The sequence below is a fragment of the Artibeus jamaicensis genome, unplaced genomic scaffold (assembly GCF_021234435.1).
Source record: "Artibeus jamaicensis isolate MK-2021 breed Jamaican fruit bat unplaced genomic scaffold, CSHL_Jam_final contig_3152, whole genome shotgun sequence".
NCBI classification, from domain to species: Eukaryota; Metazoa; Chordata; class Mammalia; order Chiroptera; family Phyllostomidae; genus Artibeus; species Artibeus jamaicensis.
This window is the reverse complement of record NW_026521729.1, coordinates 5,961,744-6,241,031: the sequence shown is the minus strand read 5'-3', so window position 1 is coordinate 6,241,031 and position 279,288 is coordinate 5,961,744. Positions and strand designations below refer to the sequence as shown.

General features: G+C 54.0%; 5 protein-coding genes, 1 long non-coding RNA gene and 1 other non-coding gene across 15 annotated transcripts; 6 read left to right on the top strand and 1 right to left on the bottom strand.

Moving 5' to 3' along the window:
• The first annotated feature begins 20,707 nt into the window (after window positions 1–20,707).
• On the top strand, window positions 20,708–31,551 carry CNEP1R1 (CTD nuclear envelope phosphatase 1 regulatory subunit 1). Its single transcript, XM_037141592.2, has 6 exons — window positions 20,708–20,834; window positions 21,888–21,959; window positions 24,003–24,076; window positions 26,915–27,024; window positions 27,141–27,195; window positions 30,243–31,551. Exons 1-6 carry the CDS (start codon window positions 20,810–20,812, stop codon window positions 30,282–30,284), a joined length of 378 nt encoding a protein of 125 aa, XP_036997487.1. The 5' UTR covers window positions 20,708–20,809; the 3' UTR covers window positions 30,285–31,551.
• LOC119046495 (small nucleolar RNA SNORD2) lies at window positions 28,028–28,094 on the top strand. The gene has a single exon (XR_005081998.2). It is a non-coding gene; the product is annotated as a small nucleolar RNA SNORD2 (small nucleolar RNA).
• Window positions 31,552–37,902: 6,351 nt separating the features above from the next.
• Window positions 37,903–63,157, top strand: HEATR3 (HEAT repeat containing 3). The gene is made up of 15 exons (XM_037141590.2): window positions 37,903–38,212; window positions 38,331–38,503; window positions 39,710–39,797; window positions 41,557–41,669; window positions 42,733–42,842; window positions 44,357–44,497; window positions 46,075–46,352; window positions 50,544–50,634; window positions 50,725–50,894; window positions 51,120–51,202; window positions 51,827–51,963; window positions 53,314–53,402; window positions 55,842–55,985; window positions 58,577–58,753; window positions 62,404–63,157. The coding sequence occupies exons 1-15, from the start codon at window positions 38,072–38,074 to the stop codon at window positions 62,524–62,526; spliced, it is 2,058 nt and encodes a 685-aa protein (XP_036997485.2). The 5' UTR covers window positions 37,903–38,071; the 3' UTR covers window positions 62,527–63,157.
• An 18,332-nt stretch (window positions 63,158–81,489) lies between these two features.
• Window positions 81,490–119,064, top strand: TENT4B (terminal nucleotidyltransferase 4B). 5 transcript variants are annotated; one of them, XM_053663199.1, is made up of 14 exons: window positions 81,491–81,937; window positions 82,313–82,375; window positions 83,046–83,525; window positions 104,977–105,100; window positions 106,664–106,710; window positions 108,155–108,275; window positions 109,191–109,298; window positions 110,607–110,735; window positions 111,356–111,569; window positions 112,973–113,099; window positions 113,198–113,301; window positions 113,397–113,584; window positions 115,135–115,299; window positions 116,531–119,064. In XM_053663199.1, the coding sequence occupies exons 1-14, from the start codon at window positions 81,918–81,920 to the stop codon at window positions 116,705–116,707; spliced, it is 2,067 nt and encodes a 688-aa protein (XP_053519174.1). In that variant the 5' UTR covers window positions 81,491–81,917; the 3' UTR covers window positions 116,708–119,064. The 5 variants fall into 5 exon arrangements, with proteins under 5 accessions (XP_053519176.1, XP_053519175.1, XP_053519174.1 ...); XM_037141587.2 differs by having other exon boundaries at window positions 81,492–81,937; window positions 82,948–83,525; XM_037141589.2 differs by having other exon boundaries at window positions 81,493–81,937; window positions 82,948–83,525; window positions 113,538–113,584.
• Window positions 119,065–128,298: 9,234 nt separating this feature from the next.
• ADCY7 (adenylate cyclase 7) lies at window positions 128,299–173,821 on the top strand. 4 transcript variants are annotated; one of them, XM_053663196.1, is made up of 26 exons: window positions 128,299–128,380; window positions 152,061–152,490; window positions 154,475–154,678; window positions 155,134–155,295; window positions 156,100–156,249; window positions 156,545–156,693; window positions 157,173–157,284; window positions 160,487–160,614; window positions 161,528–161,686; window positions 161,854–161,986; window positions 163,907–164,098; window positions 164,444–164,478; window positions 164,860–164,943; window positions 165,127–165,199; window positions 166,004–166,101; window positions 166,407–166,491; window positions 166,778–166,903; window positions 167,102–167,200; window positions 168,030–168,223; window positions 168,773–168,863; window positions 169,040–169,195; window positions 169,726–169,872; window positions 170,232–170,336; window positions 170,625–170,754; window positions 171,172–171,296; window positions 171,478–173,821. In XM_053663196.1, the coding sequence occupies exons 2-26, from the start codon at window positions 152,320–152,322 to the stop codon at window positions 171,622–171,624; spliced, it is 3,255 nt and encodes a 1,084-aa protein (XP_053519171.1). In that variant the 5' UTR covers window positions 128,299–128,380; window positions 152,061–152,319; the 3' UTR covers window positions 171,625–173,821. The 4 variants fall into 4 exon arrangements, with proteins under 4 accessions (XP_053519171.1, XP_053519172.1, XP_036997481.2 ...); XM_053663197.1 differs by lacking the exon at window positions 128,299–128,380 and adding an exon at window positions 134,678–134,864; XM_037141586.2 differs by lacking the exon at window positions 128,299–128,380 and adding an exon at window positions 142,888–142,985 and having other exon boundaries at window positions 170,640–170,754.
• A 381-nt stretch (window positions 173,822–174,202) lies between these two features.
• Window positions 174,203–212,880, bottom strand: BRD7 (bromodomain containing 7). Of its 2 annotated transcripts, none has more exons than XM_037141584.2 (17): window positions 212,586–212,880; window positions 211,935–212,143; window positions 199,331–199,460; window positions 199,014–199,071; window positions 195,610–195,754; window positions 186,886–186,996; window positions 182,681–182,862; window positions 181,940–182,063; window positions 181,285–181,360; window positions 178,902–179,009; window positions 178,421–178,559; window positions 177,944–178,055; window positions 176,619–176,675; window positions 175,304–175,418; window positions 174,932–175,075; window positions 174,652–174,795; window positions 174,203–174,385 (listed from the first exon to the last, which is right to left on the bottom strand). In XM_037141584.2, exons 1-17 carry the CDS (start codon window positions 212,632–212,634, stop codon window positions 174,324–174,326), a joined length of 1,965 nt encoding a protein of 654 aa, XP_036997479.2. In that variant the 5' UTR covers window positions 212,635–212,880; the 3' UTR covers window positions 174,203–174,323. The 2 variants fall into 2 exon arrangements, with proteins under 2 accessions (XP_036997479.2, XP_036997480.2); XM_037141585.2 differs by having other exon boundaries at window positions 175,304–175,415; window positions 212,586–212,879.
• LOC128627074 (uncharacterized) lies at window positions 179,008–184,607 on the top strand. Its single transcript, XR_008391171.1, has 3 exons — window positions 179,008–179,146; window positions 179,242–182,577; window positions 183,228–184,607. It is a non-coding gene; the product is annotated as an uncharacterized LOC128627074 (long non-coding RNA).
• Window positions 212,881–279,288: the final 66,408 nt, after the last annotated feature.

The following is a 279,288-nucleotide window of genomic DNA, read 5'->3' as shown; positions in this document are numbered from 1 at the left end:
GGCGGTCCTTCCCTGGGCTTCCGCGGATGGGGAGAGCATTCTTCCATTTTGAATTATTAATCTAATCTGACACCAATCTCATCTCTAATGCAGGCAAGAGAGAGGCTCTGTCAAGGCTCATACGTGTAAAAATCAATTCAAATACAGCTCAAGGAAAACCGCTGTTGGCCCAACGGCGGTGGCAGCTCCGCTCCGAGGCAGGCGGCCGGAGCCGCGGCGTCCAGGTTACATAGTCGGCAGCTTCGGAGGGCTCCGCCACGGAAGGGGCAGCCAGCCGAATGAGGTCGCCTGCCACACGGGCTCACACCCTTCGGGATTTTACACGCTGGTCACGTGAAGGTGAGTACTCCTCCATACCACGCCGTTCAGTAAAAGAAGTAAGTTCCAGAACAACAGAGAAGCCATTTAAATGGAAATCAAGGTGGGGGGGGCGGGATTGCGTGGTTCTGAAAAGAGACTTCACTTTTATTTTTATTTCATTTTTTAATTCATTATTATTGTTTAAACCTTTACCTGAGGACATATCCATTGATCCCAGAGAGAGAGGGAGGGAGGGCGGGGGAGGGAGAGAGAGAAACGTCAATCAGTGGCCTCCTGATTGACGCCCCAACCAGAGGTTGAACCCACGACCCTTTGGTTTATGGGACAACACTCCAACCAATTGAGCCACACTGTCCAGGGCTGATTTCACTTTTGATTATCAGACACTTTTCTGTATTGATCAATTCCTTAGATTAAAAAACAATTACCCTGGCTGGTGTAACTCAGTGGATTGAGTGCCAGCCTGCGAACTAAAGTGTTGCTGGTTCAATCCCTATCTAGGGCATATGCCTGGGTTGCTTGCCAGGTCCCCAGCAGGGGGCGTGAGAGAGGCGACCACACATGGATGTTTCTCTCCCTTACCCTCTCTGTAAAAATAAATAAATAAAATACTTTTTAAAATAAAGAAAAACGTTAAGGGACACACTTCTATTTCACTCTGGAGTGCTGATTTGTCTTATAAGAAAATAAATGTGAGTATTCGGAGCGCACGCCAGTGGTTGGATGGTAGCACAGGGGGGTGTGGGCTGCAGAGGAAGGGCTGACCCCCAGGGTGGGTCCGAAGAACCCCGAGAAGAGGTTCTTGGGGGGGCCAAAAGTCCTTTGGTCCGCAGGTCTGTTTTAGTTACTAGAGTCCAAATGACAATGGAAATGTAACAGTTAAAGGAGAATGGCCCTGGCCAGTGTGGCTCAGTGGGTTGGGGGTGTCACCCCACAAAGCCAGGGGTCACAGGTTCAATTCCCAGTCAGGGCATGTGCCTGGGTTGCGGCCTCGTCCCCTGTTGGGGCGTGTGTGAGATTCAACAGATTAATGTTCGCTTGAATCTCTTTCTCCCTTCCCCTCTCTCTCCAAATAAATTTTAAAAACTTCTTAAAAAAAAAAAAGCAGAATGACTTAATATGATCAAGTTGACTTAAGGGACTTCCCAAATAGCAAATATTAATAGCATCCATTTTAACAAACATATAAGTCTGCACAGTAAGAACACACCTAAATGACTACGAAAGCTTTTAGCAAATTGAGCCACAACAATAAAATGTTACCTTGGCCTGTGGTCACCCCCCTTTAAGTAGCCCTCTTGGGGAGAATACGAAATTGGCAGAAAAGGTTTAATATGGCTTTACTGCTAAAAAACCAACAAAGACAAAATTACCCTTAAGAAGGAATTATTTGCCATGGTCCATACATTACTTTCCGCAGTTCTGGTGCACTCAAAGGTGATTAAACCTTCCCTTCAACTGGGTTTGAAGAACCCGAACAATGGCTTTTCGCGAGACTTTTTCTTTAATTTCCAGAACCCTATTCTGTGAGGCCCATTTCTATTTTCGTCGAATGTCTTTGCTCAACTGCGTGTGCAGAGTCGACACCTCAAAGCCCGGCTCTGCCGCCAGAAAAGGCTGCACAAAGTCACAACAGAAAGGAGCTCCAGGCTGATGAGTCCGACTTGCCCAGCCGAGCGCACCAAACCTGAAAGGAAGCAGACGAAGCTGACGGTGTTTGCTAAGTTATTCGGAAACATCCCCGTGTGTGTGTTATTGTTTTAAACCCTCACCTGAGGATATGCATAGAGAGAGTGAGCACCCAATCAGCTGCCTTCCACTGATTTTTTTAAAGCTTTTCTCTACAAGATGCTGCACCACCATCACCACCAATTTCCACGACTCTCTGCCACTTTTGCTGCGTCTGACGTGAACTCCACCACGCGGTTCAAGAAGATTCCTGAATGATTTGTGCGCATCAGTACCAAGTATTAAACATCCGCGCTGAAGACCACTGTTAGAAATACCCACGTGCCACATGTGTGGACACACACGTGGATACACGCAGACTCCCCACTGGAGAGTCATGTGGTTGGTGTGTGACGTGGACCCACACCTAAGACTAAAGCGAGGGGTAAAAGCTAAGAAGAAAATGCTGGCTCCAAATGGGTAGCCAACAGACAAGGGCGAAGCACGCGGAGCTGTCCTGAGTTGGGACCGAGAGGGTGGAACATTCTTAGAAAGCACCCCCTTCCCCACACAAAGCACAGATGCTGAGCTCGACCCTCTTCCCGAGGCTCCCGGCCGAGCTGCAGGGCCCCGAGAAGGGACAAGCAGATGGCTCGATGGGCTCAAGTGAAAAGGAAGTCGCATTTGCCTTGCTGGGCTTCCTAGCAACTGGGTTGGCAATGCCAAGAAAGCCAGCCGGCTCCGAGGAGAGACCCCGCAGGGGGTTCAGAGCCCAGTGGCCTGCAGAGGAGGGGACACCTCCAGACAGCCCCCCGTGGCAAGACAGATCCCGAGCCTTTGGACACCCACACTGCCCACCCTGTGGGGACCTCGGTTTCCCCAGCAGTTCCAGCTCCAGCCTACCCGGCCACGCTGCCATCTGCCGGACCACTTGGGGCCCTGCATGGGCAGCGGCCTCAGGTGAGCAGCCTGGCCCAGCCATCAAAGACTTGCTTGCCCTTTCTCCACGGGGGACAGGGCCCAGGCACCCTTCAAGCAGCTGGACAAAAGGCCCATGTGCCGAGGAAGGCAGGCGTGTACACAGGCCTTCAAAACAGCCCCTACGGAACCTGGAGATTCCTGACGGTGGTGAAGAGGAGTTATGCTCGCTCAGGAGTTACTTTTATGGAAGTTATGAAAATGTGCCCAGAAAATACATCCCCAGTACAGTGCTGATGGCCGAAGGAAGTCTTGGCATTATTAAATGGTGCAAGGTCACCCTGAGCCCCGGCAAGGCCACTGCATTTTGCAACACCCCCTGAGTCCCCCTGTGACCAGTGGGGTCTGTGAAACCCTCAGGGCCTCCCCTACTCACTGAGTGGGTGGTAGATCCAGCCACTGTCAGACAGGAAATGGAATGTGCAATTACAAATACATCTTAGGAAATGAATACAGTTTCCCAGGTGTTCAGTGAAGATGTTTAACAGGCATTATATTTAAGACTCGTAGCAACCGTACGAGCTGGGCAACATCAACCTCCCCACACACTTTTTACAAATGCGTGAGGACACCGAGGCCTTGGTCACGTGTGTAGCCACGTGGCAAGGCTGTGAGTCCAAAGTCAGATCCAAGTGTGTCTGGCTCTGAAACCCAGGCTCTTCTCCACACCTCACAGCCGAGAAACTCGGGGCTTACCTACCCCAGGAAATCGCAAATAAAAATGAGTTAGGAAAAGCAAGGGAAGGACAAGTAATAGGGATAAAGATTCTGAGTCATTCCAAATTCTCATGGGAAGTAAATTAACACAGGCATAAGAAATTCTCGTTGGATAACACAGAGTGGCCGAGGAGGGGATCCGGCGTGAAAGGGCTGCCTGCCCGCTCCTCTCCGGCCGGGCCACAGCAGGGCAAGAGCCTTCGGCAGTCCCCCCCAGCCACCCGGGGCGGGGGGACCACCCAAGGCGGAGCAACTCAAGACCGAGGCTCCAGGACTCCTGCGGAGGCACTGGACTCTCCGTGCTGCCGGAGGGAATGCAAGTGGGACGGTCCCTGCGGAAACCAGTGTGGCAGTTTCTAGGAAAGTACAACGAGGTACAGAGACCAGCCAGTCCACTCCTAGACACCAACTCCACGAGAGCGAAAGCACATGTCCGCCCGAAGACCTGGACCGGAATATTCACGGCGGCTCCATCTGGCGTGGCCCAAAGCCGGCAGCGCCCACCCGCAGGTGAATGAAGAGCAAAGGGTGGTGTGTCCGTACATCTCTAACTGCTCAGGCTGCTGTAACTAAATGCCACAAAGTGGGCGGCTCGGAAAGTGGACAGAAGCTCATTTCCTCCGAGTCCCAGGGACTGGAAGTCTGGGTCAGAATGATGAGGAATCTCCTTCCCACTGGGTCCTCACGGGCTTCTCCTCTTCCTAAAATCCCGACAGGACTGGGATCCCGCCCTTACAACTTCAGTGCATCTTAGTTACCTCTTCAAAGCCTTGTCTCCAAATATGGGCACCCTGAGGGTTAGCGCTTCCGTGTGAATCGCAGGGGAACCCGATTCAGTCCGTGTGATGGAGCCTGACTCAGCAGCACAGAGATGAAGCTCTGATCCTCCCAGTGAAACCAGTGGGTCTCAAAATAGTTATGCTGGAAGAAACCAGATCCCCCTCCAAAAGAAGTATACTGTATGATTCCATTTTTATCATTTACATAAAGTTATATTGAATATATAAATTTATATAAAATGCTAGAAAATGTAAATTAACCTACAGTGATAAAAGTAACAGACCCACCCTGGACGGAGTGCTGTCCCACACACCAAAAATGTTGCAGGTTCAATTCCCAGGCTGGGCACACGCCTGGGTTGCGGGTTCAATCCCCTGTCAGGAGGCATATGGGAGGCAACCAATCGATGTTTCTCTTTCACATCAATGTTCCTCTCTCTCTCTCTCAAATCAATAAATGTATCCTCAGGTGAGGATTAAAAAAGAAGTAATAGATCCGTCATCGCCTGGAGAAGGGGAATTATAAACCGTGGAAGTGCTGGGAGGTGAGAGTTGGCTTATCATTCTGATTGTCTTGCTGGTCTCACATTCATTCGTCAAAACTCAAATTGTACGTTTGAAACATATGCCCCGGCTGGTGTGACTCAGTGGATCGATCAGGTGCCGCCCTGCAATCCAAAAGGTCGCCGGTTCAATTCCCAGTCAGGTCGCATGCCTGGGTTTTGGGCCGGATCCCCAGTGAGAGACGTGTAAGAGGCCAGCCGATCAATGTATCTCTCACCCACTGATCGTTCTCTCCCTCTCTTTCTCCCTTCCTTCCCCTCTGTTTAAAAAGTAAATAACTAAAACCTTTTTTTTAAATTTCATTAAACACGTGTAGTGTCTTATCAGACATCAGTTTACACACCAGTAGTGATGCATTGATAAAGTGGGAAAAACCCGAGCCTCTTCCCTGCTTCATCTTTTTCTTCTTTAACATCAGTAGGCTTCAGTGTGTTTGAGATTTAGGGCTGTTCAGAAGTCATGTAGACTCTGGACGTCTTCACACACAGAGAGCCTCTCTCATCAGCAGAGAGAGTCCTCACACTTTCTCCACCATTTCAAATTAAATGTACATGTCACTCCTAAAGCCTCCAGGAATGCTGGAGCGATTATTTTTAACTTTTTACTGTTGTATCTCAATTACCTCCAACTTATTAGACAGCTGATCTATTAAGTTCTCAGGATAGGACCCAGTGGGGATCAATTTTAAAATTAAAAAGATTTTTAAGAGTCTACTCTTAGAAGTTCCATCATAATTTCAAATTTCACTGAAAACAATTTGAATGTTAACACTCCTCTGGAGAAATTCCAACCCAGCCTGCAGAAATAGGAAGGGATCCGAGGCCAGGGGCGGGCCGGGGGACTGCAGCTGAAACCAGTCCGCGGTTCTGCCCCGACACTCTCCCAAAACACCGCTAAACGGTGTGACTGAGCCACTGAGCAAACACACGCAAGTGAGTGGAAAACGTGTATCCACGCACACACCAAAAAAAAAAAAAAGCAGAAAAGAACCCCACAGACGTTTACAGCAATTTTATTCATAATGGTCCAAATCTGGGAACAAAGATGCCCTTCAGTGGTGAAAGGGCAAACAAACTGTGGTACGTCCATACAGCGAATATTATCAAGCGATCAACAGAAATGAGTTCTCACACCACAAAAAGACATGCTGAATCTTAAAAGCATATGGGCAGGTGAACGCAGGCCCTCTCTCTGCACAGGCTGCCTGCCGTGTGCAAGGCAAAACTGGAGGGACGGGCACAGGCCAGCAGCAGCCAGAGGTGCGAGGGGAAGGGGAGGAGCTGAGCGCTCGGAGCACAGGGGCTTCTTCAGACAGTGCAGTTACTCTGTTCGACACGGCAGTGGTGGACACGGGACCCTGTGCATCCAGAACGACCCCTAGTGTATGCAGGAAGCCGAGAGGGTGCCAGGATGGAACACAGAACATGACAAACCATGGCAAATGGTGCTATGGAGGCGGGAAAAGATGCGGGCTAACCTTTGTAGGAGAAAGTGTGGCCGGACTGTGTGGTTTTTGGACCCCGCTCTAAAGCATAACAAGGCCCCCAAGGGGTGACTCTGCCGAGCCGGTGAAAGGGGGGCTCTGTGCCACAGGGAAGAGGGCCAGACTCATGGCTTCGCCCACATCTGGCCCAGGGTCCAAGCCCAAGGCCTGACCAGCAGGCCCGCCCTCACCCGCCAGACCCTGTCCGACCTAACTCCCTACCGCCACCTACTGTCCCAGCCTCTCCCTCCACGGCAACCAGCGCACCTCCCTGTTCCCTCCCACCACCCGGTCCTGGCCTCCTGCTGTCCCCTTGGTCTTATACACACTGGGGGGGGGGGGCACTCCCCGCCCCGCACACCCCACGTCTGCTCCCTCGCTTCCGCCCAGAGCTCTGCCCAGAAGCCACCATCACTGCAGGGCCACCCGCCCCCACCAGCCACACTCCTGCCCCTCCGATCCCACCGTACTCTCCGCATCGCCGTCTGACATACTGCACGCACACAAGCTCGTCTGAAAAAATGAACCTTACTTTTTTAGAGCAGGTTTAAATATTCAGAAAAATCATAAAGATGGTACCGACGTAAGGTCGTTCTCGAATAACCCATTTCCCTATTTCTAGCATCTTATCCTAATGTGTGGTATTGATACACTACTAATCACTTTGTTCAGGTTCCTCAGTTTTCACCTAATGTCCTTTTTCTGGCCCAGGATCCCCTTCAGGATACATTTAATTTAGTCGTCTAGACTTTGCTAAGGTGACAGATTTGTAAACTGGGGTTTCACAGAGTCCGCCCTTCCCACTTCGTGCCCGTGAAGTTTCTCCGCTGGGAATCTCGGGCCTGGTCCTCATTCTCGACAACCTGGACGGCTTTCTCCGGTGATGGTGTCTATCTGGGTCGACAACTTGAATACGTTATTGCCTTTTGCTCTTATTTTTTTTTATAAACATAAGTGGGAAAAAATAGAAGAAAGGAAATTCCTACAGAAGCAATTGGGAGACTCCGGCTCACAGCGATACACAGGAGGGTGATCTGTTGGGTCGAATCCCACCCCGGTGAGTCCCCACCGGTCACCTGGACCGGTGCCACGGGCTGGAGCCCCAGCCGAGGCTCTGAGTGAGTGGGGGCCATGAACGCCCATTCTATTAGACTCCATCTTACCCACTCTCCTTCGGTCCCCTTTCAGGAAAAGATATCGGGGTCCCCTGCTTATGACACCCTCTTTCTGTGTGTTTTGTGGACATGCGCCTGAGTTGGGAATCCAGTTTCATTCATTCACCAGTACTTGCTGAGCAGATAAAATCTGCTAAGCACCGAGCATATCCTTCAAAACGTGTCCTTTCTCACTCACCCAGAGCCCAGCACACAGCGTGTTCTAAAGACTTCCAGGACTCGTGGAAAGGTTTCGATGCCTCGAATACGAGGGGAGAGGCCCATCGATACGACTGGCATAGGCCTGGAGACAAGCCCACACAGTATCCGAGAATTCAGCCTTCAGAAAAGCATACGATTGAGAAAACAATCAAATTTACAAAGCCGACCCAGAACTTGACCTCAATTAGACCGAATACGGCATGCGAGAGGTGTTCGCAGCGGGAAGTAAGGCAATTCCCAAAAAGCGCAAGCAGTAAAAAGCAGATGCAAGAGTTGTCTTTTAAACCTTTCAGGGAAGAGAATTGAAGCGAGTCAAACCTGCGCGAGCAATCCGGTCTCTGTGACCGCTAGCAGAGGGGAAGTCATTCCCATGTTTGTTTGTTCGTTCAGTGAACTCCGCTGGGGGATGCCCGCTCCATACCGGCCAGCAGGAGACTAGATACGAGGGCTGTGAGGAGTCCGGTGCGGCCCCCAGATCCACAGCGGCACCCGTGCCAGCTTGATTTACAGAGCCCCCGACTCTGACCAATAGGCACGGGCCCCGGGCCCAGGGCTGGCTGCGGCCGGACTCGGCAGTTTCCTAGACAACTGGTACCCTCGGCTGGCTGGGCTCCCACACCAAGAGCACACGTCACCTGGGCTGCCTACCTCCCTGGGTCCCAGACCCTAAAAAGATGAGAGCATTTTAACAAGCTCCTGAAGTAGGAGGAGTAAGGCGGAGCAGGGGGTGCTGGGGCCCCAACTCCAGCTCTCTGGCTCTGAGTAACTAGGCGCTGAGAAAGGGCCGCAGAGCCAGCAGTAATGTATGAAGCAACCGTGAGGAAAAACGCAGGGCAAAGGCCTGCTGGAGACTATCTGGCATTTGCACAAACGACATGTTAACAAGCGTGCACAAGCAATTATGTCTGCAGACTACCTCCCAATAGGCGAAAATCAAGTTTGCTTTGTTTACAGATTTCTCCGGCAATACAACCAAAAGGCTAAAGAATACCAACCAGCCCTGGCTGGCGTAGCTCAGTGGATTGAGCATGGGCTTGAGAACCAAAATGTTGCCAGTTCGATTCCCAGTCAGGGCACATGCCTGGGTTGCAGGCCAGGTCTCCAGTAGGGGGCACGCAAGAGACAACCACACATTGATGTTTCTCCCCCTCTCTTTCTCCTTCCCTTTCTCTCTCTCTAAAAATAAATAAAGAAAATCTTAAAAACAACAACAACAGAGAAGCACATTAAAGGACAACAACAAGAATGCAGACCAGACCGCTCTCACTGTGAATACTCACAAAGCTTGTGCTTTTTGTCTATGCACTTCGGTGTTGTTCGAATAGTTAAAAACAAACACCGTAACATCCTGTGAATCTATAATAATTTCCAAAGTGAAAAAAATGTACTGCATTACTTTTGCTATCAAAACAGATGAAAAAGGATGCTGCTCTTTAAATGGTATAAACTAAAAGGAAAGTAAAATCAGTGGCCAACATTAACTCTAGGCACACGCATTTATGCCCTCATCTAATTTTGCTGTTTGCTCTGGGATCAACTAAAAACCAAGCCACGTGTTGAACGAACAGTTCACTTCACCTTGTCGCTACTGAAGGTCTCCCACGTTGTCCTCTAGGAAGTCTGACCCATGAAGACATCTAAGTCCTAGAAAAACAAATTATTTTCTAAGATGAAATTGAAAAAACCATTTCCACCATATTGATAGCAAGTGAGACTTTTACAAGCGGAAATGCTTCCTTCTAACCCCCGCCCCCACACCCCATCCTATCCCTTGCTGAGCAAACCTAACTCTGAAGACCAGCTAAGTACCACCCAGAGATACCCTCCCAACTCAACTTCTCGGCCAATGAAAAAATTTAAGTCCATATAACACGGAGGGAAGACTCAGGGACGCTGGCAGAATGTCTCACAGAGAGGAGAAAAGGAAAAGGAGGGAGGAATGGAAAACCACAGTAATTTAAAAATATATATATATATATGGCCAAGGCTGGTGCAGTTCAGCAGATTGAGCGCCAGCCTGCAAAGCAAAGGGTCCCTGGTTCGATTCCCAGTCAGGGCACAAGCCTGGGTTGAGGGCCAGGTCCCCAGTAGGGGGCACTCAAGAGGCAACCGCAGATTAATGTTTCTCTCCCTCTCTTTCTCCCTCCCTTTCCCTCTGTTTAAAAATAAATAAGTAAAATCTTTTAAATTGAAATAGATATCATTCCAGTTTCAGTTCCACGTTGGTGCCGGTCTTTCTCCACGACCACGTGCCCCTTAGTGAAGGAAATGTAGCAAAACCAAACCACAAACTGCTCTGCCCTCAGCCAGATTTGGGGCCGGGGGAGGGCTTTTCTTTTTCTTTTCCAGTTAGAGTTGACTTTCAGTATTATTCTGTATTAGTTTCAGGTATACAGCAGAGTGGTCAGGCAACTGCACACTTTATGAAGTGTTCCCCTCCGAATTTCAACTCCCTGCCTGCACCACACATGGTTACTACTCTTTCCCTTAATGAATGCATTTGTGCATTGCCGACCTCTTAAAAGATGCCGAGATGCCTTAAAAGGCGGAAACGGTAAAGCGTTAAAATAAGGCGGAAAAAGAAACAAGTTAAGGAATACTTTTGCTATTTTTAATCTATATAATTCACATCCCATAATGTTCACCCTTTGAAAGGTAAATTTAGCCCTGGCTGGTGTAACTCAGTGGATTGAGCGTGGGCTGTGGACCGAAGGTTTGATTCCCAGTCAGGGCACGCGCCTGGGTTGCAGGTCAGGTCCCCAGTCTAGGGCACGTGAGAGGCAACCACACATTGATATTTCCCTCCCTCTCTTTCTCCCTCCCTTCCCCTCTCTCTAAAAATAAAATAAATAAAATCTTCTTTTTAAGTAAATTGCACAGCAATTTTTAGGACATTCGCAAAGTCGTGCAATCATCATCACTTACCTAATTCCAGAATATTTTTGTCACCTGCCTCAAAAATAATCCAGAAGCAATTACTCTCTAGTCTCCCTTCCTCTCAGCCCCCAACAACCACCACCGAGCTTTCCATCTCTGTGGACTTGTCTACTGTGGGCATTTCCTGTAAATGGGACGCCCTCTTCTGCGCTGGGCTCCTTTCACTTAGCGTGTCTTCAAGGACTCCCCACGCCGTAGGATGTATCAGTATCATGGTCCTTTTTCATGGCTGAGTAATATTCCACTGTGAGGACATCCCACTTTTGTTCCACCATCTGCCAGCTGATGGTCATGAGGGTTGTTCCCATTTTTTGGCTATTGTGAATAATGTTGCAATAAACGTTTGTGCACATGTTTTTGGGTACGCATATACTCTCAGTTCTCTCCGGCAGACACTGAGAAGTTGAAAGTGCTGGATCCTGTGTTTGCTGTGTGCTTAACTCCTGGGGGGCCAGACTGGTTTCCCACTGGCCATGGGTGAGGGTCTCAGTGTCTGCCCACCCTCATCAACCCCAGTTAGTGCCCCTTTACTGTCATCACCACCATCCTGGGGGGCGTGAAATGGGTCTCAATGCAGTGTTGACTTGCATCCCTAATGACTAAGGATGCTGAGCATCTTTTCATGTGCTTTGTGGCCACCCTCTTTGAAGAAATGTGTGTTCAGGCCTTTGCCCACTTTTCAACTGGGTTACCTGTCTTTTGGTTGTTCAGGGGCAAGACTTCTCTGTATAGTAAGGACACTAGACCTTTTCAGGTGCATGATTTGTGAGTGCTGTTTCCCCTTCTCTGGGCTTGCTTTCCACTCTCTGGAGAGCACCCCCGAAAGGACAGAAGTGTTGAATTTTGAGGAAGTCGAGTTTACATACTTTTTCTCTGGCTGTTTGGGTTTTACGTGTTACGTCAAATAAACTGCTGTCTACCTAACTGAAGCCACTATAATTTACTCCTCCATGTCCTTAACTTAAATTTTACTGCAAGGCTTAAGTATCTATAATGCAGAATATCAGTCGAAGGCCTTTTTAAGGTCCCTGCTGCTGAGCACAGCGCCCGCCTTCCTGTGGTCTTGCGCCCAGGAGTTGCTAAAAGCTTCGGAACCAGCCTCCTCGGCACACAGACTGTGACCTCCACCGGGAATGCTCCCCGCTCCCCACCCGCCTCTCCTTGCCCCTCCGTCTACCAAGTTACCTTTCATTTCTGCAGAGAAGCCTGCCTCAGCCCCCTGATAAGTCAGGACATTTTCCGTGGGCAGCTCACACTAAACCAAGTTCACATGCCTGTTCCCTGTGCTGATCACACTTGTGATTTCACGTTTTTTTGTGCGGCTATTTAAATAACGTCTCCCCCACCAGAACAAGTGCTTCACGTGCACAGGGACGTGCCTACATCTTCGATGACCGTGTTGTCTCTGGTGCCCAGCCCAGCGCCTGGCACATGGCAGGCACTCACTGATGCGTCTGCTGGTCGAATACCTGAGTCAGCATAGGTTAGGGGAGTAAACCAGAGGGTCACAGGCAAGGATCTCTTGGGGAAAGAGGGACATCAGAGGATGCTCCCTGGAAGAGGTGACGCCCGAGCTAAATCTCAGGCGGCGGTCTTCCAGCTGGGGACACGGACCGCGGCACCGGGAGACCGTCTGTGGAGTTCATGTGCGTGAGGGTGGACCCTCTGAGGATGACCCACTTCAGACTTCGGCTTCCGGGAGCGCCCTTCCCGGACAGACCCGATCTAACAGACTGAGGAAAGGGCTGTGACCTCCCTTGCCTTCCCTCGGCACAATCACCTTGTCCCACTGTCCCAAAGACCCGTCCTCAACACCCGGAGCCTTACTCCAGTGAGTTACAGCAACTCGAAAGCTTCAGCACAAGATGAAAGAAAGCAGGGAAGGGAGAACAAAGCAAAGAATTTCAACGTGAGAGGCTGAAGGGAACAGAGCCCATTTCATCCGATTCCCAGCACACCTCTGAGCTCTGCCTGCCTTCGAAGAGTGGAAGGGGTGTTCGTCATAGGGATGCTCACTAACAGACCTAGATGATTAAAAATAAAGTCATCACACCGGGTACGAACATCAGCAAAACAGGGACCACAGACCTCAGTGAAAGAGCCCAAGGCATAAAAACTCTTAGAAGAAAATTCGGGGGGTAAATACTCTCAACTTTCGGTTACTGACAAGTTGGACTTCAACAAAATTTTAAAGTTTTGTGCCTCCAAAGAGGCCATTAAGAAAATGATGCAGGGGTCAAACGTGTGGAAACAGTAGGGATGACTACGAGCGGTGAGCACACGAGGTGATGCACAGATGATGTGCTATCCAATGGGGCACTCGAAACCTGTGCAATTGTATTAACCAGTTACCACAATGCATTAAATAGCGTTTCTTTTAAAAAGAAAGTATTGGTGAATTATATGTACGCATACCCTGGAGATTTTACCAGTTTGGCTCCAGACTACCACAATCAAACAAACATTGTGATAAAGGGAGTCACACAACTTTTAAAAATAATTTTATTTATTTATTTATCTTTAGAAGGGAAGGGAAGAAGAGAGGGAAAGAAATATCAGTGTATGGTTGCTTCCTGTGCATCTCCTGCTAGGAACTAGCCTGCAGCCCAGGCATGTGCCCTGACTGGGAATGGAACCACGATCCTTTGGTTCGCAGGCCCGTGCTCAATCCACTGAGCTACACCAGCCAGGGCCAACTTTTGTTTGTTTGTTTGTTCATTTCCCAGTGTATAGAAAAGTTCTGTTTAGAGAGAGAGGGAGGGAGGGAGAAAGAGGGGCAAAGAAACATCAGTGCGTGGTTGCCTTTTACACGCCCTCAACTGGGGACCTGGCCCGCAACCCAGACATATGCCCTGACTGGGAATCTAAATGGCAACCTTTTGGTTCACAGGCAGGCAGGCACTCAATCCACTGAGCCACACCAGCCAGAGCCAAAATAAATAAATAATTTTTAAAAATTATGTTTACACTATGCTGTAGTCTAGTAAGTCCAAACAAACAAAGTACATTCCTCAATTTAAAAATACCCATGTATTTTCCACCTATCAGTGGAAGAATGGATCAACCAAATTTCTCACACACACAGGGGACTATTATTCAGCCTTCCAAAGGAAGGAAATTCTGATGAATCTTGAGGATGCTCTCCTAAGTGAAGCAAGCCAATCACCAAAGGGCAGATGCTATATGACTCCACCAAGGCGAGGTACCTAGAGTTGTCAAGTTCATAGAAACAGGAAGTCGAATGGCGGCTGCCTGAGGCTGAGCAGAGGGAGCAACAGGGAGTGGTCTAACGGGTAAGGAGTCTCGGTTTTGCAAGGCGGCAACGCCCTGGAGATCGGTTGCCCTGTTGGTTAACACTACTGAGCGGAACACTTTAAAATGGTTTAGATGGTAAATTATGTCATGTGCATGCTACCAGCAATGAGCCACGGCTTCACACCCGCTAAGGATGGGTCTGATTAGGGGGACAGGTGTCAGTGGGGGAACATGAAGAAACCACACTCCCGGACATTACTGGGGGGTGGGGGAGATGGGTGGCCACTTTGGAAAGCAGCGGGGCTGGTTCTTAGAAGTTACACACAAATTTACCGCATGACTCAGCACTTCAACCCAGCTACCCAACAGAGAGGGAATTGTCTTTGCGTGAACAAAGGCTCATCTGGAAAGTTCATGGAAGCATTATTCACGACAGCCAAAACTGGGAACGATTCAAGTGTCCATCAGCAGGCAGGTAGCCATCTGGCCTCCATCACCCCCCAGCCTGGCACAAAGATGAAATACAAAGATGACCATCACAAAACCTAAGCATCAGTTTGGTGCTTTCAAGATCCAATTCTTTCGAGGATGACATGAACCTGACTGATTTTTCCCAGACACCGAGCTCCCAACCCTGCTACCCTTGTTCAAACGGCTCTTTCAAACCCAGGGTAGAACCACCTGGGTGACCCCCGTACCACCAGTGTGGCCAGGACTGGCTTCAGACAGCTCCACCCGGACGCAGAGCTGGGCGTAGGGGATACACGGGAGCAAAGACAAAGGCGCAGTCCTACCCTCCGGGGAAAAGCTACTCAGCAAATGTGAAGCAGGCAAAGTGGTAATTAGATCATCGCAGATGCAGAATTATCACCGTGTGGTAAGGGGCAAGGAAGCGGAGGCACTGGCAAAACGTTTACCCATATTAATTTGTTTGTACTATCAAGAAATCCTGCAAGTTAAGTTTTGTTATTATCCCATTTTCCAGATGAGAAAATGCAGGCCCAGAGAAGTGGTGCGACTTGCCCAGAGTCCCACAGGGGGTCATCCACCCAGATTCACAAGCAGGTGTGAGGCCAGAAGCCTGGAGTAATGGCCGAATTTGCTGTCTAATAATTATTAGAGGAAGGACTGAATGCAGATTCCAAGGCGGTGAAGGGGCTATGGGCCAGGAAGGGCTGATCCAGAGAGCACTCCCTGCACCGTGTGAGCACACGCAGAGGCGGGAAGGGCCCTGAGTCGCTGCTGGAGCTCCCCAAGTTCATTCTGGGGCAATGTGACAAGCCCATCATCTGCCCACTGTACAGCTGGGGACACCGAGGCCTCAAGGAGCTGGAAAACTGAGGTTCTGGGGTGCTGGCTTTGCCCTGGCCTCCCTGTGATCCCCTTTGTGAGGTCGTTAGGGACACAGGGGCTGCAGGGAGACCGGGCCAGGTCCCCCGGTCCTCGGGAGAACACCCAGCTGGCCCCAGTGCGGTTGCACCTGAGAACGTGCCTTCCCTTCAGCCTCTCGGTTCTCACCTGGCCTGCGGCCCCAGGGAAGCACCGGCGGTCCGCAGCGCCCCCTATGGGCGGGCAGGCGCAGGCCCGCGCACCGCTTTGCTCACTGCTGCTTTCCCCCCTTTTTAATTTTTTCCTTTCCCTTTTTTACTCACTCACGCCTCTCCCTTCCCTCTCCCTCTCGTTTGCTTTGTCATTTTTTCGGTTATTCATGATTTCATGCAACAAACATTTGTGTGCCAGAAATTGATTAAATGCTGGGGATAAAGGAAAGACAAAAAATTTCTGTGCCCAGCCGCTTAAGTTCTAGTAGAGAAAGGCAACAGCCAATCAACGGCTTTCGAAAGTTGTTTTTTTTTTTTTACCCCCACTCACAGTTGCAATACGTTTTAGATCGCTTCCCGGTACATGCACGTATAAACACGCCCAGATGTAACACGGAGCTGCGAGTTTGAGTTTCGGAAACGACGCCCCTGCAGACCGTGCGCCCCGCAAAAGCTGAGCCAACACCCGCGACTCAGCAAAGCTCGCTTTGTGACTGAGACTGTCTGCAGGGCTGGAGAACGCCCCCTTGACGCTTGTGCGCCGGGGCAGGCGCGGCAAGGAAACGTGGAGTCCCTTTCAACCCAGCCCGCGCCCTTGGTTTTCTCTTCTTGTACAGGTTTTTGTAGGGGTGGCCGGCCAGCTCAGCCGGTTAGAGCGTCGTCGTCCGCGTAGGCCAACGCTGGCCGTTCGATCCCCGGCCAGAGCACGTCCAAGAATCAGCCAATGAGTGCTTAAATAGTGGAACAACAAATCGATTGGGTTTTTTTTTCTCTCTCTCTCAAATCAATTTATTTTTTTAAAAAGTATAGCGCTGCTTTGGATACAAGCAATTTGGGCGCCAGCTGACTTCCGAGGGCAGCTGCATTGACAAAGGGAAGGTCTCTATCACAAGCGCTCAATGCAGTTTGAAAATTCGGATCGGCTCTGTCCAGGAGAGCGGGTCGGTGACTGTCTACAAACCAAACGAACTGAATCAGCGCCTTCTGGCTTTGAATGCAGACATATTTGAAGCGCACCATAAGATAAAAAGCTTTTTTATTTTTCAAAAAGTATTGGGAAAGATGCATTGAATTACCAGCATTTCCATTTCTCCCATCGTTTCTGAGCTTGCTGGGTTAAAGAAATTATCTCCGAGTGAAGGAGGACCAGGCCAGATCAGTTCCTACATGATAAGTCTCGATGAAGCCCCTCCAGGGACCACCAAGGTGACAGGGTCTCAGGACCAAGTGAGAATGCTTGTACCAGAGAGGACAGGCCCCCAGAGCTGAGGAGGACCTAATCTAGGGGGAGAGCAATAAAGATATTGTTAACGAGAGGTTATTATACAACTTTTCTTATCCTCACCTGAGGACATGCGTATTGATTTTAGAGAGAGGGAAGAGAGGGGGAATGAGAAGGAGAGAAATATCCATTGGTCCGGCCTGGGGATCCAACCTTCAACCTGACCAGGAATCCAAACTGTGACCTTTCAGTTTACAGAAAGACACTCCAGCCAAATGAGCCACGCTGGCCAGGGCTTATTATTCAATGTTTAAAACGTTTAAAAATCTTGGTAAGATATACACGATGTTACCACCTCAGCTGTTGTTACCAGCATACAGTTCAGTGGTGGTCGGGTGTGGGACCACCGGCCTCTGGAGCTCTTCTCATCCTTCAGTGAAACTGAAACTGTCCCCGGTAAACGGTCACGCCCCAGTCCCGCCCCTGGCCCTGGCAGCCACGACTCCACTTTCTGTTTCTACGATTTGGCTGGTCTGGGAACCTCATGTGACAGTCATTGTACAGTATGTGTCCTTTCGTTTCTGGCTTATTTCATCGAGCTTAATGTCCTCGAGGCTCATCCACGTGGCGCATGTGCCAGAATCTCCCCCCTTTTCAAGGCTGAATGAGCTATATGTGTATCACACGCTGTTGATCCGTTCACCCATCAATAGACACCTACCTTTTGGCTGTTGTGAATAATGCTGCAAGGAACGTGGGTGTACAAATACCTCGTCAGGACCCTGCTTTTGATTATTTCGGGCATATACCCAGGAGTGGAGTTGCCAGATCATGTGATAACTCTATTTTTAATTTGGGGGGACTGTCATAGTGTCCCCCACAGGACCTGCACCATCCCCACTAACAACGATGAGCCTTCCAACTGCAACACATCCTCCTCCAATCACGTGGTTTTGTTCTTTATTCTATTAATATGCTATGTTCCATTAATTCATTCTTTGATGACAAGCCAACTTTGCCTTCCTGGGATAAGTCACACTCCATCATGTTGTATGATCCTTTTTATATGTTGCTGGGTTTAATGTGCTAATAGTTTCTGAGGGTTTTGTGTGTATGTTCATACAGATACTCATGTATTTTTAAAGGGATGACGGTGGGTGTCAAATTGGCAGGGTACTCGGGTTCCGTTGAACACATTTAAAAGAGTGATATAACAGCTTATTTCTAAATGTCAATATGTTCAATATGCCAGAAATGATGTCTTTTACAAGTATTCAAATCCGAGATGAAAATTTCAGGTGTAACTTTTAAAAGTTACATCTGAAACATGAAAGGAGGCATATCATCAGTAAAACTTACTTTGGGAAGTATGACCATGAATATGGCACAAAGTCACTGGGGCAGTCACTTTAAGGAGCCATTGGGAAGTTCTGGGCACAAGAGGAATGCGATCTTTCGGTGTTTTACAAGCCTCGTTGGGGACAAGGGTGGACGCCGACCAGGGGGAGGCCGCTGCTGGAAGTCCAGCTTATAGGGGGGGCTTGGAGCAGAGCACTAGCAGTGGGAGTGGGGGGAGTAATAACGTTTTCAGTCTGTGTTAAGGTAGAGCCAAGAGCATTCACTAACTAACCCGATATACTGTGAGAGAGAGAGAATCAGTAACAACCTCAGGTACAGGGTTTGGGGCTGAAGCTACGGCACCGGATACCCCTCTTTGAAGTCGGTCTTCATCACGTCGCGGATGTTTTAAGAATCTCCTGTTTTTACACCAAACTCTACCCTTACTGAGGGCGAGAGTGAAAGACTTGCATTCTCAGCTCCTGTCCCCGTGCCTGGACATGCAGTCCTCAAATACTTGTTGACTGCCTTTTCCTCGCCCAACCTCCTTGATAGGATGTTCCACAAGTCTATCTCCTTTGGTCTCCCCATTTCTTCAGGTTCCAAATTTCTTCTGATCATATGCACGGCCCTATTTCCCTCTCCTTCTCCTTTACCACCCCCAACCCCCATGACCCACATGCATAGATGCCAGTGACCGGTGAATTACAAGCATCCCTTCAACGGTATGCTTGACACTGATTTGCACACAGTTGAAAGGAAAAGAAGGAATGCGAGAACCAGGTGGTGGTCCTTATTCTTCCCTCTGCTGTCCAAGGCTCTTGCTGAAATTTGCACCCCCCCTTTTTTGTTGCATCAGGCAAACAAAAGCCCAGCACTAAGCAGAACTGTCTCTTTTGAAGGCAAGTTAACAAAGCTCCCACTTATCACAATGCTCTGCCGTGTTCTATTCATCAGTCTGTCTCATTCCTCACCTCTCCGGGAGATAGCCCGGGAGAGCCCATCCTGTAACAGATGTTCACTGGCCTCTCTCTAAGCCCTGCTGGGTGCCAAAGGGAAATAAATGTGAGGCATGTAACTTGGAGCGGGAGGAATGTAATGCCGAGCAAGAAGTCAGGGGGACACTTTACTTGTCGCTTAAATCCAGGCTACGCCAATAACTGCAAGACCTGGGCAAACTCATTTTTTCTTTTCTCAGTTGTACAGCGAGCCTGCTAATAGCTACTTTGATAGCTTTCAAACTTTCAAACTGTCTTTTTTTTTTTTTTACCAGAACACCTCAGTTAGGTGTACGCTTTACATTACAAGCAGAAAGGACACGCACACAATCAATAAAAAAGATGATGAAACAGTACTTATGCTGACTTCCCGTGATGCTGATGTTTTTTATTTTGCTTTAGTTCATTAATAAATAAATAACGGTCATGGTTTCTTAGATAGATTTCACAACCCTCTCACGGGTTTTTGACCCACAGTTTAAAAAACATCTCCACAGAGGATTCAATGGGATAATAAACGTATGTAAAAAGGGTTTGGACCCCGAGTGAGGAAGGCTCCCTAAATGGGAACTTTCCAAAGTGCTGCTTGGAACTTTCTTAGCCCTCACCTTGGTGTGGCTGGTTTCTTCTCATACAGCTTGTGGTTCTCAGCTAAATTGCCCAACGCCCCTGAGCTCTGGCTCCTGCTACCCTCCTTTAGCTCGCAGTCCTATTACCCTGTCCCCACCTTCTTAGAACCACTGTCCTTATCTGAACAAGTAGAATAACTCGCTCCATGTTTATAGCCTGCTGTTAACCCTTCCACCTTGACCCTCCCACTTTGAGGACAGGAATCCTGCTGGTCTTGCTCCTATCTAAATCCCTGACTCAGCGCCTACCGCTATTTATGCAGTAAATAGTTGTTGCATGAATGAATGACCACAGGGAAATAAGCAAGAGAGTATGTTAATCCAATGTAAATGTAGTCGATGCCTTACAGACTTTTTGAGAATTCTAGGTATTGGAGTGTTTCGTTTGCCTCCTTTATGATTTATGACAGTTTTCGTGAGAAAGGGAGACAAATTTGCTTAAGGGCTTGGATATCCAGGAAAGAGGTTCTATGAGTAAGGAATCCCATTATTTTGGGTTCTAGCTAGTTTTGTACATATTTCCCCTTGAGTCTTAGGAGGAGGACAAACTCGTTGATTGCTGTATCCCTTGTCAGCGACCAGAGCGCTGCCCTTTGGAAGGTAGTGGGCGCTCAATAAATATTTGAGGAATAAAAGAATCAAGCCTAAAACTAGGAGAGTCTGAATGAGCCAACTGACTCGGATAGGCTGCAGTTCCTCCCCGGCGCAGGCGGCGGCGCTAGCGCCCTATCAGCCGGGATGCCGGCGGTTCTTGGCGCCTCCGGCTGACCGTCCAACGCTGGGCCCCGAGGCCAGTGCAAGAGTTAGCCAATAGTAAGCCGCCTTAGTTGTGAGGTCGGACAAAGGTGCCCTATGAACGTAGCGGACCTAGATAAGGGGGCGGTGCGACGGAAAGGGGCAGTGAGGAGCGGTTAGGGGCGGGAGTTGGCGCGGCGGGCCGGGCGGAGGCCGCGGAGCTGCGATGCGGACGGGAGCGCGTCCGTGACCGGAGCTGCCGGCCGACATGAACTCGCTGGAGCAGGCAGAAGGTAGGTGAGCCGCCCGGGCGTGTCCCGGGCTCATCCCGGAAGCCGGAGGGGCCGGAGTAGCGGAGACCCCGTCCCGGGAACTGGAGGCCGCGTTGGGTGGGTGGGCGGACGTGGTCTGGATCTTGGGGAGGCGTGGGGTCCGACCCAGGAGCCTGGGGGCAGGCGGACCGGGCCGGACGCTGGTGGTGGCGCGCGTGGTCTCTGCGGACCCCGCGGGCGTTGTGTCCGCTGCCCCAGTCCCTCCGGTTTCTACCTTGGAGTTCTTCTTAGGGCTCTTTTTTACTCTTTAGTAAACATCAGCACTTCGTGCGCAGCAGCATGTTAATTCGCTTTACTCCGATAACCCGTGAGCTGTTTCCCTAGTTCCTGCCGTGGTTTCTGGGAACTACCGGGGTATGAGATAGCCTCTTACCTCCTTTTTTTAAAGTTTAAAAACTGCTCGTTCGCAGGGGCACCTTGGACGCCCCTGAGTTTCCGAAGGCGTCTGGGCGTGGGTAGAGCCAACAGTCCCCTCTCACCCCGTCGGAGGGAGAAGGGGGACTGTCTTTTCCCAACGACGCGTTAGCGGGTCAGATGGCCAGCAAGACCAGGCGGAAACCGTAGCCATTCATTAAGTATTGATCTTACCGGAATCGGGTAACCGCATGCCAGTAGACCTCGAAGACCTGGATATTAGGTGATATGTTGTTCTAATAGGAAGTTCTGGGTTCCGACAGAATTAAAACTCGACCTGATTTTGATCCTTTTATTTGCAACCCCCGAATTTCTAGCTTTTGGCTCCGGCTTGAGGCTGCTGCTGCTTTTCCACAAACCATTTTACGGGAAGCTTCTAAAAGTGAACCAGCCAGTTTCCTTATATGTGAAATTGGAATTAAAGAAACCTAATGTTTTTGTCAAGTGCTTAAAGCTGTCATAGTAAACGAAGTTAGCAGTGCAGTGATCCATGTAAGTTGGTGTGTGCGACCTGAAGCAGTTAGAGTGTCTTACATTTCATCTTCATAGATTTACACAAGTGGGAGTTGCTAATGAAGAGAATGAAATCTTTTTACCTAGATCTCAAGGCTTTCGAGAGGAGACTCACTGAATACATTCATTGTTTGCAACCTGCCACCGGACGTTGGAGAAGTAAGTGCCTGACTATTTCTTAAGGGGAAATGAATGCCAGTTGATACTTTTACCCCTGTGTGGCAATAATGCTTTGCTTTTATAGAACAAATACTTGAATAACAAATACTGGCTTTAGTAAACCATAGATTTCCTTTTGTTTTGACAGTTTTTAAATTTAACTTTGGAAACAATGCATTATAAAGAAATTTAAAAGAAAAAACTGGCAACTTGAAAAAACAATCTTTGTGGTTGAATTTTTATTTTTCCATTAACATAGATACACTTTTTGTTTATTAAATACTACTGATTTGATAACACGTTAAAATTTTCGGTAGCCCATTTAGTTTTACAATTTGGCTACAACCTATTGAAATAAAGTTTTGTTAAAAAAAAAACACATGTAACGTTCAGGGTTGGGCCAAAGTAGGTTCATGTGCAAGAAACAGTTTATCCTGGTGTTACTATTTGTTGATTAGTGTATTACCTTTCATATGAACAGCTGTAAACCCACTTTGGCCCCACCCTTTCAAAGGTTATAAAATTACTCTTGGTTGATTTAAATTATGACGTTTTGCTAACTTTTATTGAGCCCAGTCTTGGTTTCTTGGGTGTTTATTGTTGAATCTAAGTCCTGCTGAGAGAGAACAGCGTATACTAGGGACAGACTTTTATTACGAGTGTAACTGAACTTATGAGGCCAAAAGACTGTGAGGGAAGTTAGGGGTCTTTTTATGCTACGATTTCTCCTGTGATTTTATTAGATCTGTCTGCAGAGATTGAATCATATGCCGTGAGCATTCTGATTGGCCAGAGTTCCCAAGTAGTGGTTTTCGCAGGCTCTCTGGTGCACTTGAGAGATCCTCACTGCTACTTGAGAATCTTTTCAAATGTATACGTCGCTGTCCCGTCTTAGGAAGTGTAAGACTGCTACTACTTACGAAGTAGTAACCCTGCTTTCTTTTTCCTGGTTGGTGGGCTCGGGCTTCCGTGTAAATGGCATCAGCGTGGCTGGTGCGTGGGTATGAAAGTAGGGGTGTGAGGTCCCTCTAGTGTCTCAGCTTGTGTTTTATTTTTAAAAAACTTGTAGTACAGTATTTTTTTTCTTGCTGGAAATACAGAATTACAGCAAATTGAGTTTAATCTGTTCTGAGGTGAAAATACAATTTTGAAATTTTAAATACCTAAAATGAGATTGTTTTTGCCTGTGATTTGCCTCTTCTAGAAGTAAACCACCAGGAATTCTAGATAATTAAGGTTTTACTAGATTTCTGTTGCTCTTTGAAGCTTGATCTCTGAGTTTTAAAACTCTGTGCATCCCCAAACTGTGTGTACCCCAAAACTGTGTGCGCCCCAGAACTGTGCGCCCATCTGGAAGACAGCAGCTGCCTTCCTCGGAATGTGAACTCGGTCCTAGTGCCTTCTTACTATTTTTTAGTAAAATCATTTGCTTTTAAGTGTTGCTTACAATGTGTTCAGAACTTTTAAAAGTGATTCTACCTCAGTGTGGAGGAGAGAGACCATATCTAAGATTTGCTATCAGTAGTTTCCTCCTGACCTTCCTTGAGGTCCACCCCCCCCCCCCCCAACACTGACCTCTGTCTCAGTGAAGGGGGCAGCTGTCTTCCAGGCAGACCCTTCCGGCAGAATGCTCAGGGCACGCATAAAGGGGCTTTGTTTGGTGTGTTTACATTGGAAAGTGGAAGGCTGCATTTTTTTACACTTGAGTTTATAAAATGCAGAATCAGCGCAAAGCACATCGCAAGTTGCTAACAGAGACTGTTAAAGTTTTACCATCTTAGTTCTTACTGCTTTTAATTTCTTTAACTTTCATAAGTTCTGAGTAAGCATTACAGAGACCAGTATCATCCTCAATTATTGAGGTTCACAAATTTCAGGAGAATTCCTTGAGGTTCACAGCAAGACCCCTAATTCCCGAGTCGAGTGCATTTTCCATTTAATAAAGCGCTGCTTCCTTTGGCTGCCATTTATTAGTAACTGGTGGTAGCAGGGTCGAATATTAAGAGCTTATTCCTTACTAATTTTGTGTTTATTTTTCATCAGTGCTTCTTATAGTGGTATCTGTGTGTACAGCTACTGGTGCCTGGAACTGGTTAATAGACCCCGAGACGCAAAAGGTAGAGATTTTGATTTAAAGTTTTTGATAGATTAAATGAGATACTGGCTATAGCAGTGCTTTGCTCACTATAAAACACTGTTCAGATGCTGCTACCTGTTACTGCTAATAGTGATGTTACTCATCGTGTTAAAAGCATGCCTTACATTAACTTGCCTAAGAAAAACTGGCTGGCTACTGTGAATTGTAAGTGTCCTTACCGGGGAAAAGGCCTGAGAAACACTACCGCACTCCCATCACTTGTCTTCCACGTCCGCACTGGCGTGCGGCTCTCCCGTGTCTCGTTTGTCCACATCTGTACGTTTCAGGGTGAAAGTTGTCTTGGAGCTGCTTTGTTCACTTAGTGTCCTCGGTGCCTGCTTTGAAAAATCAGCAAACAGCACTTTCTCCTGGGAGCCCTCTTTGCTAATCTCTTTCCTCATCCCGTAAAGCATTCGAAATGACTTTGCAGGAAACACATATGATAAGGTAGCAAAATATAAATGTGATAAAAAGTCCAGCCTAGGAAAAACCAGTCCGAGTGGCAGGTTAAAACGGGGAGTGCCGGCCACGTGGGCCACACGGGCTCCAAGACTAAGGTGCGGCTTGGGCTCTGAGTGGCCTGGTCCGTCGGGTCACAGCCAGCGCCACGGTTTGCGTGGTCTCTGAAGGGAACACGTGTGTAAGTTTCTCAAGCTCAAAAGCTTTTATTTCCTCAGCATTTACCTCTAAAAAAACCTTTCCTGTCTGAAGTTAATATACGAAACAGTGAGCGATCTCCCACTGGGCACGGTCCGGAATATCCCTACACCGAACGCAGTAATGCTCGGAGTTCACGATGTGGTTTCTGGAAGCAGCCTCTGCTGAAAGCTGATGGCTTGTTTCCCCCTTCTGCCTTTTTCTCCTCGCCTGGGTCTTCATTTTCGCACTCTGGGTTTTTTATTAGAGAAGCAGCAGTTTCCAGTTTCTCGGTGAAGTTTTTCCCCCGGTGCAGATTTATTTAGGTAATCATGATATGATTGTCACAAGTCTGAATCCCACCCCCTCGTGAACCAGTGTTAGGCGAGACCGCTCCAGTAGCTTTCTTCATGGCCTTTCCCGGTGTATGGGGAAAACCCCGAGAGGAAGCATTGTCAGCAGCCTGCGTGGCCGCTTGGACGGCCAGGGGTGGGTTTAGCTCGCAGTCTCCCAACTCGATTTGCGGGGCTGGGGTGGTGGGATCTCGAGTTGATAGAGGGGCTTTGGGGCAGATGGGACACTCTCCTGTGTGTTCATTTGTACAAACCTGATCGTGAGGCTGCGACTGGCGCTCATCTTCAGGGGGGAATGAAGGAACCCGGCAAGAAGATTGAAAAAGGTCTGTCTTGGGAAATGAATCTGACTTCTAATTGGGAAAAATATAAGCTGATTTCAGCTGGTTGAGATCTTAATAAAACACAGAATTAAATGTAATTTGAAACAGGCCCAAAACTCTGTAGTTAATGTGGTTTTCTAAATTAGGAGAGAATGTAACGGCTAGCCTAAGGGTTGGCTCTGTATGTCTTAGTGTTTAATAACCTCCAACCCGACAGGAGTTTTAAACAGCAGTGGTGTCTGTAGCAGGAGACGCAAACGCCAAAGCCAGTGGCTAGCTGGAGCCGCCCCAGGAGAGTGGGGCACGGCACCCCGGCAGCACCTGAAGGCCTGGGCTGCGGGGGACGGCTGTCGGTGGTTGCCGTGGAGGACCGCGGGCTGGCGCCGGCTGACCTGATGAGACTCGGAGCGTGAAGCTGTGTGTGCTGGGGCTGGGCGGGCTGCCTGGAAGAGCTGGTCCTTGGCGGTGACAGTGTTTTCGGAGATTTTTTAAAGAGACGTGTGCGGGCCTTGTGGCGTGACAGGGCTGCAGAGGCCCTCGGCTGGATCCCGCCGCTCCTGCTTTCTAGGCGCCGGGTTTCTTTTCCCAGACTCCACATGTGTGTCTTCTCCACTTCACTCTCCTTTCCTGTCCCCCGTGGTCTGGCCTCAGTGCCTGCTCTTGTTCCGACCCTTGGCCTGCACCTGGGACGCCTATCCCTCTACAGACTCTTAGTGTTTGTTCTGTGTTCCTGGTTCCTGTCGTCACCGGTTGTCTTGGACCGGATCCGCCCCATTTCTCCTGAACTGCAGTTCTGTACGGGTAGCTACTAGTCTTTTCTCCCTGCTCACCTGTCCTGCAGTCCTCGGAGTCTCAGCGGCTTCCACACCAGACTCATGATTGCTTCTGCGAGAGGGAGGGCGGTGCTGGAGTCCAGTCTCGTGAGGACGTGTGGGCAGTAGTCAGGTGGAGAGCAGGGGGGAACTCGGCAGCGCCTTTGCCTGCTCAGCAGGGAATGTCGGTGGGGCCGGGTTATGCAGGGCAGGGCTGGCCCGGCTCTCCTACATGAGCTTTTCAACAGAGGGCAACCCGGTCCTGTCTGGCCTGTGTTCTCATGGAGGGTCAGAGGCCTCATTGTCATTCGTATGTGCTTACCGAGCCGCCGTGTTCGCCACGTGCCGTTCTGGTGCTGGGAAAGCCGTGCACGAGACAGCGTCCCTGCTGTCGGGGGACCGGCCTCCACTGGGAGGGCTCCGTGAGTGTTCTCGGTGGGGCGGGTTTGATTGCAGGGGTGAGTTAGTGGTGGTTCAGGTGTTTGGAATGAATGGAGGGAATGTTGCTGTATAGTTTTGCTACGTTGAAGATATAGAATGAATATTACATGTTTTTATAGCCTAGCAAAACGGAGAAATCGCAGTATTAAACTCTTCAGATGCTGATACTTTAGGTGGTTAGCACGTAGTGGAGAGGCGGGACTTTGTACTGTTTTAAGGTGCTAATGTTTTTGCATTTCACGGTCTTTCACAGGTGTCCTTCCTCACGTCGCTATGGAATCACCCGTTTTTCACCATCAGCTGCATCACCCTGATAGGCCTGTTCTTTGCCGGCATACACAAGCGGGTCGTGGCCCCGTCCATGTATCCTTTCCACGGGGTCACTCTCTGGGCGCAGTGAAAGTGCCTTCTCAGTGAGGCGGGTGGGGCTGAGAGCATGTTCCCGAAACGGCAGATTTCCCTTGACCATGTGCGCCCAGCATAGCCGCCCGGTGTCGGACCGTGCTGGCGGAGTACAACATGTCCTGTGACGACGTGAGTGTCCTCTTCCCTTGAGAACCGCAGGCGCGCGTGGGAGAGCGCTGAGCGGTTGGGGCCCGAGTGAGCCGGGCGTGTTCTTAACAGCAATCGTCTCCGTGGAACTGACCACTGGGTTATTCCTCCTCACACTGATCCGAGACACGCTGCTTTCTGTATTTTAACATCTCCGAAATGGGGTGCATCTCAGTCGGTGGTGTCTCACAGCTAAACTGGTAGTGTTGGCAGTTTAATTTTTCTCCACGGCCCAAAATCGTGGCGCATCTCACAGTGGACGCCGTCTCAGGTTCAGGAGACGCCGTGGTCGTCATTGGTGGCTCAGTGGTGGTTGGTTTTGTGAACTGCTGTGATTTTTCTGATGGTCTGTAAACAGGGCCTTAGATAGAGTCCTGAGTTAGCGCAGACCGTGGACATGTGGACCCGCTGTGTGGGTGTGTTCTAAAAGCATTGCTACTCTCAACTTAAGAGACTATTAATCAAGTGATACGCACCCAGTATAGGAAATGAGAGTAAAGGGGAAAAGTATTAGGGCAGAAAGACAACTGGGTCAGGGGAAGAGACTACAAGCAGTTTGATCTTTTAACAGTAGAGAATAAGGGTGGCGTTTCAAGTCAAAACAGAAGAAAATAGGCTATTTAGTAGTGTTGAGACAGTTGGCTCTTTGGAAAAATGAAATTTTAAACAGTATTTTTTGGAGAGGAGAGAAACATCGATGCCATTGGCTGCCCCTCGTACATGCCCTGACTGGGAATCGAACCAGCGACCTTTGGCTTTGTGGGAGGACACCCACCCAGCTGAGCCACGCTGGTCAGGGCCAGATTTGGAAAACAAGAGTTTCCATCTCTCATCTTTCGGGACTGACCTGAAATGAAGAGAATACTCATTGCCGATCACTTGATTATTTGGGCATAATTCATGTTCCAAGGGGAATAGATAGTGTAAACCAGAAGTGATGGTTTGGTGTGGGATCAGTACAAACGTATCCTAAAAAAAAAAAGAATTTCCATCTCTGTCTCACGTCAATTAAAATGAAATTCCAACTAAGGCCTTAAAAATATTTTAAAAACATCCACACGGCCTCCCCACCCCCAAAAGGCTGCTGGTTCAATTCCCAGTCAGGACACGAATCCCAGTTGTGGGTTCAGCACCCAGCCCGGGCGTGTACGGAGGTAGGGTCATTACTTCAGCGTCCTCTGTACAAGTGACAGCCAGGAAACAGCTCCTGGGTCTCCCCGCTGGGCGTGGGAAAGTGGGCCACACCCTAGTCCCACTGCGGGAATCCGGAGGTTCGCCGGTAAGTGTTGGGGAGACGTGGGGGTCTCCCAGACACAGTGTCCGGTGTGAACTGTGAGTCCCCCAATAGCATGCCCAGTGTGGAACCATTTCTTAAAAATTTAGTTATCAAAATTCCCAAATGGGAAATAGTAGCATGTAGTGCACCCCCACGTACCCCCAGCCAGTGCCAGCAATCCGGTGGTGGCCGTCGTGCGCCCTGGGCCCCTTGCTGGTGGCTCTGAAACAAATTCTGAGTGATGGATTTCACCTTCAGACACTTCAGCACGTTTGAAACAGCAGATTCTTACCGTTTATACGTGTGAGTCTAACCCATAAAACAGTCTGGAATAATTCATGCTGGAACTGCTGCTTCTGTAAGAAGGCTACAGGGTGAGGTGGGTGGGAGGATGACTTCAGCTCACCTGTGTTTGAATTGGACGTGATGAGGTTACAGAAACTCCTGGCTTGTGTAATTTTTCATGGAGTTAAGACATCAAATCCGTGGACGAACAAAAAGGGGCGGGCGTACCCATGCAGCGGAGCACTGAGCGTGTTCTGTAAAAGGCAGGGCAGCTGAGGCCCTGCGGCTTTGGTAACACGCTGAGTGGAAGCAGCAGGCACAGGGGAGCAGCCTGATGCCGCTCGGGCCCAGGGCCCCGCGGGGCATCGGAGACCGATGGGGATAATCCAGCAGCCGTGCCTGGGTGGCGCAGGGTGCCACGCAGGGAAGCCTTGGGGAGGGCGTGGGTGGTGGCTTCACAGTGCGCAGGCGTCAGAACCCGGAGCGCTGCACACAGGACTGGGCATCTCACTGTCTGTAAACTCACTGCAGTAGGGCAGTGTGGAAATCAGTGCCAGCGTTTTATCGAGATACCAAGGAAGTGAACCCTGGCTGGTATAGCTCAGTGGGTTGAGTGCAGGCTGCAAACCAAAGGGTCGCTAGTTCGATTCCCAGTCAGGCGCATGCCTGGGTTGCAGGCCAGGTCCCCACTAGGGGGTGTGCAAAAGGCAACCACACATTGATGTTTCTCTCTCTCTGTCCCTCCCTTCCCCCTGTCTCTGAAAATAAACTATTTTTAAAAAGAGTTGCTTTAAAAAAAAGATACCAAGGAATTATCAGTAATTAAATGACCAAAAATTAAATGGAAGTGAGAATCCAGAGATAACTAGAATCCTGGCGACACTTCTGACTTGAGGGTAGTAATAAAATCTGTTCACTAACTGCCTAGAACCTTATCAACCAAAGATGATCACCAGGCTTTAGATTTTGTTACGTATCCACACAAATGGAATTGTGTGGATTGTGCGGTGGTTTGTTTGTTTTTAATGAACTTGATGGTTGGCCCTGCAGAAGAGCTGCCCTCATTTCCACTCTGCACCGGCAGCGGGCAGTGCCTTCCGTCCAGCCACTGGCTCCCACTGTGCCTGAGGGAGTTAAAATTACTGTGGGAGAGGTGGGAACGCTTTCCCAGATACGTAGTTGTACTCTGGGTTCATGCACTCCATTTGCTAAGGAGCCTAAATTGGTCTGTGCGGGCTGGGCTTTTCCCTACCCAGCGGACCGATGGGCCAATTTTAAGGAAGCCAGTATGGTGTCGAAGTTTATAATAAAGGCTTTGGAAGAATACTCCACACAAAGAAAACTGAAATATGACTTAATTGCTTGACCTTGAGTAAACAGGGAGATCCCCTTGCCCTCTGAGATGTATAGATAATGGTGGTGTTTCTCATCGAACTGTGTGTTAACAACTCTCATCTTTTATTTTTAGACGGGAAAGCTGATTTTGAAACCTAGGCCTCACGTGCAGTGACAGTCGCCCATCGTCATCGCGGGCCCCGGAGCGGCCTCTGCGCAGAGGCGAGGCAGCGAGCAGCCACAGGTCCCCTTCCGCAGTCGGATGTGTGGCAGTCACCGCAGCAGCCGACGAGAAGCGTGCAATATTCCCCAGGTGGCCTGGCGCTGAGGCCGCGGTGTCAGTGCGTCGGTGCCCCGGTCGCCGGAGTGTCAGTGTTAGTGTCACTTTAGTGCTTCAGACCCCGCAGAGCCTGTTGGAGATGAAGTGCGTCTGTGTGTTACTAAGGGAAACCTAGAAACAGAACCTCACCAGTTTTTATGATGTATTTTTGCAAACTACTGTAAATAGCAGATTGATGCCAGTGTCAAAGAGGAGCGTGCATTGGGCCCGGTCCTCCTGCACCAGTGTCTCCAGCTCGCCCCCCGGCCCTTTAAAACCAGCCGTCCAGTAGCCGCGCCTTCTGCCCCCCCCTCCCCCTCGCCTTGGGCCTCGGTGTAGGAGCCACTGCGGGAGCGGAGGCTGGGGACACTCACCTCGGAGTGTCGTTAGAAGTCAGGGGTGTTCGAGGGACAGTTTCTGTTGAACCAGATGGTGAACTTCAGCCACTTGGTGATATTTTCCTGTTCATTCTCATTTAATGCTAAATTGACTTTGTATTTTTTAATAATTTTAAGGACACTCCAGAGGCTTCTGAATATACCGATTAGTTATAAATTATGTACTGTCCAGGAATTTGGTAGTCACTGTTTTAGATCATTGGATCTTGCGTTGTGGTTGATGGGCTGTCACACTGGTGCTGAGCCACGCGCCGTCCACGTGCCCATCACGGGGTGTGGGGTCACGGGGTGTGGGAGCGGCGCCTCGAGCCAGCCCGCCGTCCTCGCTGTTCAGGGCGTGTGGCTGACTGACAGGTGTGCGTCTTAGCCACGCGTGCTCCAGCAGCCCTGGTATTTAAACTCTGGGGATTGCTGTGGGTGTTTTAAAGAGCTGGAGGTGCCTTTTACCTGTTCATTAGAAGATTTTGAAAATGTTTAAATGATTTCAAGAGCAGTCTTTTAAATTTCATTTGACAGAAGGCTGAAAATTCAATAACAGACAAAAACTTTTTAACTAGGCTACCATGTTCATCTTGGCTTTCACGTGTATAAAATTTTATTCTTTGAACTGTAGCAATAAAACCCTCTGCTCCTAAGAAGTCTTAAGAGGGTATTCTATATATTCTGTGTTGTTTTATTTTCTGTAAATTTTGTAGGTAAATATGTGCATAAAATAAATACTTTATATATAATTAGCGATTGGGCTTTTCCTTTGTTGTTTCTTTTAATTTTTTTTCCGTGTGATTTAAAAAATTTTTTATTTTATTAATTATGCCTTTACAGTTCTATTCCCCCCTTCATTCCCCTCCACCCTGCACCCCTCCACCCCTATTATTCCCCCCTTTAGTTTATGACCATGTGTCTCAAGTTCTTTAGATTCTATATTTCCCCATACTATTCTTGCCCTCCCCCTATCTATTTTCTACCTACCGTCTCTGCTACTTACTCTCTGTACCTTCTCCCTCCTTCTCCCACTCCCCTGTTGCTAACCCTCCATGAGATCTTCATTTCTATGGTTCTGCTCTTGATCTAGCTGTCCTTTTAGCTTGCTTTTGTTTTAGGTGTGGTTGTTAAAAACTGTGAGTTTGCTGTTCTTTCACTGTTCATCTTTTTTATCTTCTCTTTCTTAGATAAGTCCCTTTAACATTTCATATAATAAGGGCTTGGTGATGATGAACTCCTTGAATTTGATCTTATCTGAGAAGCACTTTATCTGCCCTTCCATTCTAAATGAAAGTTTTGCTGGATAGAGCAATTTGGTTGTAGGTCTTTGGATTTCATGACTTGGAATACTTCTTTCCAGCATCTTCTTGCCTGTAAAGTCTCTTTTGAGAAATCAGCTGATAGTCTGATGGGAACTCCTTTGTAGGTGACAGTCCCCTTAGCTCTTGCTGCTTCTAGGATTCTCTCTTTCATTTTAATCTTGGCTAATACAATTATGACATGCCTTGGTGTGTTCCTTGTTGGGTCCAACTTCTTTGGGACTCTCTGAGCTTCCTGGATTTCCTGGAAGTCTATTTCCTTTGCCAGATTGGGGAAATTCTCCTTTATTATTTGTTCAAATAAATGTTCCACTGGTGGCTGTTCTTCTTCCCTTTCTGGTACCCCTATAATTCAGATGTTGGAGCGTTTAAAGATGTTCTGGAGGTTCCTAAGCCTCTCCTCATTTTTTTGAATTTTTGTTTCTTCATCCTTTTCTGTTTGGTCATTTTTTTCCTCTTTCTGGTCCACTCCTTTGATTTGAGTCCCAGTTTCCTTTTCATTACTATTGGTTTCGTGTGCATTGCCATTCATTTCAATTAGTTTAGCCTTCATACGTTCCTCTAATTTGTGACTAAAATCAACCAGTTCTGTGAGCATCCTGATCACCAGTGTTTTGAACTGTGCATCTGAAAGTTTTGCTATTTCTTCGTCACTTAGATTTATGGGCTCTGGGGCTTTGAGATCTTCTTGAGCCATGTTTGGTCTGTTCACGCCCGTTAAGTAAGAGGAGCGGAGCCTTAGGTGCGGGGCCTCCAGGGCGGGGTCACTGAGTTGTGATGCTGTATGTGGTGGTGGGGTCAGAGTGGGGAAGTGGCGTCCCCCTCGTCTGCTTCCCACTGCTGGGTGAGGAAAGAAGCCTTAGGTGTTCACCATGGCAGGGTCACTCAGGTAGCTGGGTTGTGATGCTGTATGTGGGGGCAGGGTCAGAGCCGGGAAATGGCGGCTGTCTCTGCTGCCTCCCGTCGCTGGGACCCGCTAGGTCCCGTCTCACTGCCCACTCCCTCGCTGGTCTATCTGGGCAGAATGCGCAGTCCACAGTCAACCTGCCACCCTGAGCCCTCGCTGGATCCTCTGGTTGCTCACTGGGTCACTCACTGGGTCTGCCCAGCAACCTCAAGCCTGGGATCCACGCGCCTGAGTCGGTCTGACCGAGTTTTCCTATGCAACCCCGCTCCGCCAGCTGCTGGTTTCGCCCCTCTTACCGGTCAGGCTGAAGAATTCGTTATCAGACTTACAAAAAGTTCAATTTTCTGTGTTCTGGCTGTGTTTTCTGTTGCTAATATTTTGTTGTCTCTAAACTTGGTTGTGTGAGGAAGCACGGCGCCTCCACCTATGCCTCTATCTTGGCGGAAGTCTTCTGAGCTGTCTGTTTTTTAAATTTTTATGAAAAATATTTATTTTTAGAGGGGAAAGGAAGGAAAAAGGGAGAGAAACGTCGATGGGTTGCCTCTCAGGGACCTGGCCTGCAACCCAAGCACGTGCCCTGACTGGGAATCACACCGGTGACTCTGGTTTGTAGGATGATGCCCATCCTACTGGGCTACAGCATCAGGGCTTTCCTTGTTTTCTGGTGTCTGTGACTCTGAAGACGGTCACAGACGTACAGCGTGTCTCACACACAGGCCAGCTCCAGGTAAGATGCCCTGCTGTGACTGCCCAGGAGAGCACACTCCTAGTAGCTCACATACACCCCGGCCGTCAGGCTCTGCCTTTGACCGTTTCTTAGTCCTCGCTGTCTAATAATATTTGGTTCCTAATCAAGAAATGCAGGTTTTCTGCCCTGGCTGGTGTGGCTCAGTGGATTGAGTGCAGGCTGCAAACCAAAGGGTCACTGGTTTGATTCCCAGTCAGGGCACATGCCTGGGTTGCAGGACAGGTCCCCAGTAGGGGGTGTGCGAGAGGCAACCACACACTGATGTTTCTCCTTCTCCCTTCTCTAAAAATAAATATTTTTTAAAAAAGAAAAATGCAGGTTTCCTGGAAGTGCTTTACAAAGTTGCTTTGCCAGCTTCCTCTAAGAGTGTAAAGCTGACAATGGATTTGATAGGTCCTTAGACCTTTTTGGAATTGTCAGCTACTCACCTAACATTGGGTATTTTAAAGCTTCTCCCCTAGAAACACAGGTCTGTCTGCATAAGCACACTTGGTGTACATTTGGAAAGAATTTCATAGATTTCCTGGTGCCAGACTGTTTGGAGTCTGTTGGCTCCAAGAAAAATTTTTGTACAGGTTTTTCATAGCTTTTCTGTTAGTAGAACAATCCATTTTCCAAGAATACCTTTGCTCTGTTTGAAATAGGCCCAAGGGTCATTGCCAAGTTAGCTTCTCCCCACCGCCCTCACCCTCTCATACCCGCTTCCAGACTGTTAGGACTCCAGGCCTCTAATTTTACAAGTGGGCCAGACAGTCTCAGGTTTTCAGAGGGACTTGCGGTCCCCATGACTTGTTAAAGACAGAAGCAGACAGAACCCCAGTCTCTGGACTCAGCTGGAAAGGATGTCTGTGTATGTCAATTCATGAGCTGTCGTAACGTGCTTGGGGACACAGACTCTGCCAGACTGCTCTTGAATCTCAGATCTGTCGCATGCGGCAAGGTCAATTCCATAACCTTGGTTTCCTCATTTGTAAATTGGGCATAAGGATAGTCTCCCAAGTAGATAATACACGGAGTGGGGCAGAAGGAGGTTTACCATTGTACACGGAACACTATTCTTGTATTATTATTTATTACTGTATTATTTTTCATGCAAACAACTGTAAACCCACTTTTGCCCCACCCTATATAGGAGTTGTCAATGTTCCAGGTTTATATTGAGTATTAAATGTTAATTCAGGTAAAGTGCTTGGCCACAGGATCGTTGCTCAGTAAATCTATTAAACCAAATCCTAAAAGGTAAAAAGTGGATCTCACCACTACACCCTTACCCAATGTCAACATCTCCATTGAAATAACTAGGAGGACATTCTGTGTATCTTCAGGACTAAGCAAACTTTTAAGTAGTGTTTAAGTGCCAAAGAGGAAGGATATTTGGTGTCTAATGACTGAAGAGTCTCAGATGGTTCTAGGTGTCTTCCTGTTCTCAGACACCGTCCCTGAAAGCTTGAAGGTTCTTGTGCTGCTTGGAGGGTTCTCCCTAACCTGGCTCTTGACCAGGGTTTCATAGAGATGGAGCCGAGCCAGTCTCTGCCGTCAGCAACCCCGAAGCGGCTCTTACTTCCTGTTGAAACCATAGAAATATGAGTCTCATCCATTCCTTCTGACGCGCTTTCTGAATGCTTTCACTTTGAGTGTAATTTCTACCTTTCCCCTTCTTTTTCCACTAAAAATAGGAAGTGTGTCTTGTCTGTGTCAAAGAATGAACATTTTTAAAAACCGATTTTTTAGCATTTGACTGATGGTTTGCTTTGCAAAAATTCCCTCTTGGTAAAGACAATTTGTAGGAAAAAGGGTTGTTAGATGATCCTTGCTTGACAGGATTTTAAACAATTACTGATTAAGGATAATTATTAGATTGTTAAAAGGTCATTGGGGTCATTGGGGTCCTCCTAAGCTGACATCTTAATGGCTGGGGTGGGAGGGAGTGGTGGGGGGAATGGAGACAACTGTACGTGAACAGCAATAAAAAAATGAAAAAATAGTAGTAAGTTAAAAAAAAACGTTGGTCCCAGGAAGAGCTCTTAATAAAGGTCATCATTCATTTTTGCAGAAATGTTACTTTTTACAGGAAAGGGTGACTCGTGAAAACAAAGCACAAAATTCTCCCCTGGCTAAGGTTTTGAGCGATACTTTTCATCCTCATCCTTAGGGGAGAGAGAGAGCAGCAATCTCTTTTTCTCTCACCCTGTTCTGTCTGGATGCCCTGTTCTCTCCGCCTCATGTGATCTCTAGCTGCAGGAGAAACTGCAATCTATTTGGGCCAGTGTTAGGAATACAGTGATGGGGAGAAGGGCGCAGTCCGTGCCCACAGGGCTTAGTGTCAGCGCAGGTAGCAAGCAGACGGGCACGAGTGCTGTGCATAACTACACACGGACGCAGTTCAGGTGTAACTGCAATTCTGGGCTGTGCTTTGAAGCAAGGAAACAGGACGTGCTCTCTCAAGGAAGGTCCGTCTCAGACGTAAAAATCTAGGAAGGAATGAAGAAGTGACGCTTGCAGAAGACTGCCTTCATCGGGATAGGGGCGGGGACTGGGGCTTCTTCAGAGCCAGGACGCAGACAAGAGTTCAGCCCTCTGGAGAGTGGCTGACAGGCAGAGGACAAGGTGGGCTGAAGCTGCAGGCTGGGGGGAGACCCTGTAGCCAGCGGAGATTTTGATCTTGATCTTAAGGAAAGGGAAAGCCATTGAAAGGTTTTTTTTGTTTGTTTTTTTTTTTAAGATTTTATTTATCTGTAGAGGGGAAGGGAAGGGGAGAGAGAGAGAAACATCAATGTATGGTTGCCTTCGTGCATCCCCTGCTGGGAACCGGCCTGCAACCCGGTATGTGCCCTGACTGGGAATCAAACCGCGATTGTCTGGTTTGCAGGCCCGCACTCAATCCACTGAGCTACACCAGCCGCGGCCCATTGAAAGGTTTTAAGCAAAGTGAATCAAAATAATGCACACATCAGAGGGACATTTGTTTTGAAAAAAATAACCAGCTGCTCCATAGATAGGGTAGAAAGGGACCAGAAGGCCACTTGGAGACCCGAGAAGGCTTGGGCTAGGGAGGCAGCAGATGACAGGCCAGATCTAGGAAGTAAAGCCTACCAACATATATTTGGGGCTCCAAGTTTTGTACCCAAAGTAGGTCTTCAGTAGGCTTGAGCTTCTGTACAAGTTTAGCTATACCCCTGTGATTGTTTTTCAAAATACACTGTGGTAATTAATGTCATTTCCCATACTAGACAGTCAACTGTTTGATGGCAGGGTTGCCTTGAGGTGAACTTTTTCCCATCCAGTGTTGCCCTGATAGCTACGTATTTATTGGATGTTCAATACAGACCTGCAATTATAAAGACTACCTAAAATTATCCTGTACCTTTCCTTCTTTTGTAGCACTTACCACAACTTCAATCAGTTACTCATATAATTACTGTACATTTAATACATCCTCACTGAACTTTAAATTCCATAAGGACAAAGACAAAAAGCACAGGGACCAAATCTGTCTTGGTTATTATTTTATCCAGCACTGTACCTGGTGCTCAATAAATATTTGTGAATCTTTTCATAACCTGTTAAAGTTTTAGCCATTTATGTAGTGCTTATTATATGCCAGTCTCTGTTCTCAGCATCTTAAACACGGTAACGTTCAGTCCTTTAACGAAGGTATTAGGTGTATTTTTTTGATGTCTCCATTTCACTGATGAGAAAACCGAAGCAAGGTGATGTAACTTCTTCAGGGAGCCCATTCTAAAACATTAACTGACCCTTGACTATAACAGGAGTTGTGCTAAGCACCAAGGATCCAAAATAAAATCGGAGTTAATACTTTTTGAGCACCTACTATATGTCGGGCTTGGTGTTAGGCGCTTTACATAATTTTATTTAAGCCAAACAATAACCTTGCAATTTAGGTAACCTTAATCCCATTCTATTACGTAAAGTTCTGGCGAGGTTAAGTAACTTGATAAAGGTTACCAGCTGGCGGGAGGTGCAATTCCTATCACTATTCAAATCCAGTTTCCTCCTCCTCGGGAAAATTCCACAGGACTCCGCCCCTCAGCCACGTCTGGCCCCGCCCTCCATGTCTTCTACGCTTGCGTGCTCCTCGCTCCAGGCCCCGCCTGCGCCGCACCGTGCACGCCTGCGCACTGCTTCCCACGCGGGCTCGCCCGTGTGCCGGCCCAGCTGAGCGGCCTCACGGACGGTCCCCCTCCAGCCAGACTCTGTTGCCAGCGGGGCAGCCTCCACCATCTTGCTGTTGCCCTCCTGGCTCGGTCTTCCCCTCAGCGCACGTTGCCATGGGCAAGAGCAGGACGAAGCGCTTCAAGAGACCCCAGTTCTCCCCTACAGGCGGCAGTCAGGCCGAGTTGGCAGCGGCCGAGAATGGGACTGAGCGAGAAGACGACGATGACGGGCCGGCAGCGGAGCTGCTAGAAAAGGTGAGAGCCCGGGGCTCGCTAGTCCGGAGGGGTGGGGCGGGGCGAGCGGCGCGGGGCGGCGGCGGACCCCCTGCGCGCCTGCGTGCTGTTCGCCCTCTGACACACCTCCCGTCCCCAGCTTCAGCACCCCAGCGCCGAGGTCCGCGAGTGCGCCTGCGCGGGGCTGGCTCGGCTGGTGCAGCAGCGGCCGGCGCTCCCGGACTTGGCGCGTCGCGATGCGGTGCGCCGCCTGGGGCCGCTGCTGCTGGACCCCAGCCTGGCAGTGAGGGAGACGGCGGCCGGAGCTCTCAGGTGAGCAGGGAGGGTGCTTGGGGCGGTGCTATGATCAGCCAGTGCCTTTTGTGTTTCTTCCTTAGTGCGCCTGGCCGAGGCAGCTGATGAGCCTCATCCAATGATGGGGCTCCCTCTTTGTAGAGGGGATCTGAATTCAGATTTCAGAGGCTGCCTCGCTTGCTGTGTGTCCACCTGGCCGCATCGGCAGCAGCCACTTGTCCAACATCCGTCCTTGAAGGCCTATTGTGCATTGTCCTTTCTCCAAGAACCTTCCAGAGAGTTCTGAGATTCAGGCAGTGCTTCCATTATATATGTGGCAGGTCGTCTAGATAGGGGAGTTTGAGCAGGCAGCACATTGAGCAAGACAGCTGAGTTCCTTGCTTTTCCAGAACGATGCTGGTGAGACAGACAAGACCAGCAAACAGGTAAACGGACAATAGAGAGTGAGCAGAGCAGTGGGGAAAACAAGAGGATGACAAGTTAGGGGTAAGATGGTCCCTGAAATCTGATACGCTGTGATGACAGCTGACGCAGGAGAGAGCCAGATATGGAAAAACAGGAAAGAGCAGGGGGACAGCAGCAGCAAAGCAGGGAGGCAGCAGAGGGCTTGGCCTGGTTAAAGGAGGGCAGATGAGGGACCAGGGCTCAGGGTGCAATGCTGAAGAACCTATTCATTCTCAGCAGCAGTGACTTGATCTGATTGACCTTTTCAGAAGGCCACCCGTGGCTGTGCAGCGAATGGCCTGTAGAGGGGGCAAGAGTAGAAGTTAGTATTTATGGTCCTTAGTGCTCTATTATATGTTTCACTCATTGACCTAACAAGTCAGAGAGGGTTGCTTCAGGGGGTGTCACTCACAGCATCCTTACCCTTGCTGCCCCTGTAGTCTGGATTCCAAGACAAGGTCCCTCCACATAAGATTAGTCTGTGATTTATTCTCATTAAATAGGAAAGGTTTTCTCTCCCCTCTCCCCTGCAGACCCACGCTGCGGTACTATCTCAGATGGACTCAGATGGACCTGTCAGTTACATGACAGTCATTTGTTTACATCAGGTTGGATAAGTGGAAACCGATGGGTTGATTCTGCAACACCTTATGGAAATAATAAGCAGTTTTATCTGGGAAATGCCTTAAGTGTGGTTAGAAACAAATAAGTTCGAGAGCTTCATAGTGCTCTGTGATGTGCGTGATCTGAAAGTAACATGTATTTTCCATCCTCATGTAGAAACCTCAGTGCCTGTGGAGGTTTTGAAGTTTGTGATGACATGGTGGCTAAGGATATCATGACTCCTCTGGTGGCACTGCTCAGAGAGGTATGCAGTTGTAACTATCCTGGTGGCAGATGTTAAATGTGGCTTTCACCGTGCAAAGGCAGTGGGGGGTTTTGTTCGATTGTTTAGTTCTTTGGCATTAGTTACTTTGTCTTCCCTTCAAGCAGCCCATGGGAATTTTGTTTCTTTTCTTGGAAACACTTCTTTCTCCTTGTTGATAGCAGTATCTGGTTTATCCCCACCACATATATTTTTTAAATTTTTATTTAGTTATTTTTCAAGTACAGTTTTTTTGTCTATTTTTCCCATCCCAGCCTCCCCCGCCCCTTGCTCCCCACCTCCCTCCCATTTCCACCCCCCTTAGTTCTCATCCCTGTGTCCTTCCTATTTGTTCCTCCAAATCCCTCCCCCTATTTCCCCTTAACTTCCCTTCCTTCTCCCCTCTGGTCACTATCCCCTTGTTCTCTATTTCAGTGTCTTTGTTTTTTTTTTTTCTGCTTGCTTGTTTGTTTTGTTGTTTAGCTTCCTGTTAAAGGTGAGATCATATGGTATTTGTCTTTCAGATCCCCACCACATTTATTTAGATGCCGATCAGAGAGACTCCTTTAGACTTTAAACTTATACAGTAAAAATAATTAGTATTATTGATTGCTTCTTTATGTGGCAGATGCAGTTTCATGTACTATTAAGTCCTCACAGCAGAGTTTGGCATTTGTAAACTATTTGTATTGTGCAGATGAGGAAGCTGAAGCACAGACATTAGGAATTTGCCTTAAAGGTAACGCTGAGTCCCCAAATTTAATGTCATGCCAACTTGATTGCATGGTGTAGTTCAGGCATGAAGGAGCTCTCTCTGGCATGACCCTGATCCAGTATTCTGTGTTGATGGGTAATTTTTCACTTACGGCTAAGATGACCCAGTTTTGATGAGAGGCACCGGTCTTGTTCCCTTTTAAAGCAGGGTCATTAGCTAGGGTCAACGGCTATCATTAGCCGTTATCATGGCTCTACTGGGAGTGATTTGCCCAACAGGAGACATTTGGCAAAGTCCAGAGCCATTTTTGATTGTTACAGCCAGGGGTAGGCGCTGCTACTGGCATGTAGTGGGAAGCGCCCGAGGGTGCTGCTAAACACCCTACAGTGCATGTGACAGCCCCCCACAACAGAGTCACCTGGCTCCGGTGGTGCCGAGATGAGAAGCCTGGCTTTAGGGGGTGCCGTGGATTCCACCGGAGGGGCAGTCCTGCAGAGCGGTTCACCACCCCTGCTTTGGGTCCAGAATGCCTGGACCTGATTCCCAGCTTCACCATATACCAGGCTACACCCTCAGCAAGCCGTCTGTACCTGAGTTTCCTATTTGCAGAGGGAGATTGGCGATAATAGTGCACCTCCTTCATAGCATTGTGGCGGGATTGAATGACACTATGTACGTAAAGTGCTTAGACGCGTGCCTGGCACATAGAGGGCGCTGTGTGGGTGGCAGCTCTTAGCAGGCGCTGCCTGTCCCCACCTTATTTACTGTCTGTATCACGTTAGAGAAAATGCTCCGTGTTGGTTTTACAGTTTCATTTCAGTGTGAGATGCTTTATATGTAATTTGTACAACAGCTTGGGACCCTTTCTTGTCTGTCTCTCACCAAAGGGGACCAGGGCTGTGGGCGCGTTACTGCCTATGAGAATTTGATCGGCTTGTGAACCACTGTCCTTTCTGCTGTTCTGTGTTTGCGACCCATCGTTATCATTAGCCTTTTTGTTTAATTATTCTCTTGAACCAGCATGCTAATCGTTATATTTGGTTACAGTGTAGTGCTGGACTGGATTCAAATGAGATGTCGGCACAGAAAGAGAAAGATCGGAGTGGAAGCTGTGTTGAGAACATAGCCAACGAGGCCGTGAACGTGCTGTGGAATGTATGGTAAGGCGCTCGGCAGACCCGGTGCCGCGCAGGCTGCTGGCCGTGGTGGTCCGCCCCAGAGGGATGGCTCTTCTCTGGGCGTGCCTGTACATCCCTGCTGGTGCGGCTTGGTAGGTGGTCAGGTCACGTGACCTAAGATCAGCAGCCGCCCCGCCGCATGGCCTAGCCTTTCCCTCCTGGCATCACTACATCTTCCCTGCTTTCCAGCTCTCCTCTCCAGGCAGTACTGCTGACCACAGTAATGGGCATCCTGACCATGGGCATGTACCGCGCACCCTCCCCCTCAATGCCCATCACCTTAAGCAGCAGTTATCTTAGAACCAGCCAGGCCCCAGGGTGGTCACTGCTCTGGTTTGGCATCTGGAGTGAGGCAGGGACCACAAGGCTCGGTGGCTCCTTCTCCAACATGGCCTTGCAATGTGACAGGGACAAAGATGCAGGAGAGGAGCTCCTGTGGCCCCGTGGAGAAAGGCCACACTCTGTGTCATGATGGTGGCAGTTAGGAGTGGAAACGGCTAGAAACACAGCCTGGGTTTGCTTTTTTCTGCCTCGTTTTATGGTCTGTGTTTTTCGCAAGATTATAGCTTCTGCTGTAGAAGCTTTTGGGGCGATGAGCACGGAGGCCCGTCAGCCTCGCTGTGACTCATTCCCGCCGCAGAGTGGAGAGCACAGGAGGCCGGGCCCAGGGAGCCGCTGCTCACATGTGTGGTCTTTGGACTGGTCGCTTCTCCTTCTGGGGCCTGGTCTCCTCGTCTAGAAGTAAATGATTTCTAGGGTCTCTTCCAGCTCCAACGTCCTGTAAGAAAACTGGGGTGCAGGTAAAGAGATTGGCCCCAAGAGATCGGTGTAGAAGGGAAAGCCTAGACACCCAGATGCCCTCACGCACGGCGAGTGTGCAAGTGTGCATCGGCCTGGGCGTCCTCATCCCCGAAGGTGGCGGGTGGCTGACCTCGGTCCCAGTCCTTTTATGCAGCCTCGCGTGTTTCTCCATGAACTTCTGTGGTTGATTTCTCAGTGTTAAAATGTGAATGGTAAAACTTTCTCCCCCCCCTTGTCATTTTAGTGAATGCAGCAGTAGAGCAGTATCCATATTCAACAGAGAAGGGTGCTTGGAGGTCGTAATAAAGTATTTAAGTAGGTTTCCCACCAACGTCGACCTGGCTGTTTCAGTAGGTAAGTGGAGAAAAGGCGATGATCTGTTTAGTACGTGTGGCCTTATTTGAACATTTTACTCCCCACCTAATGTGTCTGTTCTGCGAGAGTGATTTTTTTCTTGTATGTGAATGCGTAACTGAGCTCTTTCATAACCTGCGTTTAGTGCTCGCACGGTTTTCCCACTCTTCACTTGGATGGGGGGGTCACGTGAGCCCGTGGGTTTTCCAGTGTGTTACCAGTCTCAGGGATACTCTGGTAATTCCCGAGTTTCGTCGCCTATTTCCTGAGAAGCAGTAACCCACGACCAGCAGGCCTCCGAGGCCCGTTCCACTGTCTTGTGCCAGTGTCGCACACTTTTGGCAGAAAACTGCCTGGGCCTGCTTCCCTTGCACAGACAGAAAGGAAGGTCTGGCAGCTTCAGCTGCCTGGCTCCCACCCCCGTACGTGGGGTCAGACGCCATGGCGGGTCCTCTCTCGGCAGGGGTAGGAGACAGAAACCGGAGGGCGGGTGCTCGGCTCGGCTGTGGGGAGAGGGGAGAAGCGTCCGATGCAGAGCGTTTCTTTTCTGCCCGTCGGACTGGCGGCACCGTTATTTAGCTCTGCCTTCCTCCTGGCGGGGACCAAGTGTTCCCCTTCCTGGTGTTTCTCTTGGTGCCAATGGGCACTTTTAAGAGAACAGGAAAGAAAAAACAAATAGTGGACCAAACACGACTGGGAAAAACTTCCAAGTCATTTTGTTAGAGTGGACTCTTTGGCAGAAGTGGGGGGTCAGTGAGTCTGTGCATTTGACAGTGGGGCCAGGCAGTTGGTAGGTGACTTTTAATCTCAGAGGACAGTTTCTGTCACGATAAGAATTTCAGGAAAGTTAGTCCACAGCTTTGAAAAGAAAAACTTGATTCCTGGATTCCTGTTTGTTCCTTAGTCTTGTTACAGGTTTATTTGCCTTATTTTAATTCAGGGGAAGAGTGAAATGGCTCATTTGTCTCTTAATATTTTACCCACCTCTGAATTTGCTTACATTTATATGTAAAATCCTTTTTTTTTTTAAATACTGTTTCACTGGAAATAGTTGTAACCTTTAAGGTCATGCTGAGTGTAAAGGAAGCCAGAATGTCCAAAACCCGGGGTGTGTTAGTGACAACAAACCTCCTCTGAGTGTTGGGCCCGGATGGGTGCTGGGCCTGCGGACTGTTTGCTGCTGGTCCACGGCACGTGGCCAAGGATGAGCCTGTATTGCTGTTTATAGCAACTGGGCTTGGTCATGGCGTTCAAGAGCCTTTAAAATTGTGTTCATAAAAGTCTACTTCTGTAAACAGTGGTACATTAATTAAAGAGAAAAGCAAACAGTCCTTCACAGCACCGGCTGTTAGGGGACCCTCATGTGCGGGTGGTGCCCTGAGCACACACACCCTGTTCAACCAGCGGTGTGTGGAGGAGTTGTAAGGACACGACTGTCTTCCGATGCGTCACTTTGGGGTGAGTCACCCTAGCAGGAGTCACTGTTTCTGAACACTTCGTTTCTGTCTTCGCAGCCTACTGCCTGCAGACGGTCACGGAGGATAACCCGGAGCTGCTGAAGTCCTTCAGGGGCTCGGCCTTGCAGGTGCTGGAATCAGCCATGCTGGCCCCGGCCAGTTCCATGGCACATGTTCTGCTCAAGACACTGGTGGCAGGTAAGACTCGGCCATGTGTGATCGAGTGCCTTTCAGTCACTCCTCATGGGTGGGGGTGGGGGCTGGACTTCCTTCATTCCCTCCTGTGCTTGTGTCTGTTCTGAGATTGATTTGCTTGCAGTGTAATACCCACTGTTGTCCGGCAGGGGGCGCTGCAGCTGGGGCCCCTGTTAACCAGGGCGGTGATAAGTGGATCACAGGCATCGAATACATGGCCACTCCCTGTTCCCAAGATTTCCCCGAGCCCTTGGACCCCAGGATTTCCAAATACAAACAAGAAATAATCTGGGGATCTGTTGAGTAGTTGGTATAATCGTAGCTTCTCTAGACATTTTTCTCTTGCCCTTTGGTCTTGAGGGAGTAATTTATCTTGAGAGGTGTTGTGGGGTTTTTTTAAGTGGTAAAATACACGTAACAAAGTTTTCTATCTTAACCATATTTAAGTGTACAGTTTAATCGTGTTAAATAAATTCACGTTGTCATGCATGCGATCCCCAGAACTTCCTCCATCTTGCAAAACAGAAATTCCATGCACAGGGAACAGCTCCCCACCCACTGGCCACGCCCCCACCCACTGGCCACGCCCCCACCGTTCCAGCAGCGCCCGCCTACTTTCCATCCACTCCAGCTGCCTTGTGTGCATGGAGTCCTGCATCGTCGTCAGGTGTTTTGGGTGACTAATTTCACTTCACAGAACACCCTCAGAGTTCACCCTCACAGCAGCGTGTGTCAGAATGTCCTTCCCTTTTAAGGCTGAATAATGCGCCCCTGTACGTAGGGACGTTTGGTTTATCCACGCCGCTTGGGCAGCTCCCTCCTTTTGGCTGTTGAAGAACGCTGCGTGAACTCGGGTCCAGATGCCTGTTTGAGGCCCCGCTTTCACTTCTTTGGTGTATGTCCAGGAAGGATCTGTATTTTAACCGTCGCTTTTTAAACAGTCATCCTGACGTTATCCTAGCGGGCATTCTCTTAGGATGATCAAAAAACCCCAGCACCTGCTACCTGGTGTGTCCGTGAGGCCGTGGGACTTGGGCACATTCCATTCCACTCGTGGACTAAGAGCAGCTGCCTCAGAGAGCTGCTCAGGTTAAGATGAAAGGAAAGGAGGCAACTTACTTTGTTGTTTTCAAAGAAACTGGAGCAGTGGCCCAGTCTGTTGCTAGGCGTTGTATCAGAGGACGGTGTGCTGAGGAGGGGACGACCAGGAAGGGCTGTACTAGAGCGAGCTGCCTCTGCGCGCAGCTTTTTGGCTTTTAATTAAAACGGAACAGCCCTGGCTGGCGTAGCACAGTGGATTGAGCATGGGCCTGTGAACCACAGGATCGCAGTTCGATTCCCAGTCAGGGCACATGCCTGGGTTGCAGGCCAGTTCTCAGTGGGGGACACATGAGAGGCAACCATACACTGATGTTTCTCTCCCTCTCTCCTTCTCCCCTTCCCCTCTAAAGATAAATAAATAAAATCTAAAAAAAAAAAAAAAACTGAACAGAGGCGGTGGGATCAGGACTCCTTGAAGTGACAGCCAAGCTTACAGAGCCAGTCACAGGTGACCCTTGGTCTTTGCGCTCATTTTCCAGGCACAGTTTGGAATCTGAAGGACGTCGTCCCGTCCAAGAGCCAAGCAGAAATCATAAATGCTGTCCTGAAGATCTTATCTGAGGTTCTGGAGATGGATGCCGGTGAAGTGGTCATTCGATTGAAGGAGGCCGAGACGCAAAGGCTGAAAACCGCTGCGGAGGCCGAGGGGACGCCGGAGAACGCTGGTGGGGGCGGTTCGCCCGAAGACGGAGCGATGGGAGAGACTCTGCCGAAGGGAAGAGGCAGGAGGAGAACTTTCGTCTCGGATTTACTCCCAGTAAGTCGGATTGGTGCTTTCCCATGTGGGTTAATACGGGGACTTCCTTACAGTAGGTGTCGCAAGTTTTGTAAAAAAGCGTTACAGTAAAATTAATTAGAAGATGAATTTCAGTAAAAATTGGTCCATTTTTCCCACGAACTCTCATTTATAACATTAGAAATCTGTACCCAAAGGGGAAAAAAAACTCTTTAAAGTGAAACTTTTGTATATAGAAGATTTCAAAGACGGGACACCCCAAACTTCCACTCTGGAAGCGGGCGATCCTCACGGGAGCTGCCCTGTCCCCCGGGTCATCCACGCGATGTCTCCCCGACCATCCCCCAGCGCCGGGATTTTCACTTCGCTTGGGTTGTTCGATCTGGGACGCCCATGTCCCTCTTACGTTAGTGCTGGCCTGACAGAGTGGCAGGCCAGGCCTCCCTCTGCCCATCGCTGCCGCACGCAGGAGGGCGTCTGGTCGTGGGATAAACGGAGGCTGGCGGTTTTTGCAGGCTGAGTAATGGGGGATGCTGGTGCTCAGGTGCAATGTCGGGGTGAGGGTGCCTCGTCCTCGGTGCAGCAAACGTTTCAGCTGAGCCAGTCTGCAGAGAAGGAGCTGTGCTTCAGAGAAAGCGGCCCCATGGAGGCAAGCAAGGAGTCAGGAGGCCAGTAGGGCCAGGATTTGACCCCTTCAGGTACACACTGTCACTGCCACTACCTGGGACCAGGCGCTGGGCCAGGTGCCGGGAAGTGAGAGATGATTAAGACAGATTTCCTGTCTTCAGGGACCACTGTGTCTCGTCTTGGGAGGAGACACATACTTGTGGTTTACCATGATGCCTGTGCTAAGGACCATGAGAGGGCTGGGCCCAGCTTCTGAGCAGCAGATTGTCTACAGCTGGCTCACCTGGCCGCCTGAGGGCAGAGGGAGGGAAGAGGCAGGCAGAGGGGGCTGGGGGTGGGACTCCTGAGCAGACTTAAAGGCTGGGGCGGAGACAGCCTGGGGAAAGCAGGGCTGTGGAGCTGGGGGCCTGGAGGCAGGAAGCCCAGGGAGGAGGCTGCTGAGGTCATCCCGAAGAAGCGGGCAGGCCTAAATGGGAAGCTTGCTGCCCCTGGCCTCTGCAGCCTCACCTGAGGCCTGGCCTTGTTCCTGTGAAGTGATCTGGAACAGAACAGTCTTCAGTTAGTGCCGCGGACGCTCAATAAGGTTGTGCCAGTAAGAATTCTCTAAGTGAGAATATACCTGAAAATCAGTCTCCTCCTTTTTCGAATTCACGAAGTTGTGTAAAGCGTGACGAGGTGATGTCACAGAGAAAGGAACACAGAGCAACCTTTCCAGGCCCCGTGCACAGCTGGAGGGCTGTGTCAGGTGCCAGGTGAATACCACCCGAGTTGATCGCAAATCACAAGGCGTCTGAAAAGGCCTGGCGCACCCCCTCCGGAGCAGGTGACGCATGTGTGAGCCCCACACGTATTCCTGTCCCTCGTGTCTTAGTCAGAGCTGAGGGATTTAAAATCAGTGACGTGGGACAGACAGAGGTGCAGCTATGCATCTGGTCCTCCCAGGAGGGTGTCTGCAAAGAGCCCTGGGGACATCTGTTCACTTGTCACAGGAGGGCTCAGTTCTCGATCTGGGACAGCCATGGTGTTGCGTCCACACGGACGGGGCAGGTCAGCGTCCGAGGCTGTCCCACAGCTGCCCGCTGCCCTGGCCCAGGCCCGACTCATGCAGCAGCTTTCCCCGAATTCCAGTCCGAGCCGAACAAAAGTCCCTGGAGGCCCCATGGGTGGGAGGATGGCACTCCCGAGCGTTGCCCCTCTGCCAGCCTCTCCTCCAAGGGGCCCCTTCCTAGAGCGGCCGAGGGGACCAAGCTCCATGTCTCCTGAGACTGGCTAAAAACTATGAGTATTTAACTGGTGGTTAGACATTTACTTTCCTATGTATTCTTTTCTTTTCTTTTTTTTTTTTTTAATCTTTAGAGGAGAACGGAAGGAGAGAGGGAGAGAAATATCAATGTGTGGTTGCCTCTCGTGCGTCCCCTGCTGGGAACTGGCCTGCAACCCAGGCATGTGCCCTGACCGGGAATTGAACCGAAATCGTGTGGTTCGCAGGCTGGCGCTCAATCCATTGAGCCACACCAGCCAGGGTGGCCTACGTACTCTTTAAAAATAGAATTTTGAAGCCCTGGCTGGTGTAGCTCAGTGGATTGAGCACAGGCCTTCGAACCAGACAATCGCGGTTCGATTCCCAGTCAGGGCACATGCCTGGGTTGCAGACCAGTTCCCTGCAGGCCAATTCCCAGCAGGGGATGCATGAAAGGCAACCATATATTGATGTTTCTCTCCCTCTCTCCTTCCCTTCCCCTCTAAGGATAAATAAATAAAATCTTAAAAAAAAAAAAGATTTAAAAAAAATAAAATAAAAATAGAATTTTGGAGCTGATAAAATGCAGTGTTGTAACAAAAGCTTGCTTTTTAAAATCCGGTAACATAATGATGATTAACAGGCCCGTGGGCCACTGGGCATCCGCTGATATGAGTCAGGAGTGCAGATTTATGGCCAGCCTGGGTCCAGCCCTTCGCACCGCCCAGGGGTCCTTGAGAATCAGAACCTGTAATTGCAGCATTTCACGTGAGAAGCTATAATCCCAGATGTGTAAAGAGAGAAGCAACTCAGGTGATTGTTGTAACATATGTGGAAGCAGACCAGCCTCCTTCCAGCTCCAACAGCCTCCCACGGTTGTCGTTTATCACACCGTAGTCTGTTCTGTGTCATCCCCGTCCCCGCCCCCTCTCCCCTCCACTACCAAATACCTTCAAGCAAGTCTCAGATGTCATAACATTTCCTCTGCGCTGGTGGTGTGACAGCAGCAAGAAGCAGGGTGAGGTTCGGAGCAGGCGAGGTGTGTAAAAAGGTGGGACTTAATCTCGGCTGCTTCCGAGCCAGAGCGTGTGAGTCTGAAGTGGGGAAGAGCCTGTGTTTCCTCGAGTATCCCACGCAGTGAGTAGGGTAGTTTTTACATTCATTCTTGCCAGCAGTAAAAGAAATACAGGCATTGAATTAGCCACATCTCTTCAATGAGCAATTTGCCCCCTTTAAGAACATGGTTTGAATTACAGTTAAGTTGTTGCATAAGGAAGTTGCTGGAGGATTACAAATGAGAATAAACACTCTGGACAGGAAATTGGGGCCATGTCACAGGTCTCCAGTTGTGTTTTTAAACCCTGACCCAGTAAATCTGAGGAATTAAGATATCCAAGTAATCTGAAATACCCCACATCAGTGAAATGCTTCATAAATGATACTGCATCCATCATTCAGATGATAAAATACACATTATTTCTACCTATGCACCGCTTTGGGATGTCAGTGTAGCTTTTTCCCTTTTCATAGGTGACTTGCAAATTAAGGTCATGAAAATGTGCACAACCCCTCTCAAAAATGGTGATTGGTAAGTTCATGCTAATTCATTTCCAGAGGAAAACATCCCCCTCCTTCAGCGTTGAAGAAGGGCTTTACTGTAACCTCCAGAAGAGGCCCAGAAGCAGGCCTGTCCGCCCCCAGCCCAGCCCTGTGGGCCCCGGAGGGCTTGCCCGTAGTTCTTACTGGTCTTCCCCGGGAAGACGTCCAGGCAGCTAAAGGCAGGTTGCTGTGCATCGTGCCCGGCGTCTGAGACGGGCTCCTGCTTTAGTCTGGGTGTGCGCAGCCGCTTCTCAGTACGTTGGGTTGAGTTTCGGGGGGGAGTCCGGTGCACAGTGCCTGGCTGTCCGTCCTCTCCCGCTCACTGAGCAGCGCGTAGAGAACGACAGCCATGCAGGTAGCTGGGAGTCCAGGTGACAGCTGCTTGCTCCCCGGTGCCAGAGGGATCAGTGCTTCCTCCTTATTATGACTCTTGTCCCCACCGCACCCCTGCGGCTGTGTGACATTGAAATCATTGAGCCTACTTGCACTAAGGTGCAGGTGGCAGACACAAAGCCTGCGGGCCCAGCCTAGCCCCCCTCCTTGTTTCTACCCAGTGGCAGTGCCGAGCTCCCACTTAACTGTTAAGGAGTAGTTACATGTACACAGTCCTAAAGTTACATTTGGCCCTTTGAAGGCAACTGCAAGGCTGACGTGGCCCCCGGTAAACATGAGTTTGATACCCCGAAAGGGGCCTCCCGTGAAGGTGCCGGCCGCACATTGAGAGTCGGTGGTTTGCTTCTCCCCAGCCGACTGACATGGAGCTGAGAGAGGCCACGGCGCTGCTGACCGCTCAGCAGACGGCTCTGGAAATCATTGTCAACATGTGCTGCAGCGAAGGTTCGTGGCCGGGGTACCTCCCTTTCCCAGGCTGAGTGGGCAGCTCCCACCAGGACCCGGCTCACGCCCTGTGCTCCGCGCCCTTCGCAGGTCCCGCCGACGAGGACGAGGACAAGTGGGAGGAGGAGCTTTCCAGCAGCGACGAGAGCGAGGTGTTTATGGAGGACGCCCTCTGTGAGGGCGCCGGGCAGCTGCTCTCCCCACTCTGCCTCTCCCACGAGGTCCACACCGCCCTCACGAGCTTCCTCCTCCCCAGGAAGGTAACCGTCCTCGGTCTGGACTCACTGCACATGACGGGGAGGCTGGGGACTCAAGGGGCAGTAAGCTCCCACAGTAGGTGACTGGGAAGCTACATGGACAGATAGTCCCGCACATGGGCTGACCCTTCCGCCTGGGCGGGATGCGTCGGGGCTGTGGGGGGGGGTCTGGTATATATACAGTGAGCCTGCTCTTTAACTTTTGCTTTATGACTTCTTGACACCTAGATATTTGAGAAAACTGCCTTTCCGAACAGCATTGCGGTGGACATGTGTTCCAGAAACCCCACGTGGAAACCTTTGATTAGAAAGTAAGGACTTTCCTGTTTTCCAAACCATTTGTCGTCGTCGTTATGGGAAAGGGCGGACCACTCGATAGAAGGGGCCGACTGCCCCTGGGTTTGTGGTTCTGTGCCGTGTGCACGCCCCAGGGAAGTGTGTGCTTGTGGCCAGAGAGTGCGTGTAGTGGTGGGGCTCACACTTGCCCCAACCTCTTCTGGCACGATCGCAGGGCAGAACACACAGCCGTGAACGGGGCCTGAGCCAGAACTCACCACGTGGACCAAACACCACTGAGCTAGAGATCGGAGCACAGCCCAGCACACACACTGGCGTAACTTTCACAAAGTGCAGACACGGGCACCACCATGCTCGTCTGTTCAGGGACGCACACATAGGTGTAAGCCTAGAAAGAAGAGCAAGGACTTGTTCACATCAAAGTCTGGACCTGCGGGGTCAGGGGGGTGGGGCGTGGAGGGGCGGTGGAGGTCAGCTGTGGGTGCCAGCCACGTCCCTTTCAGTGGATTGGCTGGAGAAGGGCTCCGCTTCGGCCTTTGCTCACTGCCGCCGACCTCCTGTTTCCCGGTGCTCCCAGCCCGAACAGCTGGCTCCGGCCCCCATCAGAGAAACACAGCATCGTCTCCCCTCCCTTGCAGAATGAACACCGTGCAGTGCCGAGCCCTCCTGTGCCTCCAGAGTCTCGTGTCCCTCCTGGAGCTGGAGCACCTGGGCGGAGCGCCGGCCCTTCAGGAGCTCGCACAGCACCTGTCCACACTGCTCTTTTCTCGGCCAGGTGAGGAGTCCTGCTGCGGAAGGGCACTCAGGTGGAGCGGGACTGGAAGGGGCAGCGACTTGGACTGTGTGTTGGGTCTGGGTCGTGCAGCCTGCGGAAGCCCTTGCTGACGCCACCGGTCGTGTTCCCGCAGCTGCAGGTGGCGGGGAGTTGGACCACAGTGCACAGGCGGGTTTCTGGGTCGTGGTTTTCTCATGGAGATTGTTTGCATCTGGTCAGACCAAGTAAGGCCAAATCACAAATGCCTTTAATTTAGGCCTCATGAGTGTGTTTGGCTAATTGTCCATTTTTTTTTCTTTAAGATAAAACCACTTGGTTAACAGTCTCTACTCAGACACCTTGCCTAGTAAGCGCTGAATCTGTAATTGGCAGGTCTCTGTGCAGATATAGGTCAGTTTCATTTGTACACAAAACCCTAGGCAGATGCTGCATGTAGTTAACTGTCCTTCTTAATGACCTCTTCCTGGGCCCTGGGCTCCCTCCCACCCTGGGGGCCAGGCTCCCAGGGCAGCCTGGAAAGGGGAGCATAGACACACCGTCAGGCGGGAGTCAGGTTATCCTTCGTGACCTGGCTTGGCACTTCCTTACGTTCTGTTGGTTGAAGACATAGTCCCCAAGCCCCACCCAGATTGAGGGAGTAGAAAGAGACTCCACATCTTTCTGGAAGTGCCCAGGTTCTAAAAGATCACGTCAAGCTGGAAGTGGCTGTTTTTGGAAAATGGAACCTACCACACCGAGTGAGTCACTTTCCCCGCCCACCAGAGGTTAGGGAGCCAGCTCATCTGGACGCCTCCTCTCCACTTTTACGCAGCTGTGTTAGCGCAACAGTTGACTGCTGTTCTGTTCATCTTGAGCAGGGAGAAGGGGCCTGTGAGGAAGGAGTGAAAGTGAGCTGGAGTGGACAGGCGAGGCTGGGTCCCTGAACACCGTGGCGGCTGGCCCTGCCCTGCCCAGCCACAGCTCTGGGCTGGGCGGTGGGTGCAGGCTATGAGGACTCTGGTTGGGAAGGTGGCCCCCCGCCTTGCCAGCAGGCTGGTGGGGATCTGTGAAAAGCTGAAGTCAGTCTTCAAAAGCCAGCTCCGGCGCATCCCGATAAAGCAGGCCCGGAACGAAAACCAGCGCCCGGGGTCTGGGGCTGCCTGTGGAGCCCTGCCTGGCCACGGTCATTTCAGTGTGGCCGAGCGTGCAGGCCGCAGGAGCTGTGTTGTGGGAGCCAGCTTCCACCCGGACGGTGTTTTCACTGCAGCGGCGTGGGTTAACACTTGGCGTGCTTCTACCATGAGTGGTTTCCTTTTCTATAAAATCATTGTCTGGAGAAAGGCAGAATTCACGTTTCACTCTTGTTTGCAGATTTTGCTCAGCATGTTGACTTTCTAGAAGCCATAAGTAGTGCCTTGCGGGCCCTTTTGCAAACAATGGCCTCCAAGAACATCCCCCAGGTAAGGGTTAAAGTTTTCATGTGAAACTACCAAAGAGTCAGTATTTATCACTTAACTGTTTTTCCAGTTTTTATTTCTACTGCAGTGATTCTGGTAAAAAGAAAACAGAAGTGCATAAAGTAAAATGTAAAATCCTTCTTGTCTCCCCCCACTGCCACCAGCAGACAGTAGGTCTGTCACTTGTGTAACTCATTTGTCATGGGCGTTGTGAACATTGTCTCTGGCTGCCGTTTGTCATTCTAAAGCACTCTGGTGTGGACCCTCTCGGCCGTGCCCTCCTGACCCTGCGCGATGAGTGACCCTCGCCTCTGAGCCGGGCACCACAGCACCTCCGAGTCCTGCTGTGCGTGGAGGGCCCCCTCAGACCTCCCCGAGAGCAGGGGGCGCAGCTCCTTGTTGTGAGTGCGGACAGTGAGCCCGCGGCGCCTGCACCGGAGGGGCGGCTGGTGTCGGCGCTCACGCACATTTCCTGTCTCCCTGACACCTCTGCACCTGCTTCCACAGTGGTGTGCCACTCGTGTTGTTCCACCCATACGTCTTTTATCATGCGTGTCATAATGTCTGTGACGACAAGTGGACTTGGGAAAACGTGGCCACACCACTGTGACCCACACCCTCAATGAACAGGCATTCCCTAGTTGTCCGTGACGAGCCAGCTGGGTCTGCTGGCCCTGCCTGGTCCCACTCACTGGGACATCACTGCCCACATAGCCGCTCTTCCCAGCCACCTGACTTCGCAGTTCCTGGGACCCCTTCTCCCAGCGCTGTGCCTGCCTCTCGCCCCAGCACTGTGGCCTCACCTCCAGAGCAGAGCACCTGGACGTCCTCCTGCTCCGGAGTCTGTGGGTGCCTGGTGCTCCACTGTGACGTGGGGTCTGCCCTGTCAGCTTCTAACGTGGACTCTAAAAAAGTTCTCCGTGTGTTTTTTCAAAAACATAACTTTCGACTCTGAGTTTTTAATGCCTGGCCTGCCGGGTGGCCGCCGGGAGGGTCAGAAGCCCCTCCACGGCGGGGCTTGTAGGAATGTCCAGTATTGTCGTTGAGTTTCCATGGTGTTCAGGCAGTAACTGATGGCGTCAGCCTGACGTTGAAAAGAAATGACTCACAGCTGGGGCTCAGCCGACGATCAGTTATTCACGTGTAGTCAGGCCGGAAATCCTCAGGTCGGCGGTGGCCTGGGCATGGGCTGTGAGTTTTAGAACTCGAAGGAGCCTGGCTCTCTGCCACGTCATAAGGAGAGGTGGTCAAGGACCCGACGTGCCATGTGGCAGCTCCAGGCCCGGACACGGCTGTCCTGCTCGGCCATCCACCGCTGTGCCTGTGGCTCTCATGTGCTGGGCAGCTTCCATTGTGAGTCACCCCAGTAGTAACGAAGCACACCTTCCTTGTCCTCCCCAGCCTGTCCTAGCGAGGGACAGCTCCATCGTTTGTGGGATTTTTTTCAGCAGACTTTTCTGAGCATACTTGCTATTACCTTTAGACTTGGCAGAGTGGTGCGGGTGAGTCAGAAACGAATTAGACGATTTAGAACTGCTCGGGACTCCTCCATAAAACGATAGCTGACATGTAGTGAGTGCTTGGTGTGTACTTCTCAGCCCTCCCAGCCCCTCTGGAGGTAAAGCGGGGGGTGTACTGGGACTCAGGAACTCGTGCTGCGTTGCCAGGTGGCAAGTAGTCAGGCCATAAATCCTCAGGTCGGTGGTGGACTGGACGTTGGCTTTTGACTTTTAGAACTCGAAGGAGCCTGGCTCTCTGACGCGGTATAAGGCGAGGAGGCCAAGGACAAGTAGTGAGAGAGCGAGGTGTTTCTGGGATTTGGGATGGGGGCTGGGATTTGAACCCAGGATGTCAGGCTCCAGGTCCTGAGCCCTTAATCCCCACACTGGGCTGCCTGTCACAGGCAGCAGGACACTCAAACTCCACAATACGCGTCTGCACGTGCGTTCAAATGAGCTTAAAATGGAAAGTATTACTGCCTAGTGAACCAGTATTACTGATTTTTAGTCTTCAGTAATTGACCATAACATGTCTCAGAGTGAGTTCCTATCTTGTGTAGATTCAGCCAATTTTTATTAGAGCTACGTGATCCTATTACATTTTCAAAAGACTTTCATGATCAATGCTGAAAAGAAACTGGAATCTCTCCAGTTGGAGTGCATTTGAAGGAAAGTCTTTAAGTGAAACTGATGGGAGCCCACGCCCCTTTTGTGGGCTCCTGGCTGTGGGGGTTTGAGTGATGACAGTGACACTGACAGGCCTTGTCCCAGCTCTGAATGGCCAGCCGTGTTGGGGGGTGACTAGAAATGTGTAGTGACTTCTCTGCCAAGAACTTGCGTTGTCCTCGGAGCCCCCGCGGGAGAGGCTGTCGGCCGTGCGTCCTGTGCGGTCGGTCCTGGCTGAGCTTCACACCGCACGTGCTCTCCTCCCCTCCTCCGACAGTGCATGACCCCGGACCAGCTGATGATGCTGTGCAGAGCCGGCATTCAGAGCGCTAACGTCAGCGTTCGAGTGAACGTGGTCAGTATTTTGGGAATCACGGGCAGCGTCCTTGCCAAAGAAGACGGCACACTCGAAACTCTCAAGGTAAAACAGTCTGCTTGGTTCGTCACTATTACTGCGGGTTTTAGGGCACCTCTGTGGATGTCGTGAAAAGATACTGTATTGAGAAGGTGCTCGCTGAAGGACATCCTTCATCCACCTTGTGGCTTGCTTTCACTGCACAGATTAGATAGGGACTTGAAAATCTGAGTCCCATTTTGCCATTTAACTGCTTCAGAGATACTTTTCCAAAATGAACTTGTCTCCCATGAAAGGCAAGTTCAAAATTTTGAGATGCCCTGACCTCGGCTGTTGCACTGATGTGCGGTTGTGCTGCCAGGAGGGAGCCTTCACCCCAGGCTGCGCGCACCCGCACCACACCCCACATGTTCCTCCTGATGCTGCCACTGCGTGTGCACGGGGAACTCGCTCGGCATTTTGCTTCCAGCACTTCCCCTCCCCACCGGGTGCTCAGCAGCTGCTCTGTTAGAGATGCGGTGTCACCGCCGGCCGAGGACAGGGTGACAAAGCTTGCTCAAGTGTGGGTCCTGACTGACGGGAAGCACACCGCTTAGTAGACAGCACGCCTAACCTGCTAGGCACTTCACAATGATAGTGATATCTGTAAGACCCTTATTTTCAAAAGATGGTACGCGCACACAGCAGAACACTCACCTCCACCCTAAACATCCAGTCCCTCGTTACCCCTTCCTCTGCGGCACCCCTGGGATCAGGGTCTGCGGACGCACATTGGGCCGGGCGCGGCCGTGTGACGACGTATAGACGCACACAGGCTAGGGCGCAGTTGTGTGACGTACAGCTGCACAGTGGGCTGGGGCACGGCCTTGCTGCTAACGTGTAAATGTAGGGTTGGTTGGGGTGTGGCCACGTGGCCGACGTGTATACGCACAGTGGGAAGGGGCGTGGCTATGCGTTCGACGTGGAGACGCACAGTCGGCCTGGCGCGGTGGACAACACGGAGATACGCGGTGGGCAGGGGCGCAGCCGTGCGGCAGAAGTGTGCACTGCGTGCGGGTACGCTATCCGTAATACCAGCGTTTCCGAGTTCTGCGTTCAGAACAGCACGTTTTTTTCAGGCATAAGGTAGGATTTTTTTAATGTTTTTACTTAGTTCTATTTCCAAGCATGAAGAAAAACAGAAAAAGGGTGGAGCGTGTTTTGTGAGCTGACGAAGCGTGTTCAGTGATGAGCAGCATCCCATCATGTGTGCTCCACGTGGTTTCTTTGCTGGGTGAATTAAAGTAAATTAAGGGCGCCGTATGTTTTTCCCTTACTGGCTCACATGCACGCCCATGGGGGCGGTTTCTTGTATGGCCGCCATCGTCTCGCCTTACTCAGCTAAGAGTCCTTTCCTAGTGTGTCGGGTACCTGGTCCATTCTCACACTTTTAGTTCCTAAAATATACACTTGCAGATGGTTGGACCAGCACCTGAGTGAAGTGTGCGTGTTATATGTGGTCTGAGTTCTTCCAGGCCTCTGTGACTCGGGGACAGAGCAGCACCCAAGACCGCTCATCACCCACCCCTGCTCTGCCCCGTAACTCTGGGGTCAGTTGTTCCTACGCAGTGTCCAGCCTCTGGGTTTCTCCGATTGCTTCCCCATGGTGCTAAGCTTGTTCCCTCCTCTGTATCGCCTGCACCCGCAGCGAGCCCTCCGGGCCAGAGGAGATGCAGATCCAGATCAGTCTTTTCAGTGAGACTGCTCATAGGGGCGCCACGTGCTCCCTCCTGCCTACTGCATAGGATGTTGTGACCTGGACACTTAGATGGTGCATGGACTGTCCAAGGGCCATCCTGTCACAGGGAAGCCGGAGTTTGGACTTGGGGTTCTTAGCACTTCACTCTCCCGCCGGGAGCACCAGCTTTGCACATGCCTTTCCGACTTGAAGGGCGAAGCTGAGCCACCAGACAAAATAGTTCACTCTTGAACAGCTCTTTGCAGTTTAGGAATGGCTTGGTTTTTTGTTTTTTTTTTAATTTTACTTGTTTATTTTTAGAGAGGAGAAGGGAAGGAGAAAGGGAGAGAAACATCAATGTGTGGTTGCCTCTTGCATGTCCCCTAGAGGGGATCTGGTCCGAAACCCAGGTGTGTGTCCTGACTGGGAATTGAACCAGCAACTCTGGTTTTCAGGCAGGCACTCAGTCCACTGAGCCACACCAGCCAGGGTGGAAATGGACTGTTTAATAACTAGCCAATTGTGAAAATTCAGTGAAGCAAAATGAGAGTGTATTCAATTTTTTTAAATTGTCTTTGGGTGTTTTTTGTATACTTTAAAAAGCATCTTATTTGTTCCATTTTGACACCATGGGGAAAGCTTTTTTGAGGGAAGCAGAGGGGGAATTTTTTAAACTTCCTAAATCAACCTTTCATGTATTATTTATGGATCTAATTCATTTTATTTAGGGATATAACTGCTAATGTGTTTAATTTCTCTTATATTATACTTAGTCTATTTATAGATATATGTTGTCTTTAATCTTTACTCTTCTCAAAGTTAGAATTTTCTGCCGGCATTTTTGTGTACAGTATCACGCGTGCATCACTGCTGTTTAAAGCTGGTGCTCGGGAAATTGCCCTAGGAATTCTGGTGCTAATGTGCGTCTTATTGGCCCCAGACCATCGGCTGCTCCCTGCTGGAGGTTGCCACCAAGGACCCTTCACTGGTGGTCACAGGAGAGGCCCTGGACGCCCTGTTCGACGTGTTCGCAGACGGCAGAGAGGCCGAGAGGGCCTCCGTCCAGATCCGTTTACTGCCCGCTCTGCGAGAGCTCCAGCCAGTCTTCAAGATGAAGGTATGTGGGCCGTTCAGTGGGGAGTGTTTGAGCCTCCTTGTCCTGTGGGAACAGGAGTGTGCAGTCCCCGCCCTGAGCCCCTTCCTGGTGCCCAAGTCCCCCGGCCCCATCTGCAAATGCTGCCAGGCCAAATCAGAGCTGGGACTCCATGACCCGAGCCAGATGGCACACGCCTTCTTCTTCTGTAAGTTGAGCGGTGCCGCCAGTGCTCCTTAGGTATAAACGCAGCAGTCTGCAGCCCACAGAGCTCTTCCCGGTCTCCAGCCTCATTTTATATTACGTACTGCGTTACAGGCTCGTTTCACTGTCATGAATATTTCCCTTTGGTGCTCAGAAAAAAAGACAAACCCCCTGGAAGTAAATAGTTGTCTTTTTGGCTTTTAGACTTTAAGTTCAACATTCGCTCTTAATCTTTGCGAAGAAAAGAGAGCTTCTGAAGGAAGATGATCTTTTTGTTGTTTTTCAATATGCATTTCTTTGATCTAGCAAGTTTCTAACGCAGAATTAAGGCCTCACGGAAAGAACTGAATCCAGAAATTTAGATGTTCTGAGAAAGTTTTAAGGCATAAAAAGTAGTTTTATTTCCCAGAAGAAAACAGAAACACAGGCCGCACACATCTTCTGTCTTTCTCACCTCTGAAGCGGGTGTCGGTTGAAGAACATTAACATCGCTGTGTCTTTAATGTCTTGATGTGTTGGCGTGTTAACGTCGGAAGAAGTCAGGGCTGGTGGCTGGCACTTCCTGAGCAGGGCCTGACCCGTGGGGACTGAATCCTGGGGGGGGTTGAACAGCTCACTCTTCACTGTGTTTCGGTGAAGCCTGTAGTTTTTTTCTTCGGTGTTGTTTTTTTTTTTTAATTTATTTTCAGAGAGAGGGGAAGGGAGGGAGAAAGGGAGGGAGAGAAATATCAATGAGCGAGAGCAATTGGTTGCCTTTCACACACCCCCCAACCCAGGCACGTGCCCTGACAGGGAACAGGACTGTCAACCTTTCAGTTCACAGGCTGGCACTCAATCCACTGAGCCGCACCCACCAGGGCTGTTTTGCTTCTGCTTTTACTGGGATGTAATTGGAAATTATACTGGGATGGTTACTGGAATATGATTGACGTGTGACACTGGATCGGTGTCAGGTGTGTCACACCACGGTCTGACTGGATGTGCACGGTGTGAAGTGATCGGCACGGTGAGTCCAGTTAGCACCCATCACCTCGCAGAGAGACGTGTTTTTCTCCCGAGGGGAGCTTCTCAGACCCACTCTCTCAGCACCTTCCCAGTAGACACGGCAGCGCCGTTGACCAGAGTCCCTGCCTGAACATCACATGCCCTGGCTGCCTTCTCTCCTTGGTGCAGGTTCGTACCCTTTGCCCTCTGAAGCTGGTCTGTGTTCTCAGCGGTGAGGGGTTTTCTTCCCACTTCCTCCCTTCCTTGTGGGCGATCACACCGAGCGGTGCGCCTCCAAGCGGAGACAGGTGTGCCTTCGCGTTTCGCCATCACCCGGAAGGGAGCGTCCCTTGCTCACAGCCCTGCACTGGGTGTGTCTATGCAGCACTGCCCCCTAGTGGTCTTCCCAGCCGGCACCGGCACAGTGTCCACCGTGTCCTGAGGGTTGCAGGCCCTCCAGGCTTCTGAAGAAGGGCTCTGCAGGAGGAGCGGAAGACATCCCCTTTTCCTGCAAGGGAAGCAGGCGTCGTCAGGTCACCGAACCGTGGAAGCCAGTGCTCGGAAACAAGTGACGTAGACTCGGAACTAGGAAAAGGACCCCTGACCTCTGGGAGGTCTGCTGTTCGGATTGATGCCATGGTAACGACGTATAGTCGTGGTTTTCCTTCCTCAAAGGCTGTCGAGCCCTCAGGGACCGTTTCTGTGTTAGCCGGAAGGGCAGCCTGGAGTTTTCTATTGGAAGCCCCTTAGTCAGCAAAGTCACAATGGCAGTAAAGGTTGTTCGGTACATATGTAGCCCCAGATGGCACGGAAGCGCCGTAACAATGCATTTGACTACACAACGTCCCCAGATTAGTGCTTCTCCAAGCGCCCTGGGTCCGCGGCAGCGGCACCTGCTAACTGGTCACAGGTCACATGCTAGGGCCCAGCCCCACGCCTGCTGGGAAGCAGAAACTGCCCGGCCCGCCAGCCTGGTGCTTGGCGAGCCTTCCAGGGAACACACTGCCGCACACCGAGGCCTGAGAACCTCTGCTGGGACTCCGGGCGGGGGCACTCATTCTCAGACTCTCCGGGTTAGTTGTTCCAGTAACTGCCATTTCAAAGGTACGTAGTCTTCAGGAAAACTTACAGCAAAACAGAAACGCAGCTGTCCAGGTGGGATAGGGCGTTTGTAAACAACCTCTGATGGGGGCTAATACCTAAAATATATGAGGAGCTCATACAACTCAACAACAAAAACAATCTTACTAAAAAATGGGGAAGGCCCTGGCTGGTGTGGCTCAGTGGACTGAGTGCTGGCCTGCAAACCAAGGGGTCACCAGGTCGATTCCCAGTCAGAGCTCATGCCTGGGTTGTGGGCCAGGTCCCCAGTGGGGGTCATGCAAGAGTCAACCACATACTGATGTTTCTCTCCCTTTCTTTCTCTCTCTCTTACCCCCTCTCTCTAAAAATGAATAAAATCTTTAAAACAAAATGGAGGGAGGACCTGAACACCTTCTCCAAGGAAGACGTCAGATAATCTAAAAAGATGCCCAGGCTCACTAGCTGTTAGGGAGATGCAGATCAAAGCCACAGGGAGGGACCACCCCTCACCCCTGTTAGAATGGCTGTGAGCAGTGAGTGAGACACGGAAGGCAGGCGGTGGAGGAGGTGGGGGGAAGGGGCCCTGCGCAGTTCTGGCGGGAACGTGAGTTACGAGGCCTCTGCAGAAAGCACCGCGGAGCTTCCTCGGGAAGTCGAGACCAGAGCCACCGTGCGACCCAGAGTCCTCCTCCTGGGTAGTTGTCCCAAAACTTTGGAAGCGGTTATTTGTAAAGACGCATGTACCCCCGTAACTGCTGCAGCAGCGTTCACAGTGGCCAGGACGTGGAGACGACATAGGCGTCCTCGGTGGGCGGGCGGGTGAAGAAGGCGTGGTGTGTGCTCGCAGGGGCTGCTGCCCGGCCGTCCAGAGCGAAGGCAGACCGCCGATTGTGACAGTACGGGGGGGGGGGGGTCTGGAACGCCCGTGCTGAGTGAGATACGGCAGGTGGCACGGGACAGCCACGCGTGACTTCACTCACGCAGGATGTAAGATAGAGAACAGCCCACCAACTCATAGACACAGGCAACAGTGTGGGGACTACCGGGGAGAAGGGAGGGGGGGCAGGGAAGAGGGTAAAGGGGTTGGATAATGGTGACGGGGGGCTCGGCTTTGGGTGGTGAGCACCCCGTGCTGTGTACAGATGACGCATTCGAATTACATGCCTGAAGCTTATCTGATGTTATTCACCAATGTTACCTCAGTAAGTTCAATTAAACTAGAAGGTGCACAGTCTTATCTTCGTGGCTCACATACTGTGTTCCATTAATGTTGGAAGGGGAAATGTTTCATCAGATTCTGGCAGCTCCTCGTTCTGAAAGAAACACACCCCAAACGAAAGGCTTCCTCTTCTTCAAGGAATCGGTAATTTGCACCGAATCACGTAAGGCTTTTGTTTTGGCAGATACGAAAAGAAGGGAGAGGCAGATACAGCCCAGACCAGCTGTGCGTTCTCGACAATGTGAAGATGAACCTGAGAAGGTTTGTTGCTTATCAGGAGACGGTTCACAGGAGGCTGACTGCCTGAGCCGCTGGGCGCGAGCAGTCCTCCCCCGAAGTGCACGGAAGGGCTTCCTTTAAGTGGGCACGTGGAGTCCACTTCTTATGTCTCTGTCCTGTATGTTCATTTGAAGCTCTAAGAACTTCAAAACCTGTCAGAAACACTTTTTTAGGCTCTGGGGTCTAAGCGCCATTTCGGGTGCTTTCGGAATTCACGTTCCCAGCACCTTTAAATCACTGGAAACACGCAGCGGAGACACGGGGGGTCTCAGGTGGCTCTTGAGAGCAGTGAGGAAACTTCCGAGCAATCATACTTTTCTTAAATCCGCCCCCCAAAAGGAAGTCTAAAGCATTGCTCAGATACTCTTTTAGGTCAATATCATTTTATATTAGCTGAATTTTTAACTGAAAGATGAAGACAAGCTTTATAAAATTAAACACATGCCAATTATGTTTACCTTGTACAAAGTGATGAATTTGTATTTCATTCTGAAGTAAAATACACAAATGAGCTAATGAAGTTCCTGTCGTACTCTGTACAAACAGTTCTGATTGTTTTGCAATCTGATCTATTGTTTTGTAATCTCCCTCCTATTGAATTTGATATGGAGTCAGAATTGGGAGGGAATATTTTTTAATAAATAACTTTTTTATTGAAAGCTTTGTGTCTTACAAAACCTCCTTAAACAATATCAGATAGTTCTTTTCCTGGGCATTTGCTTGCTGATGGATGTTGCTTTGAATACGTGTGAGACCCTCAAAACCATATGGACAGCAGGGTCTCCGGCGTTACTCTCAGGGACCTTGAGGCCTTGGGAACTGCAAACCCGCGACCAAGAGAAGGAAAGGGAACGTACAGAGGGAAGGAGAAGCAGACCATGTTCAAGGGCGGGGAGGTGACATACTTCCCAACTGGTCTGTAGATGCAGGGCAGTCCCAGTCCCAATCCCAGCAGAATTATCTGTAGAAACTGACGAGCCGACTCTCAAATTATGTGGAAAACAGGATTTAAAGTACCTGAAACAACTTCTAGAAAGAACAGAGTTGGAGAACTTCCACTCCTGATTTGAAACTTGGCAGAAAGCCAAGTCACCGGGGCAGCGCGGCATCACTCGGGGAAGGACATGGAGGGGATCCGGGGAACGCGCTGGGAGTCCAGAAACAGACCTGTACTCGCGTGGTCAGCTGCTTTCCCACCAAGGTGTGGGGTTAATTCAGTGGAGAAACAGTAGTCTTTCTAGTAAGTGGTGCTGAAATAACACCTGTGGGACAAGACCCAGTATTCTAGAGCCAAGGCTACATGCAATCGGACACTTGGCTAACCCACCGAGCGCATCCTCAACTGCCGCTGACTGCTTTCCTGAGCGCGTGAAGGGGACATGCACGGAGACTCGGTGTGGTTTGGCGCCGGTGGTGGCTCACACCAGCTCTGGCGGTTCCACCCAGCTGTGGCCGGTGCGCCTGGAGGACCGGGGCAGCGAGTAACATTTCAGGGGAAAAAAAACAAAACAGAAAAACACCTTTTACCTTGTGGAGCCCTGCGGAAGGACCCATGGAATACGCTTGGAGAGTAACTGGTCTAGAAAGGTGGAAAGAACGAGAGGGTGGAAACGAGGCCTGGCAGAGACGTGGAGCGGAAAGGGCTGGAGGGAGGGCGAGGCTGGAAGGAAGCAAAGAAAACACGCGAGAGGCGGGACAGAAACCAGAGGAAGGCGACTTCGGAGAAAGCTGCAGGGAAGGGCCGAGGGTGCGGGGTCTGCAGGTTGAGACCCCCTGTGAGGAGCCGTGAGTAACGTGCATTGATTTGGTGACGTGGCCACCCCCGGGGACAAATGTAAGCATTATTTCCATAAGGACTATTTCTGTGGTGAGATCAGGAAAGAAGTCAGGTTGGAGGGAGTTGGGGCATGAGAGGTGAGGAAGTGAAGCTGGTGACGAGAAACCAGGATTCAGAGAAGGTCGTGAAGGGGAAGGAGACCAGGCAGTGGCTGAAGGAGGGAGTGACAATTGTTAGGTCACTACGAGTGGGTGATAGAGCGTAGAGCAGAAGGCCACTCCAAGGTGGCTCCTGTTTTCCAGCTCATGGAATTAACTGGCTGGAGGTCTGTTCGTTGAGACTGGAACAGGGTCCCAGGCAGATGGAACATACCTGCGCTCTGGGCAGAGGAAGCACTCACCTAGGAAATCTTCATTTCCTCTTGAGGAAGTTGGCCCAACCTCCTCCATCCTGCTGCCTGTCTGTGGGTAACACGCACGCACCTCAAGTTTGACCGTGTCCCTATTCTTTCTGTCTCGTCCCTTCTTTGAGCGAAGAGTGCACGCTAGTTTTTACTGTTCAACCAGGGGGAAAAAAAGCTTTATATAGTGGAAGATTTTCATATTTTCCCATGTTCAAGAAGTTTATATCTTTAAAACTATTTTGGTTTGCTTAATTGAGCAATTCCTTATTCTAATGAACAGAATTAACTCAAGTTGTTTTTTTCTAGGCAGAGTGAGGAATCATAAGCAAGTGGTTTCCAGTATTTGCTCATATATTTTTACCCTGCCTAGTTTTTAAAAATATATATTTTATTAATTATGCTATTACAGTTGTCCTATTTCCCCCCTTCATTCCCCTCCACCCTGCACACCCCTCCCCCACCATTCCCCCCTTTAGTTTATGACCACATGTCTAAGTTCTTTAGATTCTATATTTCCCATACTATTCTTAGCCTCCCCCCTGTCTATTTTCTACCTACCGTCTATGTTACTTATTCTCTATACCTTCTCCCCACTTCTCCTCCCACTTTCCTGTTGCTAACCCTCCATGTGATCTCCATTTCTATGGTTCTGCTCCTGATCTAGCTGTCCTCTTAGTTTGCTTTTGTTCTAGGTGTGGTTGTTAATAACTGTGAGTTTGCTGTCCTTTCACTGTTCATCTTTTTTATCTTCTTTTTCTTAGATAAGTCCCTTTAACATTTCATATAATAAGGGCTTGGTGATGATGAACTCCTTGAATTTGATCTTATCTGAGAAGCACTCTATCGCCCTTCCATTCTAAATGAAAGCCTTGCTGGATAGAGCAATCTTGGATGTAGGTCTTTGGATTTCATGACTTGGAATACCTCTTTCCAGCCTCTTCTTGCCCGTAAGGTCTCTTTTGAGAAATCAGCTGACAGTTTGATGGGAACTCCTTTGTAGGTGACTGTCCCCTTATCTCTTGCTGCTTCTAGGATTCTCTCCTTCATTTTAATCTTGGCTAATGTAATGATGATGTGCCTTGGTGTGTTCGTTCTTGGGTCCAACTTCTTTGGGACTCTCTGAGCTTCCTGGATTTCCTGGAAGTTTATTTCCTTTGCCAGATTGGGGAAGTTCTTCTTTATTATTTGTTCAAATAAGTTTTCCACTTGTCGCTCTTCCTCTTTCCCTTCTGGTACCCCCGTTATTCAGATGTTGGAACATTTAAAGATGTCCTGAAGGTTCCTAAGCCTCTCCTCATTTTTTTGAATTTTTGTTTCTTCATCCTTTTCTGTTTGGTCATTTTTTTTCTTCCTTCTGGTTCACTCCCTTGACTTGAGTCCCAGTTTCCTTCCATTACTATTGGTTTCCTGTGTATTTCCCTTCATTTCAATTAGTTTAGCCTTCATTTGTTCCTCTAATTTGTAACTAAAATCAACCAGTTCTGTGAGCATCCTGATCACCAGTGTTTTGAACTGTGCATCTGAAAGTTTGGCCATTTCTTGGTCACTTAAGAGTTATTGGCTCTGGGGCTTTGAGATCTTCTTGAGCCATAATGTTTTGGTCTGTTCGCACCTGTTATGTATGAGGAGAGGCGCCTTAGGTGTTCACCAGGGTGGGGCTGCCCAGGTCGCTGGGTTGTGATGCTGTACGTGGGGGCGGGGTCAGAGAGGGACGATAGCAGTCCCCTCTGCTGCTTCCCGCCACTGGGGCCTGCGCAGTCTGTCTCACTGCTTGCTCCTTCGCTGGTTTATCAATCTGGCTGAATGGTTTGTTGTCGGACTTCCATATAGTTCAATTTTCTGTGTTTTGGTTGCGTTTTTGTTACTAACACTTTGTTGTTTGTAAATTTGGTTGTGCGAGGAGGCACAGTATTTCCACCTATGCCTCCATCTTGGCTGGAAGTCTATCCTGCCTAGTTTTACATAGGCAATCGGATTGTGAGAACACAGTTGCCTTACAATGTTCACATTTTCAGCGACGTCTACCCACCCATGAAAAGGACAGGCTCTTTTCTTAAAGGAGAAATACTTAAACTTACTCAGGTAAACGAGGACGAAGTGAAGTGTTTTTTGAATGACTGCTGTGGACGTAAAGGAACGGGCGGGGTCTGTTCTGAGGCCTGGCGGCAGCGGAGGAACCTCGCCAGGCCGACCCAGCGGCGCCTGCCTCTCTTCCTGCTGTGTCTCAAAGACTCGTACGTACCCAAAGTCAGCAATGTTTAAGATCGTTACATTCTTGAAAACACTGGCAGTTACTTTCATTAAAATTTACCCATGAATTAGCGCCTTTCACAATTTATTTAAATAACATGATCAGCTGGCGAAAAGAAATGAGAGATGGAAGTACTCACTTCGGTCTTTAACTCCGAATGGGAAGGTAAGTAAGTTCTGGAAATCGCAGATGGCGTTTTCCATTGTTCTCTCGGCAGAAGTTCTGTTTCCTTTGTGTGTTTTTAAATTATGTTTACTAGCACTGGCTGGTGCGGCTCAGTGGATAGAGCGCCAGCCAGCCTGCCGACCAAGGGGTCACCTGGTTCAACTCCCAGTCGGGCACATGCCTGGATTGCGGGCCAGGCACCCAGTTGGGGACACACGAGGGGCAACCACACATGGATGTTTCTTTTTCTTCCACCCTTCCCCTCTCTAAAAATAAGTAAATAAAATCTGAAAAGAGTAGTAAAGTAAAACTATGTTTACTAAAACAGATAATACATGTGTATGATAAACAATGAAAGCCAGAAGTTGGGCTTTGGAAGTTTTTCCGCCTCCCAGTTCCTCTCCCAGAAGTGCCCCTACCAGCTCTGGGTGGCCCTTCCAGAGACGATGTCTGGACGTCTGCGTAGTGAAGCACGCACTTGTTTCCCTCTCCCGTCTGGTCACAAACAAATGGTGTGTCCTGTTCATGCTGTTCAACGCCTTGACGTTGTGGGTTGATACCCCGGAGACACTCCTGTATTGGTACATGGGGAACTGTCCCCACACTTTCAGCAGCTCCACAGAACTCCACTAAAGGGTCACAAGCATTTTTTTTTAAGAGAGAGAGGGGAAGGGAGGAAGAAAAGGATAGAAACTTCTAGTCAAGAGAGCAACATCCATCAGCCGCCTCTCAGCTGAGCCCGTGACCCAGCATGCGCCCTGACCCGGAATCAACCCTCGGGCTTTTGCTTTGTGGCCCAAACGACCAAGCCACCCCGGTGGGGGCTTGGAACCATAGTTTAATGAGCCTCCCCTAAGAGAGGGAGGCAGCTCTTCACACAGGTCTAGAGCTCAGACCCTGGGGCCAGGAAGCCTGGGTTCGAGTTCCGACTCTCCCTCTTGGTGTTACCTTGGACTTCATCTCTCTTCCTCTTGTTTTTCTTCTTGAAAGAGGGAAGATGACATCAGCCACTTACGAGGTTTGTTGTTGAGGGTTGAAGGAGTTCATGTCCGCGTAGCCCAGAACAGCGCCCAGCCCAAACGCTGCGCAGATGTATGTTTAGGAGATAAACGTCCAAACTGTGGCCAGTCCGCTGCTGCAGAAGGGCCGTGGCTCACCCAGTACTCGGGGGACTCTGCCTACGCACTGGGTCCCTGAATTACTAAAGGGTAAGAGAGATGCCGTTATGTACACACTGTGATACCAGAGAGCCCTCCCACGGGCCTCCTCCAAAGGAGCGCACCCCGCGCACACTCCGCCCCCTTCGCTAGATTCTTCTCCTTCGGTACCCATCGCCATTTGACCGGTACGCTGATGTAGAGCATTATATTTTTAATTCCATAAATTGGCCTAGATTCCTCCTCTTTACCTTTGGAAAGAAAAATAACCCCCAGAACCCCGAGAAACCTCCTGTGAAGCAGGCCGAGGCTGCTTCACAGCCTTAAGGAGGCTTCCATGGGAGCTGGGCAGCAGGGAGCGTGGGCGCAACACCCTCTTGCCTGCCCGCTAGGGGGCGAGCAAGGCACTGCGCCTCCCCGCCTTCCGGTGGGGCCTTGCGCGTCCTTACCTGGGCGTCTGGGCGTCTGTAGTAACTCGGGCAGCTTGATACATTCTGGAGAATGCAGAGGAGACAATGTTGAACCTCGAAGTTTGGGGAAGAGATGGGGCCGTTGCTGGGTCCTGCACACGTCCCCTCTCACCCTTACCACGGGGGGTGCACACCGGCCTGGCTCCCAGCCACCCACCCCCGCACATTGGCTGCGCCCCAGCCTGATGGGCAGAAGCAGGAGTGGAAGACGCACCGCCCTTACCCCTCCATCAGCGAGGGGGAGGGGAGGAGGTGCACCAGTGCCTGGCGCCCCCGCCCCCTGGCGAGGGTGGCTCTGCGCTCCCAGAGCTCCAGGGCGGCAGGATTCACTTCTAGTGACTCACAGTGGCCCCTGTTTGAAAACAAGCCCTCTGCTGCTGCCCTCCCTGCCCCAGCTGACGTCCCCTCTGCCCACTGGCGTTCCTTGCAGTCGCTTGAAACTGTGGCTCCGTGTCTGCTTCTGGGAGGAGCCCAAAGCAACACAAGACATGTAAGTTGTGTTTCAGGGGAAACAAGTGTGTGTGTGTGTGTGTGTGTGTGTGTGTGTGTGTGTGTGTAAGGTCCATCCGTGTGCATTCTGGGTGTGGAAGTTTTATGCCTAGTCTGTGCCCACAGGGTAGCGCCAGCCAGTGTCTGCAATGATCTTAGATCTCGCCTCGGGGCAGCAGATAGTCCTCATTTCCATTCATCAAACTAATTTCCTTCCACAGATACAAAATTTGCTTATGTCGGTCCAAATCGCTATTGAATGGAAATTAATTTGGTGATGGGTTCAGATCCATTTACGATCGGGACGGTGTAAGTGGACAGTGGAAGTACTCAAAACGCTGCTGGAAGAACTCAGTGGCGCTGCCCGCTCCCGCAGTGTCACCGGCTACTTGGGCAGCGGACCCCAGAGGGTACCTTTCCTCCTGCTCTCAGACCCGCTGCTGGGTTCGGAGGCCCAGACAACGACCTGGGAGGCTGATTTTTGAAATACGACCCATGTGAGTGTGGACGGAAACCCCTGTCGCTGGGCTACACGGGCAGTGGCCATTGGAAGGCCACTCGCTAAGTCCTCACAGGAATGAAATGAGACGCTTGGGAAGTCAGAGCAGCGCCCCCTGGTTCACAAGCCTCTGCTTGCGTCTGGGAGAGACAACAGGGGTCAGAGGCGGAGGGCTGGCTTATTCGGAGTCTGTCAAAGCTGGGGGGTCGTGTTGATGACTTGGGTGGCTCTGGGGATGAGGTTTAAAAATAAAATAGCCCTGGCTGGTGTAACTCAGTGGATTGAGCACGGGCCTGTGAAACAAAGGGTCGCTGGTTCGATTCCCAGTCAGGGCACATGCCTGGGTTGCAGGCCAGGTCCTCATTAAGGGACACATGAAGGACAACCACACATTGATGTTTCTCTCCCTCTCTTTCTCCTTCCCTTCCCCTCTCTCTAAAAAATAAATAAATAAAATATTTTAAAAAATAAAGTTCGTATTCAAAAGCCTGCTTTTATGCATTGGCTGGTGTGGCTCAGTGGATTGAGCACAGGCTGCGAACCAAAGGGTCCACCAGTTCGACTCCCATTCAGGGTACACGCCTGGGTTGCAGGCCAGTTCCCATCAGGGGACAGATGAGAGGCAACCACACATTGATGTTTCTCTCCCTCTCTCCTCTTCCCCTCTTTCTAAAAATGATAAATAAAATCTTTTAAAAATACACAATTTTTTTTTAAAGCCTGCGTTTAAGAGGTAGGTGGCACCGGCTTCTGCAGAGACCTTCCCTGGAGCAGCCTTTATAACAGCAACAGACGGCAAACTGCCCGAACACCCGCCCCAAGGGGTGTGGCGGAGTCGCCCCGCACATTCCCACAGGGGGACTCCGAGTGGAGTGGAAACTGCGGGGCAGAGCAGGCCCGCCTGTGGTGACGTTGAGGCGTCTCTAGCACTGAGTGTGGAAAGCACAGAACAAGGTCCCCATCTGCACTTTAGAAAGGTGCTGTCCGTTCCTACAGAGATATGTGTCTTAGAGCATGTGCATTGGATTTTTATTTTTGATTGTTTCCCTCCCTTCCTAGACAGTAAATTCTAGAAAGGCAGGCTTTCGTTTACTGCTGTAGCCTCAGCCTCCTTAGTAGGGGCTCAGCTGTTCATTTCTAGTACTTTCGTGTGTTTATCTGTGTGTGTGTGGTGTGTAAAATACACAATATAGATTTACCGTTTCAACCTTTTTTAAGCCTGCAGTTCAGTGGCCCTGAGGGCATTGACCTTGCTGAGCCTTCATCCCTCTGCAGACTTTTGCTCCAGTTTCCTGGGCTGAAACTCCGCCCCATCAAACATTCACTCCCCCGCGGCCGGACGCTCAGCCTTCACTCCCCTTTCCGTCTCTGATCTGGTGACTCTGGGCACCTCATACAAGTGGGGTCACATCCGTATTTCACTTAGCAATATGTCTTCACAGTTCAGCCGTGTCAGAGAATGTATCCGTTCCCTCTTTAAGGCAGAAGAATACTGCATCCACATTGGGTTTAGCTGCTCACCTGTCGATCGACACGGGGTCACTTCCACCCCCTGGCTATGGCGGATAATGCTGCGGTGACTGTGGGCGTGTGCGTATCTACTCAGATGTCTGATTTCAGTCCCTTTGGGGTGGCATTGCGGTGTCACGTGGTAGTTCTTTCTTGCCCCCAGAAGCTGCCGAACCATCTGCCACAGCAGTGTCCCCATCAACGGTTTGCAGTGTTGCGATTCCCCCACGTCTTTGATCACGTTTGTTATACCCTACATTTTGCTAATAGTCATCCTAATGGGTGTGAAGTGCTCAGTAGTTATTCTTTAAATAAACTAACGAACACTCGAACACTATCTAAGAATTGGAATAACTACTATTTTTGCATTATGTTTTATCTGAGGATGTTACTGTTATCCAAGGAATACTTGTAGCCTTTTGCGGTAGACAGATCATTTCAGTTCAGTGCAACAGCGAGAACCATTGGCTGTTCATACAGAGGACATTGAACAGGCCCAGAGACAAAGTATACTGTCCAACCCAATTACTGCTGTAATTAAGATAAACAGTGTCTGCTGTCAAACAGAGACCTCACTAAAAGGTCTTCCGAGATCCTGCTCTCTACAGTCGCATTTGTGGCATGCAATTAAATATTTAAACAAAATTAAAAGTAGCCTACGTCCAAAAATTAAATATAGAATTTCCACGTGACCCAGCAACTCCACTCCCAGGTATACACCCCAAAGAACCTAAAACAGGTATTAGAAAAACAGCTTGTACGCAAATGCTCACAGCAGGTACTGCTCACAGTGGCCGACAGGGGGAGACCAGCCAAATGCCCGTTAACTGCATCAGCGGCAACACTAATTACAGCACCTTCGTACAATGGAGTCTAATTCAGCCGTAAAGAAAGGAATGACGCGTGGACACACGCCACGGCACGCAGGAGCCGCGGAAACATCATCCTAAGAGAACCAAGCCAGACAACGTGCCCTGGTAGAAGCATGTCTCCAAAGCAGACAAATTCGTAGGCATGAAAGCAGATGAGGGGCTGCCCATTGAGGGTGATGGAATTGCCTGGGACGAGGCAGAGACGAGGGTCTCGTAGCTCTGTGAAGGTGCTCAGTGCCGCCAAATTGTACGCTGAACGACGGTTAAAGTGGTGAGTCTTTTTGATATGTGAATTTTGCTTCAATTTCCCCTGCACCGTCCGAGAGGCGGGCAAAGGACAGACAGTGCGGAGGGTGGAAGGAACAAGAACAAGTTCTTGGGCCCCGGCGCCAAGTCTGCTCCTCGGTGGGAATGGCTGCCATGGTTTCTGGTAAATCCATCCAGAAAACGCTGGTGGTTAAGCCGGGTTTTTTTGTTTGTTTGTTTGTTTGTTTCTAAACAGACATTGGATTTTATTTTACATACCGTTCTTACACTTCATAGTTGAGCGAGTTCTCCACCGGGACGCGTTTAGTGCAGCTTCGTTCGTTTCAACAGCTGCGGGCCGGTATGGTAGCAACTGAGTCCACCTCGCTTTGTTTAAGCAGCGCCCCCTTGAGGACCGGTTCGGCTCCTCACCATTTGGGGCCACTGCGGACAATGCAGCTGCAATCCGCATTCTCATTTAAAGACTTGTGTGCGCACATGCGAACACGGAGGTAGGGTAAATTTCTGGCACTGGACTCCCTGGGCATTGTGAACTGTATTACGACACGCCCCCATTCATCTGTTGAAGCCCTAACTCCCCCCTGCTCCCCCTGCTGTTGGACTGTACTGGGAGATAGGGCCGTGGGGAGGAAGTTAAAGTGAAACAATGTCACAAGGATGCAAGGACAGGAGGACAGGGCACTAACTCGGTGAGACAAATGCCTTTATATGAAGAGGAAGAGACACCGGAGGTCGCTCTCCTTCCGTGTGCTCTCAGACGAGGACACAGGGCAAAGGCGCTGTCTGGGAGCCAGGAAGAGAGGGTCACCAGAAACCAGCCTCGACAGCACCCTGACCTTGCACTTCCAGCCTCCAGAACTGTGAGAACGTCCGTTTCTGTTGTTTAAGCCGCCTCGTCGGTGGCCTTCTGTCCAGTTTGGCCCGAGCCAGCTGACACTCTGGGCCAAAGGACACACACGATTTCAATCTGGTAGGTCGAACCAAAGTCACCCTCCAAGGCTTGTGCCCCCCACCCATCCACACACGGGGAACAGGACTTGTGTCTCCCACGCCCTCCCCAGTGCTGCAAGTCCTCATGCTGTGTCATCTTCATCGACCCAGGCAGCATGAAATGGTGCCTATTGGAATGAACGCTTGCCGCCGAGATGTTCCCAGGTGTCTGTGTGACGTGTGACGAGGCGGTTCCCGGTTCCCCCCCCAACCCCTGAGGGGTTGTGTGTTCCGTGAGCACTTGTCAGCTCTCCACGAACATGTCCAGTCTCGTTCTTACTCGCTTTCCCTTCTTCTTGCTCCTTTCATCTTTCATGACTTCAAATGGATATAAAAAAACGAAGGGGAGGGAACGTTATTTTGGGGTCTCTCGTATTTGCTAGTGGGAGATTGAATTCACAGGGCTTTGGGGAAGGGCTCCCTGGTCCTGTAATATTATCATACCCGAGCATGGGTCCCCGGGAGTCAGGTGCCTCCAGCTGCCCGGTCGCAGAGGGAGGAGGGCGCACCCGTTTTTGAAGAGAGGGTTCACAGCCTGGGGGGGGGGACGAAGGGAGGGATGTGCATGTCTGGTTCCTTGAAACATGTGGCACTAGGTTCTGCCCACTTATTCTTCCCTCCTCCGCACGCACCACTTGGGAGTCGGAGGGTGAGTCACCGGACACATCCCTGCTTCCGGGGCTCCAGGCGCCCCATTCATACTCTGCATCCTTCACGCCTGTCTCGGAGGAGCTGCATTCCAGCCAATGGAAAAAGGATTTGGCCACAATGACATGTTTTGGCTAGAAAACACACGCGCACACACACCCACAGACCACGGGAGTGTGAGCAGGCTCCCGCCAGGTCCCTTTGCGCCCCCGGGTTGAATGGTGGTGGAAAGAGTAAGTGAATGAATGAGTGAATAGCAAGGACTCTAGTTAAAGTGCTCAGGTGTTTCTTGGGAAGGATGTTATTTTGGCCTAGCGGCTGAGTACAGCCTTTGATCTTCATAGGATTCGAAGTCATGACCTTGGGCCACATTAGCGAGATGTGTGACTTTAAACAGACCGAACATCAAGCTGTTGTGTCACCTGAGAGACACTGGGATGTTTTACACACTCACACAAAACATTACAACTGATGCTCTGGACAGGGTCGTTCAGTTGGAGCGTCATCCCGTACACCAGAAGGTTTGGGGTTCAATTCCCAGTCAGGGCACACACCTGGGCCGTGGGTTTGATCCCCGGTCAGGGTGCGTACAGAAGGCAGCTGATTGATGTTTCTCTCACCCACCCCCCTTCTCTCTCTCTCCCACCCCCCCTTCTCTCTCTCTCCCACCCCCCCTTCTCTCTCTCTCCCACCCCCCTTCTCTCTAAAATCAGTAACCATATTTTTTAAAAATTTGAAAACTGTGATTTAAGAGGCTAGACAGAATTGCCATCTTATAACTCACTGTTTTTAGCCATCAGCTCTCAGATGTGGATTAATCATTGAACCTCTGCTATTTCTGTGTCCTTGGGTCCAGCTTCAGAACTTAGAGCAAAGGTCCACAGTCACGTGCTGGCTGCTGTGGCCACCGGCCCCACTGGCTGCCGGGAGGAACCAAGTCTCAAGTACCTCCCAGAGCCTGGGAGAAACGACCCTCGGTGGACCTCAGGTCTCATGGGCTGCCCATGAGACGCTGCCACTTTTTATAGGTGGCATTCTGGCAGCTTCTGTCCGTACTGTCTGGTGTGTGGCCCCGCAGCGCCCCTTGCTGTCCCTCCCTGCCTCAGTTCTCCTGGCAGTGCAGTGGGTTCTGTCCGTTGGTCCTCAGCCTGCCCATCTCCACCTGGCTTTTTTCCAGGGCCTCCGAACAAACAGGGAAATTGCTTCCACCCTCTTGGCTGCGCTTTTTCAAAGTCTGTTAGACCGTCCTGGGACTCCGGGGGTAACTCTGTTAACTTAAATCCTTCAAATTTTTCTTGAACAAAATGCTGTTTCGGCCAGATGCACAGTCATCATCAGGGGGAAAGCTTGGAATCCTGCCTTGCCTTTGACCTCAGCAAAGGCCCTGCGGCCTGGCCCTCACAGGTCTGAGAACAAAATGTGCCTTCCCGCTTCTCGGTGAGGCGGTGAAGTTCGGGACATTTCATTCTGCCCGCATCAACTCTTCTGTGGAGGCTGCGTGAGAAGCGTCCCGGATGGGATCAGGTGGGAGTGAGTAGGAGGCCAGGTGTTGCTTGGGAGGGAGGCAGGGTGCAGAGGGAAGGAGTACCTGCCCACAAGGAGATTTTACCTGGGAAGCTGTGTGCATTTGCAGCCCAGCCGCCGTGAGCATGCTGGGAGTTGCGTAAAGGCGTGGCTGGGCCTGTCGCTGAGGTGGTGGCACAGAAGGTCCCGGGGGCAGGTCAGCTGAGCCCTTGTGAGCCTGAGGGTGTCTGAGATGCTGAGCCGTTGAAGAAACACGGTCTGGCTTCCCTTTACAAAGGGAGGGTCCCATTGTCCCCGGGTCGAGGATAGGCCCAAGGGAGGCATGGGTGGAAGGAGGGGACCAGCTTGTGAGCTGTTTGAGTGGTCTCGGCCAGGAACAAGGGTGGTTGGGACCCTGGGGGCTGACTCGTTTCTGGGAACTAGGAGCTGTGGTCTGGAGGGACGGCCCGCAGCCCCAGGGTGGTGGAATGGCGGGGGGCAGGAATGTTGGGGTGATAGCAAGGGTTTGAGCCTGAGCTGCTGGAAGGGGCACAGAAGACAGTGGGAGGAGCGGCTTTCGGCCGCAAAATTCCAAAGTTTGATTTAATATACACGTTCGGGAGAATAATATGGTCAAATCTGTATTTTTAGAAGTTCTCCCTGGGTGCTGTGGGAGGTTGGCCTGAGGGGTTAAAGAGTGGGCACGCGGAGACAACTGGGAAAGAGACCGGGTAGCCTGGGCAGCAGAGGCAAAGGTTGGGGGAGTGGTCTGGGCTCCGTGGACAGGGGGGAGGGGAGGGGAGGGGAGGGGAGGGAAGGGAACGGGCTTGGCCCGGTATGCGGGTGAGGTAAGGGAGGGCTGGGGCGTGTCTGAGTGTGTCTGAGGGGCAGCTGTGTGGGGCTAAGATCCTACTTGTTTAATGGGCATAAAGCAGAAGGAGACTCAAAGCTGAACAAGGACGATAGTGAAATCGTACTCCACAGGGGCTCCGGAAACTTCTTTCATGGCCAACTGGTTTAGTTCAGTATAACACTACTGCAGACTGGGTGGCTTGTAAACAACCTAAACGTATTTTTGGGGGGTTCTGGGGGCTGGAAGTCCAAGCCCGGGGGGCCCAGTGTGGCCAGGGCCTGGTGAGAGGCCTCTTCTGGGCTGCAGATGGCCGGCTTTTTGTTGCGTCCTCTTGCAGTGAGGAGCAGAGGGGAAGCACCTTCTCTGGTGACTCTCAGAAGGCCGCCCATCCTGTCCTCAAGGGCGTCAGCCTCATGACCTTGTCTCGCCTGTGCAGTCACATTGGGGTGTAGGGGTCAACCAATGAGCTTTGGGGAGGACACAGACACTTAGTCCATGACATTCTGCCGCTGCACCCCCCACCCACCCACCCACCCAAATTCGTGCAAAACACACTCATTCCATCTCCAGATGCCTAAATGTCTTAACTCATTCCAGCATCACCTCCACAGTCTATAGCCCGAATCACATCTAAATACCACCCAAATCAGGTACAGGTGGGACTCACAGCGGGGCTCATCCTGAGGCGCTTGTGACCCCGTGAGCTCGCACAAGTCACATGCTTCCACGTGCACGGGCGAGCAGGTGCAGGACAGACCGCATTCTAAAAGGGCGAAGTGGGGGTGATGGGTCCCAAGGAGGTCTGAAGACCTAGCAAGGAAATTCCATGAGCTCTTCGGGCTCCTGAATCATCTGCTTTGGCTCCAGGCTCTGCTCTGCAGGCCACTGTGGGGGAGGGGGGCAGGACCCCCCCTTCCTGAGTCACTTGGGGGGGGGTGCTTCCCTGCTGCTCCAAGGCAGCTGTCAGCCCCCAGGGCTCTGCCCGGAAGCCCCTTCTCCACAGTTCTGGGTAGCACTGTCAGAATGGCTCTGGGCGGTGGCTGTCTGGCCTCTTGGAAGCAATGGTCCCTTCTTCTGAAACCAAGGAAGCAGCCCTACGCTGTCCAAATCACCTTAGGAATCATTTCTTCCCTTGTGTTGAATATAGCACACGGTCTTGGCCAGGTATCCATATGGTGTCATCCTGCAAAATCCACGAGGTCCTCCATCCCTTCCCCGATCCTTTCCTCCATCCCTTCCTCCATCCTTTCCTCCATCCCTTCCCCAATCCCTTCCCCCATCCCTTCCTGCCGCCTCCTTTGGTGCAGATCGAAAGTTTTCCTCTTGGGGTGGCTGGCTGGTCTGCAGTTCACACCTGTGGTCATTTCAGTGTCCCAAGTGGTCGCTTTTGCAGTATGGATAGGTTGTGAATTCTCCAAATTGTTAAATTCTGCTTCCTTTTTGCTTAACAATCCTGTCTTTTAAGTCATTCCTTTCTGAGCTCTCAGAATTTTCCTATAAGCAATCAGCAGGAGCCAAGCCATGCCTTCCACTTTTTAATGCTTTAGTTAAATAAGCAGCTTCGTTGCTTACAAGCTCTGCTCTCCCGAAAACACTGGAACATGGGGTCTGTGCCACTTTGCTACCAGAAGCACCTTCCTCCAGTTTCTGGGAACACGTTCCCCATTTCCTCCTGTGACCTTACCATAATGGCCGTGACCGTCCATGCCACTCAGGGGCCCTCGGAGAAGACGGAGGCTCTTCCGTGGCAGCGAGCCTGTCTCCCGTTAAAGTATGGCTTCTCAGACTCTTCCCGTCTCCACCCATGACCCAGTTCCAAAGCCACGCCCCACCCAACTCGCTGGATTAGTCAGGGTTCTCCGGAGAAACAAACGAGGTTCATCCACACACGACTTATTGGACTTTACCACATACAAATCATAGCCATGAATAAAGAAAGACTGATATGGAGATTTACTGTGAGGAGTCATGGAGGCGGGGCCGTGACGTGACATGCCGTCTGCAAGCAGGACACCCAGTAAGACCAGTGGAAGGAACCCTTCAGTGTCAGGTCAGAGGCCTGGGAACCAGGGAAGCCAACAGTGTAAACCACAGGCCGAAAGCTGGAGATGGGGAGGTGTCCCAGCTCAGTGGAAAAAGGGGCGAGTTCCTCCTTCCTCCGCCCTCAGCCCCTCTGTTCAGGCCCTCGGCCACGGCGATGAGGACCTGCCCAGGGTGGAGGGCAGGCTGCGGGACTGAGCACACCCGTGCAAACGCTGATCTCTTGGAAAATAATGTTTCCTGTGGGCACGCCAGTGGCCATGGCCGGTCAAGTCCAAACCAAATGACCTTTTTTTGAGGAGAGGGTCCGGACTGCATTTCAAGTTTTCTAGGGTTCCAGCAAGAGAATATTCTAGGGCAAGTCTTTGGCCTTTCGTGTGACCCGGTCTTCAGAAATGGGACTTCACCAAGTTGACAAAAGCTGTGGTGGGCGAGTGAGTACCTTCTCAGGCCAGGCCGCCTCATCGGGGGGGATCCCCTCCCTCATCTGCAGACTGCACTGCGGTGGTGAGCGAAGAAGTGGTGGTAAGCCCCGGCTGGTGTGGCTCAGTGGATTGAGCACGGGCCTGTGAAGCAAAGAGTCGCTGGTTGATTCCCAGTCAGGGCACATGCCTGGGTTGCAGGCCAGGTCCCCAGTGGGGATCACATGAGAGGCAACCACACAATGACGTTTCTCTCCCAGGCTTTCTCCTTCCCTTCCCCTCCCCTCTCTTTAAAAAAAAAAAAAAAGCAGTGGTAAAATGCAAAGTTCTTGGGGCTTTGGACCTTGGTAGAGTCCCAGCTGTCCCTCAGAGGGGCTGCCCAGGGACTGTCACTTGCTTTGCATAGTCCTGACCAGGATACGCCGCCCTGACAGCAGCCAGGCAGGGGAAGGAGCTGCCTTACTAGCCTTCTCCGAGGGGAAACTTGAACCGTGTCGGTTTTCTTTGTCCACTGTCATCAGACTAGGCAACCGTTTCTCCATGGGGGGCTCTGGCAGCTGCCAAGGCCAAATTCTATGGAAACACCACTCAGGACAGAGATTATCCAGAGAAGCCAGATCTCTAGAGATAGAAAGCAGATTAGCAGTTGCCTGGTGCTGAGGCCGGGAAAAGGGACTGACTGAGAATGAAGTCTAGACGTTTTGGGGGGTTGAAAGGAAATATTCCAGATTTTGGTGGTGGTCATGGTTGCACAATTCTAACTTTACTAAAGAAAAGTCCATAATTGAAATGAGTGCCTTTTCGCCTAAAGCTGTTACACACACACATGCGCCCTGCAAATCCCAGAATGGCACACAGATAGTTTCGAAGACTATAATAAATGTCAATTCTTTTATTATAAATAGCAACATGAAAAGGTTGAGTAATAAAAATTTTATTGAAATTAGCCTGTCTTTGGATGCATCAGATCACTCTTAAGACAAACTGCAGATTTGTTGGAGAAAGTAAATACATTTTTGTGTATGTTAAATTCCCCACTGTTTTACTTATTTATTGATTTTAGAGAAAGCGGAAGGGGGAAGAGAAAGAGAAACATTGATTTATTGTTCCACTTATTTATGCATTCATGGGTGTGTCCTGACTGAGGATCGAACCCACCACCTTGGTGCTTTGGGGGTGACACTCTAACCAATTGAGCTACCTGGCCAGTGCTTCCCTACTATTTTACTTTAGACCAGATGATTTTTGAGTAAACTTCTGCAAGAGACACTTTATGATTCTAAATTATGTACACATTTACCACTCAATTAACACCATCTCATGATCTTGTCCACAAAGTATCTTCCTGCCCCAGGGCCTTTGAACTTGCCACCCCCTTGTCCTGTAGCATGATCCCCGGGACAGCCACGGCCTGCTGCCTCCCTTAGGTCCCTGCTCAAACCTCACTTCCTCAGAGCAGCCCTTCCTGGTCAGCCCATCTAAAACCAGCACAGTCTCTATCCCTTTCCCCTACTTTCTTTTTCTTCATTACATGTAACCACTGCCTGACCTTATGCGTCGGCCTTGCCACCAGAATGTTCATGAGGCAGGGACTTCATGTACTGTTCACTGCTGTATCTTCAGATTCAGGTACATCATAATTGCTCAAGACATTTGTTGAATTAGCTGAGTAAATTGCAATTTAAGTATTTACCTCTTTTGCCTCTCTAACCAGACAGCAAATTCATGGAAGGCAGCCAGAGGCCCTGATTGCTCATTTAGCTTCTCTAAAGCAACTCTGCACGGATGTCAGACATTCAACCCAGACTTACTGAATGAATGAACACCTAGAACGTGTGTTACCAGGCTAACCAGCCAGCACTCCCTGCAGGTGGACAAGAACAGCAATGCCTTACCCATCAGCCCACACTGCAGGAAGTACTTCTGTGTATATTAATGCCTTTGCCAATATCCTGCCCGTATCGTAGTCTTCGAGGTCTGCCTGAAGCAATGAGCGCTCAATACCACAAATGTTTGTTTCTGGAATGTAGTTTATCACATGAATACTTTTTGGGTGAGTCTTAGATATTACTGGCATTTAATGTGTTTTTGGACATCTGAAAAAAATATTTGAAAAGACTGAATCCCGTTTAAAATAAACAGATAAGTAAAAATATTTTAAAAAGACGGTCTTGACATATATGCCACGTGTGGAGAGATTTCTGGATGACTGTTTAACCAGAAGTCTTCATAGTGGTTACTTCTAGATGGTGGAAATGTAATGATATTTATTTTGTTTACTTTCCATTCTTCTCTTTTGAATTTTTAAAACAAATTCCAAATCATCGAAAGAAACCTGTTTCTGATTGAGGGCGGGAGGTGGGAGTGGGTGGGAAAGGGGAGACAATTGTATTCAAACAATAATAAAAAAAAAGAAAACTATTTCTATGCCGTGCTTTATTTTTGCTTATTTTGTCAGGGTGAATAGCATACAAATTACTACTCCTCCTTTCCTGGTTGTGCGATTCTCAGTATGCAGCAAATCTCAGGAATTTTTAACACTGTAGGTAGCAAAGCAGCAACAAATACAAGGAACCAGAAGCCTACAGGGTTTTTTGTTAGGTTTTTCCATATTTACAGCCACGCCATTACCTCAGCAAGAAAATAGGTAGAGCAATGCTTCGCTGAAAGTTTTTCATCATTTGCCAAAAAAACTTTCCAGGATATCGAACTCCCAAAACAGAAGGCTGAAGTCTGGCCCGGGGACTTTGGACCAACTTTAGAGGCACACAGGACATGTGTTCATTCTCCTTTTTTCTCCTGATGACTTGAAATACTGAAAATTACCTTTCCCTTGTCTTTTTAACCACAGGAATTGGGAAGTCAGGCAAATGACCACCTCGTGGAAAAACCTCTGCTGATGCCAACAATGTATGGTCCTCTTTTTAGTCTGTTGATTCTGCACTAAGGGCTTTCAAGGGTGTTAGTGCACCTTTGGGGCGAACGAGGTTTCTTTACACACCCAACAGTGCGTGTCTATCTCCACGCCTGTGCATCCCTGAGTGTTCTGTGTGTGTGGCTGTGTAAAGTGGGTTTTGAGCCCATGTCTTACACGTTCAACGGAGATGCGCGTGCAGCCATGCAGGTGAGCGCAGGTTCCCCCGGTCTCGGTCTCGGGGTGCGCGCGGTGGGGTAGGGGGAGGGGGAGGAATCATTCGCCAAAGCTGGCGGCTCTCCACCGGCCTGGATGCTGCTGGGAGGGCACAGGGCGCAGCGCGGTGGCCGGGCTGCGGGGGCACCTGCGCAGCCAGCTTCCGGGCAGGGTCCACGGCACGTGCTCGGGGTTCTGGAGGCGTCTTCTCGCTTCTGGAGGTGTGCCTAGAGCGGAGACGTAGGGAGGGGTCGGGACCCCGGAGGACGTCCGGAAGACCGGCGGGTGGGGGGAGGGCGCCGTGGGCGGGGCGGTGCCTCCCACCATCCAGTCCCCACCGAGCTGACGGCCACTTCCGTCCGGCCTCAGTCTCAGGGACGCGGAAACCGAGATCGCCAGCGGCGTGCGCGTGGGGGCCACCTGGACGCCCAGGTACGTGCGGCTTGGTCCCCAGCTGGCGCCAGGACGGTTGGGCTCGGCGGTTGCGGACCCCACCGAGCTGAGCCTCGGCCTCTGTGACGCACGGAGCGGCCTCCGAGGCTGACCGGGTGGCGCTGCACGGCAGGGGCGGGGTGGGGGCGGGGCGGCGCGAGCCGGGCGGAGCCGGGTGAGGCCCCGCCCCCGGGCCAGAGCCGCGAGGACGCTACCGAGCAGGCGCGTCTTGCCGCCGCTGCCGCCGCCACTGCCGCCGCCGTAGCTCACCCTTCTCCGGAGCCGCTGCCGCGGCCGCCATTTGCACGGGGACCGGGTGACAGAGGCTCAGCGGTGGGGCGGAGGGAGGGGGAGGGCCGCGGAGCCCCCTAGGGCGGGAGCGACGCCGCTGGCGCCGGTCGGACTCCCTGTGAGACCGCGCCGCCCGAGGCGGGCCCCGACCAGCAGCAGCAGTAGCAGCGGCGGCAGCCGAGGCCGGGCGTGCGCCTGAGGCGCGGCGGCGGCCCTGCGGGCAGCGGGAGGGCGGGGGCAGCGGCCGCCGTTTGATGGATCCGAGGATCGCCTGGTTCCAGCCAGAGCAGCTCGGACCGTCCAACAGTCTGTGGATGCAGATCTGGGAGACGACCCAGGGGCTGAGGAACCTGTACTTCAACCACCACTGTCACAGCAGCGGCGGCGCGAGCAGCGGGAGCGGCGGCGGCGGGAGCGGCGGCAGCCCCGGCAGCCCGGGCAGCTCCGGCGGCGCGACCCCAGCCGTCATGTACCGCTCCGGGGAGCGCCTGCTGGGCGGCCACGCGCAGCCCGCAGAGCAGCGGGACTTCCTGCCCCTGGAGACGACCAACAACAACAACAACCACCACCAGCCCGTGGCCTGGGCCCGCCGCGGGGCCGCGGGCCCCTCGGCGTCCCCGTCCCCTTCGGCGTCCCCGTCCCCGCACCCCGTGGCCGCCGTGCCCTCTTCGGAGCCCGCCGACCCGGCCTCGGGCAGCAGCAACAAGAGGAAGCGCGACAACAAGGCCAGCACCTACGGACTCAACTACAGCCTGCTGCAGCCCGGAGGAGCGCGGGCCACTGGGGGCCGCGACGGTGGCGGGGGCGCATACAGCGGGACCCCCTGGAAGCGGAGGAACTACAACCAGGGCGTCGTGGGGTGAGTGGGGACCCTGCGGCCTGGTGCCTTGGCCTTTGCACACGCGCAGCGGGGCACATGCCCACAGAAAGGGGTTGGGGGGAGCCGGGCGAGGCCACCCCACCCCCTTCGTTGCTGCTTCTGGGGGGGGCTGACGGACATCCCTGTCTGTCCACCATCCTCACCTCCCTTTGACCCTCCTTAGCGGTCCACACCCTCCCTCGCCTCCCTTAGTCATCTACACTCTTCCTCTCCACCCCTTCATCTTTTCCCACCCCCTTACCCATTCATTTTTTCCTCTAGTCTTCCCCCTCTCCACCACTCGAACACACCTTCCTGGCTGCTTCCTCCGTCCCTCCCCACCTGGCTTCTGTCCTCACACCCCAAGATGAGGTTACTTAGCACGGACAAATCATTAATTCCCCCAGAATATTCCTGTGTTAGTGCTATTCGATGGAACAGGACCTGGAGGTGCTTGGCTTGCCAAGAATAGAAACATCCAGAAAGCTCCTCCCCCTCCTCTTCCCCCTCCCCCTCCCCCCAATCCCAAACAGGACTCGTCAGCTCAGTGAGGCTTTGTGCTATCGACCCTTTGGTCCATCTTTTCTGTGTTCTGAAAAGCGTGTTGCATTAGCGATGCCGTATTCCGTGGAGAGGGAGGGATGGGTGACAGCTAAGTTGAGGCTGGTGGAGTGGTGAGCTCTTCTCCTGAGGCCACTAGAACTTTCTAGGAGTTCACTGTCTCGGGCCCAGCCTCTGATGGCAAAGTTGTCACCAGCAGCGGCAGCCAGCCGGGGCGTTCATCCTGGGGGTGACTGTGTGCTGCTTGGGTGAGGGTTGCACCACCAAAGAGTGTGTTTAAAGTTCAGCCGTTACAAAATGCGATCTTACCTGACCCCTAGTGAGTTATGTCCAGAAGCAGCTCGACTTTTTCTCTGGGACAGCCCCTGTAGTTGGGTAGGTCACCAGGAGTGTGTGTGTGTGTGTGTGTGCGCGCGCGCGCCCGCGCGCTTACACACCCGCCTTGAGTATGGGGAATGAGCTTTCACATTGCTTCTCAATTTCCAGATCCTGGTTTACCTTGGGGCTCCGGCAGGCAGATGAAATCACTGTTCGTAATCCCGGGTGAAACCTTCTCCTAGGCAGGCTCACCCGTGCCACTCTGCCCTGCCTTGGCAAGACAGTGGCGCAGGTCTGGGGGAAATGAGTTGGTGGGTTCCATCTGCTTCTAGTGGGCTGGTGTCTGCCCCATGCGCCTGTTACAGCTGACCCCTTTCAGTGGAGCGTTGTAGGCCTGGTACCAGGGAGCCCGTCAGACCCGCCCCTACGCCCCGAGGGGAGCCTGGAGGGGTTGAGCCTTCCAGGGCGCTCTCCATGGTCACCACATTTTCATAAAAGGCTCCTGGGCCCTTCCTGTTGGTATTTCCAAGGTGGAGTGGGAACCGGTGGCCTGGTGGCAGACAAGTGGATGTGGAGGGGTTCTGCTGGTGTCTTTTCCCAGGGTAAGAAAACTCCAGAGAAGTGGTCACTGTCAGCTGAAACCTCGCAGTTCCCTGGTTGCCTTTTACGGAAGCCTCTGTCTGTCTAGCAGAGATGCTTTATCGAGTCCAAAATGCTGGCTGCCTCTTTCTGAGAATTAGGAATCGCCCTCTCCTTTACTATTTGCTCTTTATTGCTGAGGGTTCTGCAGAAGGGTCACGCTTGAACTTAGGTAGAAGCAATTTGGTCTTGTTCCTGATTCAAATATTATATTGCCCTCAGAGGGATTAAAGGGAGGAATTTCTGTTTCCCAGAGGGATTACTGTTTGAAAACTGCTGACCACTTTCTCGGACTTGCCACTCTGGGGCCACCTCCTTTGTAAGATGTCAGCAGGTCACACTTTTCTTACTTCGTCAAGTGTTTCCTAAGCGTTTTCGTAAGAGTGTCTGGGTGGTTAAAACTTTAGACTTTGGGTCCCTATTTCTTGAGTTTGCGGAAGTTTTGCTATTTTCAACGCAGATATTTAAAAAATCCGAGTTCAGAGCGCTATCTGACGCTATTCTGAGATTAAATATAGTAAAACAGTTACCAGCACTCTGCGTTCTCGGCATGTGACCGACATTTAGCTAATAGGTCGACCGGTCTGGGCAGTCCCTGGCTGCAGTCGGGCAGTGGAGGAGAAAGCACGCACACAGTGGACCAGAACCATGCGGACAGCTGCGTCCACTCTCTCATGTCTGGGTCTCTCCGTGCGTCTGTGCCTTGGCCAGACTGGTGACTGGCTGCCTGAACACTCGGGGTACAGTTCAAACTCCTGGCTTCTCTGTCGCCCGGGTTCTGGGTTTTTTTGTTCCTCCTCTGAACTCCTGAAGTGTTTACTCCGTGCCGTGTGGCTTGCTGATCTTTACTTTTCCTTTGAGGTGTGTGTTTCTTCTTAGCCACTAGGTCGCTAGCGAAGAGGGACATTTCTTAAATGTAGATTAAGGTACTTGGATTTCTTCATCCCGAAGTCTTCATAGCCCTCTTGCAAAGCTGAGCTCCCCTGGTTGCCTTCCCAGCCTCCTCCCTGTTCCTCAGGTCCCGGAGCGCTCTTTCACTTTCCTTTTCCTCTTTCTGAGGTCACTTTCACTTACTCTGCTTCTTGGGGTTCATTTCCCTCTGAGGCTTATAGTCCCATCTGGTTGTCCCTGAGAACGAGCCCTAAGCGTCGAAGATTTCATTGTTGACCACCCTGGAGGAGGAGAAGGTGAATGCAAGTACAAGCCCAGGAACCGTAGGGAGATGCAGAGCCCCCGGTCCGAGCCCCCGTGTCCGGAAACTACGTGTGAGAGCTGTTGGCGCTCGTCCAGGCTCATTAGGAGAGGTCTGGCTTGGCCGCGCTGCCGGGCGTGGGGGGGTTTTCTCAGGGCGTGGACGGCTATTTAAAGTCGTGTTTCCGAGGACACATTTGATTGGGGGGCACCAAGAAGACCCCCTTGGGAAACCTCAGTTTAAGGAATAATCTGCTTTTACAAAAAAAATAATAAAAACATTTATTTATCCATTTATTTATTTATTTATTTATAGAGGAAGGGAAAGAGGAAAATGTGGATTTGTTGCTCCACTGTTCATGCATTCATTGGTTGGTTCTTATATGTGCCCTGACTGGGGATTGAACCTGCAACCTTGGTGTATTGGGATGATGTTTCAACCAACTTAGCTACCTGGCCAGGGCTGCAATAATCTCTTGAAGGGGGTGACGGGTTGGGAACAGAAAAAAACGAATGTGAGTGCCTGAAGGTGAGGATGGAGAGGACCCAGAACCCCTGCGTGGATCTCAGAATCACCTCCAGCCTTGACCTCGAGTGACTGGGACAGTGTTGGTGTCACCACTGAAAAAATGAGAGGGTGATGTTGAGGTGCAGCTGTCCAGCAGGGAGTTGAAATTTGTGGGGTGAGGTGCAGTTGCTCTTTCTGCTGTGGGGCTGTGTATTTCCTTGTGTCCCTGGTCCCCCTGTCACGGAGCCCAAGGTGCTGGCGCTCTTCCTCAGCATTATGGCCCCTTTCCACTTATTCCCACAGAGCAGGATCAGCGAGGCTGGTGCTTGTGCTGAGCACCACACAAGGTGGTAGATCAGGAAGTGTAACCTAGGTTGAGCACACAGGAATTTGGAGGCCTGGGGCACGTGCTTGCCGTGCGTATGTTTCTGTGTGTTTGCAAATGTAGCCCACAGTCATTCTTCCGTGAACTAGAACCTCCAGGCTATTTCTTTTCGCCACACTGGGTACTGAAACGTGCTTTCAAGAGGACATTCCGTTTTCTACAGTGTAGCGTCTGCAATTGTCATTCACATCTGAGAATTTGTCAAAATCTGGCGTACTGTGTTCAACTGAGTCTTGTTCGGCCGCAGCTCACCTTCTACCCGAGACCCGTGGCTAGTGAGCGAACTCTGTCACTGTCAGAGTCGTCGGCATTTCGGGACGTGGGATCTTTTTCCACCTCCGCTGAGTGTGTCGCTGTTGGAACAGGGAGGGAGTGGTTTTTCAGTGCCTGCCCTGTGCTGTCACAGCAGGGTCAGCGAGTCGTGGGAGAGCGAGGATGCAAAAGGGGCACTGGGACAGTTCTGGTCCTGGGCTGCCCGTTGGCCTGGGGTCCCGACCTCGTCTAGGGAAGCCTGGTGTTCGAGTTCCAGAGGACCTGTGGGAGGAAGATTCAGCGCACCTTTGCTGATATCGGATTGATCAGATACTCTTGTGATTAGATGTTCTCGTACCTGCTGGAACGGAGAAAAATTTAAGCCATTTTTTAAAGTGAAAAATAGAAAAACAAGCTGTTACGTGATTTCACTCAGCTTTTTACTCTCCTGTCTGTTGAATCCATTAGAGTAACGTGTAGTGGAGGAAACTATTTCAGGATCACGCCCACGGCAGTAGAGAGTGTGCGTATTAATCACCAACGCACACACGTAGGTATGGGGTAATCTTGAAAGGGCTGCAGGCCAGAGAGGATGCTTACCTGGAGACTTCGGGCCCAGCTCCTAGCAGCTGGCCGGAGAATCCTGCCTCTGCTCTTTCCTACGGAGCTGACTGGAGATAGCTCAGCCTGCTTGGGGAACTCAGAGGAACAGAGAAGAGTGTTCTTTGTCCCCCTCAGAACATTTGCCAGGGACTCAGCTGCTGCAGCACCACAGCAGCCTCAAATTCATTTTACCACTTTTAAAATGACGTAGAATCAGCCCTGGCTGGTGTAGCTCAGTGGAGCGAGCGCAGGCCTGCAATCCAAAGGGTCACGGGCTCGATTCCCAGTCAAGGCACATGCCTGGGTTGCAGGAAAGGTCCCCAGTAGGGGGCGTGTGAGAGGCAACCACACGTTGATGTTTCTCTCCCTCTCTTCATCCCTTCCCCTCTCTCTAAAAATAAAGAAATAAAATCTTTAAAAAGATAAAATGACATGGAATTATATTTTTCTTAGACAGTATTTATTGGAGTTGAGGATGGCCTTCTGAGCTAGACTTTTCATTTGCTTGGACCCAAATAGCAGGGGAACCTTTTATTTCCGTCCTGTAAGTGACTGGTGACGTAAGAGACTTTTGTATGCTTAGGGCTTTGGGCCATAATGGAAATTTGAGTTAAAGATTTTGAAGGAAAAAAGATGCACATGGGGTCATTGATATTGTGCACGGGCCCCTGATTCACTTGAAGCATCTCAACTCACCGTGCGCATTGAACATTTCACACAGTATCTGGTAGTCAAACTTGGGATTCTGGCTGAGCCCTTGCTTTGCGCCGAAGCTGGCTCCTCAGCACGGAGACCTTTGTCTCCAAATCGCTCTGTGAAATCACGGGCGCTCGTGGTCACCTTCACACACTGCCTCATTCTGGTCACTCTGTGATAGCCCCACCTGAGGTTGTATCGTTTTTCTTTGTTTAATTTTACACTTCATTTTGGCATACAGAGTCAGAGAAATTTGCAAAAAATAGTGCAGGAAGACCCCATATTCCCTTCAGCTACAGTAGGTGCGACAACAGCATCTCACGTAACTGCAGTTCGACATCAAAACCAGGACACTGACATCGTTTTCATCCGCAGCCTCATTCAGAGTCCGCCTGTGTTACAGGCACTCACGTGTGTGTGTGGCTTACGGCTTAAAAGGGCCCAATTTTCAAGTTTCCTTTGGTGTTATTCTTAGTAATATCATTTTAACTCTGTTTCTCTTTGACGTTCTGGGCAGTGCTTCCTCCACGTGCCCCTCCTTTCTGAGAAGCCAGCGGGAGCGCAGCTCGCTGGATGTTGTTCTCCGGAAACACACGAAAGGGCAGCTGCAACGTTGCTTTGGAAACCTAGGGCCCGGTCCTCTTGCATGTTGGGAGGTAGCCTTCCTTTCCGTGGTCATGCCTCGTTTCGGGAGAGCCCTGTGCTTGGTGGCAGTTTGGGGTGGTGTGTGTAGTCAGGCTCATCTCTTCAGGAGTTTTATATCTGAACAGCACTTTCAGGCTGGGCGGAATAAATACCTTTATCTTCTAGTTGACCCTAGACGAGACTGCGCTTCATTGGAACTGTTCTCTGGACTGGCATGGGACCTGGTCTCTTGTCCTTTTCCTTACTGGCTCCTTGTAGTCTCTGCTTTGAATTTGTCAAAATGGGGTAACTCTCCGTTAAGTGTGGTAAATTTCTGCCAGAACAAGCGTAAGAATCCAAACTGTTTTCCATGGTGGCTAAACCAGTCTTCGTTCCTGCCAACACGCACAAGAGTTCTGTTTTCTCCACAGCATCGCCAACACTCGGGATTTCTTGTCTTTCTTATTCTCGCCATTCTAACAGGTGTGAGGTGATACTGGGAAAAAAGTCTTACGTTGGAAGAAAGCATTTTTAAGTATACACACATATTGATTCAAAGAATAAAGGAAATAACGTAGACGTGCATTAAAAAGTCTAACAGTGTTGACACCTAGCCCTGGCTGGTGTGGCTCAGTGGATGGATCGCCATCGGCCTGTGAACCAAAAGGAACTGAGGGGTCGGCGGTTAGATTCCCAGTCAGGGCACAGGCCTGGGTTTGAAAAAGGGTCCTTTCTAGGGGCTGTGCCCCCAGTTGGGGGCGTGCAAGAAGCAACCAGTTAATGTATCTCTTGTGCACTGCTGCTTCTCTCCCTCTTTCTCCCTTCCCTTCTCTCTAAAAGTAATATAAATAAAATCTAAAAATGTTGATATCCAACGTGAGCAGTAGTTACAGCCTGGTAGTAGTTTATAGGGGCTGTATCTTTCTTGCTTTGGTTTAGCTGTACTTATTCTGTTTATATACTTAAAACTTGTGAAGAGGGTAGAGCTTCTGATAAGTATTCTTGCCGGGCACGTAAAAAAATCAGTGAGGGCTCAGGAAGGAACTTTGGGAGGTGACGGCTGCGTTTCTGGTCCTGATGGTGGCATTGGTTTCATGACTGGGTGCTTGTCCCCAAACTCACCGAGTTTTATACGTTAAATATTAAACATTCTATATGCCAGTCATACTTCAGTAAGTGGTTTTGAGAATCAGTTCTGTGGATGGATGATGGTTATGTCTACACAGTAGTGAGAACATACTGCTATAACTGTACTTAAAAATGGAAAATAACCTGGCTGGTGTAGCTCAGTGGATTGAGCGCGGGCCTGCGAACCAGACAATCGCGGTTCGATTCCCAGTCAGGGCACATGCCAGGGTTGCAGGCAGGTTCCCTGCAGGCCAGTTCCCAGCAGGGGACGCACGAAAGGCAACCATACATTAATGTTTCTCTCCCTCTCTCCTTCCCTTCCCCTCTAAAGATAAATAAATAAAATCTTTAAAAAAAATGGAAAATAAAATTTTTTATAGTTGCAAAGGGCATACTCTCCCACATGTTAAGGGTACTTTAAAATAAAGTTGTAATGATCTCATTTAAAAAATTAAAATTTTATTTTAGGAAAAAAATGGTTAAAATAGTAACTTTTATGTTACATGTATTTTACCACAATTTTTTAAAATGGGAAAATATTTTTTAAAGTAAGAATATTGACAAGGAAAAAAGAGTTATTTAAAATTTTCCTGTTATTTCAGATGTTTACTTATTTTGGGGCTTAGGTGACTAGTCTAATTTCCGTGTGTACTTGATCTGACAGGACACAGTTATGTCCGGTGAGGGTTCTCGTGGTCTGATGAGAACGGGACTCTGAGCCGGACCCACACACAGTTGTCCCCAGGGTGAACCTGACACTTGCAGAGGACGATCACGTGACCACTGCTCTGCTCACGGACTTGACTGATGTACGGCCACACGGTGGGGTCACCTTGGGGGTTGATTTTCAGAGGTCATTTCTTCCTTTCTGTTTTTTAATCGATAGAGTGAGCTTCCGACAGGTTAAGTGACTTCACCAAGTGTCACTGCCGGCGGAGTGCCCTTTTCTTTACCTGGGACCTCAGCGCTCCTGTCGGCCCGCTTGGGACTTCCGGTGAGCCCGGCGCTGGCGCGCACGCCCCCTGCACACGCCCCTGAGCTGCCTGCCCAGGACGGGGTCCTGCTTCTCCTGCTCAGTCGGGCCAGCTCTCCAGCCAGGTGCTTCAAAGCGGGTCTCAGTCGGAGGAAGTTAAATACAGTTCCGATGCCTGGAGCCCACTCCTCGGAGATTCCGGCTTCATAGGCCTGCAGGGGTGGCGGCTCTCACATATTTTTAAAATACTGATCATATACAGCACAGGCTGAAAAGTACTGCTTAAAGGATCTTTTTAAAATAAAGTTTTAAATTTTTAAATTTATTTTTAGAGAGGGGAAAGGAGGGAGAAAAACATGGATCAGTTGCTTCTCATGTGCCCCCTGCTGGGGACTAGCCTGCAGTTAGGCATGTGCCCTGACCGGGAATCGAACTGTCAACCTTTGGTCCGCAGGCGGCCGCTTCGTCCACTGAGGCACACCGGCCAGGGCGAGGATCTTTTTTTACAGGTTCCCAAACCTGGCTGAGTGTCAGAATCCCTGGGGACCTCTGAACCCCGCCCCCCAGTCCAGGGCTCCAGAGGGACCCCTAGTGGGGAGATGTTGAACTCATCGAAGGTCTCTCTGGGGGTGGAACAGCTCTACCTCCCCATGAACTTTTCTCTGTGAATGAAAACTAGACCCAGTGGATGAAGCAGCTTCAGAATGGTTATGTGGGCCGCAGACATTTTAACCAATGAGTCTCACCGGGGCCTGGTAACACGCTTGCTTTTTGGATTAGAAGTAAAAATGCTTTGCCCTGGCCTGGCGGCTCAGTGGGTTGGAGCATCTTTCCGTAGACCAGAAAGGTTGCGGGTTCCCTGGTCAGGACACGTGACTTGGGTGGGTCCCCATCTTGTAGGGGAGGCAGCTGATCCATGGTGCCCTCCCTCCCTCCCTCTCCCCTCCCCTCTCTCCCCCTCCCTCTCTCCCCCTCCCTCCTCTCTCTCTAAAGTCAATAAACATATCATTGCGTGAGGATTACACAAAAAATAAAAATGCTTATTATGGAATTTGAGATTTATGTATAAGGTTTTCTTAAAAATAATTTATTTTTAGAGAGAGGGGAAGGGAAGGAGAAAGAGAGGGAGAGAAGCATCAATGTGTGGTTGCCTCTCATGTGTCCCCTACAGGGGACCTGGCCTGCAACCTAGGCATGTGCCCCGACTGGGAATCCAACCGGTGACCCTTTGCTTCACAGGCCCGTGCTCAATCCACTGAGCCACACCAGCTAGGGCTATGTATAAGGTTTTAAAAAACTTGGTTTTGTACTGAAATGGCTTTCTGGGGAGGGGGGCGTGAGGGGGTCTGGGTTTGTTTGGGAGCAGGGAAGAGCGCTTCTGTGGTGGGAGAGGGCGGGCTGCCCCTGGGTTTGGATGTGGGGCAGCGGGCCCTCGGTGCTCTCTATCGGCGGGGCTCGGCATTCTCACAGGCTCGACCTTCCTTAACGGAACGTTAGGTAAGTCACATGCCACTTGTGACCCAGAGATTTTTCTTAAGTTTTAATTTTGTAACTTAGAATTCTCCTTCTAAACACTTCAGACTTTACCGACAAGTCTGGGGTCTGCCGTGAGCACCGTCCAGCCCCAGCCCCTCCCTGGGAGTTGCTGGTCACCCGGTATCCTGTGGGTGCCCCCCCAAAGGTTTCCAGTCAGGTAGAGTGGCCACAGAAAATACGTCACTCTGTAACTTTTGCTCTTTTCCATTAAACACGTGCCGGGAATTGGTTCATGTAGGTTTAAGTGGAGTGGTGCCATCGTTTTCAAAGCCGTTCTCTCCTCGATGACCACAGGGGTTGTCCAGCGGGCATTCGGACAAGCCTCCGTGTGCACGCGTGCGGGGCATGGCCGAGGCCGGGTTGTCCTCCAGCCCGGGGGCGATGGAGTTGCGGGGCACTCGGGAGCACTGGCCGAACTTGTACTTGGTGACGTGAAAACAGAGCGTATCGGGTGTAATCAGTTTTTGTTGCGGTTGTCGCAGGAGGAGCTGCGCTTTGGGTGCGTGGCGCTGACCCAGTGCCAGGGTGCCGGTGCTGACTCGGAGGCGTTTGTCAAAAACGCCGAATTAGGTTCGCGATGCGAAGATGATGGACAGGTAACGGTTGCCAGAATAGCTGTGTCAGAACAGCAAGAAACAGCAAGAGGATTGGGCGTGTTCTGTGTGTCTTCGGGGCTTGCCTTTCTTCACGGTGTTAGAAATTTCAGTTGTACATTGAGTCACTTTTCTTGTATTTTCGATCAACTCGACTGTAAAGTCACAACAAACGTGCCACTTCAGAGCAGCGCTTCGTTGTAAGGCATCCCTGTTTGTCAGTCCCTGTAAACTCGTGTTCACGTCGCGGTACAAGACCCATCTTTTTTTTTTTTTTTTTTTTAAATATTTTATTTATTATTTTCAGAGAGAGAGGAAGGGAAGGAGAAAGAGAAGGAGAGAAACATCAATGTATGGTTGCCTCTCATGTGTCCCCTCCTGGGAACTGGCCTGCAACCCAGGCATGCGCCCCGACTGGGAATCAAACCGCGCTCGCATGGTTCGCAGGCCCGCGCTCAGTCCACTGAGCCACGCCAGCCAGGGCAAGACCCATCTTTTAAATCAATTCCCATCAACCCAAAAGGTCTGGCTGCTTGGGGTGGTGACATCTCGCGTGGTCTTTGCCCCATGTTCCCGTGGCTGTGACCGCAGTGTTGGGGGGCGGGGGTACGTCTTCCTGTATCAGTCCGCACGTGGACCTAGGCTTCACTCTCTGCAGGTGGGCATCTCAGTGGCATTTTGTCTTCTGTTGTGAAGAAGGTGCTGGCAGTACACGCAGCGCCTGTGTTTCAGCTTCTCCATCTGCGTCCCTTGGAATGAAGTCGAGAGTTTCTCTGTGTTTCCAGAAAGACCGTGAGGGTCAACAGGGAGGGAATTGTTGCCGCCCGTTCGTGAAGGTTTTGTCCCGTGGGTTTGTTGGTGTGTGTGTAAACATGTTAGTTCTAATGCCTTCTGCTTCGAAGTTTCCTTGCGGTGCATGTGTCCATTTTTCTTGTGCTCATTCCTTCCTTCTCTGAGCTGGAGGCGGCGGTGGCTCGGACACCGTGGACTTGGGACATTGGCTCTTTGTCCTTGGCCGGCGATCAGTCAGGTCCCCTGCCACCAGGTGAGGTGGGTAGTACGGCAGTTCCGGAAGTGGGTGGCGGTGTTTTCCACAGGAGAAGAATGCCAGAGAGCTGTTCAGAGCTGTCACTTTTTCCAGGAAATGAGCAAGGCTCCCTAAGTCAAGGTCAGTTGAAAGACCTGGAGTATGAGCTCATTGGTGAGGAAACTAACGATGGAAGGTTTTTGTGTGTGTGTGACCTTCTATGGGTGCCTGAAATCACCCTGTGAGACCAGCAGTGCCCAGGAGGGGCCGAGACGGGCAGGTCACGGGCTCTGGGGACGTTTGAGAAGCTGCAGGAAGACCTCCAGCCAAGTTAGAGGCGTAGGTGGACACACTGCGCCTCCTCGCCCAACCAAAATAAGAACAACAATTTAGAAACAAAGAACAACCAGTATGGACAGAAAATTGAACTGTATGGAAGTCCGACAACCAAGGAGTTAAAGTGAGCACCTTCATCCAGACCTGCAGGAGGAGTGGAGTCGGGCTGCCGGCTGAGAGGGGTCACGGCAAAGCTGGGGCTGGAGGACCCTGCAGGTGGCGATGGTGGAGGGGTGCAGCGCACGAGGCCGCTGACGACCCCGCGGTCCCACATTCGTGTGCAGATAAACCAGGCAGAACTGGGGAGCAGGACAGATCCTGCAACCCAGGGCCCCAGTGCAGGGAAATAAAGCCTCAAAACTCCAACTGAAAACACTTGTGGGAGTTGAGGTACAGGGAGAGACTCCCAGCCTCACAGGAGTTGGTTGGAGAGACCCACAGGGTCCTAGAATATACACAAGCCCACCCACCTGGGAACCAGCACCAGAAGGGCCCAGTTTGCTTGGGGGAAGTGACTGAAACCTGGCAGAGAGTGGAGGAAGTGCCATTGTTCCCTCTTGGACCCCTCCCCCACAGTGTCAACCCAGCAACTGGGTTGCCCCGCCCTGGTGAACACCTAAGGCTCCGCCTTTCACTACATAACAGGCGCATCAAGACAAACAAACGACCCAAATGAATGAATAGATCGAAGCTCCAGAAGAAATACAACTAAGTGACGAGGAGATAGCCAACCTATCAGGTGCACAGTTCAAACCACTGGTGATCAAGATGCTCACAGAATTGGTTGAATTTGGCCACAAATTAGATGAAAAAAATGAAGGCTATGAAAAGTGAAATAAAGGAGAATGTACAGGAAATCAACAGTGATGGGAGGGAAACTGGGACTCAGATCAAGGGAGTGGACCAGAAGGAAGAAAGAAACAACCAAACAGAAAAGAATGAAGAAACAAAAATTCAAAAAAATGAGGAGAAGCTTAGGAACCTTCAGGACATCTTTAAATGTTCCAACATCCGAATTATAGGGGTACCAAAAAGGGAAGAGGAAGAGCAACAAGTGGAGAAGTTATTTGAACAAATAATAAAGGAGAACTTCCCCATTCTGGCAAACAAAATAGACTTTTAGGAAGTCCAGAGAGCTCAAAGAGCTCCAAAGAAGTTGAACCCAAGGAGGAACGCACATCATAATTACATTACCCAAGATCAAATGAAGGAGAGAATCTTAGAAGCAGCAAGAGATAAGGAGACAGTCACCTACAAAGGAGTTCCCATCAGACTGTCAGCTGATTTCTCAAAAGAGACCTTACAGGCAAAAAGGGGTTGGAAAGAAGTATTCCAAGTCATGAAATCCAAAGACCTACATCCAAGATTGCATTATCCAGCAAAGCTTTCATTTAGAATGAAAGGGCAGATAAAGCGCTTCCTAGATAAGGTCAAGTTCAGGGAGTTCATGATCACCAAGCCCTTATATGAAATGTTAAAGGCACTTACCTAAGAAAAAGAAGATAAAAAACATGAACAGTGAAATGACAACAAACTCAGTTATTAACAACCATATCTAAAACAAAAGCAAACTAAGCAAACAACTAGAACAGGAACAGAACCACAGAAATGGAGGTCACATGGAGTGTTAGCAACAGGGGAGTGGGAGGAGGAGAGAGGGGGAGAAGGTACTAAGTAGCACAGACGGTAGGTAGAAAATAGATGGGAGGGGGGCAAGAATAGTATGGGAAATGTAGAAGCTAAAGAACTTATGACACATGGACATGAACTGAAGGGGGGGAATGTGAGTGGAAGGGGCTATGCAGGGTGGAGGGGAGTGAAGCGGGGAAAATGGGACAACTGTAATAGCATGATCAATAAAATATATTAAAAAAATAAAAAGTTCTTTAAAAACTGCAGAGCTCCAGGGCTGGGTCGTCTTCACATCGGAAGCTCTCAGGCCCTCAGATCAGCGGAGCCCCTTTGATTCCTGGTCCCCTTCAGGCCGTCATGTCACGTGGGCTGCGCATGTGCTCGGAGTTGGTAGCATGCGTGTTGCCCTGCTCGTGTGTGGACTAGAACGTGGGGGGGCGGTTTTGTTGGGGTTTTTGTAAGTCGGCTGTTACCTTGATACACAAGCCTTCTTTTCAGTGGCCCGCAGGCCCTCCCAGGCCTCTCCTTTGGCTTTGGGGTGGCACACAGCTGCCTGTTAATGCACATTGGGGTCACTTCTGTTGCGGCTGTCGTGAATAGTGCTGTGCACTTTTGGTGTGTGAGTGTTTGAATTTCTGCTCCCAGTGCCTCTGTGCCCGTTCCTGGGAGTGGCGTTGCTGGGTCACGTGGTGTGCCCACGTGGTACTGGACTGGCTTCCTCTGCTCTTGAGTAATGTTACCTTCTCCTCCGCGGTGCGGGAGGGTCCTGCTTTTTCTGCATCCTCACCAACACTTACTTCCTGTTTTGTATTTACCCTCTATTTTACTTCTGTTTCTGTGAGGTTTTTAAAAATAGTAATAGCCGTTCGGACAGGCTGAAATGGCATCTCCGTATGGGTTTGATTCGCATCCCTGGAATGACCGAGGGTGTTGAACATGTTTCGGCACAGCCTCACCGAATCACACAGGACATCGGGGACAGGACTGTTCCCTCGGGGAAGGGGGGGGCAGTGTACTTGCTGCGGGGAGCAGGGGGCAGAGTGGACCATCCATTTTTCAATCAGTAAAGCATGCTGGACACTGATTAACTCGTTGGAAAAAAAAGTGATAAAGTAAAAATAACCGGAAGAAATATAGTCAGGTTTTTTAAGTAGACGTTATTTTTTCTGAGCAGTTCGAGATTCATAGCAAAATTGGCTCCTCCCACAGGGCACGTCGGTGCCGATCAGGAATCTACCCTGATACGCCACTGTCGGCCCATCTGTAGTTCGTCAGCATTCTCACTGGGTGAAGAAATGTCAGCACATTTTATGGGTTTGGATAAACATATGAGACACACGCGCACTGTGGAATACATAGAGTAATTTCCTTGCTCTACAAACCATCTGTGCCCCCCCCCCCGCCGCCACTGACCCTCTGCCCGGTCCGTAAGACAGTCGGACAGTACCTGCAGCCTTTCTGATTGGCTTTTTCATGTAGTAATAAACAAACACTTAACGTTCCTGTGTCTTCTCACGGCCTTGATTCCTCACTTCTTCTGAACAATATTCCTCGCCTGGAGTCAGTTTATGTATCTGTCAGCTGCTGAAGGATGTCTCGGTTGCTTCCAGCGCCTGGCAGTTATGAGTAAAGCTGCTGGAAATGTGCAGGTGTTTTGCACGAACATGCATGTCCGGCTCGTGCGGGTGGATACAGAGGAGCCGGGTTGCTGGATTGTGTGGTGGGAGTACGTCTAGTTCGGTGAGGAACTGCTGAACTGCCGTCCTCGGCGGGCCGCACCACACGGTGCCCACCAGCCGTGGCCGAGGTCGCCGTCGCTCCGCGTTCTCGCGGGCACTCGGTGTCGCTGTTCTGGGGTTGGGCCGCTCTGACAGGTGCGCTGTGGTATCTCATCCCAATTTGCAATCTCCTAATGACATGTGATAGCAGGTATCTCTTCATATGCTTATTTACCATCTCGGTGGTTTTTTTTTTTTCCCCAGTGTCTGTTCAAGTCTTTCGCCCATTTTTTCGCCCATTTTTCTTTTGTTTATTTTTAGAGAGTGGGGAAAGGAGGGAGAGAATCATTGGCTCGCAACCCAGGCATGCTGCCTGACTGGGAATGGAACCCGCAACCCTTTGGTTTACAGGCCAGCGCTTAGTCCACTGAGCTACACCAGCCAGGGCTCGCCGGATCTTTAACTGGGTTGCTTTTTTTGTTGAGTTTCAGGAGTTGAATATTTTGTACATCAGTCCTTTATGAGATTGTGTATTTTACAAGTATTTTCCCCCAGTCTTTGGTTTGTCTCTTCAGTCTCTTGATAGATATTTTTCTAATCTCAAGGTCAGAAAGGCTTTGAAACATGCAGGAAAGGGAGACATCAGAGTGGCGATTACAGACACCAGAACTGCACCCAGGCTATGGTTGTCTGTACTGTTTCATCTCGTTTAAACCACCTTTTGAAAATTATATCAGAATTTTGAAATTAAAATGTTACCTACAAGCCTAGGTATCTGGCTTACCTTGAGAAGGGGGAGCATTGGCATCCAGGGCTCACATCCTGTGTGGCCGCAAAGGGCAGCGGGAAGGGACAGCCTCTTCCTGCAGGTGGGCGTGGCCTCTCCCCGGGCCGCCTGCCCCCCCTCCCTGCGCACCCCACCCCTGCAGGTGCACGGTACAGGTCCATCCATTTACTCAGCTCTCTGTGCCTTTAAGGCAAAGATTCATAGGTGTAAGTCCATGAGAATACAGAATTTACGAAAAAACACTGCACAAAATGGAAAGACTAACAAGAAAAGGACTTGTCTTCATGGCAAAAGGTTAATAGCCACAATATGTAAAGAATGGTAATGAGCCAATAGGAAACACAGCCCCCAAAAATAAGAATAAAAAATTGACTCACAGTTGGCTGTTGGCTTCATGGGGGCTGCTGGGGCCACGCCTGTCTTGCTCCGTGGAGTATCTTAGTGCCTGGCTTGGTGCCTCGCGCTTTGTGGGCATGTAGTAAATATTTGTTAATGATAATCAGTGGTGGGTGGGCGACGTTTACTGGGGGCCTATCACGTGCTCGGCAGGCAGCCAGCCCTTTTTGTACCCCCGTGTCACCCCCATGGGAGCCCTGCAGGAGAGGCACTCCCCTCATGGCCCACGGGCTCGCAGGCTGCAGAGGCTAAGCAGCCACCCTGCCGTGCCCTGGAGGGGGTGCTGCCGAGGTCTGACCCCAGCCCACGCTCATCACGCTGCCGTGTGCGTGCCTTCCAGTAGCTCGTTGAAACGAGTGGGAAAAGATAGGATATAAATGTCCAGTAAACACGGAGAAAACCCCTAGCCTTATTAGGAATCAAACAATACAAACAAAACGCTTTCCAGTGGGGTGGGGGCTGCAGAGGGACCCTCATGCTTCCCTGAGGGAGACTGTGTCAGCACCCGCCTGGTGATGGGAGGGTTTGGGGAACGTTCTGTAAAGGTCTTAGCTGCTCATACCTTCGCACCAGGGGGTGAATTTGTTAGGAGAAAAAGGAGCATCGATTGCAGATTTCTGTGCTAAAGTCAAGTCGTGGAACATGGGAAGTCATCTAAGTGCCCAGCAATAAGGGATTGGCGGGATAAATGATGGCTCACTGGCTTGCTGGAATGGTGTGCAGCCATTAAAATTCAAATGGCACTCAGGGTGACCGGGGTGCAGCCCCCATGTCTCCCATGGCTCGGACGGGCTGTGAGGGAAGCGTCAGCAGCAGGCGGCGGCGTGTGTCCGCACAGTGGCCCCCGCTGTGTGCTACGGCCCGGGGGCGGGGCTCCAGGTGACTCTGCGTACTTTTTCCCGTGTGCTGTCCAAACAGCCGTAAATTCCCACGAGTCTCTCTCAGTTTATTTTGTTTTAATCTGGAGACAACATAGGACCTCCTAAAGTCAAGGAGCCTGGTTTACACAATGTGTTTGGCGTCTGTGGTGAGTGAATTCTCTGAGTCCGTTTGTCTTTGTTTTGCCGGAACTTTCAAAAAGCTTCCCTAGACAATACCAGCGCTTACCCAACAAGTCTTACCAGCACCAGAGAACACCTGGTAAGTTCAGAAAACCTGTCTCTCCCTGTCGGCCTTGGTCCCAGCTCCCTCGGCCCAGGTGATCGTCAGTACTTAGCTCACAGGTTTCAAACGTAAGCCAGTTTACCTTCCTCCAGGTGAGCAATTAGTGAAGCAAATCACCGCTGACACGTGTGGCACGTCCGATGCTCGTGCGTCGGGGCCCTGGGAGCAGGTGCCCTGGCTGGCGCCGCGCCCCTTTCAGCAGCACCTGGAGGCAGGGGCGACGGGCGGGTGCCTGGGTGTCTGTAGAGCAGCGTCTGCGTCTGAACAGCAGCCTCTCTGCTGAAGGCGAGTAACAAACCCGTGGAACGTAGGCGGCGGGTATAATTGTGGCATCAGAGTTGTGTGGGTTGAACACATCCACGTCTCACTGTCACAGTAAAGACGCAGGCTCCTGCCCTGCCAGCTCAGTGGGCTGGAACGTTGTCCCCTCCACACCGAGGCTGTGGGTTCAATCCCCAGTCCAGGCACATGCAGGAAGCAACCAGTGAGTGCGGCTGTGGGTAGAGCAACAAATCGATGCCTTTCTGGACCCCTTCCCTCCCGCCCTCCCTCCATCCCTCTTTCTCTAAAATCAATTGAAAATAGATATAACAAACTTCTGCGAATAACTCTTCTTATTGGCATTTGGACCTCGTTTGATCAGGAAGGATTTAGCCTTGTTTTCTCACTCAGTAAATATTCGAGGACCTCTCCCACTTGGGGAATAAGTTTATTAACTAGGCTTTTCTCTCAAGATATTTGGTCTTGGTCAGGGAATCCTGTCAGCCGTCCTTCAAGTTCCCCACCCGTTCCAGATGTGGTCAGTCTGCGCAGTGGTGGGGGCGTTCCCAATTCGCCCGGAAGAGCGGAGACCCACGGACAGGAGCTGGAGAGCGCAGCTCGGAGGCGGCCGTCTCTTCCCTCTTCTCGCCCTTTTCCTTCACCTTAGGATTGCCCAGCGGTGTGGCCGGGCTGGGGCCGAGAAGGACGGAGCCCCGGGGGGAGAGGTGGGATGGCTCCTTCCTTCCTTCTCAGTGGAGGGGCCCCGGCTAGTAAAATCCCGGTGCAGGACTGGAGAGCACCGGACACAGGGGGCGGGGGGTAAAGGAGCGGTCCCGTTTCTGGGGAGGCGGGTAGGAGCACCTCTCAAAAGCAGACAAAAACGGAAAACAACTCCTGTAGGGGGCCTGCTCGGGACTCTCACTCCCAGGACGCGACCGAGGAGTGTGGGGACCTGCCGCCGCGCGACGTCGAGGACGCCCGCAGAGCTCGCCGGGGTTGGACAGGTGGACCTGCTCCTTCTAAGTTTGTTCACGCCGCCCTCCGGTTTCCTGCTCTCCCTTGTTTTGTTTTTTAAATCTCAGGATACATGAGAATTTGGGGGTGTGAGTATGTTCCTTTTTCTTATCGTCACCATAGAAAGCTAGACGCATTGTGTGGACTTCAACACGTAAGGATTGTAGGGTGTTCCATTCTGCAAATGCCTGTCACCTTGGCTTTGAAAAATGGCCGTGGTCCTTATGCTGCTGTCCCCTGGAGAGGCCGTGTCTCTGTGCACGGGGAGACATGTTTCTGAGCAGGCAGTGGCCGTCCTTCATTCCAAAGGACGCCTGTGGTTCTCAGGCCACACTGCCCTCCTTCCCGGTTCTGCCATTTCACCCTGGTGTGAGGGTCCGTGTCCTCGGGTCCTGGCACCCAGCTCACGTTGAGGCACACGGCCCCCCTCATGGCCGTGTGGACGTGGGGCGGGTAGGTTCACACGCTGAACTGGGGTCCTGGGGGACATGGGGGGCAGACGTGCACACTGAACCAGGGGTCCTGGGTCTGGGCGAGTGGGGCTGAGTCCAGGAGGGGTGAGTCCGAATGGAGGGACCCGTGAGTGGGTGACCGGTTGTGGCCACCTGTTGGCGGGAGGCAGGGCTGGGCTGGAGTGTATGGGAGCCCCTGGGGGTGGGGGTGAAATTTTGCCAGGAGGCGACATTGGTGCTCTGTGCCGCTGTGGTAAAGGGTGTTCCGAGGGCCCAGGGCCTGCCTGGGCTGTTGTTCCAGAGAGACGAGCTGGGTGCACAGGGTTCTGTGCCCTGCACGGGGTGGGGGGGCGGGTGATTTGTGCTCTGGAAGGGACCCTGGAGGTCACAGGGACCACGGCGGAGGCCTTCAGAGGGGACAGGACTGGAACCCTGCGGTGGGACAGGTCTCACTTGGAAGGTGTTTTGGTAGGGGCATCGGAGGTGGGGTGGAAGGGCCAGGATTCGGAGACCTGTTGGCTCCACAGCATGAGGGAGGACGACCCAGGGAAGCTGCTGAGGTTTCCATTTGGGCCAGTGTCTCCGGGAGGGAGCAGGGTGGAGAAGGACCTGGAGTCGTGTGTGGACTCACTGAGTCTGACGCATCGCCTGGCAGAGCTGCCTGGCTGGCAGGGGGTCAGTTTCTTCGCACCTTGAATCCTGGGGCCTCCCGACTCAGCCACTCAGTCTGCAGTAGGCTCGCCCCGGGGCTGGTGCTTCACTCACTTGTCTCAGCGATGGGGGGGACACCTGCACCTCAGCCGTGCTCCCCAGAGGCGGCTGCCGCCCGCCCAGCGCGTGGGCTCTTCCGGAGACTCGCCTGGCTTCCAGGCCTGCACATCCCAAGGACCGGCGACTCAGACGAGCGCCAACTCACTGCAGGCAGCACTGGGACTTCCCATGCGCGGGTTTGGGGTCCCTCAGTGTCCCCCACAGGCCAGCGGCCAGCTGCTGAGCTCCTCCTGTGGTCCCTAGGGCTTCCGGGCCGCCGGTGGTGTTGCTCTTGGTCTGCAAGGGTGGCTGGTTAGGGTAACTCCGGTTCTCCTTTAAGTGCCAGTTTTCTTCAGTCATTACTTTCTCTTGGTATCCAAATCTTGTAAGAACGTACAGTGGGAATGAACATGTATGCGTTTTTTAGAGGCGGCCTGTAGAAACTGTACAGTTTTTCCTACTCACCGATGTACTCACTGCACAGGGTGGTGCAGAGCCCTGTTCTTGGGTGGGGGGGCAGTACACACACAGAGATGGAGTGAGACGGTCGAGCCCCCAGCGTCCCTGCGTGCCTGTCCCGAGGTGATGGCTGTTAGCAGCTTCCCTTCCAGAAAAGGTGTCAACACCCGGAGAGGCCTGTGTGTGCGTGGCACATGAAAGGGATCCTGTTGCACGCGTGGTGCGTTTCCTTCCCCTCTCTGCCCCTGTGACTAGGGTTGTCACCGAAGGGAGGGTCTGGGAGTGCTGGGCCCCACGGATGCGCGTGGAGGCACCTCTGGCATTTTTAGTGTCCAGTAGTGCTCCGGGGAGTGTCCTCGCTCCCTCCCAGAGTGCTGGGGAGGGGCCTTGCTGAGGTGCGGGTAGAAGACCCCCCTCCACCCTTGTGTGGCCAGCGGTGCGGGACCCCGATGCAGGGGCTCACCCCGCCTGGGCTCACTTGAGCCATGTGGCCGGCATCCGCGTGGGTGGAGCAGGCCTCCTTCCACGGTGCTTGCTGCCCTCCCAGAGGTGGTGTGGCGCACTCACGCCGGCTTGGCACGCCTGTCCTCTGTCCTGCGTTGGGAGCGGCCTGGTCTTTCTCCTCTCCTTCCTCAGTCCCCGGCCCTTGGGCCTGGGCCCCATGTCCTTGTGTGTGGTTTCCGGAGTCCACTCCTTTCCCGCCACTGGCTCCCAGGCCTCTGCCGGGTAGTGTAGAAGCCGCGCTCCGCATCCGGGCTGGCCCCCCGCCCCCCAGCCCCTCTGTGTCTGTGCAGATCCCAGATGGGCCTTCTGCAGGTACCGCACATCCGGGGCCTCTTCCCGGTCCCTCTCAGAAGCGTTCCCACGCGGGGCTCCCTGTTCCCACCGGGGGGAAGCCCAACCTCCCGCTCGTCTGTCCAAGCCCACGTCACTGGTGCCTTCCGGTCCCTGGAAGCCCAGCTCTGTCCTGGAGCCCTGTGGGCAGCAGTGCCGTTCAGGGCTCAGCGGTGGCCCCAGCAGACATGACGGGAGGCATGCCCTGGCCCCTGTGCGGATGGAGGGCTACCGTGGGGCCGAGGGCCAGGCCTGCTGCTGGAGGCCGACGTGCCGCCGCATCCAGGCCGTCCAGCTCGGGTCCCTGGAGCAGGGGTGCGAGGCGGCGCCGGCCTCACCCCAGTGACAGGTGCTGCGGGGCTGTCAGTCCTCCACCAGGACTCCTGGGACCTCCATAGTTTTCGAAGTGTTTTGGCATTTTTGATGCAGTTCTGTGCGTTCCCATTTTAGCTGGGCGTGAATCGTAGCGTTACAGTTAAGGTAGAAATTTATGGCTGCAAAGTCCTCAGCTGACCTACAAGACTTAATTAGGTGAGATTATTGAAGATACTGATGTTCTGTGGCAGTGGCCCTGCCCATATAACTGTTCTGCTTCCCACCCCACCTCCCTGCAGTCTGCACGAGGAAATCAGTGATTTCTACGAATACATGTCTCCGCGGCCAGAGGAGGAGAAGATGCGGATGGAGGTGGTGAGCCGGATCGAGAGCGTGATCAAGGAGCTCTGGCCCAGCGCGGACGTGAGTGCCCGCTGCCGGGTTGCTGGGTGGGTGGTGTGTGTCGGGGGTCTGTGCCTCTGCCCAGTGTCGTGGAAGGACATTTTGAAGGCCGACAGGTATCTGCAGCCCTTAGAATTGGGCTTCGAGATTACTGGTGTTGGATGGATGCCTCACTTCCTGCATTGCTCCTGACACGCTAGGCGCAGGCGGACCAGGACTCACGCCCCCTGGCGGTCAGGTTATGTTCCCACCTGCCAGGAGACATGCTGTGTGGCCGTTTGTAGCGACTGAACAGGTCAAGTGGGAATGGCTCGTGTTATCTGAAGTTCCTTTTCTTAGGCTGAGGCAGACGTCGCTCCCCGCATGCGTACCCCCGCTCCAGCCTCCTCGCCCGCAGGCGCAGCCTCCTCGCCCGCAGGCGCAGCCCCCAGCCAAGGCTGCCTCCCTGCTCCCTGTGGTCCTTGTTTCCCGCACCCAGGCGGTGCTGCTTGTTTCCGGCTCCTTTGAGGGTCTGGTGGCCAGTCTGGTGGGTTCTGAGAAGTGACCTGTTAGCACCCATTACTGCGCGTCACCCAGCTTGTCTTTAGACTGTGTCCTGAGGTGGCCAAGGGGAAGCGAGGGAGCTGGGTTGGGTTTTCTTCCCAGTGGGCAAAACAAAGATGCTTCAGGTGAGATCCTGCAGGTGACGGGAAGGGGGGAGGACGCTAGTCTTTGACTGCGCAGCCACCACGAGTCATGTTGCTTCTGTTGCCCTAAGTCAGTGGCTCTCAGCTGGGGGGTATTTGCCCCCCAGGAGGCACTTGGCATTATGGGTTGGAGACACCCTTATTAGCAGGACTGGTGAGGTGCTCCTGGCAGACAGCCGTGCAGTCCCCAGGGTTCGCTAAGTGTCCGCCATGCACAAGACAGCCCCCGAGACTGAGAACAGCCTGCCCCAAATGTCAGTGGTGCTGAAGGCCGGAAACCCTGGCCCATCCTCCTCCCTCCCCCTCCCCCCTCTCCCCCCTCCTCCCTGAGGGAGCTCCATCCCTGCTGTTTGACAGCCCCGCTGTGAGCAGGGGCCCGGGTCCGGCCCTCCTCCGAGGCTGTGCTTTTCAGTCATCCCCACGCCCCCAGCCTTTCTTGTGGTCACTCACATACACACCCAGCCTGAGTCTTCCAGCGCTCTGTGCGGCGGACCAGGGTGGACAGAGGATGTGTCCCAGCCTTGTGCCGCTGCAGGGAGTCACGGCCACAGTTCTTGGGCTGGCCTTCGAGCCAGTGCTTGTCCTGCAGGGGGCGTCATCTGGCCCCCAGTCAGTGCTTTGTGAGGTGATCCCTACTCACAGCACACACAGCATGCATTTATGATTACATGGGAGCGTCAGTGACTTGAGTGCCACTTTTGAAAGTTTCCTCTTTTAGTCTGTGTGTTTGATATTTGAACCTAATAGGTTTAACTGCATTCCGAATGTCTGCCTATGGGGTTGGAAAACTGCCCCTGCAGTAATCAAAAGGGCCAGTAGAGGGCAGCAGAAACCAGCATTTCCCCATGGCACCGCGGTAGCTCGGCTGAAAACAATAAAATAATTGTTTCTGTTTCAGGTCCAGATATTTGGGAGTTTCAAAACTGGCCTGTATTTACCTACTAGGTTAGTATATTAATGAAGCTTTCAAGGGTTTGTGCATTTTTCTGGAGTGTATTTATTTTGGCTATTGATTGTGTAAGTGTAGAAACAAACAGATCTTTGAAACAAATTCACTTACTGTACTTGACCTGCATTATCTGGAGGTAGGGTGTCACTAAGGACATCTCATCACACAGTACAGGATTGTTCTGTCATCTCAGGTGGATGCACAGGGGACACACCGCGGTGACATCAGTTAGCACTCATCGCAGCACCCCCCCCCCGCAGGCTGCCTGGCCCCTCCCTCACCCCGTGCCACCATGTCTGTTGGGGGCTCTGTGGGGAGCCCCCTGTTTGTGCCTAAGGGCTGTGCAGGCTCCAGGGCCAGGCCTCCCAGTGTTAAGAGCTCATTCTGTCGCCCACTGTAGGCCTCCCGACGCAGAAACTCGGGTGCAGACCCTCCTGAGGGAGGACGTGGTCTCTCAGGCCCCCTTTATCTCTGTGATCCACAGCAGGGGTGAATGGAGACCTGTTCTCTGCGAGTTGGGGTGTGGTGGTCTTGAAGGGGGGAGCCTTCGTCATGGTTTAGTTTTTGTCCTCATTGTGGTCAGAACAGTTAACGTGAGGTTTGCCCTCCTAACAAATTTCGAAGCGCAGGTAGTAGAGTCTCAGTGGAGTCACAGTGGAGTTGCAGGCGTCCAGCCTGCGGTTCGATTGGGGCTCAATTCGGCTTCTGTCCCTGGTCTTGCACGTGGTGACTCAGACGGACCCCAGCAACTTCCCCTCTTCCCAGTGCTGGCCTGGGCCTGGGAAGCATCTAAAGCCTTCGGCCTGGGGCTCGTCAGTGCCTGTCCGTGTTTAGGTTCTGAACTTCACCAGCGCCCTGAGTCGCTCTTCCTGAAAACCTTGATTGAACTGTGTGAATTGTGGGCACGGCCCCGCAGTTCAGATTTGAGAAGGACACACAGTCACAGGGAGAAGCCGACCGCCCTGTGTCCCCAGCCCCACCCCTCGGAGGGCCTAGGTGCGCTCAGTCCGAGCCTTTCCTTGCAGATGCTCCGTGCATGTGCAAGGAAGTGTGTGCAGGCATGTTTTCTTTGCTATACAAGCGGCGGCCTCTTACCTTCTATACTTGCTAGTCTGAGTGACAGCCACGTGGAGGGTCTCAGGTTTCTAGCCCAGAACCTTGCTCAGCAGGAAATGGTAACTGGTGCTTTTTGAGGTTCTCCTTCTCGCACACTCGCCTTTTCCTGGGGCCTCACTTGTGTGCAGTGACTAAGCGGAGGTGGCTGGTGAAATGGACAGCCTCCCCTCAGCTCCGAGACAGTTGCCACCAGCACCTGGGGCTCCGTGGGGCGGGGGCGGGTTTTCGCAGCCTCAAGCGAGGGGTGCAAGCTTGAGTCTGTGTTACACCAAGCGTGCATCCTTGCTTCTTCAAACCCGCTGTGGGCGTGTGTTCTGTGTCCAGTGACATCGACCTGGTGGTGTTCGGGAAGTGGGAGAACCTCCCCCTCTGGACCCTGGAAGAGGCTCTTCGGAAACACAAAGTCGCAGATGAGGACTCAGTGAAAGTTCTAGACAAAGCCACTGTGAGTCCCCCCATTTCCTCTTCCGGGCCCCCGTCCCTCGTGCAGGAGACTCAGAGCTGGGGTTTGCTGGGTGAGCAGGAGACAGACAGGTGGCCCGGCCCCGCTCAGGTGTTCCTTCCACGGAGTCCCCATGGTGGCTGCACAGCCCTGGGAGGTCTTTCTAGGACCAGGACGTGGCGACGCCGCAACCACTCCCAGGGGCGCAGGCCCTGGTACGGCGTCCGCGGTGGGAGTCTCGTCGGCCAGGCCTGGCTTTGACAGCATGGGAGTGGCCATGGAAGGATGTTGACGGGAGCTTAGAATACACCTATTTTGCAGATTTTGTTTCTCTGACGCAAAACAGCCTGCATTTTTCTTATAAAAACCCACTGATTTGGAACCCGGCTCCGCACAGTCTGTGCCTCCTGCACTGTGTGCGGCAAGCTCCTCCGCCTTCAAAGAACTCCTCGGTCTCACGCACACCCTCTGTAGCTTCATGTGGGTGGTCCTCGCGTCGAACCTGCTCTGCCGGGCTGTCCGCACAGCCCCGTGTGCAGCTGACCCCGATGCCACAGGGCTGTGTGGGGCTGAGGGTCCAGCCGCTTTCTTACTAGAAACCGGCCACGGGCTCAAGGCTCGTAACTGATGTCACCTGGAGTAGGAGCCTGTTTACCAAAGTGCGTAAAATGGCAAGAAAGGTTTTTGTCGCTTGTCTCAAAATTCTCAGCCAAGAGAGGTGGTAAAGTAGGTCGTATGAGGTACAATGCTTACTATGCAAAGAGACGTTTCTAGAAGGCAGGGCAGCTGTGGTGCGCAGTGTCCAGAACACCCGTGTCCAGTGAGGGATCAAGACCTCAAGTCTGGTCACCCTCCCTGCCCTGATTTGGTCATGGAATTTCGTCCACGTGTTCTAATTTTACCTTTCTACTCTTCTAGGTACCTATTATTAAATTAACAGACTCTTTTACTGAAGTGAAAGTTGACATCAGCTTTAACGTGCAGAATGGCGTGAGAGCCGCGGACCTCATCAAAGATTTCACCAAGGTCAGTGAATTCACAGTGCTGGGGCAGCGCTGCTGGGAGAAGCGGCCTCGGCGTCGAGGTTCTGCGCTGGTCAGCTTGGCCGGATTGTGTGTCTGGGTGTGGCTGTCAGAGCCTCTCTTCTGTGGCCTGGCTTTGCTGTCCTCAAATCTGCTGGTGACCGTAGTAGTTTTAGTGTGACCTCAAGTGAGGTTTCAAGGCCGAGAAAGCTTTCGCAGAACCTCCCTGCCCTCGGGAAGCCCCAGCAGGCGTGGAGCAGAGCCCCGTCCGTCTCGGTCTCCCAGTGTTTGGCCCGGGACCTGCCGGCCCTGCTCTGGGCCCTGCCCCCTGCCAGTGTCCTGCCCTGTCTGCGGGGACTTGAGTCTGTCCCCGCTTCTGCTGGTTCCGGTTTCCTCCGGGATGGGCTGACTAGGCAAAGGACAGGGAGACGCTGGTCACTTGACACCTTGTGGCTGTGGATCATTGCCCTTTTTTTCTTGCTTATTCTTTTGAAATTTTAACAAAAGAAATAAATAGCACCTGTATGCATATTAATTTATACTTTTTTAATGTAATATTTTAGAGACTTTTTTCACGTTTGCACAGATGTGTTCCCTTCATTTAAAGATGCTGTTTCTGACTTCGACCATAATGTTTAAAAAATGGTTGTTCCTCCACACTGTTATTTCTCACGCGTGTTTACTCTGATGCGACTTGCAGAAGTGCACACTCTTGTCCCTTTCGAAAGTGTACGTGTTCACAGTTGGTGTCGGGAAGAAGCGGGGAATCCCTAGTAACTGCCCCCACCCCCACCCCCACTGGGTAATGGTCGTGAAGGTTTCTTTCCAGAAGCTGGTGCCTCTGTCATCCCCGTCCGGGTCCCCAGCCTCGGGTCTGGTCCCCGTGTGCCCGCTCAGGCGCTCTCATGTGCCCTGTGGAGCGGGGACGGTTCCGGCCACCCGCCCCCACGGAAGCGGGTCTTCAGGACCCACCCACGGGCAATGATTCTTTCCCTTACTGCGCACTTTAGAGGGGACTTTGTCCCGTCCGGGTCGTGTTTCCCGCTCACAGATGAGCCTCCTGCTGGACTGGCCGGAGCAGGTGCCTTGGATGGGCTCCACCCACGTCCATGTCCCGTCCTGCCTGCCGCTCTCCACGGCCGCACGTCCCCTGATTCCCGCAGCGCGCTTTCTCGGGGCTCTTACCACGGAGGGTGGGCTGCAGTGCAGTGTGCAATGCGAGGACCGGCGTGTGCGCAGAGGCCAGTGTGCCGCTCCGCTCAGGGCTGTTCCTCGCGCAGGAAGTGGTCGACACGCGCCTCTTCTCTTTCAGAAGTACCCTGTGCTGCCCTACTTGGTCTTGGTGCTGAAGCAGTTCTTGCTGCAGAGGGACCTCAACGAGGTGTTCACAGGTGGCATTGGCTCTTACAGCCTCTTCCTCATGGCGGTCAGTTTCCTGCAGGTACGTCCTGTGGCTCCGACGTGCTGGTGCGCACTGACTTTGACACCTGAGTTAGGGAGTCACTCTGGAGAAGTGTAAGTCAGACTCTCAGTCGCAATGCTGCTGTTGAATGCTTAGGTCTTCTGAGACCGGGTACCTTTTGCAATTGAGCAAGCACGTGTTAAGAACTCCCTGGGGAAGAATATTTGTTTATGTTTTTGTTTTCAGTCTCGTATGTTTTAGTCTGGGACTTTTCACTGCAAGCTTTAACATGCAAAGGCATCCCGTGGTTTCCACGAGTGTGAGTGGTAGGAGAGAGGCCAAAGTGGGAGTGTCCTCTAAGCAGCTGCCCTGTGAGTCTCGCCGGACGGGCCTGCCCATGGGCAGGAGGTGCAAGGAGGCCGGCGGCCGGCCTGGGTGCGCACGAGTCTGTGACGTCCAGCCGGGTCTGCATCCGGGGCACCTCCCGGGTTGTCTCGGCCCGCTCCACGCCGCTTGACCGCGGCACGGCCTCGTGACCTGCCGGCCGCTCTGCTCCACCAAGTGTCCGCGTGTCGATAGCCACAGGATATGACAGTTGTCCCACCTCAGTAAGCCGGAGAGTGCCCGACATGATTTCTTTCTCTCTCTTCTGGTTTTAGTTGCACCCCAGGGAAGATGCTTGCATCCCCAACACAAACTATGGTGTTCTCTTGATAGAGTTTTTTGAATTATATGGACGGCACTTCAATTATTTAAAGACTGGCATCCGGATAAAGGACGGGGGTTCATACGTGGCCAAAGACGAAGTGCAGAAAAATATGCTGGACGGCTACCGGCCATCGATGCTTTATATTGAAGATCCTCTCCAACCAGGTATTGAAATTAGGTAAATGTGTGGGCATCGTCAGTCGCTGTGTTGCACGTGGAATTCTCTGTAGATAAAAAATGGAGGGCCACTTCTCATGTGGTCGTTCTGTGTTTCATCAGAGTGTTACATACATAAGCAAACATGAAAATAAACACACACTCCAGAAACACATGTTGCCAGCCTGGGAACCAAAGGGTTGCTGGTTCGATTCCCGGTCAGGGCACATGCCTGGGTTGCCGGCTAGGTCCCCAGAAGGAGGTGCATGAGAAGCAACTGCACATGGATGTTTCTCTCCCTCTTTTTCTCCCTCCCTTCCCCTCTCTAAAAATAAATAAAATATTTTTAAAAAAGAAAAGGAAAGTAAACCCCGCTGCGGACTGTCAGGTGGGTGGGGAGTGGAGCCCCCCCCTTCTGCCGGCCCAGAGGAGCGGGCGTGGTGGTTGGGGCGGGTCTGTGCACATCTCCAGCGTGACAGCCTCTTCTCCTGTCGTCGTGGCCTGATTCCAGCCCGCGGTCAGCCAGGGGGGTCATTATTACTGTTGGACCTATAAAATCACACAGGTTTCCAGGGTACAGTCCTACAGCACGTCATCTGTGTTTTGTGTCGTGTGCCCCCAGCCCCCTTCCAGTCCCCTTCCGTCAGCACTCGCCCCCGGCCCCCCGCATGGGCCTGGGAGGGTTTTCCAGCCAGGGCGTTGCGGTGAGGACTCTGCAAGCCCACAGGCAGCCACGCAGCTCAAGTGCAGAGAAAGGAGGATCAAGTCCCTCTCAGAGTCCCCCCTCTGACTGTGCCGCTCTGGCCTCGCAGTGGCTTGACAGTGAGCAGAGAAGGAATTCCTCCCGCACTTCCCTGATGTTCTGGGCTCGCTTGTAGCCATTCGCTTTCATGCGTTAACTTGGAAAGTCAGGGAGAAAAGGGTGTTAAGAGTAGGTGCCCAGCAGCCTTTTCCAGCTCATGAATATTAATCATTGTGTGCGTTCGGTCTCTCGGGACACGCTCAGTGGGAGCCTGCTCTGTGTAAAGGACACACAGATCCCCCCCGGGTGGTCTGCCGCCTGGAGCTCCTGAGGTGCAGTGGGGCCAGCCACAGAGCCGCTGGGAGTGAAAACTGGGTGTTTCCAGTTCATTTTGGTCTCACTCCTCAGGTAGAACAGGCAGGGACTTATGTCTGTGGGCTGGCGGTGGGACGTCCCCTGCGAGGCCAGAGTGTGTCAGGCGACCTGGGCCCCGGACAACTTCTCACTTCACAACGCTCAGGCTTGGAGCCGGGGGTGTGCGGGTCCTGGGTCCCGAGGGCCACTCCGGTGGGGCAGCACCTGCCCGTGCTTTCTGGAGGGAGGCCTGTGAACACGTAGCCGTGTCAAGCATCGGGCAAGCTTCCCGTCTCACGGGCACATTCTCCCCCAGGCAACGATGTGGGAAGGAGCTCGTACGGGGCCATGCAGGTGAAGCAGGCCTTCGACTACGCCTACGTGGTCCTGAGTCACGCTGTGTCGCCCATAGCCAAGTACTACCCCAACAACGAGACCGAGAGGTAACGGTCCGCCCGGGGTCAGCCCGCGCGTCGGGGTTGGCTGTTGCGCCTGCCTTCCGAGTGACGTCCCTCCCCCTCCTCTTCTCCAACGCACACAGCATATTAGGCAGAATCATCAGAGTGACGGACGAGGTGGCCACGTACCGAGACTGGATATCGAAGCAGTGGGGCTTGCAGAGCAGGCCTGCGCCCGCCCGCCACGGTGAGCGCCCGCCCTCGGTCCACTGTTTGAGGCTTTTCTGAGTTGTGTGCGTTTGATGGGAAGAAACGTTTTCCAATCTTTTGCCACTCTTTCAGGAAATGGTGTTACCTTGATAGTAGATTCTCAGCAGTTAGATAAATGTAATAATAATCTGTCTGAAGAAAATGAAGCCCTTGGAAAATGTAGAAGTAAAACTTCGGAATCTGTTAGTAAACACTCTTCAAACTCTTCATCAGGTCCGGTGTCTTCGTCTTCGGCCACACAGTCCAGCTCTAGTGACGTCGTAAGTATGAAGACAGGGCCTTTCTAGCCCTAGGCGCCCGGGAAGCCCGTGGGGGGCGGCCATCTAGGGGGCGGGGCCGCCTGGCTCTCTGATTGGTCAGTGGGGCGCTGAATGATGCGAACCAGCATCCTGCTTCTGGGCACTGGTCCCATTTCCCAACACTCGCGCCCGGGCTGCACCGCGCACGCTGGGCGAGCCAGCCGGCCCTGCCGTCCCTCTCTCTGTCCACACTGACACATTTCCACGTGCATTGCGCCTGTCCCTGCAGTTCCCCAGAGAGCCCCTTGCTGACCAGAGCCCAGTTCTGGTCCTGGTTTGCTTTTCATGTAAAATTGACACATAAGAAGGTTTTAATTGTACACCCACTGAATTTTCACAAGCATATACACACGTGTGTGACAAACCCAACGAGACAGAGACTGCGTCTGGAGGGCAGTCCCGGCCCCACCCTTGGGGGTGACACTGTCGGGAGTGCCTCACACGACAGATCCGTTCTGCCTGTCCCGGAATGTTTGTGACGGTGTGTGTGTGCTTCCTCGTGTGGGGCTGCTTCCACTCGGTAGTGTTCTTGAGCCTCTTGGTTTAACTTCTACAAATTGAGACGTAATTCTCATAGTTGACCATTTAAAAATGTGTCATGTGCTGGTTTTCAGTATATTCACAACCGTCACCTGATTCCAAGGCGTTTCCAGCCCCCAAAAAAGCAGCCTGGCGGCGGGGCCCCTGGCAGCCCCCCTTGCACGCCCCCGCGGCCCTGCTGTGCGGCGGCCCCGTCCCAGTGCATCTACGTGGGTCACAGCCCCACTGGCTTTTCCGTATCGGGGTTACGTTTGCGTTTGCCTAATTGAGATGTAAAGGGGCTTCCCCATCAGTCGAAGTTTGCCTTTGGGAGGCCGTGCAACATGAAAAGCCACCCAAACAGAGAAGGGATGTTTTTTACTGCTGACAAGGACTGTGCGTCACAGTGGTGCCGTGAAGCCTCACGTGCAGAGCTGGTGGGGTCCCCTCTGGCTCCTGGAGTGAGCTGGCCTGGGGGCGGAGCGGCAGGGACAGAGCCTGTGAACCGGCAGTGCTGTGCAGGGCTCAGCCTAGACCTGAGGGCACAGTGGCCACAGCCAGGCGGGCTCTGCCGTGGGTCCGGGACGTCTGTGTCACAGGGCGCCTGCGGGAAGAGCTCCCTGAAGCAGCTGCTGTCACAGAGACGTGGGTGGGGCCTCGCAAACCGCCCTCCCTCGGGGTCCCACCCCTCGCCCTGCACTGCAGTCCATTTTGAACACTCGCACCTCCGTGGGCTTCTTTAAGGTGATGGCCAAGGTCAGGCGTGGCTGGTGGTGTAACAAGGCACAGAAGCCCTCTGATAAAATGAGCCTCTCTCAGTGTTTGGAGGAAGACTGGAGCACTTTGTGGGGGGCAGCCCTCCGTGTGCCCCTGCAGTGAATGCACTGGTGCCACACTGGGCGCGGGGAGTGGTCAGCTGAAATGTCTTCCTCTGTGTGTTGCGTGTCCGAATTATCAGTGCATCACGTTGTAACTCTTGTTACTCGCGGTAGGATTCCGACGCGACGCCATGTAAAACCCCGAAACAGCTGCTCTGCCGTCCGTCCCCCGGGAACCGCGTGGGGTCGCAGGAGGTGCCCGTGGAGACCTTGCAGGCCGGCGGGAGAGCGCAGGGCACCCCGGCCACCAGCACGCCGAGCAGCGTCAGCAAGTCGCAGGTGCGTGCGGCATTCGGGACACAGCACCTCCGGCGTCTCACCTGTCGGTGTGCGTCACAGGTGGAGGACAGCGCGGGGCCGACACACAGCCGGCCTTGTCCCGAGAGGTCCCAAGCTCAGCAGCACTTGCAGTCTCGGGATGTCCCGGCGGCTTTGCAGGCCTCTGGGGGCCCTCGTAAGATGTCCCAGTCCGCTGCTCGGACTCCGGCTACAGCATCAGGGAGTCACACCGGGGTGTCCGGGGTCCTTGCCTGTGGAGCACACGCAGACGCAGCTGCACGTGCGGCTTCACGGCCGTGTCGCACACGTCTGGGTGTGAATGCCGCTTGCACGGAGTGCGGCACAAGGAACGCCCCTTTTCCTTACACAACCACAAGCGTGTGATCCCGTGACATTACAGGATGACACTCATGCACTTACGACAGTGTAGGTGACGTGTTGAGTTGGAACTATAAATCGTGACACCCATGTTATTACCCTTCCGACCAGCCTCGGGCAGGTGTTACTTCTGTCGGGCCCTGTGTTTCGGTCTGTCTGCCTCGGATGCGGAGCGGCCCGAGTTGCAGTGCCCAGGCTGCGGACAGCCGTGCACAGTTGTCCAGCGTCTCAGTTAGAGGGGGCCACAGAGCGTCTCTGTCTGAAGGGTTTTTTATTGCCTAGAATTGTATTATCGCAATGAATCAAAATGAGGGGAAGAAGCCACGTTCCCCTGGGCTCCAACCTCAGGCCTCCGACCTCCGACCCCTCCGAGCACAGCAGGACGGGGGAGGTGCTTGGCAGGAGGGAGGGACTGTTGTATTGGTGCCTCCCGCCCGCCGTGGCCTGCAGACTCCACCTGACCTTTCCAGCCTTAGTTGTAAGCACCAAAGAGTTCTCCAGAAGGGGCAGTTAATGTGGCAGGTGGCAGCAGAAGGGGCAGCCAGCTGTCACACCGCTGACCTGGCTGGCAGTGCCAGTTAGCGCTCGGTGTGTGGACTGGGGGGTCCCCTGAGAAAAGTCGCCCATTCTGTCTGGTCTGTGAGAAGGCCAGGCGGTGCTCTGGGCTTCTCGGTGCCCCCGGTGAAAAACGGCTCCGTTTCAGAGCAGTAACCCTGGGGGTGTCATTTTCTGCCTGCCACGTAATCGTGGCCGTGGCCGTGGAGAGGCCCGGGCGCCGGTGTCAGTGGGGTGTCGGTGGGTGTGCAGGTGCAGCGTGGCGCTCATGTCTTGGTGCCCGCTTCCTCTCCCGCAGCATGGGCCCGCCCGGCTCTTCCGGTCTTCCAGCAAAGGCTTCCAAGGCACGGCTCCGACAGGCCACGGGGCCTCGGCGACAGAGAAGCAGCATCCGGGCCGGTCCAGTAACCAGTATTTCCACGGCAAGAAGAGGAGGCACAAGAGGGACGCCCCGCTCGCAGACCTGTGCAGATAGTCGGCGGGGCGCGGTGGACCGCCTCTGCGCAGAGACCTCAGCCCGGGGCCGCGGCCGGGACTCCGGGGACGTGCCCCAGCCCGGCGCCGTCCATGCGTTGATTCAGCGTTTTTCCCCTGCTCACCGCAGAACGGATCATGAAGACTGACAGCTGCAGGAACCAAAAGCAAGCAAAGGGGGGGAAGGCTGCTCGTGGATAAGTCACGTGCTACAACAGGGTCATTTTAGGATTTGAAGCTTGAATGTAAATGAAATGTATTTCTCATTGGCTTCATGCAGAGTTAGGGGACTGGGAGTCAGTGGGGGGCGAGGAAGAACACGGAATTCGGAGGGCCGGGGAGGGCGGAGGACAGGCATCTCGTAGAAAGCCCAGACCCCAGCGGGGGGCGTGGCCTGTGCATGTTTTTTAAAAAGTATTTTTGCACATGTTTATCATTTTATTGTGTGTATATATAGATGACCACATAGGAAATTGGCATTTGTAATAGTGGATTTGTTAATACTTTTTACATAACATTACTGTTTAAATCGTAAACAGGTTCTCTCAGGATTAGTTTGCAAAATAATCTGATTTGTCATAACATCCACACGTAGGGAAGTGATTTGTTCTCTCGATCGGTTTTCCTTGGCAATGAAATGACAGGCCCTGGTGACCTGCTGCTGCGGGAGCGTTTCCTCTCTCGAGAAAAGGTTCACAGCGGCAAATGACGCTCATTTTATTTTGTACAAACGAACATACGTGTCTGTGCTGTGTCCTGGTGTGTGAGCACTGAAAACCTAGTCATCTCAAAATCAACTTGCGACCGTTTTCTAGAGTGCTGTCGTCCTGACCTCCTCGTGTGTGTTTCCTTTGCGGTCTTTTAAAATTTTTATTTCACTCTTTTATTTTCTAAAATCTCTGACAGGGAGGCACGGGCCGCAGCCCTTGCAAGCATTGCCGGCACCGCCGACCCCGGGGGCTGCCAGTGCCTGGGCCCCTCGCCCCAGCTCGGGAGCCCCGGTGCCGCGGCTGTCGGGGAGCACGCCTGCAAGCAGCTTTCGCTACGTCACACCTGCGAAGGACTGTTTCCTCGTGCTCCACTTGACACTTTCGGTGTTGTCGATCGTCCAGAAGGAAATGGTCTTTACGATGGGCCTGTTCTGTGTTGCCTTATTAAGACCAAATACTCTTGTCAGCCCGTCCCTCACCCTCTCCTTCCATGGAATTGTTGTCTTCAATTAAAACTTTTTTAAACCTCCGCTTGTTTCAATCATACTGTAAGTTTCGGTTGTGGTCAGCTCTGAGATGTGTCACTCTGGTTCGTCATGTGCTGAGTTTGCAGCTCGGTTGGGGGGTCGCCCCCGGTCGAGTGTGCGTGACGCTTCTGCGAACACTTTCTCTGGCCAGAGCGTCTGTGTTCAGCGTCAGCGTGGGCTCTGCTGGCCGCGGCCATTTCCGAGAGGAGATTCTTTTATATGTGTGTACATACAAAGTACTGTTGGCTTTTAGGAATTTCTTTTATATACGTTTATGAAATACTGAAGACCGATCAGACCATTAATGGACACTTAGTGCAACTTTTTATAAAGAAAATAATGCTAAAGTCAGACCAAAACTATAATGTCATCACTGAAATCAGCAATTCTCAATGTGTTCGTGTTTTAATTCACAAGGGAAAAATGCGTTCCAGACCCGGAAACCCTGATACCTGTGCAGAACCGTGGGAGGTTTTAAATGTCACTTTTAAATGTCACGTTACTTGGCCGGTGTTTCAAACCTTCCGAGTCCCATTTTACCCTGATCAGAATTTGTATCAAGGTGTCAAGCTTCCGTTTGTTTGAAACCTGTTTGTCCTGACGCTGTACGCATAATCACAGTATTTATTTTCTAGGACCGTTGTGAGTGTGTAGACCTATGTTTACTGCTAAGGGAACAATTATTTATAAAATAAAGTGAAATTCAGTATTCGCTGCCTACTTCGGACACTTCATACTCACAGACCCACCTGCCACGCTGACCGTGTGCTCAGAGGACCGCCCTCATCGTTGGAAGCGAACGGACTCTTGGGGCGTGGGTAGCCGTGTCCGGTGAGCATGTGATTCTGTTCAAAGTGCTGGTAGCGGGAAGATAATCTTGATTCCATTGGGAATCTTAGGTTTTCGTAAACTTATTGGGAAAATAGTTTTTCCTGTACTGCTGATGTTTCTTTTTGGTAAACAGTATCTTTCTAAAAAGGACAAAAGCGTGAAGGCGAAATTGAGGCGTGTACATTTCCTCAGCCGACCAGCATTGTATTCGTGTGTTACTGTGTGTCTTGCAGCGAGCAGGGCGGAAGCCGGCTCGTTTTTCAATCCGAAGTAAAGTAACTTTGAAGAACTTCCCGTGTGCCCGCTTGTTTTGTTCTGCAGCTGCGATCTCGGGTTTCTTGACTCCCATCTCACCGCTTTGCTTTGAGTTTGGTACTTGGAAGCTTTGGTGAACCCATCAGAAACACGTCCTTTCAGTGCTCCAACCCCTGCACCACGTCCACGAATCATACACCTGTCCTTTGCCAGATCCTGGGGACAGAGGGTAGACAAATTCTGCCCCACCGTGGGGGCTCCCCTTTGGTGGTCACGTACGTGTGCCCGGTCAGTGCCGATGCTGCGTGCAAAGCCGTGACGGGCGTCCGAATGCTGGTTTTAGAGGTGCTGACATGTCAGAGGCATCGGCACAAGACCCGAGTGGCTCTGTTTCCACGGTGAAGGTGAGCACGCCTCTCCCTCCAGCTCTGAGGGGTCCGTCCAGGCGCCTGGTTTTTCACGCCCGCATCCACTTCCGGGAGGTTGCCAGCGCCCTGCGGACCTTGCCCTGGCCTGTGGGACCGGCCGGCTCCGCAGGCAGCTGCCCTCCAGTCTGGACCCTCCCGTCACCACGCAGCTTTTATTTGCTTGGCCCAGATGTTCCCGGACAAGGTCTTGGGGCACCGTGTGTGCCGCAGGGAGAGCATTTTTAATCGTGTTGTAGAGCTTACACCCCACCCCGCACATCATCTCCCCCCACCCCGTGTCACGGCAAGGCGAGTTGTGTTTGCCGTGACCTGCAGTGACGAGGGTTTGGGGTTCCCGGGGCCGAGGGCGGGCCAGGAGAGGGTGACACCGTGCGTGGCAGTGCCCTCTGCTGCCGTGGCCTGCTCCTTGCAGAGTAGCCCTTGGTGACTGGGGTCAGTTACCGAGGTTGCCCTGCGAAAATCCCTAGGAACCCCTGCTGTCGGAGCAGAGCGAGAAGCGTCGCTGGTGTTTTTGCGGGTTGTGGCCGTGTTGTCGCAGTGCTAACAGAGGTTTTTGTCCGTTCCTTCCATCACAGCACCACGCGGTTGATTTCTCAGCGTGTTAGTCACCCGCTAGGAATGCTGATAGGAGAACCGATTGCTTCTGAATATTCAGAAGTTGAAGGTCGAAAGTATGAGCGCCGTGGCCAGTCGTGCGGTGAGGACTACTGGAATGTTAAGATGCGTGGTTGGAAGGGTCGGTCCCCGCTGTCCTGGCTCAGGAAGCGTGTCATGGAAACCGGTGTTCTCCTGAAGCACGCACGAGCGGGGCACCCTCTAAGTGGCTCTCTTGAGCTTAATTGAGTGGAAAAGTGATACTTCACAGTTACCCTGGATCCTCATGGTCGTTAGTGACCCGGTTCCCGCAGTGAATGTTTAGAGAGTATGTCTTGTTAACATGGGGACCGACAGGTAGCGCGGTTCCTTGGAAGTGTCTTTGCAGCTGTTCTGAGCCTCAAGACTTCAGTTAATGCCATTTTTTTAGAAGATTTTATTTATTTAGAGAGAGGGGAAGGGAAGGAGAGAAACATCAACGTGTGGTTACTTCTCACGTGGACCCCACTGGGGACCTGACCCCACAACCCAGGCCTGTGACCTTGACTGGGAATCAAACCAGCCACCCTTTGGTTCGCAGGCCAGCACTCAGTCCACTGAGCCACACCAGCCAGGGCCAGTTAACACCGTTTTGTGCAAACACTCACGGGCAGGGTCAGTGTGAACACTTGTGAGCAAACGTCAGTCCTCTGCCGGGTGTTCAGCACAGCTAAGGAGCGAGCCAGGCCTTCCTGCGGAGGTGACCTGCCCGGCTCGGACAGTGGCTCGGCCCAGAGGCCATTCCTTCCCCTGCCCCGTGAGCTGTGTCGGCTGGACACCTTAGGTGACTTCCTTTCATCAGAGAGAATGGGCCACGTGCGTTGAGTGCTGACAAAATTATTAACCAGAAGCAGGGCTTGGAAACGCGACTGACCTAGTTGATATCCAGAATTAAATATTTGCTCAAGGACAGTTTTTCGTTAATCTGCTAATGTTTGTTTTGTGTCGGGGTGTTTGGGGTTTTTTTAAGTCCTCAGCCTTTGCATTTCCTACTTACGTGCCTGCGTCGACCCTACTCCCTCACCTGCCAGCGTGGAGGAGCCGCCCCTTGAGGAAGAGGTCAGCGGAGGGAGGGGGGACAGCGCAGCCTCCGGTGACTGCAGACGGGAGGGGCCTGCTGGGTTGACTGGGGCAGCAGGAGGGGGTCACAGCCGGAGCGGGTGACAGCAAGGCGATCGATCCGGTGTTCACCTCTTCACCTGTGCGTTTCTGCAGCGCTGCTTCCCTGTCCTCTTTAACCCAAGTCCTTGCGGGTCCCTACGGCCTTGGCTCCTCCTCCTGGCGGTGGCAGCTGGGTCTCCAGGCCTGGAGGGACTTGTTGGGAGATTCGTTTTATCTTAGAGGCACCTGGCTGTCCCCTGCCCGGTTCCCTGCGGAGGGTGGGCAGGCCAGGGACAGGCCCGGAGGCCAGGGAGGGGTGGGGGGTCCTCCGTCCTGTCCTCGTCCCTGAGGTGGTCAGGGGTCCCTCTTCCAGTGAGGTGCCTGGGTGTCAGCCAGTCTCCGAGTTCAAATTACCTTCACCTTTCACCCCAGGTTCTGTGCAGGTCCGAGCTCTCTCCTCAACCATGTCATTTGTTACCTTTGGTTACAGGTTACTACATGTTTCTGTCCCTAACCTTCAGCTCCGAAATTTAAGATCCCCTCTGATTTTCATATACACGGAAATGTTCAGGAGTCACTTTTTACAAATAAGCCTTTTGCAGGTCCCATAATCCTAAAATCCAAAAAGTTGTGGGGAATGTCAGTGCGTTGGCACAGAACCCAGTCCTACAAGCACCGTCCAACTGCACACTCGTGTCCTACCTGGGAGGTCGGGGGGCAACCTGCGTGGTTTCTGGATATTTGGGGTTAGGGACATGCTGCTGGGTGGATGAGGCCTCTGCCCGTCTGACTGGAAGCTGGGTGAACCTGTGTTTTTCTCCAGTAACTTTTGTATTTCTTCCCCTGATGGGCACTGCCCTCTGTGTTAGGAAGTGTGGACTCCAGGGCTGTGCTGGGAGTTGCACCATCTCTAAAGTCTTCCAGTGTTGTCTGGGTACTGCTAAGAGGCGCTAAGGAACTGACCAGAAAAAAACCAAATTTGATACAAATGACTTATGACATGCGGACACTTGCTGAGGTCCTGGCACCAGTCATCAGTACTACAAACAAATGACAGGCCTGGAAGTTTGGTTTTTGTTGTAAGCTAATGACGATTTCTTCAAAGATGCCGATGGTTTGCCTTGACGGTTCTGTGAGTTGCTTTTCTGCGCACTGCTGTGGCCCAGTGCTCACCACCAGGCTTATAATTCACGCTCTGCACTTCAGTAAAGGCTGTGCACGTCCGTCCACCTTCCGAACCTCTGGTCCGAGCCTCCGTGTGGGGCCCGAATGGCTGCTTTTCCATAATGTATCTTGTAATGATGAAGCCAGGCCCGCTTGGACACCAGCTTTTCTTGTGCTCAGATGGCAGTCCGTGGGTTTTCATCCTCCTCCGGGCCAGAAGTGGAGTGGGTGAAGCCTTTGGGCACTGTGTTCGCCCCCTGCCCCCAGGTGCCGCTCACCGGGTACCCCTTGGTCGCCTCTCAGCCACCGCCAGACTAGAACCGACTCCCTGGAATTGGGTTAGTGGCAGGTGCCAGCCTCGCTCTGTCCTCTGCTGCAATGTAAGGGCTTCTGCCTCTGCACCGAGAAGCTGGGTTACTTCGCCACACAGACCGTTGGAGCGATGAAGATGTCCTCCTCCCCAGAGAACAGAGGAGGCAGGATCCACAGCCAAGTGCGAGCAAACCGCCTTTCGGCGTTCTGCCACGTCAGGGAGCAGCGTTGGCAGTCCCCCGGTCCCCAGGGCCGGGCCGAGGGCGCTCGCCTGGGAGACACGTGCCATAAGGGGAGTCCCAGGTGGTCTACGCTGTGGACCGCACAGGACCCAAGGCTGATGGAGAGTGGGGAGGGGTCTAGACTGCAGACCACAGCCGCTCCAGCCTGGTCACTTCTTACACACTCACTGGCAACGGTCTCTCGGAAAAGTGTGATCCTGTTAGAGAAGTGTCTCACGTGGTAAGTTATAGGACGAACAATATACAGGTAATTCTGTCCATCTCCCCAGACAGTGGATTTACCTCATTTCTCAATTCCCAGTGAATGGGTGTTCCACAGTGAAGGACGTCAGTCACCTGGAAATCCCTGGCAGGAGGATCTGGTTTCCCTTCACCCCCTAGTCCCACTGAGCCCCTAAAGCTGGCCACTTGAGTATTTGGGGAAGTGTCCTCGATATTAGAAAAACATGTACAGCCCTGGCCAGGTAACTCGGTAAGAGCGTTGTCCCGATATGCCAAGGCCGCAAGTTCAATCCCCAGTCAGGGCACATACACAAATCGCTACTGCCCAGTTGGGGCTGCAGACCTTTTGTACTTACACCCATCAGCAGGCGAATTCACCAACGTGGCTTTGCACACACACACTTAAAGCAGTTGTGAAGTGCGTTCCGTCAGACACCTTAATAGTTTTTTAATCCAGTTCAAGGAAACATTTTCACGTGACCAGGCAAGTCCTGTCCCCAAGAAGAGGAAGGCAAGGGGTCACACAACAACCCCTTGAGTCACGAGGTAGCTAGACAGGGCACAGAGGTTGGGGTGGACCAGAGGGGCCCTGGGCCCTGCCAGGACAGTGACAAGCCGTGGATGGGGGCGGGGGAGTGGCAGTCTCGCCATCATTTAAAGCCAAATGGCTCTAAAAGTCTGTCTCCCTCTCTTGAGCCCCTTCCAACTTTTTGTGGCTGGGGTGGTGGTGGCGTGTTTTGCTCTGTGTCTCTGAATGACACGCCAATAATAACTCTTCTTGATTTTTAGTTCTTGAAATCGTGTTCACTTTGCACGCCCTGGACTCTGACTTTTCTTCAACAGTAGAATTTTTTTGTTTTTGTGACTTGGTGGACGTTGCCCTCGCCAACTGTGCTGTGGGGTGAACTTTTTTCTACACAAGTTTGTTTGTTTGTTTGTTTGTTTGTTTGTTTTTCCTGGAGTTTTTTGCTCTTCCCCCACACTTGACTCAGCCCCCTCACCTTGGCCGGGGTTCTCAGCAAGGCTCAGGCGCCACCGGCCTGGTAATGCGTCACCTTTTCACGGGCTCCCTCCGGGCAGTGCCCACTGCTCACACGTCCCCCCCCCCATCTCCCCACCTCCACCTGCAGATCCCTCCCCTCATCCCCGTTCACCCAGCTCTCTCTCCGTGAGTGCTGTCCCCCAGGAACTTCCCGGGAACAGTGCAGTGTCTTTGTCCTTCATTTACACCCGTGGACGGCTCGGCCGGGTGCAGGATTCTCAGCTGGAGACCCTCTCTCTCTCCTTTGGCCTTTGACAGTTGACAGCACGGCCTCATGACTCCAGGCCTCGAGAAAATAGCTGGTTTCAGCCCCTTGTTTGGTCTGCTTTCACTTTCAGGATCTTCTCTTTGGTTCCCAAGTCCTGAAATCGGATGATGGAAATCGGCTGGGTCTGCTTCACCTGGTGGGCGCACGGGGCACGTGGGGGCGGGAACCCTGTCCGTCTTCCCCGGGGAGTGAGCCCGTGTTTCCATTCCCCTCCCCCGTTTGCTCGGAGCGTCACAACTACCCACAGTTACTCCGAGTCGGGGTCTCCTGGCCCAGCCCTGTGGGGTCCCTCCCTCCTCTTCCCTAATTCCATCTCTTTTATTTAACTTTACCTCCTGGTAAACCAACTTCCGTTGGTTTTTCATGTCTGAGTGGGTTTTTTTTTTTAAGATTTATTTATTTTTAGAGTGAGGGAAAGGGAAGGGGAAAGAGAGAGAAACATCAATGTGTGGTTGCCTCCCACGTGGCCCCCCACTGGGGACCTGGCCCGCAACCCAGGCATGTGCCCCGACTGGGAATCGAATCGGCCACCTTTTGGTTCGCAGCCCAGCGCTCAATCCACTGAGCTACACCAGCCAGGGCTCTGAGGGTTTTGTTTTTGTCCTCAGGGATTCCTTGTTTTTTTGTTTGTTTTTGTTTTTAAAAAGCGTTCTACTTGGCTTCGTGGTTGCAATATATGTTTTACTCCCTGAAGATATGAAAGGCAGGTTCCCGTCTGCCTGCACAGTCTCCAAACTTTGTCTGCTCCTCCTGGACTCCCTCCGGGGGCTGGAGACTTTCCCGAGATTCCCTGGGCGGTCTGCTTGTCTGCACACGTGTAAGCTTGGGCCCCACGAGCCCGTGGGATGCTCCAAACAGGAGTCAGCTGAGGACCCTGGGGGTGTGCAGGCCGGACGGCTGTGAGGAGAGGCTCCGGGGGACCTGGCTGGTGAGTCACCCAGAGGATGCTTCCAGCCCGGGGGTAAGACCACGGCTGCCACATCCTGGGAGCCAGCCGAGGGGGGATGAGGGAGTGGCCTGAGAGCGCGGGTATGTCTCTGCTTCCCATATAAACTGCCTTTTGAATTTCCCTCTGTCCCTGCAGCTGGTGAGGCCCAACCTGGAGCCCGTCTCTCTGTTAGCTTTCCCAGACTTCTGCCTGGGTGGGGAGGGACAGTCACTCAGCTGGTGGGGGGGGGCAGCTCAGGGGTGAGGGAGAGACTGGCACTCTTAGCTGGGCCTTAGATTCGAACCGACCTCCTTGACTTTCGAGCCACCTGCTTCCTGAGCCGCCTGGCACGTCCCCTCACTGAGTCTCGGGGGCTTACCCAGCCCACCTGGGGCTGACCCTTGGTTTTCCCAACTGCTGGTGTAGGGTTCAGCGTCCTGTGTCAGCCAAGCTGGTGCGCCTGCTTTCTCCTGTCCAAGTTTGCACTTCTGTCCCTGTCTCCCTCTCTCCCCCCCATTGTCATGGGCCTTAAAAATGTCCTTTTACAGCTGTTTCAGGGGCTGGAAAGAGGCAGCAAGACTAGCAGACGGGCTCGACCCCCCATCGCTGCTGGTAAGTTCTCCAGCGTCCAGCTGGGCGGGCGGGGGGCCGAAGTGGCCGTTCCCTGGCTGTGGGCACAGGCCCTGGTGGGGGCGCGTGTTTTCTGGGGTCTGTCACCACAGTGCGTGACTAAGATGACAGACACATGACGTGGACATTTGGGGAGAGGCGACCGACGTGGAACCGCAGCCCTTCGGCGTGGACTGGGTTTCCGCTGCGGACCGAACACTTCCGTGTGCAAGTTTGTTCACAGACACAGAAGCTTTTTAACCCGCGGTTTGCCGGCTGTCATGCCAGTCTGGTGCGAGGTGGCAGCCACCCCGTCCAGCAGACTGGGAGCGCCATCCTGCCCCCGCTGAGCCCCCCGGTCGGCAAGCATGCACACCCCCAGACCGGCCTAGGACTCCATTCTTGGGGCGCGGGGCTCCCACCCTGACGGGAAAGCAGTATCTTAGGGCCTGAGGCCCTGTGGCTGGTCCCCCCCGGGAGCCACGCCAGACCCGCTGAACCGGAGGACCAGGGTAGGGCCCGCCGCAGGTGTTTTCAGAGGTGCTTCCGACGTCCTGGGCTCCGGCTGGAAGACCCCAAGGGCCCAGTGGACTCTGAGGGGACCACGGCCCGGCTGTCATGGCAGTTAAGCGTCCGCACCGGGGCTGGCAGGCGTTTCACTGTCCCGCTGATTTCTGGCCTGCTCCGAAGGGGGGCGGTCACAGATGTGGGTGGAGACGACACGCCGGACGGGGCGGGATGTCACAGCGCCACTACCCACACCCTGCGTGAGGCCGAGGGCTCCTGGTGCCCTGCTCAAAGGGGCCGCAGGAACAGGGCTGGGCCCCAGCCCCAGGAGGGTGGCCCTGCCCGGGGCCCCCCTCACTCTCCAGGGTCGAGCTCGGCCACAGGCCGCTGGGCTGAGGTGCTCACAGTTGTGGAGGCGAACAGGCGGGCCCGGGGCAGGTGCTGGCTCTGACGAGGACCAGGTGTGCCCGCCATTGGTGCATTTCCGGCACGGGGAGGTCCCAGTCACACGTCCCCTGGTGAGTCTGCGGACTCAGCTGTGACCTGGCCAAGAACCCGACACAGCTCCAGCCCAGAGGGCCAACAGCCACCATCCACCATCCCAGGGACTGTGGGAACCTCTCCGGTTGCCTGGAGTGGAAACCGGACCTCCACCTCCCTGGATTCCACCATCTGGTTCCTCAGCATAGTTCCTTGAAGCAGGTGGCCTGCGGGCTGGGCTCCTCCACGGTCACGGCCATGGGCCTCCTGCGGCCTTTTCCCTGTGAAGTGGGCTGTGGTACCCAGCTCCTGGATGCCGCACAGGGTCTGAGCAGCCCAGGGTTTTCCAGTCTGCCTGTGCCAGGATCCCCTGGTGCCCATCCACCTGTAGATTCCTGGGGGTCTTTCCCATGGCGCTCTGGCCAGGGCCCTGCCCACAGAATGGGACCCAGGCTCCCGAACGGGGGTGTGGGCCCTTCGAACCAGTGGGAGGGGAGGGATGCCAGAAGGTCTCTGACTTCACTGCCCTGCTGGGCCTGGTGATCCCTCATTCCTGAGCTCCGTCCCTCCCAGCCATGACTCAGAGGAGTGCTTTCTTGCTCACCCAGCCTGGGTACCTCAGACACAGGACAGGCTTTTTTTTTTTTTTAACTGCTTGCTCTGGGCTGCATCCTGGGTTGTGGGAAGCCACGTGGGGGCACAGTGAGGTGGTGACAGCTATTTTCCTAGGTTGGCTTTGTCCTCCGGGGCCCCAGCACAGGCGACAGGTAGAGGTGGACCAGCAGGGCACAGGGCCCTTAGCGCCCACCTCTGGAGCCCCTTGGAGTTAAGACCTGAGTGAGAGCAGGTTTCTGCCCAAGCCTCCCTTGCCCTGGCAGGACGGCATTAGCCCGCAGACCAGGGATTCTTCCAGAAACGGGCTTTACCGGATTAGGGGTCGGATCGGAGGAGCAACAGCTGAAAGAGTTTGCTAGAAAGTATCCCCCTCTGGGTTGGAGGAGCACCGGGCAAGTCCAAACACGTGTGTGACCGAGAAAACAGGTTGGAAAGGGTTTTACTTCCTGCTCCGGTTCCAAAGTGCCCAGCGTTCCTTCCACACGGACCCGTGCGGGCGGGACGACACGTGCGGCGTTTCCACACTTCTGATGCTATCGAGCAGGGTGGTGGGGGGGCGGTGACGAGTTGGGGAACGAGTCGTCCGGGACGCGCCTCCGCCCCGCCCACCTCCTCCCCGCCTGCAGCCGGGCTGGGCCCGGCCGACCCCGACCGCCGGTGGGGGGCGCCTGCGGCCGTCCGTGCTGCACAGCCGGATCCCGCCCGGGGCGGTGCGCGCGCGGGCACTAGGGCGGTGGCGGAGACACCGGTGCACACAGACACCAGGGCCGCGGCAGCGGTGGAGACACACAGCAGTGCAGGTGAGCGCGGTGGCCGGACCCCGTGGTGGAAGCGCGGCGCCGCAGCCCACGGAGTGCGCCCCGCAGGTTGGGGAGGGGTTGGCTGGGATGCGCCCAACGAGTCCTGGGCCTGCCTTGCGGTGGAGCCCCGCCGGGTGGAGGGCTCAACCGGCCCCTCCCTCGGCTTCCTTCCCGGGCCCGAGGTGGGCGCAGCCGCGGACAGCAGCGGATACTGGCCCACAGGAACCCCGGTCCCGCCCCCTCCCCTTCTCGCTCTCTGGCCGAAGCCTAGGGTGGTCTCTCAGATGCCCCCTCCCTGGCCCTCTGTTCTTCCCGCCTCCCCCTCCAAGACCCATGCGGGGGAATGTGCCCAGAAGGTCCCCAATGCCATTGCCCGGACCACAAGACAGGACAGAGCTCTGTGACCGCCCCCCCCCCCCCCCCCCCGGGCCTGGCTCCTCACGCCCTTGGTTGGCTTGTGATGGCAGAGAGGAACAGGTTGGTCCGTTTCCCTGCCATGGACAAGGGGGACCCACCCCTGGAGGGTCCATACTCGGCTGACCCTGGGACCATGGGGTTTGACTGCTGGGCTCACTGATACGCGATTTTCTTCAGTAAATACCCAGTCAGTCCACTGGGCCCCCCGGGTTTCGCATCCATGTATTCTGCCGCCGAAGATGGGGAATGGCATTTTCCATCCCTGTGGTTGGGAATTCCCTCCAGCCGAGGGCCTTGCCTTGTTCAGCGCCAGTTTGTGTGAGTGACTGCAGCATCCTGGGGTTTCGGTGTTGGGGCCAGGACTGAAACCGACCCTTGGATAACAGCGTTGCAGTTAAGCTCTGGGCGAGTCCAGAGTTACACGTGGATTTTCCACTGTGTGGGGGTGGGTGCCCCTTCAGCCTCTTCCCTCGTTCAAGGGTCAACTGTGGTCTAAGATTATATATATATATATATATTTAGATATATATATATATATATATATATATATTTACCCTCTCTAAATATATATATATTTAGAGAGGGTAAGGGAGGGAGAAAGAGAGGGAAACATCAATGTGTGGTTGCCTCTTGAGTGCCCCCCTACTGGGGACCCAGTCCTAAACCCAGACATGTGCCCTGCTTGGGAATCAAACCTGTGACCCTTTGGCTCACAGGCCCACACTCAATCCACTGAGCCACACCAGCCAGGGCTGTAGTCTGTTTAAAGTGCAAACAGCTCAAGGGAACAAAACTCCATGAGGGCAAGACTGGGGTTTAGAGTCGGAGGCAGTTCAGCCCCAGCTGACAGAGAGCAGGACGCTTAGTAGTTAAAGGAGGGGCCGTAGGCAGGCAAATCCCTGAGTTGGGTCCCCACTGGGGGAACCGCAAACCTGACCTTTCCCATGAAGGAAAGGGTCGGCCCTCCTCCCTGCTTCCTGTGTCTACCCCACGCCCGAGGGGTGCCCTGGGGCTTTGCTGCTGACCCCTACCTCTGGGACCTCCTTTCCCTGTAGCTGGGCACAAACAGGCTGCTGATGGGCCACTGTGGCCCCTATGGGCTCCAGCAAGGGAGCTGGCCTGTGCCCGGGAGGGGCAGGGGTTGGGTGCGGTCCTTGCCTTCCCAAGTGCGCTCGCTGGCCGATAGGAGAGACAGAGCAGTTGCACCTTGACCCCAGACTCGGCTGCCGAGAGAGGCTCGTGTAGGGCGGGCCAGTCAGAGGAGGGGCCGGAGGGGTCTCCATCAGGGTGTCTTTGGGGAGCTAGTTGATAGATCGTTTTCTTACATATTCACGCTTTGTGCATTTTTGAAACTGTCTACAGTGGGGCAGAAAAGCAAAATTTTATTCCTATTTTGTCTGTTCTGGAAAAGTTTCAAGAGCAGTTCTGTGGGTTTGAAACTTGGCAGTGGGTGTGCCAGTTGGGTCGGAGGCCGGGGTAGGCTTCCGAATTTAATGGGGCGGCCTGTGGGAAGGCCTCAGGGTTTTGAGGTGCCTCGGTGCCATTTAGCCTCAAAACCTAGCAGAAAGCCTGGACTGCGGGCACGAGAGCTGCTCACTGGCCTGCCGCCCCGCCCTGTGTGTCTGCCGGCATCCGCGACTTATGGCAGCTGTTGGTGAGCCGGCCAGCAGGTGGGTGGGAGCCAGGGTGATGGCAACCCCTCCCCAGAGGGGGTCAAGGCCAGGGGGTGACAGTGGCAAGGTTGGTGGACCCTCCAGGCACCAAGCAACCCCCATTTGGGAACCAGAGAGAGAGGGTTTTCTCAGACTGGGGCACCTGGCCTGGGGTGGAATGGGGCACAGAGGGCTCTGGGCCCGAGAGGAAAGGGCAGCCCCTTCTTCCGGTGGGTCCTCTGGGGCAAGCTGAGCTGGGGGGATCAGCTGATGGGCTCCTCCTCCTCCTCCTGGCAGGTCCTGCTGTGTGACCCCCATTTCCTCCCCTCCAGCCCTCATGTTCCTCCCTCCTGGAAAGCCCTCCCTGCGGTGCAGCCCCATCGTGTCTTTGCGTGCGCTCAGCTCTCCCTTGGGTGGCAGACCTCAGGGACCCCCATGAGCACAGCTGGTCTGTGGGTCAGGGACATGGCCTGGGGGTCCCCCCAACTGGACGGTTGCTTTGAGAGGGGAAGAGAAAGGCAGGAGATGCTGCCCTCGCCCCACCCAGCCCTGCATGGCCCTCTCTGCCCCCCCGGCTTGTACAGAGGGGGCTGGCAGGGGCCCTGCGGGGCGGGGTGCTGGGCACCAGGCCAGGTGCGGGGTTGGCGGCCTGCGCCTTCCGTGCATGGCCACCTGCCGAGTGAGTGGCTGTCAGCAGCCGTAGTCCAGCTGTTTGCACAAGGAGAGTGTTTTCAATGATTAACAAAGGCTGGTGTTGCAAGGTCCTCTGTCTGGGGGAACCCCCCACCCCGCCCGGGCTTGAGTCCCGCTCCCCTTTCCTAGCTGTGTGGCTTTTCATCAGGGGCTTCAGTTCCTCATGCACAAAATGGAGGCGCTAAGAAGACTTGTCTCCACGGCCAAGGAGCAGGTCCAGATTGAAGGAGACCAAAGAGGCATGACAGTCAGATGCAGTCGGTGAACTTGGGCTTCCCCTGGCTCCTCAGGAGGGGTGCCGGGTAGGGCGCCAGCCGCCCCAGGTGGCACTCACAGAGGGGCCCCCAGCTGCAGTCTGCCTCATGGTTTGGTTATGTAGGTGGGCGTCTCTCTCTCTCTCAACGCCTGGCCTTCTGTGAAGTGGGCCCATACCGCCTTCCTGGAGGGCGGTCGGACGGGTTGGCGGGCCTGGCCTGCAGCCTGGGCGTGGGGAGCTCTGTGCGTGGCTGTGAGTACTTCTGTGCCGCCTTTGGCCTCTGGTTTCCCAGCGGCCAGGGTGCAGGGTCCGTGGGCGCCCACGAGGAGAAGGACAGAGCAACCGGCTGCAGGGGACGGGTGGGGCAGGGCTGGCTGGCGCTGGCTCACTGGGCCTTGTAAGCGAGCCTTCCGGTCCCCAGCTCGCGGCCACGATGGTGGGAGCCGCCCGACCAGGCGAGCTCAGTGTGCGGCTCTGGTCAGGCAGTTTCGGGGCTTCAGGACGCGGGGGCTCAGAGAGGCAGAGCCACCCCCAGGGGTCCCCCAGTCGGGCAGCGTCGGGCTGCTGGGCCCGGGCTCGGAGCCGTGTCCCCGGGGGTAAGGGGGGACATCACCTCCTTTCTTCTCTTCAGTGGCTATGATTTTGTGCCACTGAAATGAGAAACCCTAAGTGACAAAGAGGGACAACCCAGAACCTGTAGTGTTGGAAGTAGCCTGAGATGATGCTGTTGTGCGTCTTTCCAGGCAGCTTTTTAAAAAGCACCCCAAAACCCCAGGGCGCTAGAAAGTGTTGAGCGCCTAGTGTTCCTTGAGGTCCAGCTCCTTGCTGCCCAGCTTGCCCCCGGCTGTGAGTGGAGTTGGGGGCTGCTCAGGGGCGGGCTGGCCCCCGTGTGTCCGTGAGGGTCCTGGTTGAGCTTCTGTGCCCCACTGCCGGTGTTCAGGCAGTTTCGGTGCTTTGGTGGTGAGAGCACCGCACTGAGGCTCCGGGAGCAAAGTCTGTGTACTGTTGGGGTTCTGTCCGAGGGGTCAGGGAAGGTGGGTCCATGTCTCTGCTTTGCGGGGGCTGCAGACTGGATGCAGATTTGTGGTCAGGCCACTGCCGGAGGCCTCCGGTGCTGGGAGCGCTGCGCTCCCCCTGGAAACTGCTCTGCACACAGAGGATGCACTGGGGAGCCACGCAGGACAGGAGCTGAGACGCCCGTGCTCAGGCTGGTACCAAAGCCATTAAGCTCCTGGGGGGGGGAGCGGAGGAGGGGTGGCCTGGACCCCACACCTGGACCCTGCCCTGGGGCCTGGGGTCGTCTGTTGATCATGCCGGGCATCCAGGTTGGAGTGGGGGCGGGGGGGGGCTCGCCACTCCAGTGGGGTGCAGACTGGCTCTGAGACCTGGGTGAGCCACCTCCCCCTGCAGGGCCACCCTTGCCGTCACCCGTAGGAGGGGGCTGAAAAGGGCCCCGTTGTTACAGGAGGCTCAAATGTGAGGCGCAGGTATCGGAGCTCTGATGGCGACAGCGTCTCAACACTCCATTCAGAAAAATTAAACACGCACGAAGGTCCAGGAGCGCCGTGGCTGCCCCCACACGCCCCTCCCTCAGCTTGTCTGCTCTCCAGTTCTCAGCAAACTCGACATCGGTCCCACCCACGCCGCCTCCAGACCTCGTGCTGCTGTGTATGCTGAAGCCGAAGGCTGAGTTTCTCAAACAAGGCCCTTCACGGTTGCAGCTGCCCCCCTGGCGGGTGTGGCTCAGCTGGTCGGAGCGTCCTGCTCCCATGAACCGGGGTGGCCCGGTTCGATTCCCAGCCAAGGCACCGTCTGTCCAGGTTGTGGGTTCCGTTCCCGGTCAGGGCAGGAGTGAGAGGCGACCGGTCCAGGTGTCTCTGTCACATCAGTGTTTCCCGCTGCGTCCCTCCCTCTAAAAATCACTAAGCATGTCCTCAGGTGAGGATGAAAAATCGTAACTGTCCATTCAGCGTTCAGATTTTTAATCGCTTTAGACACACGCTCTGTGTTTGGGTGTTTTAAAGGCAGGACCCAAGCGAGGGCTGGGTGAGGAGGTTGCTCAGCCTACCTCTACTCGTGCACCCTGCTTGTGTTTGGAGGTTGGGTCCCCTGTCCCGTGTGACATCCCTGAGCCACCTGTACACACTGCCGTTGTAGCAGGAGGCTGACTGGAATCCACTCCTTTTTTTTTTTTTCATGTAAGAACACCTCGGAGGTAGGGTTGCCAACTTCTAGGATGCTGGCATTTTGCAGGCAGCCCCTGATGTGCAGTGGCTTAAGGTCGTATTTTTTTAAAGATTTAATTCATTTTTAGAGCGAGAGGAAGGGAGAAAGACAGGGAGAGAAACATCAGTGTGTTGCCTCTTGTGCATCCCTACTCGGGACCTGGCCCGCAACCCAGGCATGTGCCCTGACTGGGAATCGAACCAGCGACCCTTTGGTTCGCAGGCTGGCACTCAGTCCACCAAGCCACACCAGCCAGGGCTTAAGGTAGTGTTCTTAACGATCATAAAATCGCTCCATTTCTACCTGGTTACGTGCTGCTGAGTTCGGTCTTGGGTGGAGAACTCCCAGCCTTGGGCTGTGGTCTTGTTTTATTGCCTTGACCTGTTACCGATGAACCACATGGCAGAGTATCCCACCGGAGCGACTGGAAACAGCCAGCAAGCAGGAGACCAAGACGCGGTTGGGAGCGTGCGAGGTCAGCGTGTCGCCTCGTGACACAGCCTTGCTTGCATGCGAGGCCGTTGAATGAAAGCGAGCTGCGCCCCCCCCCCCCGCATGCACTGCCACGCTCGGGTGCGCTGTTCCCCCTTCCAGGACCCGAGGGGCGGCCGGCTCCCCCGACGGCTGGGCCTGGGGAGGGACAGTGTCCGCTGGGGCGGCCCCGCTGCCAAGTTTTTCAAACAAAGCAAGGCCTTGGGGTTGGCAGGGCTGCTCCTTTCACATCTGTTCTTTTAGGTTCCTCCGCTGTTATTCCACACGCTGCCTGACCCCGGCTGGCCCTGTCCTCAGCCTGAGCCCTGTTGTCCAGGCTCGGCTGAGGCAGAAAGGAGGGGGCGGCGGGACCCAGCCCCCCAGCCCCCGGGTGCCGTGCCAACACGATGTGCAGTTGCTCATCTCTCTGCTCTGGTGTCGGAACTGGGACATGTGGCCACCATTCAGATTGATTCCTGCACCGGGGCAGTGGCTACCAGAGGCGGGGGGGGGGGGGGGCCAGGGTGTGAGCAAAGGCGCTGCTTGCGTAGCACAGGTGTTTATGTGGATGGTTTTGAGGCTCCCCTTAGCATCCCCTGAGGAGGAGTCCAAAGGCCCTGGTTCCGTCCCGGAACGTGTAGCTGACCCCAGGGAGCCCCTTCTACTCTGGAAACCCAGCGTCCTGCCTGTCAAGGGAAGGGACAAGCCAGAGTACCTCCCTGTGTTCCCAGGAAGGGAAGACGCGTGTCCCTGAGCCCTGAAGGTCAAGGTGAGTCGATGCATTGGAATGCGCCTCCCGCCCCTGCTGGGAAACATCAGTCTGCAGCCGCCCAGGCGAGGGGGGCCTGTGGGGACATATGCTGCTGGTCCCTCGGGGTGGCTCTGTGTCTTGGGAGCTCCTCGGGACAGTCTGGGTGCAGGTCCCTTCGGCAGAAATGCCATGGGTGCGTGTTGCGTGCCTGTTTCAGGGGCAGGTGACACTGAGAATGAGTCAGTTCCGTCTGGGCCTGGCCTGGGGGACCTGCTTCCGTGGCGGGCAAGTCGGTGCTGGTTGGCGGGAGGCCTCGGTTCCCACGTGGTGAGGGAGGGCATGTGCCTTCACCACGAGCCCTCGCCACGTGGTGGCTGGCCGAACCCACCAGCTGGTTCAGAAGGGAGTGAGGGGGAGGCGTGGTGTCATTCACGGCCCCAGAAGCCCCTCGTGGTGTTTCCATGTTCTTTCCTTGACCACTCAGGGAGGGCGGAAGTCCCCGCAGGGCCGTGAGTGGTGGCAGGCCCCCTGGGTGGACGATGACCACAGTGGCCCAGTGACTGGGAGCAGGCCCCCCGATGTAGCAAAGAGAAAGGTTCCGGGACGGCGTCTCCCTGGGCCACTTTGAGTCCCAGTCCCATTTCTCAGTGGACCAGCTTCCCGTAGGAGCAGGTCGCTGTCACGAGAGCAGAAGGAAGGTCACAGCATGTCTCTGCAGAGAGGCCTGGGACACTGTGGCCGGGAGCAGATGACCACCAAGGTAGAAGAGCATTTTTACCATTCCAGGGGGCAGAGTCACAGCCACGAGGGCAGAAAGACGGGTTGGGCCAGGTGTGGGGCGTGGGAGTCAGGAGCAGGCTCGGGAGGCCCAGGAAAGCCAGGGAGGGTCTTTGACCCCCTTTGACCAGGGCTTGGGGCTGAGAGGACACCTCACCTGGCCTCCTGGCCTCCCAGGGAGTCAGACGGCGTTGCCCTGACTTCCTCAGGTGGGCTCCCTGAGCTGCCGGGGTCAGAGCCACGGCGGGGCTCTCACTCCAGAGCGCTGAAGCTGCCTTGGCCCACCGGGCCGAGGGGCTGGGCTGGGAGTGAGTGGCCAGGTGGGAAGTGCAGGGCTCTGCCTCAGTGTGGCGGGCCCCCCGACTGTCCCCAAGGGCGGGAGAGACAAGTGGTGACCATAGCACAGACGGTTATTTTCCTGCTCACGCCCCCTCCCAGAAACCCGCCTGGAGATCACGGCGCACGGGGGGCCGTAGGGCTTCTCCCCCAGGGGAAGGGCTCAACTTCTGGGTTTGTTCAGTGGGCCCAGCTGTTAGCTCAGTGCTCGCCGTTAGTTGCCCCGTGGCCGACTGGTAACCCCGGTTTTGCTCGACTTCTTTTCCTTGCTCACTATTTCACTCTCTACAGCCCGTGGCCCCCACGCACCAGCCAGGGGCTGTCAGGGTCGCGTTTTAGGACATGCCATCTAGGGTTCCCTCCTGCAGGAAGGCGCCAAACCTCCCCCAGGTGGATGCAGTCTGTCCCCCCTGAGCGTGGGACTATGTTGCTGGCCCTCCCGGGTGCTTCTCCCTGACCCCTGGGCTGTGCCGTCGGTCCTCGTCTTAGCCTGGGCGCTTGGTGTCAGGGGCTGAGTCCGAGCCATGGTCTATCTCCAGCACCTGAGAGGGGTCCCGCCCACAGGGAGGGGCTGGGTGTTGCAGAGTGGGACGGACAGGAAAGGGTCACTGGGAGCGAGGAGAAGCCAGTCTTCCCTGACCCTCGGAGCCTGAGGTGGTCCCTCCTTTGGAGAGGCTGTTCCCCCAGGTTTGGGGGCGCTGAGTGCCAGGGCCCGGAGATTGTGGGCAAGGGCACCTTGCGGAGGTGGCAGAGGGGACTTGGAGCAGCCCGTCCCCGGGGAGGCCCTGCCTTGCCCCTGGGAGGGTCGTGGTGTGAGGGGTTGAGAGCCCGGGGAGTCCAGTCGGACGGACCTGCCTGTGTCCCGGCTCTGCCTTCTCTCAGCCGTGTGTGCTTGGGCGAGGGAGGGGCCTCTGGCCCGCAGCCTTCCCTGGAGGAGAGGTAAGAGCAGGACCCTCAACAGGCCGTGCCTGAGGCCAGCACAGTATCTATACGCTGACCACGGGTCCCGTTACTCATGTGCACAGGTCTTGCCTGCCAGGACTGCACACTGGGGGTAAAGGGGGGGGCCGGGCGGGCTGTGCAGCAGGGAAGCACCTGACCCTGATGACCTCCTCTGAGGACAGAGCTGGAGGGGGGACCTGGGGTGCGCAGGCGGTGTCCGTGGGGACATGGGCCTTTGTTCCCCTGTTCCCCACCCTGTTACCAAACAGCGGGGCTTCCTGTAAGGATAAGAAGTAGAAAATGACCCCAGCACCCAGCTGCGTGCACAGAAGGGCTCCCCGAGGACCAGGAGATGCCCCTCCTCTGTCTAGGGGTCTCCGCTTCCTGCCTCCCAGCCCCTCCTAGTCGGCTGCCTCACCACCGAGCCCCACATGATCCCAGTGGGGAAACTGAGGTCCGGGGAAGCAGAAGGGGACCCAAGCTCTGGTGCGTGGCGGCGTGGGGCCCAGGACTGCGGGGTTCTCCGAGGGTTCTGGCTGTTCGAAACTCCAGGCCTAGGGCGAGCCTGGCCCCGGTGCGGGGCAGCTGCGATGCGGACGCAGAGGCAGCAGGCCAGCTGGAGGCCTTGGACTGCTCGGGCGTGGACCAGCCCCCCGCCACGTGGGTGGGGAGGCTGAGGCTCGGGTCCTGCAGTGGGTGGGCAGCGCGGGGCTCCACGCCAGGCAGCCCTCGCCTCTAATTGCCCATTAAGGGTGCTTTTCCTCCCTGCCCCAACCATCGTCTCAGGGCTTCTGATGGAGTTTTTTGGTGCTTGTTTTATTTTCACTTTTTGAAAATTGTTCCAGCTTCAAGCTTCCAATTTCCATGAAGTCATTGGAGCCAAGAGCCCAGCCTGACGGCTCCCCCCTACTGCCGTTGAGGGCTACGCCGCATCTGGGAGGGGGGAGCCCATGGACCCTGAGAGGTGCGGAGCCCGAGGCTCTGCTGCCCCCACCAATGAGCAGGAAGTTGTGGGTCCCAGATGTGAGTCACTGGCATTAGGTGTCTGGGAAAGAGCCTTCCCATGTGTGAGCCGGGTGCCGGCTGTGGAGGGGCAGGCGGGCTCAGACCCTGGCCCCGCTGCCCAGGCGCCCTGGAGCAGAGCCAGGTAAACCGGGATGTGGGGATGGGCCTACGGGGGCCACTGGACAGCATCACGCCCCCCCCCCCAGGGCAGGCAGGGTCGGGCACTGGATGGAAAGGACAGGGTCTGGGCTGGGGGTTGGGGTGCTCTCAGACGCTCCCGGGCAGCCAGCCGGGTGGGCTGGCTGCTGGACACAGGAGCAGCGATCATGTGTCCTGGCCTTTTGCTGCCTGGCAGGAAGGTGGCCGTTGCTACCACGGCGTCGTTCATTTATTGGGCCCGTCCCCCGTGGACTTCTGGGACCCTGGACTCTGTCCAGGTCGCAATTGTGTGTGTCCAAGTCCTCTTCACTTTTCTCAATGACTAAAAGTGAGTGTGGGAAGGGCAATTGAATTTATTAGGTCAAAAAATAAACAAAAAGCCCAAACTCGGGAAGGGATGCATGCTGACACAGAACCAAGAGGCTGGAGGAGAACGGACTGGTTCCTGGCAGCCCCTCCCAGCCGGAGGCCCCGGGACCAGTGTGGGCCATGGCCAGGGGCTCCTTCCGGACCTTCCCACGAGTTCATCAAACACGTGTGCGCAGACACGCGGGGGAGCAACAGCCTCTTTGCTGCCACCGCCACATGGCGTCCAGGACAGCTGGCACCGCAGGCTTCCTCCGTGGCCGGCCCTGGGGGGAGGGGACAGGGGCAGGGACGGGTGGGGGAGGGAAGCTGAGGGCTGAGCTGGGCGCTGAGCCTCAGGGCCCCTGGCCCCAGGGCTGGCTCTGTGGGGACTGTCACAGCGCTCTCAGCCTCGAAGTGCAGGTGGATAGTGTGAGGGGGGACCAGGCCGGCCTTTCTCAGATTGGGGGCCTGCTCGCCTCGGGACCCTCTGGTGGAGCAGGCCTCTCTGTGGATGACCGTGTTTAAATCTGTTGGCTGTTTCACACATCAGGAGAGACGGTCTGTGACGAGGACTGTGAGTGTGCGTGCTCACGAATGTGTCTCGGCCCCGGACATGACCGAGGAAGGTGCTGGAGTGAGCAGACTGGGGCTGTGGGGTGTGGAAGAGGGAGGGAGGGGCTGCTCCAGACGCTGGGTCCTCAGAAGGGAAGGTGTGTGCTTTGGAAGAGTGTCCAGTGGCATTTATGGAAAAGAAGTGGCCATTTTCCAGGGGTGGGGGTGGTCTCAAAGGGCCTCTGTGCCAGGGCGGGGTCTGGGGGCGTCATCTGTGGGCCGTGAGTGGTGGGACACGGCAGGCCTGGGCCCCAAATAGGCTGCAGGGGCTCTTCTAGGGGAGACAGAGGTCTGCCTGGATGTCACGGACCCCTCTTTACAGTTCGTAGCTGCTGCGTTAACCTGGTCCCTGCCTGCCGCCTGCTGCCCTGTGTGGGAGGTGACTTCTATGCCCAGTTGACAGAGGAGGAGACAGAGGCCCAGTGGGGACTGTCCTGTCCTGCTCACACAGTTGGTGGGTTTCTGGGGTGCACTCACCCCCCCCACCCCCGCCGAGAGCTGCCATGTTGGAGGTCAGGACCCTGTGTCGGCCTGTGGAGAGGCAGGTGCGACGGAGCGGGACAAGGGGGGGCAAGGGGGGCGGGGGGTGGCCCTCACAGGTGGGGTGAGGACACGGGTTCCTCTGAGGGAGGCTTGGGCCTGGCGCCCCACCTGCACCGGCCGCAGGTGGCCAGGCCTGAGTCAGGCCACGAGCCTTGGACATGCGCTCAGGCCGTCCTCAGGTGGGGGGGGCAGATGATGGGCCCTGTGGGCTTTTCCATAACTAGCCAGCCCACCACCACCAGGGGCCACAGAGAGGAGGCTGGTCCTCACCCCTCCTCCTGTCCTGGGGGGGGGGCACGTTCACACTGAGCTGATGGCGGCTCTGCCCAGTCGGAGGACAGGCCAGAACCTACTGGAAAGTTCTGTGCCGTCACGCTGCACCCCTGCGTCAGAGCTGCCGAGTCTGGTCTTTTGTGGGGTCCGTCTCTCGGGTGGGACCAGGTGCTGACGGAGGACACGGGGGGCGTCTGCTCTGCTTAAAGGGACCTACATAGCCCGGAGCCAGGGGCTCTTGTGGCCTGGGTCACAGAGTGAGTGAGGTCACCGCACCCAACAGCAGCGAGAAGCAGGGGTCTCCTGGAGGTCGTGGGGTCCAGTGCCCTGTCCCCCACCCCCAGGCAGAGCTGGGGGCCACTCCTCCCTGCAGAGTGGGAGATGAGCGAGGGCCTGAGAGGGCTCCTCACCTCTGGGGAGAGGCCGTTCTCGGTGCCTGGAGTGTCAGGTGCTGGTGGAGCTGGAGGAGGAGGAGGTGCCAGAACTGGGCTCAGCAGAGGAGAGAGCCAGCGACCCCGGTGGTGGTTGTCACTGTCGTCACTGTCTTGTGACCGGGTGTGGCGAGGGCAGACACGTGAGGGAAGGGATGCTGGGAGGGGAGGCTGGGCAGGGCCAGGTGAGGGCGGGCCTCCCTGGCAGCCTGCGTCCTGCCCGCGGCTGATCGGCATTCCTCAGGGCCCAGGCATCTGAGAGCAGCCAGCTCAGGCCTAGGGCTTCCCAGGCCACGGCTGGAGCCCTCTCTCCAGCCCCTTTTCTGCCGTGTGCCCTTCTGCTCCCTCCCAGCCCCCTTGTCCACCTGTGGCTCCTGCCACCCTCATCCCCAAAGGATGGTGGCAGCGTGGCCACGCAATACCCATCAGCATCTGGCTCCACCTGCCACTGCCCAGGGACCTCACACCTGGCCCCGTCGGGGCTGGGCATCACCCAATTCTGGGCGAGCACCTGGGTGCAGAAGCAGCTTCTGGCCCTGCTCTCCTCTGTCCCCACCCCACCCCCACCCTGGAAGTCCTCTTTGTGTTGGTGGGGTGGGCGGTGAGCCTTGGGTCAGAGGTGGGCTCAGCTCCTCTTAGGTGACGTCTCCCTCCTCTTGTGACACTTGGGACCATCCTTTCTCCTCCCACCTGCCGACATCTTGGACAGGGCTGTTTCCGGGTGTTTCCTGAGCCCCACCCAGCGCTGTGCTGGGGCGCCACGCCTGTGCTGACCCAGTGTCAAGGTGGGGGGACCAGCTGGCCCTGAGCCCAGAGAACCACCTGGGGGCATCTGGGTCCCTCTAACACGCTCTCATTTGATGGGCCTCTCCTGGCTGGCGTCACGGTGGAAGCCCTTCTCCTGGCTCTTGGGGTCCCCACCCTCCAGGCCTGTCATTTTGGCCCCCAGGGCCCTCTGGGCCAGGCCCGGACTTGGCCAGGAGGCCGGCGCACCCCCTCTCCTGCGTTGGCCATGCCGTCCTCTCCATGTCCTCCATGTGAGGGGTTCCCCGATGGGGTCCTCCAGCTCAGGAGAAGAGGGGGTACAGCTGACTTGGGTCGTTGCCTTCCCGAGTCACTGATGCTGAGCAGGCTGAGGTGTCCCGGATGCTGGGGTGCAGCTGCTGTTTGCACATCTGGGGAAACAGAGGCCCGGGGGCTCCCCTGCCTTGGGGCTCATGTGAGTTTTCCTGGTAGAGGAGCCATGATGGAAGCTCACTTCCCCTGCACTCACTCGGTCGGGGGAGTGGACTAGGGACCAGCGGTCTCTCCTCCCAGCCTCAGTCTCCCCATGTCTGCAGTGGGCAGCCAGGCGTCTCCGGGGCCTGCCCACCCCTGCTGCTGGCCTCCCAGACCTGTGTCCCTGGGGCCCCCCAGCCGGGAGAGGGCTGGTGCTGTTTCCTGTGGGGCCTGGGCTCATGGGGAAGCGTCCTCTTCAGAACAAGCAGACGCCCCGGAGTTCCCGCCCAGGTCCCTGGGGAGGGGGCACCTCAGCGCCCAGCAGGCCCAGGGCTGGGGCAGCGCCTCTGCATCCCTCTGTCAGGCCCTGCTTCCTGGGCAGGGGCAAGGGAGAAGTGCCTTTGGGGGCCGGCAGGAAGTGAGACTGTGACCCCTGGGACTCGGAGTGTGTCCCCCGGTGCCTGTCAATGTCAAGCTCTGTGCAGCTGCCCCTGTCCCCATGTTCAGAGCCAGCCAACCTCAGTGTGAAGCCCTGGGCATTGGTGCCGTTACGAGTCCGCCCTGTGACTGAGGTCACTGAGGCCCAGAGAGGCTAACGGGCCCACCCAGGTCACACAGCGGCTCTGATGCGGAGCTGGGGTCCACCCCCCGTGTGATCTCTGGACCTGTGTACTCAACCGGCCGGCTTTCCTGGCCGCCCCCCCCAACACCTCTGCCCACCTGGGTTTGTTGTCCCTCGTCTTTCCCGTCCCCACAGCATGGAGACCTCAAGGTCTCCATGTTGCGGAGTTGGCACCTTGCCCGCCGGGGGCTCTGGTGTGGTCAGGGGCCCAGTGAGGACTTGTTGGGTGGGGGTGCGGGGCTCCCCCCAGGGCCTGTTTTCCTTTAGCAGAAACAGCACAGTGAGGTCAAGGTCGGCCCCTGCCACAGGCAGTTTCTGGATTTATGAGTTTCTATAGCCCCGAGGTCAGTCACTGTCTGAATAGGTGGTGGAGTGGGGGATCTTTTATCCCCGTGGCTCAGGTGAGAACCTGGGTGCCGAGAGGCCGGCGAGCAGCCAGAGCTCACGCCAGCAGGACGGGGGATGCGCGTCTGACCGCCAGTCCGGGGCAGGCTCTGTTGGACCTTGGAAGCTGGACGGTGCATGGCCAGCCTTCAGCCTCGGGGGCCGTGTCCCCCCGCCAGGTGGCAGGCCAGCTGCCCTGTGCGGCCGTGGGAAGTGTGGGCAGCAGCAGGGGCGCTGAGGCAGGCTCCACATCCAAATTAGGTGGAGGATCGGAGGCCCTCCTGGAGGAGGCGGCAGCTGAGCCGGCCCTGAAGGGCGGCGCAAGTCTGCCAGGCACAGGCGTTTGGGGGCGGGGCGGCAGGCAGTGCTTTGAGGCCTGCACAGCCTGGAGACCGAAGGGTGGAGCCTGTTTGGGGAACCGAAATAAGTCGAATCATGCAGTCCCGAAGAAGGCCTCGGGTGGCCCCGGAGGAGTGTTTTGGCCAGGGGGTGAGCAGGGCTGGGCTGGGTGTTCCTGGGGTCCTGGGCAGGTGCAGGAGCCCTGGTAGATCATCCCAGGGGTGGGCGCTTGGGTTTGGGGGGTGTGGGGGGACAGCAGACTAAGACTGTGTTGGGGCACTTGGCATGCCCAGCCTGACCCTGGCTCCGGAAAGCAGAGGTTTGTGGGAGGAAGGAGCGAGTGACCGGGGACAGGGACTCGGCTCCAGGGCCGGCTGTGGGGATGCTTCTTGAGCCCTCGTGTGGGCGCCGCTCCGGAACCCGGGCTGTGGTGTAGGGGTGATCGGCCGGGGCTGCTCCCCTGCCGAAGGGCTCTTCCGGCTCTGGGCCGGGCTTTGCCAGGCGGCCCCAGTGCCTCGCCCGGGTTCTCGGAAACCATGGGGAAGGTGGGGTCCCAGCCCCTTGGAGTAGGCCTGGGAACTGTGGCAGCTGGCATTGCAGGAGCCAGATTGGGGACTCAGACATGGGAGGAGGCCTTCCTGCCCTGGGGGAATCGGGCCAGGGAGGGGCAGGGGCAGAGCTGAGTGGCCCCGAACAGGCAGCCCTGGGCTCTGGCCCCCAGCACTGCATTGCTCAGGGCAGGTGGGGAGACTGAGGCAGGGGGCCACCTCCTTGCATCACCCGGGAGAAGCAGGAAGTGAGATGGGAGGCTCCTTTCCTGGCTGGTATTTAGCTCTTTCCTGCTTGCGCCTCCCGAACTGAAAACTCTCTGGGGGAGGCAGGGGCTGTCTCCCACTTTGTCCCTTTGTCTTCCCCTCACCCCTACCCCAGGGGCCAAGCTTGGGGCTGGTCCCCTGGCACACGGAAGGTACACGGGCTCATCCCCTGCCTCCATGTGCCATGCAGCCCAAGTCAGGTGGGCAGGCGGGTGTGGGGGAGTGGGGGCCCCAGCCCGAGGAAGCCCCCCAGCTATTGGGAGAGGGGAGGAGAGCGGCCTGCCTGGGCCACAGCTGCCCAGGAAGTGTTCTTGGGGAGCGAGCCCCGAGTGGACTCTTGGAGACTCCAAAGTCGGTGTTTCCCGAAGAAGGCTCCTGCCCCAGGGGTCCCTTGAACCAGAGAGACCGGGAAACATTCAGCTGCGTTGAATTCAGGGTTCCCCCCCCCCCCCGCAGGACTTGTCAGAGCCTTCGGTTTGCTAACGGGCCCCGGGGATCCAGGAAGGAGGAGGCTCACCAGGCGCTGGTGCCGACCTGTCACCGTGGCGCACAGCTCCTCACGCCGGCTGCCGGGCAGAGCACATCTCGGGAAAGGCAGGCGCGGGGCTGAGAAACAGCCTGGGTTCCAGCCTCAGCTCTGTGGCTTCCCAGCCGGGGACTTCGGACGAGTAGGTTAGGGTCTCTGTGTCGTCTCCTGGCTGGAACCAGAGTGGGGGCGACCCCACCCCACCCTGGGGGTCGGGATGGAAGGACCCAGCCCGGCTGCCCTCTGCCCTCTGCGCCCCCAGAGGCCAGGCCACTCTCAGGGTAGAGTGGGCGCCAGGGCCACTTGACCCCTCCGGTGCGGTGGGCCATGCCCGGGTCGGGGCTCACCGCCAGCCTGTCACCTCTATCCTCTCATGCCGGGCGCGGCCCAGGTGGCCTGCCTGCGTCACACCTGCGATCCCTCCCAAAGCCCTTTGTGGTCGGCGTCATTCTTCCCCTTTCCAAGCTGGGAACCAAGGTGCAGAGAGGTCAGTGACCCCCTGAAGGCTGTGCAGCTTGGACATCAGGTGTACAGTCGGTTTTCTTTCTTTCGGAGACGCTTCGTGTATTTTTGTACACATACGTACGTGTGTACACACACCAACAGACACGCTAGGACACATCTTTCTGTGTCTGTGTATTAAACTTACAGGGTCAGCTTGGGTTTTTCTACTAGTGTCTTTGTTGTTTGCTCCACTTATTTTAAAAGCCACCCTCCGGCGGTGTGACGGACACACCACGGAGCTGCGCCCGTCGCAGGGGCACAGCTGCCTGAGCGCGGGGACACGCGTGCACCCGTGAGACCGCCACCACACTCTATGCCACCGATCTTCCGCCACCCGAGGAAGTTTTCTTCCACTCCGTTTGTTATGTCTGCGATAACAAACCGACTGCACTCCCTTAGGGAAAAGTCTTTCGAGTACGCAGTACGGTGCTAACTAGAGGCACCGGTGCACAGCAGGTCCTGGTTTTTCTATGAGAAAGTCGCACACGCGACATGAAGACCGTGGAAATGGAAACAGAGGAGGAAGAGAAGGGAGATCCGCTCACTTGCGTGGAGGTGGCAGCCGTTCTGGGCCCCCGAGGCTCCCTCTGCTGCCCCCTTTTCCGATAGTCGAGTTGTCTTCCCTTCCCAGGCTGTCGCCAACAGACACACACTTTTCCGCCTGCTGCTGCTGCAGACCAGGTCGTAGTGAGTGAGGTGTGCAGGCCATCACACACACCTGCAAGTGTGCACAGGGCCAGCCCACTGCTGAAGGGGGTCTGCTGGGGCACAGGTGTGTGTGCACATTAGCGACCTTCCCCGGGTGGCGCCGAATCACACGCTGGTCAGGGGTGAACGGGAGCCCGTTTGCACCCGGCCCAGCCCGCGCAGATCTGCGACACGCTGGGGTCTCCGCCCGCTGGGCGTGCAAAAACGGCGTTGCACTGCGGCTTGAGTGAGCGTCACCCTCGTGCTGGGTTTCAGAGCCAGTCATGGCACCTTTCCGTGAACTCTCCATTCCTACCCTTCTCTCCCTTTTCTTCTGGGTGATTGATCTTTCTTTTTTTAATCCTTGTAGGATCTCTTTCTGTAGAAGGAGGATTAATTCCTCCTGATAAGAGTTGCAAATGTTTTTCTGATCTCTTTTGATTTTGCTTTGTTTTTTTACTGTATAGAAGAGTTCTTAAAAATGTAACAGAATTTATTGGTCTTTTCGTTATGGCCCTTTGGTGCTTAGGTGAGGTGAGAAAGGACTCACTCACCACAGCGTTACGTGAGAATTGTGTCGCGGCTTCTCACGCTCTGGCACCCACCCTGGCAAAAGTCACGACTTCTGCTTGCTCCGCTCCTGGCAGCAGCGTAGGACTTAAGAATCAAACGTGCATCCTTCTGGCCCTTCCTGGTCAGCGGTGACTGCACTTGTTTCTGCCTGCCTGTCAGTGAAATGGGGCTCTCCTCCCTCCTCCCACTCCCCTTCCCACCCTGCTGTCCGGTGGGCCCCCCGCCCCACAACGCCCACCACCCTGTAATCCTGGGCGGGACTCACATCCCGTGAGGTCCCTGCAGGCTCGTTAGACTTCCCCTTTTTGCTTTTCCCTTATCAAGGGGAAAAGGATCAGAAATGTGTTCAACATGGGCATGAAAATGTTTCCATTCTGCAAGGGGAGACTTGTGAGGGTAGTGTCAAAGGAATGAATCCCTAATGGTGAAATTTCAGGCACAAGTGGGGGAAGACACTGTTGTGCTTTCCAGGAGGGGCGCCTGGGTGGTGGGTTGGTCAGGTGCCACCCACTGTGTGCTGAGCATTTGCAGGCACCCGGGGGAGTGGACCCTGGGGCTCTGCCTCTGGGAGCTTGTGCGGGGAGCACCACCCAAGCTGCACCGCACCTGGGGCCTGGCGCACAGCCAGTTCTAGTGCCTGTCTGTTGGATGAATGAACACATGCTTCTCTCACGGTGAATGAATGGATGAGCTTTTCCCAAGCAGTGACTTCAGTGGCTTTAAATTGGCACAGGAGATAGCGAAGGGATTTATTATATCTGGCAGCTTCTGTGGCGGGGTTGGGGGAGGGATGAACAGGGTATTCGAGTTTTGAAGAGGAGAGACTGACTAGGGTAGTGCTTAAAGTCCCTACCTGCCCCAACACAACACCCGCTCCATGACCTGCCCACCCCCCTCCCGGGGGCCAGGTGGCATCAGCCTGGCCGCGCCTGCCCGCCTGCTTCCCTGCAGCTCCCCCCCCTATGCCCCTGCAGCTGGGCCGCAGAGCTCTGACAGCGCCGGCCTTGGCCAGGGGAACCGGAGGCCCAGGTCGGGGAAGGGGCCTGCCCAGGGCTGCGGGGCAGGTTGTGGGGGGCCCCCAAGACTGGTTGGCAGCCTGCGGCCCCCGGAGCCGGTGTAGTCAGCCTGGGCGTTCTGGGGAGCAGGCCGGGGGGTGGGCAGTGGGGCTGCTGGTGTCACTGGGGGACTTCAGGCTTCACCCTGCTTGGTGGCTTTGCAGGCTGTCACCGGGAGGCAGGGAGATGAAGCGGCCGGTCCTTGGGACCCTGCCCCGTTGGCGCCTCTGCCCTGTGGTCGGCCCCTCGGTTCTGGGGACCAAGCCTTCTCTTTGGGCCGCTTGGCTGCCGCGTCCTGCAGCCTTGCCTGCCAGCATCGCGACCTGCGCCTCACGCCCCACCCCCAGCTCAGGTGTCGGCACCTCAGTTTGTGGGTGGGGAGGGCGAGGCCCAGGGAGTGGGCAGCCCGCTGCTCCCGGGGTCAGCGGCAGGGAGCCGGGCTGCGGACCCGAGGCCCCTCCCCTCCCCCAGGCCCAGCTCCCCTGGGGAGAGGTGGGCACCCTGTGCTTGCTTCTTGTTCTGGGGCTGGAGGTGGGGGCGGACCCTTTTGTATCTGTCTCCATCTCCTCCGGCCCCAAGGCCGCCTCCACGTTCTGCCTGGTTCGGGGTTCCAGCTGGTTGGCTCGTCCGTCCCTGCCACCCCCAATCTCTAAGGCTCAGCGAGGACACAGACACAAATCCTGCCACCGTGGTGTGGTGAGCAGGTGCTGGGCGGTTGACAGGCGTCTGGGAAGGCGTCCCAGGTGGGGCGGGGGTTGGGGGCAGGCACAAGTCCTGGGTGCAGAGGCTGGTGGGGGGGTGCTAGGGGGGTGCTAGGTGGTGCTGGACTCGAGGGCCTAAGGCTGGCGTCCTGTGGCCCCACGAGGTTCCCCGTTGTGCACGGGAGAGCAGCGTCTGCTGAGGGGACAGCCTGGGCGTGGGACCCCTCTCAGCAGAGGATGACCCCGTACACTGTGACCTGACCCCAAGCGCTGGGCCAGTCCGGGGGGTGAGCCTGTGCTGCTGGGGCTCTGGCTGCAGCACCCTGGTCGCCCTGGTGGGGTGTGGGGTGGGCCTGCCCCCCCACTTCCTCTTCCTGCGGCCACTGGGGCCCCAGGCCCTGCAGTTGCAGGGCCAGAGGCAGCCACGCTGGAGTTCCTGCCGCCAGCACGGCTTGAGGAGGAAGTGGGGCCCTGTGTCTGCGAAGCCGGGGTGGCCCCAGGGTGTGGGGGTGCTGCTGCCTCAGACGAGCCAGCCGTGCAGGGAAAGGAGGGCCCCCAAAGGCTGGCCCTGCCGTCCTCACGTGAGGTCCGAGCTCTGACTCCCTCGGCTCCTCTGGCGAAGGGGCCCGGAGGCCCCGCGGGCGGCCCTGCCTTGCTGGTCGGGAAGCTCAGAGGGCTTCCTGGGTCCTGCTGGCTGAGGGGAGGCTTCCGGAGCCTGCCCCGGGCCCTGATGAGGGAGGGTAGGAAGGGGCGGGCGTTTCAGACGTCACGGGCTCTGTGGGAGTCGGCGCCGTGGGGGTGTCGGGCAGGACCCCGGGGCCGGTGTCACTAGCTGTGTGACCTCAGGGAAGTGACTGACCCTCTCTGTGCTTCAGTTCCCACGTGTGTGCGATGGCAGCAGCAGTGCCACCCACCTGCAGGGCGGGAGAGAGGGTTTAGGGAGCCAGGGCCCTGGGCCCACATACCTGTGTGTGTGTTGGTGGGGGGGGCCCACCGGCAGGACGTCGGGGGGAGGAGGTTCGCACTCCTGGTTTCCGCTCCTACCTCGGTGTGCCCGAGCTGCCCGAGTCCTCCCTGGGAGGCCATTACAGAGGATGAGGGGAGCGCCCCCGCCCCCGCCCCCACCTCCTGCAGGCCTGAGCCGGGTTGACAGGGACACAGTGGCAGAGGTGTGGGTGCGAGGGGGGTCCCCTGCCTGGCCCAGCCCCTCCCAGAGGAAGGCCTTGGCCTGCCCGTGTCTGCAGGGCTGCATGCTCGCCTCCCACTTAGGTGGGGCCCTCACTCCCAGCTCTGAACCCATCAAGGGGCCGCAGGCGCGTCCTGGGTACAGCAGATGGGGGTGGGGCCCCAACACAGACCTTGGTGACCGGGGCTGTGAGTGACAGAAGCTGAAAACTGGCTTCAGCTGCGAGTGGTACCGCCGGTCCCATGCGACCCAGATGGCGCAGGCTGCTGAGCTTTGGCCAGAGCCGGGCCCGGGGGTCTCTCACCAGCTCTCTGGGTGGGCTTCATTCTCAGGCGGGCTGTGTCCGTCCTCGCGGGCGTTCAGGTGTCTGCCGGGAGCAGAGAGGGCTCCCCTGGTCAGCCAGTGTCCCACAGAGAAGACACTCAGGGAGGCGATTTTGGCGCATGTCCTTCCTCAAACCAGTCCCTGGGGCTCGGGAGAGGCTGTGGATGAGCCGATCCAGGGACATGCGGCCCCTGAGCCAGGGGACCGGGACTGGGGGAGGCGACAGTGCAGCAGAAGTAGGAGAAACCCCCCCCCCAACTGGACCCTCAGGGGTCCTCTTCCTCTACAAAATGGGGCTGCCCCCTGCCCCCACATTCCCACCAGACTCACCGTGACGTTTGGCACACCCGAGGGACCTGAGACCTCCATCCCTCCGAGCAGAGGGTCTTGGCTCTCCCAGGTGCAGGTGTCTGGGTGCAGGGACAGGGAGGCAGGGCTGGGCTCGGCCTGAGGTGGACCTGCCAGCCCGGACGGCCCCGTGGAGGAGGCGCTGGGCTCCGCAGGCTGAGGCTGCAGGGTATTGGTTGGAGACATGGCAGAGGGGACCCTGTGTCCGGCCGGGGTCTCAGAGGGGCCCTCCAGCTGCCGCTGAGTCAGCTGCCGAGAACTGGTGGTCGGACAGAAGGGCCCGGAGACCTTCCCTAGCAGAGGGGGCCTCTGGACCGAGTTTGGGGGTTGGCTCCCAAGGAGGAGCCGTCTCTTGAGGGGTGACAGACGCAGGCTTCCTCCAGGCCCTGCCCTGCCGAGGAGCGATTCGAGGTCTCTGGGTGGGCCCAGGGCCTAGTGCTGTCATCGCCCACCTCCTGCCCCCCTGCCGTTGCCCGGGAAGTGGCCTAATTAGACCCTGAGAGCGATGTTTACCAGGCCCGAGTCCCATGGACCTGCGCAGCTGGTCCTCCTCTCTGCACGCCCGGCTCAGCCTGGAGGGGGAGGTTGGCAGCCGGGGCTGAACGGCGGTGCAGGGCGTGTGTGTCTGGGTGTCTGTGAGTGTGGTTTTCCCCGGGGGAGCAGCTGTGGGGTCGCCCAGCCCCCCAGTGTTTGGGGTTTCTCAGCCTGGCAGCCCTGCCGCACCGGCTTTGGCGCCAGGCCCAAGGCACGGCCAGTGCTCGGTCTGGAGCTGCCGCTGCCGGGAGGAGCTCCGTGGGGAAGCTGCTCGGCTCAGCGAGGCAGCGGGGCCTGCCTGGGCGCCCCCCGGAGCACCAGGTTGGGAGCTGGCAGACCCGGGGTGAAATTCCAAGCCTGCTACCGGCCAGCTCCGGCTGCGTGACCTGGGACGAGCCCCTCAGCCTCTGGGCTCAGATATGTATCTGTGAAATGGCTGTCACGCTTTGGCCTTAGCGGGTTATGAAGGGGGCAGTGGGTACGGTGTGGCGGTTCTGGGGGTGCCCTGGCTTGGGGGTGTCTCAGGACAGGGGCCTTATCCTGCCCAGCAGACCCCACAACACAGGGCTGGCGTGGTGGTGGGCAATGGAAAGATGCCGTCTGTGGGATGGAGACCCGGCAGGTTTGGAGTGAGGCGGTAACCGGCGGACTACGCTGCTCAGATGTAAAAGTTGACGTTTACAAGCTGCATTCGGTGGAGAGATGAGATCGTAGCTGGTCTAAGCGCTCCGGCAGCCTGGCCACCCTCGGCCGGGTCGCCCAGGAGGGGCGGCCTGCTGAGGCTCGTGGACCTGCCTGGGCCTGGAGGGGGCCAGGGCCCCAGCCCCAGCCGGAACTCCCCTGCACCCCCAAGCATGTGGTTTTCCTGTTTTTTTTCCTGGGGTTCATGCTCCTGGATGGGGGTGTGGTCAGGAGCTGGACACCTGGCCCAGGGCTGCTCCCTCGGCTCAAGACCCCAGCCCCACCCCCTGTGTCTGGGGCCTGCACAGTTTCGGGCCACTTCCCATCACTGGGGACCGGGAGCCCCGGGCACAGAGAGCCAGCTTGGCACTCGGGCAGTGCCGTGAGCCTGTCAGGCCCAAGGCGGGGCCGCCAAGCCTTTCTGGAGTCGGGGAAACGGGGCCCATCTGGGCTGAGCATCGCAAGCCTGGGGTCTGTTCTCCACTCTGTGACAAGGGGTCCACCGGGTTTCCTCTCCGAGGTTCAGTTCCTTTTCTGTGAAGTGGGGCCTGCGAACTTCTCCACTTCCTGTCAGGGGCCCTTTGTAAAGAGTGTGGTCGTGCGTGCAAAGGTAACATAACACAGGGGGGGGACGTCTGGCTGAAGCGGGCAGGGGCCTGAGACTCGGGGCTCACTAAGAAGCGGGGTCCTCACAGCAGGGCTGTGGGGGCAGGGGAGAGCCTGCAGTGGCGGGCCCATGTCCACAGGCGGGCGCACCCACGTAGCACAAAGGTGGCCCCTCGGAAACTCCCTGGGAAGGGAGAAGGCGGCTTCAGTGGCCGCTGCCGGGATGAACAGTGAGCCTCTTGGACGAGGGGGTGAGGCTGGACCTCTGCCTCACACCAGAGTGTCAGCTGGACCTGGGAGTGGTGAGAATGACACGGGCAGAGTGATCAGGCGCGGCCGTTTCCGCACGTCCAGTAGAATAGTCACTAGTGGTGTGTGGTAGCTGAGCGCTCGGAATGTGACTGGAGTGACGGAGGGGCCAAGTTCATTTCCTGTGAATTGCCTTTGATTTTAAGGGGGCCACGCAGGGCTGGTGACGACGGCACCCCACAGAGCAGTTCCAGGAAACACAAGGCTTCGTGAGCGCGGGGTGTGCGGAGCTTTAAACAGGACTCAGAGTCAAGTTCAAGCTCGGGCAGATAGATCCGACCCCGGACTGTGAGGCCCCGCTCCGCTGCCCCCAATGCCAGCCCGTCCCCGCCTCGGCCCACCCAGGTCAAATCCGGGTTGCCTTGTGTGTCCACAGAGCTGAGGAGCCCACGTGTCTGGTCAGCCCGGCCTGGACGCAAAGGAAGATGACCGCAGCGCAGTGACCGCAGCCTGGCGGTGGAGCAGGCAGACCCTGAGTCGCCCATGCAGGCCGAGGGGGCCTTTCCCCAGCCCCGTCTGCCAGGCTGGGAGAGGCCAGAGGCCTAGGCCTGCAGGGGAGGTGCTGGCCCCCCGATGCCCCCCGGGCCGTGCGGGCTCCTGAGTGGACGGCCAGCCAGGTGCGCCAAGGCGGGAGCATGCCGGCCAAGGGGCGTTACTTTCTCAACGAGGGCGAGGAGGGCCTGGACCGCGACGCCCTGTACGAGAAGTACCGCCTCACCAGCCAGCACGGCCCGCTGCTGCTCACGCTGCTCTTGGTGGCCATCGTGGCCTGCGTCGCCCTCATCGTCATCGCCTTCAGCTTCGGGGTAAGTCAGGGCCGCCCCCCTGGGCAGTGGGGGTTCCGCTGGGGTTCGGATCTCGGCTGTGACGCCCGGTCTTGGTGAAGCCTTGGGCAGACCTCCTCGTTTCTGCCTCTGTAAAGTGCTCTGCCGGTGGCGGGCAGGGTTTTAAAATTTTGAAGTCTGGGGCGGTTTTAGATGTGACGTGAATTTGGCCGAATAGGCTGCCCTCACGTTTCTCCCCTGTGAACTTGGATTCTATCGAAGAGCGTGGTCAGGGGTGGCCTGTGTGTCACTGCTGCCTCTTCTGGTCCCACGGCAGACATCGAGACTCAGTGCTGGCACCTCCTGGCGGAGCCGGGCTGTGGTCTCGGCGGAGCCGAGTCCGTGGGGGCTGCAGCTGCCCCACCGCCACCACTGATCCCCGTCTCTGACCCCGCCTGCCCCAGCCACTGCCTAGGGGCAGCCGCAGAGCACTTGACCTGTGGCTGAGGTGCTGATTTCTAACTGATCTCTCCTCGTGGAAACTTGATTTTCAATGGCTGCATGAACAGCAGCGCCTGAGACAGAAGCACGAGAGCGCCGCCAGGGTGGAGGGTGGAGGGTGTGCCCGGCACCCAGTAGGCGCTGCTTAAACCAGGGGACATTCCAGCATTCAGCAAACAGTGATTGAGTACCTACTGTGTGCAGGTGCCCCCTCAGCCTCTGTGTGCATGGAGCCGAGGGCCGCGGGGGACACCAGGTGCTGTCCCTGCAGAGACCTGTCTCTCCTGCAGCCCCCACCCCCCACCGTATCCTAGTCTGTGCCTTCACTCCAGCTCTTCCCCGTGTGGGGTGTTGCGGGAGCGACGACTCCTTCGAGGGTCCCCCCAGTGCCACGGACACAAGTGAATGAATAATGACCGAGACATGCTGAGATCTGTTTAGGGGAGGAGGAGTGGGCTGTGGCCAGTTTCTCAGGGGACACAAAGGCCAGCAGCAGCCAGTTTCTCCAAGGAGAAAAAGGCCCCAGGTGCCCTCTTCCATAGCCTTTTATTGGGTTGTAATACACAGGAATACAGGGCGGCAAGGATCAAACAGCAGATAACATTACAAAGAGGTCTGAGGGCTTCAGAGTCTGAGTCAGTGTCTGTCAGGAAGAGAGTTGCAGAAACTTTGGGAGACATACTCATTTCCTCTCGGACCCTTATCATATGAATGAAAGCACTCTTAGCAGAGCAGATTTCACAGGTTTATCAGGAAGTCTTTGTGATGTCAGATTTTTCCCCAGGGCACGCTCTAGCAAGGCAAGGAGCTGCACCCCTCCCCATCAGGTATTCAGGCTTAAGGGGATTAGAGCCAGGAAGCACCTCTCCCAGGAGACATGTGGACTCAGGCATTGTCAAAGCTGGGGGCGAGAGTCCATTGCTCTTTGTTGCAGCCCCCCCCCCCAGTCCTTCCATGAAGGCCTCTCAAGTAATCGAGCCTGGCTTAGGTTGCCCCCCGATTGTGAGGGGTCTTACCCGTCATTGACTTCTGACCAAGCTCTGGGGCCAGGGAGAGGAAACTGAGGCAGCGTTTGCTACCAGAGACAAGCTTTGTCTCCTGCAGCTCGCATTCCAAAGGTCATCCCTCGCCCTTAGCCACAAGGGGTAGAGATACAATTCCTAAAATCAGGCAGAGTGGTCTACAACGGTCTGCTCGCCCTGTCCTCATAACCCTGCTGGTTCTTTAAGGACCAGGGGCCTGTCCCAGCGGGTGTGCCCAGGGAGCCCAGGGAGCCCTGATGAGGGGCTGGGCAGGGAGCCAGCGAGGCAGGGCCCGGCTGTGCAGGCTGCGCAGGCAGCCCTGGCGGAGGCAACAGCGTGGACTGGGCCTGCTGGTGAGAAGGGACCTGCCGTTTAGCAGGAGCGTAGACACCACCCACGCGGAAGGAGCCGCAGGGGGCTGGGAGCTCAGGGCAGGCTGGAGAGGCCACCCTGGCGGGCTCTCTGGAGGAGGTGGCATCTCCACACATGTTTTCCGTGCCCAGGAGCCCTCCCGACAGCAGGCCGTGCTGGGGACGGCGTTCCTGACGCTGGCCGTGTTCGTCGTGCTCTACGTGCTGGTGTACATCGAGTGCCTCAGCCGGCGGTGGCTCTGGGCCTCGGCGCTGCTCACCTGGGCCTGCCTCTTGACGCTGGGCTATGTGCTGGTGTTCGACTCGTGCAGGAAGGCCACCTGCGCGTGGGAGCAGGTAACAGATTGGGCTGGTGGCCGCCATGCGGACAAAAGCTCGTTCCCCGGAGGGGCGGGTGCAGGGCAGGCGGGGTGGCAGTGGCCGGCGCTGAGTGTGGACGGGGCGGGTGAGCGGGCCCTGCCCAGCGTCTGGTCGTTACCTTTCGTGTGGGGGAGGGCTGCAGACAGAGGACAGCACGCCGGGGCTCCCTGGTCCCACCCGAGGGGCCGGGGAGGCTTGGTCTCGGCCCCGATTGTAAATCAGCTCATAGGAAATGAAGGATCAAGTTGGCTGGTCTGACCCACAGGAAGATTGTGACTTTTTCTGTCTGCTCTGGGCATCTGTCACCCCGTCTCCCCTGCAGGGGAGGGTGGGGCCTTCCTGAGGGCAGAGGGCGCAGTCTGGGGCTGTGTCCTGGGCTGCGGGTGGCGTGGCCAGGCCCCGCACCTCACGTCCCGATGTTCTGTCCCCAGGTCCCCTTCTTCCTGTTCGTGACCTTCGTGGTGTACACGCTGCTGCCCTTCAGCATGCAGGGGGCCGTGGCAGTGGGGCTCATCTCCAGTGTCTCCCACCTCCTGGTGCTGGGCGTTCTGATGGAAGTCTTCTCATCCCCCAGCGTCGGGGTGGGGCTGCAGGTGAGGGCCTTGAGGGGGCCTGGGTGGGGACTGAGGTCCGGGCTGAGGGCAGCCAGGCCCCCGGGGGTGACAGGGGTGAGTAGGTCCCGAAGCTGGGGGGCTGAGTGTGCAGACCAGCAGCCTTCCGGGCAGACTTCCTCAGGAGGCCGCCCCCACCCCCCCCGGAAGGCGGTCTGGCCCTGTGGTCTGTGCCCGTGCCCCCAAGGCTCAGCCCCTCCCTCGATCCCAGGCCCTCTGGGCCCCTTCCTGAGTGTGGGGCACTGTCCTGGGATACAGAGCTGTCCCTGGGGTCTCACCCTCAGGGCCGTGGCCTGATAGGGCTGGGGACGCGCCTGGACATTCTGCCTGTGTCTTTGTGTTGAGTGAGCAAAATTTGCACACATGTAGCGGTGAATTACACGGGTTTCCCTCCTGACTGGACCTAGTGTCTGCTCCAGGGGGTAGAAGCCAGACAGCCAGGGGACACCGTGCCCCCAATGACAGCCCATGGCGCTCCCTCGGGCTCTATGAGGCACTGTGCCCCTGCCTTCCCTGAAGGGACTGGCTCCCTGGTGTTTGGGGCCCAGCCCTCCGGACCAGCAGGTGGACGGTAGCTGCTGTGTGGGGCCTCTGCCCCGGTCCTGCCGTCACAGTGACTTCCTGCCTGGAGCTCAGTTTCCCTGCCTGCCCTGGGACGGTGCACCTCAGTGGGCCGGAGGTCAAGGCATGGGCAGGAGTGCCATCCGATGCCAGCTCCCCAAGGGGACAGTGCCCCGGGGCTCCAACCAGGCCAGATGTGAGCTGCCTCCGCCTACCTACCCGCAGCTGCTGGCCAACGCGGTCATCTTCCTGTGCGGGAACCTCACGGGCGCCTTCCACAAGCACCAGATGCAGGATGCCTCCCGCGACCTCTTCACCTACACTGCAAAGTGCATCCAGATCCGCCGGAAGCTGCGCATTGAGAAGCGCCAGCAGGTGGGGGTCCCGCTCCCCGCCCGCCCTAGCCGACCCCCGGCCCCACGCCCTGAGTCCTTTCTCTGTGGACATCGGGCAGCCTGTGCGTGGGCGGTATGGCCAGATGCGAATGCAGGCCTCACCCCAGGGCGCTGCTGGGGACAGGGGGATGGGGACCTGGCAGGGGTGGTGGCAGGACAGGCCAGCAGAGGTGGAGGGGGCAGTGGGCAGAGCAGGAAGGAAAGGCGTGTGGGCCAAGCCTGGGGCTTGACATCCCCCTGCCTGTCCCCCGCATGCCCCACCCCCCGGTGTCCAGGAGAACCTGCTTCTCTCCGTGCTCCCGGCCCACATCTCCATGGGCATGAAGCTGACCATCATCGAACGGCTCAAGGAGTGTGGGGACCGTCACCGCATGCCCGATAACAACTTCCACAGCCTCTACGTTAAGCGGCACCAGAATGTCAGGTGGGCAGGCGGGGGGCGGGTAGGGGAGGCTCATGGTGTTTCCCGGCAAGGCCTCCCTGCCGCCCTTCTGAGCTGTGGGGGCCCAGAGCTCAGAGCTGGGAGGTCTGGAGCAGATGGCGTGTCCGGGCAGCCTTGGCCTCCCCGAGCCTCAGTTTGCTCATCTGTAGAATGGGAGCCCTGCCAGGGGAGGCTGGGGTTGCAAAGTATGAGGTAGCTCAGCTCAGAAGTCAGAGGGAACGTGGACATCCGGGGAGGAGAAGGGAGTTGCCAGGTGCCAGCGCGATGGCCCGTAGGAGTGCCATCCAGCACCTGCAGTGGGGTTCGCCTCCACTGGAACCCTCTGGAACTCTACTTGGCCTTTGTGGCCGGAGTGCCCCTCCTGTCCCTGTGGAGGCTGTGGAGTAGCAGGGGTGACTGGGGCCCCGCCCGGTCTCCGTGTCCCATGGGGCTGGCTCTGACCACTGGCCCCCTGCCCCCAGCATTCTCTATGCCGACATCGTGGGCTTCACGCGGCTGGCCAGTGACTGCTCCCCCAAAGAGCTGGTGGTGATGCTGAATGAGCTCTTCGGCAAGTTTGACCAGATCGCCAAGGTGAGCCTGCCGGTTGTGCTGCCCCCACCTCTGCTGGGGGACAGTCAGGAGCCCCTCTCGTGGCGTCCTGGGGTCCTGTGCCCAGCGCTGTGCAGGGACTGGTGCAGGAGGCCTGGGCGGAATTTTCGTCTTCAGTCAACAAACACTTTCGAGCGCCCCGTGTTAGAAGGTAGAGGTTGAGTGGTGGCTGAGGTGGCTAGAATCCTGTCCCCCAGAATGTGAGGCCGGTGGGGAGACTCACCGTCCACAGCAGGGGAGCACAGGGGCTCAGGAGCTCAGGTTGGGGCTCCGGAAGGCTGCCTGGAGGAGAAGGCACCCCCTTACTATGCCAGGCCGTGGCCTTGGCTTCACCTGGGAGCCTGGGGGGACTGTGGGCTGCAAGGTGTGCCCACATCTGCCTCCGGCAGTGTCCCCGGGGGATGGCGTGGACATTAAAGTCCGAGAGATGTCAAAAGAGACCTGAGGGGGAGGGAACAGTGTTCAGGGCAGAGGGAAAAGCATATGCGAAAGTGGCTCAGCGTGAAGGGGACAAGGTCACAGGGTTGGACCCGCAAGGACCTGAGGGCCGAGGGAAGGAGTGGGACTTGACCTAGGCCCCTAGAGAGCCTGGCAGGTGCCAAGCAGGGGAGGTCGTTGGGCAAAGGGTCTCCAGGACGCAGCTGGTGGGAGAGAGGCGGAGACCAGACTGGCTGAACCCAGATCTCGCTATGTTGTCTGTACCTGGGGCGGGGCAGGTACTAGGGGGAGGGGCCTCAGTCATTCATTAATTTACATATGGTCTCAAGCCCTGCTGAGTGGCAGCCCTGAGCTTGCATGGGGCCTTGGGCTTGTCTGGAAGTTGTTCTGGGCTGACATGTCCTCCAGTTGCAGAGGGCTGCAAGGGCTGGGACTGGGGAGCACCTAGCCCCGACTCAGGTGGTCAAGGCAGGCTTCCCGGAAGCAGTGGCTGCTAACGAGAGACCCAGATGTGAGACGTGAGGCAGGGGTTCTTTATCTTGGCTGCGTGTTCGGATCACGTGGAAAACTTAAAGCAGCCTACTCTCCATGCCTGGGCGGCTTCATGTGCAGAGGACCAGTGGTCCCAGCTTGGTGAGAGGCCAGGTCTGGCCTGCACTGGGAAGAAACTGTCACAGTCAGAACCGTTCAGTCCTAGGAGGGACTGCTGTGTCAGGAGTGGGCTCAGTCTCTGGGGATGAGCCTCCCATCACAGGGGAAACCAAATTACAGTTGGACACCACTGGCCGATGGTGCCCTGGTGGACTGTCCCGTCCCTGCTCTTCGACTCCCTGGGTGTTGGGGACTGAGTGACCCGGCGGGCCTGTCTAGCCTGCAGCCTGCCTTTGTGACTTCTTCCGAACTGGCCGATGGGAGTTCCCAGAAGCTGGGCCTTATGTGGGCCAGGGGCCAGGTTCCCTGGCCACTGCTGGCCCTCTCCCTGCCACAGAGTCCGAGAACCTCTGTGGTCTCTTAGAAACAGCCCACCCTCCGTCCCTCCTGCTGGGGCAGGCTCAGGCGGCAGCCCCATCTTAGATGGGGACAGGAATGCTGTGGCAGGCGGCAGCCCCCCAGCTGAGAGCTGGGCAGGGCCAGGCCCAGCCTCTTCTTCCACCAGCAGTGGCTTCCAGGACTGTGACTCCCTGGGTAGACGCCCGCCCGCTGAGGTGTCACGTCACATCTGGGCTCAGGAACCTACTACCCGTCACACGGCTGCACAGTGTCCTCAGTTGTGTGTGTCAGAGGTGGCGAGCCGGTCAGGGAGCAGCCTGGGGGTGTGGGCTCCTGGAAGACCCCGGGGGGCGAGGTGGGGTGTGGCTGGGCGGGCCCTCTGGGAGCAGCAGGAGCACTGACCTGTGTCTGGGCGTCAGCCCCGACCCCCCTAACCCCCGACTTCCTGCTGCCTTCTAGGAAAGCTGCTTTCCTCATGTCCGTAGGCCAGGCCGAGTAGAGGTCACACAGGGCCCTGCAGGGCGCAGCTGGCCTAGACTCAGGTGGGGTTGCTGGAGGAGGGTGTAGAAAGGGGACCTGTCAGAAAGGTGTGAGAGGTACAGGGACCTGGACAGAGGGGTGGTGTCCCCCCGGTCATGGACGCAGGGCCATCACCACCTGGTGTGGGAGGGAGTGGGCACTCGACCTGGACACAGAGGAGGCCTTGGCTGAAGGAGAGCGGAGGTAGTGGTGCCCCAGCCCTGGCCTCCTTCCCCCCCCCCACCAGGGGCAAAGCTACTTGCTGAGGCCCCTGTGGGCACTCGGGGTGGGCAGAGTGTCCAGCATGGAGCTCCCTGTGCATGTCCCCGAAAACCCCATGCCCAGGGTCTTGGTGTGTGTGGCCACCTTTGCTGAGGGCTTACAGAGGCTCTAGTGGTCACAGAGGCACCTCAGATGGGACAACCAGACAGCTGGTCTGGGCCTCCCCGCCTGCCGTGGGCATTTTCCTGTGTGACTCAGCCTCTCTCGCCCCCATATTTCCTCTCTGCTCTCGGCCCACACCCCAAACCCTGCTGCCCGAGCAGCAGAGCCACCTCTCTGTCTTCCCCACCGGCTCGATCCACGATCCGCTTCAGCCACACTGACTGCCGTGCGGCCCTGGCTTTGTGGCCCCAGGGCCTTTGCTCATGCTACTTCCTCCTTCCGCCTGGACCGCTCTTCTTCCGGATACTGCTGTGGCTTGCTTCCTCCTTTTTTAGGTCTTTGCTCTGACATCACCTTCTCTGAGAGGCATTCTCTGGCCTTCTGGGAACGTCCACTCCCCTCCCTTGCCTGATTTCCCCCCTCAGCCCTTATCACCTTTGGATGTCTAAGATTGCATCCAGCATAGGGTGCAGTCCTGCCCACCAGTGTGTGAACCCCACGGCTGCAGGGAGTTTTGTCTTTGTTCACTGCTGTGCCCCCGTGCCTGGGCTGGGCAATCAGTAGGTGCTCAAACATTGCAGGGATGAAAAGCACAGGGAGTGCCTCCTCCAGGGTCGTTCGGGTGGCTGGTGAAAATACTTGTTTTCGCCGCTGAAGCTTGGCATTCCCCCTGGAGGCCCCCCGGGTCCCCCGGGTCCCCTGGGTCCCCTGGGTCCCCTGGGTCCCCTGTCCTCTCGGCAGGCCCAGGAGCAGCTCCTGGTGGCTGGCACCCCAGGAGGGAGTCCTGGCTGGGAAGTGGGGTGGCTGCCCATGTGACCCCTGACCCCTGACCCCTGCTGACCCTGTCCTGCAGGCCAACGAGTGCATGCGCATCAAGATCCTGGGTGACTGCTACTACTGCGTGTCCGGCCTGCCTGTTTCGCTGCCCACGCACGCCCGCAACTGCGTGAAGATGGGGCTGGACATGTGCGAGGCCATTAAGTAGGTACCTCGGGCGTGTCTGAGGCCAGGGCACGGTGGGGAGCGCGTCGTCCCCCTCGGTCGGATGAGGAGAGCAGGGGGCTTCGCCTGGATGGTCTCGCCGTCGGTTTTGTGCCCCTCCCTCTGCGACTCCTTGTCAGGGAGCCTGAGGCCGGGCAGCGGGGCTGCCTTCCTCCCAGGAGGGTCACAGCGGTGGCCGGAGGTGCTGGCAGGCAGACACAGGGGCCCACCGGAGGCTGCCCTGCTGCAGCTCCGCCCACCTGACTTCAGGCAGCCCCACCCCTAGAATGTGTGGCGTTTGTGCGGGTCCCCTTCTGCTCCCTCTGCCTTTGGCCCTGGTAGGCGTGTCCTTCCCCAGCCTCGTTCATGGACACACTGCCCTGGCTGCTCCCCGATCGTCATTCTCTTCTCAAAGGGACCCAGAGGCCTGCTCCTGTGGGGGGCGCTCTGTGCCCTGGGGAAGGTCTTACTTGGGCTCTCCTTGTCCTGAGTGATGCTAACGCCTGACCCCCAGAGTCCCTGTGCCTGGAGAAGGCCCCCAAAGGCTGGTGGCCCCTGCGATCTTGGTGTCTGGGGGTTTGGAGAGGGACCCAGGCAGGGCCTCCAGGTGGGGAACACCCAGAGGGAGCATTTTAGGGTCTTCAGTGTGAGTTGCAGAGACTGATGAGGCTTGGAATTTCCTCCTTCTCCAGCCTTTGACCTTGGGGTGGCCACACCCCTTTGCACACTCCTGGAGATGGGGCGCTGAGCTCCCTCCAGGAGGCAGCCCCACGGGGCCGAGGACGTCCCTGCACCCTCTCCCACTGCCTTGCTCTGTCCCACCCCACGCTGGGGCCGCGAGCCTGCCCTGGGTGGGGTTCAGGGCCCCACGAGCAGCCCTGGCTGGGCCGAGGTGACCCCACTTCCCCCTCAGGCAGGTGCGGGAGGCCACGGGCGTGGACATCAGCATGCGCGTGGGCATCCACTCGGGGAATGTTCTGTGTGGTGTCATCGGGCTGCGCAAGTGGCAGTATGATGTGTGGTCCCATGATGTGTCCCTCGCCAACAGGATGGAGGCAGCTGGAGTCCCTGGGTGAGGCTGGCCGACCCCTCTGAACTGGGGGGTCAGGGTGGGTCAGAGGTGGAAGCAGTGACCTCGAGGTGGGGGGAGCTGGCCTGGACTCCCGTCTGCTGGTCACTGTGGGGCAGGTGCCGGCCCGCTGCGGGCCCTACTGCTCCGTCTGACCTCCGTTTCCCCAGCCGGGTGCACATCACGGAGGCGACACTGAGCCACCTGGACAAGGCATACGAGGTGGAGGAGGGGCATGGGCAGCAGCGAGACCCCTACCTGAAAGAGATGAACATCCGCACCTACCTGGTCATCGACCCCCGGGTACGAGGGCTTGGACACAGCAGGCTGCGGGGTCCACACCCAGGGGGAGGGCCCTGGGGGGAGGGTGGATCAGAGGCCTGCCCGGGGTGGGAGTGAGCTCCCCGTCACTGGGTACAGAACCAACTTTCCCAGGGCCTCAGCGTTCATCCCCTGAGAAATGGGCGTGACAACAGCGCCCCCAAAGGGGAGTCTGCTGGTCCGAGCAAAGCCCTCACCGGGTGCATCCTAAACAGCTGGGAAGGAAGTCCCCATGAGTTCACTTTCCATGTGGTTGTCACTCATTCCCCAGTTTTCCAGAGACCCATTTTAAAAACACGCTCTGAGACAGCCTCAGGAAAGCAGGGGCTGGTCCTCCATGCATCCTGGACTACGACCTGTGGAGTGGGTCTGCTCGGCCAACGCTCCTGCTTCCATCATGACCCTGTGGTGGCGGAGGCCCTGGGGCTGCTCCCAGCCCACCCCACATCCACCCCCCCGGGAGGCTGGCGTGTCCTGGAGCCACTGGTGAATCATCCTTGGGGCTCGCTCAAGAATGTCGGCCACGCAGGCTCTTTGAGCTCCCTCTCACTCCAGCCTTGTCCTTGGCCGTCCTCAGGGCTGGCCTGCCTGCCTGCCTCCCCCAGCCCCCGCCCCCACCCCACCTCACAAACCACCGAGTGCTCGGTGACAGCGTCCCCTGCAGGGTGGAACTGGGTGCCAATATTGCTTCTGGTGCCCTGCCTCCCACCCCACCTTGTGGAATCTTCATTCTCATAGTTCAAATGCAAATAGCTTGGAGAGCACATGGTGGAGATTTTCCATGGGCCTTGTCCACGGCCAGCACGTCCCCCTAAAGGGGGCCTGTGATTTTTTGAGTTCCTGCCCCAGGGATGTCTGACGAGAGGGGGAGACAGACAGGTGACCTGCCCCCACTCCAGGGCAGGTGCCCACCGCAGGGTGCGGTACATTCTGGGGCCCTCGGATGCTCACAATGGCCGGCTCCCACGCTGTTCCCCTGGGCCAGGCCGACAGGCACCTCTCGGGGTCTAGAAATGCTTCTGTCCCAAAGGAAGGCTAGAGGTTTCCAGAGAAGTTGCTCTGTGGCTGCGTGAGTTTGTGGGTGTAGGTGCTGGTGGGGCCCCGAGGAGATGGGGACTCCTAGAGGGCTGTAATGTCAGGGGTTAGGGGGACTCGAGAGGGCCCAAGCTTGTTCCTGGTGGCCTTGGGGTCTTTCTCATCCTCCCCCTTTTAAGTCCTGCCCAGCCTCCCAGCCAGGGAAGGTCCGAGGTGTGGTGCTCTTTGGGGCTGGGACCCTGGGGGAGGAGGCAGAGCTGGCTAAGCCACTGCGCCCCTGGCAGTGGCCGCGGCAGACACATGGCAAGTGATGGACCTGGGCTGCGTTTGGGGGCTGCACAGTGGGAGCGACCAAAATGGTGCCCCAGAGGGGGAGGGGCATCTCGCTGTCTCTCCAGGTTGCAACCAGCACTCTGTGCCCTCCCAGCTGGTCCCCACAGAAGGACATGTGCCGGCCACACATGGGAGGGTAGGGCCAGACGCGTTTCGCTTCCTGGGACCCGTCTCCCCGGGACCTGTCTCCCCAGGGAGCCTTCATAGGAAGGGGCCCCAAGGACGGCGTCTGGTTCCCAGGAGGGCAAGTGGGGCCTTTGGGCTTAGGACCCGCCCCTACATCTGTCCCTGGGGAGGTGGAGGCACAGGTGTGAGGGCTGTGCACAGGTGTGTGACCCGTTTACTTCCGGAGTGTGGAGGGCCACACCCTACTGGGCACACCCCACCGGCCTGGCCAAAGTGTGCACTGGGCTTCAGCCAGGCCCCCACGACTGCAGACCCAGGTGGAGCAGCTGGTGGGCCCCCCATTCCGGGCTGCGTTGTGTGTTGGGGGCCGGGAGGCAAGGGGTGAGACAGACTCTGTGCCGCCCACAGAGCCAGCAGCCACCCCCACCCAGCCACCACCTCTCCAAGCCCAAGGGGGACGCCGCCCTGAAGATGCGGGCGTCGCTGCGCATGACCCGCTACCTCGAGTCCTGGGGGGCAGCGCGGCCCTTCGCCCACCTCAACCACCGAGAGAGCGTGAGCAGCAGCGAGAACCCCGTCCCCACCAGCCGGAGGCTCAAGGTAGGGCCCGTCCCTCAGGGCGCTGGGCACCGGATGCTCTCTGAAGGGGACAGCAGAGCAGGGGGCACGCAGGGTCCTCCCAGCCGGCCTCACTGTCCCCATCTGTGCAGTGGGTCGGCTTTCTGCCCACCCTCCCGGGGGAATGAAGGCACGCGGGCAGTGCTCAAGGGCGGCTGGGACGTCTCCACCCCTCAGTGCTCAGAGGAGGTCAGCTTTGGTTCCGGCTGCCCCCAGCTGGGATGTCCCTGCCACCCTGCCCGTGTGTCCAAGGCAGTGGACATGGCCCCAAAATGGACTCTTGGCCCTGCGCCCTGGTGAGTAATGGTCTCTTCTCCCCCCTTCCAGGCCATCCCCTTGCGGCGCTACCGGGCCCCTGACAGGTAGGCGTGCGGTCCCCTCCCTCGACACTATGTGGCCTACCTTTCTAGCAAGTCCTGTCCTAGCTGCCTCCTCCAGGCTGGCTGCCTTGACTAGCTTTTGGCAACAAGGGCAGCTCTGGGAGGCCCGACCCTGACCACAGAGCTTGCCATGCATGGCCCGGGTCCGAGTGTTCTAGAAAACAGAGCTGCACAATGTTTGAGCGCCTGCTGTGTGCCCGCCCAGTGGCAGTGTCCATCAGAGGGGTTGGTGTGTGGGAGGCCTTGGGGGCTGGTGGCTCTGTTTCCTGCTGGCCCTTCACTGTCCCGCACGGGCTCCACACGGCCACCGCTACACAGCGGGCTCGGGGCCCTGAGCTGACGCCTGTGGGTGTCCGATTCCAGAGGTGCGTCCCCCAAGGGCCGGTCGGAGGATGACTCAGATGATGACGAGATGCTGTCAGCCATCGAGGGGCTCAGTTCCACGAGGTGAGGGGCCCGGGCCTCCGCCTACCCAGCCCCCCTCAAGCGGGGGCTCCCCATGTGGCCAGGCCCCCAGTGACCCTGCTCCAGTCACATCCGTGGGCGCCGTTTTCCCTTCCTGGCACTGTCTCCTGAGGGTGGTGTCCCTCCCCCACCTGCCCACCCACACCTGCCCCCCCCCCCCCGCAGGCCCTGCTGCTCCAAGTCCGATGACTTCTACACCTTTGGGTCCATCTTCCTGGAGAAGGGCTTCGAGCGAGAGGTGAGGGCCCCGGGTGGTCCCAGGGAGGGGGCTCCAAGGCCTGGGGGGTGGCAGAGGGTGCAGGCCATGGGCAGCTGCACCCCCAGATCTTTTCGGGGAGGTGGCGTGGAGTCGCTCCAGTGGGCTGTTGGGGAAGGGGACAGAGGCTCAACCTGTGGCCTCCACCCGGCACCCCACAGGCCCTCACTTACTCCCTTCAAGCGCCGCTGCCAGGGAAAGCCCCCCGCCTGGTACCAGCGGCACGGGGACTACCTGGCGGTCCAGCCACTGTAGCAACTGGCTTTTGTACCACTGGTGGCCAGCGGACTGGTTTGCCGAGTGCCCACTGGGTTTGGGCACCGTCCCCTGTCACATGTCCTGCACCAGGGAACCTTGTGGGCAGAGGCCGTGTGATGTGCTACATGTGGGGGTGGGCGGGGGGGTGCAGCAGCTTGGCGGCCCGGCCTTACTCCTCAGTCTGGGGTGAGGACAGGATCCCCTGCCCGCCCCAAGTCACAGCAGCCCCGGAGCCCAGGTCTGGTTCCCGGGGCAGACTTGGGCCCTGGGCTCCTTGGGGGCCTCGGAAATCAAGAGGGAGACCTGAGCAGGGTGTGGGAGGGGAAGGTGTGGCCTCTAAAGACACTGGGAACAAGTTGTTTGTTGGTGGTGGTGGGACATCCTCACCTGCGGCGCAGGGAGGGTGTGAGGGAGTTTTAAGGAGGTTAACTTGAGCCGCCCTGCCTCCCGAGAAGGGGGCGGGCGGTGGGCCTGCGGGTGGGGCCCTCTGGGGTCCTAGCCACCGCTCATGGTCTCTGTCGCCCCCAGTACCGCCTGGCGCCCATCCCCCGGGTCCGCCACTACTTCGCCTGTGCCGGCCTCGTCTTCCTCTGCATCCTGCTGGTCCATGTCCTGCTGATGCCCAGGTGGGTCTGGGGAGGGCGGGGCGGTGAGGCCTAAAAACCAAGTACGTTTATACGGTACCAGACCCGAGTCTCGTCTCTTACACGTGTGACTCAGGAAGGGGTTGTGCGGCTGACCGTGTTTTGGCTAGGCCTGTGTGCTGTTCTCGGGGCAGTTGGGCCGGATTGCAAAGGGCCCCTCCGCTGAGCAAAAAGGGCAGCAGTTGGGGGGGTGGGGCAGGAGGCGCCTGTGCACCTGGGGCCTGGGGCTCCGGGAGGCTTGGTTCTGCATATGAGCCCCAGAGCTTAGGTGGTCCCCTCCTGTCTAGGACGGCGGCCCTGGGGGTGTCCTTCGGGCTGGTGGCCTGTGTGCTGGGGCTGGTGCTGGGCCTGTGCTTTGCCGACCAGTTTGTGGTGAGTGGGAGGCCCCGGGCGGGGTACCTACCTGGGCCCCACGGGTAGTGGGTTGGGGAGGGGTGAGCCACTGCCTCCTGGACCCTCCCTGGGGGGCTTTGCCCACCTGAGCCCCTCCCGTCCCTGTCTCAAGGACCGTCACTTAGTGCTCCCGATGCTCCTCCCGAGAGTTCTGTCAGCATCCCCCGACCCTGCCCGCTCACGGCCCCCAGGGCCAGCTGCCCCTCCCATCTGCACCCCCCTGTCCTGGGCCGGAGTCTGCTGACAGGGCCCTGTGGTCCCATAGAGGTGCTGCCCAGCCTGGGGGACGCTCCCGGCCATCTCTGAGAAGGTGGAGACCCACCCGCTGCTGCGCTTGTCCCTGGCCATCCTGACCATCGGCAGCCTGCTCACTGTCGCCATCGTCAACCTGGTGCGTCCTGGGCGGGTAAAGACCCCCTGTGCCCGCCTCCTGGGTGGGGAGAGCCAGACCTGGACCTGGGGACCTCTAGATCCGAGACCCCCAGAATCTCGTTGCCTAAAAGCCATAGGCGGGGCGACCCCCTCCAGGGCCCCGAGGCTGGGCCCGGCAGGCCCTGACCGCCTGTCACAGGGCCTGTCTCCTCTGCAGCCGTTGCCGCCTTCCCCGGCCCCAGGGCTGCCGGCCGGGAACCAGACGAGCCCGAGGGCCCTGGGCAGTAGAGAGGGGACCCCGTGCGAGCTCCTCCCGGTGAGTGTGCTGGCCCCGGTGCCCGGGCTGTTGTGGAGCCGGGTCCGGCTCCCCCTCCTGGCACAGGCAGGGCCCACGGGGGCCACGAGGGTCTGGGCGCTGGTACAACGGTCCAGGGTGTGCCGGTGGGAGCCCCCCACACTGGTTTGAGTGTCCTGACCCCCAGGCTCTGGGTGGCTGTTAGGGTCTCCATTTTGATGACTGCGAAGCGGCTTGGGGAGGTTGCCATCGGTCACAGGGCTGGGACCGGGACCTAGGCAGACTAACGCCGAAGTTCCCCAGCAGGATGGAGGATGTGGGACTTCGGGGGCCATGGCAGAAAATTTTGAGCCATTCCCTAAAGGGCCAAAAGGTTATGGGTGGGGACAGGGCAGTGAGGAAAAGCAAAGCGTGTAGTGGGAACAGGTTTCAGCTCTTGGTGCAGGGGTGGCCAGGGGCTGGGTCTGGGTGCTGGGGGCTGTGGGGAGCCACGCGTGACCTGGAACGGGAGAGTGGCATGGGCAGGGATGCGCCTTGGGAAGGGCATGCTCGTGGCCCGGAGGCTGTCAAGGTGTGTGCCCGCCACGCCTGCCCTTTGTCACATCTGCACACCACGGGCATTTTATTACAGTGGTTTCCTTTAAATGAGTTCGCTTGCTCGAAGTGAAAGTAAAATTAAACGTAAAAATGACCCAGGGGTAGGAAGTTGGAGATGCCAGTGCCTGCTCGTCACTCAGCAGGGAGGTGGAGGAGCCACGGGCTGTTCAGAGTCCCCGAGCTGCGAGGGCTGGCCCAGATGGCATCTCTCCGGGGTGAGAGGCGGGGGGTGACCCGTGCCCTGTCTCCCCAGTATTACACCTGCAGCTGCATTCTGGCCTTTGTCGCCTGCTCCGTCTTCCTGCGCATGAGCCTGGAGCTGAAAGTGGTGCTGCTGACAGTGGCCTTGGTGGTCTACCTGGTGCTCTTCAACGTCTCCCAGTGCGCGCAGTGGGGCTGCTGTGGCCTCGGCCTGGGCAACCTCAGCGAGACCAATGCCACCCTCAGGTGGGGCCCAAGTCGCTCACTGCAGGACCCTGGTCCCCTGCCCACTGTGACTGGGGCCCACAGTAGCACCTCTGTCCCAGGAAGGGCTGGTGTGTGTGTTATTCTGGGGGCTCTGGGCCCCTCCCAGGTGGAGAGGAGAGCCTGGCCCCCCTTGAACTAAAAGGCTGGCACATGGGCCCCAGAGCAAAACCCGCCCTTGGGGGTCTGGCTGGCACCCGCTAAGTCCTGCCAGTCTGTAGCTGCCCAGGCCTCTTCCCCCACCCCCAGCAGGAGCCCTGGCCCCGCCCTGTGGGCCAGGCTGTGGCCTGGGGGCTTTCTCTTCAGAGGGGGACTGGTCCTCACCACACAGGTGTGAGCTCAGCTGTCACCTCGGAGGCCCCCCCACTCCCACCCCTTTTCTCTGCTCAAAGTTCTCTTGTCTTGTTTACTGTCTGCAGACGGTATGTCTGTACTGTCTCTGTGGCTTGCCCCTGGGTGCACACGCCCCCGCATGTGGGGCCTGGGAACGACCCCTGCCATCCCCCTGCCCTCCCCCTTCACACCCAGCAGCTCCCCAGCCTGTGCCTGCAGGGATCTGAAGACCACGACCAGCTTCTACCTAGTTCTCTTCTACGCCACTCTCGTCATGCTCTCCAGACAGGTGAGCCCAGGGAGCCCCTGCTGCGTCCCTCGCTCTGCTGAGCTCACCTGCCCTCCTTGTGGGGGCGGGGGGGGGCGGGCTGCCTCTGCCCTAGAGCACAGCCCTGTGGGGGAGCCCTGTTCCCGGTCTGCATGGCGCCCACTGGGGCCGGGACACGGCTGTGCCGCCGCCTGCAGATCGACTACTACTGCCGCCTGGACTGCCTGTGGAAGAAGAAGTTCAAGAAGGAGCGTGAGGAGTTTGAGACCATGGAGAGCGTGAACCGCCTCCTCCTGGAGAACGTCCTGCCGGCCCACGTGGCGGCCCACTTCGTCGGGGACAAGCTGGACGAGGTGTGGTGTTGGGCTGGGCTGCCCGAGGTCAGGGGAGGTTCACAGCTACAGCAAAGAGCTTCCTGTGGGTGTGGGCCTTGCCCGTGTGCCCTGGTGACAGCGTGAGCTGGCAGCTGGAGGGGCACGGGCTGGGGAGTCGGGGGCCTGGGTGGATGGGACGTCCCAACCCTTAGGCCTCAGGTTATTTGTCAGGAACTTGCTGGGCAGGATGGCGCAGGGCTCATGTGGCCGGTGTCCGTAACCTGGGCCACCTGTGATGAAGGCATGTGTCACGGAGAACCCGCCTCCTGATTTCTGCCTTCCACCTGGGGGTTCCCAACCCTGCTTTGCAGACTCAGGGTGTTTTAGAGCAAAAGACCAGCCCGAGCCTGCCCCCCCGCCACAGCCGACTCAGAGTGCCTCTTTAAAGGCCCCCTCCCATGGAAGGAACCCCCTGGGCCACCAGGCTGAGGACTGCCACCCGGCCCCCCTGGGGGCCCTCCATGGCGAGGTCGGGTGGTGCCCTGAGGCCCGTTCCTCCCTGTCCCCAGGACTGGTACCATCAGTCCTACGACTGCGTCTGCGTCATGTTCGCCTCCGTGCCGGAGTTCAAGGTCTTCTACACAGAGTGCGACGTCAACAAGGAGGGGCTGGAGTGCCTGCGCCTGCTCAACGAGATTATTGCCGACTTCGACGAGGTGCGGCCTGGCGGGCGGGCAGCAGCGTCCTGTGCCCCAGCGGGCAAACGCCCAGTGCTCCTGGTGGCTTTTTTGTTTTATTCGAGCTGTAGGTCTCTCTGCGATAGGCAGCTGCCTGGGTAGCTGTGGGCCCTTGTAGAGCGGTCGTTTCCAACTGAGCCCATGCGGCCGAAGGTCCTGAGAGCAAGAGCCGCAGAGCTCATTGCTGCAGAGCAAGAGCCGGAGGAGAGAGGAAGGGACGGAAGACAGGCAGCCAGGGGCACGGACGGGAGGCGCAGGGAGGGCTCGACCCCGCGGGAACCCGGGGCAGGCCTGCCTGCTGCTGTGGCTGTCATGGCCCTGCCCGCTCTGTCCCGCAGCTGCTGCTGAAGCCCAAGTTCAGCAGCGTGGAGAAGATCAAGACCATTGGTAGTACCTACATGGCAGCTGCTGGGCTCAGTGGCCCCTCCGGGAAGGAGACCCAGGTACTCAGCCAGGTTGGGGGCCTAAGAGTCTTGGCCCCAAATGTGAAATCCAGCAGTCCCCAGACCTGTCACTTCAATGAGGGTCCCTCCCAGGCCCTGACCTGTGGGGGGAGGGGGGTCAGCAGGGAGGGGGCAGGTCTCTGCTGGCCGATAGCCTCTCCTGCAGGCCTTGTGCCCATGGGCGCGGCAGGTCAGGGTGCTCTGAATGTCCGCCAGGCCCAGTCGGGGCAGGAAGACGGGGGTGGCCCACGGGGGTGGCCCGCGGCGGCCCCAGGGACACCAGGACAGCGCTCTGTCCTGCAGGACCTGGAGCGGCAGCACGCCCACATCGGCATCATGGTGGAGTTCAGTGTGGCCCTGATGAGCAAGCTGGATGGCATCAACAGGCACTCCTTCAACTCCTTCCGCCTGCGCGTGGGTGAGGCCCGGGGTGGGCGGGGCCTGTGCGGTGCACCCCACCGTCTCCCCTGAAAGGCTCCAGAGCCATTTTGATTAGGTTTAGTCGTAACACATTCCTGCAGAAAGTGGGGAGTCCCCAGCTGCCAGCTGCAGCTAGGTGACCTTCGAATGCACCAAGGGCCCCGTTAACCAAGCCGTCACTGTTAGCTGACAGGCCCTGCTCAGAGCCCATGTTCTGTTAGGAGACGAGCAGATGCTAGAGCAGCGAATGCTGCCCAGGCTCAGGCAGTGCCGCCAGGTCTGCGAAGCACGCACTCACCTTCCTCTGGCTGCTCCGTAGGTGCTTTCTGTGGTGGGCGGTAGAGTCTGTGACCCCCGCCCCAGGGAAGCCTGAGGCACGGTCTCTGTGACCTGACAGCTGGGAATGTCACTCTAGGCATCAACCACGGGCCTGTGATTGCCGGCGTGATCGGGGCACGGAAGCCCCAGTACGACATCTGGGGCAACACAGTCAACGTGGCCAGCAGGATGGAGAGCACTGGCGAGCTCGGGAAGATCCAGGTGAGCCCCAGCCGGGACTCGTGGCTGCGGACGACAGGACTTCCTGGAGGGGAGGGTGCCCGGGCCTCGGGCTGCTGGGAGCCCGGCTGTCGGGCCCACAAGGAAAACCAGACTCGGGCTGCTCACTGCCCCTCCGCGCAGTGTGTGCTTCCAGCTTATAAAGGCTTCGGTTTCTTTCCAGGTGACAGAAGAGACATGCACCATCCTCCAGGGACTCGGTTACTCTTGTGAATGTCGAGGACTGATTAATGTCAAAGGCAAAGGGGAGCTCAGGACATACTTTGTCTGCACAGACACTGCCAAGTTCCAAGGGCCCGGGCTGAACTGAGGGTGAGGTGGGCCAGACACACTCGAGGCTGATGTCCGTTGGAGAGCAAACCGACGGGAGGACTCAGCCAGCACTGCTGATCATGGCCTTCCACGGCCTTGGCCACCACTACCTCCTGACAGACGGCATGTGTGGCTCCTTGTATTTGCACAAAAGGACTTTTTAGATACGTGCGCCTACCCCCCACTCAAGGGGACCACAGAGCCGCCTGACACACAGCCAGCCAGACCCTCTGAGCTGCTGGCATTGGGAACGCGGCCTCCGGCACAGCAGGACGATGCTCACTCAAGAGTTCCACGTCCTCCTCCAGATCCTGCCCGCACACACACTGCCTGGTGGCTGGAGCTGCACAAGCACCCCATTTCCTAGGTGCAGGAGGACTACGGACAGGTGTGTGGGGCCGGCCGGGGACACCCAGCAGACCAGCTGCGGGATCCCACACTTCTCACCCAGGCGGGCTGGTCAACAGCTGGCCAGGGGCTGCAGACCTGTGAAGGGCGTCAGGAGGAGAGAGAGGCACAGCAGACACCCGTGCTGCATGCCATCTCTGCCCTGCCTTTGTTCTGCACGGATCCATCCTTAATGGAGGTCTTTCCCGTTTTAATGACTTCTTGGAGGCCGGCCAGTTGCCTCCCCTGCAGCATGTTATCTGCCTTTTTAATCACCAGCAGGAAGCAGGCCGCTGCCCCGTGTCCGCTTGGGGGACCATCCCAGCTCTGGGGTGTGGTGTGGCCCTCATGCCGAATCAGACCGCTTTGAGTCCAGCATTGAGGTCAGGTTCAGTGAGCAGAAATGCTACGAGATCAGGCCCCACCAGCCTCTTGGCCCTCCTCTCACCACCCGTGCACTTCCGAGCTCGGCCTGCAGGCTTCCCTGCGTCCTACTTCCACGCTGGGTGGGAAGAGAAGGAGGTGGGAGAGCTGGGACGCCCCCCTGGCCTTTAAGTCCAGCACCAACCCGAGGAGCCCTGGACCGGGAGCTGGTGCTCAGTGAGGGCGCGTGGAGAGGCCCCCACCTGGGAGGCCAGCCCCCTCTCGGATGGTGAGACCTTCTTGTTCTGATTGAGTGAATCGAGGCAGCTGCAAAAAGCCAGGTTTGTGAGCTTCAACTCTTGATCTAATGCAGTCAGTTAGAGGAGGTTCTAAGGTGAGACCCAACCAGCCAGCTCGTTCCTTTTTCTGAACGGACCCCCGCCTCGTGAGCAGAGCCACCCACGTGCCCTCACACACACAGGTGATTGTCACCGTATGGCCGGGCTCTCAGCCTGAAGTCACCCACGCACCCCCTGGAATTACCACTGTGCACAGAGGCAGCTTCAGGAGATGACACGGCCGCAGGTAGGGCGGCTCAGCGTCGAGGGCCACCCGGGGCTGAGGCCCGGGGTCGGCGGCCAGCCTGGTGGCTGAGTGCAGTGTGTGGGGCCAGTCCCGCTGCAGAGGAGTGGGTGGGCTAGTGTTGGCACTGAGGTGGCTCGTGCGGACAGCCAGCCCCACTCACACTGCGTAGGGGGCCGGCTTTGGGTGAGCGCTGTGCCCAAGTCTAGACCCCCAAACGCCAGCGGGGAGCAGGGCTGCTGGCTGGCACTCCGGGTGCTGGGCCTGCTCCGCCTCTCGCAATATCCGTTACTTTTTCTTCCAGTAACAGAAATCCCAATCGGGAGTTTAAAAAACAATTGGTCGCCCTTAATGTACCTTTATGTCCAGTTAAAGCACTGTGCTCAAATAAGATTAAGTTTTCGATGTTCAAATCAATGTAACTGACCATAGAAGTTACCTGCAGTTGTTTCGTATAAATGTTTTCTAATTACTGAGTCACTCCTCCATGTCCCAGTTTGTTCTGTGGATGACAGGACAGGCATTTTTCCTAACACTGGCCTTTTTCTATGGGTCAAGGACTTGCTTTAAAGTTTCCCCGAAGGTGGCTTCACTGACTCCAGTGAAACCCACCCCCTGAAGTTTCCTGGTTTATTTAACTTCCTAACTGGAAAAGGGGACCTCAGCCACTGCAGACACGTGCACCTAACAGGTGACTGTGCAGAAATGCACTTCAAGAAGGTGTATGCAAATAACTGGGGGTACTCTGTGTACTGAGTATTATAGACCTGTAGCATTTCAAAACATTTTGTTTTTATAAAGAACCTATGTTTCTACTTGGTTTAGCTTTTCTTGTATTAAATCACCAGCATGGAAAACCTGAATGTCTTGACTTTAATCCTCTCTCGGCCTTCAGGATCTTAGCCTAGCGAGAGCAGCCCTCCTGTTCAAGGGCCGATAACACCCCGTCATCTGATGGGGCCAGGGGGCAGTAGGGGCACTGCTGCCCCTGCTCTCTGACACTGAGGGTGGCCACAAGCAAAGCCGCCGCCCTCCTCACAAGGGCCACTGTCTGGGGAGCTCAACAGACACAATCTGGGAAGTCAGGAGGGCTCTGGTCTCTTTAGCGGGGACGGTGGTGAACGCGGAAACCTGAGGGACTTGCCGCTCCCCTGCGTTACCAGCAGAGGTCAAAGGGGGACTTAGCTGCTCTGCCTCGTCCAGGTTCAGCCTCGTTCCCCAACAGGAGTCCAGTCTCTGGAACGTTCAAGTTAATTGTTCCAAAGTTTAATTAAAAACACAATTTACAAATACTTAGTATCTTGTGAAAAGCACTTCCAAGGTAAGGATGAAAAAGTATGTACATAATGTATACTCAAATACCAGTCAGCTTCCACTCCCGTCAGGCCTGCACTCGGCAACAGCAGGCTTTTTAGCTCCTTCGGGATCTGAAACGAAAAGATCCTTCTTTCAGCGCCTCGTTCTCCCGGTGAACAAAGGGCCGGGAAGGGAGGGACAGCGCTGGTGGCCCCTCACTGGGGCAGGTGAGGGCGGCGTGCATTTTCAGGGGCTCATGGGACTCTTTCTCTGACTGTGTGGACAACACGGGATGGGAACCGAGAGTCGTCCGCGCCCGACCGCCACGCAGCGCTGGGACCTGCCCCAGGCCACTCGAGCGAGAAGGCTGCCATTCCCAACAGGGCCAGGCACGCACCTTCTGTCAGGTCCACCAGGCTGTCTCCCATGATGGGGCAGGGGACGGAGATGCCCATGGCCTTCCGAACCCCGTACGTGCTGACGACGTCGCCTGGTGTCACTTGCTGTGCGAGTTCTTTAAGGTTGTTGGTCACCTGCTCCGCTGGAAGAAAAAAGATGAAAGTGGAAACTATTCTAGGTATGGAAATGTAGCTGCTTCAGGGACCAAGGGTACAGATGCCAAGGCTACAGTGTCCACTCTGGCCACTTGGTACCCCTCCCCCGGAGGGGCCGCCTACCGAGATGCATTTCCCTGTAGGAGGGGCCCAGGAGGCAGATGGTGTTGGGAGGCGGCCTGGTGCTCAGGCGCTCGTTCTGGGCTTCCTGGAGCTCCCGGAGCAGCCTGGTGGTCTCGTCCAGCTTCCTCTGGAACACCTCGGCTTCTGGGGCGAGATGAGAGCACACTGAGGCGAGCTCACCTGCAGCTCGCCAGCTTCAGGGTGCACCGGTCAGTCTCCTCCCCTCCAACGAGACCACCATCGCAGATGCGCCCTGCTGTCCCTGAAGCCTGGCCAGTGGTCAAACGGCTCCGTGAGTCCGTTTGTTGGGGACGGTGGGCCCCCACTGCCGTGTCTGGTGGTACTCCTCTCAAGCCCTCCAGAGACACTCACCTTCAGAGTCAAAAACTTCAGCTGGAGCGCCAAAGCTGGCTACTGCTTCCAGCGCCGCCAGCCTGTCCTGGCTGCCGGCGTCCAGCCGCCCCACTGGCTCCACCTCCGCGACCTGCTTTAAAGAAAGGAGCACAGATGGCTGCAGCCCGCTGAGCCCGACAGGGCCAGCCTGAGAGCTCGGCGGGATGGCTCGTGTTCACAGGCCCTGTTATTACACTCATGTCCTTTGCAGTTAAAACTCACTGCCTATAATTGTGCCATTCCCAAAGCCTGGCAAAAAAGTGTCCATGAATCCACTGTGCTCATAAGGTAATGCTGCGTCTCACACGAGCTGCACCATTTGCTCTCACGTGTCAGCCACTCTGCATGTAAAGGGACAGCAGCCTGGGACGGCTGTCACTGCGACCAGGCCTCCTATCCTCCAGGCCCGTGGCGCACATCGGCCCGTCTGGCTCCCAGCACTCCTGTCGGAGACACTGTACTAAGACCCTCCCTGGTCTCCTCTGTGCCCCAGTGACAGACTGTCAGCGCTGCTTGGGAGAAACAAAACCCCAGGAAGGTAGAGTTGTAATTCTGGAACTGGAAGATGGTTTCCGTAACTTCAGCTCTGCTTTTTAGGAATGATCAACCCAGACAGTCAGGAGCCGAAGCCAGTGGGGCCCGCCAGACACCGGCACTGCGCTCCGTCTCTCTGCTGGCATGCGGTGCTGTCAGGAGCCCCGGACCCCTCCGGCTCTTCTCCTTAGCCCCCAGCTCCCTTTCCCTCCGAACCTCTCTCTCACACCTGCCCCTCACCGAGCACAGAACCTTCTGGGAAGGACGTGGTTCACCCCACAGCCTCAGTCTCTTCCTTCGTGTCCCTTCTGCTAGTTGTTGGGTTTTTTTTTTTGCTTAGACAAGCCCCACTGCTCCTCACGGGTCCCCTCCCTCTACCCTCTCTTTGGCACTATGGTGCCCTGTGCTCCGGGAGAAAACTGGGACTTCTTAGCGCTGCGCACGAGACCGGCACCTAAGCCTCCCCCTATGTCCTGTGGTCACCTACTTTCTCAGCTTTGCCTGTGAGAAAAGGTCCATCTGTCCATCCAGACCCAGGTCACTGGCACCACTTGGGAGGGGGTCCTCAGCCTCTCAGTGCTGGGTCCCCACCTCTCGCCCCGCCCTTGGGCCCGACTCCTGCACCGGCCGCCACGGTGCGCTCGGCGGGGAGACGGCCCTTCATTGCACTGGGTCCTCGGTGCCCTTTCCACACAGAGCCTGACCACTTCGGCCTTTCAGCTTACTCTCCATTTAAAAGTCTTTCAGAAAGAACAGTCACCTCTGTTTCCTTCGCTGTGTCACGTGTCCTTGTCTGGCCGTCATCTTCAGGTGATGCCTATGAGGGTGAAGAAAACCAACTTTGTGTTAGAAGGTGTAGAAAAAGGCAAATATCAAGGAAATAGAAAAATAGGCAGAGTCTCGTGGCAAGAGAAAAGGAGTAAGAATATGGATTATGGGAATATAAGCTTTGAACCAAAAATGAATTAGTTACAATTACTGGCATCTGAGAGTGTGAGTCAAGAGCACCCACTACTAACGACCCACGACAGGCAGCTCCGTGCCTGGTTCAAAACCCGCACGCGCGCAGCGCAGCCTAAGTGCCTGCAGAGACGCAGGCCCCTCTCCACAGCAGGCGACTAAGGAGGAGAGCGCAGGGGCTCCGGTGTCCCCGCTGACAGAGGTGCGCGCCCAGTGGGGAGGGCTGCTGTTCCAGACCCAGCTGCGCCCTGGCCCCAGACCGCAAGGACCAGGCAGATGGAATGGACGCCTGTGGTGTGCTCACAAGCCAGTCACAACGTCCCCTCGTTTGGAAAGAGGGCGTTGTGATTCATTTAACCAATCCCCAATTTTTATGTCCTTAGAGGTAACTTTTCTTATTTCCTAGAATCAGTTCTGAGAAGCACTATTAGATTGAGGAGAGGAGAAACTGTAAACTGGAAACACATTAGCTGAACGAAGGCTATTCGACTGGAGCTCAAGCCCATTCACTCCCTCAGAGGAACTAACAGGGAGGGTGCAGCAAAAACGTCTTCGGGCGTGGAACTCAGCTCCTGCGTGCGCACCCACGGCAGGCCCGTGGGACCCACGGGGCTGCTTCCACTCTGCTGGCAGGTGCAGCGAGGGCAGAAGACGAGGCCACTCTGGCCATAGCCACCAGGAAGTCACAACCCCCTGTGACAGAGGGTCCCCTGTGGTGACAGGGCAGGCAGGGGACCAGCCCCCTCTACGGCAGAAGGCACGCACACCTTGTTGTCCTGGTCTTGGAGCCGAGTCTCTAACTTACTCTGGATTACGAACTCTGTCCCCCTGAACTGGGGCTGGCTCCCAAGTGTCACTAAGAGACAGTGATGAGAAAGCAAATCCCACTTCTGCATCCTCAGGCCCAGGCCCAGGGGATGACGACAGTCCCTGGCCCTCAGGTCCTGGTGCCCGTACCACCTGACCCCATTCACTGTCCTCCGCCCGTGGTCTCTGCCCGGCTGGGCCTCTTCTCGGAGGACGGAGGACAGCTGCCACACTGGTTAGTCCCGAGGTTTCACAACACTGCATGACTAACGCTTGGGTGCTGGTGATAAATGGCTGACTTTTTGGAAGCATTCTTACCGTCTCCAACTCCTGCAGGGCTCTGGAATGGCCTCCTTTAGTTAAAACATCCAGTAGACTGTCTGCCATGACGTATGGGTAATCCTGGCACGTGGCCAGAAACTCCTGGATGCTGAAAGAGAGTGTTGGGGGGTCAGCGCTGTTGCAACGGATGCCCTCCATGGCCAGAGTGTGACGTCCAGTGTCCGCCCAGGTCCACCTCTGCAGCCACACACTCACCCACCAGGCACGGACTCCCCAGGAGAGAACAGGACCGTGAGGTGAGACGCTTGGAAGCCAGGCCGAGGAGAGTGAGGGCGCAGACCTGGGGCCCTGTGCCCCGCCCCCCAGGGGATCTTCCCCATCTGAAGACCCCCACCAGCACTCAGCCTCTCCAAGTCCCACGGCCAGCCTGGACCACGCCCTTCAGGCACACACGTGTAGATCAGTGCCGCAGAAAAACGAGGCACTTGGAACACTGAAGGGCGGGAGACTCACCTGAAATCGCTGGGCACGTCAGCGTCATCTTCCCCGTAGGTCGAGTAGATTAAATCCGAATCGTCCTTGCTGATATTGGCAAACGTGGAGTCATAGTGAGGTGCGTAGGAGCTGTAGGGCCCGTAGTTCAGGTACAACACTGTCGGCAAAGGTGGAACCCTCACTGCTACGGGCTGCCGCGTGCGTCAGTCCGTGCTGTGCTGCAGGGGGGGCTGCTCCCCTCCAGCTTCACTCCTGTGTCGACTGGTGTGCAAATCTAAGGTGGACATGCCCCCAACAGCCACCCACGGAGTCGCTACTCCCATGACCTCTCCCCCACAGAGGGGAGAGGGAATAGAGCGAAACTTGTTTTGAACACTAATATGCAACTTCTCAGTTTCTTCTGAGTTTAGTAAAATAGCTAAAGAATTAAAGTAGCAAAAATATCAGCGAGAGAGCGAAGGAAGCAGTAAACAGTACCGGCCACGAGGGGGCGCCTCACCCGGGGTCACTCTGTTCCTTTTGTCCTCCTTGAAGCCCTGCAGGGTGTTCACTCCGGACTGCAGCCGGCCCGTGGTCATGCCCAGCCGCACCGGGCAGTAGCCGGGCTCTGGAACACAAGGCCGAGCGGTGAGTCGGGCGCCGCCGGGAGGCTCGCTGAGCGGCGCCCGTGCTGGCGCACACGCAGCTTCACGCCACCTGTGTGACGGACGAGCTGGGGGAGCCCTCGCTGTCCCCACTTTTAAGGTAAGAAAACCTGAGCTTCGAAAGGCAGGCAGGTGGCCAGGACCCAACCTGGTCAGCCCCGTCCCAACGCTACCGCCTCCTGGAATTCTTTACAGTCGCACTGCGTCTCCCTGAGACCAAGATGGAGAAGGAGACCTTCGCCTGTTACGACGGACGCAGACCAGCAGGAAGGGCTCGTGAAAGGCCGAGTGGGGGACGGCAGCCTGGTGAGGACGTGCACTCGTAATACATTCGGGAGGAGCGTGTGCACTGAGGAGCAGCCTCTGAAGATGCTATCTCTGGACTCTGGCCACGGAGCCCGGCGGCTGGAGCGCCGTCCCGATACACCAAGGTTGCAAGTTCGATCCCCGGTCAGGGCACATGTAAGACTCAGCCAATGACTGCATCAGTAAGTGGGACAACAAATTGGTGTTTCTCTCTTTCACAAAAGATCAATGACAACGTGACCTCCACACACCAGGAACAAGCCCCGGGGACAACACTGGGCTCTGAAATGAGCAGGATGGTGCCAGGAGGTGACATGGTCTCTGGCTGCACCCACAGACATGGGTGCGTCCCCCTCGACGAGAGCCCTGGCCTTTGAGCCGTGAGCGCCCTGCCACCGCCCTGCGGCTACGACAGATGACTGCAGCAGCTCCTCTCCCCTCTCAGGAAGCAGCCCTGAGCTGGTGGCCTGATGGGCACTGGCCCTCCACCAGGACGACGAAAGTGAGACGTAAATGGGCACCTTCCACCCTAAACCAGGAGCGGGCCCAGGGGGCCATGCCAGCTTCGCCAGCTTGCTGGTCTCTAGGGGCCAGAGCCCAGTCACGAAGGAGGAAGGGGCAGGCTCAGAGTGTCACCCTGATCAGGCCAGCTGCCTCTCCTGGTACCCGGGTTTCCCCAGCACCACACTAGAAAGAGCCACGCTCTCAATTTAGTGGCAGTTTCTGTGGCCTGAGACCACACACACCCCTGCCGTGGGAAGTTCCCACACAGGCACAGAGTTCCACTGGGAAGCGTGGCCACAGTGCCTCCCCCTCCGAGGGAGCGGCCCCTCTGGAGCGCTTCAAGGGTGGGGCCAGCCAACGCCAGCTGGCCCACCCTCTCAGTCTCCAAACGCACTGGCTTCTTCCCTGCCCCCAGGTTTTCTCACCTGGGGTTCCCCCCTCCCTTGCCCACCTTTTTGGAGTCAAGCCAACCATGACCTGGCTAAGGAAGCCCTCTTGGACTGAGACACTAGAAGGCACAGCTGTTACACCCCTTTGTGGCCTGACCCACGAGGTGTCTGTCGGTGCCTCCTCTCTCTGCCCCTCGGAGCAGAAGGGATGGGTCTCTCCATCTATCCCCTCCCGTACCCCTAGACCCGCCCCCAGGCCCCCAGATAGCACCTGGCCCACTGTGAACAACAAACACTGGAGACTGTTTCCCAAAGCACAGGGACTCTGCCGTCACTCATTTTGGTGCCCTCCTCCCTCTCTCACAATGGCAGCAGGAGGAAGGAGATTTATGAATCACCACCCGCACAGCTGCTGATCACAGCACACGATCGCTTCCCCACAGAGCAACGACCAACAGATCCCATCAGATTCCCATCAGATCTCCAACCCTCTCCTGTGCTATTTCCGATCAAATGTCACCCGAGAAGATGACACAACTGAAGTTATAAAGCGGTGACTCCCGACCATCACAAGCTTTCTCCTGACCACAGGGAAAGACGGTGCTGTGACTGTGAGTGAGTGTCCCCCGTCACTACAAAGGCAGCCACACAGCACGCACACTCTGCGGGTCCCCGAGATGGTCGTGTGGCTAGCGTCACAACTGGGGGCTCTGTGATGCCCATGGAAGTGACTGAGGGCAGAGACCACAGGCCCCCAGCACCAGGCCAGAAACCAACACCTGGCCACCGGGCGCTGGTAATGGTGGGTGTGGCGTCCGGCCCCAGGACTCTGCATTCACGGAAGACCTGGCCCGCAGAGCGCTTCTTTAGGGCGAGGGAAAGTCAGGTGGCTGTTAGCACGAGACACGCGCTGCCGGGCCGAGTTCTTTGTAGACCACGAGGCAGCCAGTCGCCCCCCCCAGGCCCGCTGAGCCCCCCCCACTGCCGCCGCCGCTCTCTGCAGGTGTGAGTTCTCTCGTGACGCCTTCCCCGAACCCACCTCCAACCACAGGGTCCACCGGGTGCAGGAGGCCCAGCGTCGTCGTCCCATCTGGCTTTCTTCTTTCAAACTCGCACTGCAATGACCCGAAGCATTCGCATCAACGGTTCTGTACGTGTTGTACGTGTGTGCGCACGTGTGGCTGGCACCAAGAACCTTACTACAGCCACACTCACTACGGGTACTGTCTCACTACACCCAGATCGACTGCCGCATCTGTCTGCAGACGCGATGGGCTAAAGACGATGGCTAGGAAAACTTCAGGGTTTGGAAGAGCTTGGCGGGTCCTTAAGGCCACCTTGATCTGCCTGCGCAGCTCAGAGAGGACACTGAAGACCAGGAGGGTGGCTTGCCTAAGTCACGTACCAACCCACCTGCTTTTAAAACCAGTGTGTTAAACAACATCATTTCAAAAGACCAGAGTATAAATGTTTTCTTGTAAGCTTAAAATAAAGTATGTGGTTCATTTTCCAGTTTTAGAACACATTAACTTCACTAAAAAACCCCCAGTACTAGAGGGTAAGACTGACCATGGAACTCTCGAACACACGCTCACTTTTCTGCCCCGCGTGCCGTGCGGGGAGCTCCGAGGCAGGCGTGGGCCAGGGGCACAGCCTGGCTCAGGGCCCCGGGAAGGAAGGAGACGCGCCGTCACCTGACTGTTCGCCGGCCGCCGGGTCAGCTTTCCCCCGGACTCCCTCACGAGGCGGTCGATCTGCTCTTGCTCTCTTTCCAGACTCTGGCTCCTGGCTCTGTCCTCGAGCACGTCTCTGTCCTTCCTGAAAGCACACACTAACGCTGAGCACGAGAGCGGAGGAGTGGAGACGTTAAAAAGCGCTCCCACCTCGAACACAACGGCCCAATCGGACCCCTGGGAAGGGCGACCCGGGTCTGTCGGCTGGCTCCCTGCCTTCGGGCAGAGCCATTTACCCTGAACCTATTTCTCAGGACACCCACGAAAATTAGTTCCGCCATGAACGTATTTTGAAGGCAGAGAATTTTGACTTTTCAAATTAAAAATGAGTATACATTTACAATGTATAAACCTTGGAGACAAAAACTTGTCACAAGGTTCTGTTCTTTTCGCCGTGACAGCAGGGGTCCCAGACTGCCGACCAGAACCCTCTCCTGAGGCCACAGTGAGGGGTGGGCATCAGCTGTGCGAGGAGCTGGCCCTGCTGCCGCCGCCCCGAGGGGCCGGGGGAAGTCACTGCTCCCATGTGCGGGCGTCCGGGGGAGATGCGGCCTATCTCGGCAAGGCGTCCCTGCCTCTCCACCTCTTTATGGAACGAGGTAATAAGCACGTTTCCCCTAAACAAACAGCTCCTTTTCGCCCACAGCGAGCACTGAAGGGCTCGAGAAAGACAGCCCGACCGCAGCTCGGCGGACGCTTTACTTTTTGTTCTCCTTGCTGGGGCTCTTGAAGGCTCGGGTGTCCGTCTCGCCCGCGTCCTCCCGCTCTGTGGGCCAGCAGCCGCTGTCCTCGCCGCTCTGTGAGGTGTCTGCTCCGTCCTGCTTCCGGCTCTTCTGCAAGTCTGCCATGAATTCTATGCTCTGCTTCAGGCTCTGAATTCTCTCCTGAAAACATTCAAGAATATTCTTACCATAGGGCTGTCATTCATTTTTAAAGCAATGCACTGTGTTTCTCCTAAGAGCCTGCACTTCCCTTGTGACCGACTCGGGAAGAAAACCAATGACATGCCATTGTGCTGAGTGTTGTACCAAGGGACCAGGCCAGAGTTCACTCCTTCAATGCAGACGCCCGAATTTCCAGCACAGGAGAAGTCTTTATGGGTTTCCTGCATCACCAGCAAGCTCGCAGAAGAGGGCGTATATATTAAGACTAAATATTCTTTGCAGGACTAAGTTTAACAAGTCAAATTTGGTTTAATAGCATGTTGACATTTTCTATTTAACCGAATGGCTTTTTGTTTGAATTTTAGTAACTATCGAGTTTTTAAACCCCATGGCACGTGAAGTCTCCATACATTCTGGCACCCTAGGACGGCCGGCGGTCACCGACGCCACTGGGGAACGCCACGCTTCAGAGAATGAAAGGCGGCGGGCATGGCTTCTTTCTCAGAGTGCGTAATGGCTCTTCTCACCAAAGAAGTCTTGTTTCTGTTTTGTGAAACTCACGTCTAACTCCCCAGCACACTGACGTGCTGTGGGGTTGTGCCGTGGCCGAGGCCTGAGGTTCGGGAGGCAGGTCTGCTCTGTGCCGACTCTCACCTTTGAACTCTGAGCCTGTCACTGGAGGCCCGGAGGAGGGAGGTCTCCTCAGGGTTGCATAGCAACAGCAGCTAAGCCTTCAGCAGAACAACAGAAACTAAGGACCAGAGGGCATTCAGATAAGAGCGGTGCAGTCCAGAAATGCCAGTGACTCATCTGAGGTCACTCGGAGCCAGGGCCCGAGAGAGGCCTCCCTGTCTCCGGTGACTGCAGTGCGGGTTGTGAGAGCCTCAAGAACACGAGCTTGTCACTTTTACTGAACTTTTATTTTAAAGTCATCTTAAAAGTACTAAAGTAATACATTTTATTCTAGACAAAGATGTGGGTAGAGAGGAAAATAAAAGCCTTGTTAATTTATTACCTAGCAAGCAACAGGGCTAACAGCTTTATCATCCCAGTGTTTTTCTAAGCATTATACAGATTAGCAAACTGGAATTATACCAAATATTTGGGTACCAGAATTTTTTCACTTAATAGATCACAAGCATTTCCCCTCCATATCATTAAATACTCTTCAGTGCTTTTAATGACTGTGTAGTAATTCATCCTATTCTATGTACCACGATTTAGTTAATAACTTCCCATTAGACATTTAGATTATTTCCAAGTTTCCACCATTACAAACACAAGCCTCATGAAGATTATTGTAAATAATCGAAGAATCTTAATCTCTCTTTAGGATAAATTCCTAAAAATGAAAACACAAGGTCAAAGGTAATATTTTTCAGGCTTTTGATATTTTCTGCCAGACTGCCTTTCAGAAAAGCAGTACCAATTTCTGTTACTGTTTGAAAGTTTCTCTGAGTCCCTGTCAAACAGTGTAATTAAAGAAAATGTGCTAATTTGACTACTAAAAACATCTCTTATTTGAATGCATATTTAAAAAATATCAGGGAACGTGACCATTGCTGCACTGTCATCGGCCACTTGCCACTTGTGTTCCGTCCCGGAGGCCACTTCCCGCCGCTCACCCCCTCCAGTGCCCTGTGACCTCTCAGGATGGCCCGGGCGCTGACTTCTCGGTAACCTTCGTTCCGCTCCAGAACTGAAGCAGAACCTCAGTAACAACGTTTGGGGACTCTTTTTTTGGTAACATAACATGAACAAAATTAAAATAATTCATTTAGAGAAATTTTCAACATTTTGACATGAGTAATGGGAAAAGGTTGAGTTTAATTTTACTTTGAAAGCAATGACTTTCTTTTTTGGCAATTATAATGTCTCCAAATTAGCACACTGTTTACCAGCCCCCCTTCGGGAGAGCTCACCTGCCATCCCGGCCCAGCCGACGGGAAGGAAGCTGGCAGCCAGGCCACAAACCCCTGGCCGGTCTGATCCCAGGGCCACTGTGCTACAAATGCTGCTTCCTGTACTGCTCTGTTCCTGTTACCAAGGAGCGGCACCCTCGTCCCTGTTTGGACGCCCAGAAGAGCCACGCTTTGTGCCTGTCTTTATGAGAGTGACGCGGGCCAGTCACTGTCCTGTGTGTGTGTGTGTCTGGAAAAATAATGGGGGGGCACTCTACAACCTCGGCACTGAGCACTCAGGACAATGACCTTCCAAAAGACACTGTTAATGAAGGGCATGAGGGGCTCTTCTGGGAACACTGCTCTTTGAGGAATTAACTCAAAAGGCCTCAATTTAAACATTCAAAATCACCATAGTAAGTGAGGACCCCTCCCATCTGGGGCGGAGAGCCCAGTCCATAGAAAGCTCGCACACAGGACGGGCAGGCAGCCTTAACAGGAAGAGGTTTGAAAAAGGAGAGACCAGACAGAAAAGGGACAGTGGAGAGGACACTTAATGTCCTGTGCCTCCAACCACCCCACCCCCAGGGAAACCCAGGGATCCCGGGCTCTTCCGCACACTACCTCAGCTACAGGATTTAGCAGGGACGAGCAGTGACAAGTACCGGCAGCAGCGGTGAACCAAAGTGGATGAACTCACTCTGGATGTGCTATCCCCATGAATTAAATTTCCCCTACAAACTCGATGGACACATTCTGGAGTGACTAATGGTCGTGGTTACCTTCGGATACAGTAACGACCAGCTCCTGCAGGTTTTTAAACCCAGACTATGGCTGGTTCCGTACCCCAGGTCTTTCTGCGGATGAACGTTTCACACTCTGTTGCCTCCTACTAATCTTGCACAAGACGGGTAACTGGCTTACATCAGTCCCCCAGCCTCTAGGAGAGGATGGGAATGGACGCTGGCTAAACATTAGAGGAGCGCAAGAAGTGTCGTCAATCCAAATGGTTTTCTTTCCCCTGTCAAGTGGATCCAAGAACCTCTCAGAGCCCAGCATAGACACGCAGACGCGAGCTCACCCGGGGGACTGTCAGCGTGACACTGACACAGATGATCCCATCAAAGCTGGGAAACCGCTGCAGCTGTGACTCACCCCCACTGTCCTGACACTCCCCTGGGTCTGAGCTCACACTCTTAATTCTGGCTCTTTTCCTTCCTGCCGCCTCAGCCCTGCTCACTCCTGCTTCTCGAACCCCTCTCCCACCCTGCCCATCTGTCACTGCCCCTCCCCACGCCAGGTCCCATCCGGCACCAGCACTCACTGCTAGCAGGTATGTTGGTGGGCACGGGCCAAACCTCCTCCTGGAAGGAGGAGAACTTGGAAGCCCTCAGTGAGGGCGAAGGAGCCTCTGACTCCTGCTGTGGGGAGGTGCCAGCACTGTCTCGGGCCACTTCCCCTCCCACACAGGGCAGAGTGAAACCTCAGAGATGTGCACTGTCCTGGGAGCCCTCTTCCTCTCCTGCACAGATCACCTCCCACGGGGGTCAGGGCCTCGCCCCCAGAAGGCCGCACGCCACCTTCTGCCACCACCTACAGAACCTCCGAGCACGTGGCCTGCAGAGGCATCTGCGCCCCTGCACCCGCCCCTCCCACCTGGAAGGCCTCCAGGCCCCAGAGCTCAGCCTCCGGGGATGGAGGGCCTGCTCCTGGGCAGCCGAGGCCGCTGACAGTTCCCAGTCAGTTCCCGTGCTTCACCAGAACTCCAGACTCCAGCCCTACAGAGAGCTTTCCTCCTGAAAGGTTTCACAATTCACCTGGTCAGTCTTATCCTGGAGTTCAGGTTGATGTTCAGATTCACAGCAAATATCAATTCAAGGGCCTCATGTAAATAATTACAAGCAAATGCCAGTATTTATTTGTAACATTTCCAAAGAATAACCTTCCCACTTAATTTTCTCCTCTGTATTTACTGTCTTTTTCATGTACTATTTCCACTTTAACAGGATCTGCCTACCACACAATAAACCAGTTCTGAACTGGACCTGGACCACTGTGACCAAAACACAAAGGAATATGAAATTTTTAATAATTATTACTTATGGCAAATAATTTTCTTTACCTGGCTAAGAATTTTCATTCCTGAGTGCAATAGCTTCTTTGCAGCTTTATAATAAATGGTCTCTGGCTTGTTGTAAATCATGGCATTAGTACACATGAGTTTGAAGTGATCCTGCAGAGAGAGTATCAAGGGGGAAGATGCATTAAAACAAAACACGGTACCTTTTCCTGTTTTGAAATCATACAGGTCTTCGAAAAATTAACAACCAAAAACCCCTGCCCCCTTCTTTCACTACTTATCAGACATCAATAGCAATTTATTAAGTTTTAAGACTCACAAACAAGTACTGCTAGATTGATTTAAATATCCTACTATATTCTTTTCCAAATTCTGAAACTTTTCATAACTACATATAAACCTTATTTTTAGTCTTTATATTTTACTGAGTATGCTATTACAGTTGTGCTGATTTCCCCCCTTACACCCCTTCCACCCAGCACTCCCGCTCCCTCAGGCGGTCCCCCCACCATTGCTCATGTCCATCATGCATGTTTCGGCCTCTCCATTTCCTACGCTGTACTTCACATCCCCATGGCCATCCTGTAACCGATTTGTGCTTCTTAGTCCCCTCACCTCTTCACTCGTCCCCCACACCCCCTCCCATCTGGCAAGCATCAAAATGCTCTCTGTACCCATGATTCTGTCTCTGTTCTTGTTTGGCTGGTTTGTTTAGAGTCAATAGATTTGTATTTTTGCCACTTTACTGTTCATAGTTTTGATCTTCTTTTCCTTAAATAAGTCCCTTTAACATTTCATGTAATAATGGTTTGGCGATGATGAACTCCTCCAGTTTTTCCTCATCGGGGAAGCTCTTTATCTGCCCTTCAACTTTAAATGGTAGCTTTGCTGGGCACAGCAATCTTGGCTGGAGGTCCCTGCTTTTCATGACTTTGAACATTTCTCGCCAATTCCTTCTTCCCTACAAAGTTTGAGAAATCAGCTGACAGTCTTATGGGAACTTCCCTGTAGGTAACTGACTTCTTTTCTCTTGCTGCTTTTAAGATCCTCTCTTTGTTTTTAACCACTGGCACTTTAATTATGATGTGTCTTGGAGTGGGCCTCTTTGCATCCATCTTGTTCAGGACTCCATGCTTCCTGGACTTACATGTCTATCTCCTTCACCAAATTAGGGAAGTTTTCTTTTACTATTTTTTCAAATACGTTTTCAATTTCTTGTTCCTTCTCCTTTCTTTCTGGCATCTCTAGAAATGTGAATGTTGGACCTCCTGATGCTGTCCCGGAGGCTGCTTACACTCTCCTCCGTTTTTTGGACTTTTTCCTCTTGGTTGCTCTCTGCTTCCTTACGTCCCACACCACTGATTTGAGTCTCACTCTGCTCAGCTGTACTGTTGTTTCCCTGTCAATTGTTCTTTATTTCACTCAGTGTAGCCTTCGTTTCTGACTGGATCTTTTTAAGCTTTTGAGGTCCTCACTAAGTTCCTCGAGCAGTATTTTGAACTCTGCATCTGATAGATTGTCCACTGGCCCTGGGGCTTCCCAGGTGGTACAGACCAAGGTCAGCCCCACCTGTTTTGTCTGAGGACCCCCCCCCCTTCCTGAGCTGTAAAGCAGTCTGAGATAGCTGCTACTTGTATTGGGCTTAGGGAATCCCAGGTGAAGCCAAACTGTGAATCTAGGCTGCTAGTTCCTGGCTTGGGGGGCTCTCTGAGGCCAGCTGTGCCTGTTTGATAGGATTTAGGAAGTTGTGAAGCAGGAGCCAAGACCAGCCATTCACGTGGAAAAACAGCTTGGGAGGGTCCTTCAGCTGAGTGGGGCGGAGTCTCTGGGGATCTCCGAGGCAGGTCAAACAGTTTTCGCCAGGGTGATGGAGTCTCAGAAATGGCGCCCGCTTGCCGGCTCTGTGGAGGGAGGATTTAGAAAAGAGAGGAAGGGCTCTGTTCTCCTGGATGCCAGACACTCCAGTTCCTCCCTTTATGCCACTGGTGCCCTTCAAGCAGCTGCCCCAGTGCTGGAGCCCAGAGGGAGTGAGTCTGAGCAGGTGAGTCCGTGTGTGGGTTCTTCAAGAGGAACTGCTTGGGGCTCCAGCAGCTTCTTTCACCAACTCAATCCCCGCTGGATTTTGTAACCAGCTGTTGTGAAAACTTATCTTCCTGGTACTGGAGCCCTGGACTGGGGGGCCTGGTGTGGGTCTGGGACTCCTTGCTCCTGAGACATCCCTCCCAAATTTTTACCCACTGCAGGTGGGTGAGGGACCAGACTGTTTCGTGTCTGTGCCCCTCCAACCAGTCTGGTTGGATGTGATTTCTTTAATTCTGTAGTTGTCAGACTTCCATTGAACTTGATTTCTGATGGTTCTGAGTGGTGGTTCTATGTTTTAGTTGTAACTTTGATGTGGTTGAGCAAGGAGGTGAGCTGTGTCTGCCTGTGCTGCCATCTTGACTGGAAGCCCCCACAACTGTATATAAACTTAGATACCAAGATAAAAATTTTAATCTTACTGCACAAAAAAAATATTATCATGTATTTAATAGAATACTCTTGATGGAGTAGCTAATCTGATTAGAAATATTACTCTTGGTTTTATAAAATATCTTAAGTTTCCATCTATTTATGAATTAATCATTTTATTTAAGATCTTGACTGAAAACTGGGAACAATGAGTGCTAAATTACCACAACTGATCCTACTAAATGCAAACTAACTGAGCAAAAATGTTACCACACTTATACTAGTTTTCTTTTATCTGTTTGGGTGCTATTATAAGCTAAACATAATTTGCAGAGTGTTGCAAAAATCATGCCAATGTGAAATAAACCACACAATCTCAGAGAGCTGAAACGCGTAAGTGGAGCTGCCGAGTTAGCGAACGGCACTTTCAGTCTGAATGTCAAAGTGTACAGACGTGCGGGTTACACGACCCCACAGCATGTCTTCACGGTTCAGTAACTTTTACTTCGTATACATGTGAGAGTAATTGTGCCAAAGCCTTACTAAGTTAAAACGATTAAAAAGCAAACAAAATAAGGGTCTGACTGCCCCAAATGAACTCCTCCAATCAAATCCTTCAAAGCCTGCCACTTAATCAGTGATGACCACCGAGAACACTGCAACTCAACACAACCGGTGGACTGAGCGTCGTTTAGCAGCAAGCACATGAGAAGACTGACTCAAGGGTCACAGCTGCTACTGAGGTCAAAAGTGGACAAAGTCCACGTGGACCTCAGTCCCTGGCCAACTCGCTAATCATTCAGGGCTTCGCCAGGCCCTGCATCTCTCACATGATCAGAGCCGTGGGCCCGCGCATTCCTCAGGCCCGTGCGCCTGCACACGCACACCGCACACGGGACTTTCCATGTGACGGCAGCAGGTTCCCAGTCCCCCGCAGGGCTCGTTCGTGGCTACCCAAAGGACCACAGGTTAGGGTGGTGCGGATATTCTGAGAAGCTTCCTCCATCCATTAGGAATTATTAGATATATATTTGGGGGAAGGAAAGGCAGGTGAGGGGAGACATAAGATGACTATTATCTACACTAAATGAGCACCGGGCCTACAACAGGGAGGGAGTGCTGGGTTACCCCACCGCTCCCGGGCCTGGTCTAGGAAGGCTGCTGGGGACTCCGTGGGCTCGGCTGTCATGTGCTAGGCTTTGCTGGGCTCTTGTGTATGGGCACCTGGTTATCCGAAATGCTGAACGACCTTTCTGCATACTTTTCATGTAACTAAAAAATATCTTAAACAGCCTAATGAGCTGGATAAGCTAATAAATATTACTTTGGGTTATTAAAAAAATGCAGTAATGTGGAAAATTCCAAGAGTTTAAAAATACTTGTCATTTCCATTATGATCAGCCTGAACCATTTGCTCAAAAACACTTAGGAGCACACTTCTTCCTCCTCCTGTCACCACAGGAGAAAGATCATAGGAAAACTGTTCACAAAAAGAAAAAAACCCCAAAACTGTGAAGATTTTTTCCATTAAGCAATAATAAAGTCAGAAATATGCTGCAATAAACAGTTCTAGCCTAATTCTCTCCAGATGAAAAGTTGGGAAAAACTCCCATCTCTCTGAACAGACGAGGATGTAACACCAATCCCTTGGAGTAGTGGAATATTATCTACACACGCAGACTGACAGTAAAGACAGAATGGGATCCCGGTGTTATCATAAATCTCAGCTGACTGACACATGGGTGAAAGAAAAGAGCAAGTGAAGACGGTTCACTGTCTCGTTTTCGTTTTGTGATTGACCAGGGCCCTGCCCTCCAGTCAGGGGGACACAGCCACGTGCCTGCAGGAAAAAGGAAGACGAACAGGCATCCGCACCAGTCAGTGTGCGGTCGTTGGTACAAAGCCGATTTAAAAGCACGTGGCTGTTTTTTTCGGTGGAAGACTAAAAAGTATTAACTCTCAAACCAACATATACCAAGAATATGTAAAGACAAAAAACCCCACTATAATGTTAGGCATATACATAATTTTGGTGGCTTATGGCTTCTTGCAAGTTTTTCAATTTCTCCCTATTAAAATGGAAAGAAATGTTCTCAACAAATATTGCCCAAGTGAATGAACTCGGGGAGCAACTGACTTTCATCAAATTAGAAAATGTAATTAAACCTCCATTCAGTATCTCTGGACAAGCCAATTCACTCTCTATTTCAAAATTTATGCACACATTAGATGTCTAGGAAAAGAAACTACTCTAATTCAATTTCATTAAAGTTTCAATTTTACGTGTGTTGATCTGAAATTAAAAAAGCAAGTATCTGGACTTCCGCCAAGATGGAGGCATAGGTGGATGTGCCGTGCTTTCTCACACAACCAAGATTAGAGAAAATTAAATATTAGCAACAGAAAACACAGCCAGAACACGGAAAATTGAACTTTTCGGAAGTCCGTTAACAACAAATTCTTCAGCCTGACCGGTAAGGGGCGAAACCAGCGGCTGGCAGAGCAGGGTTGTACAGGAGGACTCGGCCAGACACACTCAGGCCCACGGAATCCAGACGCAGGGTCAGACCTAGTGAGCGACCCAGCGAGCAACCAGGCGAGCGACCTCAGGGGAGACAGCCGGGCCCGGGGCTGCGTGTTGACTGAGGTCGCGCATTTGTGTGAGGGTGGACAGGCAAGGGAGTGGGCGGTTGGACCGGGCCGGCAGGTCCCCACGGCAAGCGGCAGTGGAGGGCGCCGCCATTTCCCTGCTCTGACCCCACCTCTACATACAGCGTCATAACCCAGCGACTCTGAGTGGCCCGGCCCAGGTGAACCACCTAAGGCACTGCTCCTCCGCACCCAGCTGTGAGAAGCGGCAGAGGGGGTCGCCATTTCCCCGCTCTGGCCACGCCCCCACATACAGCGTCACAACCCAGCGACCTGGGAATCCAAGGCGCCGCTTCTCACACTTAAAGGGCCCGAACAGACCAAGAATGGCGCAGGAGGATCTCAGAGCCCCAGAGCCAATAAATCTAAGCGATGAAGAAATAGCAAAACTCACAGACGCACAGTTTAAAACACTGGTGATCAGGATCCTCACAGAACTGGTTGATTATACGGACAAATTAGACAAATATATGAAGGCGAAACTAATTGAAACGAATGGAATTGCACAGGATACCAATAGCAATGAAAAGGAAACTGGGACTCAAATCAATGGAGTGGACCAGAAGAAAGCAAATAATGGCCAAACAGAAAAGAGTCAAGAAGCAAGAATTCAAAGAAATGAGGAGAGTCTTAGGAACCTCCAGGACATCTTTAAACGCTCCAACATCCGAATTATAGGGGTACCAGAAGGGGGAAAGACACAACCACCAGTGGAAAACTTATTTGAACAAATAATAAAGGAGAATTTCCCCAATCTGGCAAAGGAAAGAGACTTCCAGGAAATCCAGGAAGCTCAGAGAGTACCAAAGAACTTGGACCCAAGAAGGAACACACCAAGGCACATCGTAATACATTAGCCAAGATTAAAATGAAGGAGAGAATCCTAGAAGCAGCAAGAGCTAAGGGGACAGTCACCTACAAAGGAGTCCCCATCAGACTGTCAGCAGATTTCTCAAAAGAGACCTTACAGGCAAGAAGGGGCTGGAAAGAAATATTCCAAGTCATGAAATCTAAAGACCTACAACCAAGATTGCTCTATCCAGCAAAACTTTCATTTAGAATGGAAGGACAGATAAGGTGCTTCTCAGATAAGATCAAATTCAAGGAGTTCATCATCACCAAGCCCTTATAATATGAAACGTTAAAGGGACTTATCTAAGAAAAAGAAGTTAAAGAAACACGAACAGTGAAAGAACAACAAACTCACAGTTATTAACAACCACACCTAAAACGAAAGCAAACTAAAAGGACAACTAGATCAGGAGTGGAAACATAGAAATGAAGATCTCAAGGAGGGTTAGCAACAGGGGAGTGGGAGGAGGAGAAGGGGGAGGGTACAGAAAATAAGTAGCATAGACAGTAGATAGAAAATAGATGGGGGGGGCAAGAATAGCATGGGAAATATAGAATCTAAAGGACTTGAGACACATGGTCATAAACTAAAGGGGGGGTGATGGTGGGGATGGGGGTAGGGTGGAGGGGAATAAAGGGGGAATAGAACAACTGTAACAGCATAATCAATAAAAAACCTATATAAAAAAAGACAATTCTAAGATATTAAAAATTTTTAACTGCTAAAAAAAAAAAAGCAAGTATCTTTTTAAAAACCCTAACATGCTACTTCTGTCAAGATGGAGGTATAGGTGGATGTGCCGTGCCTTCTCACACAACCAAGTTTAGGGACAACTAAATATTAGCATCAGAAAACACAACCAGAACACGGAAAACTGAACTTTTCGAAAGTCCGCTAACAACAAATTCTTCAGCCCGACCGGTAAGGGGCGAAACCGGCGTCTGGTGAGGAGTTGCAAAGGAGGGCTCGGTCAGACCCGGGCGCGGAATCCAGACGCAAATCCAGATGCACGGGTTCCAAACGCAGGATTGGACCTACTGAGCGACCGAGCAACCCACCAGGTGAGCAACTGCAGAGGAGACAGTGGGGAGGCGGTGCAGCGTGTTGACTGCGGTTGCCTAATTGTGCGCGAGCGAGGGAGTGGGCAGTTGGACCGGCCGCGGCGGCGATAGAGGGCGCCGCCATTTCCCCGCTCTGACCACGCCCCCACATACAGCGTCACAACCCAGCGACCTGGGAGTCCAAGGCGCCGCTTCTCACATTTAAAGGGTCAGAACAGACCAAAAATGTCTCAGGAAGACCTCAAAGCCCCAGAGATAAATCTAAGCGACGAAGAAATAGCAAAACTCTCAGACGCACAGTTTAAAACACTGGTCATCAGCTTCCTCATAGATCTGGTTGATTATAGCCACAAATTAGAGAAACATATGAAGGCTAAATTAAGGGAAATGAATGGAATTCCACAGGAAACCCATAGAGATGAAAAGGAAACTGGGACTCAAATCAATGGAGTGGACCAGAAGAAAGCAAATAATGGCTAAACAGAAAAGAGTCAAGAAGCAAGAATTCAAAGAAATGAGGAGAGTCTTAGGAACCTCCAGGACATCTTTAAACGCTCCAATATCCGAATTATAGGGGTACCAGAAGGGGGAAAGACACAACCACCAGTGGAAAAATTATTTGAACAAATAATAAAAAGAAAATTTCCCCAATCTGGCAAAGGAAATAGACTTCCAAGAAATCCAAGAAGGCCAGAGAGTACCAAAAAAGTTGGACTCAAGAAGAAACACACCAAGGCATATCATAATTACATTAGCCAAAATTAAAATGAAGGAGAGAATCCTAGAAGCAGCAAGAGCTAAGGGGACAGTCACCTACAAAGGAGTCCCCATCAGACTGTCAGCAGATTTCTCAAAAGAGACCTTACAGGCAAGAAGGGGCTGGAAAGAAATATTCCAAGTCATGAAATCTAAAGACCTACAACCAAGATTGCTCTATCCAGCAAAACTTTCATTTAGAATGGAAGGACAGATAAGGTGCTTCTCAGATAAGACCAAATTCAAGGAGTTCATCATCACCAAGCCCTTATTATATGAAATGTTAAAGGGACTTATCTAAGAAAAAGAAGTTAAAGAAACATGAACAGTGAAAGAACAACAAGCTCACAGTTATTAACAACCACACCTAAAACGAAAGCAAACTAAAAGAACAGCTAGATCAGGAGTGGAAATATAGAAATGAAGATCTCAAGGAGGGTTAGCAACAGGGGAGTGGGAGGAGGAGATGGGGGGAGAAGGTACAGAAAATAAGTAGCGTAGACAGTAGATAGAAAATAGATGGGGGGGGCAAGAATAGCATGGGAAATATAGAACCTAAAGGACCTGAGACACATGGACATAAACTAAAGGGGGGTAATGGTGGGGATGGGGGGCAGGGTGGAGGGGAATGAAGGGGGGAATAGAACAACTGTAACAGCATAATCAATTAAAAAAAAATAAAAAATAAAAAATTAAAAAAAAAACCCTAACATGCTAATCATAAAAGAAAAGATAACTTAATTCATCTGATTTTTGTATCTCCAACCTTAAAAATATTTTCAAAGACAAAAATATACAAAGATTTTTGATTAAAATAAACATAATTATTTGCAAAGCACAAACTCAATTAGAAAGGTTATGAATACTCGACATGCAGGCTTCTACCAAGATTCTGTATATACAGGACCCAAGAGCCTGATTCTCAAACAACCAAAGATAAGGAACTTGTGTCGCAGTTCTCATCTGCCCCGCTGCCACACAGGCCGCTGCGATTACCTTCAGCTCCTCTATGGACTGGTAGTCATTGTTCCTGATCTTCTCCCTCATGGTGCTGAAGTCCATCGGGTGTTTAATGATCATGGAGTAGCCGGGGGCAATAAAGTCAGTGACAGGAAATGAAAAGAAAGCACTTGGGTCTTTTCTGTGAAGAGATAAAAAATGCAGTTTTACTTCTACTACAAACCAACCCACTGGTGGAGGCGCAGCGGTCAGCAGACCCCTCAGACACAGAAGGAGTCTGCGGTGCGCTGACATGTCTTCCACGAAAACCGAAGGAAGAATTTGAAAGAGTAGTAACTAATTAATAACATAGTTAAGATGTTTTACATACTAACTGTACTCTTAAAGCAGCACGTCCTACACGGGAAAAATAAACACAGAGCCTAACCGAGCAAGGACCAGCGTGTTGGCCTGTGGGAGATCAGCACCACGCATTTTTACCAGGGGCAGAGGCAGTAAGTGCGAGCCCACGCGTGCAGCCTTTCCCAGGGGCTCTGACCACCAGCTCGGACCCTTCGTGGGCCACAGGGATGGTGTCCCTGGGAGCAAGCGTGAGTTCTGAGCTGACAGATGTGACTGTGGAGGGAGGGTTGGGGAGCCGTTTAAGGAACTGACGCTGGGGAGGTCCTCATGGCCACACGTGAGAACCATCGGAGGAGCTCTACAAAAAATTCAATGGATACCCCCAAAATTTACGTGACTCCAAGAAAGACTCCAAACAGCTCAGCAATCCTGAGAAAGAAGAACAAAGCTGGAGATATCGCAATACCTGATACGAGACTATACTGCAAGGCCACTGTACTCAGAACAGCCCAGTACTGGCATAAGAACAGGCATATAGATCAATGGAACAGAACAGAGAGCCGAGAAATGAGCCCACGTCTCTATGGTCAATTAATACTCGACAGAGGGGGCAGGAGCCTACAATGGTATAAAGACAGCCTCGTCAATAAACGGTGCTGGGAAAACTAGACAGACACATGCAAATACGCAGGACTACATCAAACCGAAGAGCTGGTGTACAGCTAAAGAAAACCGTCAGCAAATGCACAGAGGACCTGCTGTGTGGTAGAACGTATCTGCTAATGATACATGTGGTGAGGGGTTAATCTCCAACATATACAAAGGATTTACACACCAGGAAGACAATCCAATTAAGAAACGGCAAAGGACCTGAATAGACACTTCCAAAGAGGACATATAGATGGCCAATAGACATGAAAAGATGCTCGGTGTCACTAGTCATCAGAGAAATGCACATTAAAACTACAGTGAGCTATTACCTCACACCAGCCAGGATACTATGAATCAGCAAACAAGTGCTGGCGAGAATGTGGGATAAGGGCACCCTCGTGCACTGCTGCTGGGAATGCAGACTGGGGCAGCCACCAGGGGAAGCAGTAGTTTTCTAAAAAACAAAAAAGGAACTGCCTCTTGACCCAGTGATCCTGAGAACCCCAGAACACCGATTTGAAAGCACACATGCACCCTTGGTTCACTGCAATGTTGTTCCCAACAGGCACGGTCTGCAAACAGCCCAAGGTTCCACCAGCACGTGAGCAGACAAGAAAGTGGCACATTCCCACAACAGATGCTACGCGCCCGCACACTGAAGTTTCCTTACTCTGAGAAATCACAACAATAAAAATAGCTTACAGGATAATGACAGCAGCAACTTCTAGCGTGCATCTGCCATGCGCCAGGCCCAGTGGTCTGGCCCGACCTGAGTGACAGCCAGCCCTCACAGAAGCCCTCCAGGGAGTGTGACCTCTGCCCAGAGGCGAGGACACTGACTCAGCGGTCAGGTCATCTGTTCTAGGTCACAGGTCTCAGAAAAGACAGTTGAAGTGGGGACTCGGGTCTCCATGAATCCACCTCTGCTCTTCCTAGCACAGTGAGCCCAGAAAGTGATGAGAATAGCAGAAACATCCTGTCTGGAACCTGCACGTGCAAACGCGTGCCATCTGCAGCAGTTCCTGCGAATGACAACACGTCGTCTCTGGGGACCCCCTCAGAGCAGACTGTCTGTGCCCCGCAAACTGGCCACTGGGCCGACCAAGGACAGCACCCCTCCCCGTGGTCAGTGACGTTCTCTACCAGCACCAGGGCCTGACTCATCCAGCCACCTGAAGCCACTCAGAACTGCGTGGCCTAGACTGTCATTCCTGTAACATCCTGAGCCATGTGACGATCCCTGGACTGAGATACGATCTTAAGCAGATTTCTTTCATGGCGACATTTTTAACTTACATTCCAGTCTCACGAGAAAATTAAAAGGCCGCCAAAGCACACTAGTCACACATTCTAATTGAGTTGGGATGTCCAATGCTTACCCACTCACCCTTTTGGGACAAGTAAGGAATTACTTATTTGAGTGTAAAGACTTGAGATGCAATTTTCTCAACTACTCTGTAAAGCCAAAAAGGGGGGAGGCTGCTAACTTGTGACCGAACTGCCTGCAAAGATGAACAGGTGATAACACAGACAGCATCACGGGGTGGCCGGCTGGCGGCTGGCAGGCAGCCCAGGATGGCTTTGACTGTAGCCTGACACAAAATCGTAAATTTACTTAAAACATCATGAGACTTTTTTTGTGTGAGTACATGTGGCAGTGTATGTACTGTGTGGCCCAAGACAACTCTTCTTCCAGTGTGGCCCAGAGACGCCACAAGGCTGGAGACCCCTGCCGGTGGTTCTATCTTCAAAAAAGGTTCCTGATGTGCTCTGGGGTCGAAGTGAAACTACAAAACAGCGAGAAGTAGTTCTCGTGAGCATGCAAGCCCTGCACCCACGAGCCCCCTGCCAGTCGGGTCACTATCTTTCAGCTGAAAACTGCAATTCTGAGTAAAGAAACATATCCAAGTAAGTACTTTAATAAAGACTGAGTTATTCTTTTCCCTTTTAGGAACTGAACATCAGCTTAATCTGGATACCGTAACTTTGAGAACAATTTCTGCATTTACGAAGGTCGCTGACCCTATTGGCAGTGTTTTGTCACCTCTCCCGGACTTGGTGACTGCTGGGTCCTCGCAGCACGATAAGCACAAACTCACAAAGGCATTTGGATCTGTAGCAAAGTGGAAATATCTGTGCTGTTTACTTCTGGTCTAAAGCTTTAACGTCAAAAGGTACTTCGAGTTGGAAAGAAACCTGCCATTAGCAGTATTACGTAACACTCTTCGAGTGGCCAGTTAAAACAAACTCAGTGAGCACATCTAATAGCCCGCCCCTCGGAGGCTTCTATCGCCAGGCAAAATATTTATCATCCACTCTACAATCACATACACTTGGATCTAGGCCACAAAATGCAGCTTTAAATAATCAAAAATAGAAAAGTGGTTTGGCTGCCGTATTTCTCATTTCAATTTCCATGTCATAAAAATACTGGAAAAAACATTTACCTCTGCAACTGTCTCATCAGTTGATTCAAAGCTTCTTGAAGGGGTGTCTGTTCTACTTCTAAAGCGAAGAAGAAAGGAAAAGAGTGTTTTGAAAAGGAAGATTCTAGGTAGTATTTAGCTTATTTTATTTCTATATGACATCTCATATCCATCATTAAATAGTTCACGAAGAAATTCCATTTATTTTACAAATAAGTATGAATTCAAACTGAAGCTAACTTAAAGCTCTTATATGTTGGAGCAATAAGAAACTTAAAAATTCTATTAAAACGCATTTTAACTCAAATAAGCCCAGCCCCTCCCCCAGCTGCTCCCACCTTCCTGCTTGGCCAGGGAGCTGGCGGGAGGCTTCTCCAGAGGCAAGTCCAGTCTGGCAGGGGCGGGGCCCTGGAGGTCCTTCTCCGCCTCACTCTCCCCACGGTCCCGGTCTCGCTTCCTTCTGTCCTCCTGAACACAGCAAAGAAGGTCACTAAGAATTAAGTCTTTCAGAATACCTTCAGAACAAATCACTTTAATTTCAGTGGAAAAAAATAAGACACCACTGAGAATTCTTAATAAAATCTTGATGTATTTTACTGCCACCTACTGGAAAAGGAGAGAATACCATGTTCATAAAGGGGGGGATAGGGATTTGACAGTGGATGCCAGGAGAAAACACTCAGAAAAATAATACTATTCCTAAAAGCAAGATAGCATACCTAGGAATAAATCTGATTAACAAACCTAATACACCTGGGAACCAATTATGAAATACTATTAAGAGGCCACTGTGGAAGACCCGAGTGAAGGAAACATACCATGTGCGTGAATGAAGTAGACTCTCCCCAGAGTAACCTACAAAGAAAATGTGATGCCAAACTGTAAGACGGGGTCCCCCGCGTCAGGGGCTCTGACAAGCCCGTCACGGAGCGCACTCTGAGGCTCAGACCCAGAACCGTCAGAATCGGGATGGTTCGCACACGGTCCCCCCAGCATGTGTCTTACTAGCCACACGGTGTGTGTGTGAAGTGACAACACGGACAGCACCGTGTGGGGCTGACGCAGGGAGACACAGACGGGCCGAGAAGAACGGTGACGGACGCACTCGGAGAGCGAGTCGGGGGCCAGGGCAGGGCTGGGCCCCACGTTCTGGGCCTCACTCCACACTCAAACGCAAGCCCCAGACACACGGAGACTTAGTGTACAAAGCAAAGCTCTCAAATTCAGATCAAGAGTCTCCGTGACCCAAGAGTGGGGAAAATTCTTCTTACCCATAAACAAAGCTACAAGGTGGGCTACTGACTGAGATAAAGTGCTTGAGACATAAATAACTCAAAGTATTAGCAAAGATTACATAAACATCTCCAGATTCATGTAAAAAGGTAAATAAGCCAATAAAAAATTAGTAGAGAATCATAGGTATCTTTGATCACAGTATCTTTTTCCTCAGAAGAAACCTAAAATGTCAAGAAAGATGAAAATTAGCTTCCTAGAACTCTGAGAGTTAAAATTTAAAAATAGGAATGCATTTCACATCTCTCTGAATGGCAAAAATTAAAATCTCTGTAGCCATGGATAGTGTAGCTCAATGGATTGAGTGCCGGCCTGCAAACTAAAGGATCGCGGTTCGATTCCCAGTCAGGGCACATGCCTGGGTTGCAGGCAAGTCCTCAGTGTGGGGCGCAAGAGGCAACTGCACATTGATGTTTCTGTACCTTTCTCCTCCCCCCCCCAAAAAAATAAACAAACAAAATCTTTTAAAAAAAACCACAAAAATTAAATACAGGGAATGTGGAGAAACGGGACTTGTAACCGGCACACAGGCGGGCACCCAGGCGCAGCTGCCGGCGGGGCGGTGAGCGACACGAGCGAGGCCAAGGACCCACTGGCCTCTTCTCGGCTCTTCTGCAGCCGGCCGCGCGCCCTGCAGATGCCTCTCTTCACACAGTGCAGCTGACCCCGGGCGTTTTCTTCAGCAAATGACTGTGCCGTTTCCCACCCAGAGTTGGAGTCCCAGGTGGGGAGGATCTGTGTTGCCTTACACAGGGCATTTAGGCGTTTTGGGATTCTGATACCCACGGGGGTGCCCTGGCCTCTCGGACACTGAGGGACAACTTAAGTTTCTGCAGATTTCTGACTGTGGGGGGGGGGTCAGTGCTGCTAACCCGTGTGTTGTTTAAGGGTCAACTGTACATGAGATGTACAATATTCACTGAAGCACTGGCTGGAATAGTGAAAAATGAGAAACGCTGCACTGCCTCCTAAAGGGAAAATGGATGAACATGTTATTTACACAGCAGGTAAAACTAACGAGCCGAAGTTACACTGTATCAGCATGCACAGTATTCAGATATAAGTTCTAGAGATCATTGAGAACTGTCACAAGATCAGTCACGTGATGTCTGGACACACGGAAGTGTGTACTGTTTACAGATGCGTGAGCACGAGTGGGATTACAGGAACAGGGACACGTGTGGTGCACACCACACTCACCGCAATGGTCCTCTCTAGGGAAGGGGGAGGAGTGGGGTTCAGGAACAAGGCGCAGAAGGCTTCGCCTGTGCCTGTACTCGTTTCTCAAACAAAAACAAGCAGAAAGCACAATGTGGAGACCTGCTAAAGCCGGATGTTTGGTGGTATCACTATCACAGTCACGGTTTTACTGTTCTTTGTGGTTTGCATTTTTATAAATTAAAACCTGAAGTAAAATTGTGCAAAAAATGCCTATTCTAGGCTCTTGAGAATCAAGTCTCAACAGGATCTTATTGGCTCAAAGTGTGGCCCCCAACCAACTGACCAGCAGCATCAGCATTATCTGGGGTGTTGCTAGAAATGCGAATTCCGAGTTCTCATTTTGGTGTCAGATTCCCATGTGCATCGGAATCGCCAGAAGGTCTTGTTAGAACACCTACCAATCACCTGAAGGTCTTGGTAGGCCCCCTGGCCTGGGCCCGTCCCCAGAATGAGGGACCCAGCAGGCCTAGGACAGGGCCCGTGAGTGGCGCGACCGACAGGTTCCCAGGCCGAAGGTGTTGCTGGGCAGGGACCACTGAGAGGTCACGCATGCTCTTATTTTGAGGCCCACACCTGTATCACAGGAGACCGGCTGGCTCCAGGGAACAACGCTGTGAACTGTCCTCACTGTGCACTTGACCTCAGGTGCCATGATGTTGACTGGTGTCTGTTTTTTATGGCTTCACGACACACCCTAAAGCAGCGATTTCTGACTTTGGAAAGTGCTGCATCTTTTGCTCAGAAAACACCGCGTGACTCCTTTCCTGGTTTGCAGGCTCAAAGCTCTGTTTAGTGTAAAAAAGACCCCAGAGGTGGAGACCCCTTCCTGTCTGATGGAAACGAGGAGAGAAGGCAGCTGGGAAGGCAGCGAGCGCTCTGCCAGGTGGACCGAGCTAGGGCCGCCGTGCCGCGGGTCTAGAGCGGGGTCAGCCAAGGTCTTTGTGAGCGGGGCCAGACAGGATGTGTTCAGCCTCTGTGATCCACGAGGTCTGCCACCATACTAATCCCTGCTGCTGCGCTGTAGAAACCGCCTCGGACAGTATGTAAATAAGTAGGTGTGGCTGTGTGCCAATAAAACTTTATTTATAACTAAGGTGGTGCTGCCCAGTTTGCTGCCTAGGGTCCAGAGGCTTGAGCTCAAGCTTCCACGTCCCCTAACATACTCTGAGACCTCCTCAGGCAGCATGTGTTCTCACCAGGCCTCTGTGTCACCTGCGAGACAGAGACCTGACTGTTGATCTTACTTACCTTAGGGTGAACGAGGTGGCGAAATGAGGCCATGGAACACAAATGTTGAAAAGGTACCAAAGGAAGGTATGAGGTCTGTGAACCACCCCCGCTAGCACCTTTGTCGCGCTGGCCCAGCCTACACTGGCCGTCTCACTACTAGTATGGGAAAAGCATACAGCCTGCTAAACTGCAGTCCCAGAGAGCAAAGGGGCTTAAGAACACGCACTTGGAAACCACCACAGACTGAATGAGACACTGCAACACACTTTTGCCAGACTAGGAATCCGGAGAACTAGCTTCTGGTTTACTGGAATGTGACCATGAACTAGTCACCCCATTGTGCCAGCCTTGGTTCCACCCATCCAGCAAGAGCCTGACCTCTCCAGTTCTCTCCTTGCACCGTTCTGACTCGGCCCCAACCTCCCTTCCGTGGTGTGGCATGCACTCCAGAATCCTACTTCCAGTGTCCTCCGGGAGACGACACATAAAAGTGCAGCTAACACGGGTCCGCTCAGCAGCTGGTGTGCATGGCCAGACACAGACGGAACACGGGACAGAAGCACTGGAGCCGCTGACCTCCAGGCAGCCGAGGAAGAGGGGTTCACAGTTGGCGGCTTATAGAGTGGGTTTGGGTCCTGACATCGCCGCCTGCCGGTTAAAAGGTCGCAGATACACTGTCACCTAGGGGAGACCCATTTTCGAGTCTTTAAGACAGACCTGCACGCCTCAGGGGATGCCACAGGGACCAAATGAGGCAGCATCTGTGGAATCTGAGGGTGGAACCCTGCACAGGGCGGGTCCTGCCGTCAGCAAGACATGAGCTCCACTGCTGGGACACACACTGGGGAGAGCCCACGCACAGTCCTGCCCCTGAGGCTGGCTGTGTGACAAAAGAGACGGACATTAAACAGCTCATGTCAAAAACCAGATTTCGAGGACAGTGGAACTGCTGAGTGAGTCTAATTTAGACTGGAGGAGGGCAAGAAAGCTTCTCGGGAGAAACACCAGGGCCGTGATCTGAGGGCAGAGGACTCAGCCAGGCTGGGTGGCGGCGGCGGGCACATTCAGGCAGAGGAGGCCTCCCGGGGCCTGCGGGTCTGGAGCAGGACAGAGGAGAAGTGGCTACTTCTGTAACAATCGTACGGATTTCAGACTGCGTTCTAATTTGCCCATGACTCAATGGCAGGCTATTCCATGAAGCTGTGACACTTCAGAAGCAAATCTTGGCTCACTGACATTAGTAACACTCACTGCTCTCTATCACAGACACGTGTGCCTGCCTGCTTTGCTGGCGGTCCCTACGGGTAAGGCCCCTGCCCCACAGGAGGCAGCATGAAAGAGCAGCGTGCAGGTATGCAACTGAACCGCTGAAGTCTGGGGGGTGAGCCCTGTCTGACCTTCAGACCGGCTAGTTTGGGGATTTTATACATATGTATTTGGAAAAATAATATGTATTTTATATATTGTGAGTGTGTATAATGCTTCTGGTGTGTAAAACAATTTCAGAACTTCCCTTGAACAGGCGACTTTAGAATTCAGTTGAAGGAACTAGTTCTATTACCTGGAAGCTGGCCCTCACTTTTGGCCTCAGGTAGAAAATGCACCCACCGGTCACACAGCCTGGCCAACCCTCTGGGCGGCACTCCCCAGCCCCCACGGCGGAATGAGGGGCTGTCCTTGGGACTCCCAGGGCATTCTGGTCACACCCCTGTCCACACTCGCCAGGCCCAGGCCTTCACCTGCCCTCTTGCACCTCGTTCCCACCCTGCCTGCTGAGCTCCTGCCACTGGGCAGGGGCCGAGGGTAGGTGCTGTGCTTGCCAGCTCCTCAGGGAGCCCGGAGCAGAGTCTGGTGGGGACGCGAACCTGGTAACAGTCTGCTGCATAAATAAACAGATGGGTAAATGGGCCTCGGTCGGCGCAGAGGCAAGACACTGCCCTGACGCCTTGGAGCCCTCCCTTCTCTGGGAAGACGTGTCCTTGAGAGGAGCAAGGGGCAGGGCTGGCTGCCACCCCAGATAAGCCACAGCAGCCTTGAGGTCCTGGGTGTGGCGGATGTCACAGCACACAGGTCAATGACTTGTGTTTTGAGAGAATTCCCACTTTGTTAATAATTACAGTTGCTCGTTTCTCCTCCATAGTTACAAGCTACCTCAACCTCCACACCACAGTTAACTCCTCAAGGAAAGGATAGGGCACCCCACCTACCCCACCCCACCCCTGCCGGCCACAGGGCTCTTGGGATTAAAGGGCCACCGCACTAAACAAAGAACTGAGACCCGTGCCTGGCATACAGCAAACACTCCAGTGTCCGCTTTCATGGGTGTGCATTCCCCTGGGGCCTGGTACAGTGCTCATTAGAATTTATTTACGTAAAACAAGCTTTCCATTTTCATTAAGTTCTACTTAACTTCGGCTTTATACATGTTAATGCTTAAAATTAAAAACATTTAAAATAACTCATTTTATTCTGACAACATCCCTGGTGATGGGACCAGCTAGCTTCTTGAGCAGCGAAACCTGCAGCCGACCTGCAAGGCTGTCTGGATGGAACCCGGAGCAGCGGCGTTTTTCTGAGTAGCCCGGGTCTCGGTGAAGGGTTCAGGCCTTTCCCGAACTCTTCCAGGGCGAAGCCTTGCAGTGGGCCCCTCACCCGATCTCCACTGTTAACAGACCAACATCACTGAGCCTCCACTTCGATTGCTCTTCCATTCAGAACACTGGACCCCGCACGGCCTGCCTGTTCACAGCTGCCTCGCACACCTCATCCCGCCCTCCGCTTCACGCTACTTCATGTCCCTACACACACCCTCACACCTGCCCGCCTTCAGGCTCCCGTCCTTAATTCCCGACTTGGGGCGCAAGCTCCCTCACCACACGTCTCCAGGCAGCAGCGCAGCATTCCATCAGGGGCCGGCTTTTCAAACCAGCTCGGGACTGAAGGCTGGGTGCCAGGCTGCCTTGAAAACACCTGCAGCAGGCCATAAAACTCGACTTGGGGCTTCATACGTGTGGTCCTTTATGTTTAACTGCACAACACGTGAAGAACGCAGCCACAGCTGAGCAGGTGGCTGACCGCACACTGGCCGCCTTCAGATTTCTGAAGACCTGCTCCGATGTGGCAGCTCCCCGAGTGGAGTCTCCTGGGCTCCCCCAGCCGAAACTCGGGAACATAATGAAGATTCAGCATCTGCCGGGGCCTCGATCCTACTCTTTCACGTGCCGTGAAGGGGTGGAGGCTGGTGTCCACGTTAATGACACTTTTAGACTGAAGACCCCACGAGGGCAGAGTGTCATTTCCTTCTCTGGCTCTGACTGCGTGACCACAAGGACACTAACCCAACCTCTCTGAGCCCCTGTCTTCTTGATGATAAAAGACAGGATAACACGACCCAGCCGTCGCACTTCTGGGAATGTGCCCGAACACACTGAAGCAGGGTCCTGGGACGATGGCGTCCGTGCTCACGGCAGCACTGTTTCCAACAGTGAGAAGGCGGGAGTGAAGCTGACGTCCGGTGAGGGAGGCAGACACAGTGTGGCACGTACACACAGCACAGGCTGCTCGGTCTACACGTCACAACATGGATGAACCCTGATGACATCATGCCAAGTGAAACAAGCCTGATGCAGAAAGACAAAGACTGCACGACTCCCCCGCGTGAGGTCCCTAGAGCAGCCTCACTCGGAGACGTAACGTACCAAGAGGACAGTGCTCATCAGGCACTGGCGGAAGGGGCAGTGGGGAGTCAGTAGCCAGTGGGTGTGAGGAAGTCCTGAAAGCTGGTTGTGCCACAGTGTGAGTGTATGCAACACTACTAAACGGAATACTCAAAAGTGATTAAGATAGTGGATTTTATGTTATACGTATTTTACCGCATTTTTTAAAGAGAGAGATGAACCCTGATGGGCAGGCTCAGTGGGTTGGGCGGCGTCCTGCAAAGCGGAGGGTCGCCAGGTGGACTCCAGTCAGGGCGCAGGCCTGGGCCCCGGTCGGGGCATGTGTGAGAGAGGCAACTGACTGATGTTCCTCTCTCCTTCTCCTTCCCTTCTCCTCTAATAAGTAATATTAGAAAAGGGAAGAAGACGATAAGACTAATGGTGAGGAGTGAGGAGTAGTGCTAAGTACGTTCACGTTCTGTACACCCAACTTCCAGAACTTTTTCATGCCCATTAAATTCTAACCACCCATTTCTCCCTTTGACATTCAAGGTCTGTTGGGAAAAGTCCAACCGTGGTTAATATGACAAGAGCAGTTTGTGCAACACCGATGTCACCTGGCAGCCAAGGAGGGTGGACAGGAGCGCACATGGGTGAACAACGTCGACTGCGCTGTACTAGTCAGTATGGTCAGTAGACACCCACTGAGTAAATGTGCGTACTATGTGGCTGTCACATTAAAAAATGACTGAGCAGCCCTGGCTGGTGTAGCTCAGTGGATTGAGCGTGGGCCTGTGAACCAAAGGATCGTGGTTCAATTCCCAGTCAGGGCACATGCCTGGGTTGTAGGCCGGTTCCCAGCAGGGGATGTACAAGAAGCAACCACACACTGATATTTCTCTCCCTCTCTCCTTCCCATGCCCTCTAAAGATAAATAAATAAAATCTAAAATAAATAAATAAATAAAATGACTGAACAGAGCAACAAATCTGCATCAGATTCTGCACTGAGCTTGAACACTCCTCTGCGGAAACTGTTCGGATGATTCAGAGGCTGCATCATCTGTGGGCACCTGGTGATTGGCAGCTTCATCACGACAATGCACCTGCTCATGCATCATGTCTCTGTAAAGAGTTTTTTGGCGAAACATCAAGTCACCCAGGTGACTCAGCCCCCCTCAGCCCAGATTTGGTGCTCTGCAACTCTGGCTTTTCCCAAAACTAAAATCACCTTTGAAAGGGGAGAGATTTCAGGCTGTCGGTGAGATTCAGGAAAATATGATGGGGCAGCTGATAGCAGTTGGGAGAACTGTGTGAGGTCCCAAAGTGCCTAATTTGAAGGGGACCGAGGCGTTATTGTCTTATGGACAGTGTTTCTTATGACTTCTTCAACAAATGTCTCTCCTTTTTATATTATGTGGCTAGATACCTTCTGGACAGACCTCATACATACAGCACGGAGCACAGAACCCAGCAAGTAATATGTGCCTACAAAGTGCCATCCTCTGGAAAGTGCCTAGTTTTCAGCAATCATAACGGGTACATGACTGTGTCATGTTACTTATTATTTCACAAACACTTCTGTAATTTTTGTGAGTCGCCACTTTATCAGCGCAACGGCCCACACAGAGCTGTACCTCTGGCACCTTAGTTTTACTTAACTGTCCTCGTGTCCCCGTATGGTTACATCATGTGGTGTGCGCATTTTTCATGAGCCGTCTTTTTTTTTTTTTTTTTTTAATAACATGGGAATAGTGAGTCGAAAACGTTTAAGGCTGAATCTTTAGGAAAGGGCAATCTTGTGTAACAGTTATGCCAGTGTGTAAATTCTCTGCCAACTGCTCAGCACGCAGATGTTTAAGGAGAAGCAGCCAACACACTTCCGCAGCAGCAATGTTGAGATTACGGCGCAGTTACAACCACGGCGCGCCGCGCGCTCAATGCTCTGCAGGGAGAAATACTGCCGGTCCTGTGGGTCGGGGCATTTCAAACCAACATGCTCAGGGATTTCCTACTTAAAAACTTAACTGAGATGCCTTTGGAAAATTATAGGGTTTATCTTCTCATTGTTCTGGCCTAGAAAAAAGAGATGACTCAAACGGCCTCTACAGAGCCAATGACCTCAGGGAACCTGGAATGTCCCATGATTTCTAGTCCCGAGTCCCCAGGCAGTGAGACCCTGGGCAAATTCACTTCACTCCTCTGAGCTTCCACTTCACCTTTCCTACCTGTCCTACTGTGCAAGGTGTTGTCTACATGAGACTGTGGGTGCAACAGCATCTGAATCTGCAGGGGATGAAAATATAATGGTGGTTAATGATATTTAAAGCCACTGTCAGGATAGGGTGGCGTGGCTGGAATGGAAGGGGAGACTTCCAAGAACCTACCCTGAGGACATCCTTAGAAAAGTGTACAAGACACGTGTACAGTGAGGCTCACTGCAGCCTTACATGTAACATTAACAGTACTGTCACATGAAATAAAACGTGGTGCATCAATTTAACTGAAGTGTGGTGTGGTGAACGAGGAGATAGCTGACCAAACGCGACATAAAGAACACATCAGCTGGCATTCTGGGGTAACTGGCGGAAGTAAAACTGGAAGTGGTTAAAGGGGATACACCCCAGCGTCCAGATAAAGGAGACGATGGCAGAAGGGACAACAGTGGATAAAAGATGCCAACACCTTGGGGAAATAAATGCAAGGTGAGTAGGGGGTTTGCAGATTGGAGAAGGCAAGCTACCTCCTGCATGAAGAGGCAGACAGCTATGAGCAAAGCACACACCCTAGAACCCGGAAAACCTCAGAACGTGCAACAGATGCAGGGCACCAGGGCCTCCAGATCTGGGCCCGGTTGGAAGTGGAGGGGGGAGTAGGGCTGAGAGCAGGGTGGCTTTTCTCTGTGGAAACAGAGAAGCCCTGACAAAGCATCCTGAAGGGACATTTGGGGGTCCCCTCCAATGATGAGGTCTCTGCTCAGTGACTACAGTGAAGTCTGCCCACCGACAAGACCTTGTTTAGGTGCAAAGCACTTACCCAGCCTTTTTGTGCTGCACATTTATCCCCCGACGGGCTATAAAGGCGCAACAGATAACTGAAGGATGATTATGACAGAAGAGACCAGATAAATTAAAGAACTTTAGGGGACATAAACACACTACAGAGAGCAACAGAAAACTTAAAAAAAAAAAAACCAAACAAACAAGATGCTACTAAAACAAGGACCTTTAGAGAACAAGAAGATTTCTTAGACATTCAAAAAGCAAGATCTGAATAAACTCAGTAGCAGAACCAGAGGATAACAATTAGGCACTCTCCTTGAAGGAAGAACACAAAGAAGCAGAGAGAGAGAAAAGGAGAGAGAAGAAAATTCAGAGGATGAGCCCAGGAGGCCACCACAGAGGCGGCAGGGGTGCCGGAGAGTGTGCAGCGCGAAGGGAGTGTGCATGGACACACTTGGAGCTCACACCTCAGAACGGAAAGCAAGACCGTTATTGTGAAACACAGCACCGCAGACAGAGGGGAGGATCCTGGAGACTTGGAGAGAGCACATATGGTCCCACACAAAGCGCTAAGAATCACGACAGCAACAGACCGCTCACCAGCAAATCTGGAGGCCAGAGGACAACACGGTGACAGTGTCACGGTCCTGGGAGGAGAGAGTTTTCACTCCGGAGTTCCAGGCCGAGTCAAGCCACCAACCTCCATGAGGACACTACACGAAGGTAGGACAAAAGTTTTCACCCTGTGAGACCTTATAAAAATCCACCTCCCACGAACGCTTTCTTAGGAAGCTGCCAGAGTTAAGACTCCCCAGAACTAGGGAATAAATCAAGAGGAAGACGTGGGTTCCCGCAGGCCTGGAACACCCTAATCCAGGCCGGAGCAGGAGGGGACACGGGCTGCACGAATGATGTCCTGAAACAAAGGGGAGTGCCTGACTGGGTGTGAAACAGCAGTCGGACGGGTTTTCAGGTCTGTACGTCCCATTTGCCTCTGACGAGCAGTAACTACACACCAACACCAAACACTGGTTCCACCAATGAGTGTGCTGTACCTACACTGGGCGGACGGGGGAAGAAGTGGGGGTGCGAAGCAGTATGAGATTGCTAATTTACATTCCTGTCTTCTGTAACATGAAGTCAGTAAAAGACATAAGCGGAGACTTCAGTTATCGGCAATGCAAACCTATGTTTAGGAATGGAGATGAGTGTACAAAGAGAAACTAAAACGTTTGGGAAGTAAATCTCCAGGATGGAGCAGAACACTTTTGTCTCAAAAGCCATGCAATACTCTTTTTAAAACGATGGTCACAAATTATTATACTACTAATGAAAAAAAACAAAACTAGTTACCTCTGGAGAGAGAGGCTACATGAGGGTTTGGGATGAGGAAAACTCCCTCCCCCACTTTGTTCACTCCCGTACCACTAGAAATTCTCGTTAAAAAATCCTATGCATATCTGGACTTTATGATTTAAGAAAGGGAAACACAGGATAGTTCAATATACTGTCAGTCTCAGGAAAGGCAATAGGAACTGAGCAGAGAGGCTGAGATTTAACGACTCCCCCACGTGTTCGGTCCCGCGGAACAGAACACTTCTGTTGTGAATCTAAACAGAAGAGAAACTATGAAACTAACCTAGGGAATCTATCTTCAAGATACAGCAGTAGACTTAATGAGGCCCTTAGTGACAGGGATGGGATGGGACCGGCGGGGGTCTAGTAGAATTCTGGGCAAGCCTTCAATCATCCCTGGGTTCAAGGTTAATTAATTAGTACAGTTCTGCCCAGCTTACAAACCAAGGAGGCAGCTACTTACTTTTTGTCTATTAACTGTCAATGGTCAAAAAAAAATGCTTATTTTTATTACTGGTGTCACATCCCTTAAAAGTCTCAATCAAGTTTTCCTCCTCAATGACCCAAACTTTGTTTTAAAAGATGGAAGTTGCCTGTTAAACACTTGGCATTGTAGCTTTGTTTTGGAGCAAAATGTGAACCTTTATAGATCCCATTCACTTTATTTTTGAAAATTTACTGATTTTAGAGAAAGCGAGCGCACACAAGGGAGACAGAGAGAAACACCGACTTGTTTTTCCACTTATTGATACACTCACTGGTCGATTCCTGCATGTGCCCTGACTGGGGATCGTATCTGCAACTTTATTGTATGGGGCCCACGTTCCAACCAACTGGGCCACCCTGCCAAGGCGGTCCCCTGCACTTTTTAAATGAGTACTTGACAATCCTGGAACCTGAGGCTCTCGGAGGTGGAACCGGCGCTCAGAAACAGCTCCTGGCAATCAGGGCGAGCTGATCAGGTACCTGATGGGTGAACGCAGCTGTCTCCGGGTATAATTAAACAGAAAAACAGAACTGCTGAAACGCACGGGTGATTCGAGTTTCCACTCAGCCCCGCGCCTGCTCAAAACAAGGCGGCCTTTCGCGGCCTTTCCAGTCGCGCCGGCGGCTCGTGGGCAGCAGGAGGCGGGAGCAGGGACAGGGGCCACCTGTGCGAAAAAGAAGCCGCGCAGCCACATTTACCTTCACGCGCCGGCGTTTTCTCCCCTTCTCTTCCCCTGGAACCTGCTTCTCGCCTTTCTTTCTCTTTTTCCGCTTTCGGTCCTTGTGTTTGTCATGATCATTCTTGTCTTCGAAGAGGCTCGAGTCGTGCCCCGAGCTGCCGGTGGAGAGCTCGGTGACTTCGTTCCCTCCCACTTTGAGAACCAGCTTCAGGGGCTTCTCTACGTACTCTTTAAAGAGAGGGAAAGGGCTGGATTAAAAGAGGCACTCATGGGGTGGCGTGCACAGCGCCGGGCCGCGGGGAGGGGAGAGAAGGGGAGGCGGAGGAAGCCCCGGCGGGGCCAGGCACGCAGCGGGCGCCCCCGAAGCACCTGTTGAATGACGGGCGCTCGCTGAGTGGGTGCCCCGAACGCCGCTGGGCCTCTCAGGGCCTCTCGGGCCCGTCTCACGCCTCCCTACGCCACCTGCCGGGGCCAGGGGTCCCGGGTGTCGCCGCCGCCCCTGCCCCCGGTCCGCGCCGCGTCCGGCGGTCGCGCCCCCTTCGCGGGTCCGGGCCTGCCTGTGGGAGGCGCGGCCCTGGTCCGTCTCGGGCGCTCGAGGGGGTGCGGAAGACGCGAAAAGCCCCCCGAAGGGCCGCGGGCTTGCCGCCCCCCACCGCGGCCCACTCCTCACCCTCGTAGAGGTGTTTGTCCGACTTGTGCTTCTTGTGCTTCTTGCCCATGTCGGACCGGGCCCCGGTGCCCGCCCCCCGCGCCAGGCCCAGGCCGTGCGGCGCCGCTTCCGGTCCGGGCCAGGCGAGCGGAGGGCGAGAGCGGGGCCCGCGAGACCCCGCGCCGCGAGGCAGGGGGACGGCGCGCGCCGAGCGGCGCGAGGCCCCTCAGGAGAAGACGGCAAGCGAGACGCGGCCGGAGCCGAGAGAGGCAGCAGGTCAGCGAGCGGCCAGCGCAAAGGCGGGAGAGAGGGCCCGGCGGACACGCAGCATGCGGCCAACTGCGCGTAGCGGCCCCTGGCGGCTGGAGGTATCGCTGCAGACTGCGGGCTGGGGGCGGAGTTCGAGCTGGGGGCGTGGTGGGGCGTGGCCCACGCTCTGAACGTCCCCTTTCTTCTTTCCCTCCTTTCCCACTTCTCTCTTACTTCCCTCACTGCCTTGCTCCCTTCCCCTCTCTTTCTGTCTCTCTCTTGTCTCTTCCTCTTTCCAACTTTTCCTGACGGCCTCTTTCCCTCCCTTCATCTCTTTCTTCCTCTTCTTCCTCTCTCTTCCCCTTTTCTCTCCTTTCTCTCTTCCCTTCCTCCCTCCCCTTTTCTCCCTTTTGGTCATATCCCTCCTCCTTCACCGACTCCTGCCCTCTATCTCTGTTTCAGTATTTAACAATATTTAACATGGAGCCCCGTACTGGATGCCAGATCCAGCAAACCCCATCATATCAGTAACCGAGGGATTCTAATCTTTAAAAAAAAAAAAACTAATATGATGACGTGTAAAGACCTCCAAGTACAGGGCAAAGCTTGGTTTCAGCCATTGGCTATAACTCCTTTTGCTGAAGGAGGACTGCAGTGCCAGCTGCCTTGTGAGCTGCCTCCATGGCGGCATGCTGACTCCAGGTTGAACCCGTGAGTTTACGTGTCTCCTCTGAGGTGTGCAATCAGCTTACCCAGGGCAGGGTCTGGTCTGGTTCCCTTGGTGTCCACAGCACCCAGCACCGTGGCCACTGCTGTGCAGACACCCCTCGGAGCTAGCTTACTCTCTCTGTGTGTCTTTTTTTGTCCCTCTGACAGCTCTGGAATGTTGGAAAAGGGTCTGGCTAGCACTTTCACACCACGGAGTGAGTGGTTTCCCTATCCCCCTCAACAGAGGTCCCTATACAGTTCCCCTGGTGTTCACAGCTGGGAAAAATGAGGAACCGCCTGAAGCAGATGCTTCAAAGAAAAAGTTCCTGGAGTCCGAAATGCTAATTCACCTAATTGTTTTACTCCCAGCTCCAGGCCAGTGCCTGGCACATAAAAGGCACCAGAAGATGCTAGTTGAACTGAGCCATGCTGTGTCGGGCAGACTCTCAAATGACCCCAAAAGACTCCTGCCTGCTGGTATTTGTGTCTTCCACCTGAGTGGGGACGGCCTCGAGACTTGCTTCTAACCAACAGAGTATGGCAAGGGTGATGAGATGGCACTTTCGTGATTCAGCTACATAAGATTGTGACTTCTGCATTGCTAGGCAACCCTCTTGCCTTCTTGGCTCAAGCACTTTGATGATGGAAGTTGCCATGTTGCAGAGGCCCACGTACAAGGAACTGTGGGCCTGCAGAAGTCCCCTCCAGAAACACTTGTTGGATGAATGAGTGAATGTTAGGTACTGTTTTGTAATGATGATTCCTCCTCTCTGGACGGTCTTTATGGTTGGACACTGGTGGCCTCCAGAAGAGTCAGAGGAGGAGGAGGAGGGAGGCACTGAGGAAGGCTGGCCACTGGGGGGTGTGGCATTCCTAGGAAATGGCCTTTGCCCAGCTCTCTCAGGCCCAGGCCTTAGGAGAGGCAGGGGCTGGCCAGGCTCCCACCTTAGCTGGGCCTTTACACATCAGTGTCCCAATGGAGAGGGACCTCTGGGACACAGCTGATGGGTTGGACACTTGATCCTGGGGGTAGAGTGTGGCCTCTCCGGGTTGGGGTAGTTCTGAAAGGGCCAGTGGGGACCCTTGGCAAGTTTCCCCTCATGGCCGATAGATGGAAGAGGCTTACGGGGAGCAGACCCCCTGATCCGGACAGACCAGAAAGCCATGAACACCAGGGACTTCCCAGATGCTCACCTGTGCCCCTCTGTGGTCCTCAGAACTCCTCAGAGCCCCTCATGCAGCAGGGAGCCTGGGCGAGGCACCCACAAGTCTGGCTGTTCTTAGGCTACTTACTTCCTCTCTGGTCTGTGTGAACCTCAGGTTTCCCCTCGGGGGACTGGGCAGGCCCAGCCCTGCGCAGCCTGCGTGTTGGGCGTGAGGGGCAGGGAAGTGAGGAGTGAAAAGCCTTCTTGCCCTAGTGCGAAAGAACAGAAAAGGAGTACAAAAGGGCCCATTTTCCTGGGTATGCTGGGGGCACCCTGCCCTTTGTCCCCAGGGGCAGGGAGGGAGGTGGCGTTTCCTGAGCCTAGGTTCCCAGAGGCTGTGCCAGGTGCCCCAGTTTGGCAGTACAGACGGGCCAACCAACCACCAAGGCTGGGAGAGGCCCTCGCGGGGCCGAGGCTGGTTCACTGGGCAGCTCTTTGGAGATGCAGCGGCTCGAGGTGATTCGCTGTGACAGGCTGCTGACAGCACAGCTTCCAGGGTTGCTTGCGGTCACAGCTGAGCTTCCTCTGAGTGAACAGGACAGGGGCAGCAGATGGCAGCTGTCCATGTGGGGATCAGGACTGCCTCTGCCCTGGTGGTTTTGGAGCTGCCTCCTGGGGGACAGTGAGCCCAGCCATAGTGTCCACTGCTGACAACCCCAAAAGTCACTGGGACTCAGATTCTGCCACGACAAAGATGAACCTGAAGTCCTCTCTCTAATAGGAGAGAGGAAACATCAGGACGTCCCTCCCTGCCTCCTTTCCTTCATCCAGTTTTGTTGAGTGCCTACTATCATGCCAGGCATGTGCTAGGTGCTAGAACACAGTGGGAGCAAAGTAGTCGTGGCCCTCCCCCTGCGGAGTTTGCAGTCTGATGAGAGAGACACACATGAAGCAGGTAGCTACACAGATAATTATTTAATGACAGTTGTACTAATTGTTATGAAGAAAAACAAGAAGGTGATGTAAAGTAGGAGCCTCCTTGGAGGGTTAGGCAAGGCCCTGTGGGGAAGCCACACTGACCTGGAGGGTGAGTCTTAGGCTGGGTGCCCTAGATGCAGAACCTTCTGGGTTGATGGGAATTTGCTGTACTTATTCATTGCTAGTGTATAGGAAAATGATTGGCTTTTGTGTATTAACCTTGTATCCTGCAACCTCTCTGTAATCATTTATTAGTTCCAAGGGGGTTTTTTTGTTGTTGATTCAGATTTTGTATGCAGAGGATCATACAAGCTGTGAACAAAGACAATTTCTTCCTTCTTATATGTATTTCCTTCTCTTTGTCTTATTGCATTATCTAGAACTTCAAGTATGGCTTCCAAAAGTGGTGGTTGAGAAGGGACATCCTTGCCCTGACCTTGATCTTAGAGGGAAAACATCTGGTTTCTCACCATTAAGTATGTGAGCTATAGGTATTTTTTGCAGATATCTTAATCAAGTTGAGGAAGTTCCTATCTCTAGTTTATTGAGACATATTTTTAAATTATGAATGAGTGTTGGATTTCGTCAAATGCTTTTTTTGCATTTGTTGACATGATTGTGTAAATTTTTCTTCTCTAGCCTGTTGACATGATGGGTTACCTTAATTGATGGTGAATGTTGAACCAGCTTTGCATGCCTGGGATAAATGCCATTTCCTCACAGTGTATAATTTTCTTATACTTTACTAGGTTCTATGTGCCATATCTTGTTGAGGATTTTTATATCTACGTTCAAGAGAAATATTCATTTGTAGTTTTCTTTTCTTGTAATGTTGTTGTCTAGTTTTTTTGGGGGGGTGATGTCAGTGTCATAGAATGGATTAGAAAGTGTTCCCTCAGCTCCCAGTCTCTGAAGGAGGCTGCAGAAAATTGTTATAACTTTTTTAAAAAAATTATTTTTTAGTTTTCAATTACAGTTGATGTACAATATTATATTCAGTATAGTTCTTTAAATATTCGGTAGATTTTGCCAATAATGCCATGTGGCCTGGTGCTTTCTGTTTTGAAAACTTGTTTATTATTGATTCAGTACCTTTAATAGATATAGGTCTATCCAGATGGTCTGTTTCTTCTTGTATGAATTTGGCTAGTTGTGCTTTGCAGGGAAGTGGTTCATTTCATTGAGGTTATCAAATTTGTGGGCATAGAAATGTTCATAGGGTCGCTTTATTATTCCTTAATGTCCACAGGATCTGCAGTGCTATCTTCTTTTTCATTTGATATTAAAAATTACCAATTAGTAATTTTTCTTAGCCTGTCTAGAGGCTAATTGATCTTATTGATCTTTTTAAAGAAACAACTTTTGGTTTCATTGATTTTTCTCTAATGATTTCCAATATAACCCATTTGTATATCTTGGAAACACATTAAAATTTGGGTCTTTATTGATGGTAAAAAGTAAATGTTAAGACTTTTAACTTAAAAGATAAGATATATTTGCACTGCAAGACACACTTTTTACTTCTCATGCCTAAGAGCTCTGCTTACACCTGCATTTGAAACAAGGGGTTGCAAACCAATCTTTGAAAACCACCCAGCGATGACGTCTCCAGGAGCTCTTCCAGGACTCCGTGATTCAGTAAGACACACCACTGTTATGATCAGATGTTTTTATTTTTAAAATATCCGCCTTTTAGCAGACCATAAAGCCACACGAATTAGTCAAGTTTGATTGAGCAGCTGGAGGCTGTCAGCTGGACCACAATCCAGGGTAAGAGAAATCAAGATACCTGGCCCTCATCCTCACATTGCTCAGCCTCCATGTGGTGGTGAGAATGCTTTAGTTTGGTGTCAGAAACCCACCCCTCATGAGGGTGAGCTCCAGGTATGGCTGTATCCAGGGGCTCAAATGATGTTGCAAGATCCAGGCCTTCTCTAACCCTTGGCTTGCTTCCTCTGCCCTTGGGCCCTTCTCAGACCAGCTCCCGTGGCCTGCATCCTGCCATTGCATGAATCTAGCTCGAGTCATGGGGTTATCTGGTGGTACTGATGTAGATCAGGTGCCCACCCTGAACCCCTAACCATGAAGGATGTGGGGTGGCCATGATGGTGGTATAATTCAGTGACAGACAAAGTTGCAAGTCTACTTGGGGTCTCAGATGGGAGGTTGGTGCTACCTGAACCATATTGCCTAAGTCGAGATCCTCAAGAAAAATCAGTGTGCTCTTACTGCAGAGTCTGAGAGTGGACAGACGCTGGATGGGCAAAGCAAGGAGGAAGAAAGAAAATGTAGCCGTTTCTAAGCTCAGTGTCTCTACATTCCTGGAGGGGACTACCAATGTGAGGGGGCAGAGAAGGAAGACGTGACCAAGAGGAAGGACTCTACTGGGTCTGAGATGGACAGAACCCCGAGGCGTGTCACTGTGCAAACGTGGCTGGCAGGCAATGCTCAGTTCAACATAAATATACGGTGTTTAACAAACATGAACACGCTTCACAAGATGTGGGCTCCTGTCCTTTCCGAGAATGGTCACCAGCGAAGAGCCAGCAGAGCCGCTCTTTCCTCCTAATCACATTCTGACCGGCATGGCCCACACTTGCCCTGCTCACCCAAGACACAGATGTGCCCGTTTGCTCACAGAAATGCAACCAGGGAGGTTTTTCTGCTCCCCCCTCCCCCCCACCCCCCATCCTGTGATCTTGTCTTTCAGAGGCCAGTAGGGATCAGGCTTGGAATTGCTGACACTGTCGGGTCCCAGGAGAAAATTCGTGAGGCTCAGCCAGATCTATTTATGCCCAATTTACCACGTTGTTGAGTTATTTGCACTCAGAACTGCTGATGCTTTGCTGTCATTGTTGCGTAATCCTATTGGATGTGGCTCGGAGGGCCCTGGTGGATGAATGACCATCTCTTTCTAGTTTCTGAGGGAGCAAAAGGAAGGAAAAACACAAGTTTCCCCTTTATTCAGGAGGAGAAAGCTTAGAGTGGGAAATACAGCCTTTTTCTTCATTCCTGTCTGTTCAGCTTTCACTTGGGTTACAATCCCCTCTGCAAAGCCTTCGCAGAGGGTCTCGTCTCTTTCCCCTTGACATTGACTGAGCAAGGGCTGCCATGTCTTACAGCCTCCCTTCTGCCCCAATCTCAACCTGCTCACCCTGGACAGCCAGAGTGACCTTTACAAACCGATGAGCTGAGATCGTACCATCATCCTGTTCACAAACCTTCAGCAGCCCCCCTCCCACGCAGATAAGACCCCAGCTCTTGTCCTGGGCCTACAAAGCTCTGTGTGACCTGGCCCCAGGCCCTCCTCTCCCACCCAATCCTGGGCCACAGCCCACTTTTACTCATTGTACTACAGACCTAATTTGCCCAATTTCAGTCCTTGGACCATGCCACGCTCTCCCACCGTGCACGGCCTTCGTACGTGCTGTTCCCGTGTCCCGGAATGCTGTTCACGCACTTGTCTCTCACCACCTCCTCTGCCCCGTCTCTCGCAGCTTCCTGGGAGGCTAGGCTCCAGATGCCCACCGAGATAAGACATCCGTCATTGGCTTCAGTCTCTGTCCTCGCCCACTTCCCAACCAACCACTCGTACTCAAATCCTTGTCTCAGGGTCTGCTTTGGGGGACCTTCACCAAGACACTAACTAGGACCCTGTTGTTGGCTGTGGATCAAAACTAATGAAGCCCTAGGAGCTGCTGGCCACTGTCTCACCAGCCACGAGGCACAAACCCTCCAGCAAGGCTGCCGGCATGGAGGAGAGCGAAACCGAGAGGCGGCAAGCGATGTGACTTTACTGCGGTGTAAAGAACACACACACAGTTGAGCCACTCTGCCTGATTCCCCGTGAGATCCCTGGGACCCTGTATCTCTTCTCTACAGCGAGCCAGCTCCCCTCTGTCTCTGCCCTCTCCAAAAATTCAATTGTCCAGAGCTAGTCATCTCTGTTTATCTTAGTTTCTGCACCCACTCAACAAAATTAGTCTCCTTGGGGATTCACATCAGCAGTTGTGCAGGTGTGGGTGGGCACTGTGAAGAGAAAGTAACAGGGAGTGAGTGCATCAATGTTGGTAGGGTGCATGGCAGGCGCTGGGCGGCATGCGTGCTCGTGTGCACGCATGTTCTGCTTCTTGGCAGGACTCATTGCCCAGGCTCCAGGTCAGGAGATAAGGTTCAGCCTTGACTACTGGGAATTCGCATGGGGTCCCAAAAGCCGGGATCAAGGCCTCCTCCTCCCTCTCGTCTTTTTCTGTCTCTCCAGAGCCTTGTATCTCTCTCCTGTTGTTCTCAGCTGCTTCTCTCTCCTCTCTGCTTCTTGCTTTTGCTCCTACCTGGCCCAATGTGATCATCAGTCCACAAGTCACACAGTCTATTCAACCACCAAGAGATGAGCTGCCCTTGGCTGTGTCCTACGCCTCAGCCAATCAGCTGTGGCCGTGGTGCTAGGGGCAGGGTCTTACAGAGGGTGGCCAATGAAACATCCTCAGTAGCTCCACCCCTGCAGGTGCCTGCTCCAGATTCTTGGAACAGTGCCTGGGAGGGGAGCTATGCTAACGATGATAGCAGGAGCCAAGAGTGCCTGAGCGCTCCTTTAAATCAGCGTGGGATACACGTGACCTCTTTCCCAGTGCAGTTCTGTCGAGGAATAACAAGTGCAAACATCTCAAGTGTAAGGCTCAATACATGCATTACTTTTCATCCTCACAGCACCCCCATGATACAGGATATGATTCTTATCATCTCCAATGTGCAGGTCTCAAACAGGCCCAGTGAAGTCCATCCACTCACCTAAGGGCTGGACCCAGGATTTGAACCCAGGGTCTGAGTGCACAAGCATTACTGCATACTGCTCACGTCACCAAGCCAGCCTCAGGGACGGGCGTAACAAGCCGTCCTGGGCAGCGACAGGAAAACAAACCAGGTGACTTTAATTTCTGAAGTGTGTTGAATATTAAGTGGGAATGACTCCAGCCCGTCCCCCCCCCCGCCCCCCCGGCCGTCCTCTCTGTCCCCATCCCGGCCACTTGGTGTCTTCCTCTGCTTTAGCCTGGGCAGCACAGCTGCAGCTGGAGGCGGCCCCTGGGAACCACCGAGCGGCTTTATGATGTGCAGATGGTGTTTCCGCCGAGCCCCTCGCTTTTCATGTCAAGCCAGCCCAGATGTCCCTGATCATGAGAAAGGCTCCCCTGGCAAGGCTGGCGGGGGATGCCAGCGACGCGGGCCCGAGGCCAGCTTTGGCTCCGATTCTCCGGTGAGGGGGCTCAGCTGGGTGCTCGTGAGGCGACCAGGCTGGGTCATTGGTGTCCGGCCCAGTGGATTAGGTTGGTGTGTCTGCAGAGCCACGAATATTACTTCTGAGTCCACAGACAGACTCTGTGCAGCTAGGTTTTCAAAGGGACTGGAGATTTATCTCTTCTTTTTGTGCTTGTTGTTTTATCTGACTTGCGGGCTATCTGTGGGCACAGACGCCTGTCCCTTCAGAGGGTGCGCTCCTGTCACAGGGACAATCTCAGCCCATCTGTGATGGGTGGGGCCACATTCAGGGGCGGTGTGTCCCTTCTGTCGGACTGGGAAGTCTACAGTCTACGATAAGTGTGTTTTTCCCATCAAACTAAGAGTCCGCGGAGCCAGGGGAAGCGGGACCGTGATACCAGGAGTTCCTCAGACCCAGACCATGTGACCGCCAGCAGACCGAGGGAGCTCTGCAGGTTGAGGACTCTGTGTCTGTCCCTTTCATCAGGCCTCAAACTCCCTGGGGGACGAGGCGCGTGTCTCCCTCATCAGACCAGGAGATCCTGTTCAGCTGCGTCTACTGGGAACTCACAGGGGAACCTCTCCCCTCCCAGAGCATTTAGACGAAGCTCTGCTCCCAGAGGGCGCCCCGTGCAGGAGACAGGCCTGCTGTCCGTCCTGGGGTCAGGCAACTTTTGGCTTGAACTCTGCAGGCCGGTCCTTGTCTCAACTGCCTGGGAAGTGTCAGCTGAAGCGGGTGCTGGAGGTGCATGGGTGAGGAAGACCAGCTGGGAGATTCAGGGGCCTGCTGTAGAACCTGGCTCCTGGCTCAGGGCTAGCTCCTGAACGGTAGCTCAGTGATGAAGGCAGAGTGAATGAATGATTGAATGAATGAATGAAGATCTGGTTCTTGCCCTTGAGAAGTTCCTTCTATTAGGGAAGGAATGACGATCACTTCTCTCAAGTGCCTCTGTGTGTTGGACATAATTTTAGCCTCTTTCATGTGCATGACCTCATATAATCCTCAGAATAACCTTAGAGAATATCTCCTTTTTTCAACTTTATTGAGGAGGAACTTGGGACTCAGAGAGACTCAGTGGCATGTCCAAGTTCTCACAGCTGGTGAATAAGAGAGCAGGAATTTGATTTCCAGATCTTTGCCCTCTTCCTGGAAATATTATTGCCACTTAATTTCAGACTTGGAGATGGGTTTTGAAGGATGAGTAGGAGTTCACCAGGCAGACAAGATGAGGAGTCATGGTTAGAAAAACACAGGCATGTTATCCATCTGCCCCTCCCACGTGGGCTGTCCTGCGGCCCTGCCTCCCTGGCAGCTCCCCCACCACCCCCCTTTGGGTAGGCAGGCAGATGGCAGCCCAATCTTACGCGGGTGCCTTACTGCCAAGACGCCAGGAAATCTCTGCGAGGAGTGGGGGGCCAGCTGTGAGGGGGAATTTTCTCTTCGGGTCCTCTGAAGGGTACAGGGCAGTGAAGGGCACATAGGACCCTGGTCCTGCAATGGGTCAGAGGGAGGAGGCAAGGAAGGATGGGGACAGGTCCGTTGTCCCCCAGGTCTGTGACCAGTAGCCCTCTCTCTCTGGTCTAGAAAGTAAAATGCAACTGACCACACCCTCTGTGAATAGGGACATCCCTTAGGCAGCTTTTCTGGGGACTGGCAGGTGTCACCTTCTCCTGGGTGCGGTGCAGAATAGGCCTTCATAGGTTCTGGTGGCTGCTCAGGGCTCAGACCTTATGAGTTCATCATCTTGCTAAACCTGGGTAGAATGAGGGTTAGCTGTTAGATGAGCTCATCAGGGCCCGGTTAGCATTGCAGATTCGAGGAGGTTAGAAGGAAGTAGCGGAGACCCTTCAGACCCGCAGCTTTTAAACTGAATGCACAAAACCTTAAAGCAAGGGATGATTTTACCTGAGCCCAATCTGTGTCACAGATATAAGCAGAGAAGTGCATCTGGAGGGAAGTGGGGGACTCCCACGGCTTCCTCTTGACCCCACCTGGGCCCTCTCAGGACCATTTGTGGAACCCAGTGTTCCCTAGCGCCAGAATGCTGTACCCCAACTCCCAACATTTGTTACTAGGACAGCTGAGTCACTGAGAGAATGATTTGTGTAACCTCTCCTCTGCAGCAGGTGTGTGTGTCCCCCAAATTCCTGGACTGCAACTCAGAGTGCGGGAGCTCTGTTCAGGTGTGGCCCTGGCTCTGAGGACATCTCCCCCAGGTCCTCCATCCAGGCTGGTGATACACCCATGACCCAGGCTTTGGGCTTGGGGCATCGCTACCCAACAGGACAGGAGGAACCCTGCCCACGAGGGTGGACACTATCCTTTCGCAGGAGTGCGAGCTGAGGTCCAGAGGGGATGAGGCTCTGGGTTATGTGGGTGGCAGGCAGGTGTTCATACTGGGCTGAATCAGAGCTGTCTTTGGTCCTGTCCCTTCAGGATCTTCACTTGTCTCCGGCTCAGCCAGCCAAGGGACATGCTCCCATGGGCCCCAGCAGACAGCCATCTGCCCAGGCTTTGCCCAGCCGGGAGCCCTGTGAAGCAGGTTCTGATCTGGAAGCTGCCAGGGCGTCACTAATGGGCTGTCGGTTGAAATTAGGGCGGCAGCCTTTCATGTCCCCGCCACGCCCCTTCTGCTCCGGACCACCTTGCGGTAGGCAGCTTCCCCTCCCGACTCCGTCTGGCGAGTGTCAGGCGCCCCTCGAGCGGTGGGACACCAGGTGGGAGCCGGGCCGAGCAGGCCTCTCTGTGAACCTTTGCCAGGGCTCGGCTCTGCACCCAACTGTTGCGTTTCCCGGGGCCCACGGCCAGCAGCCCTCAGTCCCTCACTCAGCCCTGCCAGGCGCAGCTTTTCGGAGCCTCGGCCTGGACAGCTCCATCCACTCCACTCAGGCCTGCCTGAGATTACCTAGGTGTTCTGGTGACTTCTGAGGGCCTCGCATGAAAGATAACGCCCAAATCAACAAATCTGCCATTGTGGCTTTGAAGAGACTGTTTCAATCACTTTATTTTGTCCTTATGTCAGGTTTGCCAGATGGCTTGGGTCTTTCTGAGGTCCTGGACCGAGGGGGCGCGCACAGAGCTGGTGCGGCTTCAAAGCCCCTTTCTAATCTTTAGCAACATCACAGCGGCCGGGAAAACTGCCTGGCTCTCTCAAGTCTCCCCCACAAAGGAGGCGCGGCCGCGGCTCTAATGAAAGCCAGATAAAGGGATGGCTGGGATCAGACACAGAGGGAAAAGAGCGGTCGTTAGTCTTTCTTGTAGCTGTTTCAAAAGAAATTCTAAGACAAATTATGGCTTTGGGTATTTTTCTAAAAGGACTGAAGCAGGGAGAGGAGCTGGGGGAGGATGCTTTGACCCCTCCGCACCCTTCCCGTGGCATGAAAGGCGGAGGAGACTGAAAAAAGGCCGAAATACAACAATAAACTTTCCGCGTGCGCGCGTGCGTATGAAAGGCTCGCTGGCATAATTATGGGCGAGGGTGCTCCGGAGCGAGCGGGCGGCCTTACCTTGCCGCCAGCGCTATTAATGATGAGGCTCCCTCCTTCTTCTCCTCTGGAAGGGTGCCTTTGGTTTTCGGGAATGGGAGGGGCCGCTGCGCGACGCAGCTGACACTGGCGCAGGCTAAGGCCGTGAGATGTTACGCTTCCTCCCACATAGGTGCGCGGAGGCCGCCAGCGCCCCACCATGCCCGGAAGGAGGCGGGTGTGCCCTTGGGCCACCTTCCCTTCCCATTCGCCCTCCCCTAAGGTTTTAAGATCTACTTCTTGGGAGCCGGGGAGGGGTTTCCTGACCTGCCTTTCCACCCCCACATGCTCTCTCTTTGCGAGATCAGCCCTATTCTGACGGAGTCATAGAGGTAGTGGAACCTACTGCTCTTTTGGGGACACGCACTGCCCTAGGTCCTGGCCATCAGCCCAAGGTCAGGCCCTACCACTGGTGCCCCTGTGTTCCCCAGCGGGGGTGGCGCCCCAGGCTGCTGTCGCCTACCCTCCCTGACGTCATCATAGCTTCTGTGGGTCGCTTGCAGGAGTGGGCCAGCTAAGGTTTAGAGGCAGGCGGGGAGTCGGTGTAGGGTGCTTGGGAGGGGGGGGATGCAGGTGGACAGTAGGGGTGTGTCCCTGGGAGGGCCCTGAAGTTTGGTGAAGACCAGCAGGGTCACAAGACCCAAGAGTGTCAGCCCCAAAAGAGCTGCTCAAAGTAGAAATGGCAGACTGGGGCCCCTGGAGGGGTAGGGGTTAACCAAGGTCACACAGCTGGCTAGGAACAAAGCAAGGTTTCAAGTCCATGTTCCACCAGAGGAATCAGATATTCTGACAGAATGGGGCTCTGGTATAGCGTGGGGCCAGAAGAGAGCACGGGTCCCTTTGGGAGAGAAGGATGGGGTCCGGCATGTTCCCCTGGGTGTCCCGCTGTCGCCCTTTGTCACTTTGCAGGGCTCGGGGACTTTGTCCTCTGGAGACTCGGCCGAGAGCTGTTCCTGAGGGTTTCTGAGCATCATGAGGACCCGCCGCCCAGGGCGGGATCCTTCGAGGGGCTCCCTGCCACCTCGGCTTCCCCTCAGCTCACCTCTGGAGGCCCTTGTCCTGCACAGAAGCCTCGAGGAGAAGGGGAACTACAGAAATGGGGCCGCCCAACCTTCACCTGCCTGTTCGGAAGGGTCTTCCCTTCTCTCCAGCTTGCTCTCTGCCCAGAGAAGAGACAGGGAGATGCGGTGACGGGCCAGCGCCTGCAGGGAGGGCCGAGGAGGTGGCCCTGGTCACTCTCCCTCTTCCTGCCTTTGCTCTTTCCCTGTGTGTCTCCCACTTCCTCTGTCTCTCTGTCTGTCTCCTCTTCATCTCTCTCCAGGGTGTCCTGCCTGGGGCTCTGCTTTCTGTTCTTGTCCCCGTGGCCTCCGTGGCCTCCCAGTGCTCCTGCTGCACCTGTCACGGGTCCTGGAGCTGGGGGTATCTGGAGGTGGAGAACCCCAAGTAACTGAGGGGTTGAAGCCGGTCAAGGGTGGAGGAAGCAATGGTGAGGGGGTGAGAATGGGGGTGTCACGTCCTGCTTCTTCCCATGGGGCAGAGCCAGGCAGAAGCTGCCCGCCAGGCCCGTGGGCTAGTTTAATGAAGGAGAATTTGGGCAGATTAGAGGTTATAACCCTGGAGGGGTACACCTCTCCTGCTCTCACGTATGTACGGTGAGCACCAGGCTCCCCTGTCTGCGGTATAGCACGCCGGGCACACCCAGGTTCGGGGACCACATTCTGAGGTTTGAATCGTGCCTCCTCTCTTTCTTACCTGGGGAACTCGGGCGCGTGGCTTGTCCTTTTTGTGTCTCCTGTGAGCTGGGACCAGTGATTGGACTCAGCGGATAGGGTGGTCACGAGGAATAAATGAGTGAATACTTGTCAAGTGCTTAGAGTAGGGCCGGGCATATTGGCACCCAGCAAGTGTGAGCTGGCGTTGTTCCGGTCCCCATCCCTTCAGCCGTCATTTTCAAGGTCAGCTACGTTGATAATCCACTCTGTGGACCAGTCCTCGTGCTCGGGTGTTGCAGACCTGCTGGGGCAAATGACTGTTTTCTGTCTTTCCTTGTCTTCTGACAGCAGGCCCCTCTCTCCTGGGAGCCTACTTCATGTGGTTTTGTAGGAGGGGTGGAGCTTGCCATGGCCATGTGACACAGGCCTGGCCAATCAGAGAACCTTATCCTTAGGCCACAGTGATTGATTGGTTCAAAAAAGTCCTAGGACCCAAACCAGGCCAGAGCCCTTCCCAGAATTTTGCTGCCAGAACTATAAAGAAAGATGGCTTTTATCCCCTGAGATCCCATGTTCTGAGGGTGACGGAAGCTGGAATTGCTAGAAGCCACCTTCTCCAGCTGCGTGAAGGGAGCTACAGTAGGAGGTCAGGAGGCCATCACATCAAGAAAAGTAGAAATAAGACACAAAGGTGGAAAGAGAGAGGGAGGGAGAGAGAGAATTACATCCTGAATCCTACCACATAGGCATTCTTGTTCTGTGTGTGCTCATGGCTGGACCAGTAGCCTTTTGCACTTAAGAGGTTGAATTGAAAGGGTTGGCTTGCCCTGGCCAGTGTGGCTCAGTTGGCTGGAGCGTCATCCCATAACCCAAAGGTTGTGGGTTCCGTCCTCAGTCCAGGTGAGTAAGATTCCCGGTCCGGGTGCATATGGGAGGCAACCAACTGATGTTTCTCTCTTCCCCTTTCCCTTCCTCCCTCTCTAAAAGCAATGAAAACATGTGCTCAGGTGAGGAGAAAGAAGGAAAGAAAGAGAGAGAAAGAGAGTTAGCTCAGCGGCAAGGCTGGCTTGGTTACCCAGGCGCCTGCCTTCCCCTCCCAGTCCTCTCACCCATAGGAGCACACAGCCTTTTTAACGGGGAAGCAGCACTATGACAGTGATGCCCAGAAGGACCAGGGGGCGAAGGGCTGAGCGTCAGAGGCCCGAGTGGCCGGCCTGGGGAAGCGGAGTTGGCACGGACTTGGCAGAACATGAGCCATTCTGGCGGTGGTGGCTGTGGACCTGGGCTTGATTCCAGGGCCTCGGAGAAATGGAGGGGGGTGGGCGAGTGTTCCAGGTGAAGGGCGCAGCATGGGCTAAAGGCGCAGGGCAGAGAACACATAAAGTGCCTGAAAAGAGCAGCAGCTCCTTTGGTTTGGCCGCAGTGTCCGGTACAGGGGGAGACGAAAACTGCAGGCGATGAGGCCGAGGGTTCCCTTGGAGTCTCCTGAGAGCGGCGTGGAGAAGGTCTTCAGTTTCAGGTCTCGGACCTTGGATTTTACGGGTCGGACCATAGAGAGCCATTGGAGTGTGTCTGTTTTTGAGTGTCAGTTGAAGGATGCAGCGCTGCGGAGAGTGAGGTTGCGGTGGGGAGGCTGGAGTCAGGGGGCCAGTCAGGGGATGGGGGGAGTAACAACGGCAGTCTGCAGGTGGATGCTGGCCCGGAACGGAGGTGGCTGGGTATCAGGGAGTGCGTCGTTTTTATGTTCAGCATCCATTGTCACCCCTTCCGCGGAGACCTTCCCCATTTTCCTCGGGGGAAGCCACCCCTCCCCCGAATGCAGTCCTCTGCCTGGTTTAGGTGGAACCGACCTCACACCCAGGCCCAGGGCAGGGCGGGGGGCTCTCGCCTACGCTAACCCATGCATCCAACCCTCGAGCACAGTGTGGCCTTGTTCCCGGTTTGGATGTGAAAGTGGTCCTCCCACCGTTTTTGCAGGATGGGTTAGAGAAAGGGAATTCTGTTTTCCAGGGGACTGGTGAGTGAGGAAGTGAGCCTGGAGCTCCAGGGGCCTGTCCGAGGCAGGATGGAGTCTCACCCTGATGGGTGCGGCTTTGTGGGTCGGCAGTCCTTCCACAAAGCAAAAGGTCACTGGTTTGAGTCTCCGTCAGGGCCCAGGTTGCGGGTTCGGTGCCTGGTTGGGGTATGTGCAAGAGGCAGCCAGTCGACGTTGGTCGATATTTCTTTTTCCCATTGACATTACTCTCCTTCTCTTTCTCCCTCCCTGCCCCGCTCTCTAAAAATAAATAAATGAAATCTTAAAGAAGAAAAGAAAGAATGGAGTTGCACAGAAGAAAGCAGAGTGACCCGATGGGGAGAATGAGACCACGCTTTGACACCATCATTGTTGGAGTTGGGGAATCAGACACGCCTGCAGGAATGTCAGGTACCTGGGACGGTGAATTTGAGGTACTTGTTTCCTGTCATTTGCAAACAAGAGTCCCCAAGACAGATGTAGTTGCAGTGACCAGCTTAAGCTACGGACTTGCTTTGTGTGTGCTGTGTGTGTGCCCAGGGGAAGGGGAAGGATCGAAGGAGGAAGGAGTGGTCAGGGCCCCAGGACCTGACAGGTCGGTGGAACACGCAGCAGGGACCGGAAGAAGGGGGCATTTTCATGGCACGGGGCAGAGTCCACCAGAATCCAACATACCAGCCCAAACCAAAGGTGGCTAAGTATTTTCTCTGGGGAGAAAGAAGCAAATTCCGAGAAACCATGTTGGTCTGGAGGACTGGGCCGCTGGCTGAGTCCATCCCGGGCCACTGAGTGCCGCGGTGGTCCGCGCTTTACTGACCATTCACCACCAAGCGTTTCAGCGATGCAGATGGACGCGGCAGCTCTCTTTCTGTTTTTGTCCGAGTTTTCTGGGAAATCGTAGGAACCAGACAGTCCGTTCTTGGCAAAGCGAAGAAAGCAGACTGGGCAGGCTAAAGATCAGGGTTCACAGCCTGGGTCGGCTATGCTCTGTCCTGCTGACCTTGAGCAAAGCACTTAGTAGCTCGGGAGATGAGTCACAGGTCACCAGCTGGAGAAGACACATTATAGGCCGAAGAACTGGCTGGCAGCTTCTTTGGTGAGAGAGGTCCCCGAGGGAGGCGGGTGAGCCACAGGCTCTGGGGTCAGTTGGATCTGGCTCAAGTGGATGACCTATGGCGAGTCCTTTAACCTCCTCGTGTCTCAGTTCCTCATCTGAAAAGGGATGTTAATCTTGTGAGGTTGTCATGAAGGTTATTGGCAGACTTTTCTCTAAAGCGCCTGGTGCTTGGTAGAGAGTTGCTTTGCTACTCTAGTTATTTTTTAGTGATTTATTATTAGTTCTCAAGGCATGGGGGCATGGAGGAGCATGGTGTGTATTATTAATCTCCCTTTAGTTGCAAATAGAAGAAACTCAAATTGGCTTGAGGGGGGAAAAAAAAGAACCAACTTGGCCAACTCCCCAGGGTCTAGTGGCTTCTCCCTAGAGAAGTGCACTTTGAGGAGGTAAAAAAATAAATAAAATAAAACCAAGAAAAAACAAACAAACAAAAGGAAGTTGTTGGCTCACATAAGACTAGAGTCCAAGGGTTCACATGGATTTCAGGCATGGCTCTATCTAGGGGCTCCAATAGTATCACCAGGGTTCTGTTTATTGCTCCATCTTTTGCCTCTGTTGTCCATGGTATAGGTTCCATTTCAGAGATGTGCTGAAGCCAATCTTAGAACATTCAGGAATTTGAGGCAGTGTTGTTAAACCATTGGTACCATGAAGTTGACCATGTAGGGGTATTTCTATCATGGAAGTTGGTTAATGCTACAAATCAGGGCTTTTTTTTTTGGCGGGGGGTGGGGAGTGAGCTCACCAGAACATGAGTGTTCCATTCTCCAAACATCACTTCCCCAGGGGCACCTTCCCAGGATGGTGCCACAGCAGCTGGCTTTTGTTTCACCACACATGCAACTGTGGCGGGGAGTGGGCAACTGTGTCCCCCGAGTTCCAGCAGGAGTCCCAGGGTTGCGTCTCATTGACCTGACCTGGCTCTCAAACGCCCATTTGTGAAACGGTGGCCGCGGTCAGGATGCCAGGGTGCAGAGTATATTGATTGGCAATGGCTATTCTGGAACTGGGAAATGGGGTCAGCTGCTCCTGAAGCATGTGGACTGAGAGTGGGTGGGGATGGTTCCCTTTATTGTAACAACTTCAAGACCTGGAAGCCTGCAGCAGGAAGCCCTTGCTGCTTCGCCCGTCTGTGGTTTGGCCGAAGGCTCTGCCCCAGACCGAGCTTGTCTGAGGCGGTTCGCTAGGGCGGTTCTGTTTGCCTTCTCTGTCTTTCTCCCCCTGGACGCGCTGACCAGTCTGCGGTGTTCTCATCCTGGTGGATGATATGATTTGCTTCTGGTTGTATCCCTGGCATTTAGCACCTCAGCCTCTTGAGTGGGACACCTCTCAGGCATGTCCCGGGGGTCTGGTTGGGAACAAGCCCCTTTTGCCCAGAGCAGTGACCTGCTAACTTGCCCACCCTGCATTGGCCGCCTTGCCCCCTGCCTTGAACCCCCCTCACCTCGCTGCAGGAGCTTCCGGGGGCCACTTCCTGATAAGCTGCTTACATCCACATGGGGGCTGGGCACAGCATCAGGAGCTCTCCAGGGTTTCCAAGAATGAAAATCCCAATCCCAGGAGGCACCAGCGATAGCCTGAAGGGGACACAGGAATGGCGAGGTTTGTAGGTGCTGTGTCCTCCCAAGTCTGCATGCCTGCCCACCTCCATCTCCCGAGCTCCAGACTCCTCCATCGGACTGGATGGGTCCCCCTGGACCCCCAGGCTCAAAGTGTAACTTACCATCCCCGCCCACCCTCCACAGCCAGCGTGCCCCTCTCGTAGGAGGCTGGTCCCAGGCGCTGAAGGTGGGCACTGCCCCAGCCTCTCTTTCTCTGGGCCACGCACGGGCTTGTTCCAGTACTGTGCGCATCTTTCTGGAAGCTCTCTACTTCTCTCTGCCTCCCTGACCCCTGCTGGCGCCGCCCATCTCTGCCAGTCTCATCTCTCTGGAGACCCTCCTTTGGAACAACCTCGGCCATGTTGTTTCTCACTGAAAAGCACTGCCTGCAGCTCCCAATCGCCCTGAAGAAGTCCAAGTTCCTCCTGGTGGCCTAAGAAGGTGCTGCGGGAGCCAGTGCCCTTCAGCACCCCAGTGTCTACCTTCTTTGCTCTCTTTCACACCCTGCCGACCGAAACTGCCTTTAGTTCCTTGAGTGTTCTCACACCTGCTGTTCCCTCCGCCCCAGCGTTCTTCCTCCCTCCTCCCCGGCCAACCCGACGCCTCCTTCGGGGTTGGCCACGCCTCTAGGTCCCCAGCCTGGGCTCCCAGGGTCCTTTTGCTCAGGAACCTCTGTGTACATGGATCCCCTGAGTCACATCAGTGGCTCAATCACATGTCTCCTTTGACAGGCAAACTCATGGAGCAGGGGCCACGTCTGAGTCTTTCTTGGTTGTATCCCTGGCATTTGGCACCACGCCTGGGTGCTGCGGTGAGACAGGGCCTTCCCTCTCCCGGGACAGACAGAGCCGATGGGCAGCCTTTGTGTCCCCATGACACCCAGCGTGTTCAGGTCCCTACAGGGGAGAGAGGGGCCAGAGGGACACAAGGAGCAGGAGAAGGAGGAGGAGGAGGAGGAGGAGGAGGAGGAGGAGGAGGAGGCAGGGCAGGAGAAGAAAAGAAGTCTCCGTGGACCAGAAGCAGCTCCTGCTCCCCACACCTCTCATCTAAGTAGGTCACACGGAAGAACCCTGAGTCCCTGTCAAAGTTTCAGGCAAAAACAATAACTTGGTTTTGACCTTGCTCTCTTCCAAAAGCAAGTTGCTGCTGAGCCGCAACATCAAAAAGAATAAATAATTGTTTTTCTTTTTTGTTGTGACGGTCTGGATCATCTGAGTGGTTAGTGGTAAGCAGGCGGCTTTGATTTGACCGCGGCTCCCTGGTGCTGAGGACTCTCTTCATGTCAGCAGGCTCCTGTTTCCACCCCAGGACAGCAGAATCCCTTGATTAAATTCATATTTGTTTTAATCTTTCCCTGCGTCTGATCTCGAGCTCAAAGATGGTCAGGCGAAAGAGCCGGCCGTCCCGCTGCGGCCACGGGGAGGGCCCGTGTCAGGCCCCACGCTGTGCGTTCTGTCCGGCGTGATAAGGCAGACAGCCCGCGGTGGCCTGCTGACCCCACTGCGCCGGCCCTGGAACCTGCACTGCCGGCGGTGCCGGGGACGGCCCATGGAGCCACTGGGCCAGAGGACGGAGGACGGGGCGAGGAGGAGGTGGGGGACCAGGCCGCAGGCAGTGCCGGCTTCAGCCTCCAACTGGACCCTGTGCTGGGCTCGGGAGTGCTAGAATTCTCTTTAAAAATTTGGAGCTGCAAAATTCTGGGCCTTAGGTGCAAGGGATGGAGTGTCTCTACCTGTTCAATTGACAGTAGGTGACTGTCATTTGTCCTTTTCACACCCCCCATTTCTACCCCCCTCCCCATCCCACCAGCATGGAGGCCACCTCCAATGTGCTGGGAAAATATCCTTGAATACATAATGTTGCTTTGTCTGACAATGTGTTTCTTTCTCTGTTGTGGCAAAAGGGGTAACGTATACCGCTTTAATGTGGGGGTTTTAATGCACAGAGAATGCCGTCTTGTTCTGTGCTGTGCAGCGGTCAAGAGTCCAGGCTCTGGGTCCAACTGCCCGTGTGTGTGGCTCAGTTCTGCTGCACGGTCGCTGGGCGCCCCAGCGTCTCTACCTGTGAAATGGGGTGGTGCACTTGCTCCGATTTCACAGGGCTGTCGGCAGGATTAAATGAGGTAAAACTTCATAAGCGTTCCGAATACTGCCTGACATATGCTAAATGCTCAGAAAGTGTTGGCTGTTTATTTTTCTACTTCTCACACCTTCTCCTGTCACTCGGCCCAGTGCGGCTGGTGCCCGTGCATCTGTTCCTTAGTTACTGTCTTCCCCAGGGTGCACTGCCCACCTTTTACTTTCTGGCCCTCCTGAGGTGGACCCCTAATGGGCAACGTGGCAGTGAACTTCCCCTTGTAGACTCGTGGAAGGACTTCTCCTCCTAGGAGTGGGGTCACGGGGTCACTGGGTCACTGGGTCATAGGTCAGAGGTTAGCAACCTTTCCAGGAAGAGGGAGACAGTAAATATTTCAGGGTTCGTGGGTGGCTGCAACCCCTGGGCTCTGCCGCTGAAGCTCCAAAGCAGCCACAGGCTGTGAGAAAGCGAATGAGCACGGCTGTGTTCTAATAAAACTTTATTTACAAACACAAGGGTGAGCCAGGTTGGACTTGCAAGTTGGTGGACCCTCATACCGGGCCGTAAGTACACCTACCGTCACTGTCGCCCCCAGAGGTGCCGTCTGCTCTCCTGCTGCTCTGTCCCTGAGCTCCTGTGTCTTCGTGTCCTGCCGACCGAGTTTTCAGCCGTCGACTCGGGGCAGAGAGGAGTCAGGAGGGCCCGTCCGTCTGCTGTGGTCCTCTGGCCTCTGGACATCCCTTGCCCGAGACCTCTCCCTGGGAAATTTAGTTAGTGTACACCTGGGCACCGCTGTGCGCTGGCACCGCCCTAAGTATTTTACAGGCATTGGCCCCCTTTGTCCTCCCAACGCCCTGTGGAGTAGGTATAAGTGGAAGCTCCTTTTCCAGCTGAGGGTGCGAAGGTGTGTGCAGGTGACTTGCCCAAGGTCACACAGCTGGGACAAGGTAGCGCCAGCCCATGAAAGCGCATCTGTTTGATGCCAAGTCACATCCCATTCTCATCCGTCTTGTGGGGGCTCGTGAGGAGGGCTGGGCCTGGCAGAGAAAGGCCAGGGTGCTCCTGGGGGTGGAGCTTAGAGCCCACTTGGCTCTATGGTGCCCAGAGGGGAGGGAGCATCTCTGGCTAAGGCTCCCGCTCCAGCAGGTCTGAGACGCAGGCTGGAAGCAGAAAACTCCTCTGCGGGGTCGGCAACTGGAGACCCAGGCCCAGGACAAGGGAATGACTTGAATCACAAAAAGGCTGAGGCTCCAGCCCATGTGCTAAGTATTAAGGTTCTACCTGAGCCCACAGGGTCAAGGGCTGTGCCTGGACCACATAGGACCCCTCTGTAGTTAGCGCTGTGCCTGGCATTTAATGGGGAGCAGCAGAAAATTTGCTTGAGCGTGAGCTAATTAAAAGTGACCTTTTCCAGACATTAAAAAAATAAATCTTTATTGACATATAACGTGTACAGAAAAATGCTCAGGTCCTAAGTGTGATGAATTTTTACCAAGTGGATCAACCTCTGAGCACCCAAATCAAGAAACAGAATTTCACCAGCACCTCAGAAACTCTTCTCCAATCTCCTGCCAGATACCCCCCACCTCCCAAGGGCAGCCACTCTCCTGGCTTCTAACAGCATAGATTAGTCTTTCCTGCTTGTGTACTTGAACTTTATATACGTGGAATCATCAGTGAGCGTTCTTTTGTGTTTGGCTCCTTTGACTCAATATCGTGTTTGGGGTTCATCCACGTTGTTGGTTGGGTGTAGCTTTAGTTTGCTTATTTTCATTGTTGAAGAAGCATCTGGTGATACGTATATCATGCGTATTCCACATACTCCTCTCTGTATATGAGAAACTACAGATAACTCTCATGAAGCAGATTCGTATCTCTACCACCTTCTGTCTCATCATTTATCTGTTCCACCGTTACTGGGCATTTGGGGAGTTCGCCTTGGTGCCCATTCTGCGTACTGTTAGTATGAACGTCCTTGAAGTGGCTTTGGTGACCACGCATGTGAATTTCTACGGGGTATCTACGTAGCAGTGTGAGTTGCGTCCTGGAGGAGCAAATGCTTAGCTCTGGTTTGATACAATTCCCACCCCAGGGCCGCAGAGTTCTCTTTGCCCCGTGATGACCTCAGGGCTTGCGACCAGCCACTGTGTTTCCGGGTGTTCTGGATGCCTGTAAACTTCACCAGCCGGTGAGTTCAAATGCGCCACCGACGGTGTCCAGCGGGCTCTGCCTGATAGGAGAGCTCCCGCCCCTTCTCGCCTTCCTCTGTAGAGTTGTAGACACGGACCCCGTGCTGCAGCGACCCTCTGATGCAGGTGCGCTTACACACGGGGAAACTGAGGCACAGTGAGGGGAGGTTACTTGTGCAAGGATACGCAGCTGGTAGGTGGCAGCACCAATACCAAACCCCACGGAGTCTGGCTTCACTGCCTCTCTTCCTAACCCTTATCCCACACTGTCCGCTGCCCAGGCCTGTGCTATAGTCCCTGGACCACCTCTTCCTCCTGCCCGGCTTGGCCATGTAGCCACACTCTCGCTGTCCTGCTCAGGCGGCTGCCCTCAGTGGGTCATTTGTCTCCAGGCCACTGTCTGGTGCCATCCTCCCTTGGTCTCCCTTAGGCTGCCATCTGGTGAACTGCCACCCATACCCCGCAGGAAATGAGCAGGGGAACGGCCCTGGGGCCCTGACAGAGGGACCCCACCGCAGAACCGCTTGGCCCCCAGGTGCCCCAGCTCTCAGACCACTTCCTGGGAGGGGCTTAGATAGGAGCCAGCAGGGTGAGCACCTTAGCATACTCAGTTGCCAAGTTTGGCTCCTAACACTGGACTTTTCTTTCCTTCAGGGGGATTTATAATTTACAGGTCTTGCTTCAGTCTGGATTCTGGTTTCATGCAACAGACATGGGAGATGGCAAACGTAAGCGTAAGAAGAAGAGAAGGGAAGGATTTTGGGTAGCTCCAAGAATGAACGGCAGTTTGGAGTGTGTGGAACCCAGGCTCTCCCAGATGTTCCAGGGATGTTCCTGTGGAATAGGAAGGGCAGATGGACTCTGGGTAGGAATGTGAGCGGGGGAGAGAGACAGACAAACAGACAAACATTGATTGCTTGCCTGCTGTACATATCCCCAACAGAGCATCAAACCTGAGACCTGGGTATGTGCCTGGACTGGGAATTGAACTCGCGACCTTTGGGTATACAAGGCCAGGTTCTGACAAACTGAGCCACCCAGCCAGGGCTCTTGAGTTATTTTTTTCATGACAGTGACTTTGCTGCCTGAAACAAAGAATAGCCAGATGGAGAAGGCTTGGCACTTCCCTGACCACCATTCGTCCACCTGAAGTCGTGGCACCACCCACAGAGAGGGTCCAACGCCGGGGAGAGAGCCACGGCTGCGTCCCTGACGAATGAGTGCTGAACTCGAGAAAGGGTTTATGAAATGGCGTGTCACCTCTTTTACTTCACATTCCAACCTTAACGAAACATTGAAAACCTTAATGTTGTTTTCAGGAATAGCCAATAAAAGAAATCGTGCGTGCCTTGGCCACTTTTTGGGAGTTTTGCTTTTCCTGGTGAAGACTACTTGAGTACAAGGTCAATATGCAATAAAAGCGTGAGAAGCATCGCTGACCATGTAAAGCGAGCAGCATTGGGTTAAAGGCATTGAGAATTTAAAATGCAAAACCAGTTTGCTGAGAGTAGTCCTCAAAGTAAGTTTTAGAAAACTGTAAAAAAGAAATCACCATTGGGTGCACCAGCGTGATCAATGAGAACGTTCATTCGGGCCAGATTCATTCTGGGCATTTCACTTAGCACCTGAGACACATGTAAACATTTATGACAATGTGCTGAGGTCATGGGGGCAGCCAGAGTGGCCTGAAAGTGATTTTGAAATTTAAAAAACGGGACAAGATTGAGGGGATTGTTCTAGACTCAAAGAGGCCTCAGAGGCCTACCAGCCAAATGCAAGGTTGGTCTTTGATTAGGTTCTAGTTTAAACACCTTTCAGAGAGATCTTTTAGAGCAGACGAGGATTTGTTTTTATAAAATACATTTTAGTGATTATGGGATTATACTTGTCTCATTGCCCCCCCTTTATTCCCTTCCTCCTTGTCCATCCCCCGCCCACCAGCAGCCCCCCCACCCGAGTTCGTGTCCATGTATCGTACATACAAGTTTTTTGTGCTTCTCCATTTCTCATACTATTCTTAACCTCCCCCTGTCTAAGAAGCTACCATTTATGCTTCTTATTCCACGTACCTTCTTTAACTCCTTGGTTGTTGGACTTACATACAGTTCAATTTTCTGTCAGTTCTGGTTTTTTGTTTTCAAATTTGTTGTCCTTCTCTGGGCTGTGCGAGAAGGCAAAGTGTGTCTGTCTACACCTCCATCTCGGCTAGAATTCCCGCAAATGAGGATTTGAATGTGACTGATTATTAGAGGATATCAGGGAATTAGTATCGACTTTGTCAGACAAGATAATGGCATCGTGGAAAAATAGCCTTATTCTGGACAACGCATGTCGAAGTTTTACTGTCATGATGCCTGAAATTTACTTACAAATGCTTTAGCAAAATTTTTAAAAAAATGAAATAAGCATGTTAAATCGAGAGGGAAATTTACTGATTTTCATTTTCCTAGTCTTTTATTTTTTTTAGTCTATTTCACTCATGTCTTTAAAAAACCTTTAAAATATGCCCGTGCACAAACAGCAAAAATACAGGGGCAGCGGCTGATTTAGAAAAAAGTTGGGTGGGCTGTAAAAAGCTGGCTTTACGGCCCCCGTGGCAACAGTAACCCGAGGGAGACGTGGGTGGCGGGGGCTGGGTGTGGCCAGCTGTGACTGCACCTCAGTGTGTGGGACGCCCGTGCTGGTGGCCCGCCGGCTCCTACGGGAGCCCTTGCCTGGGTTTATGGTCGGGTTTACGAAATTCACTCAATACTTTGGCACCTGCACAAGAAATACATGCGTGCCCTTGGAAAGGTGGGGGAGCCCTCAGAAAATCTGACTTTTTTTAAAACCAAACAACCCACCAGGTCTATAAATTCCATATGGAATCTACAAACTGGGTCTCCCCTCACCCCCATCCTCCTGACAGTACTGTCACCTCCCCTGAGGTTGAGGCTGGCCCCGCTTGCCCTCTGATTCAGGAGCTGTGATTCTTGACCTTGTTTGCTAAGAAAGCCCTGGGTGACCTTGAACAAGCTACTTGCCTCCTGGGGGCATTCCATTTCTCATCAGTAAATGGAGAATGACAAAGTCTGTCTCTCAGGTGGGGTTTTTTTGTGGGGGTGGTAAAACACATAACGTACATTGACTATTTGAAAGTGAAGAATCCAGTGGTATTTGGAACACCCACAGGCTTGTGCAGTGGAGCTTTTTGATCTTCCTAAACGGAAACTCTATTCCTCAAACAATCACCCTTCCCCAGCCCCCGGGGGCCGCCAGTCATCTTTTCATGCCTATGAATTTACCTGCTGTGGGCATGGCAGATGAATGGCACGGTACACGCATGGCCTTGGTGTCTGGCTTCCGTCGCTTTAACGGGGTGTTTTCAAGGTTCGTCCATGTCTTAGCAAGCGTAGTAAGCACTTCATTCCTTTTGTGGCTGAGTAATCTGTACGGACAGACCGCCATTTGTTTACCCATTCATCTGGTGGCGGCCACCATGAATGGTGTTGCAATAGTCATACTAACAGGGGTGTCCAACCTTTTGGAGTCTCTGGGCCACACTGGAAGAAGAAGAGTTGTTTTGGGCCACACGTTAAATACACTGTGACATGTGATCACACAAAAAAAATCTCATCGTGTTTTAAGTAAATTTACCGTTTTGTGTTGGGCTGCATTCACAGCCATCCCGGGCTGTGGGTTGGACGCCAAACTGTACAAGCATTTGTTTGCACTCTGTTCCCAGTTCTTTCGGGTGCCTCCATAAGAGTAAAATCGGGTCACGTGGTGATTCCCCGTTTAACTTTAGGAAGAGCAGCTAGACTGGTTTCTGCAGTGGGCAAACCATGTCCCATCCCCGCCAGCGAAGCTGGAGGGTTCCGGCTGCTCCGCATCCTGACTGACTGCTGTTTTCCGGGTTTTGAGCGCAGCCCTGCCAGTGTGTGCAAACTGGCTTCGATGGGCATTTCCCTAGTGACTGCTGTGTCGAGCATCTTAACCTGTGCGCATTGGCCATGTGTCTGTCTGCTTTGGAGAAACAGCAAGTCCTCTCTGCCCACTTTTGAGTTTTGTTATTTTCTTGTTGTCGAGGTGTGGGTTCTTTTTACTCTCTTGGTAGTGTCTTTGGATACGAGTTTTAATTTTGATGAACTCCACATGGTCTACTTGTTTCTTTTGTGGCCTGTACTCTTAGTGTAATTCTTAACAGACCATTGCCAAATCCAAGGTCATTAAAATTTTCTCCTACGTGTCCTTCTGTTTTATGGTTTTAGCTCTTTGATTCGTTTTTGTACATGGTCTAAGGTGAGGGTCCTACTTCGATCTTTTGCTTGGGGCCCTCCAGTTTTCCCGGCACCATTCACCAAACAGGTTGTCCTTTCCCCATTGAATAAGGACAGTCATAAGGCAGTTGGCCGCATGTGAGAGGGTTTAGTTCTGGGCTCTTTATTCTGTTCCATTGGTCTATGTGTCTATCCTTCCCACGCTGTTCTGATTACTGTCGCTATAGTATGTTTTGAAATTGGAAAGAGCAAGTCTTCCCACTTTGTTCTTCTTCAAGGTTCTTTTGACTGGGCTGACTTGAAATTGCTATGGATTTTAGGATAGGCTTTTCTATTTCTGAAAAACAAAAACAAAAAACAAAAAAACCCACACTCCTGGGATTTTGACAGGGATGGCACCAGCTGGAAATATTGTCATCTTAACAAGATTACATCTTCCAATCCAGGAACACAGGATGGCTTTTCTTATATTAGGTCATCTTTATTCTATCAGCAATGTTTGGTAGTCTTCTGTGCGTAAGCCTCTCCCTTTCTCGGTTAAATTTATTCCCAAGTATTTCTTTTTTTTTAGCTGCAGCTGTGAATTGAATTATTTTATTAATTTCCTTGTGGGGTTGTTTATTGCTAGCGTATAGAAACACAACTGATTTTTTGTGTGTTGATTTTACATCCCGCAACTTTGCTGAGTGTTTTAGCTCTGACAGGGTTTTTTGTTTTTGTTTTTTGGTGTGACTTCTTTAGGATTTTCTACATAGAAGACCATGTCATCTGCGAACAGAGGCCCTTTTATTTCTTCCTTTCCAAACTTCCTGTCCTTTCATTTCTTTCCTGGCTTAGCCGCTGTGGCTGGAGCTCCTAGCATTGTTTTGGACTGAAGTGACAAACGCGAGCATCTTGTCTTGTTCCTGATCTTAGGGGGGGAAGCCCTCTGCCTTTCACCATTGAGTGTGATGTTGGCTGCAGGCTTTTCACATATAGCCTTTATCACGTCGAGGAAGCGATGCTCTCTCCCCAGTTTATAGAATGTTTCCATCATGAAAGGTGGTTGAATTTCGCAAGCACTTCTCCATCAGTGGAGATGATGTGGTTTTTTTCCCCTCGTTCTATCAACGTGGTATATATCACATTGGTAGGTTTCCTGACGCTGAACCCACTTGGCTTTGGTACATGGCTGCTGAGCTATCTCCTCATATTCTGTTTAGGATTTTGGATCTATATCCTTAAAAGATATTGGCCTGTAGTTTTCTTATACTATTTTTGTGTCACTTTGGTATCAGAGAAATGCTGGCCTCATCGGATGTGGAGAAAGTGTTGCCTATTCTTCAATTTGGTGGAAAGACCTTGAGAAGTTTTGCTGTTAATTCTTCTTTAAATGTTTTGGTAGAACTCACCAGCAAAGTTCTTTGGTCCCAGACTTGTCTTCGTTGGGAGGCTTGGACGGTTAATTCAATCTCCTTCCTTGTTACGGGCCTACTCGGATTTCATATTTCTTCTGGAATCTGTTTTGGTAGTTTGTGTGTTTCCAGGATTTGTCTGTTTCATCTAGATTATGTGATTTGCTGGCATCTAATTGTTCATAGTACTCTCTTAAAAATCCCTTTTACTTCTGTAAAATTGATAGTCATGTACCCCCTTTCATCTCTGATTTTAGTTGCTGAGCTTTTTCTTTTTTGCTCAGTCAATATAGCTAAAGTTTCACCAACTTTGTTGACATTACAAAGAATCAGCTTTTTTAGCTGATTTTCTCTATTGTTTTTCTTCCTCGTGTACTAACCGGTTGTGCAACTGGAACTCCCGTTTTTCTTTATCTTCGTGTAAGGGCACCAATCTGATCCGGTCAGGGCTGCTTATGACCATATTTCATCTCCATGACCTTTTAAAGGGTCTGTCTCCAAAGACAATGGCATTGGGAGTTGGGGCTTTGACACAAATTTCTGGGAAACACAAGTTATTGCAAAGCAGACTGGATAATTTTCATTGTCTTATCTTCTAGTTTGCTGATTCTTTTTTTTTTAATCTTTATGGGTGCTTTATTCAGATGGCTGGGGATCTGAGAAGATGGTGGGTTCATACCCTAACAGACCATCTTGTCTTTTCTTTCCAGGCTAAGATTTTTCTAGCAGGGAATGAACAAGGTGTGGTGAGGGGGTTTGAAATTCAGGGAAATGCTCATTGGATTTAAAAAATGACTTCAGCATTCTTGTCCTGGGTGGTGGTCTTTACCTCTGTCCCGGGTGGTGGTTATCTCACCCTGGAGTACAATGGCTCAGATAGCATCTTGAGTTGCTTACAATCCTCCTGAGGAACAAAGGTGAAACTGCTTATGGTCTCTTGGAGTCAGGGTGGGTTATACCTTCAGTTCCTGGAACAAAAGCTTTTACATGCATTGATGACTAAGCTTATCAGCTAAATTTTCCAACTCTTTAAGTCCCGTGTCATTTCCCACCATTAGTATTAAACTATCTCATTCCTATGAGATCATCTTCATAAGGAAGTATTCATTTTGTCCTTGGACATGTGACTTGACATTGGACTGTCCGGTGTGGGGGGTAGGAACACACCTAATTGCAGACCCACATAAAGGGGCACACTGCATGCAACAACAAGCTATGATACTGAAGAAAGTGGCAAAGATAAAAACAATAAATGTCTCTCGAAGACCAGATATACTAGGCAGCTAGAAGGTTAGTTTAGACACGTGAAGGCCCAAGAATCCCTCTCTCTGTTTTGTACTGGACACCGCATCAATCACTGGCTTTACTTTATGTTCTATGAGCTGTGAACTATCAGTTAGGGTAAAACAGCCGAGTCCTCTAAATTCTTCACAACCATGACTATGCCTTCAAAGAAGGTAGCCCATCGCTGTGTAAATCACTTTTACAGTAGGGTGTAAGGGAGAGGTCCCGTTGAACCCGGGTCAGGTGGGGCTTCTGAGGCATAAACACCGTCAGTCTTCCCCCAGAGAGTGTGGTCCCCCAGAACCGTTCACTGGAACATAGGAATAGACAGTCATTCCACGTATCAGAAGCCATCCTGTTGGCAGTTTAACATCAGCATAAGCGTAAGATTTGTCAGTGGTGATGGTGCGGTTCACCTTCACACCTGCTGAGAGCACAAGACAGTTTTAGTGCAGTTGACAACAGTTGCACACTCTCTAGCTGGGGCTACATTAGCAACTTTCAGTGAAAACATTTCCCTGTCCTTTATAGTCACCACTGGTCCCCAATTATAAATATCAGAGTAGGTCATTTTCTTTTCCATATGCTCAAACACAGTATAATTTCTAAGGCTTTCCAAAGGAGTATAGATACCTACACGACATGAAGTGAAAGTTTGTTCAACAGAAGTTCCTCCTGCAAGACAAAAGTCAGAAATATTCAGAACAATTTTTGCTAAAAATACCCAAATATTTTCATCCCATTTGAAGGGAGTAAGTTGTCCACAACAAGGGGTTAAACAAGAGGTAAATAAAGGAATAGGAGTCACTGTTTCTGAAAGATGACTTTCAGGTCTTCCTCCAGTGCTTTCTTTATTCCGGTGTGATGAGTTCGAGGGTTTTTGTTTTTTTGGCCAACTTCACCATGGTGGGGATGGCGAGGAATGCATCCCAAAGTCCAGTACACTTTTCTTCTAGTTGGCTCTCTGGAGATGCGGTCATCCAAGTCTTGAGTAGCACTTTGTCTGCAGTCTCAAAGGAAGGCAGCAAACCTGTTGGGGAGAGGTCTTGGAGAGTCCCCAAGTCTACCCCACCAGAGTCGCCAAAGCATGAAACCAGTAGAGACACCGGAGTTCGGGCTGCCTGTACCTACCAAACCCAATAGGCAGAGACAGGGATTGAATCTTTATGGGCGCTTTATTCAGATGGACGGCGATCTGAGAAGGTGGCGGGTTCCTACCCTAACAGACCATCTTCTAGTTTGCTGATTCTTACATTTGCTTGATCAAATCTGCTGTTGAATCTTTCTAGTAAAATCTTCATTTCAGCTACTATCGTTTTTAGCTTCAGAATTTTAATTTGACTTTTTTTATATCCTATCTGTACCAATTTTTTTTGGTATTTGTTTACATATTGTTCTTCTGTTTTATTTCAGGTTTTTGTTCATGGTTTTCTTTGGCCTATTGAACATATTTAAGATAGATGACTTAAAGTCTTTATTTAGTAAATCTCATATCTGTGCTCCCCCAAGGAAAGTTTCCGGTAAGATCTTTTCCCTCGTGAAGGAGCTGTATTTCCTGTTTGTTTATATGACTTGTAACTTTTTTGGTCATCAATAGAAAATGTAAATATTGTAACAGGATAACTCTTGAAATAAGATTCTCCCCAGGGTTTGCTGTTGTTAACTGCCAAGGGCTGCGGCCACTGTTTCATCACCCTTCCAAACGATTTTTTGAAAAGACTCTATTCCTTCTTGTGTGTGGTCACTGATGTCCCTGTACCTTTAACTACGAGATTTGCCAGTGACCTGACAGACATTTTCTTAAGTGCCTGGAGCCAAAAAGAAGAAATATGTTACTTTGATCTTTGCAGATTGACTCCAAGCTGGAACATTCCGTCAGGGCAGGGCCAGGGTCCTGCCTTAGCCTTTATCTCCTGCTTGTGCAGATCCTGAAGGTCAGCCGAAGGTGGAAACCTGGGGTCCTATCAGATCTTTTCTGAGCATGCGTCCAGCCCTGGGCATGTACCTCATACTCCAGAGCCCTGGCGAATGTGGTAGTCCTTTGAAGCCCTCATTACCCCTTGCCCCCCCCACCCCCGCCCCCAGAAAATCCTCCTCCTTGGCCTCCTCCTTTTTCAGGTAAGCAAAAATGCTACATATTCTTAGTGAAATTTAGTAGCTTGTTTCTTAGTTGAGCACTCCCCTAGTTTCTTCAATTTTTTTAAAATTAAATTTTAGAATTCCAACAGAATTGATTCTGTCAGGGTTTTTTATGTTTTTTGTTTTTGTTTTTTTTTAGTTGAATGGTTGCTTCTTTGGGGAGATCAATTCTTGGAGCTCCCTACTTCTCCGTTTCTGCAACATCACTTTACTTCTCCCAGAGGGTTACTTATTTATTTCTAATGAAAAAGTTTAAGCACACACAGAAGTTGGGAGGGTATTCAAAGAGACTGCCATAAATTTATCAACCAGTCTCCAATATTATCAACTCATGGCCCATCCTGTTTCATTTATTCCACCAGCCATTGATTAAGGACCTGCTAAGCACTATGCCCAGAGCACTGGATGCCTTATCTCCTTTTCACAATAGCTGAATGAGATAGGTTTTAATATGCCCATTTTATAGATGAGAACATAGAAACTGAGGGGTTAAGTCATTTTCCCAAGGTCACATGCACCTGCCTGGAACCAGAGCTTGAATTTATGTCTGTCTGGGATAAGAGTCATGGCCTAAGCTGGCTGGCCAGTGGATTTTCCTTGGAAACTCATCTGACACTGACAGTGACCTCAGAGGCAGGTGTGGTGGATGAGACCCATGCCCATTCAGATAGACTTCTTATCTGCTTATGGGTAGGTAGGATTATGATTCTATAACTTTGTACAGTGAGGCAGCATCCTGTGGTGAGTTCTGGCCAATAAAATGTAGCCAGAAGGGACATGTGTCATTACCAGGTTGGTTGAAGCACTTAATTGCTGGCGTTCACTCTCCAGCCTTCTCTTTGCCAGCTGCAGAGAAGCTGGAAGCCTTGTCTTAAGGTTATGCTTATGGGATATAGCCTTTGTCACCTTGAGCCCCGGGGAATGACTATTACATTAGAGCTCAGTTGTTTTCCGACCTGCATGGTACATGTCATGTGCATGAGACACAAACCTTTACTGTGGCCAATTCTGGGGCTTTGTTTGTTACTGCAGCAAAACCTAGCTTGTCCTGATTAGGAAAGCAGGCAGTGCTATAATCCTTGTTCTATGCATCAGGAACCTGAGCCCCTGGAGCTTGCTCAGTATCATACAACCAACTTAGTTCTAGAAATAGGGATGAAACTCGCGTGCCCAACCCCTTTTCCAGATTCTTCCTCACTGGCTTCTGACAGTGTGGGCAGCTTTCTGCAGGAGGCTGGCCTGACTCTCTCATTTCATTGTTCCTGTGCCTGAAATCCTACTATTAGCCTACATTTCAAAAGCATCATTTCCTGTGATTATGCAGGCTCATTCATTGTGCTCATGGGCCACTCCCAGTGTGTGGGTGCAGCCTGCCTTCCAGTTCTCCCTGATCTCTGACAGTTGTGGAAGCCTGGGCTTTTCTGGTGATGTTCTGTGAGAAGGGAGAGTGTGTGTATGGTGTGATGATTCTGTGCATGACTTTAGGCCAGGGAGACCCAAGTTTGAGTCCCTCTTTCTAAGAAAGTTCTGTGACCTCAGGTGAGCCAATTAATCTCATTGGGCCTCCATTTTCTCAGCTATAAAATGAGGCGATAAAAAGAGATTGGGTTACATTAGTTAAACCATATAAACCACTTGATACGTGACTCAGAGCCACAGTAAATAGTCACAGCTCTTAGGGGAAGACGGTGGACATTTGAATGCCAGGATTTTTGTCTAGTAGGTGACTGGGAGACATGAGCGCACCAGAATGGTTTAGGATGATGGAGTGTGGGGGAGGGCAGGGGAAGGGGACCAGCTGGAAGGGGGCCAGCTGGAAGGGGACCATGTAAGCAGTGGTTGTGTGGGCACAGTGGGTAATGCTAGAGAAGGACAGCGTGAGAGAGCTGGGGAAGGAGAAGCTGGGCCATGGTGACACTTGTGCAACATCTCTCATCACGGCTCAAGTCACCCGTGTTCACAGGTGTGATTTCACCCTTCGGTCCAGCCAGCCCAGGCCCCGCCCTGAGTTCTGCAGACCAGCTGGCGAGCTGGGACAGTGGGGCAGGTTGTTTGCAGCAGACTGAACGCTGATGTCCATGTTACCAGTTGTACTCTGAATAACAGCCCTGCCTGCAGCCACCTCCTCCTCCCGAGAAAAGGAGACCTCTTGGGGACCATGCCAGATACCAAGGGCAGATGCTGGCAGCCAGCCCACACTCGGGCTGGCTCTTCCCTTTCAAGAGAAACTGTTGGCTTTAGGCTTACTGACCCTGGGCACCACTGGGGTTCCCCCCCCCGCCCCGAGTCCACAGGAATCAAACCTGCCTGGGCTCTTTTTCCAAGTCAGCTGAAAAGTTTCTAATCTCTTTGCAAAGTGTCAAGTGTCTTCCAGTGCCCGAAAAGGTGATTTTCTAAAAGCGGATCAAACGGTTTTGACATTTGCTGCTGAGCCATTTCAAGTTCTACACCAGGCTCGCCGCTGGCCTCGGTGGCTCCGCTGGCTGCAGATAAAGGGTGAAGTGGCACCTCTCGCCGCGGCAGCCGCGAGGAGCCTGCCTGGGGGAGCTGCACCCCAGAAGAAACATACCCTGTAAAAGTTAACGTGCTGCTTTGTCTTGGCCAACAACTTATTCTTTCATGAAAGCCAGGCCCCGGCCCCCCAATGGCATTCTGCACACACATTTTTTTAATTTGCTGGCATTTGCAGAAAGTGGTCCCGCTGCCTTTGGGGTTTTATGTTTAGCAAAATAGTCCCGCGGCATTGCCTTCAAAGGACTCCTAGCATCGTGTGCTCCCCAGCTCCATCCCACCTTCCAAGGAGGGAGCAGAACCAGGCTCTGGAGTGCGGCACCCGGGAGCGGGTGTAGGGGGGCCTGCGAGGACTGTCCAGAGTAGGCTCTCTAACTCAGATGCCTGCAAGGGTCAGGCACATGCAGGAAAGGGGCCAAGTGAGCCGGGGACTTGGGACAATGAGGAGCGGTGGGGACTGAGGCAAACTGGACACCTTGCATGCTCTCTTTAACTGGGGCTGCCGGCCTCAGTGTGGGACAATTGTCACCGTGTGGGAATGTGGGCCCAGGGCCCTCGGAGCTTCCCGTTTTCCCAAAGAAGCAAGCAGCTGGCATTTGTAAAATGTGAAATCTGTCCGTTTTGAAATGTTGGCCCAGTTCTTTTCAAACACCCTGCAGGCCAAAGCAAACATGCCTGCTGGCTGAATCTGGCTGTCAGTTTCCACTCCCCGATGAAGGGGCAGAGATAAGGACTGGGGAGGTCCGGCTCACCTTTCCACTGCACACCGAGAACCGCTGCAATCCGAGAGGCCCATGGTTTCATTTTACAGGTGGGGAAACTGAGGCCCATCACCTAGAGATCTCCTCAATTGCCTCTCTCCTCCAAGCTGTAAGACTTAAGAAAGTCATTCTCCAAGGTGTGCTGACCCCCGGACTTGTGTTTTTATAAAGCCTTTACAACTCAAAGGAGCGGTGGAATTTCAGACAAAGGGGCAAGGCTGTGGGGAGTGGGGTGCTTTTCAAAAGTCCTTCAAACGCTAGGTGACTGTCCACTCTGCCCTGTCCCCTGTGGTTCCTGGGGAATGTTTTCCCCCAGCAACAATTGAGACAGGTCCCTGATCTCCCATATGGTGGGTCCCATGAAAAACCGGGCCACCGGAATTCTGGGGCTCACATTTGGCATTGTCACACCTGCAGGTCTAGTGTGAAGTTCCCAAGACAACTTTGGCTCTGGCCACTGGCCACCATGGAAGAGGGTGACTTCCTCCTTGGGTAAAAGAAATCCGGCTGCAAACAGTCATCTGGGACCTGCTCTGGGCTCAGGCAGAAGCAGTTTCCCAGGAGGAGAGGGTGGCATTCTCGCCTGCTTTGTCCTGTTGGCATGGAGGCTGAGGGTCAGTGGGCCCTCTCCCTGCCCCATGCTCCCAGCCAGGCTTTTGTCTGCCCACCCCCCCCCCCCAACCCGCCATTGCCTCATGTGCAGCCTGTCGGAGCCTGGCCACCAAATTAGCTCTTTGTGATTTTATTTGGCTTTTATTGGCTCAAGCTGGATGTTGGAGATGGAGCCAGATGTGAGGCTGGGGGACCACTTGAAAGGCCAGGTAATTAGCAGCATCTGCCTTTGCCTTCTTATCTTGACAGGCGGACACACGGAGCCATGACCTGGGAGCTGGGAGGCAGCTGCCTTCCCCACATTAAATGAGGCAAAGGCCAAAGGGGAGGCGTACTTGGCCTGGGATGCCGCCATCTGTGTGCGCGCACGCGTGTGTGCGTGTGTGCGCAAACGTGAGTGTGTGATCATCCCCTCCACCCATTGTGTCTTGGCCCCAGATTCAGGAAGAACCTCCTGCCAATCTCCAGACAACGAGGATGGAATTATTCTTTCCAAATCGAGGGATAAGCTCCAGGCAGCGAATGTAGAGATCTTAAGTGTATAGTTGTGGTGAGTTTTCACACGTGAGTAAAACTCATGCAACTCATACCCCAACGAAGATTTAAAACATTTTCATCACCATGGAAGGTTCTTTATGTTGCTGTCCAGTGCCTCCTCCCCGCACCGCCGCCCCCATGCAGGCAACAATGGTGCTGCTTCCCCACACGGCTTTTGCTTGCTCTTAAACAGCATCTAAATAAAATGATAGAATATCAGCATAAACTCTCGGTCCTTTTTGTGTCTGGCTTCTTTCGGTCAACATTGTTTCTGAAGCTCACCCAATGGTTACACGTATCAGCCGTTCGCTCCTCTGTATGGCTGAGGATTAGTCCACTGTGCGAAGGTAGCATGGTTGGCTTATCTGTTCTCTGGTTATTTGGGTTGGATACTTGGGGAGTTTCTGGCTTTCAGCTATCAAGTTTTCTGTGGCTGTGTCACAAAGGGCCATAAATTCGGTGGCTTAACCCAACACAAATGTATTATTTCCCAGTTTCTGTGAGTTGGGTGTCCAGGCACAGGTGTGGGGGCTCATCAGGCTGAAATCAAGGTGCTGGTCAGGCTGGGGACTCATCTGAGCTCCTGGGTTCTCTGCTAGGTTTATAGAGGTTTTGGTGAAGTTCAGTTCCTTGTGTGTGTAGGACTGAAGTCCTCAACGGCCAGACACACCCTTCTGTTCTCTGCTGTGTGGCTCTCTCTCCACAACATGGCAGTTCATTGTGTCAAGGCCAACAAGGGTATGTCTGCCACTGTGTCAGATATCTCTGACTTCTTCCAGCTCTGACCCCCAGGCCGTCTTTAATAGGACTCACCTGATTAGGTCAGGCCCACCCAGGACACTCTTCTCTCTGATGAAACTCAGCTGAGTGGGGACATCTGCAAAGTCCTGGCACCTTTGCCACATAACAGAGTGCCACCCCATCAAGTCCATTTACACCAGGCGATGGGGGTCTTGGGGGCCACCTTGGAATCTGTCTATTGCCAGCACCAGTGAACATTCTGGAGTTTTTGTTCTTCCCATGTGTATCATTAGGAGGAAAAAAAGCATTTCTGGTCAAGCTAAAGTAGCATTGTCTCACTTAGTAGAACAAATATAATTGTAAATACCATCTTACACCTGGTCCACATTCGGAGAGGGAAGCAGTTGTCTTAGTAACCTGCCTTTGCTGGTTCGCCCAAAGCAGACTTTAGTCCAGGACCTTGTGGTGCCTCTGGACACTGGTCCCTTTGGCTGCTTTCCATCGGCCTGGTGCCCTTTACTGTGGCTGCTTGTCGGGGTGGGTCTGCCACTGCCTTGGTTAGCGTGGTCTCATCCTTTCGTCACCACCTAGCGTGTCCCTGCACCCCCGCTACAGCCCACACAGCGTAGTCAGATCTGAAGTTTGATGGACCCCGGCAAAGATATCGTGGCTGGAACGTGTGGGAGACACCAAGAGCTTCAGACTGTATCACCTGTGCGGAGACACATCATCTCTGGTTGTGCAAGATGATTCCCGGGCCAGTTCTATCCTCCTGGGCTGGGAGGACACCCGTGGGGTCTTTCTTTGCCCAATTCGAATGTCCAGTTGTGCATCAGCCATTCACATAATGGTTTAACACATCAACTGATGATTCTCGCCCGAACTGGTGATTTCATTAGGGGACAAGGGTGGACTTTCGGTCCAGCCTTTCCAGTCTTCGACACTTGGGTCTGGTCTGAAACCTGCCTGGCTTTGACCTCCAGAGGCCTGACCTCCCCTCAGCTGGGACCATCCGGCAGTAGACCCTCACTAGGCCCAGGGCCAGAGGTGACCCAGATGGGAGGGGGTCGGGGACACAGTTCTGTAGCAGCCTGTGTGCAAGTCGAGGCCCAGGCGTCCCTTTCCTGAAACCTCCAGGCGGCCTGACTGCGTCACCGGTGAGTGTCCGGGCCCTGGGGTATGTCGTGGCTCTCTCTGGAATGTTTCTTGGCAAAGGAAGGAATAAACACGTGGTAGGCGATGACTGAATGTTCATCTAGCCCTAACCCCGGGCTCCTGAGCTTCCTGAATCTGCACTTGGCTTTGGGTTCCCTTTTTCTTTCTCATCCAGGGGGCCCATCCTTGCACGGGGAGACCTCTCAGTGGGCCTCTGACTGCGACCTGCTCCCGTGGGGGGTGCACCCGGGTGTGCTGCTGCCCCGCCCCTGCCCGATGCCCTGGGCTCCGCCGGGGGTATAGCTTCCTGAGGCTGAGCCCTGTCTGCCCGCCAGGGTGGCCACTCTGGGGACTGTCTCGCTCCCGGGGACCCCATCACAATGGACTAGCCAAGCCAAGCTGCAGCTGGAGACACGGCCAAGCAATGTCGGCACCGCCACCCACCGGGAGGTGCCCATCTGATAATATGGGGACACTCGGGAGACGCCCTGCGCCTGGCCTGCCTCCTGGAAAACAGCGCGGCAGCTGGGCTCCGACTCCAGACCCGCTGCCCCTCCTGCAGAGAAATCTGCCTTTCATTTGGAACTTCTGCTGCTTCCTCGGCGGAAAGTCTTTGTGGCACCAGGGAAGGAATGCTTTTATCCCCTCCTGTTGGAGGAGTGAGGAATTTGGGGGACTTCCTAGCAAGGGCCCCTTTCTCACCGATTCCCAAGGTAGAGTGGCTTTTCTTGGGAAGGGGACCCAGCAGGAGGCGCTGGGAGGGACCCCTGGTGATTCACTCGGAGGCTGACATCTGTGGGGGCACGCTCAGTGGCAGGCGCAGGGCTGAGCCTGCTGCACGGTGCTGCCCCAGGGCTCCCAGCCATCGTCTTTGCAGTGCACGGAGGAGGAAACCGGGGCTCAGTTTGGGGGCGGAAGGGGTCCAGTGTGGGCAACTTGTCACCAAGGGACTGGTTGGTCTTTTCAGATGATAGTGTCACCCTGAGGGCTCAGTGCTGTGTCTGTCGCTGCCAGATCGGACATTCTGCAGAGGCAGTAGCTTGATCCACTTTGGTGAGCTCGCGTCTTTTGGCTCCTAAGTAGCATTTCCTTCCTGGCTACTCCTTTCATTTTACCAGCACTGGGGTGGCCAGCGACAAAGAGGTGGTGGGGGAAGAGAGAGAGAGAGAAAGAAACATCATTTTGTTGTTCCACTTACTGAAGCATGCATTGGTTGTTTCTTGTATGTCCCAGGGATTGAACCCATAACTTTGGCATATGAGGACGCTGCTCTAACCACTGAACTCCCCAGCCAGGGCAAGGCTCAGGGGCGGCCTTTGCTCCTCCCCTCCCCGCAGGGCTGGTGGAGGTTTGTCAGGGAGGCCTGCCGTCCGATGGCTCCCCGCCCAGCCCTGCTCCCAGCCTTTTCCTTTCACAGGTGTTACTTCTAATGCAGTTTTTTGCTAACAGTTTTATTGAAATGTGATTTCCATACCATACGAGTAATACGCCCTTGAAATATGCCCTTCAGCGACATGTAGCACATTCACAGTTGGGCAGCAGTCAATTTTAGAATGTTTTTGTCTCCCCCGAAGAAACCCCCTGCTCATCAGCGGGCACGCCCCGCCTCCCTCTGCCCTCAACCTCCCAGGGCCTGGAAACCCTTCATCTGCTTCCTATCTCTGTGGATCTGCTGGTTCTAGGAGTTACTTCTCTTACTTATCATCCATTCATCAGTCCCTGGATGTTTGCGTCGTTTTCCCCGTTGGTCATGGAGAACCCCACCGTCACATCTGTGTGCTGGTTTTCGATAGGACACACCTTTTACTTACCTGGCAAGTAGGCCTAGGAGCAGGATTGCTGGGTGCTATGGTAACGGCGGTTGATCTTTGGAGAACCTGCCGGGCTGTTGGCACAGGGCCGCCCCCTGTCTGGTTCCCAGCAGCAGTGCAGGAGGGCCCAGCTTTCTCCACATCCTCGCCAGCACTTGTTGTTTGTGTTTTTGATTTTGGCCATTTTATTGGGTGCGACGTGGTACCTCATTGTGGCTTTGGTTGGCGTCTCTCTGAAGGCTGATGAGGGACGTATGGGCCCTAGTAAAGAGCTTGCCATTTCTGATGCCATCTCAGCTCCGATTTCCAGAGAACCCAGCGTGCGACCAGGGAGTGCGTGTGTGGGGTGGGGTGCTGGGGGGGGGCGAGGTCTCCGTCTCTCTCTGCCTCTGTCTCTTTCTCTGACACCCCCTCCCCTTGTTGGCCCGCAGTTTCTGGGAGCACCTTGGTTATCCCCATGGCTTTTGCACTTCTTTCTTTTTAATAAATCCACAAAAAAAGTCAGCCTGACACCAAACCACAGCCCCTGCCCCCATCACAATACACATTGAGTTTCCCTGGGTTTCCGGAGAATGGCTGGTACCGGGAGCTCAGTGGAGGAGGCGGGTCCCTGCTAGCTTGAGCACCGCAAAGTCCCCGGTGTCCAGGGTGGTGACCTGGGTGCCAGGTTGTGGTATAACGAAGAATGTATTTGGTGTTTGTCCCTGGTTCCTGGCATAGAGCTCCTAAAATCTTGCTTTTTGTAGAATGATAAGAGTGTCTTTTTAATAAATTTTATTTATTGATTTGACAGAGAAAGAGAGAGACAGAGGGAGGGAGAGAGAGGGGTCAACTTGTTGTTCCACTTATCCATGCATTCGTTGGTTGACTCTTGTATGTGCCCTGACGGGCAATGGAACCTGCAGCCTGGGTGTATCTGGAGGACACTCTAACGGGCCGAGTCCTGGGCCAGGGCAGCTGTGCCTTAGGTTATTCCTAAGGAGCCCTTTGGACCACACTGGAGTTTATGCTAATGAGATGATTCAGATTGGACCCCCCAGATAGCTTCAGGCTGGGAGTGGTCACCAGAGAGATTAGAGGTGGGAACTTTCAGCCCTGCACCTGACCCCTGGGTCGGCTGTAGGTTGGGTTGGGTTAGAAAAACTCTGGCACTGGGACATTCAGAGAGGTGGGGCTGGTGAACACACTGGCAGCTGGGAGGGGGCTATGCCCAGGAGGCCCTGGGCTGCCCCCCACACCTTGCCCTGGGCTTCTATCTGGCTGTTCTTGAGTCGTCTCCTTTGTAATGAACCCGTGGTTATGAGTTAACCCTCTCTGGAGTTCCAGGAGCCAATTCCAGCAAAGTACAGAACCCCAGGAGGGCGTTGTGGGGACCCCTGAATTTGTACTTGCCGGGGTGGAGGTGTGGGTCACCGGGGGACCCCACTTGTGGCTGCCATCTGAAGTAAGGGCTGTCTTTGGCACTGAACCCTGACCCCGGGGAGGCTGACGCGCACTCTAGGCAGTTGGGGTCAGGACTGAACTGAACGGTTGGACATCCGCTTAGTGTCAGAGACCTGGAGACCCAGGGTCAGAAGAAGACATATCCAGGCCCTCGAGATGTCTGTGCTGAATGAACAAAGGATAGTCGCGAACATAAATTAAGCACTGAACCCTGTGTCCTCTGCCACACGCTTCACCTTCATTCATTCAAAAGTGCTTCCTGTGTCAGCACTGCCGGCCGTGTGCTGGGTGCCGTGTTCGGGCACAGTTGGGAGCAATTAGCCAATGCAACATGCAGGCGCTGAAAAGCGCCTACTGCACGCTCTGCGTACAGGGGAGACAGCCATGAACAAGGTGGACCTACCCAACAAAGAGCTATGGAGTCCCTACTGTGTGTCACATCCTGCTCCCCACAGGCCACCCCACGTGTGTCTTGCAGGAGCCCCAGAAGCTAAATCTTCTGATTCGGGTCATTTTACAAACCGAGGCTCAGAGAGGTGAACTGTGCTCCTTGAGGTTGCACAGCGGGGGCAGTGAGGCTGGACCCGACTCTCAGTCCCTCTGGCATCAGTCAGGCTGGTGTTCTCACCCTCGGGCCTCAGCCCAGTGTGGATGTGGGGGACCGCCCTGGGTCCACCTGGCTGCCCACTGCGGTGCTCCTACCTCCCCAACTTGAGCTTCCCTCTCCTGGGCACCCCTCTTCCCTCCTCTCTGACACTCAGGACTCCGACCATGGCGGGCGGTGGCCCTGAGTGACGGGCCCGGTGCTGTCATGTGTTTTTGTGCTCAAAGCCCCGTGTTCAGCAAATTGCTGGGACCGAGAGCCTATCCAGTTACCTGCCACGTCAGAGGGATGTTCTAGGCCGCCAAGCAAAGCAGAGAAGAATGCTTCTAAGAATTTTAACCGTTAGGTGGAAAAGAGCACCGCCCTGGCAGCCCCCGGCGGGCACTGCACAGCAGGAACCAGACACAAAGCGAATGAGGGCTTGTCCCACGTGGAGGCCGATGACTTTCCCCGTGGGTCGGCCCCCTGGCCCTGCACGTTGTCAAAACCATAAGTCACCTGACTCCGGTCGCTGGCTGGCTGGAGCTGTGGCACTGGGGTTCCTACTCGCTGGCGTGGAACCATCTGCCTGCTGGCCTGGGTGACCACCGACCGAGCCAGGTGGCCGCCAGCTTTGCTCTGAAGCCACACCTCCCCAGTTCTGCTGCTGTCCCTCACCTGGGCCCACAAAGTATGAACTGTGGGCGAGTGACAGTCTCATGGAGCCTTAAGGGGGATGGCAATAGTGATGCCTCACTGGTGAGGGTGAAGCAGGTGCAGGGTGAGTGCGCATTCAGCGTAGTCGACTGGGTCTTGGGACCAGTTTCACGTTGGCTAACTGACAGAAACGAGAGTGAAGAAGGACCCTACGGCAGCTCATCAGTGTCGCGCGGAAACTACGTTCAGCAAAAGGACCTTCCAGGAAGACCTGCTATGGAAGCCAAGGCATGGCACGGCCTTGGGTGCCGCTGTTGTAGCTGTCACCGGAGAATCAGACGCGCTGACGTCACATGTCTCTCGGGAGCACCCCCAGGCCCTGCGGGTGCACTCGGAGACGCAGGGTGGTGGCACTGGCTGCCCCTGTGGAGCCCACAGCCCAGGGCGGGGTGGGGGGTGAAGGTGACTCAAGCAAATGTGACATCAGGACCGGGTCCCACCACAGGAGGCGTTCGCCTGCCCCTGTCTTCCCCCTAAAAGGTATCAAAGAGCTAGAAAACTCTGCGCTGGGCCCCATCCTGCAGCAGTTTGCACAGCCTCTCTCCGGACGCTCAGGAGGGGTCAAGTCAGGTCCCCGTCCCTCCCCGGGCACTGGGGGTCCCTCTCTTCCCTGCCCTCAGGACCGGCGCCTCCCAGGCCAGAAGCCCACCCTGTGGTCCTCAGTAGTTGGGGCAGTGGTTTTAGACCTGGTTTTGCAGCCAGGGGCCCCAGGTTTGGGTCCCAGTTCTGCCTGTCACTACCGGTTGCGGCAGGGTTCTTCCCCTTGAACCTGGGCAGGCTTGTGATGGCTTTGACCAAGAGGATATGCAGAAATGACATCCTGTAACTTTCAAGACTAGGTCATAAAAGCCCATGGAGTCTCCCTTCACTGGCTAGAACCTTCTCTCTCTCTCTCGGAGCCCTAAACCTCTAGGTCAGAAGCATATCTACCCCGAGGTCCCTGTGACATGAGGACCCCCAGGCCACAAGAAGAGGGGGGACTTGAATCACAGCCTCAGTTGACTCAGCCCAGCCCAGGAGCCAGACTTGTGAATGAAGAAGCTTCTAGATCAGGGGTGTCCAATCTGCGGCCCAACACAAGACCATAAATTTACTTAAATCATTACTTAGTTTTATTGCTAAGGCTTATTATGTAGACATGTGCATGTTCTATGTTAGTGATCACAAACTTAGGACCTGCTCGACGATTTTAAAAGGTTTTCGAAAGAGCTGCTGCATAATTAGGGTGACTACGTGAGGACTTTTTTCCTTATCTGTCGGGCAGGCACCACAAAAATTATACACAGACCTGGTTTTTGCTCATCAGTTTTCATTAGTGTTTGTATCTTTAATGCGTGTGTGTCCCAAGACAGCTCTTCTTCTTCCAGTGTGGCCTGGAGACACCAAAAAGTTGGACCCCCCTGTTCTAGATGATTCTAGCCCCCAGCCAGCTGTGAGCCTCTCTGGCTGTCTTCAGACATGGCGGAGTGGAGGCCAGCCGTCCCTGCTGGGCACCCCCCAGGCTCCTGGCTCCCAGACGCTGAGCACCAATACGGGCAGATCTCTGCCGGCAGGCACCCTGGGGTGGTGTACATGCCCATAGATGTTACATGTCACTAGATAGTTATGCATTGGCAGAGAGCTGGAATGGGGGACTACGAGACATTTTTATTCTTTCAACTACGCTTTTCTGGAAACTTCAAGTTTTTTTATTATGAGCATATGTTTTCATTACTAAGAAAATATTTATAAGGAAGTGTTTGTTGAGTGAATAAAGAACGTAAAGAAGGGAGCAATGAATTAAAGAAAAGGCGAGAGGAAGGCGTTTTTGTGGGCAGGCCCTGACCCCGTGGTTCTCAGGAACTGCCCCTCGGATGGACGCCCCCTGGGGGTTTCCTTCCTCTAGGACCAGTTCCCTCGCACCACTCTGCCCTTGGCCGTGACTGAAGAGCAGCAGTAAGTGAGTCGGACAGCTGGCTGTGTGTCTTTGTGCAGCTGCCTCAACCTCTCTGAGCGTACTTCCTTCTCTGCTAGGTGAGGCACATGCAAACACCAGCACACAGTGGGACCATGGAAGAAGCAGGATTCAAACCTGGGGCTGCCTGACTTCTGCCCAGAGGGTTCCTTTTTCTCCACTAAGGGGGTCCAGAGAAAGGCCTTGGGGAGCTGGTACTGGGAGCCGCCCCCAGCCTGCTCCCACCTGGGAGCCCTATGCGAGGGCCACCATGGGCTCAAGGTGTCAGGCACAGAGTGGGAGGTGGGGGCCTGGGCAGAGCAGGGCCGTGCTGTCGTCCCAGGAAGCCAAGTGGTCCTCCCATCACTCCTGCACCCCTGCGCTCTCTCAATGAAGCCATTCAGAGGAGGAAACCCGACCGCCCATGTTTAATGCATGTCCAGCCACGCCAGGAGTGGCAGGTCCCCCATGGAGGGATTATTTTAAGCAGACCCTGTGAGTGAGGGAGTGGGGGGCTCCAAAGAAACCACACCCCTCACCCAAGGACCCCTCCCTTGCTGGGTGGCCTTAGGCACTGTTCACACAACCTGGGCCCAGCACAGGGCGCTGGCCAGAGCCAGGCCTCCGCTGGGGGCGAGGCGGGTCTCATGGACCCAGGCTGTCTGTTGTGCAGCCAACTAAAGCAGCTGCCCTCTCTGCACCGGGTGGCCCCTCCCAGGGCGAGCTCATGCCCTCCCCTGGCAGGTGTTGGCTGTGGGTAAGGCGACACCCAGGGGAGGGGACAAGCACGCTTCAGAGACTCTGTGGGAGAGGATGTCACTTTGAAACTCCTTTTCTGCTGCAAAACCTGACCTGGCTGCTGGGGGCACCTGGCTTTCCTCGCTCCTGGCTTCCCCCCTGCAGCTGGTGTGGCCATTGCAGAAGAGGTTGTCATCAAATCCTAAATAATTAACATCTTTTTCTGTCGAATTTGCATGTCCCCCCTCCCCCATTCCTTTTGCTCTGCTTTCAACTATCAGCTGCACTTTGGATCGCTAGCCTTTACTGAGCACCTACTCTGTGCTCAATGGTTTTTTGCACACGCTATGTTTTTTAAAACCACACAACCCTTTTGGGGACAGGCACTGCTGTGGGCCTCATTTTTCTAATGGGGAAACTGAGGCTCAGGAGGAGAGGGACTTGCTCGGGGCCACACAGGGAGTCTGGGCAGAGCGGAGACTCAGCTCCAGGCTCGCCTGACACAGAGGAGCGCTTTCTGCATGCTTCGGGGGCGGACCTGGTGACTTCGGGTCAAGAACCTAACAGCTCAGAGGTGTTCATTCCAAGTCCTCTCCTTTAGATGAAGTGTCAGAAGCTACAAAATGTGGAAATGGGGGAACCATGAAGCTCACCCGCTGCAGGCTGTTCATTTCTCAGCTGGAGAAACCGAGGCCCAGAGAGAGGAGGGCACTGACTCCAGGTCACTTGGCGCCCCAGGGGCCGTCCCCAGGGCTCCCTGTGCTCCAGGCCAAGACGTCCTGTCACCTCATCTCCCTGGGCCTCTGTCTGTCTGTCTGTCTGTCCACAGGACCAGTGCCTCAGGCTGGACCCCCAAGCTGTCGAGGACGTGAAAGCGCTTGGTGAACAGATGGGCCGCTTGCCCGTTGCCAGGCCGTGGGAGCCCTTGGCCCCTTTTGGCAGGTCGGATCCAGGCCAGCTCAGAACTCCTCATGGAGACACCTCTGAGCACCGAACGCCTCACTGCAAATGTCTCCACGGCTCGGAACCCGGCCGAGAGCGATTGCTGAATTGTCACTGCACGGGTGAATGACAAATGCTATACAGGTGACCGAGGTCCAGATCAGTCAGAAATCTCTCCAGGTGTGTCCACGAGAGAGAATTCAACAGAGGGATTGATTGCACAAGAGAAGTAAGAGAAGACAAGCCAACCAGGGAAAGGAAAGACAGCCGGGCACCTAGCAACAGCAGGAAGCTGCTGCCACCCCCAGGGCTGGGGGCAGATGGGGTGGGGGGAGGGTTGTTAGCAGAGCCTGGGAGCTGGGGCAGGAGCTGGAATCTGGGAGGGGGCTGCCTAGCATGGGGTCCAGGGGTGGCCCAGAGGCCGGGCACAGCGTCTGTTGTTGGAGACACGCAGAAAACAGAAGCAGGTACTGGGAGAGCACCTTGGCTTCTCCCTTACTTGCCAGTGCCTCCCAGATGCCGGTGGCAGGGGAGTCTGGGGAATGTGTAGTGTTCCTGGGACACGGAGCAAAGCAGGAGAAAGGCCAGGGTGGGATCTGGGGTCAACGGGCAGTGAGTGGCATGGGGTCATTAATATCATTCGGGACTCTGCACCGAGGTTGTGGCTCAGCCACCTGTCAAGGGCCCCTGAGGGGCTCTCCGCTCAGTGACAGCGGACTCCTCATTGCCCCAGGCTCACGCTGTTACAGAGAAGGAGACCGAAGCACTACCGTTAAAGGAAGCATCTAGCCAGGGACTGGGAGAACCAGCTGTGACCTTGGCCTCCTGCTCTGACTCTGTGTCCCCTCCATGGGCCCTGGGTCGAGGGGGGCCACCCTTAGTACAGGGCAGCTGTTAATGTTATTATTTCCCATCTCGCAGCAGAGGAAACAGAGGCACGGCCAGGTCAAGGCACCAATTGGGGCCCCTTAGCCTATTGGTGGCTGTGCTGGGAGTGTGAACCCGCCTCTTCCGGCTCCAGAACACGTGTCCTTAACTGTCGGGCTGGTGGAGGAGGGCAGTCCTCGGACCCCTTCCGCTGCCATAGGGGCTCCCTGGAACCCTGCTCGTGGCCATTGCTCCCTCCTTAGCTGGTTACCTCTGCCTGGGGGGCTGGCCAGCTGGTGAGGCTTGGGTGGGACCCGCATGCCCGGTTAGAGGAATTCAAAACGCCATTTATGTATCAGTGACTTCAGCTCATTGGATCACGAAGGATGGAGCCCAAACTGCTCTCTGGAGCCACTGTCGTCCCTCAGCTGTGCCAAATCCGCCTTTGATCTGCTAATCCTGTGTTTATAAGGTTAGGAGGTAAGCAGACAGAACGAAATTCTTTTCTCTTTTGGTCCACCTAAGGAGCCACGAACCGCCAAACCTCATAGCCCTCCCTGTGGCCCGAGCCTGGGGGATAACTGAGAAGGCCTGGGGAGGTGTCCACGTACTGAGGCACACAGGCCGTCTGGGGTGGCGGGCACTCCCCACTGGGCCTGCCAGCTCCCTCCTCTGCCTCTTCCTCCTCCCTGCCTGCTCTTCTTCCTCCAGCCTCTTTGAGCTGACCTCAGGCCATGAAAACCAGGAAGCTACTCCAGCCAGGGGCCTCCCCAAACTGCTAGGACCTGCTCCCTCCTTGGTCTTCCTTGTAGTTCATCCACAAACCTGCCTTCCCACTGGGACCCCTGCTGCATGGCATTTGCCTTGGAGAGGGGACAGAGACCCTGTCCCTTCAAGAAGGACAAGACTTCAGGCCAGTTGAGTCCAACCCACGTTCATGGCGCTCATGCAAGAGAAAACCCTCGGGAGTGTTTATAAATCAACGAACAGAACAGCTGAGAGAGCTGTGTGCAGTTGGGCAGTAAATGCCGGCTTGGGACAGTTGGGTGACCTCGGGGGACGGGTCAACCTCTCTGAGCCCCTTCACTCACAGGAGGGGGTTAGTGAACGATGGGACCTGCCATCGCTTACTTAATTCTCGCTGTGAGGATGAAAGGTGGGCGCCTCGGGCGGTGCAGAATAAATGCTTAATAAAGGGCACCTGTTGTGATGGCCCTTGTGACCCTTCCTGATAAGGAGGACAACTTGTATTGGTGCAGGGTCACCCGCTCATCTGTTTGGTGGAAGGTGTGTGGCTGTGGTCTGCCCCCCCGTCCCCGGGCCCCAGAGACAAAGTGGCTGGAGCCTGCCCTGTGGCTTAGGCCAGGGCTGGGAAGAGGGACGGAGATCCAAGTGGTCAGTACCCTGGGGGAGAGGAGACCTGGGCCAGGTACTCTGGCAGCAGCTGTGATAGTCATTTGAGTCACAGATGACAAGGGCCACAGAAGCGAGGTCGGCAGGTCAGAGGAAGGCCAGGATTGCTCAGAGGCGGACAGAGCGAGGCCGGCTGGTTGCAGAGCCGGCCTGGAGTGCAGGCGTCCTGACCGATTTCATGTGGCAGTCACTCTTTAGATGCCAAAGGCTGCCAAGGGCCAAGGCTAGACCTTGGGTTGGGAGGTCAGGGGAGACTGAGACAGAATGGCCTGCTTACTCTGCACAGGGGCAGGGGCAAGGTGGGTCCGGGCAGGAGCACTGTTTTGGGAGTCTAGAGGCTGTTCCTATTCTCTGAGTCCTTGGCCCAGGCCCCTCCCATAGAGGTGATCGCCTGGCTTGTGCCTGCCTCTCTGTCTTTAAACTATGAACTGTAAGCTCCTTCGAGAAGAGACTGCCTTGTTCATCTTTGCATCACCCATATGTCAGTGGAGGGCACCCCATTTGGAAGACATTCATAAAATAGACTCAAATCTCGTATTTGCACCTTGGAGTGGGGTGCAGGGGCCAGATGCTGAGATTTCTGCAGATTTCTAGGCCCACACACTTCTCCAGTCACTTCTGGTCCAGACGGCCTGCTCCTCTGAGCTCTCCTGTGGCCCCAAAGCGGACCCGCCCTGGGGCCCCACAGGGCCCCAGCGGCCACTCCCAGTAGTCATCGCTGTGCACAGAAGAATTTACTGGTTGCTGGCTCCAGAGTGAGGGAGGCTGCAGCACAGAAGTAGACATGCTGAGGACAGGATCAGTGCCCCGGACCAGGAAAAGCCCCGGAGCCCTCGCCCCCGTGGAAGGTTCCCTCCCAACACCTCTCAGTGCGGGCTCCAGCCCCGCCGGCCCGCCCTGGTTTCTCCAGCGCCCCCCAAACCCTTGTGCACAGCAGTTCAGTTTATCCTCCCCCAAACGTGCCCATCAGGACCCACCTTCACCTGCAAACTGCCACAGCCAGGTATCTTCCTAAACAGATTGTTTTCTTGAAAAGGGACTTTGGAACCAAGTGTTATCTTGTTTATTTTCATACGTATTTCTCTTTACCCTTTCCCTGCAGGCCAGGGCATTCCCGTCTGGGTCTGTCTCCCCTTGTTTGTAAATGGGGTCACCCTCTCTGACTTGCCATGTCCCGAGCCTGTGTGGGGGGATGCGATAACAACAGAATAATTTGCAAGGTGACAGAAGGGCCGCACACACGTTCGAACCCTCCTTGCCGTAAATCTTCCATGACCATGAAAATGGCGCCGTCAGACTTGGGCAGAGCTTGGGTCTCTTGGGCTCGGATCTCCGAGGAGGAAGTTTTGGGCTTTGCCGACAAAACAGCTGTTTGCTCTGCCCGCCGCTGAGGTTTGTTGAGTGCAGGAAGGATGGCGCGGAAACCGAGGTTCTCTGTCAGAGAAAGACCAAAGCTGTCTGCTGCCGCCTCTCCTGGGGGCGGCGTCTGGTTTCTTCTTTTTCTTTCTTTTTTCTTTTGTTTTTTTTCACCATACACACATCTTCCTCTCGGCTTCCTTCACAGCTTGATTAGTGATTGGTGCCCACTTTCAACATCAATGGCCAGGCGTACATTTTCTTACTGATGCGCCATTCTGTGTCTAGGTTCTCGGGCTCCGAGAGAAAACAATAGAACCCCTGCAGGAGGTAGGCCGTGTAAATACGTATTGGTTTGGGGAGAAGGAATGATAAAATATTCAGAAAGCAGTCTGTTCTGCAGGGATGTTATTCCGCACAGCCAGGGAGCGGATTAATGACACCGTTTGCGAGGAAGGGAGACTGGCCCCATAAAATATATATCAGTGGGGTTGGCGGTGGAGTGGGCAGGGGTGCTCGGGGTGGGCCGTGCAGCCCCATCCGGGACATCGGGCCCCCACCCTTGGGCTCCTCCCTCAGACCTCCCAGCAGCTGGCTCTTGGGCCCAGGGCAGGGAAGGCACTGACGGGGGGTGTGCTGGTCACACCCAGCAGCTGCAGGGGACCCGATGGGTACGTGGGGAGGAGTATTGGGTAGAGAGGCGGGAGGCCTGGCCCTGCCTCTGAGCCGCCGCGTGGCCTTAGACAAGTCACGTAACCTAACTGTGACTTTGTTCCCTTCACTCTGAAACGAAGACCAGACGGTTCTCAACAGGGCTGAGTAAGTGCTGGGACGGTGGGTGGGCAACCCCTGGCAACGAAACAAGACGGAAAAGGTCGTGTTTGCTCAGCTTCATCGTTGGGGGTGTACTGCGTGCCTATAACTGAGAAACGCTCTTACCCGTGTGAGTAGGGAGTCAACTTTTATTTTTAGGACAACTGGAGTAGTCTGTCCACCTTGACTAACATGGAAATACTTACAGTAAGAATGATGCCGACATCAATGGGCAGTCGCTAACATTCATGGCACGACCCGTTTAGAAGATGCTATGCTAGTTTCCTGGGGCCCCTGTAACAAAGGACCCCGTACTTGGGGGGCTTCGACACCAGAAATGCATTGTCTCAGGGTTCTGGGTGCTCAGGGCCGAGTTGGTTCCTCCCGAGGCTCTTCTTGGCTTGTAGATGGAACCCTCTCCCTGCGTTCCCCCATGGTCTTCCCTGTGCAGATGTCTGTGGCCAAAGTCCCTCCTCTTATAACATTGTGGTGGGCTCACCATAATGACCCCACTTTTACTCAATCACCTCTTTAAAGACCCCATCGCCCTGGCTGGTGTGGCTCAGTGGATGGAGCACAGGCCTGCGAATCAAAGGGTTGCCAGTTCGATTCCCAGTCAGGGTACATACATGCCTGGGTTGTGGGCCAGGTCCCCAGTAGGGGGCGCACGAGAAGCAACCACACACTGATGTTTCTCTCCCTTTCTCCTCCCCTTCCTCTCTCTCTAAAAATAAATAAAATAAAATAAAATAAAATAAAATTTTATATATACCCTGTCCCCAAGTACAGTGACGTTCCCAGGTGTTGGAGGGTAAGACTTCTACATGTGAACTTTGGGGGCATGATCGGACCCCCAGTGGCCCAGCAGACCCCCAGACGGAGAGCAGATGCCCAGTGGACGTCTCATCCCGTGCTCTCCGGAAACTCTGAGGCACTCCAGTGGTTGAGAGTGAGGTCCAAAGCCCGTCCTGCATGCCGCGAAACACGGTGTCCAGGGTTTTGATGGACTACAGACCCTTAGTCCCAAGTCTGCTCCTTTGGTGGGACCGCATAAATGACACAGTGACTCTGTGAGATGAAACGTGGCAGGTGTGAGGGCCACTCAGGAAGCAAGAGCCCAGGCTGGGCTTGGGGGAAGGGCAGCAAGATAAACCATGCAGTGGACTTGGTCATGACCCCATCGATCTGTGTGGCTGGGGGACCCTGGGGCCATCTTCATGGAGACACTGGGTCTTGGTCACTTCACCTGTGACATCCCTGTTTTTCCTTCTCTCTCTCCTGCCCCCGACCCTGGGCTTTCAGAGACCAAGTCCTAATGGTGACAGCCACCACAAGCCATTTCTCCAGCACTTACTAAGTATCAGACACTTCACTAAGCACTCTCCCTCCGCAATTTCTGTCACCTGTCTCCGACTCCTCTCTGAGTGGGCTCTCTTGTTATCTCCATTTAAAAGGCCCAGAGAGGTCAGACCACTTGCTGAAGCTCACAGACACGCAGAGGCGAGGACGGTAGTTCAGGTTTGTTATGAGCCAAACACATTGCTCCTTCGACTCCATGCGGGCCCCTGGGGTTGTTATCCTTGACTCAGGCTGGAGCCTGCCCCTCCTGCCTGCAGAACAAGAAAGCCCCCTCCGGGCCCACCAGGGCTCCTCCGAAGTCTGGCCTCTCTCCCTGTCCCCGCGCCGGCGGCAGGGAGATTTCGTTCAAGTGGAATTGAGCCGAAGACTTTTGTACCACTTCATTTGCATGTATGCCAACAAGCCGAAATGTGCACAACCTTGGAACGCTTTCAAAGGCAGGAATAATTCCTCCGAAATAGGTCTTCCAAAAGCTTTATCTTGTCCTTTCTTTTTTAGTTAATCTTGGAGCCCCTTAGCATGTCAAAGCAATTTTTCTAATGTCACATCTTCTAGACATTAGCATGAAAGGGCTTTAAGAGATGATTTGAGAAAGAATAAATGTTGAATGAGCATTTATTATAGAGTCGTTTATGCTACATTTGCATTTTGACTCTCTGTCTGCCGTGGGGGCTGCCGAAGCTGATTTGAAAGTCAGCGGTGTCTCGCCAAGCGAAGCTGCAACTGTATTGCCATTCAGCTGTTTTCCTCCAGGCGTTAATTCCCAGGAAGAAGAGATTTCACTGGGCTGGTTGTCTTGGGAATGAGATTCAGCAGAGCTTGGGTACCTGAACATGGAGGTGGCGCTGCCCAGGAGCAAAGGCCAAGGAAGCCCCTTGGAAGTCCCTATTTCTTCCTGCGCCCCTCCTAAGAAAGTAACTAGCAGTATCCTGTCACCTTCCAGAAGCTGCCCGGCCCACGTGGCACGGTGCAGTGGTTACAAGTCGAGCCTGTGAGCGAGGCTGCCTGGATGTGGCTGCAGCCTCTGTCACCCCTCGAGACTAAGGAGAGAGCGAGTTTAGCCGGTGTCCTTCTTGGTGGCGCGGCTGTAATACCTGCCTGCACCCCAGAGGGTCGGCGTGAGGGTGATATGGTGGGTAGACGGAAAGTCTGCCGTGTGGTGTCGGGCACGTGGTCTGGGCTCAATACCTAGAAACTGGTCTTAACATTTCTATTATTGGGGGCTGCGGAACTTGACCAGAGTTCCAGGGACATGAACTTGATTTGTGCCAAGGGTGGGCTTTCCCATCTCCGCACCTGGAAGAGGCTCATTCTGTGGGTTCTGACCATAGACAGGTGGATGTGAGTGGGTTCTGGGGCTGATGGGTGTCTTAGGGACCCTGTCAGCCTGTGTGTGTGACAGAGAGAGAGAGATCAGCTCAGTACACCCCAAGGCTCCCTGAAGCACCAGTCCCTAGAAGCTGGGGTCCCCAGCCCTGGCTCTTCATTTCCCAGTCCCCCCCTCCCACCAGACTATAAGCTGCTTAAGGGCAGGGACAGGCCCTTTTCATCTTCATCAAACCCCGGCACTCTGCCGAGGCTCCGTATGTTTGTCAGGCTTGTTTTTTAAATGCTCCTCGCCTGAGTCCAAGGCCACCTTAGGTGGGGGCCAACCCATGCTGACCCAGCAGGGCTGCGCTGCTCAAGGCTGAGGATGGGGGCTCGGGGCCCTGTTCCTGGGGTAGGACCTCTCCCCTCCCCCTCCAGCTGTTTGGAGCTGAGGAGCAAGGCCTCCCTGCAAAGCTAGATCACCCCTGTCATTTCATAGGTTGGGGAGCTGAGCGTCAGAGAGGGCTTCTCTTGCCCCTTGGTTGCACAGCATGGCTGCGGGCTGTACTAGGCCTTGGCAGCCAGGCAGCCCCCTCTGGACCCTGTCCCATCCCTCCTGTGGGGCTGGGTTCCTTCTGCAATAGACCCTAAAGCCAGCCCCAAGGCTGAGGCTGGGTCTGCTCAGCCCCGCTCTTGCTGTTATCACTCATGCCCCCCCCCACCCACCCAGCAGACCCCGACTGCTCCCCTGGCCCCACAGGGCTGATACTTAGGCCTCAGACCCTTCTCTGCTTCTCTGTCCTGTTTTCTTGATTTTTGCAAAATGAAAACGACAGCTGTACTGCTTCTTGGGCGCCTCCTATGTGCTGGGTAAAGCCTGACCCTTTCTGGGCAGGGCAGACCCACGTCCCCATCGTGTGGGTGGGTGCCCAGGGTGTGGCACAGCTCAGGCCCCAGAGCCGGATGGGGACCCAGGTTCCCCAGGGATGCCGCAATTGTCACGTGGCCAGGCTGCTGCCACACAAGTGTCTCCTGCCTTTCCTGTGGTCCTTGAGCCTACAGAGGATGGAGTCTGCCCTGATCAGTCCCCTCCCCTGGGCCCCCTGAGCTCAGTGCCAAAGATGTCACCGAGCCCCTCATTCCCAACTCAGTGACTCGATCACACACTTTTCTCCCTAAGGACCTGATTCTGGCTACTTCCCCAAGACACTGCACACAGTGTGTCTATGAAGAGAACCCAGGAGCATAGGGCAAATGCTATTTAACATCCCACCAAGTCAGGCAGAGCTGGGTTCAAAGCCCAGTGCTGCCACTAGCCAGCTGTGTGACTTTGTGCAAGTTCCTTAACCTCTCTGAGCCTTGTTTTCCTTCTCCCTCAAATGAGGATGATAATAGAGAAGTTGCTTCCCATCTCTGGACCTCAGTTCCCTCTTCTTTAAAAAATCCAGGTTGGATAGTCTGTGTCTAAATTTCCATGGGCTCAGCAGGTCTCAAGCCTCTGGATGTCAGGGGTGGGATGATTTGCCCCTTCCCATCCCCCACCAGAGGGGAGAGCAGTCCCACCCAGGCTCCCGCCCTGCAGCTGACCTGCAGCCCCAGAGTGCATCCTTGTTCTGTGGAGAAAGCAGGAGGCCAGGGTTGCCAGCCAGGGGCTACGAGAGACAGAGAGAATGAGAGAGAGAGAGAGAGAGAGAGTGCGCCCCTGTCAAGGCCAGCCCCCTCCCCTCCTGGAAACCTGCGTGCAGAGGATGAAGGGAACAGAGCAGAGGCGAAGCCCGGCCTTCTGAGGAACATGGGGTGCCCACTTTGAACGGTGGCCTTTGTGCCTGCCTATTCAGGGCGGCCTGGGGACAATGGGGGGCAGGCACACAGGGGAGGACAATGACAGGGACATCGCTGCCGCTTTGCATTCCCTTTGAAGTGGCTCTGCCCTGGCCCCCCGCCGCTTGGAAAAGAAGGCTTTTGTTGCCCGCTCCAAAGATGCTGTAAGATGCTGCGGAAAAAGTAACTGGAGGGGGTCCGCTCGATCAAAAAAAAATTAAATATAAGAAACAAATCGAGCCGGCCACGTGGGGGCTGGCGGTAGCTTTGAACCTGAGCCTAGAAGGCACATTGCGATCCAACCCTTTCTTCCCCCAGGGTTTCTGGGGGCAGTCTCTGTGGGAGCCGGGGTGTTATGGGTGGGAGCTGAGGGCCCCGGGTGGAGGCTGGGGTCTCCTCCAAAGCTGGAGCTGGGACCCAGAAAGCTGAAATCTGCTCTGGGGCTGGTATGTGGGCAGAAAAGTGCTGCAGGCAGAACCGAAATAACAGTGCCGGGCACTGAGCATGGTGTGGGCCAGGCTGGGGGCTAGGCGCTGGCTTTATTGCTTGCGTGATTGCCTTCAAAATGCCTCCCAAGGAATCATGGGATGTAGGTGTGCAGACCAGGTAGCTCTGCATCCTGGAGATGGAGGAATCAGGGGCCTGCATCGGTTGGGCTCTGGGCTGTGCAGGCCAATGGGGTGGGTGGAGCCCTGGGAAGGCCCAGGGGCGGGCATTCAGACTGTGGTTTCGCCGTGTCCCTGGGGGACTTGTGCAACCGTGCGTCTGTACGTAGTATCCCCTGCGGGGATGGCACAGCCATACCATCCGGCATGTGCACCTTCAAATATTGCTGTCGAAATCAACACCAAGAATTTGCTTGTTAGCACGATTGTGGATAGAAGTAGTTTGTCCTCACTGGTGACGTGGATGGAATTCAGGACGGGAGCTGGTTGGTGAGGTCGCAGAGGCCCCGTTGCCTGGGAGGCCCAGCTCAGCCGTGTCTAGCTCATTGTCACCGTTCAGTAGTTGTTACAATTGTCCCCACTCTGCTGCTGAGGAAGCTCAGGCTGAGAGAGGCCAAATGACTTGCCCAGGTACACACAGCTTGTCAAAGATGGTAGAAGATTTGGGGGCCCCAGGGCAAGGACTCTTGCGCCCTGGTTGGTCCTGATTTTGAGAGGGACCATCTTTCAGGTGGACAGCAGCTTCCTCAGATCCTGCTCTATGCCCCGTCCTCTCGGACCCCCTGCCCTGCAGCAGCAGGGGCCCGGCCACGGGCGCCAGGTCCCCCAGACCTTCTGGATGTGCTCGGGGTCTCTGGGAACTCTTCATGCCTGCCGGGCCCGGGGGGGCCACCGAGCTCTGCCCTGGGAGGTGTCCAAAGGACAAGGCCCAAGGAGATCTCGGATTGGTGGGCAGTCCCCCCCGGGCCCTTGTCATCACTTCTAGTGTCCAGTCCCACCACTGGGTGCCGTCAAGATTGGGGGACTCCTGGGAGGTGCAGCTCTGTATGGCACCTGCTCAGCGTCTGAGGTTCCTGGGCATTAACACTGCCCCATGAGCACGGGTGTGTGGAAGCTCCCTTCTTCCTCACCCTGGTGGGGACAACTCCGAGTGTAGCCCCCCTCCCCCCGCTGCAGAGCCCCCCATGGGATCAGGTAGAAGCTCTCCTCTGTGGGGCTTTGCCTGAGGTCACATGTGCTTGGTCCTGCCCTTCCCCACCCTGCTTCCCCCGCCCCCTGGCAAGTCTCTCCTCCAAGTTCTCTTCCACTGCCTGCCTATAGGGGACCAATGGGCCCAGGACCCAGAGAGGCACATCGGGACAGAGACTGTGAGCTGGCAGGAAGCAGAGGATGGAGAGGAAGGGAGAAAGGACCTGAGACCCCCAAGAGGATCATGGTCCCAGGGGTCCAGGGCTCTTCTGTCTGTCTGTCTTCAGTGTCAGACTCCCTGACAAGTCCGGGCACTCTGGCCTCAATCCCCGGGGCTGCCTCTTTAAGGCTCCTGAGTGTTCCGAGGTGTCCCCAGCTCCTGGGCACTCAGCAGCCCACAGGTTGGCACAGGTAGGCAGCCTGTGCCCATCCCTCACCTCTCCTGTGGGTGACGTTTCTGCTCTCAGGCTCTTTCTTGCACCCCTGGGGGCTGTAACATTGTACCCAAGTGGCCCACCTGGCCCAAGCTCCCCACTGGGAAGAGCAAGGGCCTGAGAAGGACCCTCATCTGCTGCATCCAGGGTGTGCGGCGTGCTAAGTAATGTATCAGCCGCTGCGGGGGAGACAAGGGGCACGCGGGCCAGCTCCCCGCACTCTGGAGCATGGGGCTCAGGGCACAGGCCTGGCAGGCCCCAAGCAGCCAGGAGCAACTGGAGGCCAGTGGCCAGTGGGGAGAACTCAGCAGAGGGAGAGGAAGCCTGTTCGCAGAAGGTCAGGAGGGCCTCCTGGAGGAGGAAACATGAACGGGGCTTTGATTCCTGGAGTCAGAAGGCTGTGGACAGAATCAGGCAACAGCTGCTGTCTTTACCAGGCTCTTGCCCCAGCCTGGCCTTGTATTTGACCTGCTTATTTACCATGACCCCGCGAGGGGCATCTTGTCTTTTCTTTTCTTTCCTACCTTCACCTGAGAACATTTTTCATTGCTTTTTAGAGAGATTGAGAAAAAGGGAAACACAGGTGTGGAAGAAAAACATTGACTAGCTGCCTCCCCCGTGTGCCAGAATGGGGGGTCCTATGTGCCTGGACTGGGGATCAAACCCTCAACCCGACGGGGAATTGAACCTGCAGCCTTTTGGTTTATGGGATGACGCTCTGACCCAGCCACGCCGGCCAGGGTGTCTTTTCTTGTTTGTAGATGAGAAAACCGAGGGGCCAAGAGGTTGCAGAGCCCACCCAGCTGGTGCCTGGCAGGGCCCAGGTGGGAGGTGCCCATCTGTAGGGGGCACGCAGGCCCCTGTAAAGGAAGCGATCCTTGTCATTCAAGGCTATGCGGTTCCTCGTGGAGGGAAGCCCCGTGTGGGCTTAGGATGAGTGAGGACTGGGAGAGGCAGGAAGGCTGCACCAAGGAGGAAACTTTGAATCGGGCTCTTGCAGGAGGCTAGCGCAGGCAGGTGGGGGTGGGGAGGGGAGAGGGAGAGAGGGGGGAGGGGAGAGGGGCGGAGGAGCAGCAGGAGGTTTGGGTGCGGCTGGAGCGGGGCTTGAGGGAGCTGAGACCAGGGACGCCACGTAGCATATTGTCCAAGGTCAAAAACTGTTTATTGGATGAATGAGTGAATGAATGACTTGTACCCCCAGGGTCTTTTCCTATATAGTAGGAGTTCCATAAATATTTGTTCAGCGAACGAATGAACAAACAAACGGTATTCCCCTTGCCTGGCACGGTGTTTTGCAGCAGGCACTCGGACCACTTGCTGAATAAACGAATGAATTAATGAAGTGGTGATGTAATGGAATCAGCTGGGGGAGATGACCGCCCGCTCCCAGCTCGGACAGCCTGTGACGCTGCCATTCAATCCCCGCCGCCCCTGCCCCCATCGGTGCGCGCTCTAACGCGGAGCAGATGGCGGGGCGGCGGCAGCCGGGCCTGATTAGGGCCCCTCCCGCCGGCGGCCGCTGGCGCTTTGAAGTGAGCCGCTGCCGGGCCGCTCCGGCCGCCTGGCCGTCCCTGCCGCCAGCCCGTCGGTCCGGGGCTGGCGGCCGGGCTGGCGGCGCGTGTTTATCCAGGTGCGGGCTGGGGGCTGGGCGCGGGGATCCTCTTTCCTCCCGGCCCATCTGGGACTTCAAAGCGCAGCGCAGGCTCAAAGGCGGCCTCGGGATGGGTGGGGGGTGGGGTGGGCTTGCTGGCTTCCTGCGCTCAGCCTGGTCCCAGGCCAGCAGGGTGTCTCCCGCTTTGCACTGCTGTCCCCCAACCCCCACCGCTGGGAGAACGCTTTACTGAGTGCCTACTGTGTGCCAGGCGCGGAGCTCTGCAGCTGTGTGTGATCTACAGAGACAGGCAATGCTGTGCCCCCGTTTTACAGGCGAGAAAACCAAGGCTCAGAACCGTCAAGGACTTGCCCCATACCTCCAGGCCTCCCTCCCTGCATCCCCTCCTTTAGGAACACCCCCTTCCGGCTCTATCTCAGCTGGTCCTCCTAGCCCTGAGCACATGGTTATAGTTTATTACAAAAGCGGTGGCTGGTATGTCGTGAGCACCTACCTTGTGCCAGGGGTGTGTTAGGCAGTTAGCTGCAGTTTTCCCCCTGCCCGCCAGATTCTGCTCCACTTCCTCCAGGGAGCCCTCCCAGGTAGCCCCGGCTCAGGGCTCCTTTCGCAGCAGATTAGGGAACATGGAGCTCGGTTATCTACACCCTCATCCACCTCTTCCTACCACTGGCACCAGCAGTGTAGGCGTCGCAGGGAGTGTCGTCAGAAATGCGGCCCCTCCCTGGGCCTACAGAATAAATCTGTACTTTGAAAGGTCCTCAGGGATCAAAGTTTGAGGAGCACTGGACTGGGAGGACATTTTGGCTAAGAGTCTGCCGTTGTTGCCGATTGGGAACCTGTCTGTGGGAAGCGGTGCCTCGCCCCTCAGACCAGCAGCTCCCAAAGGCAGGTGCTGAGCCGCCTCATTCACACCAGACGCATTTCCACGGGGGGGGGGGGGACCACGCTTCCCCAACAGACCGGAATCTTCCCAAGGACAGCATCGGTCCTTCCCACCAAATTGGGGGCTTTGAGAAGCGGGAGTGGTTCTTGGTCCCAGACTTGCTTACAGCTTGTGATGCCTTTCCCATGTGACTGGGAGTCTCCAGCTCTCTGTGGGGTCAGGAGCCGCCTGCAGGGACAGGTGTCTGGTGTCTGCGTTCGCCCAGGGGATGGAGAAGCCAGGGTGGAGGTGCACCCTCACTCTGGGATCCTCATGTCCTGCTTCCTGGCCCCGGGTGGGCCTGTTGGAGGGTCCTGGTTGGGGGAGGGGCAGGGGCCATAGTGGGACCCTGTGTACTGCCTGACACCAGGCCTCCCTGGGCAAACATTTGTCCTTGTGTGTTACCGAGGGACCATTCAGGCGGCAGTAAGCCCGAGGGCGGGTGCGGGAGTGAGCCTGCTGGCAGCGGGAGTGTATTTTTAGAGTTTTGACTGACAGCCCTTCATTAAGCTGTCGCTGCCTCTGCCCGGGCCCCCAGCCCCTTCTGGCCTGGACGAAAAAGAAAGCGCATTGTCATTTTGTGAAGAAGAGGGTCCTGGCAACCCTTCCTTGGTCCCTTGCCGCCAGGACAGGTTATTTCTCACTGTGTCTGCGGTCCAGGCACCCCCGTGGCCCTCCCAGCATGCCCTGCAGCCTGAATCTTCACACATCTGCAGTGATAAATGGCTTCAGCATCGCTTGCCATCCCCTTGCCCCCTCTGATCCTGCTCACTTTGTTCTCCCTTTAAAGCCAGTGGGCGGGTGGGGGGGCTCCCTCTCTTCTTCCCCTTCACCATCGGCCGTCTCCTGGATACTTGCAGGCCTGTGCTCTGATAGCACTTGAAAGGGACTCAGGCACTCAGTTATCTGGCCTGGGAAGTCCGGCCGAGAGTTGTCTGCTGGCGGAGTCCGTGGGGCGGAGGGCACGCCTGTGTGTGGAGGAGTGCTGCCTGCGTGCCTGTGTGTGTGTGTGCGTGTAGGTGCTAATATGTGTGACTTTTAATCACCATGGCTTTATAATTTATTTCGACCCCCAGTAGGGCAAGGCTGCCCCATTCCCACCCACCGCACAAACATCCTAGGCTCTTTAAAAAAATTTTTTTTCTGATGACCCAGTAGTTGCACTTTTGGGAATACGCCCAACAAATTTGTGCAAAAATGTGGATCAAAGGACAAGTACTAGAAGGCTATTTGTAAGAGCTCCAAGCTGGCAACTCCCCGAATGCCTGTGGACTGCAGAAAGGGTAATGTCTGCTGTGGTGGTCCCGCATCGGGGTACGGGGCACAGAGAAATGAGAAGAGACCATTGACAGCTCGGGCAACAGTACAGATGAATTGACAAAGGCATTCACAGGATATGACTCCACATTTAGAAAGTACAGCGGCAGGCAAAGCTAGCTCATCGAGATGGAGGCCAGAAGGGTGGTTCCCCTTGAAGGCGGTCGTGACTACAGGGCGGTGCAGAGGGCTTCTGGGGCAATATTCCATTCCCTCATCTGGGTCTCAGGGACCTGGGCGTGGCCACCGGGTGACACTTCACCGCGCTGTGCATTGCCGGCGTGTGTGCTTTTCTGCATGTACCGCTGTTCTCGTGCTGTAGTTCTTCAAGGATTTCTGGAAGCGGCGTATCAGGTTCCACGAAAAATGCTGCCGAGTGCCAGTCGGAAGGGCATTGCATTGCAGATGAATTTGGGAAGGTTTGCCTCCTGGTGACATGGCGTCTTTCGCTCCATGAACATGGTATGTCCACTCTCGTGTTGTTTACCTCTGCTCCAGAGGGTGTGCGGTTTTCCCCGGGGGGCCTGTGGACTTCTGGTCGGGTTCATTCCGAGGCACCTCGTGTGCCATGTTACTGTGAAGGGGACATGTTCTTGTTTTCAAATGGATTTTATTGTTGTAAGAGGTACACGACATAAGTTGTACCATTTTTGCCATTTTAAAGTGTACATACAGTTCGGTGGTGTCACTATAAGCTGGAGGAGATATTAAATTTGGAGTGTGTGTAAAACCTGCCAGTTTTGAACATGTTGGCAACCAATCTGAATTTTTTTAGACAGCACCGTGCAAGTCAAACAAGAGCTGGCTGAGGACTGGGTTTGGCCCTGGGGCTCCCGGTGTGTGGCCTTTGACCCTGGTGACTCCTGAGGGTCCTTCCATTCCAGCAGATTTTCCCCAACCTTCTGAGCTCTGGATAAGCTCCTGAACCCCCCCCCCCCATTTTCTTAGAGGACTGGGAGGCGGCCCCACCCTCTGGTTCCAGCCTCCCAACCAGTATGGGCACGAGCCTGGTCTCTTTCCCTTTTTTGGCCCCCATCTCAGGGAGGGGGGCGTCCTGACCAGCCTTGGCCAGAGAGAAAGGTCTCCTTGGATTGGAGATGAGCACTGGGTTTTCCGCAGCCACTCCCGGGGCACCGCTCTCCGGCACGCACCAGCTGCATGAGGGCCTTTATCTCTTGCTCTGGGTTTTATTATTTAACAGCTAAACATTTTACGTTTACATCTGCACGCTCCTAAATGCAGAAAGGTACTCGTGTAAACGATGTGTGTTGATACGCTTTCCCACTTTATTGGTTGCTGTTCCCTACCTTCCTTCCTCCCTCTCCCCCTGCCACCCCCTAGCCATGCTGGCAAGCCGAGAGCATCCTCTGGGTCCCTATTTTTGCTCCTACAACCACATAGGCACACATGCATAGACACAGGCCACATGTACTGTTAGTGGTCTTCATAGTCAATGAGTGTATTCCCCAAATGAGTTATCATATATGTTTTCTGTGTTTCACTTGTCTCCTCTGATGCTGTGGAAACTCCTTGCTCTCCTTTGTTCTTGGTACAGGCCCAGTAACTGTCCAGGCTGGGCGGGGCCATCAGTCAGTCATTTCCCATTGGACACTCTGGCTGCCCGTTGCCCGTTACTTCAGGTGAGCCAAGCTATGCTGTGGCCAGGAGGAAGCCCTGAAATCGGAGCATCTTCACACAAAAGTTTACTTCCTTTTCCTGCCTAGTGCAGTGTGGTTGGGCAGCCGCGGTAGTGTTCCCCAGACAGGGTCTCGGGGACTGGGGTCCTGCCAGCTCCATCAAGGGGAAGTTGGCAAGGGGATCACGCATCACTGCTCCCCCCAGTGCACTGGCCAGGGCCCAGGCACGTGGCCCCGGCCAAGCTGCAAGGGAGGCTGGGAGACAAGGCCCTGTGTGACGGTCTTTGCTGCACTTCGTTTGAAGTTGTTTTTTTTATGAATAATACTTCAATAACTATTTTTGTCGTTTGTCCTCAGGATACGGTCGTTTAATTTCTATCTGATTTCCAAGGTTAGGGTGGCTGGGTCAAAGGAGCTACTTGTGTACTTTTCGTTGTAAAAGCTCAACCTAACTCCTGAAGTTTTCCCTGGTGTTGCCAGATTTCTTCTCAGAAAAGGCTGTAATCACTTACATTTTGAGCAACCACACATGAATGTAGCCTTTCCTTAAGTCCCTGCCAGCGAGACTCCGCGATTGTTCTTTTAAATTTTCCTCTGTGATATCTCATTGTCAGTTTAATTTGCATTTCCCTGACCACTAATGAGTGTGAGCATCTTTTCATTTGTTCGTGGCGCTTTGCCTTCATTCTTCTGTGAATTGCCTATTTATGTGCTTTGCCACAATTTCTTTGGGGTTGTTTGCCCTTTTCTCTTCAAGTTGTAAGAGCCCTTTGTGTAGGATAGATGGTAACCCTTTGTCCTCCACGTCACAAATATTTTTCCCCCAAATTTATCGTTTGTCTATTCACTTCGCTTATGGTAGCTTTTGCCTTACCTTACCGACAAGCAATGTTTTCCTGTAGCCAGGTGTGTCTGTCTGTTTCACTTCTGTGTTCTGGGTTTGCGTTTGGGAGGGTCCCTCCTCACTGGGGCCCTTTAAGAAGCTGCTCTCCCTTCCTGCCCCGTGAACTGGAAACACCCTCCCTGCTCCCAGCTCTTTGCAGCTACCGCAGTGCTTACTGCTGAGCGCGTGAGGACCCAGGGCCTAGACCTGATTCCTTCAAAACTTTCCGGGCCTTTGGTAGCTGGGTCACACAGATAAAGGTTGGGTTGAAGGGGTGGGAGGGCCTGACCACCAGATCAGTGATGAGTGGCCTCTGTGACCTTGGCTGAATCACTTGGCCCATTTGGCTCTCAGTTGCCTGCCTGTAGCACGGGGTGTAAACGCGCCCTGGTGACTTCCTAGGGTGCCGAGCATCTCAGATGATAATGTGAAGCCCGTGCAGATGCTGAGGTGCGGCGATAACGTGACAGCCGACACCCTGAGTCTTGACCATGAGTCACTTCACCGTCACCATCTCCTTTAATCCTCAGCAATCCTTAAACATAGGCTTCGTTACCCTCTCCTTGGAAATAAAGAAACACAGGCGCAGAGTGGCTCGAGGCTGCGCAGCAGATAAGGCGCAAAGCAAGACTCCAGATTTGAGTCGTTTCTAACCCATACGTGCATGCGTGTGCATGTGCGTGTGCGTGTCATAGGCTAGTGAGAAGAACTTCACGTATTTTGCAGAGAGACTGTGCGGACCTCGAAGGTTAATGTGAAGGGCATGGGGAATTTTGCATAACAGTCTGGGTGTTTCCTGGGAGGACCACCTTCCAGACGTCCAGAGCTATTAAAACTTGTCGGAGGGGACGACAGTGGCCTCCAAGCAAGACTGGGGCCAGGTAGGGAGGCATGAGGCCTCTGATACAAAGTTCTCCCAGGAGGGAGGGGAGAGTGAGGACTGGCTGTGACAGGCACTGAGGCCTGGGTCTGGGGCCATGGGACTCAGCTGGGCTCCCACTGGGCTGTGGCCTGCACTCCTGGCGAGCGAGAGCCAGGCTGGTGGAAGGTGCAGCTGCCTGTTTCCACAGACCGTAGGTCCCAATGCCCATGAGGGCGACGCACCCAGTTCACTTCAACAAAAACAAAAATGGGGGATTTACTGCCTCCCTTATAATTGGAGACATCCCCTCAGGTGTGGCTGGATTCAGTTGCTCACAGGGTGTCATCAGGTTGCTCTTTCTCTCTGGCACATGCTGTCTACTTTCAATGCTTTCTTCATCGTGGCCTTATTCTTAGGCAGACCCTCCCCAAGAGCTGGCGAATGTGGTCTCTGGCAATCCAGGCTGACCTACTACTGCTTAGCATCCCATTGGATCATCGGAAAGCGAATACCCAATTCCCAGTATGTCCAACCAGACTCTTATTGGCCCATCATCAGACACATGACCCACCCTGAACCAATCTCTGTGGCCAGGAGGTGAACGCTCTGATTGGCTGGCCTAGATCTTGGGCTAGCCCTAGAGCTACAGGTGGCCGAGGCTGTTTCCCCAAAGAAAGTGAAAGTCATTGGGATAACGGTTGTCATCCAAGTAAAGCTAAGATGTCCCCACCTACACTGATGTCACACCTCTGGGTTTCCCTGGCTTTGGGGCCCAGGCTGGGCCAGTAGCTGTGAGCCCACAAATAACACCTGGAGAGGAAGGACCCACAGCTTTCACCTCCAGCGACTCCCCCTGAGTGGGGCTGCGAGAGGAAGGAGCAGGAAAAAACCGGCCATCCCTCCCCTCTGGGCTGCTCGTGCCGAGTTTCTGGCTGAGCTCCGTTTAGAAGGCTGGCTCCCGAAGCTCTGGAAATGCGTGTTTGGGATGGAAACACAGACACGCAGTTAATTATGGCGTCCTGCTTGGCGCCACCCTAATTAAGGCAGTTCCCTGTGGGGCCAAGATTTAATGCTCTCTCTTTTATAGTGCTTGGTGGCCAGGGGGCGGCCCTGTCCTCTCCCCTCCCTCTGATGCATCCCGTCTGCCTGGCGGAGGGCCGGTGGAGAGGGCAGCCTGGCTGGCTGGCAGGCAACTGAGAAAGCCTGTCTAGGCCCCAGTGAGGGGACAGAGCTGCCCTCCCAGGATAGGGGACCTGACAGGTGGGGGTCTGTGCAAGGGGCTCTCTCCTTCTGGGAGATGGCGGGTGGGGTGCACAGTCGCACTTGGAAGGAAAGTGTTAGGACTCTCTTGGCTCTGGGGCCTTCCAGGAAGGAGGAAATGGCCCCCAGATGGCACTGGTGACATGGCTGGCCAGGAACACAATCAGCTCCCGATGTCTGGCTGCATGACCTCCATGATGGAAATAAAACAGGGAGGGCAGATCTGCCAAAAAGTATATTAAAAACATCATCGACTTTCTTTGGAAACCAACAGAACTCCTTCTACTCTGCACAACATAGAATTGTCCAGTCCACCTATTATAGAATTCACTGGATCACAGAGCTGGTGGGGACATAAACAAATCATTTCGTACTACATGTGAAGAAAATGAGGCCGTGAGAGAAGGGACCTTCCCAAGATCCCAGAGTGTGGTAAATTGATACAGATGATAGCTGGCAAACCGACGTCCCCTCAAGGCCCAGTGCTGAATTGTCGAGGGACTGAACCATAGGATTCTGAGGCCTTTATCTTGCTCAGTAGAGAACAGACTCTTGATCGATTAGTGATGCCTGCCACAGGCACTGGAGGAGGCGTGGCGGTACCTGTGCCACTTTTTGCCACCCCTGCCTAGGTATCAGAGGGATGCTCTGGGTTGGGCCCCGCAGGTAGGCAGCCTTGGAGGGTTTGGCCTGGAAAGAGGCTGGAAGTCAGAACAGGATTGATGAGAGAGACAGGAAGTCAGTGGACACCTGAATGTGTCGCCACCATGCTGCCACGAGGGATTGGTGGTCAGGATGGTGAAGTGGGAGTTTGCACGGAATCTTCTGGGACCCGCGGGCTGTGTCTCTGCAGGCCTGCCTCTACAGAGCATGCACACTGCGTGGTCTCCTGGGAATTTTCCTTTCCGTGAAGAGACTTTTATTTGGGGTTAAAGGCAAACCAATCATGTGATGCCTTCCTGAAAGGAAGGTAGTAGAGAAGGTGCAATGGACCTCAGAGAAACCTTTCAGAAATGCCTTCCTTCTGAATTAGCGTGCGAGGGGGGTTCATGTCCTTCCGGCCTGGCTGCCCTGCTGGGCTCAGGGTCCAGGTGTAAGG

What these genes read in the sequence shown, in the direction of transcription:
- CNEP1R1 (XM_037141592.2), top strand. Translation starts at nt 20,810, where the DNA reads ATGAACTCGCTGGAGCAGGCAGAAG. An exon ending in TAGACCCCGAGACGCAAAAG is followed by an intron (nt 24,077 to 26,914) that starts GTAGAGATTTTG and finishes GGTCTTTCACAG; the next exon opens with GTGTCCTTCCTCACGTCGCT. An exon ending in ACAACATGTCCTGTGACGAC is followed by an intron (nt 27,196 to 30,242) that starts GTGAGTGTCCTC and finishes TTTTATTTTTAG; the next exon opens with ACGGGAAAGCTGATTTTGAA.
- HEATR3 (XM_037141590.2), top strand. Translation starts at nt 38,072, where the DNA reads ATGGGCAAGAGCAGGACGAAGCGCTTCAAGAGACCCCAGTTCTCCCCT. An exon ending in ACGGCGGCCGGAGCTCTCAG is followed by an intron (nt 38,504 to 39,709) that starts GTGAGCAGGGAG and finishes ATCCTCATGTAG; the next exon opens with AAACCTCAGTGCCTGTGGAG. An exon ending in CAACATGTGCTGCAGCGAAG is followed by an intron (nt 50,635 to 50,724) that starts GTTCGTGGCCGG and finishes CGCCCTTCGCAG; the next exon opens with GTCCCGCCGACGAGGACGAG.
- TENT4B (XM_037141587.2), top strand. Translation starts at nt 81,896, where the DNA reads ATGTCTTACACGTTCAACGGAGATGCGCGTGCAGCCATGCAG. An exon ending in AGCTCTGGCCCAGCGCGGAC is followed by an intron (nt 105,101 to 106,663) that starts GTGAGTGCCCGC and finishes TTTCTGTTTCAG; the next exon opens with GTCCAGATATTTGGGAGTTT. An exon ending in TGGCGGTCAGTTTCCTGCAG is followed by an intron (nt 110,736 to 111,355) that starts GTACGTCCTGTG and finishes TTCTGGTTTTAG; the next exon opens with TTGCACCCCAGGGAAGATGC.
- ADCY7 (XM_053663196.1), top strand. Translation starts at nt 152,320, where the DNA reads ATGCCGGCCAAGGGGCGTTACTTTCTCAACGAGGGCGAGGAGGGCCTG. An exon ending in CATGTCCTGCTGATGCCCAG is followed by an intron (nt 166,102 to 166,406) that starts GTGGGTCTGGGG and finishes CCTCCTGTCTAG; the next exon opens with GACGGCGGCCCTGGGGGTGT. An exon ending in GCTTTGCCGACCAGTTTGTG is followed by an intron (nt 166,492 to 166,777) that starts GTGAGTGGGAGG and finishes GTGGTCCCATAG; the next exon opens with AGGTGCTGCCCAGCCTGGGG.
- BRD7 (XM_037141584.2), bottom strand. Translation starts at nt 212,634, where the DNA reads ATGGGCAAGAAGCACAAGAAGCACAAGTCGGACAAACACCTCTACGAG. An exon ending in CTGATGAGACAGTTGCAGAG is followed by an intron (nt 195,755 to 199,013) that starts GTAAATGTTTTT and finishes ATCTCTTCACAG; the next exon opens with AAAAGACCCAAGTGCTTTCT. An exon ending in GACGTGCCCAGCGATTTCAG is followed by an intron (nt 178,056 to 178,420) that starts GTGAGTCTCCCG and finishes ACTCTCTTTCAG; the next exon opens with CATCCAGGAGTTTCTGGCCA.